Below are 212310 nucleotides of genomic sequence, written 5' to 3'. Positions count from 1 at the left end.
TCATTTCTGAGATGAGGAAACAGGTTGAAAGGGGTATAGTTTTCTCTACAGGTCAGTCAATTAGCATTTAAGTCCTTATGATGTGCTGGGCACTGTGTTAAACACTGGGGATACAAAGAAATACAGAAAGATATAACCTCTGCTCCCAAGGAGCTTACAAACCAATGGGGGTAAGACAACAGGTAGATATAAGATGTATGGGATAACAGATAACAGGGAAGGCAATATCAATAAACGTCAAGCACCTACTATGTGTCAGGCACTATGCTAAGCACTGGGGTTACAAAAAGAAGCAAAAGATAGTCCTTTAAGGAGCTTGCAGTCTAATGGGGAAGAGAATAAGCAAAAAATATATACAAGACATGCTATATACAGATTAAATTGACATGCACTAGCATTAAAGAGGATCGAGAAAGACTTTTTACAAATGATGAGACTTTTGCTGAGCCTTTAGAAGCCAGGGAAGCTAAAAGGCAGAGATGAGGAAGGAGAAAGTTAAGGCATGGGGGAGAGCCAGTGAAACTGTTCCGAGTTGTGAAATGGAATGTCTTGTTTGAGGAACATCCAATGACACTGGATCACAGAGCAGGAGTGTAGAATGTAAGACCGGTGTAAAGGTAGGAAGGGCCCAGTTATGGAGGGCTTTATAAGCCAAGCAGTATTCTATATTTGATCCTGGAGACAATAGGGAGCCATTGGAGCTGATTGAATGGAGGCGGGGCGGGGGAATGACATCAGATAAAGTTTTAGGAAGGTCAGTTTAACAGCTGATTGGAGAACGGCCTGGAGTAAAGAGAGTGGAATCAGAGAGACCAAGCTGCACAGGCGTGAGGCAGTGAGGGTCTGCGCCGGGGTGGTGATATTATCAGGAGAGGAGGGTGGGGCGGGGTGTAGGAGAGCCAGAACAAACGTTTTGACAATTGACGATCTGGGCAGGGCTGCTGAAGAGTGAGAGGAGGATGACACCTAGCCTAGGTGAGGGGCAGATGGCAGCATCCTTAAGAGGGAGGGCAGGGGGAGCAGAGAAGAAAGCCTTTGGCCCTTAGCAATTGAGGGGTTGGTTATCTGTCATTTTGGAGAGTGGGGTTTCAGTGACGTCACTGCTAGGAGCTGAGAAGTGGAAGCAGCTTTTCTTCTAGTTTGGCTATGAAAGGCAGCACAGAAAGCAAGATACGGTAGCAGCAGGAGGGGCTAGAAGGGTGCAGAGTAGAGGTAGCTAGTGCTGGCCTGGTAGTCAGGAAGACGAGTTCCAATTCGACCTCTTACGAGTTCTGTCAGACTTTTATTAGCTGGGTGACTGGGCGAGTCACTAAATCTTACCCTCTCCAGCTCTGGCCGATGAGCATAACAATAATGATAGTAAGAATAATAATAGGCTTGTTTTGAGGATCAAACGAGTTAACATTATGTAAGTTGCTTTGCAAAACCTACAGCTATTAAAATGCTCGCCATGGTTAATATCTCTTAAGCTCGGTCGCCCGGTTTCCACATCTGTAAAATGGTTATAATCAGAGCACGTAACTCCCAGAGGTCAGGGTCGCGGGGCGGCAGAAAAGAGACATTTATGAAGCGTTTTGCACACCTTAAAGCGCCGTGCGAATGCCGGCAATACATGTTCATAATCACAATCAATGAGGATGAGGAGGCAGCAGGGACGGGGACGGAGAAACCGAAGACTGCAGAGGAGGAGAGGGCGAGATGATCAAGGGTGGAGTGGACAAGATCGAGGGCGCCGGAGGAAGGGAAAGAAGGAACGCTTAGACGCGTCCTCCGCCATCCAAGGTGCCTCTTTCGGAGGCGGACCCTGCGGCGCGGCAAAAGCTGTTCGTGAAGGGTCCCGGAAGTGCCCGAGGCCGTTTGGCCGCTGCACCGGAAGTTTAGCGGACGGGGGTGGAGAGTGGGGAGGTGAAGCTGGGTGTGTCCCGCTGAGCTGGCAGGAGGAGCCTTGGCGACGGCGGCGCTGACGCGTCTCCTCTTCCAGTTGCTCACGCGTCCTTCTCCAGAGGCTTGACGGACTGACGGGCGGAGATGGCGGCGTTGAGTCTGACGGTGAACCCTCGAGACCCTCCGCTCGGTGAGTCTCCCACAGCCTTGTCCGGGAGGCATCAGCCGGGACCCTGGGTCAGGCTGAGAGGGTGGATGTTTCCCGGCCCGGGGACTTGAAAACATCCCAAGATGCTTTTTCTTCTTAGCACCTCCTCCTCTCCCCACGCTAGGCCCGAGCACCTGGCTTTTCCTTTGGGGGGGACTTTTTCGTTGCCGGGAGGGGGACCTCTGATCCCCCGACCCGGAGAACATGTTGATTGATGCCTTTCTGGCTCCTCATTGCTGAAAGTAGTTTCCTGGGCTCTCCTGGGTTCTCCCTGTGATGCTATTTAAAATGGCTCTTGCAAGGCTTGGATCGTCTCAGCTTGTGAAATGACACGTGGTGGGGTTTAATAATTGTTCGTGCTTTACTTCATGCATTTCCTTTCTAGCCGGGTCGCGAGCATTTACTGCCTATGCTCCAAGCACTGGGGAAAAAAGAAAGGGAAAGACTTTTTTATTTTTTAAACAATCAGTCTGTGTTCTCAGGGAACTCCCTGTCTAATGAGGGAGTACAGACTGAGTACCAACAAGCTGTCTGCGAGATAATTTGGTGTTAATCAACAGGGGGAAGACGTTAGCATTAAGGGCAATGGGGAAAAGCTGGGATTTTAGCTGGGACCTTAAGACAGGAGGCCGAGCTGACAGGATGGGGGTGCCCTCCCTAGTAATAGAAAAATTAGTAAAAGGAGAGGGGTGGGGGTGGGGACAGAATAATAAGTTTAGTTTTGAATATGTTGAGTTTGTTGGATATGCAGTTTGAGTTGTCCAATAGGCTTTCTGGGAGATTTGAGACAGAAGGTCACAAGAGATTATGGCTAGATACATAGATCTGAGAATCTTTTGCATAGAGATGATAGTTGGATCCGTGGGAGCTGATGAAATCACCAAGTGAATGAGAAAGTTGGAGACTCAGAACAGAGGTTTGGGGCCACCCACATTATCAGGGGACACCTAGATGAAGATCCAGTAAATGGATCCGAAGAACCAGGAATGAGCGGTGTCCTGAAAACCTGCAGAGACGGGAGTATAAAGAAGAATATGATGGATTGTCTCACAGGCTTGAGAGAGGTCAAGAAGAATGAGGACCAAGAAAAGACATGATTTGGCAATTAAGAAATCGTCGGTAACTTTGAGGAAAGCAGTTCCAACTGAATGATGAGATCTAAAGCCAAAGTAGAGTTAAGAGAGAAGAGGAAAGAAAGTGGAGTCATTGACTCTAGATAAGGAGTTTATCCATAAAAAGGGAGGATGGTTATAAAATAGTAGCTAGTGATGACGGACTGATCAAATGAGGGTTTTTTGAGGAGTCATGGGTGTGTTTGTAGGCATTAGGGAAGCGGCAGTGGACCAGAAGAGATTTAAGAATGAGAGATGAAATAATAAAAACAGACTGCTGGAGAAGATGGAATGGGATTCTCTCCCCCCCCCCCCCCCAGCTTCCCCCGTACTGTACTTCCTCTTAGTTTGGACTCTATACTGTATTGGCCCTGGGAAATGGGATCAAGGAAAGTGCTCAGCATTGCCTTTTGGGTGTCTGGTGACAGATTTATTGCAAGTGATGGGTACCTGGGACAGAGGCATACTGCAGGCCAGTACATTTGCTTCTCTGTTTATCCTGCAAAAATAGCAAGGTTCTGACCTGGCACCTCCTTACTTTGTTATCGGTTTGTACCACATTCAGGGTTGTATTTCAAACTTGGATAATGAACTTTTAGAGATTAAAACAAGAGTTATGATTTTGATGAAAAATTGTATCAAAATAAGATTGTAATTTTTCTAAGTCTGCCTTGCCACCACCAGTTCCCCCTCCTCCATCCTCCTTCTAAATTTTGGACTTGATACGCTGGTAAAATACACATATTATTCAAATCAGTTTTCATGTTGTTAACTCTTAATGGGCCTTTTAAATCTTTTAGAACAAAGATATTGTTAATAAATCTCATGTGGATATAGTAATGATATTTTGAATAGTACCAATAAATATAAAATTGATTTAAATATTCTTTTGAAGAAATAGGATATTGAATGGTGAGCAAGGTGAGATCCTTACCCTCAAATCTCATTATCTTAGATGTAATTTGAGGAAAAAAATAGAAGCTTCAAATCTCCTCTGAAATTAGGTATTTTAGAGACTACAAATAGTGAACAGCATTAAAAATTCACTTTAGTCAAACATCTGAACACGGTCTCTTTAAATGAGTAAATGATTATTCTTACAGCTGCAGTGTCTAACTAATTGTGCAAACTCTTAAAAGTAACATGATGGTGCACATTTTAATGTTTAACATACCCTGGCAGATTATATGCTTTTGTCTCCTTTACAAGTACCTCATAAGTTCCTTGTGCGTAGGATTCAATACTTATAGTTGTCAGCATAAGAGAACTTGATCAGAAGGGTCCTAGGATCGGAGATGTAGAGCTGGAAGAGGCCATCTCATGTAACTTCATTTTACAGGTTAGGAAACTGAGGCCGAGGGAGGCTAAGGGAACTTGTTTAAGGTCACATAGGTAGGAAGCCTTAGAGGCCAGACAGAGTTGAACCCAGGTTCAACAATATTTCCATTTATCATCCTATACAGAAGTTCTGAATTTTTTTCATCAAAAGACCTATGTCCTAATCCAGGCCCTGCCATTTATAAGCTTTGTGATTGTGCAAGTGATACCACCACTGTGATCGTCTTGTTTCCTTATGTGTAAAATGAAGGATTGAGCTTTTAGGTCATTGTCCACTCTAAGTCCTATCATTCAAATCTTACCATATTTCATTGTATTCTTCATAGTTGTCATTTCTTGTGGCACAGTATTCCACTTTCTAGTGGTTGGACATATTTCCAGATACATAATTTCCAGAGTTTTTAGCCATTATGGATATCTTTGCATAGCCACATTTTCTTTTTGCCTGTCAATAACAGCCTTAAGGTATAGTCCTAGTCATGTGATCACCAGCTCAAGGTGAAATAAGTTTAATAACTTTTATTGTATGATACCATACTGCTTTACGGAAAGATTGGATTTGCACCTGTACCATGGGTAATATGATGTTTCTCCACGACCTAGCCAGCATTAGATTTTTGTCATTTTAAACTTTCTGTTAGTTCAGTGGGTCTTTCAGAGTTTATCCGCATGCTGGATAAAGTAGTAGGCCTGGAGTTAGGAAAAGACCTGAGTTCAAATCCAGCCCTTGATACGTTCTGGATGAGTGACTGGATAAATCACTTAACATTTTTTTGCCTCAGTTTCCTCAACCAAAAAATGGAGATAGATAATGATGACACCTACCTCCCAAGGTTGTTGTGAGGTTAAAATGAGATAATATTCATAAAGTTCCTGATATATAGTAGGCATTATAGAAATGTTAGCCATTATTATATTATTATTGAAATTGGAAGGAACATTGTTCAAATTTTCTAAATTATCAAAACCCCAACAAAAACTATTTAAGTGTCAATGTTTTTTAAATTTGCATTTCTTCATTAGAAATTTTAAGTATTTCTCATGTGATTATTGATAATTTGTGCTTCTTTTGTGAATTGATATCCTCTGAGTGTCAGAGTTTAATAGTCAATAGAGGGCCTCCCTCAGAGTCAGAAAGACTTGATTTCAAGAATATTGCCTTCTTCAGTGATCCAGGAAGTGCACCAAGATTATAAATTGCAGAACATTTATAGATCCGCATTAGGGCTGGGGAGTCCTCTAAACTATGAAATCTCAGGTCTGAAGGAAAAAGCAAATCTTTTGATCACTTCTCTGTTGACTGGTTCTGATCACTTACCTAATTGGGGGTCACACCTCTTTCTGGAATCCCATCCTTAAAGGTCACTGTTTTATCTGCCCTTTGTATTGGATCATGTCTTTTTATGAGTATTGGTTTAGCCAGTGCAGATTCTACTGTCTTTTAAAATGTTTTTACTTAAGTATTTAGAGTTATAGATTTTAAAGATGGAAAGGAACTTCCAGGTCACATAGACATAACCTTTCATTTAACAGTTGGGGAAATTAAGACCCAAAGTCACTGACGTAGTAAGTGATAAGGCCAGGGTTTGAACCTAAATCCTCTGACCCAGAATCCCGTACTTCCCACTGTACCACATTGTCTCCTGTACCTGCTATACCAAATATTGTCACAATTTTGAATAGCACCGAGTTGATACACAAGTCTTCCATTTCTAAATTTTTTAGTTCTAGGGGAAGTTAGGTCTGAGAACTCAAGAATTATTTTTCTAAGGAGTAGTTGACTACATTATCCAATTTAAGAGATATAGGAGTAAGTCACTGTGTTTTCATGATGTTCTATGGCATCCTTGCCTTGAACAAGATGAAAGTTAACTTTAATGTTACATACCTACCTGGAAGCAAGTAGTCCTGGCTGAGCTGGTGCTGTTTCCTGATGTATATCCTTCCTTTAAGACAAAAGACTGTTTTGTATAAGTTCTTTTTAAAGAACTGCCTGTTTGCTTGATATATTTGTTTAGAGAACCTTTCAATCTGAAAGTTTGATGATTCAGGCTACAAATATGATCTAATATGAAAAAACTTTAAATTTTCTTCCATCGTAGGAGCTTTGTTGACAGTAGAACATATTAAAGATAATGTCAAAATTTCGATTGAAGAAGGAAAAGAGAACATCCTTCGAGTTTCTGAGTAAGTGGTTTTACATTTCTGTCCTCATTGCTTAGATTAACGTTTTTTAAATGTTAACAGAATTGGTTGTTTGAATTAAAAATAGTTATTTTTGCATGTTTGCATACCTGTTCCATGATTGTTAGAGGTGTTATTAATAAGGAATGCAATTACATTTAAAATAACAAGTGGAAATATATTGAGATGGTATTCCCAGATTTAGCCTTTTGAATATTCTATTAAAATCATGCGACTCATTCTTCACAGTCCCATTTAATTGTAGTATGACTTATAATGACTCAAGTTCATGTATTCAGCATAATATAACGAGGTGTATTTTCTCAACATCTCTCCTATGAAGATGTTTTATTATTCATTATCAATTTTAGATAAGGTTTGGTGTCTAATTTGGAGATCACAGCATCAAAAACAGTTATAGATGTATATACACTACTTTGCTATATACAGATTCAGTTGATATGATTTCTGTCTTCTCAGAGTTTATATCTTATGCCAAGTCATGCAAATAGAGAGATTGAGAATATAAAGACAAATGCAAAAACAAATATGTAAACAGTATGCACTTTCTTGACCATTCTAATTAAGCAGTACAGACTTTCCAAAAGATTCATAACATAGAATTTCAGGAAATTTTGACTTGTGAGCTCCATAGTGAGTATTCATGTTTACATGTTTCCCTGATGAATAATTTAGTTTTCAAAACATTTTGCACTGATCACTTTTTTGAAATCAGCTATTGATTTTTGTCATTGCTTTATAGAAATTTTAAAATAGTCTTAAATCTTTCAATGCTCTCAGAATATTTATACTGTATTTATACTTCTAAAAAGCTTAAGGTTCAATTGCCTTAAGGCTAATTATGTGTATCCATACTTATAAAACTTAGTCAAAGGTTCTCATCTCCTCTAACTTCTGGTATCACATGAAATCACATCTACAACTCCTTTTGTCTTTTTCTATCAAGTATCATTTAGTTTTAAATTTTAATGTTTTAATTTTATGATTATCATAAATGATTTTCCTTGTTATTAATGACACTGTTGTTTTAAAGTTTGCAGTGTACCTTGCGTATTTTATCTAATTTGAGCCCTGTGAGATTGATATTGCTGGTATTATTTTTTTCCATATAAAGATGAAGAAAATGAGTCCATTAGAGGTCAGATGACGTACTTACATAACTAGTGACTGTCTTGGGGAGTTTTAATCCAGGACTTCCTGATTCCAAGTCCAGCAATACCTCTACCATATTTTGACTTAACTTATTGACCTTCAGCAAACTTCCCAGTGGGAAAACTGTTCTAAACCACTTCATGAGGATAGAGATTGCTGTTGACAATGAGTCAGTAATAGCTTTATAATGGAAAGGGAGCACATTATGTTGACATTCAACACCATCCCGTTATGTAATGGCTACATAAAATTGATTTCTTGTAACAGTAGTACATTTTAAAATGGGAAATGAAATTTAAGAAACATCAGCTAAACTTGTTTCTCAACTGATGGCTTGGGATAAATGGATTCTATAACACCAAAAAGCTAAAACTGATATATTTAGGTACCAGCTGCAAAATCATTTGGGGTTATTTCAGATTTGATGGTCCTGCAGTTATTGGTTAAAATAGTTCTTAAATTCCCTTTGAAGAGTAGGCTTTTGAATCTGTTTTTAATCTTGCAGTTCGGGTATTCTGATGGAAACCAGAGTACATATACCTTATATTTACATGTTATTTTAAGATTGCTATAAATTATAATTAAGTCAGGCTATAGATCTAACATGGATTTATGTTGGGTAGACTCTTGCAAGATACTGTTTGTTCATTTGTTATATGTATGAGTTGGTTTGTCATAGTCTCTAAAAATAATCACTTTAACATAGAAATTAGAGGGTTTTAAAAAAATTTATTTTGACACAGGAGATAAGTCCTAGCAAATCCCTTTATAAAGGATATTTCTGGTAAGTACAAAGGACTGATTATTTATAGAAAAAAAGGTTACGTCCTTTAACTTTGGTAATATAATACTAATATTTGACTATTCTATTTGACCAGAGTACATTGCCTTTCTGTGTTGACTTTATTTACGTTGTTGGAGTCACACTACATATTTTTCTTTTGTATGAGCTCCACTTTGCATCACATTTTAAGTTTCCTCATGTTTTTCTGAATTCTTCATATTCATTGTTCATTATGGCCCAGTAGTATTTTATTCCATGCATATGCCTCAGTTTATCCAGCCATTCCCCAGGTGTTGAGACATACTTTGTTTCCAACTTTTGTGATCCTGAATAATGCTGCTGTGAATCTTTTTTCATAATAAAAATCTTTTCTTGTTAGTAACATCTATGGGATTCACTTTAATAATGGGATTATATTGGGTCAAAAGAGAAGAAGCCAGATTGTGTAAGACTTTAATTGTTAAACTAAGCTACTTATAGTTTATTCTTGAGACACAAGGGAACCACTGAAGATTTTTGAGCACATGAGTGACATAGTCATTAGGACAGTGATCTTAGAATCTGTTTGAAGGATGGATTACAGAGGAGAGAGATTCTAAGCAGGAAGATGCGTTAGGAGGCTATTACAATCATTTAAGTGAGATATAATGAGGGCCTGAACTCGGATGTTGGCCATGTGAACATGGGAATTGAGGGAGAATGAAAAGTCAAGAATGTTTAACCTAAGTGATTGTGAAAGGATGGTGGTACCCTCAATTAAAATGGGAAGTTTGCAGCAGGGGAAGATTTTGGGGAAGAGTGCACAGTTCTGTTTTAAACATACTGAGTGTAACTGGAGCTGAGCCACATTAGAATGTAATTAGGAAGTATTTAACAAGATAAATAAAAGTAGAATAAAACACAGATAATGCTAATTTTTGGTTTTCTGAGTCATTATGCAGCCTAAAAGGATCCCTTTCTATTTGAGTTTGACACCATTGGTCTCTGTGGCACTGGGAGGATAAGTAACTTGCCCAGCATCCCACAACCAGTATATGTCAGAGGTGGGACTCGCACTCAAATATCCCTGGTTTTTTGAGGCTGATCGCTATCCACCATGACACACTGCCTCTCATAATCAGTACAGACACACCTGTACTTTTCTTTTTTCCCAAGTAAAGGACAGTCTTTCTTTTTTTAAATTTTTTTTTTAATTTAGAACACTCAGTTCTACATAATTTTGAGTTCCAGATTTTCTTCCCTCCTTCCCTGCCTCCCTCCCCAAGACGTCGTGGAATCCGATATATCTTCTACATATAACTTCACATTGAACTTATTTACGCACTCATCAAGTTGTGGAGAAGAATTATGACCAATGGAATGAATCATGAGAAAGAAGAAACAGAACCAAAAAAAAAAACCCCAAAAACAAAAAGAGAGAAAAAAAGGGGGAAAAAAGGCGAGCATAAAATGTGCCTCAATCTGCATTCATACTTCATAGTTCTTTCTCTGAATGTAGATAGCATTCTCCACTGTGAGTCTTTTGGAGTTGTCTTTACACCTTGTGTTGCTGAGCACAGCAAAGTCTATCAGGGTTAGTCCTCACAGAATCTGTGGCTGTGTATGATGTTCTCCTGGCTCTGCTCTGCTCATTCAGCATTATATCGTGTAGGTTTTTCCAGGTTGTTATGAAGTCCATATCATCCCCATTCCATTACCTTCATATACCACAACTTGTTCAGCCATTCCCTGATTGATGGACATCCCCTTGATTTCCAATTCTTTGCTACTACCAAAGAAGCCACTATGAATATATTTGTGCACATGGGTCCTTTTCCCACTTGTGTGATCTCTTTGGGATACAACCCTAGAAGTGGTATTGCTGGGTCAAAGGGTATGAACATTTTTGTAGCCCTTTGGGCATAGTTCCAGATTGCTCTCCAGCATGGCTGGATCAGTTCACAACTCCACACCTATACTTTTAATGCATATTTATACAAAAATCAGTCTCCCAGAGATTGAGGGCTTATTATTTTCATGATTTATAGACATGGGAGAGACTTATGTAAGAGATTGGGTTAAATACCTGTAGTCAATACTAATGAGAGTAAGGTTCAAGGGATGCCCGTTGCCCACCCTGCCGTCTTTCCCTCCACTGTAAAAGGTCTTTTATGCCTCTTCATGTGAAATAATTGATACCACTTTTGACTAGGTAAAAGAGGCCATTCTTTCCCTCGTTTTTTACCTAGCCGTAATCACTGAAAGGGCATTGCCTCAGTCAAACTGAGACCTGGGAAAGGCTGAGGTTTCCCACTGTATCTTGGGCCATCTCCAGTCGTCCTAATCTATATCTTGCCACTGGACCCAGATAGCTCCAGAGGAGAAAGTGAGGCTGGTGATGTTGCCCAGCCCTGCTTCACTTAAATCTAATTCATTTGCAAGCTATGATATCACCTTCCTGATGGCATAGTTCTCTTTGAGAAAGAAGAAGAAACAATAACTATGAGTAGGAGTCACCCATAAATTTATGGCAACAATCCTTAGAGCCGTTACTTTTTGGTTTAGCCCACTGAGGTACATTACAGAGACTTTTTTAATTTAGTTGAGCATTTCAAAACTAAGTCGATACAAAGCAGAGTGGAAGGTAGAAGATGAGGAAACAATCGTACTAATTCAGTTGGTCTAATTATTGTTCACGTAATAATTCAAGTCAACCATAGCCAAGTGGTTTAAACACCCTTGTTTTCCTACTTGTATTTTAGCAATGTTACATTCACTGATGTGAATTCTATACCTCGCTACTTGGCTAGAGTTGCAACTTCAGCCGGGTTATATGGCTGTAACCTGATGGAGCACACTGAAGTAAGTCATCAACAATCCTTTCTAATTATTTTATCGTCTTGCATTCCTTCTTATTTGAGGATTTCATTATTCCTGCCCTTGCTTGATGTAGTGTTTTTATAGTTAGGATCTTAACACCTAGAATGCTGAATTTGTCTGTTTTCTTGTTTCTCCCCTCCCCCATATCGTTCTATTTATACTTGGATTTTCTCTTGTTTCCTTTCCCTATTATTTCCTACCATTTCTTCTAAAAAGTACATTTTGTTGATGCCTTTTATCTCTGCACTGTAGTCATTTTCCACTCTCCATTTTAGATTTAACCTTTCTTTGCTACTAAAAAGAAAAAGCACAAGCATCTAAAAGAAAAACCTGGTCTGAAAATATTTACAGTATTCTGTTCTAGTAGTAGAGAGGTTAAGAAAAGTCAGAAGAGCTATGGGGAATAGAATAGTCTCAATTAGGGAGGAATAAAAAGGACTATCTTGGTTCAGTGAAGAGCCAGTTTAGATTAGATAAAAAATTTGCAGTGGACCCTGTCGACATGGTTGTTTGATATTTAATATTCTAAAAAATTTCCAAGTAGAAAGTTAGGTTGTAAGTAAAGGGAATACTCTATACCACAAGAAAACATTTGGCATAAATTCAGCATAAAATACTTTTAGACTACTATAGATATTCAGAAAGTCACTGACTTATGCTGCAGTTTCTGGAATTATTGATAAGAGATTTTATGACTTGGATTTAATGGTTCCCTGATCATTTCTGACTACTCCTCTCCCCATTTTTGCACTCCATATTTATCATTGTGAACTTTTAAGGTCAGACCATTTTAAAATCCTTTACATTTTCTGTATCTACAAGATAAAGATTCTATTAAATTTGTGTAAGTAGAACTATTTTGCAATAAGTTTTTAGATACTTGTGCTATTTGGAAGCAAGGAGAGGGTGTCTTTCCATGATCCTTCTTGTAAAAGTAGTCTGATATTTAGTAAGCAATACTAGTGTGATTTCTTTAGATAAAGAACATACAGCTCACAAAATCTTGACTGTTCTATTGCCTTTGTTAACTAGACTTTCTTTGTGATGTTTCAAACAAATACTAAGTGTTGAAATGTGATTCAGTCTTATCTCTTCTTTTTTCTCTTCCACTAGATTGACCATTGGTTGGAATTCAGTGCTACAAAATTGTCTTCTTGTACACTGTTTACTACAGGAATCAGTGAGCTCAATCACTGTTTGTCTCTGAGAACATACTTAGTTGGAAACTCATTGAGCTTAGCAGACCTGTGTGTTTGGGCCACGCTAAAAGGTACGTCTGGTCTTTTTTAAAGCACTTTAAATTTGCTGTTACTATGTGCCATTAGTTTATCATTTCTCTCCAGATTTTTAGTCCCATTATTACAGAGAAATTTAAGGTAGGATAATTTTGGGTCCTATATATAATTTCCATTTTTGAGACAAGAATCCTACTCTATTGTGTTTTTGTAGACTAGATTGCTTTGAAAATGAAGACTGCATTGACATATATCATGAAAATATTTTGCTATTTTCTGCATTAATGTTCCAAGTTTTTCTAGGCTAATTGCTTAATGAATCAGGAGCAATAATTTCATCAGATAAAGTTTTGTTTGCTAAATCGAATTAAGTTACGGAATGACTTTATTACATAACATTATATTATTAAGAAAGTATATGCAGTCCTCAGCTTATGAATGCCTGACTTACACATGACACATGAAAGGCCCCCACAAAGCCACAGCAAAAAAAGCACTCCAATCAGAACACTCTTAAATATTCTTAAAATTGTGAGGGCTGTGTGTGTGTGTGTGTGTGTGTGTGTGTGTGTCTGTGTCTGTGTGTCTGTGCCCGTGTCTGTGTGTGTGTTGCATATAATTAACTCCTCCAATGGGGTCCTCACCTTTCCAGTTGACTTTCTCTAGATACTCCCCTAACTCTCCTCCCTCTGCTTTTCTTGCCCCTGATAATTTTTCTCTATTCCCCACTTTCAAATCAACAAACAGAAGAAAAACAACTTCCTATTGTCAGAGATGTTAATAGTGCAATCTCCCAGATTCAGACTAGTCTTTAAGATTTTAATGTTCTTGACTGTTTAGATGTACAGTAAAATCTGCAGATTCTTCTGGTCTACCATGGAATGAATACATAGGTAGAAGGGAATGAGCCAGTAGATAAAGAAAAGTATGAGTAAGAGGAAAGTGGCTTGAAGGTAACCTAGACTATGCTGGTAGAACACTGACTCTTACAAAGTCCTACCAAGAAGGAAAGTCTTTGAATGTGGGCTCAAGGACAAGCCTAGGAATGAGTGAAGAGACTGACCTGTAGGTTGGTCAAGTGAATTTTTTAGCCAGAGCAACTCATAGACAACTGTCTCCTAAGACATGGAAGGTTGACATTCTGCATAGAGAGAGCACCTGCACTGGCAGCATCATAGACACTTAAAGTCTTTAAGAACAAATTTGCATATGACTTTTACCAAATGTGCCTTATTGTGGCTAGGAGTACATCCAGAATGGCTCTGGGCATGGCATAGAAACCCTCTGACTATGCTGAGTTATTCATACCTGAGAAAATGGTTTGGAATTATTAGTAAGTTGTTTAGAAAGACATTAAAGAATAGATATATATAATACAATCTTTTGGTATTTAATTTTGACATCAATACTGATGAAATTTCATAGTCTTAAAAAATTATAATCAGTTGAGCCAATCAGCAAGTTTTCATTAAGTGCCTGATCTGTGCCAGGCACCAGAGATACAGATACAAAGAACGAAATAAACTCTGCTTGCAAAGACCTGAGAGTCTGATGGAGGAAATACGCAGAAGCTACAATCTTACCCTATTCTCAGAACTGTTCTGGTTGCAATTCTATTTTGGCGTGGCATTGTGGGGTTCTCATAAAATGGGAAAAAGTTAAGTTGGGCTAAATAAATGTTGCTGGACTCAGACAAAATTTGCCAGAGTCATGCATGTTTTATAGAGATAGCAAAAATGTCACCGTGTCTTAAATAATCTACCATTTACAGTCCATTACAGAAGTATTGTTTTCATTGATTTAGCTGCCTTAAATTGAGTCATTTTAGGAACTCAACTTTTGAAATTGTAAGGTTAGTGAATTGTTTGTTTAAAATGTGTGTTTGTCAACAGGAAATAATAAATGGCAGGAGCAGTTGAGAGAGAATGTGGCTCCACTTCACGTAAAGCGCTGGTTCGCCTTTCTTGAAGCCCAACATGCATTTCAGTTGGTTGGTACCAAATGGAATATTGCTACACCCAAAACCAAAGTGGTAAGTAGAATTATAGTTATTTGGTACTGCTTAAGAAGAAAACATTGTGAAGATTTTGTATTTTGTTGCATATTTCCTTTACCTTTAGAATTTTGTACCCCTCAGACTTTGGTGATTTTATTAGTTGAGTGGGCAAAACAGCTAACTCCATAAATGTTCATTTGTTTTAAGGCAACAGAAAAGAAATTGGACATTGGAAAATTTGTCGAGCTTCCAGGTGCAGAGATGGGCAAGGTTGTGGTCAGATTCCCTCCTGAGGCCAGTGGGTAAGATAATGTTTTTAAGAATCGTTTGTATGATTGAGATCAAATAGGTCTAGTACAACTTTAAAAAAATTATCTATTATAGTTCAGCATATGTAAAACATTGTATTTGTTAAATTAAGATATCCCAGAAGCATTGTTAGATAAGTTCATTTTTAAAATTTATGCCATTTTTATTTGGTTAAAATAAAAAAAGGGGAAACATTCAGGCAGATTTTTAAAAATATATTGGAAAGCTCTAGAAATGAAAAACTGTCTGCATCTGTCTTCATTTTGAGTTTTCATTGCAAAACTATTCTGTATAATAAAGGTTTTGTCCCTTTGGTCTTTTTCTCTTCCCTATTCGTTCCTTATTTGCTGCCCACTAAAATGTCATTTATAGCAAATGGTGTTAGTAATATTCATCTACACTCAGATGTAGCCACATTATCAGGATGAATGAGAGAAATAATAATGACTAGGACAGGGGTGGGGAACCTGCATCCTCAAGGCTACCTGTTGTCTTCTGGGTCCCTGGGTGCAGCCTTTTGAGTGAGTCTAAGTTTTATTTTTATATTTTATATTTTATATTTACTATTAAGGGGATTTATTCTGTGAAGCTTGGATTCATTCAAAGGGCTCCATTTGAGGACCTAAGAGGGCCACCTGTAGCCTCGAGGCCACAGGTGCCCCATCCCTGGGCTAGGATGGTAGTGTCCATTTCTAACTAAAATTTCTAATAGGAAAAAATCTTCTGTCATTTGTGGTTCTCTTCTTGTTTGTTCCACGTTTCCTAGTGGTCAGCTTCCAAGACATTAAATGATGCTTTTTGCTTCCCAGTACAAGACAGGAGGACAAGCAGCAAAACAGGCAGCCTATGCCAGTACTATTATTTATATTTATCAAGTTATTTTTATATGTGCTATTAGGGAGCAGTGAGAGTTTGATATGTTAGCAATGTGCCTCCAGCTTTTTAACAAAGTCACTTTTTTGTGTCAGTTAAAAAAAAATCACAAGTAGTATATAATATTTATATACATATCACCTCTTAAGTTTGTACATATGGAATTAACACTTGCATGTATTTAATTTACTAATGTAATCTTTTAATCTTATGTGTTAGTATGTTATATACATATATGTGTGTGTATATATACACATACACATATATATATATCCTTTTATTAGAATGATCATAATATAAATAGACCATCTTTTACAAAGTTTTTAAAGTACTTTAATGAAATTTCTTTGTGAAACATTTCTGTTTTAGTTACTTACATATTGGACATGCAAAAGCTGCTCTTCTAAACCAGCACTACCAGGTTAACTTTAAGGGCAAACTAATCATGAGATTTGATGACACAAATCCAGAAAAAGAGAAGGAAGATTTTGAAAAGGTAAATTAAGAATGTCATGATCACCTACTGAATGATCTGTTGGATAAATTCATTAAAATTAAAGATGACCCAGTGCTTTGGTCATGGATTTTAACTAGAAGTGAAGACCGCCCTTTTATCTTTTTATTTCCTGCACATTACATTTCTCAAGTCCAGGCAAAGAAATAATGACGTTCAGTACACATAACTTATTTTTTCCATTTCTCTTCAAGTCTTCTATGTTTTGTGCTAAGTATGATAAGAAATAGAATTTTGCAGTCCTTTTTATGTAATACGCTTTTTTGCTTTCGATGGAAAATTGTCTTGGAGAAACAACAAAACCTTAAAAAAAGTAGGTGAAAAAATGTTAAAGTTTCCCAATATACTCATGTTATCTTCATTCAGAAGCATCATGTCATCACACAGGAGACAGGTGAACTCATCTCTGTCAGGTTAATACTCAGTAATTGTTCAGTAATTAGTAATCTCTGTCATGAGGTCGTATTTTTGTCAAAAGGGAATGGGTATGATGATGCAGTGAAAGTCCCTCACCTTTTTTTCCTTCTGACAATCTTCTTTCTCTTCTTTCTCATCGCTCACTCATTGGAGATGAAGAGAATGACACTTATCTCATAACTTAATTTTCTGCCAAATCATCCTGGTTCTGGAGTCGGGACCTAAGTTCAGATCTTGCCTTTGATCTACCTGTGTGACTCATGAGGAAATTACTTATCTGCCCTTGGCTTCAATTTTCTCGTTTTCAAATTGATGATGGAATTAGATTAAACAAGTTTGTTAGTCCCTTCTAGCTCAATGATGTTTTCAAATAGTATAAAGTGCTGCCCGTTAATTTATTCAGGCTATGTAAAAGGGCCCCAACACATTGAATACTTTATGGCCTCTGTTCTCCTGTTGTGTAGTTTATATATTTTTATCAGTGCTTGACAAATCAAGGGAAATTCAGTTTGTAAAAGGGATAGTACCCATGTGTGTCTGTTTACTGAACCAATAAAATAAAACTAAAGTTTGGGTTTTTATTTCAGGTTATCTTAGAGGATATTGCTATGCTGCATATCAAGCCAGATCAATTTACTTATACATCTGATCATTTTGAAACAATAATGAAATATGCAGAGAAACTTATTCATGAAGGAAGAGCTTATGTAGATGATACCCCCGCAGAAGAAATGAAAGCAGAACGTGAACAGAAGAAAGAATCTAAGCATAGGAATAATTGTAAGGTGCACTTGGTCCGTTATACATCAAACTTACTTTATGTTAGTGGAATGTGCCAGTCTTCTTTTTTACTAAAAACTAGTAATCCTACTTTGAATGTATTCAATTTATTCAAATGCATTGCTTTCCTCTCCATGCCAGAATAACTAAAAAATGTTTCCTCCCTGTATGACCTCGAGGAAATCCCTTAACCTTCTTGAGCTTCAGTTTCTTTTGGACCCAAATGGCTTCTGAGGTCTCTCTCAGCTCTGTCTATATGGGCTTCTGAAGCTAAAAAGAAAAAAAAAATATTCCTCGTACAAGAGATTGAAACAGTTTAGTTTCATATTGATGTAGTATATACAAGGTTTACAGACTCTCCTTTTCCTTCTTTTTTTGTTAAAAAAAACCCCATGAAATATTATGAGATATCATGGTAGTCTTTGAGAAGAAATTTGAACCACATTAGTAATGCTTTGGCTGAACTGTAGTAAATCTTTATTCATTAGCCATTGAAAAGAATCTACAGATGTGGGAAGAAATGAAAAAAGGAACCCCATTTGGTCAGACCTGCTGTTTAAGAGCAAAGATTGCCATGACTAGTAATAATGGGTGCATGAGAGACCCAACTCTTTACCGTTGCAAAATACAACCACACCCACGAACTGGAAATAGATACAAGTAAGTTCATCTTTTTCATGCTCAGCATTTCCTTGTGCCTTTTTCTCTTTCCTATCATGTACCACCCAGATACCTGCAGTGAGTTATTTTTATGTATTCTTGAGTTTGTATTTCATAGGGAAGCACATCCAAATTTCTCCACCTAGTACTGAGAAAGATTAAGGAACCTTCATTGAAAACCTTGATTTTTTTCTGATTTTTAGTTTTTAGTTAAAAAAAATAAAATTGAGGAATAAAAGATGAATAACATATAGATTGGTTGTTTTTTCTCATTAACTGTTTTAAGTCTGGAAGTAAACTACTAAGATGTTTATGTTTATTATGGATCCCTTGGTATTGGAAATTTGTAAAAAGTTGAAATGAAGCTGGAATGAATTTGATTTTTCAGAAATCCAAAAAGGAGTTAACTTTAATTTTTCCCTCTCCCTCATTTTCTCTATTCAGTTATTTAAGTCTTACCCAGTCTACTACTATCCTAGTGTAGGTCCTCATAACCTCTTGCCTAGGCTATTGCAATAGCAATATTTGTCTTGACTAGGCAAGTTTATTATAGTTTGTATTATGGAAGGATGATGGGTAAATGTCCAATTTATCACCAGTGGTTTTTGAGTAGGGTTGTTGGCTTTGTTGATTTTAGTTTTGTAGAATTGCTTTTGAAAATCTTAGAAAATTGTGTTCTTACCCTATTCTGATTATTTTCTAAACTTCAGAAAATATTTCTTGCACATTTTGTCTTAATATTCTGTGGTTGGTTACTATAATATAATAACAATGTTTTAAGTTTTAATGCAATCAAAATTAAAACCATGTGGGAAAGGTTTTTGTTTTAATAAAAGTTTTCAGAAGAAGTATTTTTAAAAGGATTTAATTACTAATTTTATCTGACCTTTTTTAAAAATCATTTTATATGTTGGGATGAAACATTTTAACATTCTCTGCCTAGCTAATGAAATCATTTAGATCTTTAATCCTAACAAAGATGAATTGCTTATTCTCCAGAATAGCAATATTAGAGAGCATCAATGACAATTTCCTTAAATGATTATGACATGACCTGCTAGTTATTGCTTATTTCAATTCTACACATCACATCAAGGAACAAAAGTACTAGCCAATTGTTATAGAATTGTTATAGTAATCCCAAAGTTCATTTTACTGCTGAATATTGAGAATGAGTTGAATATGTACACTCAGTTTTCAGCAAGTTTGGCTTGGATTCCTGGGAAATCAACAAATTATGTTTGTTTTTATTATTTATATTTGTTTTGGGGAAGACTGCTTATTTAATTAATACTATTATTCCATCTAGAGTAAAGGTAGTAAGAATGTTTTTGTTGATCAAAAAACTTTTCATTCTTTTCCCCCAGCATTTATCCTACATATGATTTTGCCTGCCCAATAGTTGATAGCATTGAAGGTGTTACACATGCTTTGAGGACAACAGAATACCATGACAGAGATGATCAGTATTATTGGATTATTGAAGTATTGGGCATAAGAAGACCATATATTTGGGAATATAGTCGTCTAAATTTAAACAACACTGTGTTGTCTAAAAGAAAGCTCACGTGGTTTGTCAATGAAGGACTAGTTGATGGATGGTATGTTTTATGTTATCTGGTATTGAAAGAAAGCATGTGAATGGATACTGTTGACAAATCACACATGTGTGGTTTCTGTGGTAAAGAAGTCTATATATTTTTTTCAAAAATAATTTTTATTGTTTTGCTTTTTACCATATATTTCCACTCCCTCCAAGAAAAACATTTCTTTTGACAGAGAAATAGAAAAAAAAGGAAGAAAGGGGGGAAAAAGTTGTTTTTTTTTTATGGGAAAGGTTGACATTTGTAAGCAAATAAAAATGACAAGTCACAACCTTTCTGAGCCACACTTATTTATAAAATATTTACATTCTGTTTCATAGGGTTGTTGTGAGGGAGACACTTTTTCCTATGAAAATATAAACTGCTGCAATTATTAAGGATGATAATAAATAGAATTGTCTTAAATTCGATCTCTTTGAAATGGATTGGCATGTATTATGTTAAGGTCATGGTTCATTCTTGGTGTGTTGTTAACATAGGTAGTATATCCTAAAATAAGTAGGACAGGCCTAAGTACTCAAATATTTGTTGCATGAAGTACATATCCATGTATGTTGATGAAACTACTGTTACAGTGCCATGGAACATACTTGAGTACAGACCCTAATAGATATCATCCCAGTCCCCCATCCAAGATGGCTTACTTATTGAAATCCAGAAGGACTTCTTGTTCTGTATATCAGAAGAAGTCTTGAGTGTTTTCTCATTGTAATAATGATTATTCTATATTAAGGTGTGATCTATCCCATCAGTACTATTCATTCTAGAAGTGATGATAATGCAGCTAATTTGTGGGATTGAATCCATAGGGAGGCAGTGTGGTATGGTAGAAAGAATACTAGATTGGGAGTTGGAAGACCTGGGTTCTAATCCCACTTAATAATTGTGTCACCATTAGCAATTAACCTTTCTTGACCTGTTTTCTCATCTCTAATAATGAAGGAGTTGACCTAAGTAATCTTAGAGGTCCTATTTAACTCTTACATTTCATGATTCTGCTACTTTGGCCTCATTAGTACCATTCTCCACTCTGATAAGGTAAACAGCTCAGCCTCAAAATATAATGCAATATAATGCATATTATTTGAAGATTTACTACATTTCCATGTATGTTCTAACTCTTCATATAACAGAAGTTCCTGAATCACTAATGCTTTACTCATCTTTCAGGGATGACCCAAGGTTTCCCACAGTTCGTGGTGTACTGAGAAGAGGAATGACAGTTGAGGGACTCAAACAATTTATTGCTGCCCAAGTGAGTTGCATTAGTTTCTTTTGTGCTGAAGTAAGGCTGTTAACCTGTTTACTTTTCTATCGTCTTTTTTTTCCATGTAAATGCAAAGTCAGGATTAAAACATGAAAAATAATGGATTAGGATTTTAATGGCTCATTTTCCAGTTAGATGTTTTAAGAATATTTCCAAGCTGCTAAAATGTTGTAATTTTTTTTTTCTAGGGCTCTTCACGGTCAGTTGTTAACATGGAATGGGATAAAATATGGTCATTTAACAAAAAGGTACATATTAGTTTCACTTCTTGTTTTTACTTTTTGTGCTTTATTCTTGAATATTGTAATAAATTTGAAATTCACTGGAGTGCCTGTATAAAGAAGAAATCAAAGAAGTTGATTGCATCATTTTGCATACCTTCAGGAAAATGGAATGTTTCACTTTGTCTAATATAGTAGCACTAAACATATTAACTTGCCAAAAACAGTAGCAAAGTGTTTTTAACAGAGTTTTGTGGAAAGGTAATTGTTCTTGCTGTGATTCTTATGAACATTCTGCATTTCATTTTTCTGCTTTCAAGCTGCGAGCTATCTGTAAGAAGGTATTACTTAATGTTTTTGTTCGCCTTAGCACATAGCTTTCGGCACCATAAACATGTAATCGGAGATGCCATTATGCTGCTTTGTAGCACAATCACATTTATAGAAAGGAAAACAGTTGCATTGTGTATATGCAGTGAAAATACATTATTCCTATTTTATTTAAGTTCTGTCCTCTGGTGTCCTTAGTTTCAAAGGGAAGATCTAATAATTACATTAACTGCTTTTCCCTTCCGTGGTGAGAGGACATAGGAATTTTCAATCAGCACATTTCATTAAATTTCATGGATTTTGATAGTTCTTTAATTTAATTTTCTGTGCCTTATTGTATTGTACTCGTTTTGATGTTTCCCAACTGAATGACAAACAAGGAATACTGCATCTTGACATGATTCATTATTAATTGGCAACAGATTGCTTGGACACTATAATAAGGCGAATCTTTTTTAGAATGCCAACTTTTAAGCTATGGTTTCTGTGATTGTGCGTGTTTTGTGGACTTTTTTTTTGGATTGTTGCTTGAATTTGCTGATGCCTTGCCCTGTTTGAGAAGTAGTAGCTTGTCTGGCATGTGTTGTATTTTTTTCCTTTTGTATTTGGTCAGTAGAGCACATCAAGGAATTATCAATTGGTTCTTTCTGTTGCTGCAGTTATGAATCATAGAATGAAAATTTAAGAACAAAGTTAATGTTACCATACTTTTATTAAAAATTAATATTTATTTTGACCCAGTAATCCACAAGCACCATTCTTAAATCTTTGTCATGATTTCAAATTTAGAATGGTGGTAAAGCTAAAATCATCCTGGTGTGCAAGGCAACAGCTTTATACTGCCCTCATTGGTGTCTTCCTTCCCTGCATCTTCTTATGATGAAACTCACTGAAACTTCCTTCCATAGTCTTTGTATTCATAGAACATATTAGAATTTATAACAAGAGCAAAACAACAACAACATCCTTCCTCTCAGACTAAAACATAATCCAGGAGCAGAAGGGTAAATTTAACCTTGGGGATTAAAGCAGTTCATCTGGCAGCTGCCTTATCAACTTTGGGCAAAACTAAAAACTTAAGTTACAAGCATGTTTGGAAAGAGACAACTAAAACCAGAGAGTAACAAAAAGAATGATTGATATTATTAACACTAAGGTGAAAATAACATCTTTGTTTCATAAATCTGAATTTTCATTCTCATTGAATTATTATAGCAATAATATCAATAACCAGTTAGTAATGTTAACTGACATATGTCAGTGAAGTTTGCAAAGTACTTTATGTATGTTATCTTCTTTGACCCCCTTGTGAGATACATACTACAGATATTAATATTCCCAATTTACAGATGAAAAATCCTGAGTTTTATATAAATTAAGTGATTTGCCTATGATTATATAATTTGTAAATACCAGGTTTCTTAACCTCAGCTCTAGTACTCTATCTCTTCTAATGGTATGCTGTATGCTTTCTTAGTCATGTAGAGTAGTTTGAATAACGTAAAATATTGGCTCTTGACACTGGAGAAAACATTTCAGATACAGATGTTATTTGTTTCATTATTTTGAGAAGGTTTCAAATAATTTAATGTTGAATTTTGAGTTCTTTCAAAACAAGCATCACAGCTTTGAAATAATTTTGAAATGTAATTAACTCCATCAAGACTTTGTTTACCATGAATTTCTAAAGTTCTGTATACAGTTTCAAAAAAAATAAAATATAACAGCTTTCCCTCTTAGCACATATTAAGTGCTTAATAAATGGTTTTTCCTTTATTCCTAGCCCACAAAGCTTTATAAACTTTGTTACCTAGAGACAGATTATTGTCTTCTACATTACTATTGACATATTGCCTAATGTTTAATTAGTTTGATATAATCTAATTTTCTTTTTTAACTTTAGTGTCTCCCCCTTCCCCCTTTTTTTAAACAGTGAGAATATACTTTCTCTTCTCTAGTGAAGGTATAAGTCATCAAATGTAAAGAGAGGCGATATTGCCCATTTCTAGCATGGAGTTGTGAGCAGTAATGAAGCTATAGACCTTTTCCAACTTTTGAACCATACCTTTCCAATGTGGCTTCATTATTTTCCTATAAATTCCTAAAATGCTAGAGCCTCCTGCATTCAAAAGGAAATTCAAATGTACCTGCAGAAATAAAAAATGGATACATTTTTGAATTACTATTATTTTGGGTACCTACATATACTTCCCATACAATTGAATTTGGATTAATGTTAGTAGTTATAAATCTACCCTACCATAATACCTGTTCTAACATCATAACACACACACATATAGATATATATATATAACATTATTTCTAACTAACTGACCCTGTGATGTTTCATCTAACATGTTTTTGAGGAATCAGTTAACACTAAGCAGGATATGTTTATATCCTCTAGTTGTTTTCCCTCCTGTGTTTTTTGTATCCCTCAAATACTGTTGTGTTTTTCCTGGACAACTTTAAGCTGAACTGTGAAGTTAAAAAAAAATGCCATCCCCCAAATGTAGAAAACCCATGATCTATTTTAAAGATGGAGTAGGTTTAGAACACAGCTAGTGTGACTACTAAAAGTAATCTACAGTTTATTCGTTTTTAGTGTTGTATTACGAGATTGCCTTATTATAGTGACCTAATGCTATTCTGCATTTAAATATATTGCCTAATGATTTGTTTAAAGTGAAACTAAATCATAAAATATGCATATTTCTTTAAAATTGCTCCCCTTCTACTACCACCCTCAGCAGAAGTCTACTGGCAGATTTAGGATATTTACCTATAGGGTATAATTATTTTCTGATGCCCAATAGGAAGACTCATGTCTAGATATTTGAAGTGTGTTATTCCAAATCCTACCTACTCCCTTTGCCAAGAAGTTTTTCTTTGAAAGTTAATTTAAACTTTTTGTGGTCTTGGCTTAGATTTTCCTCATTTGTTTGGCATTTACCTGTCAGAAGAGAGTTAGCAGGTAAACAATAGTGTATAAGTGCAGTAACAAAGAAAACCAGTTAATATTCCTGTGTCATGCCTTTTGATTGTGTGACATTTTGTTTTTGACTAGAAGATTTTTAATATAAGGTATTCATTGCTCTTTAATTTTTGAAGGTTATAGACCCTGTGGCTCCTCGATATATTGCTTTACTACAGAAGGAAGTGATCACTGTGAACATACCTGAAGCTCAGGAAGAGATGAAAGAAGTGGCTAAACACCCAAAGGTCACACTATGATTTTGTTAATGTTGTTCTCTCTTAGGAAAGTGGTTGGAGTTTAGAAGGAAGGCATTGTGCCATCGTGCCAATAGTTACTGATGGGAAGTACTTTATGACTAGCATAATTTCTTAAGGTTTGGGGATAAACTAATCAGTACTTTTTTGTACTTATTTCCCTGATTATAATATAAGGGAAATAAGTTGTTCTTATGAAATGTTTAACATCTTGACCATCAACTACTAATATGAAACCACTTCCTAGGATTAAACCCATTAGAAAAAGTTTATTTCATCTGCAAACAAGTCTAGTAGGATAAACTTTATGACTCATAGGATCTCTTCCCCCTCTTAAAATGTAATAATTCTCAGACATGATATTAATTGGTAACCCTTGCTTCCAGCCAAATCTCTGATCTTAAGACCTTTGTCTTTTATCCAGAGCTGTAGAACAAGGGTTCCTAACCTGGGATCCATGAACTCTTTGTTTTTTAATAATTTCATTCCTATAAAATTGGTTTTCTTTGGCATTCTAAGATTTTTGTTTTGTACTTTTAAAAACATTCTAGGAAGGGATCTATAGATTTCACCCAATTGCCAGAGTTGAGTCCTTGACACACAAAAAAGGTTAAGAACTCCCGCTGCAAAGAAACATCCTTATTCATAGAACATCCCTATTTACATGGAGGGTAATCCTCCATGATAATCCTAAGTACTTATTGAGCCTGGTGTCATCCTGATAGATCATGGAATCTGGAGCTAGAAATAACCTCAGCAATCGTTTAGTCCAGGTCTCTCATTTTATAGATAAGAAGGCCCACAGAAGTCACACAGGTAGAAAGCTGCAGAGTTAGCAAGTCATTCAGACTCAGGTCTTCATTATCAAAATTAGTGCTCTTTTCACTATATCTTGCTGATTAAATAGTTCTCTCCACCTTAAATCGTAAAAGTTGATACATTCCCCCTTCTAGACTTTTGGCCAACGTTTGTATTAGATGGTGTCAGAGATCCCTTTCTGCCCTAAATTTGCCATCCTTTGACTCCACTCAAGTAACTCCTAATTTGCTGCTCTACTTAAAAAGTGAGGCCTTGGAGTCTTAGCCAAAAATGGAAGCAACCTCAATTGTGGTTGTGCTGCTGTTCTCTGTAACAGGCTCCTTGACACCCACTTAGGCCGTAGCCCTATTTCTGGTTACTCAGCAAGGCACCATGAGAGTTTAGTACAGTGGTGTCAAAATCAAATGGTGGGCCATATATTGACTTTGAAATCCACAAATTAACATTAAAATTACCAAAATTACCATTAACATAAAATTATCCATGTTGTATTTTAACATTTCACAATTACGTTTTAGTCTGGTTTGGGCTGTACCCTGGAGTTTTGTAGGCAGCAAATTTGACATGGCTTAGTAGCATATAACCTCCCTCTTCATAGTAGAACCATTGGACCATCACTTTGAAGCAAGAATAGTTTCAGATCAAAATATCAAGTATCCAGATTTCATTCTAAATAATCCAAACTTGTTAGTGATTAACAAAAATAATAATAGATTAAAGTGGTAAAGTTAAGTTAACATGGAGTAAAAGATTGTTGGAAAATGCAAGCATCATATATTTAACTATACATGACATTTATCATTGGATTTAAAAAAATAATTTTTTATAGCTGTCTTCTGCTTTTATAATTCTTTCATCTCCAAATTTATCCCATCTTTTCTTCCACCCAGAGAACCATTCCCTGTAACAAAGAGCAATAAAGAAAGAGGAAAAAAAGGAAAAGAACAGTTTTGCAAAATTGATGCTCAACCAACCCATTGCCTGGGTTTGATATCTATTCAGTGTTCCATGACTGTGGCCTAGTGACCTCTTCAGATAAGGGATCAGGGATGCATTTCTTCATATCTGCTCTGGGGCTAAGCTTGGTCATTATAATTACATAATATTCCATTTTGGTTTTTTCTTTTTTTTTGTCATTATTTATAGTGTCATTACTTTTTTTAGAGTTTGAATTTTCAGGCAAAACTTAGTGAATTTTATTTATTCACTTGTTGGGTTATTTTTTTTTTTGACCCTTCTCAGACTTCTACTGTTGGGTGTGTGGTGCCAGATATTGATAACGCTTGTCTGGTTATGGTGGCAGCAACCTGAAGTAGACTTTCTCCACATTCCCCAAGTTCCCAAGATAAATTGTGTTGTCCTAAAGTAGCACCTTGAGCTGAAAATGCAGAATTTTCGTAAAGTCCCTGGGTAGCCACTATCCTTGAAAATTGTGCTGCAAAGGATGCCACACTTTCTTCTAAAGTGGCCTTACTTGTTAGTGCTGCTCCTACCATCACACATTTGTGGTCTCATCTTTTTTTCACTCCTGTGAGAGCAGCAGGGAGCTAGTATGTAGGCAGGTAGCACTTGGTTGACATGGGTAAGAGATTGACTACTTGTAACATGTACTTAAACTATTTGAAAGCTGAAACGAATTTCATTTCAAAAGTGTATGAGAGTAGCAATAAATAACTTTTATAAAATTGTAGCATTTAGACAGTGTTGCAAAGAAGCATAGTTACTGCACAGATTAATTATTTTTCTTTGTAGGATCATAGATTCAAAGCTGGAAGGGACCTTAGAGGTCATAGGATCATAACTTTAGGACTGAAAGGAATCTTGGAGGCTGCTGAGTCCAACTACTTTTTTATAGCTGAGGAAACTGAGGCTTACCATTGAAGTGATTTGTCCAGGTTCACAAGCCAGTGTCTGAGAAAGATTCCTACCCAGGTCTTCTGACTCCAAGTCCTACCCTTTTATCTATATCATACTATCACTTTGTAATAAGATATACATATTTGTACATAATGTATATGATACATGAATTCAGATTTTTACCGGTATAGTTTGTCATACTGATGCTTTTCTATTTCATATGATATAGAATGTTGATGTAGGTCTGAAGTCTGTGTGGTATGGCCCCAAAGTGCTCATTGAAGGTGCCGATGCAGAGACCTTATCAGAGGGTGAGATCGTAACATTTATAAATTGGGGCAACATCATCATCACTAAAATACACAAGTAAGAAATAGTCTTTTGTTCTCAAGTCTTTAAGATATTTCTAAACAATTGCTTCTTATGTGTCTAACCAGTACAGTTAATCTGTTACCTCTGCCCAGTTGTATAAATTGTTAAATATAGGAGTTACTTTGTTTTCTGTTCATTTGCCAGTTTTGCACCACCAAGATATCATAGTTGTTTTTAAATGGGATTATTAATGGAACAAAGTCAACAAAAACATCTTAATGATTTGGTGCTTTTTTATGATCCAGTGTTAATTCTTCATTGCAGTTACAAGTTGGATATTTCCAATACTCTTAAAGTGCTAGTTTCCTTGGTTTAAAATGGTTTATGTCCACATTGCTTCCTGTAATAGGTAGCACCTATAAACTAGGTTTTAGATGTATTAAGTATAAAGGTAGAATTCCCGTAGGGTAGAATTAGGATCAGTGAAAGACAGATTCCAGTTTAATGTGAGGTAGAACTTCTTAACAGATTGTAGAGAGTACTCAGACTTCTGATAAGGGGTTGGACTAAATCTGAGAGATCTTCATTTTCTGAGATTCCATTCTTCTATTGTATTTATGTCTAAACTGAGTTTTATTTATAATCTTAAATCTGAGTTTGTGCTAATAATCACATGCAAATTCCTGATAATAACGAAGAATTTGTATGGGTAGTATATTAATAATTCATGTTAAATTTTCTGATGTCAAATGGCTAAAACTTTTTAATTTACCAAGGTTAAGACAAACATTATGGAGTTTTGATTCATTTTCTTTGAAATATTTTTCCAATTTATATTTAGAAATTCAAATGGAAAAATTGTATCCCTTGATGGGAAGTTGAACTTAGACAACAAGGATTACAAGAAGACCACTAAGATCACCTGGCTTGCAGAGACTGCAGATTCTCCTCTCACTCCAACAGTGTGTGTCACTTATGAGCACCTCATCTCTAAGCCAGTTATTGGAAAAGATGAAGATTTCAAACAGTACATCAACAAGAATAGCAAGGTTGTTTAGAGTAAAGCAATTGTCATTTGGTCCTGCTGCTATCTACACTTTTCTTTGGAAATGTTTATTTTTTTAAAAATGCGATCACTAGTAGTATTTCAGACATTAGAACAAATGTGATATTAAAGTGTAGAGTTGATATTTGATAGGTTATTAGCTGTTGATTTCTGTGATTAGGAATCTGGAAAAGGTTGTTTTTCTCTGCCAATGTTCCATAAGCTAGAACTTAAAAATCACCACTGCCACCCATGCATTATAGGCCACTATTAAACTTTACCTTGTTAAAAGAGTAAAAGTTAGAATTGGTCTATAATTCTTTTCAGTAATCACAATGAAGAAATTATTCTGGCCTCTCATCTTAACAAAACAGACTTTTTGGAAGCAGAAGCTTCGTATCTCTTGAAGGAATTTTCGGTTCCTCCTATTGTTAAGAAACATGGTATTTTATAGCAAATAGTATTTTTTTAATGCTGCAAGAATTAGGTCATATTCTTACTTGAAAGGTTTTTTAAAGTTTTGTCTTATACTCACTTTGCAGAGAAGGTGATTCATTTTTGTTCTCTAAGAAAACCTGTGCCGTATGTTTAAGTTTTTTTAAGGTGAGGGTGGTGGCACAGATTCTGAACAATTTTTTAGGATATGCTGAAGCCATAGGAAATTTTTGAGATACATAAGTTTCACAGATGCTATAGCCATTTATTATATTAAATATGTTCTTGTAGCCTTTCACATGCTCACATTTTGAGAAAATGTGTTTTTCTTTTAAACCATCTTTATAGCAAGAAGAACTAATGTTAGGGGATCCCTGCCTTAAGGATTTGAAGAAAGGAGATATAATACAACTGCAGAGAAGAGGATTTTTTATTTGTGATCAACCCTATGAACCTTTTAGGTAAGCAGATGTGCTTGGTTATCAGAATTATGAGTGTAAATTTTATGTTTTTTCCTAAAGGTAATGTCTTGAATAATATCTTTCAAGCTGGGTAATCATCTAGTAAGTAATTAACAGCTGTTCAGAATTCTAAATTGTCACATTTGTCTTTCTATATTTAGCATTATCAATGGAATTATTTTACATAACATAAAACTTTGGCATTTTAGGGAAACATTTTTAAACTGAATAATTTAAATTTTAAGTGGGCTTTATGTAGTGAAATGGTTAGATTTTTAAGATGCCTTTTATTTTAAATTAAAGTGGTTTTTCTTTTGTGATACCACCTCTTCAATTTCTGCTAAATTTCTTGTATAAAAACTTTAAGAAATAGTGCTAAACAGATATTTAGAATATCTTTTTAAAGTGTTTTTTTTTTTTTTTTTTGAGGGGGGAATTGTTTCTTTCTGGCTGCTTGCAATATTTTCTCCTTGATCTGAGAACTCTGGAATTTGGCTACAACATTCCTAGGAGTTTGGGGGATCTTTTTCAAGAGGTGATCGGTGGATTCTTTCTATTTTACCCTCTGGCTCTGGAATATCAGGGCAGTTTTCCTTGATAATTTCTTGAAAGATGATGTCTAGGCTGTTTTTTTGACCATGGCTTTCAGGTAGTCCAATAATTTTTAAATTGTCTCTCCTGGATCTATTATCCAGGTCAGTGGTTTTTCCAGGGAAGTATTGCACATTGTCCTCCATTTTTTCATTCTTTTGGTTCTGTTTTATAATTTCTTGATTTCTCATAAAGTCACTAACTTCCACTTGCTCCATTCTAATTTTTAAGGGAGTATTTTCTTCAGTGGTCTTTTGGACCTCTTTTTCCATTTGGCTAATTTAAGGCATTCTTCTTCTCACTGGCTTCTTGGAGCTCTTTTGCCATTTGGGTTAGTCTGTTTTTTAAGGGGTTATTTTCTTAAGTATTTTGGGTCTTCTTTAGCAAGTCATTGACTTGTTTTTCATGATTTTCTTGCGTTACTCTCATTTCTCTTCCCAAGTTTTCCTCTTACTTCTCTTACTTGATTTTCCAAATCCTTTTTGAGCTCTTCCATGGCCTGAGCCCAATTCATATTTTTTTGGAGGCTTTTGATTTAGGCTCTTTGACTTTGTTGACTTCTTCTGGCCGTATGTTTTGATCTTCTTTGTCACCAAAGAAAGATTCTGTAGTCTGAGTCCTTTTATACTGCCTGCTCATTTTCCAAGCCAATTACTTGACTTTTGAACTCTTTGTCAGGGTAAGACTGCTTTCAGAGTGGAGGGTGCTTTGTCCCAAATTTCAGGGGTTTTGCGCTGCTGTTTTCAGAGCTATTTCTAGTCTGAAGTGGTATGATACCCCTCTCCTGGCCTATGCTCTATACTCTGGTCAGTGAGTACAAGTGCTCCTTTCTGCCGTGTAATTACCAAGAGGACTCCTTCTCCACAGCTGCCACAAAGCTCTGCCACCCCAGCGCTCCTCCTCCCCTAAGAAACAGCAAGCTGGACTGGGACCTAGATCCAAGCAGGGCAAGGCCAAGAATGCTTGAAAGTCCTCTATTTCATTGAAAATTCATATTTTGCCATGAAGTATTACACTCAGTTTTGCTGAGTAGGTGATTTTTGGTTTTAATCCTAGCTCCTTTGACCTTCAGATTTTCATATTCCAAGCCCTTCAATCCCTTAACGTAGAAGATGCTAAATCTTGTGTTATCCTGATTGTGTTTCCACAATCCCGTTCTGATCAGCTGCTTGATTCCCCCACCGTCTGTGGGCCTGGAGCTCCAGAAATAGCTGCCACTGCTGCAGCCACCTCCACCCCCCTGGGTCTGGGGGCCAGACCATGTACTTGTCTCACCCAGATCCAGCAGTTTTCCCACTGACCTGCTCTGTTGTCTTTGTGGATTTAGAAGTCTGGAAACTACAGCTCAGTGATTCAGTGCCCTTAGGCCTGGTCTGTCCTGGCACAGCCCATGACGGGCTATGCTCCAATCTCAGCATGGTGCAATAGACCCTTCCCAGTGACCATCTGGGCCATTTTGGGCTGGAGACTTGTTTCACCTTGTCATTTTGTGGGTTCTGTAACTTTAGAATTTGTTTAGATTCATTTTTTACAGGTATTTAGAGGGATTTGGGGGAGAGCTCAAGCGAGTCCCTGTTTTCACACTGCCATCTTCTATAGACTATCTTTAAGAGATGAATAACAGTTGCATTGGATTGTGAGAGTTTCATTAGAATATGATATACAATGTTTTTCACCAATTCTTAGTAGTTTACTCTCACCCCGTCTCTATCAAGAAGTCAAAACTTGGTCCTTAAAGTATATTTAATCATTTTCATTGTCTGACAAAAGATATCCTTTGCCCTTGAGCAAAAAAAAAAGTGTTTTTATTATAACAGCATTTGGAATAGAGCTCCTCCTTTTATGTGTCTTTTGTCCTTTTTGTCCTGACTTCATTTATTTTTTCCTTCATTCATTTATTGTGAGGCAGTCGGAGTTAAGTGACTTGCCCAGGGTCACATAGCTAGTAAGTATCAAGCATCTGAGACAAGATTTGAACTCAGGTCCTCCTGACCTCTATTCACTGTGGCATCTAGCCACCTCAACTTTACTTTAAAGTCTTACTTTATCAATTGACAAAGCATCAATTTTAAATTTGATGATAACCCAGAGACTGAGGAAGTAATATGTTGCTTAATTTTTTTTTTTTACATTTTTTCCTGGCTGATTTTTCCTTGTCTTTGACAACCCTTAAGATGGAGTGCACACTCTGTTGCTCTATCTCCACCTGATGCACACCTGCCATTTTTACACATTTTCCCTGATTGAGAAGGTTGAGCCTCCATAGTTTTATGTCATCCAGGATAATAGATCAAACAAACTATTGTTACAGGGAAAGAGTTTATTGGGAGAAACAAGTCTTCCAAGTGAGATGAAAAGTTAAGAGGAAATGGCAGTAGACATAAAGCTTTCAGGATCAGCACTTTGGTGGGAAAATTATGTGACAGGATGAGGAACACAAGTGTATTTTTAGGATTTCTGGTAGAATGTATTTTGACTAAGCGATTTATTCTGTGCCTGTGTATAGTACTGCTAATGTCATAGTTAAAGTTAAATATGTATTTTAGCAGTTTTATAATATTCTCTCTTAAATTTTTTCCACATCAATGAAAAATTGAATATAAATAAAAAGTTGATGTGTCATTATTAATTTGCCTTTTTCTGCCTTTTAAATTTTTTTTAAGTAACAAGAATTTCTTTTATTAATCTATTCCTTTTTTTCTTCTCCAGTTAAACAAAAAGCAGAAACAAAAAATCTCAATACATTCCTATATTGTAGAGCAAAACAGATTCCCATTCAAGCTTTATCTAAAAATGCTTTCTTGCCAAATTTAAAGTTTTATCTCTGTTAGATGATGAGTGGCGTGCTTTATCTTTCTTTTCAACTCATAGTTTATCATTGTGCATTGATCAAGAGTTCTGAAGTCTTTCACAGTTGTTTCTTTGTATAAATTATTCTTATTCTGCTTCACACTGCAGCATTTCATAAAGTCTTTATTTCCTTTTAAATTGACCATTTTAGCATTTCTCGTGGTACAAAATAATAATCAGTTGCATTTATGTATCAGTTTGCTTAGCCATTCTCTCGTAGAAAGACATACCCTTAGTTTACAGTTTTGGGCTAGTACAAAAAGAGCTGTTACAAATATTTTTGTACATAGATCCTTTTCATCTTTCTTTGATTTCTTTGGGATGTAGATCCAATGGTGGTGAATAAATGGGTATAAAGTTGGGAGATTCCTAGAAAGTGAGTACAGTAATAAAGTAATCTGCATATAGGTACTTTTGTGAGACTTTTAAAAATCTCTAAGGAGTCATGAAGGTAGTCAAATGAACTATTGTAGCTTGAAGCTTAAAAAGGTTAGTTCTTTGTTTCTGTTTTTAAAATATCATATATTCAATTTATATTTTTCTTTTTAATTTGTATTCAAGGTTTTTTATGGTATTCTTCCCGCCTCCCCCCTTCCCCCATCTACTTTTTATTTTAGTCCCTATAGTTGCAAAGAAGCCCCATGCATTTTGATATACATCCCTGATGGCCATACAAAGGAAATGCCAACATCTGGCTCAAAGGAAAAGACTAAAGCAGGAACAACAAAGAGTGAGGTAAATGTATTCTTTTTGTAGACAACAGAATATAAGCTCCTTGAAGTCCGGACTGTTTTACTTGTCTTAATGTCTCCATCACCTAATACAGTGCCTGGCATATAGTAGGTGCTTAATGAATGCTTATTGATTGATCGATCATGATACTTCATTTTCTTCCTGAAGTAGCTTTTCTCCAGGACCATTTTACAGGGAAAGATCTCTGTTAGCTATGGCTCAATTTTGTTAAAATTAAAACAAAAACCTGGAAAGCCATTTTTGGATGGAAAAGTTGCATTTGTGGGTGTATTTTGAGAGAATTTATCTGCATTCCACATGAACTGAATATTTTTTGTTTTGTCTTTGAAGGTAACTGCTTTGAAAGAAAAGGCTGCATCACCTGTGCATAAGGATCTTGAGATCCCAGAGAATGCTTTAGCCCTTTACAACAGAGTGTCTGCTCAGGGAGATGTTGTACGAGAATTAAAAGCAAAGAAAGCAGCCAAAGAAGATGTAGATGTAGCTGTAAAGCAACTTTTGGCTTTGAAAGCTGAATATAAAGAGCAAACTGGCCAGGAATACAAACCCGGAAATCCTCCAACTGATGTACAAAAGGATTCCTCCATGTCAAAGAGTTCCTTTACTCTAGACAATAAGTCTCTTTATGATCAAGTTGCTGCACAAGGAGAAGTGGTTCGTCAACTCAAAGCTGAAAAGGCCTCAAAGGTAGGCTTAATGAAGTGAATTATGATATTATAAATGCATGAATTAAATCTGCTTACACCACACCAAGACCCTGTAGTGTTAGACCCTGTAGTTCAGACCTGCAAAACCTGTGAGCTGGCTTGGCATAAGTGTCCCGGCCTGCAAGCCTCAGGTTGTGCAGGCCTGCTCTAGCTTAATGTTTAGAAATTTCATTTCTTGCAATTTGTAACACATTATAAAGGCTTATTTCTTTTTTAAATTTCCTTGTCCTTGGGCTTGAGTATGTAGGCCCTGAACTTCAAATTACCACTTCTTACATTAGCCAGTAGATCCCTAGACATCTGTGCTTGAGCTGTATTTCAAGGAATGATACTTCTTGGGAATCCTGGCCCCTCAGCATTAGTCCAGTATTTCCTGTCATTCGGAGTACATTTTGAAGCCATGTTCAACCTTTCCAAAGTTTAGGGGAATTATGCTCTTCTCTGCAAAAGACTAAGGTTTAATACTGCTAAGCATCATTTCCCCAGAGTTAGTTTTAGGTTAAAAACAACTAAATAAGAGCTCTTGAATGCAAAGGTAAGGTGTCACAATTTTCACAGCACAAACACTGCATTTCATAGCTAGAAATCACTGCTTTTATCCTCAAATTTTATCTGTCAAATGAATAGTTTTCTATCTGTTTAAAGCATAGTGAGATTTATATGTTAATCTCCTCTCTAACTTTTTGGTGAACTAGTTTAATATTTAGCGTGACTTTAATAGCCAGTGGAATGTAATTCACCTGTTTCTCTGAGTAGGTAAATGGTTTTTTGTTTTTTGGTTTTTTTGTTTGGTTTGGTTTTTTGTTTTTTTTGGAGGGGGAATGCAGGGCAATTGGGGTTAAGTGACTCACCCAAGGTCACACAGCTTAAGTGTGTCAAGTGGCTGGATTTGAACTCAGGTCCTCCTGACTCCAGGGCTGGTGCTCTACTCACTATGCCACCTAGCTGCCCCATGGTTTTTGTTTAGTGTTTGTGTTTCATATTTCCATAAAAGTCATGGAGAGGTTTATTGGGAGTTCATCTTACTGGTGAAACCTAGACTTCCAAGTTTAGTGGTTGCTACATTTTAAGAAGATAGCTATTTGATGATGTCTCATATTTATATTCTACTGTGGTATTTACAAAGTATTCTCATTAATCCTATACGGGTGGTATAAGCATTACTCATCCTATTTAACAAATAAGTAAAACAGTTATAAGTCAGTAAGTGACAAAGCCACATCTTGCTAGTTCTATTCCCATTATACGATGACACTTTTTAAATAATCATACTGAAGTTCATACCTTGTGATAATTATCTCAGTGAAAATGATAGTAAATAGAATTGTCTACCTGGTAGAGCCATTGTAAACCATTTAATTTAGAGTGGTGATTTCAAGGTGGTAGCACTGCTTTATAAGCACCAAATATCCATTTAATTGTCAGGCTTGGTATTGTATCATACATAAGCTCTTAGATTTTTATCCATATGACTTTATTTAGGCATTTTGTTTCTTGAAAATGTTGTATTTAGTATGATCCCTTTAGGGATAAAATACTTTGATACACAGTTGGACTGGTCAGAGTTTGACATGAGGAGGTTGTTTCAGGATATAACGTATATACTTTGGGGTTTTTTTCCTCTTTTCTGCTTTAGGATCAGATAGGTGATGCTGTGAAAGAGCTTTTAACTGTAAAAGCAGAGTATAAACATAAGACAGGTCAGAATTACAGACCTGGATATCCACCTTCAGTTTCTTGTAGTTAGCTTTCTTTTGCTTCAGCTTTCTCCTCTTCTTGTTCCATAGATGGCAGAACCATTTACAATAAAAGTAGTATAATAAGGTGAGGTAGGCAGAAAAGATCTACAAAGGTGTAATAAATGGCATCAAGCACTAAGATATTCCTTGAGCACAAATTGTGGTCACATTTGACATTAAGTTTTTATGTTATGGTTTGAAGGAGAGGAGGAAAAAGTAAATTTCACTTTAGACATTTTCACTAGTTTAAAGTCTAATTGATGAAATAATGGTGCTTAGAGGTTAAAGTGAAATTCAAAAAGTAGGAGACTACTCATATGCCCATTGACATTTCAGAGTTTTTTTGTGGGGGGAGTTTAGGTCTTGTGAGATCAGTAAGTTTTATTCATTGTTAAAGTGCAGTAATTCATATGCTTTGTGTATAAGTCCATTTTTTTTAAACTAAAAACAAACCTGGTCCTTTGTTTTAAATTCATAGATTCTGCCTTTTATATCTGTTGTCCAAATGCCTTCTCCAAAGTTTCATTTGAACAAAACATAAAACCCTGTGCAGCATCTTTTTTTAGAAAACTGCAGTGTTCTAGTTGATTAACATGTATGAAGCTTTTTTTTTGTGGTTAAAAATATTTTTCTTTCAAAGGAATTTTGGAATGTACAAATATTTTTATTTTAAACCTTTTCTTAATTTCCAATCAATGAAACCCCTCTCGCCTCCTTTAATTTTTCAGTTTTAGAAATTAGGCACAGTTTTTTGTTTTTTGTTTTATGTTCAGTTTTTGTCAAAGATAATCTTTTATGTAATACTGCCTTCTCCTGGTAGTTTGGAGTATAGCTGTGATGGCTGTTAGGAGTTTGGATGTATTTTGTGTTTATATTAAAACAGGCAATGTTTTTATTGGGTATCTTTTTCCTTTATCACAGACTGCTTAGTGTTTTCTGTAAATTCTTCATTATCATTTGCATCAGTTTTATTTACTCCGCATTCTCACTTTTACTGAGGATAATTTCTGAAGTTCCTTCCAGGTCTAATTTATCTGTCTCATACTTCAGCATGTACTTGCATACATATATACATACATACATGTAAATACACATTTACATATATATTAACACTTGTTGGGAGCTTTGTATGTATAGCATTGTGTACTATATAATGTTTAAGCTTAATTAGCAAATTGTTCTTATTTTGAAGTAGGTAGTATAATCATCATCCTCATTTTATTGATGTGGAAACTGAAATGAAAGGTTGCAGCTTGCTCATATTTGCAAAGTGTCTAAATCAGTATTTGACCTCATGTCTCCTAGCTTCAAACCCAGAGCTAGTTCACATACCATACTGCCTTGTATATATGTTGTGCCCACAGTGTCTAGAACACTGTCCTGAATGGTTCAGGGAAGATTTGCAAGAAATGAAGGCTACCACGTGATAAAGGAGTTTTTATTATCCTCAATATTTATTCTGGTAGATTCCTGTTTACTTAGATTTTAAAAAACTAGGAAGTTCAACAGGATTAGCTCCCTAGTCCTTATTCACCTTATCTCTTCCCCTACCACTACACACGCCTTCCTTTACTTTACTTTTAATAGTCATTTGTATCCTATAAAAATCAGGAATTTTAAAAAAATGTGTGAGTATATTATAGCACATGGGTAAGTATAGATTTTATTCAGTTTCCTGTATCACTGCAGCAGTATTCCGTTATCATTATCATTTTATACAGAAAGTTAAATAATGATTGGTATGTATGTATTGTGATGTGTTTGAAATGAATCACAGGATAATCAGGCATGGATGGATTGTCTTTTAGAGATAGAGTGATATCTTCTGAGGGATTTACCTACATTGATGAAATTGAAGAATCATTGAGATAGTAAAAAAAAATATAATGAATAGTTTTGTCTTGTAATGGTATTTTTGTTTTTCAGCAAATTTCTTTGAAAACTGATAATCTGTTTAGGATCCGTATTCCAGTTAATCAGAATATTTAGTTCCCCAATTATTATAAAACTTTATAAAACATTATAAAACAAATACTTTGTTGTATAAGTTATTGCTTTGTCGTGAGTGTTTATTTGTCTTCATTTTCTGCTTATTCAAGGTTCAGTTAGATTACACCCCCCTCAGAGAATGTTTGTTTGAACAATGTCTCATCTATTTCTTTACCATTCATTTTTTGCTTTTACTGAAAAATAGGACCTATTTTAAATGTGCTTTTCTCTGCAGAAAGAGTTAAGAAAATTATTTGATCTTTCTTGACATTTCTCCATTTTCATTCAGCTAATTTTAAAATGTGTATATTTCATTTTTCAAATGTATATACACTGATGATCGACATTTCTCTTTTCCCTTCTCAGGATCAGATAGATTCTGCTGTGAAAATGCTTCTAATTTTAAAGGCAGAATACAAACAAAAGACAGGCCAGGAATACAAACCAGGTGGTCTCCCTTCGGCTTCTCCTCTTTCTACTTCATCTCCTCTTACCCCCTCTGTGCCCCATAGTACATGCTCCAGTTCAGTAGACAGTAAAGCATTCTATAATAAAGTGGCTGAACAAGGAGAAGTGGTCCGGAGACTGAAATCTGAAAAAGCTCCAAAGGTATGTTCATGGTTTGGGCCTTTCGCATATAAGCCAGAAACCACCTTTCACTTTTATTGCTCAGAAGCAGTTTATTTCTTCAGACTCACACCCTGTATTGCAAAAACATCAGGCAAGATAATGTAGTTCCTGTCTCCCACCATTGGTGCTATCCCTTACTAACATTGGGAATGATGAGACTGAATAAAAGGATCTTTAGATTACCACTTGGAAAAAGTTCTAATACCAAAGGGTATGCCATATACATATACAGGGATGCAGTTAAAATCACCAGAATAATCACATCCTGTAGTCCATGCAGTGCCTTAAACATAGGCATTTTAAAAATGCGTGATGGGTTATGTAGTTCATTTGCAACTTTTGAAAGGGGAATTTCTTGCTTTTTAAATTGTGATTGAGCTACAGAATTTTTTCTCCCTACGTGCATCCAAAGGTTATCCAACTACCTAGGAAAACAGTGATAGTTTTTTAAAATGGTCTTCTCTGTACCCTAAATTTTTTTCCTCTTTTTCCCTTTTCCTGGATTTGTGGACCTACATGTGGTGCATCTCCAGATTGGCTTTCAGCATACACAAAACAAGATGTTCGATTTATAGAAATTCAACCTACTTCTTGAATAAATTTGTTCTTGTGAACTGAATATGTATTATACATATGAGTCCTGTTCTTAACTTTGCCTTAGTTTTTTTTCCCTGTACCTTTAGGTCAAATGGTTTAATAACTCTTGCTTGCTTTCAGTGTATCTATGACAGCAAGGTTGTACCATGGCTGAATTTGAATCCAGCCTCAAATACTTACTGCGTGACCCTGGACAAGTCACTTTTAACCTCTTTCAGCCCCAGTTTCATCATTAAGTGGGTACAATAAGGACACCTACTTCAGTGGGTTGTTGTAAGGATTGAGAGAGATACGTAAAGCACTGTGCAGGTCTTAAAGTACTAGCTAGCAATTAAAAATAGGGAAAATACAATTTACAGAATTATTCTCCTGGTTATTTAAGGATTGAAAAGCACACTCATGTTCTCTTCTTGATTAAGTCTCTATGACTTCTATTATTTATCTTCACAATTTTCCCTTTTGTGTATATATGTGTTATTTTTCTTTTGACCCAGGATAAAGTTGACGAAGCTGTAAAACTGTTACTCTCCTTAAAAGCTGAGTATAAAGAAAAAACTGGACAAGAATACAAGCCTAATCAGCCTCCATTTCAGAGTTCAGTTTCAAGTCCAGCCAAAATCATTGAAACCAGTGCTACTGATACACCCGAAGCCAAAGCTCTTTTTGACCAAGTGGCTGCACAAGGAGATGAAGTTCGGAAACTAAAAGCTGAAAAAGTCACCAAGGTCTGTGTTTATATTTTTTCTTATAATCTACTTCTATGTTGTCATAAGTCTTCCTGAAAAGTTCCTTTATTATTATGTTTGTAGAAGTAATAGAGTATATGGTACTAATATGAGTGAAGCAGGAATAGATTCTGTGGAGTAAAATGTGGAGTTTTTTTTTTTTAATTTAGAAAATATATCATACCTTATGAGAGCAAAAGCATGGCATCTTGGTTAGAGAGCTGGGCTAGGAATCAGAAAGACATAACTTTGTTTTGCTCCTGCAGTATTTTGGATCAGACAAGTCTTTCACCTGCTAGCATCTCAGGCAATCTCAGATTGTAAAAAGCAAGTGCCTCACTGGAACTCCCTGGAAGTCACAGATCTGGTCCAATACACAAATGCGTGTGTGTGTGTGTGCGCGTGTATGATTCATATTGGCTTGTATTTTCCTTTTCTATTGTCTCAAAGGATAAAGTAGATGCAGCTGTACAGGAACTCCTTCAGTTGAAGGCACAGTACAAGTCTCTGACAGGAGTGGATTACAAACCAGTTTCTGCCACTGGGACTGAAGACAAGGATAAAAAGAAGAAAGAAAAGGAAAATATATCTGAAAAGCAAAATAAGTCACAGAAACAAAATGACAGTCAAAAGAAAGAATCCTCCAAGGACCATGGTAGTGGGATGTCTTCAGGTGGAGCAGGAGAAGGTCAGGGACCTAAGAAACAAACAAGGTAACACGTGTGTGTGTGTGTGTGTGTGTGTGTGTGTGTGTGTGTGTGTGTGTGTAGCACACACATATATTTAATCCCCACAAAATCTGAGCCAGAAATTTTGGTTGAATCAAACTAGTTTAAAATGTATACAGCTTATTTTGGTCAGTATGAGCTCTTAGATACAAACATAATCTAAGTGCTAAAACCATAGCATGAGTAATTAAGATCTGGTATAAGCAAGAAAGAGGTTTTTGGGGAGAGGAGGGGTGTTTTTTAATAAGGAAGGGTAGGAAGATTTGGAATTTCCTTTTTGAGATAAGGATTTTAAGTTTAAAACTAAGATTATTTAAAAGATGAGAGTTGTGAAGATCCACATTACATTTTAGAGTCTTACATGTTTTATTTATAAACATAGTTCTTGTTTATTATAGTCAGTTAGAATATACTTTTATGAAGAGATTTTCTATATTAGAAGTTTTGAAAGTTGGGAAGATAGCGATTAGCAATATTTAATAGTTTGTACTTAGGGGTATAACATGGAATAAACTGGTTCAGTCATTTTTATGTTATTGTCAAGAACTTAGGTGAACTCTTGAAATAACAGCAGTTTTTAGTTACAGTTTTCCTGTTTGGAGAGAATCTGTCTCTTAAGCAACAAGTGAACTTTTTTCCCTTCCAACTAGAATTCATGATAAATTATCACAATGTCACCCTATTATATTCCTCAAGAAAAAACTAAAAATGTAGAAATAGCTAAGGTATGTTAAAGAATAGTCAAATATGATATATTTTGGTCATACTGATAATAGAAAGTTGCCAGGTGTAAAGAAGTATCCTTTGAATATAAGAGAAATCTATCAGGTTCATGCAGATTTGAAAGAGGTAGGGTACATGTCTTTAGACTTCTGCTAGGTTTCTCTGTCATAGTACCTGCTTCAAGGATTATATCCCTGCAATATACTAAATTTATATAGAGAGAAGAGCAACTAAAGGAATACTCACATACAGTTTTATTAAGGTTTTCATTTGCTAGTTGGCAACAGGACAATCTGATCGGTTTCCATGTCTGATAGGGAGTGACAGCCAGGCTTGGGATTGAGTTCCATCACAAATCAATTATGGCTACCCAGAAGGATCTGTTCTTTTCATCTATTCCAAGCTCTATTCTCGTGCTCTACAGCCTAGTAATACATTTTGGGCTGCCTGCCTATGGGGGATAAACAACATGAGTTTGCCTACCTGCTGGCTTTTTGTACTTTAAAGCTTTTTGAAGAAAGATTTGAACTGACTACTTTTTATAGGGATAGAAAATACAGTTCCTGAGCCAAATATATAGGAATGCAAGCCATTCCCCAATTGAGAAATGGTCAAAGGATATGAACAGTTAGTTTTCAGAGGAAGAAATTAAAGCTATCTATAGGCATATGAAAAAAATGTTCTGGATCACTACTGATTAGAGAAATGCAAATCAAAACAACTCTTAGATACCACATCTCTCCTGTCAGATTGGCTAAAATAACAAAACAGGAGGATGATAAATGCTGGAGAGGATGTGGGAAAATTGGAACATTGTTACGTTGCTGGTGGAGTTGTGAGATGATCCAGCCATTTTGGAGAGTAATTTGGAACTACGCCCAAAGGGCCATAGGAATGTTCATACCCTTTGACCCAGCAATACCACTTCTAGGGTTGTATCCCAAAGAAATCACAAGAGGGAAAGGGACCCATATGTACAAAAATATTTATAGCGGCTCTTTTTGTGTTAGCCAAGAATTGGAAATCAAAGGGATGCCCATCAATTGGGGAATGGCTGAACAAGCTGTGGTATATGAAGGTAATGGAATACTATTGTGCCATAAGAAATGAGGATGATATGGACTTCATAACAACCTGGAAAAAGCTACACGATATAATGCTGAGTGAGTGGAGCAGAGCCAGGAGAACATTGTACACAGCCACAGATATATGGGTTCCGTGAGGACCAACCCTGACAGACTTCGCTCTTCTCAGCAACACAAGGTGCAAGGACAACTCCAAAGGACTCACAACGGAGAATGCTATCTACATCCAGAGAAAGAAGTTTGAATGCAGATTGAGGCACACTTCATGCTCGCCTTTTTTTTTCCTTCTCTTTTGTTTTTGTTTTTGGGTTTTTTTGCAGGGGGGAGGGTTCTGTTTCTTCTTTCTTATGATTCATTCCATTGGTCATAATTCTCCACAACTTGACTAGTGTATAAATTAATTCAATGCGAAGTTATACGTGGTAGTTATATGAGATTCCATGCCGTCTTGGTGAGGGAGGGCGGAGTGAGGGGGCAGGGGGGGAGAAAATCTGGAACTCACAATTATGTAGAACCATGTTTTGTAAACTAAAAATAAAAATAAAATAAAAAAAGATAATAAAAAACATTTAAAAAAAAAAAGAATACAGTTCCTGCTCTGAAGAATTGTAGTTGTCCTTGGTACCAGCTATAACTTGTTCCCTTCTGCTTAAAGCTATTTTTATAGTTTTCCTTAAATACCAACAATAGCATTTTCATTTGGGGATTTGCTTTTGTTTTCCAATTTCTACAGATTGGGGTTAGAAGCAAAAAAAGAAGAAAATCTTGCAGACTGGTTTTCTCAAGTGAGTATATTTCATTTGACTTTAGTATTTATAAACTGAATTGAATATATAATTATGGGCTATCGCACATAATTATAGGGAAAGAAACTTGATTATATTAAATTTAATCTCGGTTCTAACATTGAATTTCATTTTTCAGTGTATTGATCACATCTTTTGAATGAATTATATGTTCTTATTGGTTCTTTTAGATTATATCTAGGACAGGACAGATAGTATAAGTAATTTTTAAATGTTTGTCATGTGATTTTCCACCCTCCATTAAAATCTTATTCTGATATTCATTGGTGTGGGGGTAACCCTGAGTTTTCAAAGGCTAAATCTTCTTTGAGTGATAGGCTGTAGATTTATATTCCAAAAACCAACTTAGCTTATTTCTGAGAGACTCTTGTCACCAGAAAATTTTCCGTAAGTTTTTTGACCTAACAAAAACAATTCACTAAGGCATGGAGGGGTTGTAATTTGCTTAAATGGCTTAAGTGACAGATGATTCATACTGATGAAATCACATCTTCTGAAGATTTCAATTTGATTTAGAGACTTTCATGTAAATTTGGGTTTTATAGTTTGAGGGTCATGCTCTAAACTTATTTTTATTATATTCCATTAATCATTTATTTATTAACTTCATTTAGTTCTTTTGTAATAATGGATTTACATTTTATAAAGGTAATCAAAAAATCAGAAATGATTGAGTACTATGATGTGAGTGGTTGCTATATCCTCCGTCCCTGGTCCTTTTCCATTTGGGAGGCCATTAAAGACTTTTTTGATGCTGAGATCAAGAAACTGGGCGTGGAAAACTGCTACTTCCCCATGTTTGTGTCTCAAAGTGCTTTGGAGAAAGAAAAGACTCACATTGCTGACTTTGCCCCTGAGGTAAGCTGGCTTGTTTGCTTTATTTACATGGTTGTTACTCTTAGAACTCAAAAGATTTGTTTTCACTTATAGTTACTGAGGTTAACTTTTAAAAACCATTTAGTAAAACATTAAAATATATAGGAACTACTTTATATTATGCTAATGTCTTCATGGAAAAATGGAAATTCTACTTTAGTCAAGTTTATCATTTTTAAAAACAGGCAATGTAAATTACTCTTCTTTTAATATTTCAGTGGGATAAGGGTAATTTTACAGATGTTCAGCTGTTAGGTTGAACTATCCTAAATTAAAACTATGGTGGAAGTTCTTTATAATTTGTGCATAATTTTTACTGTAAGGGCTATCCGTCAGAGATGAATTATGTACTGCTACTTCTCAATCTCTTTTGCTGTCTCATCATTTCATAACATACCTCCTAACTGTAGGTTTTCCCCAACGTTTTATCCTGTGCTCTTTTCTATTCTCTCTCTCGTTTGTCTCCATGGCTGAACCTCATCAGCTCCCATGGGTTTTGAGGTCATCTCTATGCTGATAATTCTTAGATCTATATCAAAAAGTCAGCAAGTATTTGTTAAGCTCTCACTGTGTGCTGGGCACTGTGCTAAGGAGTGGGGAGACAAACGCCATTCTTGTCCTCAAGAATCTCAGATCAGTGATTGCCCGTAACTTCTAGGAACAAATATAAATTCCTCTCTTTGATGTGCAGAGCTCTTCAAAACCTGACCCTGGTTTAACCTTTGTAGACCTCTGCACATTACTCCCCTTCAAGTGCTTTATAATCAGCCTGCTGACATAGTCCTTCTGTCATCACGTCATGCCTTTTTGCTGGCTATCCTCTATATTTAAATGCACTCCCTGCTAGTTTCCTTCAAGGCAGTGCAAGCACCACTCTGTGAGGTTTTTTCCTTTTTTCTTTTAAAATTTAGTTCTTTTTTTTTAAATTAACAAATCTATCTGCTCTTCCCCCTCCTCCACTGAAAAAGAAAGAAAAATGTCAAGCAAAGCATATTCCTGCATTGGCTGTGTCCAAAAAAAAGATAGTGTCCCAGAAGGCTTTTGTATATGTCTCAGTTTATTCCTTGAGTCCATTCCTTTTCTGTCATGAGGTGGCTAGCAGGCTTATCATAAGTTGAGGTCTTTTCTGATCCAGCTGTTAATGTTTCACCCCTTCTTCCCTCTAGCACAGTGAGTAGAGCACCGGCCCTGGAGTCAGGTGGACCTGAGTTCAAATTCGGCCTCAGACACTTGACACACTTATTAACTGCGTGATCTTGGGCAAGTCACTTAACCCCAATTGACCTGCCTTCCCCTCTGCAAAAAAAATTGCCTTGTATATATTTTGAAGACTGTGAGCTTCTTAAGAGCAGGGACTTTGTTTTTACCCTTTTTTGTATCCCTAGCACTTGGCACAATACTTGGTAAATAGTGGGTGCTACTTGACTGACATCTATACAACTATCTCTTTACCTTGATCAAATGTAAGCTCTTTGAGGGTAGAGGCTGCTTTACTTTTATCTTTGTATAATTGGTGCCTAGAACATAGTGGGCACTTGATAAATGTTAATTAGTTAATTTCCTGGAGTTTTCAGAGTACAAATTTTGTCTTTGTAGGTTGCTTGGGTTACAAGGTCTGGCAAAACAGAATTGGCAGAACCAATAGCTATTCGCCCCACCAGTGAAACAGGTAAGGAAAGGCCTTGGGATGCTGGACAGTGCCACTATATTAGCTCCAACTCTCTTTCTTTAGTTATTATATTTGTGATAGTTACCAGAAATATAAAGTTTTAGAAAGTTTAATAAAGATGGAACAGGAACTAGTATTCATAAGATAAACTGTCATGTTTCTCCTATTATGAGTACATTACTCCTTAGAAAAGCCTTTTCTCTCACCTTCTGTTGAGAAATGCTAGTCTTTAACACTTTGTATTTAGGAAAATTAAATTAATTTTTAGAATATTTTTAAAACATTTTTTATTCCTTTTTTGTACCATGTGCTTAAAAGTTCTTTACCATTTCCAATCTTTATTAATCGTCTTGGTTATTTCAGATCTGCAGATTCATTAGTTCCCCTGAAGTGATTATCAGTTTGCTTTTTAGGAATGTGAAAGGGGATAGCTACTGCTATTGTTTTCACACTTAGGGAGTTTTGAGTATAACACAATAATAAGTAATATAAAACCTTTGTCAGAATAATTGAGAGAATAGATTCTCTAATCTGATTTTCAGGAGGAGTCTTGCTATTGCGGATTGTGTATAGTAACTGCAAACACAAATTTTAGAAATGTATGCTTTGTTTCATCTTTTGGGACATTTAGTATTTTGTATGGGTCAGTTATTTTACATATGGGAAAATAGTATCAACTATATTGAGCAAAGCACCTAAAATAGCAATTTATATAAAAATTTCTAATTGTTAGCAGTAATAACTAAACATATTGCATAATAGATGGCCAAAAGTTTAGGTGTGTTTATATATCCTTGTTTGTGGGGTCGTGGGAGAGACAATTAAGTGACTTGCCCAGGGTTGCACAGCTAGTAAGTATCTGAGGCTAGATTTGAACTCAGGTCCTCCTGACTGCAGGGCTGGTGCTGTATTCACTGTGCCACCTAGCTGCTCCTATATCCTTTATATACTAAATATAATGCTATACTTTATTAAACCTTTGGCCTGAGCTGTTAGAACAATCATTCTTCTCCCTACTTTAGTTCTCTTCCCTCTTCAATCCATTCTTCATATAGCTGCCAAAGTGATGTTCTTAAAAGTTTGGCTATGTCCCTCCCCTGCCTAGAAAGCTCTGCTACTTCTCTGTTACTTCAAGGATAGACTATAAGCTCTTTTGTTGGGGATTCAAGCCTTTTCAGCTTACCTAATTACTAAGATTTTACTTTCCTTTGCACTGTCTACAAACCAGTTTAATTGGCCTACTTTCTTTTCCATATAAACCACATTGCATCTCCTATCTCCATGCCTTCGTGCCTGTAATGCCTCTCTTCTCTCTTCCGCCTCTTAAAAATCCCTTGGTCCCTTCAGAGCTCAGCTCAATTGCCCCCTCTGAGGAGCCCTGTCCTGATCTTCTCTAGCAACTAGTTTCACTCACCCCCTGGAAATTACTTTGTATGTTTATTTTGTGACCAAAATATTGTTAGATTATTAAGGTTTTTTTTTTTTTTCTATTTTAGTGCTGTATCCTACTTATGCAAAATGGGTCCAGTCACATAGGGATCTGCCAATCAAACTTAATCAGTGGTGCAATGTAGTAGTAAGTACATATCTCTTACTGATTAGTTTTTTTTTTTTTTTTGGCAGGGGGAGATGGAACTATTTTGGATTTTGAGAGTTGTGAAACAAATGCCAAATAAAGTATTGGTCAGTGTAAAATACAAAATTTTCACTAGGTGCCTGAATTTACTGTAAATACATTAACTTCTTTTTCAGCGTTGGGAGTTCAAACATCCACAGCCTTTCCTGCGTACCCGTGAGTTCCTTTGGCAGGAAGGGCACAGTGCTTTTGCTACATATGAAGAAGCTGCAGAAGAGGTATAGGTTTTTTGTGATCTTTTGTGGGTGTGTGTCCTAGCACATTGATGTTCATGTAGTAGGCATTCAGTCAGTACTTGAAAGTAAAACTTTAATTTACCCATAAGTGGCCCAGAAGAGAGATTTTCATGGAATGGTCTAGCCTTTGATTTATACACTACATGTCACCTATACTCTGATACCTCACTGCAGCAAGATGGCAATCCCTGGGCTGTCTGCAAGCACTAGCAGATACTATTGATACTTGAAGGCTAGTAAGGGATTGCCAGTTTAACTAAGTTTGGAGGTTCATCTCCAGAAGGACGGGAAACCTTTTCGCCCTAAAACTAATGAAGACCCTATTTTAAGGTGTTACCTGTTTAAGTGGAAGGAGTGCCCACCCTCATGAAATGATAAATCTTTTGAAGCGTCAAATGCATTAGAATTTAAATTTCTTAATTGGAATTTTTTGTCATTTGTTGTTTGTAGTTGAAAATTCTGTCTTTGGTGTGCAACCCAAACTGACAGAAAAAAGTTAGTCACTGTTGGTTAATTTTTATTTACTTATTTTGATTTCTCTAAAATTTTTTAACTGAATGCTCAGTTGCCTTTAGCAGTGCATATATATGAGATATATAGAGAGTATTTTTATGTACACAAATACATACATACACACACACACATAACATACATGCACATACCTAGATCTCCTTTGGCTACTTTATCCCCTAAATTTATAAAATAAAACTTTCAATAGGTATACCTTTATTGTAGCTATTTGGTTTCGATTTGTTTTATGCTGGTCACCAGTTTTAGAAGCCTCCCTTTCCAAGTTTACACTGTTCACTTTTACAAGCCTTTTAAGGGGAAAAAAAAGTCACTATTTTGCAATTTATTTGCAATTTGCATTTCTTTTAACTAAGCTTTTCTAAACTGAAATGAACAAATGTCACACATGTGAAAACACTTATGTTTGCACTATGTATAGGTCCTGCAGATACTTGACCTATATGCTCGAGTGTATGAAGAACTCTTGGCAATCCCTGTTGTAAAGGGAAGAAAAACTGAGAAGGAGAAATTTGCAGGAGGAGACTATACCACTACAGTAGAAGCATTCATTTCTGCCAGTGGAAGAGCAATCCAGGTATTAACTTGGGGTATAGACTTTTATTTAATACATGTAGGTATGACTGCCAAAGAAGTAAAAACAAGAAAATCCGTGAAAAGGTTCTTAGAACTGAAATATTTTAAAATCCTTTCTCTACCATTGTCTTTACTTAGGACTATATTGTTATCAGGTCAAATAAGCATAATTAATACTTAAAAGAAGTTCAATATTAAACATACTTCCTCTGGAATCCTTTCTTGGATTAAACTATCTTTTCCATTTTACTCTCATGTTTTAACTTGATCTTCAAGAAAGAAGTCATGTTCATTGCACCCCTGAATAATGTATATTTTGAATCAACTGAGGTTTTTTATTGCCCTTAAACATATCTATTTTATGAACATAATTTTTTAAAAGAAAGTTTCTAAACTAACGATTAGGTAGAACAGTTAACTTTTTTTGTATGGAAGAAAACTTTTTGAGAATACTAACACTTTCTTGTCAAGGCATAGTTAATTATCTTAACCTTACTAAATAAGTTGCTATGCTTTTTTTATGCTTGCAACTGTTTGCTTTATTTTAGGGAGGAACATCACATCATCTTGGGCAGAATTTTTCTAAAATGTTTGAAATTGTTTTTGAAGACCCGAAGACACCAGGAGAGAAACAATATGCCTATCAAAACTCTTGGGGGCTTACAACTCGAACTATTGGTGTTATGATAATGGTTCATGGGGACAATATGGGTTTGGTCCTGCCACCCCGAGTAGCCTGTGTTCAGGTAAGAAAGATGGCTCCTTTCTTTCTACTTTCAAAAGTGGAATTTTCTAGAACTTTAAAAAATGCATTGTAAATAAGATAATGTAGAACATTAGACAAATTCTTGTTCATTTTAACCATTTTGTATATACGTTTCAATAGTTAATTGCTTTCAGTTCTTCAGATACTTTAAAATAATTTCTGAAGCCAAGTGTTTTCCGTTTCATAGAAGATGCTGTTTATGGGGGTCTGATACTGTCATGTACACTGACTTATGCAAAGTTTTATAGTTGGTTGCAAACCATTACTAATTTAACATAATAAAATAACTTGAGTAGGATGTATTTTTGTATTCTAAGTTTGGAACATTTTGCTGGCTTATAGGTTATTGTTATTCCTTGTGGAATTACAAATGCACTCTCTGAAGAAGACAGAGAGGCATTAATTACGAAATGCAATGATTACCAAAAACGACTGCTCATGGCTAATATCCGTGCCCGGGTAGATTTACGAGACAATTATTCACCAGGTTGGAAGTTCAATCATTGGGAGCTCAAGGTAAATTCCTCTGAACTGTTTCTCCGTATCCAATTTTGTTTCATATTTTGTTCTTTATAGCTGCTTTTTCTAATGCTTGAAAGCTGTATTATTATTCCTCTGTATTTTAAGTGTTTTTAAATGTTTTATTTATATTTATTTAAATGTTTTATTTATAAATGTTTTAAATGTTTTTGGTTAGTAAGAATTGAGCATCCATGTGGTGCTTCACTATATGTATATATGTATATGCATATGTATATGTACATATGTATGTATATACAGAGAGGAGAGTATTCATTTAAAGTTTATACGCATGCTAAATTTTAAATGGTGGGGTTGCTTTAGCTTGTTTTTATTGAAATGAATGTGACAATTAGCCATCCATCTTAAAGCCATGTATGCTTGAGATATTAATGTTTTAATGTAGTTCCATCAGGAATTAGGGTTTCACTGAGTAGATGAACTGTTTTCAAAATATACCATATTATATGTTTCCTTGTTTATCGAATTATGTGTGTAGTTCTTTCACTTTACATTATAATCATTGTCTATGTTGTTTTCTTGACTAATTATTTCACTCTGTTCAAGTAAAACCTTTTGTGCTTCTTGGTACTCATCACATTCACCATTTCTTATATCGTGGATCCTTTACACTCATGTACTATAATTTGCTTAGCTATTTCCCAATCTATGGGCATTTATTTGTTTCCAATTCTTTGTTACATCAAGTGCTGCTATGAATTATTTTGGTGTATATCAGGATTTTTTTCTTCTTAATAGTCTCCTTGAGGTATAAGCCTAGTAACGGAATCTCTGAGTCACAGGGAATGGGTATTTTAGTCACTTTGCATAATTCCAAATTACTTTTCAGGATGGTTGTACTGATTGATAGTTCCACAAGCAATACACTAGTGTGCCTGTCTTCCCACAAGCCTCCAATATTGAGTGTTCCTATCTTTTGTCATCTTTGCCTGTTTGCTAAGTGTTTAGTGAAACCTCAGGGTTGTTTTGATTTACATTTCTGTTATTAGTAATTTGAAGTATTGACATGTTTGCTAATAGTGTGCAATTCTTTTTTTTTAGAGAACTGTTCATATTTTTTGCCAACAGCTATTGGGGCCTGACTTTTGGTCATTTTACACACACACAGACACATAAGCACATAATGTAAAATCTGTTAATTGTTTGTATATCTTGGATACCAAACCCTCCCCAGAGAAATTTGATACAAAGATTTCCCCCCCTTCCGCTGTTTAACCACTTCCTTTCTTAGGTTCATAATTTTCTTTGTATAGAACTTTTTAAAAGTTTCTTGTCGGCAAATATATCTATTTTATCTTTCATAATTGCCTATATCACTCTTTGATTGAGAATACATCTACCCATAGCTCTTTAAGGATCTGCTTCTCTTCTAATTTTTTATGGTGTAATCTTCAATATTGATTTTGCATATCCATTTTTCTCAACCGTTTTTTTCATATAGAGATTTCTTTCATCCGCAATTTATCTTTTCCAGTTTATCAACCAGTGAGTTAGGTCCATTGTTTCTGATTCTCCCTTGTCTAATATGTTCCATTGATCTATGTCTCTATTTTTTAACCAATACCAAATGGTTTTGATGACTGCTACTTTATAATTAAAGGCCTAAAATAGGGAAAGAGGAATTAAAACTGTCTCTATTTGTTGATAACATGATGGTTTACATAGAAAATCCTAGGGAACCAGCAAAGATACTACTTGAAACAGTTAATAACTTCAGCAGAGTTGCAAGCTACAAAATAAACCCTCAAAAATCAATAGCATTTCTGTATAGTAATAACAAAAAAATACAAGAGGCAGTAATAGAAATAGAAATCCAATTCCAAATAACTACAAAATGCATAAAATATTTAGTCATCAGTATACCAAAGCACACAAAATATTTGTATACATTCAGTGATGAAGTGCTCCTTAAATAAAGAACAACTTAAATAGTCGGAGGAATATTCAGTGCTCATGGCTAGGCCATGACATTATAATAAAAATGACAGTATTGCCATAGATAATTTATAGTTTTAATGTTTTACCAATCAAATTATCTAAGGGACACTTAGAACTTGAGAAAATAATAGCAAAATTCATTTGAAAAAATAAAAGCTCTGTAACATAAAGAGAAATGATTAAAAGGGGAAGGGATGAAGGACTTCAAACTATATTATAAACAACAGTCGGGAGCTTACATTCTAATAGAAGATGAAAGAGGAGGTAAGTAATGGAAAGTTGGTTAGGCGGGTTCTAACTCAGAGGCAAAGCTTGGAGATGTCTGGAAGTGTATAATAAGGCTGAGACTGAGCTAAATAAATTGAAAGCTCACTAGTTAGAGAGTTTAAGGCGCCCCAGTGATAGGAGTAGTGGGAAGTGGGAAGAAAAGGCCACAGTACATGTGGTCTGACTTAGGGATGGCCAGAAAGTTGGAGACCTGGCTAGATGTGGTAAAGGCTCTCATGAAACTGGAAAGGATAGCTTATGTGTTGAATGACAGACTCATAATCTCCAAATCCAGTAAACTGGAGTGATATACTAAATCTAACAATGAAATATGAGTGAATATAAAATCTTATACATTAGTTTAAAAAAATCAGCTACATAGGGAGATGTGAATAGCACACCACATAGGAAAAGAGCTAAGGCTTTTAGTTGACTATAGATTATAAAACAACAATGTACTGTGACTGCCAAAAATTCATTGTGAGTTTAGACTACAATTCAGTTCAGTTCAACAAATATTAAGCACCAACAAGACACTAGGTCTTGGGCATACACAAACAAATAGGCATTGCCTTTATTTCTCAAGCCTCAAGGAACTTAGGAACTAATAGGTAAGGTATTATATCCAAATAACTCTAAGGCAAGGCCAAATGTTTTAAATTAAAATACCCAGACAAATTATTATGAGAATTACAGGGAGTGAGAGATCACTTGTAGCCACAAGGATCAGGGAAGTTTTCATAGAAGAGGCAACATCTGTATTGGGTCCCCCAAAAAGGACTTTAACAGGTAGAGAATGGGCTTGAGGGCATAAAAGTGCACTCTTCCCAGGCGTGGTGTAAACTGAGCACGTAAACAGAAGAGGGCAGTAAAAGCTAATAAGAACAGAGGGCAATGAGTATTCCAGCTGTGTTGGAATGGACAGGAGTCCATGTACACAGACAGGAGTCACAAGAACTAAGTCTGGAAAGTTAGTTTAGAACCACATTATGGAAGTCCTTGGATGCCATACTCAGGAATTTGTTTTACCTGGTATTGGAATAGGCACTAGTGAACCAGTGAAGGTTTTTGAGCAGGGATTTATGCAATCAGAATGGGATATAAGGTTTTTTATATGTATGATAAATTAGAAATAATAAACAGAAGGAAGGAGCTAGAAGATAGGGGGATCAGAAGACACTTCATGTAGAAACTGGGATTCTATTTGAGAATTGAATTAAGCTAGGAAGAGGTATGAAGAAGGTATGAAGAGGTAGAGTATTCTAGACATGGGTATTGAGTATGAGAGGCAGTGACATGTCCATAGTTGGGAGATGGAGTTTCTTATTTGAGGAACAGCAAAGAGGCTAGTGGGTATCAGGGGTAAGGGGAAAGGATTGCGGAGTAAGAAGACTGGAAAGGTAGGTGAGTTGGTGAGAGCCTGCACCAATTAGAGAAGGGGATGGAGTATGAAGGAAATGTTACAGGGGTAAAGTTAGCTAGGTTTGGCAGTAGGGGGATGAGAGAAGGGAGTTAAGGATGGCGCCTAGGTCTGAAGCTTGCACGACTGGGTGGATGGTGGTGTCCTCTACAGTATGAGGGAAGCTCAGAAGAGGAGGTGGTTTGGGGAGAAAGATAATGAGTTTGCTTTTCAACATGTTTAAGATGTCTACAGGACATCCAGTTTGGTCTGTATTCTTAAAGCACAATTCCTATTATGTAGTAGGCCCTTAAAAATTGTTTTTGATTGATCGTGTAGGTTAAGTTTATATCCTGCAGTTTAGACGAATTTCCCCTGCCACCCCCCTTTTTTTTGGTTACGGCAATTTGATTTCAGGCAGCTAGATGGTACAATGGATAATGTGCCTAGCCTGCCATCAGGAAGACTCATCTTTCTGAGTTCAAATCTGGCGTCAGACGCTTGCTAGCTGTGTGACCCTGGGCACATCACTTAACCCTGTTTGCCTCACTTTTCTCATCTGTAAAATGAGCTAGAGAAGGAAATGGCAAACCACTGTAGTATCTTTGCCAAGACAACTCCTGAATGGGGTCACAGAGAGTCAGACATGACTGAAACAACTGAATAAAAATGACAGTTGGATTTTCTGACCACATTACTGTGTCATCTGCAAATAGTGTTATTTTGGCTTCTTCCTTTCCAGTGCTATTCCCTTTTCATTTCTTTCTCCTGTTTAAGTACAGCCTGTAGAAGTTCCACTTATATGGGAAGTAAGAAGTAGCACCCTTACTTTGTTACTACTTTTTAGTGGCAGTGCTTCAAATGATTCTGCATTACAAGTTACTTTGGCTTTTGTCTTAAAGTAGAAACTTTTATCTTGTTGAGGAAAAAAGAATCTTATGACATCTATGTCAGCTGTTTTTGATTGTTTCTTAGTATTTTATCACAAATGAATGTTGTTCTTTTTAAATAAATTTTTATATGTAGCTCTTATTTTCACATTGCCAAAATTGCTCCTTGCATCCCTTCTCCCTGGTTAGATTTTTTTCAAAGGCTTGCTCTGTCTTAATCACATGCTTGTCTTGAGTCTTTTTGCTGTTGTCTATATGTTTAATTTTGTTGATTTCCTTCAGGAAATATACATTCTTCCTGATAGAACCTGAAAGGCTGGTAAAAATCTTGTTTCCTCATGAGCAATAATCTTACTGTATAAATTTTCCATGGCTATATGCTGTTGGCTAACATTTAGTATTTTTGCATCTCTTTTCATTAGGGAAATTTGTCTGTAATAATTTTCTTTTTTTAGTGGTTTAATGCCAGATTTGCCTCAAAAAAAGGTACTGGGTAATCTTCTACCACTCTCTATACTTATGAGTAATATATGTACATAGGGATTATTTTATTGATAAATTTAAAAGATTTTTACTGTGAATCCATCCTAACCATAATTGTGAGGTACACAATTATGTACCTGAGTTAGAACCCGCCTAACCCACTTTCCATTACTTACCTCCTCTTTCATCTTCTATTGGAATGTAAGCTCCCAACTGTTGCTTTATAATATAGTTTGAAGTCCTTCATCCCTTCCCCTTTTAATCATTTCTCTTTATGTTATAGAGCTTTTATTTTTTCAAATGAATTTTGCTATTATTTTCTTTTTGGGAGGTGGGGAGAAGCTAGTATTCTTTCTGAGATTATTCTGTTTAAATTGTCAGAACCCTATGACAGAAATTTATTTGTAGATAATCATCAATTTCTTTTAAAATCTCTTAATTTTTAGACTATTGCTTTATTTTACATTCTTGATTTCTTTTGTGTTTGGTTGTTTATTATTTGTGGTTGCAAAAGACAAGACTATTGGACCAAGTAGGGAAACAGAGAATTCAGTGAAATAGATTAGAGAAACAGATTCTTTCTCTGTACGTGAAGCTTCATGACTGTTGGGGCAATTTAACATAGGAATGGAGAAGTTTGAGCATTTGCTGGGAACTTTTAGAGGGGAGTTAAATATTGAATTAAAGGTTAAACTATTTGACTTTTAAGATCCCTTCTGTTTCCATTCACTGATTTTTCTATTCCACCACATGACAATCCTTTCATTTTGAGCTAAATAGCTAGACTGGTTTTTTTCCTCCTACATAACTTTCCCTGTTATTTGTTGGAGACCCTTTTCCTCTCTTACAAAGCAATCATATTTAATATAGTGTAGTAGTACTATGTATGTGCTTTGTTGGAATTCTTCAGATGCAATATGTATCTGGTCAAATTATTTGTCTTGTTGATTATTCATGTAATGTAGTATAAATGTCTCACAACATTTTAGTAGTTGTAAAGGAATATATCAAACCAATTTCTAGGGGATAAATTTTGTTATTTGAATAGTTAAAGTATATCTCTGCTTACCTATTTCTTTTATTAGGGAGGCTAAAGTGAATAATCCAAATGATGTATCCTTACAGTACAATTCAGATAGAGCCACTCGGGATTCTTAGGTTAGGGTAGTTCCATTACATAGTCCTATTTATTTGCTTTATCTATGGATATGGGACACAATTTTGCATCTAGAGACAAATGAAGAGTGACATATTAAAGGAGCAGCTTATTGCTTTCTTCTTGACTTGTGCAAGAATGTAAAACTAGTCTATACTCCTCTACCCCTCACCTCTCTCTACTGTTATCTCTATTACCCTCCTTTCTTTGAGCTTGGATATACAGGGCTGTTGCATTACCAAGTGTTCCTCAAACTTAGAGAGATATTTCCAGTGATGAGTTTGTATCAGTTGTGTGGTCTTCCTGTTTAGAAGTCAAAAAGGTTTAAATTAGAATTGACTAGAATGACTAGAGATAGTAAGTAGTTCTGGATCATAAAAATTCTCTTTTTTTGGAACCATATCTTTTTTTTTTAATATTTTTAGTTTTCAACATTGATTTCCACAAGATTTTTCCCCATTTCTACCCTCTCCCCTACCCTAAGGTAGCATGTATTCTGATTACCTTTCCTTAGTCTGCCCTCCCTTCTGTCATCCCCTTCCCCCTTACTTTCATGTAGGGCAAGGTAGATTTCTATACCCCATTGCCTGTATATCTTATTTCCCAGTTGCATGTGAAAACTTTTTTTTTAAACATTTGTTTTTAGAACTTTGAGTTCCAAATTCTCTCCCTTCTTCCCTCCCCACCCACCCTCCTTGAGAAGGCAAGCAATTCAACATAGGCCACACATATATCGTTATACAAAACACTTCCATAATAGTCATGTTGTGAAAGACGGTTTCCCTCCATCCTGTCCTGTCCCCCTTTATTCAGTTTTCTCCCTTGACCCTGCCCTTTTTCAAAAGTGTTTGATTATCTCTCCCTTTTTCTTTCTCCCATATATTCCTCCCTAATACCTTGATTTTATTTTATTTTTTAGATATCATCCCTTCATATTCAGCTCACCCTGTGCCCTCTGACTATATATATGTATATTCTCTTCAACTACCCTAATACTGAGAAAGGTCTCATGGGTCACAAGTATCATCTTTCCATATAAACAAAATGGTTCAACTTTAGTAAGTCCCTTATGACTTGTCTTTCCTGTTTACCTTTTGATGCATCTCTTGATTCTTGTGTTTGAAAGTCAGATTTTCTATTCAGCTCTGGTCTTTTCACTAAGAAAGCTTGGAAGTCCATATTATGCCTTGGAGCATTATACTCAGTGTTGCTGGGTAGGTGATTCTTGGTTTTAGTCCTAGTTCCTTTGCCCTCTGGAATATCATATTCCAAGCCCTTCGATCCCTTAATGTAGAAGCTGCTAGATCTTGTGTTATCCTGATTGTGTTTCCACAATGCTTGAATTGTTTCTTTCTGGCTGCTTGCAATATTTTCTCCTTGACCTGGGAACTCTGGATTTTGGCTACAATATTCCTAGGAGTTTTCTTTTTGAGATCTTTTTCAAGAGGTGATTGGTGGATTCTTTCAATTTCTATTTTAGCCTCTGGTCAGGGCAGTTTTCCTTGATAATTTCTTTAAAGATGATGTCTAGGTTCTTTTTTTGATCATGGCTTTCAGGTAGTCCAGTAATTTTTAAATGATCTCTTCTGGATCTGTTCTCCAGGTCAGTGCTTTTTCTAATGAGATATTTCACATTGTCTTCCATTTTTTTTTCAATTTTTTGGTTCTGTTTTATAATTTCTTGATTTCTTCTAAAGTCACTAGCTTCCACTTGCTCCATTCTAATTTTTAAGGCTGTATTTTCTTCAGTGGTCTTTTGGACCTCCTTTTCCATTTGGTTAATTCTGCCTTTCAAGGCATTCTTCTCCTCATTGGCTTTTTGGAGCTCTTTCGCCATTTGAGTTAGTCTATTTTTTAAGGTGTTTTCTTCTATTTTGGGGGTTCTCCTTTACCTAGCTGTTGACTCATTTTTCATGATTTTCTTGAATCACTCTCATTTCTCTTCCCAATTTTTCCTCTACTTCTCTTACTTGATTTTCTAAATCCTTTTTGAGCTCTTCCATGGCCTGAGCCCAATTCATATTTTTCTTGGAGGCTTTTGATGTATGACCTTTGACTTTGTTGACTTCTTCTGGCTGTATGTTTTGATCTTCTTTGTCACTAAAGAAAGATTCTTTAATCTGAATCCTTTTTTGCTGCCTGGCCTGCTCATTTTCCAAGCCAATTACTTGACTTTTGAACTCTTTGTCAGGGTATGACTGCTTTTAGAGTGGAGAGTGCTTTGTCCCAAGCTTCAGGGATTTTGCTTTGCTGTTTTCAGAGTTATTTCTATTCTGAGGTGGCATGATGTTCCTCTCCTGGCCTGTGCTCTGGTCTGTGAGTGCAGGCATGCCTATCTGCTCTGTAACTACCAGGAGGACTCCTTCTCCACAGCCACCACAAAGCTCTCCCACAGCAAGTGCTCCTCCTCCCCGAAGAACTGCCAACCAGGACTAGGGCCCAGATCCAAGCAGGGCAAAGCAAGAGAACCTTGCCTCAGCAACAGTAAAGGGATCCTGCACTCCCGCTCTGATCAGCCACTTGATTCCCCCCACTGTCTGGGCCTAGAGCTCTGGAAGCAGCTGCTGCTGCTGCTGCCGCCGCCGCCGCCGCCGCCGCTGCTGCTGCTACCACCACCACCTGCGCCGCTGCAGCCAGTTCTGCTGCCCCCACTTTGGCTTGACCACACACTTCTCTCACCCAGATCTAGCCGTTTTCCCACTGACCTGCTCTGTTGTCTTTAGCGTTTGTGGGTTGAGAAGTCTGGTAACTGCCACAGCTCAGTGATTCAGGGCCCTCAGGCCTGCTTCATTGGTCTACTTAGGCCTAGTCTGTGCTGGCACGGCGCATATCGGGCTGTGCTCCTCTCCCAGCAGGGTGTGATAGACCCTTCTCAGCTACCATCCAGGCCGTCTTGGACTGGAGACTTGTTTCCCTCTGTTATTTCATGGGTTCTGTAGCTCTAGAATTTGTTCAGATCCATTTTTTACAAGTGTTTGGAAGGATTTGGGGGAGAGCTTAAGGGAGTCCCTGTTTTCAAGCTGCCATCTTGGCTCCGCCCCCGAACCATATCTTTTTATTAAGGTATGAATACATGCATGCATGAAAAAGCATTTACCTAAGTGCTTACTATGCCTACTATGAACCAATCACCATGCTTAGTGATACAGATATAAAAGTCTAAACAGTTACTGCTCTTATAGAGCTCATTCCAATTGGGGTAGATAACACATAAAAGAAAATTTAGCTGCAAGGCAAATGAAAAAGAAAAAGCCCTATTTGTATGTGCATTATTTATAAACAATACCAGTACACTATCCTAAAATGTTATTTAGTGGACAAGTTATTAGTTTGTTGTTTTTTTATTGTAGGATTTTGCAAAGAAACTGAGGTTTCTTTTGATTAATATGCTATTATGATTTTAGAGATGACTGGGATGGTAGAATTAGAATCTGTTGTTCTGCTAACTTTTAGAGGTCACTCATCCCTTGAGTGATCATTATTGTGAATAGCCCATAGAGACTGCCAAGTCTTGGGCTCATAGGACTTTTTTTTTTTTTGCTGGTCATAGTCCAGTAAACATTTATTAAGTGCCTGCTATATACCTGGCTATAGTCTTAAACTATCCAGTCCTACACATACTCATGAGTCTGTTGTGTATTGGTTGGTTGTTTATACTTTTCTTTATTGAAGTTTTGCATAGTTTTGAATAAATATGATATTTTTTCATAACTGATGGTAGAGTTGTTGGAACCCTCAGAATCTCTGTTTTCTTGCATTGCCAAATAGAATAGGAGCATCTTAAAGATTTAGAAATTACCTAATAAATGAGAATTCATTACATAGTGATCTTTGTGATGATAATCACATATTATCTTTACTCAATAACTCCCCTATATCCTTTCGTAATTTTGCAGAAGTTCATTGTTCAGTTGTTTTAGTCATGTCTGACCATTCATGACTCCATTTGGAGTTTTCTTGGCAAGATACTAGAGTAGCTTGACATTTCCTTCTCCAGCTCATTTTAGTGATAAGGAAACTGAGGCAAACAAGGTGAAGTGACTTGCCCACAGTCACACAGATAGTGAGTGTCTGAGGTCAGGGTTGAATTCAGGTCTTCCTGAATCCAGACCTGGTGCAGTATGCACTGTGCCTGCCACCCAGCTTCAGAGACTAGAGAGAGAAAAAAATGTGTGTTTATGTATACATAAACTTGTCTTTCTTATTGATTCTTGACATGCATGTAATTGCTGGTGTTGTGTGTATGTGTATTTATGTTGTATTTGTCTTTAAATTTTCTAGGGAGTTCCGATCAGACTTGAAGTAGGGCCACGGGATATGAAGAACTGTCAGTTTGTAGCAGTCAGACGAGACACTGGTGAAAAGCTGACAATTGCTGAAAAGGAAGCTGAAACGAAGCTTCGTGACCTTTTGGAGGATATCCAGGTTAACCTTTTCAAAAGGTTGGAGCCTTACAAACTATCTAAGATATATGATAATAAGTTCTTTAAAAATGATGCTTAGTTTTTAGAGAAGAAATTTTACAGGCCCTCTTAATTGTTCTTCCCTTCATCCCCATCCCAAATAACATTTTTCATTATTTTCTTTCATTTATTCTGTGACTGTTTATAAACTATGTTTGGATTTGAGCAAATACTGATAAAAGACAGATTAGGACAGTGGTACTTAGATAAAGGAAAAAATAAATCACAAAATATTACTATTTACATTGAAAGCATTTAATGTTTTACAGCATGAGATGAAGCTAATTTTATGTTGTAATCATCAAATTTAATCTGACCAGGATGCTGGTTTGGACTTTTAGCTCCAAGAAACCAAGACCTTTAACCTGCCATAGCCATTAAATTGATTCATTTATATGAGTAAAAAGTAGAATTGCCAAACGAGCTTTCACTTTAAGGCGTTTATGTGGTCCCAGGAAGCTACAGAATGCAAAAGTGAGAATATGTATTGAGGGTTTACTACCATACATTCTATGCCATTCGTTTGTCTGGAGGGGAGTGGAATGAATTATTATGATTAATATGTGAAAGTGAAAAAAGAAACATATAATAAATTCTTGGGCTTCCTATTGAACCAATTAAATTACTAAAATTTTCACACTTTTAAGTTCTTAGAGAAGAGACTAGCATGTTAGGTCAAACTAATAAGAATACTGTACACTCAAGGAACATTTTAAGCTTTCATTTGGTTCCTAAAACAACCATTTCACGTGGTATTCTTATTTTTCAGATGAGGAAATTGAGGCTCAGAGACTGTGACTGGTAAATGGTCACATAGCTAAATAAGTAGCAGAACCTGGATAAGAATAGAGGTCTGCTTCCAAGTCTGTTGATATTTTCCAACTTGTTTACCACCTCCTGTTGTTATCATAAACTGGCTACAAGTGTTGGTGAATAGAAGGAAATATTTATTCATTCTTTTCTCTTTAGAGCATCTGAAGACCTCAAAACTCATATGGTTGTAGCCAGTACAATGGAAGAATTTCAGAAAGTATTGGATTCTGGAAAGGTAAAAGATTTTGAAAAATTTTAAAACCTTCATGTAGATGAATTAATATTTAATTGATCTTTTTAAATACTCTTGGAACTATATGATTGACTTTTTATAATTAGATGAGGTGGTGTATGTGTTATGGCAATGTTCTTTTTCCTGAGGATTGCTATGAAAAAATTTTTTCTGTATGAGGTTGTTCAGATTTGCATACTGTGTAATGAATAAGTGATATAATAATGTGTTAACACATTTAGGCAGTTGATATTCCTCAATGTCTAATGTATGGACAGCTACAGAATCCTTTTGTAAGTGTGATTCTGTCATTTAATGAGTGAAGAAACTCAGGACCAGTGAGGTGACAACTTGTCCAAACTCACAGTGCCTATTAGTGGCAGTGCTTCAGCTAAACCCAGGTGTCAGAATATCTGATTTAGTGTACTTTCCACCATATCATCCTTTCAAAACCCACATAAAAAGTCAGCTGAATTTTTGTTTATGACATGTCTATTTTTCCACAGAGGGGATTGATAAGTCCTTTATTAAGCACTCAAAATATACTAGGCACTATTCTGAGTACCAGGGATAAAAATACAAGCAGACAAAATAGTTAATGTTGTGTGTAGCTTTGAGTTAAGCCCCAAATTGAATTGACTGCCTTGTAAAATAGTGAATTCATCATAACTGAGAGTTATGAAGCACATACTAGACCATCTAATAAAAAATGTAAGGTAGATTCCTTCATTGGGTGGGACATTGGACAAAGTCCCTTCTGTCAGTAAGATTCCATATCAGTGATCATTTGGACATGGGTCCTCATCTGTAAATTAGTTACTAAGGTCGCTTCCCATTCTTAGTTTCTTCAATCACATTTTTCAAAATTTCCCATCCTTCCTATGTATGTGGCTTCCTTAGATAGTTCTGTCCTTATTCAAGCCCTTTTTCTTCTGTCAGATGACCATACGATGGCTATACCACCTGCATCAATGGAAGGGTGTTGAAGTCAGCTAGCTGACCAGGGGAGGTTTGGGTTTCTCTTTTTTTTTGTTTGAAGAATGTACATCCTATGTGTCTTCTTTGCATTTAGTTTATCACTTAAGACATTTTCATTTCCTTTACTGTAGAAATAATGTCTATCGGTTACTTTAAAAAAAGTAATCTCTTTATGCTGAATGAGTTAATAAATTAGCTTATAGGGCAATTTTAGTTATCATGGTAATAATAACCATGGCTTTCACAGAAACTATCTTTTAAGGCTAATTAATAGAAGATAAGCCATTGTAAGCATTTTAGCTCCTAGTTTAAGCTCGACGGCAACTGAATTTCAGATATAGGTCCAAAGCATATGTTTTAGGCACTAAAAGTTTTTGTATTTTCTATTATTTGGACCCCCTTTCCTGTCTCATCCCCACAGTGTTTTAAGAGGTGGTAACCATCAAAAAATTTCCAAGACTGGTATAAATATAGGTGTTGTGCTTTTTTATGAGGGATACAGATAAAATATAATTTGATCATTGTTAGGTATCTAGCTATTCCAATATTTGATTTTAAATTTGTTTTTTTTCAAACTTCTTAAAATCTGATTGTGCTTGGTTTGCTTTTAGGAGTTATTCCAATGTAGAATGCTTTAATTAACAGAACTATTATGCACTATTATGCAACGTAGATGTCACAAATGTATGTATTTCCACTGTACCCATTCAAACAGATTTCGTTGTACATTTAAATAAACGTTAATAGAGTATGAATGTGCTCTCTATTCCTAATTATAGGTAGAATGCATACCACTATTATATCTCATGTTTAATATTGCTTACTGTGTACACATGTAATATATAAACATAACGTTTACCTTTGTTAGTGATAGTTGTTTTTTATGTATAATTTTAAATCTCTTAAGAACTTAGTGAGATGTCATGTCTTTAACATTTCCCATTAAAATAGTTTCAACAAACTATAGCAATTGCTAATGATGGGAATTTTTCCAGTTTAATGTTAAATTAAGCTTTCGTGTTAACCAAAAACCTTTCAGTAACTGAAGTAAAGCTAAAATTATAATGACAATGAACTTTTGTATAGCATTTTTAGCTTTATAAAATGCTTTCTGAATAACTCTGTAAGGTATAGAAAGTGTGAAGTATTATGTCAGCATTTTATAGAAAAGGAAACTGAGGGTCACACAGGTCGTCATTGTGTTGTCAGGGACAACAATGTCCCTGGTCATATAACTAATAAATGTTGAAATTGAATTTAAGCTAAAAATTCATAGTATTTCTTGGCAATGCACAGAATTTGTGTTTTACAATGGTATTTTGGATAAGCTCTTATGTATTACATTTATTTTTGTCACCTCAAAAATTATAACATGTTTAAGTATACATATTTTAAACAATAGCAATGAAAAGTATTAGGTGTATTTTTGCTCTTGGTTTTTAAGATGAACCCACGCTTAGGACATAGTGATTTCCTTAAAATTAAGGGCTGTAACTGCCCACTGGTAATAAAACTATTAAAATATTATTGAAATAGTATCAGATATTAAAATATTAAGTTAGTTACTGAATTAACATTTTAAAACAAAATACATAGGGATATATTTTCTGTAAGAAGGGATTATTTGTAACTAAACCATGAACAGTTTTCCTGTCGCTGTATAATTAAATATGATTGGCCTTCCTCCGATCTTCCCCCTTTTCTAATTCATTGTAAACAATACTTTTTGTAAATGTTAGAGTTTTTAATCCTTTTTGTTTGAGTTGGTGCTAATGATTTACCAAATATCAACACAAAGGGGGCAAGTTTCAGTTTTTGATCTGATGGTATGTCGTAGTAACTGTTGTAAAGAAAGCGAGAATGGCAACTACATGTATGAATGTGAATATATATGTTTCTCTAGATGAGGGGGAAAACAAAAGGGGCATGGCCCATTCCACTCCACCTTCCCCTTCCCTCATATCTTTCCTGGTATGTTCTAGCAAATTTATTATAAAGGTGTTGTGAACTTGATTGTGGCATAACGCCAGGTTGTGATGATGTCAGAACCAAAACAAGGTCGAGAAATACTACTTGATAGTTTTAAGCGATTCAATACCAAACATAAATGAAATGTTTTATGGAACACAGCAAATAACCATTTTTTTTCTTCACTATACCCCACCTTAGATTGCTCAGATTCCTTTCTGTGGGGAAATTGACTGTGAAGACTGGATCAAAAAAACTACTGCCAGGTAAACTTATTCATAAGTACAACTTAAAAGCGCAAGTGACTTAGAAATGATTTTAAATATTCATTCTCCTTCAATATCAATTCATGCAGATTTAGCACTTGTTGGGGTTAGATGTTTTTGTGTGTTTGGGATCTGATTTTAAGCTTTCTTATGATGCTGATTCACTTCAGCAAAATAGGTTTAAGGCTCTGACTTATGTATAACACCACTAGGCAAACACTGACACTGGCTTCTTGGAACTTACACGTCATGAGTACTTCAGATGAACAAGACTGTGCCCTCACTGTTTTTTTTTTTAAACAGAGGTTTAAATATCAACTTTATAAATTTATGTTTGAGTCCATAATGTATAATATAGTAGTCCGTCAATGAGAATTTAAGCACTTACTAATTTCCAGATACTGATAGGCTCAGAGAATACAAAGGCAAAAATGAAACAACCTTGCCCTCAAGGTGCTTACATTCTATCTGGGGAAACAAAATGAACACATATAAATAAATGTAAAATACAAAGTCAGTGGTGGTTTCAGGTAGGGTTGTGAAGCACTGGTAGCTTGGGGAATTAGGAAAGATCTCATAGGAGCTGGCCCTTGAGCTTTAAAAAAACCTAGAGATTCTGATGGGCAAAAGATGAGGAGGGAGTGCAATCCACGTTCCCAGGCCAGCCTATACAAAGGTATGGAGACAGGAGTTTATAATGTCGGAGGAATATCAGGCCAGTTCGGAGTAGACTAGAGTGGCTAGAAAGATAGATGAGCCAGCTTATGAAGAGTTTTAATGCTAGAGGACCAGTTGTGACAATTGACACAAAATTTGCTTGGTCCTTCTATTAAGAGGCAAACAGTAGTGTTTACATATCATGCTAGAGGCAATAGGAAGCAAGTGAATCATCAGTAGCATAGTTTACAGAAACCTCTTGGAAGTCATGTCTATTTTTTAATGTCCATCTCAAGTACCACCTCCTCTATGAAGCATTCCCTGAACATTCATTTTTTTTTAAGTTAATTTTTTTTAGTTTGCAACACTCAGTTCCACAAGTTTCTGAGTTCCAAATTTTCTCTCCTCCCTCCCCTGCCAGGACGGCATGTGATCTGATATAGGTTCTACATATACCTTCACATTAAACTTATTTTCCCAATAATCAAGTTGTAAAGAAGAATTATAACCAATGAAATGAACCATGAGAAAGATGTAATAAAACGAAAAAGAAAAGAAAAAAGAAAAAGAGCGAATAGTTTGCTTCAATTTGCATTCAGATTCCATAATTCTTGCTCTGGATGTGGATAGCCTTTTCCATCATGAGTCATTTGGAGCTGTCTTAGAACCTTGCGTTGTTGAGAAGAGTCAAGTCTATCAAAGTTAGTCATCACAGAATCAATGTGTCTGTGGTTGTCTACAAGGTTGTCCTGGTTCTACTCCCTTCACTCATCGTCAGATCATATAAGTTTCTCCAAGTTCCTATGAAGTGCACCTGTTCCTCATTTCTTATAGCATAATAATATTCCATTACATTCATATAGTTGTTTAGCCATTCCCCAGTTGATGGGCATCCCCCTGATTTCCAGTTCTTTGCCACCACAAAAAGAGCTGCTATAAATATTTTTGTACATATGGGTCCTTTTCCCACTTGTGTGATCTCTTTGGGATACAGCCCTAGAAGTGGTATTGCTGGGTCAAAGGATATGCATATTTTTATAGCTCTTTGGGCATAGTTCCCAATTGCTCTCCAGAATGGTCGGATCAGTTCACAACTCCACCAATAATGCAATATTGTTCCAATTTTCCTACATTTTCTCCAGCATTTATTATTTGCCTGTTTCGACATGTTAGCCAATCTGACAGGAGAGATGTGGTACCTAGGAGTTGTTTTGATTTTCATTTCTCTAATAAATAGTGATTTAGAGCACTTTTCATATGACTATAGATATCTTTGATGTCTTCTTCTGAAAACTGCCTATTCATATCCTTTGACCATTTCTCAGTTGGGGAATAACTTGTATTCTTATAAATTTGACTCAGTTCTCTGTATATTTTAGAGATAAGGCCTTCATCAGAGACACTGTTTGTAAAAATTCCCAATTTTCTGCTTCCCTTCTAATCTTGGTTGCATTGGCTTCGTTTGTACAAAAACTTTTGGATTTAATGTAATCAAAATTATCCATTTTGCATTTTGTAATGCCCTCTGTCTCTTGTTTAGTCATAAATTCTTCCCTTTTCCATAAGTCTGACAGGTAAACTATTCCCTTCTTTCCCAAATTGCTTATAGCATTAGCCTTTATATCTTAATCGTGAACGCATTTTGACTTTATTTTGGTATATAGAGTAAAATATTGGTCTGTGCCCAATATCTGCCATACTGTTTTTTAGTTTTCCCACAGTTTTTGTGAAATAGTGAGTTCTTATCCCAGAAGCTGGACTCTTTGGGTTTATGAAATAGTAAATTATTATATTAACTACCGTATCTTGTGTACCTAACCTATTCCACTGATCCTCCACTCTATTTCTTAGCCAGGACCAAGTAGTTTTGATAATTGCTGCTTTGTAATACAGTTTGATATCCGGTATAGCTAGGCCACCTTCCCTAGCATTTCTTTTAATTAATTCCCTTGATATTCTGGATCTTTTATTCTTCCAAATGAATTTTGTTATTATTTTATCTAACTCTATAAAATAATTTTTTGGTAGTTTGATAGGGCACTAAATAGGTAAATTAATTTAGGTAAAACTGTCATTTTTATTAGCTCGGCCTAACCACAAGCAACTGATGTTTTTCCATTTATTTAGATCTGACTTTATCTGTGCGAGAAGCATTTTGTAATTGCGTTCATGTAGTTCCTGGGTTTTTCTTGTCAGATAGACTGCTAAATATTTTATAGTGTCTACAGTAACTTTAAATGGAATTTCTCTTTCTATCTCTTGCTTTTGGGCTTGGTTAGTATTATATAGGAATGCCACGGATTTATGTGGGTTTATTTTATATCCTGCAACTTTGCTTAAGTTATTTATTGTTTCAAGTAGTTTTTTACTTGGTTCTGTAGGATTCTCTAGGTATATCATCATATCATCTGGAAAGAGTGATAAGTTAGTTTCTCCTTTGCCTATTCTAATTTCTTCAATTTCTTTTTCTTATCTTATTGCTAAAGCTAACATTTCTAGTACCAGATTGAATAATAGGGGTGATAATGGACATCCTTGTTTCACCTCTGATCTTATTGGAAATGCATCTAGCTTATCTCCCTGAACATTCTTGAGCAAAATGACCCCCTGAATCTCCATGGCTCTTTATTTGTGCCTCTCATATCACATCCTACTTTGTTTTACAGTTATATGTAACTTGTCTCAACTCTCTTACGAGATTGTGAGTTTCTTGTGGACAAGTCTTTGTCGTACTCATTCTGTGCCTCAGTCATAGCTCCCAAAAGCTTATCATAATGCTTTGCCTAGCAGACACCCAGATCAATATTTTTTGAATGAAGTTGAGCTCTAATATGATCATTATTGTATTAACTATAAAGAACATTTTAAACTTGATGTGAAAAACTTGTGTATTCTAATTCAAAGTAATTGAGTTGTCAGAACAAATGAAAACAAACAAGTGAAATTCTTTTTGTTATTTCAGAGATCAAGATCTTGAACCTGGCGCCCCATCCATGGGAGCAAAAAGCCTTTGTATACCCTTCAAACCTCTCTGTGAGCTGCAGCCTGGAACTAAGTGCATCTGTGGCAAGAAGCCTGCCAAGGCATATACCTTGTTTGGTCGCAGTTACTAGGGAAAATGGCTATTGCTGAGCTTCTTAAAACTTTTTTTTTTAAATAAGACTGATATCTTCTCAAAAATAATCAGTTTTGTGACTTTTTAAATAAAAATTCCAAAAGCAGAGTCATAAGAGACAATGTTCAAGGTGGAGAAATCGTTATACTCTTAAAATAGCAGTAATAAAGACTTTTCTGTAAACAATTCTAACAATAAATATGTATTGTGATCAAACATTGCTTCATATTTGCTTTTATCTGGAGCGTGTTATTTTTTATGAGAAAAATTGTATGGAGAAATTAGAAATTTAAACACAGTATTTAAGTGGACATTTAATAAGTCCTTCGTAGCAGGTGCTTGGATCATTCAAGAATTTGACTTTTGTAGATGGCTCTGAGGGCACAGGATTACTGTGCCCATTATCTCTGGTTGAATTGTTAACATTGCTGTCTGAATTCAAAATGGAGTAAGAGATAAGTTTACTTTCTCTGCCACAACAGCCACTGTGGTGTTTCAACTGAATCCATCTAAATACGAATCTTCATAGGCCTTTGGAAATTGTTAACAAGTAATGTCACTGAGAATTAAGAATAATGGCAACATTCAGACTAATAGCGGTATCTCCTGCCCTCATCCATCTTCCCTAGGTAAGCCTTTAAAGTAATCTCAAACATGCGTTTTAAGAAGAGATGAGTGAAGTGAGTCACATGAATATGAATTAACCTGAATAAAGCCAGGTAATGATACATAAGATTTCATGCTAAGCAGAAAATATGCTGAATCATGTGAAAAGATTGTAACAATAATCTGGTTTATTTATGGAGGTTTTTTGGGGGGAGGGGACATAATTTTTATGTTTTAATTATAAAGGATGCTGTAAGGAGCAGAATGTGTTCGTTTGTTAGTATCTGAAAGTATCAAATTGAAAATGCCATCTTCTGAAGGTTCAGTAATCTTTAGTGTCTGTACATTTATCCAAATAACCATAATAATGAAGATTTGTTATGCAGGATTTTTATTCATTATACTTCCTATGGGTTTCCATAGCTTTTCATAGCCAAGTTGCTGGCTTACTGATGATGAGACTTTCCACACACAGCAAGATTGGTCCTCAGAAAATAGGTAGTCTGTCGGCTTCATTGCATAGTCGGATCCTGTGAAGTATGGTGGTACTATCCACACCCTAAAATCCACTTACATGTCTTTGAGAACTAGCACTTCCTCCATCTTACAATGAGGCATTGGCATGGAAGACTGGAGTTTTAAGTATGTTTTCATCCCATGAGACAAAAAATAGAAATTATGTCATCCTATGCAACTCCTTTCTGCTTCTCCAATGCCAATGGCAGAAAATAGGGCAGGGGTTGCTAAGAGACACTTAAGTTTTTAAATTGTCTATAAACTCTAACTTGGCTGTTTTGATTTCTCTGTATGCGAGACCAAGAAATAGGCATACTATTCATGGAGCCAATTCATGTAAATCTTGACATTTTTGTGATAAACCAAAAATAAAAGAAGTGGCAACTAAATGGAAGAATGGTCCACAAATGTTCCTTGGAGAGGCAAAGAAAGATAGTGGTAGAGTTGTTGATTAAAATGTAAATTCCTTAAGAGTAGGAATTGTTTTTTTTTTTAATCTCCAGCACCTAGCACCGTACCTTGTACATAGTAGGTGCTTAATGAATGGTTCTTGATTGATTTTATTCTACATTTAAAAATAAAGATATTTTGTGGGACATTTTATTTTGATGTTTGGTGAGATTTTTGATGAAAATTGTGAAAGAAATGTATTTGAAAGTATGATTCAAGAAGTAGGAATTGTTTCAAGAAGGAGAGTGCCCAAAGCCTTGTAGACTACAAAATCTTCATGCCTGAATATTTTCCTTGAGAAAAGAATCAGTAGGCATTCGAGATGGTGAGCACAGAATAATGTCCCCAGAATGAAATTGGTCATATAGCAAAAGACATGTTACTGATGTGGAGATCATCTCAATCAATTTCCTGTGTGTAGTCAGACTTCTGAAAGCAAAGGTCAGACAGTAAAAGGCTGAATGAGAAGAAAAAAATGCTCTGCAATTGAGACAGGTTAATCCTGAACTATTTAAATAAGTAATAATGAAAAATGCATAATATACAAGCAGAAATCAAATGATATCAACACTTACACAGAAGTTTAATATAAATCAATTGCCACAACATAGAGATTTTAAAAAGCCTAAAAACATCTTGGTCAGCAAGCCTGATGTATCCGCTTACCACACAGTTGGTGCCCAAAAGCAGCAGATTTAGGAAATAAACTCACTTATAAGATCTTAGGAAGAAAGACAATGGATGAATGATGATGAGTAGCATCACTTCAAAAATAGAATCAGCTTAAAATCAGTAAAAAGTAAAATCAGCTTGAAGAGTACTTGGTAAGAAGTCATCCTGAAGACCTTTAAGGATAAAAATCTAAGAATGATGACATGAAAAATGGGTGGGGAAATCTGCAAAAATGTTTATGACGCTTTTAAACAGTGAGGTCTGGGGCAGCTAGGTGGCGCAGTGAGTAGAGCACCAGTCCTGGAGTCAGGAGGACCTGAGTTCAAATTTGGCCTCAGACACTTGACACATGTACTAGCTGTGTGACCTTGGGCAAGTCACTTGACCCCAATTGTCCTGCCCGCCTCCCCACCCCCCCAAAAAAAAGAACCTTAAACAGCGAGGTCCATCAAACCATTACAATTGGACTCAACATGAGAGTCCTAGATGTGCTTATGTGGAAGACAGAAATATCACGTAAGACGGAAAGCAGCTAGATTGGACCAAGTGTACACAGAGGAGATTTATATTGGAAGCATTAATTCATAATATATCTGAGGGAAGAGAAATTCCTAATGGTGGTAAAGAAATTTCAGACCTCATTGCTAAAAAGAAATTAAAGGGAAAAAAAGCTCCAGAGCATCAGGAAAGATCAAGCAGATGAATGGTGTCTGTTATGTGACTTCAATACAGTGACCAACTCCAGAGGACCAATGATGAAGCATGTTACTGACAGAGGACTGACGGGCTCAGGGTGCAACATGAAACACATTTTTTGGTCATGGCAAACGTGGATTTATTTTGCTTGGCTGTGATCATTTGTTCCTTAAAAAATGAATGTTGCCAAAATCATAATATACAGTTAGACGCATGACTTTTAGTGTTGGTCAACCACCCCATGCATCTGGAACAGGTAGTACGAATGGACAAAAAGTCGGACTCAGAATTGGACAGGAGAAGAGTGGGCTGGGTTACCTTTCTGGAAGTTGCAAAGCTCTTCTAACAACCCCAAGCTTCTTTTGAAGACAGAGGCTCCTGTTTTTAAAACCAATACTCCACCATTGTTGTATAGCTGCAAGACATGAAACTTAACGGTCCCAGAAGAACTAAGAACTAGCCTAGACAATTACATATAGTCATTTGACCTATTGGTGGAGGAGAAGATGCAAAGATGTCTTCATGCTTATCTCTGAGAGTCATAGTGAGAGCAGATGGTAAATAAGGAAGGGGTTGGTATTTTGGGTGTGGAAAGTCTGGGGAGATCATACTGTTTATCTTTGACCTGAGCTGTTAATATTTCTCTTCTGCTGTATAACTATATTGTTCCTACCTTGACATTTTTATTTGTTACCAACACCAAAGGTTTGATGCCAGCAGCTTCTTGTCTGGAGGGGGGAGCAGGTGGTACCTTATTCCCAAATTTACCTTTGGCCTTGTACTCACTTCAGTCATGTCAAAAAAAATGTTGACTATTGGTTGAGCTACAGATGAGTCTTTACCCAACCCAATTTAGCTTAAGATCCTAAGTCATGTGAAAAGGGAATATGATAAACAATATCTGAATGGGGAAGCAGGGATTAAAGATAGGGCTGAGCGTTCTTACAGATGGATCTGGAGACAGCTATCACTGAGTTTCCAATTATAAAGAGCAGCTTGGTAGAAAGCATTACCAAAATGTAGATAAATTGATGCCATCAATCTGGGATGTTAGGAAAACTCCGTTCATACCATCAGCTTAAAATAACTAAGGTGTTATATCAAATTGCTTGCCTTTCCAATAAGGCAGGGGGGAGGGAGGGGAAGGATGGTAGAAAGGGAGAGAATTTGGAACTCAAAATTCTAAAAACGAATGTTAAAAAATGTTTTTGCATGTAACTGGGGAGAAGTAAAATACTAAATTTTTTTAAAAGATTAAAAAATAATAAAAGTAACTTAAGGTATATCCATAAACATGGTGTGTGAGTATGTGGGTGTGTGTATTCCTCAATAGACAGAGTCAATGCATTAAATATGATTGTTTCTATTAATGTAATAAAATGTAACATTGATAGGTACTTAGCTTATTCAAATTGTTTTTGTGGAAAAAAAGTATTCTTAAAATTCATTTTAATGTGACTCCTGCCCCACCCCCTCCCCATCTCCCTTAAACATATTGTCAGTAATGTCAATAAAGAGTCAGTCCAGCAACATTTGGGGGAGAGGGCAGCCAATACGTTGACTTGTGTTTTGTGTGTAGCTGTGCTTATGCAATGTTTTCCACATTGTGACTGTTACAGGATCACAGATTTAGAATTGAAAGAGAACTTATGTCCCATAAATCTAGTTCAGTTCGCCTTTACTTTACAGATGAGGAAGTTGATTCCTAAAGCATGAGGGGACTTTCTCAAGGTCACATAGAAAAGTTTGAAAATTCAATTTTGAACCCAGGTCCCTCAACTCTTTAGCTGGCATTCTTTTTCCTGCAGCCTGTTTTAGGTCAAACTTGGAATACTGATCAAATGTGAATTGAAAATTTATGATGTGCCAAAATAAATTATTCAGGCTACTGTCCAATTTTTAGATTGTTAGTCAAATTCTTAAAAATACAAATAAAAGATTAGAAATCATGTTAAGCTATTATCTGCATGAGGGATAGGCATTAGCTGGTCAGGTTCTTTTGAAGACAGGCTTCTAATGGTTTACATTTTTAGGAAGCAGTATTAAATTTTTTAAAAAAAGCATTCTGAGCATAGAAGTTAAGATAAAATTCCTGTCTTTAGCTAGGTCAATCATATCAGGTTAAGACTGACAACATTCCTAGAGATCATCCAGTCCAATCTTTTAATCTCACAGGCGAGAAAATGGGCCCAGAGCAGTGAGTTAAACTCACAATCAGCAGCAAAACTGGGAGTAGGAACCCAGGTCTTCTGACTTCTAACTTTGCCCTACCCACACTCTTGCCTCCTGATAACATTTGTCTTTCTCATTAATGTTAGCAAGGATTTGTTTGTTCAAATATTTACTCAGCACCTACTGCAAAAGTTGTAAGGTGCTACACTACGTAGTAGGGACCAAGAGAGATAACAGTAAGATAATCTCTGTCCTCTTGTAAATCTCTGTGTGATTCAATTGCAATTGCTACACACCAGGAAGAATAAATGCCTACCCCTGTAGATCACAGAAACATGATAAAAAGAAATTAAATGACAGCAAAGCTTAGACGGAGAGGTGTTAATGTAAATCTGATTCAGAAATAGCTGAGTTTTGTTCAAAGTCCATCTTTTCTGGGAGACAGAATAGGCTTAAAAGAAACATTCTTAACTTGAAATAGCAGAGAAGAAGAATCCACAGTTTATTAAATGTGAAAGGGATTTCTAAATTTGTGCCATTAATTTCAAGACTATTACTTTAAATTTGATACACCCCACTTATGGGAGCATGTTAGAATGATTAAGAAAAGATTTTTATGAATATACAAAATACAGGAGAAAAACTTTCGAAGTATTAAAAAATTACTGAAGTTGCTATCCCTCACTCTAAAAAGTTAACATGTCCCCAAATACTGGGGGGTATTCCCCTGTCTGTTTGGGGCCACAGGAATTTAGACAATTGAACCTTAGAAGAGCAAATTCTCTACCACCACCAACCCCAACAATAGAAAGTATATCTTATCTTCCCAGGGAGAGTGTGTAATGTAATATTTGTCTTTGAACTTAAGAAGAGTGTTTAAGAATAGGAGTCGATGAAAGTCAACAGAAAGCAAACCTTTCGCTTAGACATTCACCTTTCAATTGCCCCTTGCTTCAGTCCCCATCTCCTCCCAAATTCCTCAACCTGGGCAGCAAGTAACATTGAAATTATTTACAAAACAGGTTAGAAAAGAAGGTTTTTTATATTAGATGAATCTTGTTTTGCTAAACTAGTCTTGCATCTCGTGTTGTGGCTTCAAAGATGGGAAGGCAGCAAGTAGTGATGAACTTCTACCTGGTTTTAATGACTTGGAGTTTTCTCCATCTCAATAGATGTTTTTCAATAACAGAACTATACCTGAAGCCAGGGGTTCCCCAGGTGTGTCCATTTCCCCATTGAGGCTCACGTGATGTCCCCTTGTCTAATTGCCCTTTAAACCATTTTATTGCTTTACTGGGGCCTATAAAAAGTGCTTTCCAAATATGACAAACTCTGAAAGCCTGAAGGAGAGAGTTATCCCTGGAGCTGTAATCAAGAAATCTATAGCTGCTCCCACTGGGGCCCAGACCTTCCTGAGAATTGGAGAAGGAGCCAAGTGGAAGAGCCAAGACAACAACATGGGACGTTACACAGGGAGAAGCTGTCGCCTGATTCTCATGTGTGTGGTGAGCCTGCTTCTATTTGTGATGGAACTAGTCATAGCATACATCGGCAACTCCCTCTCCTTAGCCTCCGATGCCTTTGCCGTCCTCTCTCACCTCATTTCCATGATCATAGGTTTGTTTGGGGTCCGAGCCAGCACAATCAGACAGAACAAGAAGAACACTTATGGCTTGCCCCGCGCAGATGTGCTGGGAGCATTTGGCAACTCCATCTTTGCTGTGGCCCTGATGTTTAGCATCCTGGTTGAAGCCATCAAGAGGTATATCAACCCACAGAAGACAGAAGAAGCCCTACTTGTCCTCCTTGCTGGGGTTATTGGGCTCTTCTTCAATGTGCTCAACTACGTTGTCTTTCTAGACTGCTGTTACTGCACTCCCCGCAGGGCCCAGGGAGACATTGAAACAGGTAAATAGCCTAAGGGTGGCACCTCTTCATTTTGTTGCTGTGTGTCTGACTGAGTTCCTACCCAGCTTCTTACCATCATCCTCTCTGGAAAATTATGCCCTATGGATGTTAGGCTTTTTTTTTTTTGATCTAAAAAAAATTAAGAAAAAGTCTTACCTGGGAAGAATTTTCATTCTCAACTTCCTAGGGAATTGAATAAGACCAGGCTATTTCCGTAGGATCAAGGAAGGGACCTAGGAGACCATCTGGTCCAGCCTCTTCATTTTACAGATTTTATAGGAACAGGGTCCCAGAGAGGTTGTGACCTGCCCAAAGTCGTACAGGCTGAATCTGGGAAGGGATTCAAACTGAAGTCCTCTAACTCCAAACCTGGATGCTTTCCACTCTACTATGTAGTCAGTGCATGTTAGGCTCTTCTTTGATGCTTAAGATCATAGAATTTAGAGCTAGAAGGGATCCCAGTTGTCATCCAGTCCAACCCCTTCAGACAAAATACAGGAGCTTCGGATAGGTAGCTGGGAAGGATAACCTCAGAAGCAATGTCAGTCCTTTGAAAAAAGAAAAATGATCATAGATCAAAGAGCTTTCTTTTTTAAAAAATTCATTGTTCAAATGTGAAATGGCAATGGTTGAATTTTAGAGAGTAACAATCTCTGGAAATTGGGTTAAAAAGTATGAGACCAAAGGAAAAAAACGAAAGAAAAAAATAAAGCTCCCTTTGCCCTCTTCCAAACACTCGTAATCAAATGGGAAAACATTGTTAAGATTGGCAGATGCCTAAGAATATTTTGTACAAAGGAAGAGGAAAAATGAAGAGGCCTCCCATTTAGTAAACTTCACGGCTATTTGAATATATATCCATCATCCTGGATCTGTTCCATTCTAGGAAAACAAAAATGTTATTTGTATGTGGATTTTCTGAAAAAGACTCAAGTAGAGAAGAGTGTTCTACCTACCTCATTTATTAGATCATCTGTAAAGAAGAAGATTGTACTAAACCTTGGAACAAAACAACAGATCTAAGAGTGTCTTCATTCTGAACAGTGTATCTTATTTTTCTTGCCACTGGAGGTTTTTTTTAATTAAAGCTATTTGCAGAAGAGAAAGTTTCACAAAACAAATCTACCAATAGCAGCCTTTGAGTAACATGGTGACCTAGTCTGGGTTCTTTCTAAAGTACTCATCTGGATGTTGAGAACTGTAAGTTTGTTTTCTTCTTGCTTCATATGGTTCAGCCCTCTCTCATTTGTTGGGACCTTGCATCCTAAGACTGTTGTGGTAGGTATATTTTATAGGACTTGAGAATGGGCATGGATGCTGACAGATTGTATAAATATAAGGGGCTATTGCCTTAGCCAATCTCTATCTCAATTTGCCTATTGGAAAACTGTATTTTCTTACAGCATGCTAGGCCCTGCGAATCAGTCAATTAATAAGCATTTGTTAAATGCTTACTATGTGCTAGGCCCTATGCTAAGCATTACAAAGAAAGGCAAAAATAATCCCTGACCTCAAGGAACTCAAATTCTAACGGGGGAGGCAACATGCAAACATACAAGTACATACAGGATAAACTGGAGAACCTCTATTTTGCTGTGTATCCTGTCCTTAAGTTGTGTACATTCTAAAGGCACACTAACAGTATAACTCTTTTAGTGGTGTTTGACATAGAATGTAGGATTTGCAAAACTGAGAGCAAAAGGAAAAAGAAGTTAGAAGGATCAGTTGGATTGGAATAAGGGAAGAGAATGTGTAAACGATGGACTACAATTTCCTTGGGAGAGCTTTGCAATCATGTATGCTAGGTAAGAGTTAGAATGAAGTACATTCTTCCCCCAAAATGAAAGCATAATTAAATTAGATTGTAAAGTTTTGAGAGCAAAAATTGTCTCTTGTATATCTCTGTATCCCTCAAGAGCTTAACACAATGCTTTTTACATACTACAGGGTGTTCCTAAAGTCTGGACACAGAGGCAAAAACACATATTTTGAAATGAAATGAATGAAGTTTTCAACATTTTATTTAATTGGAATATTAACAAATAACATTTTCAATATTATTTCCATCATTTGTGATGCAAAGGTTGATGAGCTTTGCAAGATTCATGTGAACTCAATGCAGTAACTCCACATTGCTGTCAATTTTAGTACATTTACTCTTTATGCATTCGATCAAGTGTGTTGCAGCTGTGATTTTCATTGAGTACACCTTCTCCTTTAGCATACCCCAGAAAAAGAAGTCAAGGGGGCTAAGGCCTGTTAATATTCCACTTAAATAAATACAGTGTTGTTGAAAATTTTTGCCTGTGTGTCCAGCTTTTAGGGACACCCTGTAGATGTTCAATAAATTTTTAAGTGACTAAATCGACACATTAATAGACTAGAGTGGTGGCTATGACTCTTTTGTGAAGAGCAACCACTGATTAACTGAAGATTTTGTATCTGACTACATAGGCCATTATGTGAAAATATAACATGACATCTGGTCCTATGTTAGAATTGAAGCAAGGCAAGAACAGTTGGCCAAGACCTATGAACAGAATCAATTACAGAAGTGTCAATAGGATATTCATGAACGCATTTCTGATTTATCTCACCTGTTTTACATTGGTTCTAGTTTTATCTTTTTTCTTAAAATAGTTTATTAACATCCATGTACCTATAAATAACAAAAGAAAATTACCAAAGTCCTCATGCTACAAAAGATAAAACAGACATGGAAAAACATGGAAAATAACATGGTGATGCTTAGACACCTGTGACCCATTTATTAGAAAAGGCCAAAATATTGGACTTGTTTTTATCAAAGTGCTCATTTTTGAAGGAGTGTTTTCCCATTTTTATTCCCATGTTAAGATAACAGTAAAAGACACAAGGCTCATTTTTTATCCTAGCCTTTGACCGGCTCATGCTGAGCAAACCATATGGGTCCCCCGAGCCTTGGTTCTCCTGGAGCAGCCTAGGGTATAAGGCAAAAGAAAATATTATTCATCTTCCTTTGATCCATTCCATGTAAATTAGTCAAAACAATTAAGGACTGTGGTGATAGGAAGAATTGATCTAGAGGTCTAGTTCCCATATTTCATTTTCTCTTTTTATATTCTGAGCTATATTGGCATTGGTTTTTATTAAAAGCTAAATGATCTGTAAAGGAATAATCCAGTGTCTGATGTAAACTTTTCACAATTATACCAAATTTTTTTTTAGAAGGGGATGGGGTTATTTTTATTAGAAACACCACATCTAGATTCTTGTTATTCTTCTCTCTAGTCTCATGTTTGTGATGTTTTCAGTTATCTATTTCAATGTCCATCTCCTTCCCTTCCCTGTCCCCACAAAATAAGTCTCAAGTGAAGAGTAAACATCTGGGCCAGATGAATCTCTTAAACTGACAGATTCCTCCACTTTACTTTTCTCATAAAAATAAAGGAATATGATATTAGCATTGATTAGCCCCCACTGTTAGACATTATCTTTAAAACAAAGACTGGGGATGAGGAAGAATTTCAATATTACTAGAACCCCACTATGGTACATTGGTTTTTAAAATGTTATTTTACTGGTACTTTTTTTTTTTGGACACAGCAGACACATCCCAACAAACACATAGGCACAACTGCCTCTCTGCCACAACCACCAAAAAAACAGTTAAGCAAAACTGACACAAAGAGTGATTACAAGTGATAGCATATATTCTTGCCATTTTTGTAGTTTATGGCTAATAACATAAAGTTGGGTTGTGTGTTTTGACTTTAATATTTTGGTTCCAATTATTATCCATTATATTTTATATTTTTCAGTATAGTATTTAAACAAAATAATTGATGGTATCTTTTGGTCTAGCATTCCAAATCCTGTAGAGTCCTCTGGATTTTTTTTATATTTAAAAATAAAAACTTTGGTTAGCAGATCTGTAGTGGTTCTCACTCTATATTTTCATTCTTTTTTCCATGTGGCTCTTCCCCCATTCTACTATACACATCTGGCAAAGGGAACTGGAATTAATTAAATTTGGATGACTGTGATGAGAGAAAAATCAAGAAGTTATTAGTCTCACCAAAGTTTCAAAAAAGCTGAGAACAGAGATATTGCACATTCTATTCAGACATTAGGTATCTCTGGGTAACTGATAGGAGGGAAACTGAGCAGCTAGAGCCAGGCGACATGAAAATCAATCGACGACAGAGTCTAGGAGGTTTGGATGATACCCAGCTGAAGTGGACCTTCTGAATATCTAGCTTTAATGAAAGAAAAGATGGAAATGAGTGAGTTTTAAATGGCTCAACTAGGTTTCATTACAGTTTGGACAAAAGTGAAACGTAGAGTTAAAAAAGGAAAAAATGAGTAGGAGAGGGAGCAGAATACACAACAGGTTCAAAGTTCAAAAGCAGAGTCAGGGAGCACTATCCCCTAGGAGAGGTCTTACCACCTACAACCTCCTCCCGATTTCTGGGACAATACAACTTGTTCACTCTTCTTAAGTGGTCTAGTTTTCATTAAGCTGGATTTATTTGGTTTTCAACATCTGCTTCTTCTTTCTTTGTAACTTTTCAGCTCTGGATCTGCTTCTCCTAGATTGACAGAGGTGCTTCCTTGATTTGAGGTTAGGCAGACACCCTAATGCAGATTGGCTTTTCTTTTCAACTTGATACAATTTTCTACTGTCTTTTGCTGCTTACCTCTCCATTATGAGTGATTCTTTTTGCCTTGTGTAGCAATATGACTAAGCTGGCTCGCTCCCTAAATGGACTTTGAAATGTACTTCCAATGGAAAGGGCCCTTTCTTTTAAACTTTGTAAAGCTTTACATTTTTAAAAATTAATTTCCTTTTGTTTCCAATTTTTTTCAAATATTTACCCTCCCACTTAGGGTGAAAGTACTTTCACAGACCTGGCCAGGCTGTCAGATGTAGTAATAGGAGAATGATCTGCAATCTCAGCAATGCATTTTTTTCAACACTGTTGACTTGTTGCTTTGGCAAACTCTATTTGTGATATTTATCACACAAAATCAGAGAATTTCAGAACTGGAAAGGACCTCAGAGGTCATCTGGTCCAACCCAAATTTAAACAAAAATCCTTTCTACAACATTCCTAACAAGTGGCCAATCCAGTCAGCTTGAAAATCTCCACTGAGAGGGAAACTGCCACCTTCAAATACAGCCCATTCCACTTTTGGACAGCTTTAATTATTAGTTAGGGCATCGAGGTGGCTCAGTAGCTGCAGCACTGGGCTTGGAGTCAGGAAGACCTGAGCTCAAATTCAGCCTCAGTTACTGATTAGTATGAGTAAATGACCCTGGACAAGTCATTTAACCTCTGTTTGCCTTAATTTACTGGAGAAGGAAATGGCAAACGACTCCAGTATCTTTGCCAAAAAAAAAAACAAAACAAACAAAAAAAAACAAACAACCCATACAAGGTCACAAAAAGTCAGACACCACTGAACAACCACAACAATTGTTAAGAAAGCTAAGTTGGCCTCACTGCAACTTCCACATGCTACTCTGGGTTCTGCCCTCTAGGGTCAATAGGATGAAACACAATATGATGCCTGTTTTTAAAAGATTCATTCTTGGGATATGTAATGATGTTTTGTTGTTAAGTTGTTGGTGTTAAATCATTTCTCAGTCTTGTCCTACTCTCCATGACCCCATTTGGGGTTTTCTTGGCATATTGGAGTGGTTTGCCATTTCCTTCTTCAGCTCATTTTGCAGATCTTTATCTGCAGAGTTAAGCGACTTGCCCAGGGTCACACAGCTAGGAAGTGTCTGAGGCCAGATTTGAACTCAGGAAGATGAGTCTTTCTGACTCCAAATCCAGTACTCATATCCACTGGACAACCTAGCTGCTCCATGTAATGCTGTAGACACTGACTACAATGTGTAACTTTCTTTTTTGGTTTATTTCCTACAGAAAATTTTATTGAAAATTAGCTAAGATAGACAAGGTTCAGAAAGCTAAAGGTAAACCTTTTTGGATAAAAAGAGGAGGGTAAATGGAAACTAGCTTACAGCCTCAGGCTGTTGTTGAACAATTCAATTTAACACACTTATTAAAGGGTTATTGCTATGTGTAAAGCACTATGATAGGCACTGGGTTAGACACAAAGACACTGAAACTGCCTTTAAAATTTTGATTTTTCTTATTTTTGTTGATTTTTGGGGGGGGTTTATATTTTCTTTTCATTTCTGAAAAACATCCCTTATTCTTTCCCTAGTCAGTAAGCTACTGCTTGAGGGGAAAAAAAATGAAAGAAAAGAGAGCAATTTAGCAAAAGCAGTGAGAGAGATTATGTGGTAAAATGAATAGAGTTGCCTTTGGAGCCCTTGGATTACCCGTGCTCAAGCTCTATCTCTGAATCATACTGACTGTAGGACCCTGGGCAGTTTGGTGCTCTGTGTAACTCCCTAACATTCTAAATTTCAGAGAGGGTGCCAACCTGCATCAGTGAAGGGAGTTTCCTCATGATGGAGTTCTCAGCATTCGGGAAAGCCACAGGTCCAATTCCTGTCCCTCGCCCTTAAGAAAATCAGTCAACATGTCATAATCCAGTATTTCATACTCATAATTTCCCATCTCTGCAAAGAGGGGAGGGAGCTGTGTGAAATTGCTCTTTGTAGATTATGACCAATCTCTTACCAAATCCAATGTCTTTTGCCCAGTCATTTGTTGTTGTTCAGTCATTTCAGTCGTGTCAGACCTTTTGTGACTCCATTTTGGTTTTTTTGGGGCAAAGATACTGGAGCAATTTGCCCTTTCTTTCTCTAGTGGATCCATTTTGTCAGAGGTTAGATGACTTGCCCAGGATCACACAGCTAGGAATCGAATGAGGCTGGGTTTGAACTCAGCCTTTCCTGACGCCAGGCCCAGTGCTCTATCTGCTGAGCCATCGGCTGCCTCTCTTCCCAGTCATACAGAATCATGTAATTTCAGAGTTGGAATGGACCATCTTGTCCAACCCATGCCCTTAAAATTATCCCCTCTATGTTCACCAACCTCTCTATTATTTGATGGCAACTATTTCTATTTGCCACCCTCTGTCAAAAAGCTGTCTTCTTCCTCTCGACTTAAGTGGTTGCTCTTCCCAGCTTTTCTTTTTCTGTTCTTTGTCTCAATATCTAGGCATCATGTTTGAATCCACACTGTTCCTTACCACTTACCTCTAATCAATCCATGATTCCTTAATATGCCCTCTTAGACGTATCTGTTCCACTTAGTTTTCCCTCTTAGTATATGAGACAAATGGACACATACGTGTACAAAATGTTACTGTCATGTTCATTGTTTCTTTGTATTTCTTAAGTCTCTAACTAGAGTGTAGCCCAGGCTTGCAATGAGCTTGCAATCTTTACAAAATGTCTCCACTTGTGGAACCTATTATAGATTTGGTGTGCAGGAAATAATACTAGATTTGAATTCGATGGGCTTGGGATCAAATTCTGCCTTTGCTCCTTACTACCAGTGTGATGTTGGGCAAGTCACTTAACCTGGATTAGCCTCAGTTTCCTCATCTTTAAGATGATGAGGTTGGATAAAGTGAATCTATAATTTGTAAATTAATTATCCTCTCTCTCTGTCTCTCTGTCTCTCTCTCTCTCTCTGTCTTTCTCTCTCTCTGTCTCTCTCTCTCTCTCTGTCTCTCTGTCTCTGTCTCTCTCTCTCTCTCTCTCTTTATCTCTCTCTCTCTCTCATCTCTTTGGTGTTTCCTTAGTACTGGTTCTTTATCTTAACCCTTCCTCCACCCTGCAACTTTCCTGTGTCAATTTCCATCTGCCAACTCCCTTTCACCATCAAATTTCTCTGAACATAATCGATACATGCTGCCCATATTACCCTAAGATCTACTTACTCCACAACCCCTTACAATCTGGCTTTCATCCCCATCATAAGATTACCCTTGACCTCCTAATGATGAAATCCACACTGTTACCTGTTCTCAATCCTGAAGCTCCAGCTGCTTCATTGGTATTTCCATCTAAATTTTCAGCGTCATTGAATCTGAACTCACTTTTTCCTAAGATTCAATTCCCTCTATTAGCGATTTTCTTATTTCTGTCATTGATACTATCATTTTCCCAGTAACAAAGGCTCGATACCCCACAGCCATCCTTAACTAGTCCTTAACTTCTTTTACCTCACATCTAATCCCCAAGACCTATCAATTGTAATGCCTCCTAAATCTATCTCTTTGTATTTTCACTGTTACTGCCTTACTTCAATCCCTTGCCACTTCACTTCTGAACCCTATAATAATCTTAAAATATCTCTCTCCATTCCAATCCTGAAATCAGTTTCCAAGATAAACTTCCTTAAACATTTCTTTACAAATATCATCCCACTGCTCAAAAATTTTCAATGTTTTCCCAATCACTTATGCTGAGTCAAAACTCAATATTAATATTCATGTCCTTCCATAGTCTGCCTTTTACATACTTTCCAAAAATTACACTTGACTATTCCATTACACAGGTGGCTATGTGACACGGTGGAGAGAGCACCTGGTCTGGAATCAGGAAGATTCATCTTCCTGAGTTCCAATCTGGCATCAGATCCTTACTAGTTGTGTGACAGTGGGTACTGTTTGCTTCAGTTTCCTCATCTGCAAAATGAGTTAGAGAAGAAAATAGCAAACCACTCCAGTATCTTTGCCAAGAAAACCCCAAATGGGGTCACGAAGAATTGGGCATGACTGAAATGACTGAAATGACTGAACCACAACAAAACTCCATTACATGACCCTTCTACTCCAATAAGACTGAAGAGTAATTCAGCTACCCCTTTCCTCTTTTTTGGGGAATCCTCCCCAAAAGCAATATACGGTCTTGATGTAGTTTAGAAAACATTTATTAATTCTTGGAAATTGATTACCCTTTCTTCAAAAGACCTTTGAGATAATAGCTAACAACAATTAATATTCATTTTAGTGCCAGGAATATGCCAATTGTAGATCAAAGGCAAGTGAGCGCCAGATAAGGCAAAAAGCCTGAGAAAACATTGGGAAGTGTGCCCTATATAAATGATTCCCTCAGGAACTACCTAACACAGCAAACGTTCTTGGCCAATCAGTAAGAGCTATATAAGACTGAAGATATCGTTCAGCCAACATGGAGGATGCAACAAATATTTCAGTGACCTGACATGTTTCTGCCAGTGCCAAGCGACAACTACACATCAGTTGGACTCCTGGCTAGAGGCAAAGATAAAAGGCCGGAGGAACATTCATCAGATTTTGAAGGAGAATTAAGTATTCCTTTAAAGCATACAAGGAGTGCTTTAAGAAGAAAGAGGGCAGGGGGAAGAATCTGAAGGGGCAGAGGAGAATTCATATATAATCTGAAGTCTGAAGAGTGGAAGAAAAGGAAAATGGAGCTTAGTCAGTTCCAGGTTCTCCCACAGAGAATGGAATTGTATTTTCTGAAGAGATTAGAAGTTTTCCATGCCTCATGACATTATGGTAAGGATCCTGAGGTGGCACCTGGAGGGAAAGTACATTTTCTACTAGTTACAGGAAAAACAGATGAGTCAAGGAGATTGGTGACTCCCTGTTCAAGGATGCTGAGCTGGCTGTTTGGTAACCCAACACGAATAATTAGGAGTTATTTTATCTTTCTGAGTGGGTATCTGGTATATCATGGAGAGTCTCCTTAGACTTATTATACCTAATGACCAATAGCCATCTCTGGTGGGTCAAGTTTGTTCCACATCTGGATCACTCAGAGCCTGAGGATTCCAACAAACAATCCATTTAATAATAATAATAATAATAACAATAATAATACATATATAGTGTGTATATAGTACACATATATATACATATAATACACATATACACATATTCCATTGTATATATTTGTGCATATATACACATATATTCATGTATTTTTTTGCAAAAGCAGTTCTCAATGTGGTTAAGAAGCAGTCTAGGAGGACAAGGCAGATAAAAGCTGCAGAAAGTAGGCTAAAAGCAATTGGCAAGGAGGCTCCTGAGGTCTTGAGTTCCCCATCAAAGTCCAAAAAACTACTTTTACATTCTTCTTGCCCAAAGGTTCTGCAGTTGGGTCGCAGATCAATTCATCTGGGGGCAGAGTCAACTGAAACTACCCCTAGGTCCGCACTATAACTTCCTTACTTGCAATAATTCTGTATAGCATGGTGGGAAATTAACTTACACCTCCTCAATTCCACCAATATCCTGGTCCACAAGGTGTGATTCTTGTGGGAGCAAATAATAACACCTGAAGTATCTCTATAAAGTAGTAGGCACCTTCAACATGAGTAATCTATCGCATTAGAAAGTGAGCTCCTTGAGAGCCAGGGCTGTCTTACTTTTCCATATATATATATATATATGTATATAAAACCAGCACCTAGCATAGTGCTTTGCATGAGGTAAATGCTTAATAAATGCATCATTCATTTATTCATTCATTCAGAAATTTGAAAACCTTAGAGATTTCAGGGACTTTAAAAAATCACCACTGCTATTTATATGCTTAATCATATCTTTCACATTCTACCGTTTCTCTCTACACACATAGCCAGCCCTTTGGTTCAGTCCTCATTTACTTGTCACCTAGGCTATTGTAATGGCTCCCTACTTGGTCTCTCTGCCTTAAGTCTCTCGCCAGCTTCAGGCCATCCCACATGCTGCTGCCAATGTGACTTTCCTTAAGCAAAGATATGACTGTGTTACTGCCTTACTCAATAAATTCCAGAGATTCCCTTTTGCCTCTAGAATAAATACAAAATCCTCCATTTAGTTCTTAAAGCCCTTCACAATCTGCCCCCAACCTATCTTTCTAGACTCATTAGACTCATTCTCCCTTCTGTAGTCTAGCCAAACTGAGCTTTTTTTCTTTTCCTCCCACATGGCATTGCCTTCATGCTTTGCTCTAGTTGTCCCCTATCCCTGGAATTCAGTACACCCCCCCCCCTTTTGCCTCATACTTCTAACCAGCTGCCATCTCTTGTCAGGTAAACTCAAGAACCCCAGTAATGGCAGTGCTCTCCCTGCCCCAGACAACCAACCCTAGTTCTAGCACAGCCCCACCAGGCAGCCACAATCCAGGGCAATAACCCTAGCAGCCTAGTGACTACTTCTGCTGGTATTACAGTCTCTGCCTCCTCAGCCTTCATAGCTAAGGACAACCCAGAAAAGATGTTCCTTATCGCCTGGTTCAATGTCAGAAACGGATATGGTCTTATCAATAGAAATGACACCAAGGAAGAGAATTACCATCTGCTTTGCTGATGTACCCTAAGGACCACAGGAAGTGGCTCTCTGATTTGCAGCTAAAATCTCCTATTTTGTGCTATGTCTCCTATTAGAATGTGAGCTCCTTTAAAACAGGAACATTTCTATGGTACTCCTAGAACTTAGTACAGTTATGTGTATGTAGTAAAGCTTTTCATTCATTCATTTACTTGCTCACTCATTCATTCATAAAATCTTTTTTTCCTTCCAAACTCAGTTCAAGTCTTCTATATGAAGCTTTTCCTGATCTATCCAACTGCTAGTACCGTCTTTCCCAGACTACCTTGTACTTGCTTGTATTTATTCTCTTTATACTTTTTTTCTGAATATCCTTACATATGTACTTGTCTCCTCTGTTAGAATTATGTTACATCAGAGTAAAGAGTATTCCATCCTTTGTATTTGTATCCCCAGCATCTAGAATCTAGTAAGTGCTTAATAAATGTTGATTGATTGAGTATAAGAAAGCTTATAGATCTAATTAAAAAAGATTTTAAATTGAAAACGTGATGGGAAGGGGAAAAAAATCCCAGAGACAATTACTAAGGCTTATTCCACAGAGTATCTTTTATAATATAGGATGAGGACTGTTAACTCAGAGAAAATATCCAAGGGACAGTAGTAGTGCTTATAGACTCATATATACAAATACATAGAATATGAGTAATAAAATGCAAAGAGTCAAATGACCTTCTGGAATATGATGCCTGAGTGGAACATAGAAATATCATAGATATTATGATTATCATAGATAATATCTATTATCTAATATCATGATCTAAACATTATCATAGATAATATCATAGATAGAGGGGCAATGAGGAGGCATTAAAATAATTCAAAACCTATGGAATTTAACTCCCTTCACCAATACGGATCAGAGCCCCTTCTGTATCTAAAATATACGGTCTCGTCAATAGGTCAACAAATAGTTACTAAACACTTTGTGCCAGGCACTATGCGAGATGCTGGGGATATACATACAAAAACTAGACGGTACATGGACCCAGGTAACTTGTATCTCTGAGTTACAGTGACTCCAAAAATTCATTACTCGCAGACTAATTTTTCCCCTGAGGAACCTCCCCAACGTAGCCAGGCTGGTCTGATGTTGAAATGATATTTGAACAGTTACAACAATATAGAATCTTCCAGAGCTCGTGTTCACTGGCATAGCCTTTGAGAACTCAGGGTCACCTTTGTACCATGATGAAGCATTATAGTCACAATTTAGTTAAGAACTATCATCTGTTAGGAAGACCTGCTGGCTAGCCCATTGTTTGGTGAATGACTAAGTAAGTTGTGAAACATTAGTGTTATGAATTTCTGTGCCATAAGAAATAATGATATGAAGAATTCAGAGAAGCATGAGAAGATTTATATAAACTAATATAAGGTGAAGTAATTAGAACCAGGAAAATGACTAACAATGTAACTGGACAAAATGGTAAAACCAAAATTGAACCATATGGAATTATTATGACCAAACATGGTCCCAAAGAAGTTAAGAAAATGCACCTCCTTCCCTTCTTCAGAAAGGAGGGTATTATGGAAATGGATCTCTTTGGGGTACAGGCCTAGTAGTGGTCCAATGTAGCTGGGTCAAAGAATATGCACAGTTTAGTAACTTTAGAGGTATAGAAGTTTCAAATTGCTTTCCAAAATAACTTGGTCAATTCACGCCTGTTAATGTTGCCAATCTTACACTTATGAGGAGAAACATCAGAGTTGCCTAAATTTGTATTTCTTTAATTATCTGTGATTTGACTATAGACCTTCTCACAATACTGTTTTTAAATGTATAAATAAAATACATAACATTACAAAGGAACTCCAAAGTTAGTGAAGATAAAGAGGTATTTTTTCCTATCCCAGTTCCTGGGCCCCGCATTAAGAATACCTTGGCTAGTTGGCCTCTGTTATCCCTTTCAACTCTAGGATTTTGTCATTCTTTTAAAGAGTGTACAGAATTTCCAATCAGGATTTCTCCTAGGAATATTCTAAATCGACTCAAACTCCTAAGAGTTCTAAATACTCTTCAAGCATTCATCTGGGGGGATAGAGTTGAGGAGGGCATGATAGGTACAGTGGGTAGCAAATAGTCCAGTTTGGCTGCATTGTGGACTGCACGAAATGTTTGTAACGGTCAACTAGGACCACATAAAGGAAGGCCCTGAATGCCTGCTTAAAGTGTTTGTACTTCATTTAGTTAGGTAATAGGGAACCGATAAAAGTCTTTGAGCAGGAGAATTTTTAATGATCTGCATGGTGAATTAGGAAAGTTACACAGGCATTGATTTGGAAGATGGATTCCTTTGAATAGGATGGGGGAAGGTCATTTAATTATGTGGTTTCAACACTAGCCCAAGTGAGAAGTGATAAGGGCCTAAATTAAGGAGGCAATTGTGTGAAGGGAAATAAAGAATGGGTTTAAGAAATGTTGCCTTTGTTTGTGTAGATGTTGAGAATCTGTGTCTTTGTTCCTGTTGCTGGGAATGCCCTTCCCTAGCTCCTCTTTCAATTTATTTAATCCCATCCTTTCTGAAAGAAAATGGTTATTTCTCACTTCTTCTGAAGGAAGTCTTACCTTCACCCTTAGTAATCTGTTCCTTCTCTGAGTTCTAGTAATATTCTAAGATTTTTTTAAGCTCTGAAATTCTGTGATTAATGATATTAACTTAGCTCTTAGGGTACTGAAGAAATTAAATTGATTTTGTATATGTTTTATTGCTCCTGTTTACAACTAATTGATTTTTCTCCCCTAAATAACTGCCTAAGTCATGGTTCTTTGCCTCAGCTTAGTTCAGAAATTCAGCTGGCCTGTAATGAGTTAAGTTTATTTTTTTTGTCTTTTTTTTTGGAAGGGGGAAGGCAGGGCAGTTGGGGTTAAGTGACTTGCCCAAGGTCACACAGCTAGTGAGTGTTTCAGGTGTCTGAGGTCACATTTGAACTCAGGTCCTCCTGACTCCAGGGCCAGTGCTTTACTCGCTGGGCCACCTAGCTGCCCTATGAGTTAAGTTTAGAAATCTAGTTCTACTAATCACTATTCTTGCCTTAAGGAAATCTGCTGCCCTTGAAAGATGCAGGTAGACACCAGGGAGTGTGGTCCACTATCTCTAACCTTGTAAGTGGACTCAAACAATGAACATTTCTTAGTCACAGAAGTTTAACTTCCCTCTGAGTTAGCTTAAAGTTATAATTGATGGGAAAAACAGTTATCTATAATACCTTCGGCTCCTAGGAAAGTACCAAGACATCTGGTGTTATCTTTGAGTGCCGAAGGTAGCTCTAAGAAATACATGACTCATCCTTGCCTGCCCTCCTACAATTAAGGAAGCTTCTATCTCTCTCCTAGGAGCCAGGGAGAACGCTATCCCTGGTCCACTATCAATAGCCTTGGGATGCAGATGGGTCCCATAAATCAAACAGACATTCCTCTAAGACTGAGAGGGGTAGTTGCTAACCCCTTATGAGTGTTAACCCGCTCCTCCTGATGTAACCAATCATGTTGTCCCCACCCCCAGGATGCTTTTTACCTTGTAATCAATCATATTGCCTTCCCCCTTACACAACTCCATATTCACCAAAACTATATTAAGGTTGATGAGCCCTTCCTTAAGGTCTTTGGTCATCAGGAGAGGCCATTGACCCAATTTATTGGTTACTGCTAGCCTAATTTATAGTTTGATCATGCTCAAATCATTGTCTCTCAGTTTAATTTTCAAATATAACAGTAGAAAATATTGTGTTGTGGCCCATATCTCAGTAGAGAAGTGGACCAGGTTCAATCTTGAAGCCTTCTTAAACAAAACTCCTCATACCTCCAGAACTTCTCTTGAGAATATCGCAAATTGGCTCATATCTGAAAGAGTTCTCATAAAAGCCCTCAGGTCGACAAAACATCGAATACAGAACAGGATTTATTAAATCAGACAGCAGACACAAAGAATTGTTATCTGAGCCAATAATCAGGAAGACTCCTCTGATGAGCATCCAACTTCCCCAGGGACCTTTATAATCCTCCAGTTCTCCACTGGGTAGGATACCTAAGAGGAAGAAAGGGCTTGGGTTTACTGGGCAGTCCAGCAAATCCTTCCTCATTCTAAGACTCCAATTTCCCTTCAGTCAGTGTCTCTATGTTGGTCTGCGCCTCTTTCTGACTCCCCACTGATAGAATCACAGTCCAAGTACAAAATGATGTATCAACTAACTTTTAGTTACATACATACATACATAATGCATACATACATACATATATGACAATGCATTCTTTACCATTAACTATATCTGCTTGTGTGCCATGGATTGCTGCTTCTTTTTTCCTACAGCATCCAAATCCAGCTCTTTTGTCTGGTACCCTACCTTTCCAATTTTATTTACCACTACTTTAAAAAAAGATACTAATTTCTATTTTTCAGCCTTTAAAAGTTCTTGTTTGAGAAGAATTCTTGAATTAGTGACTCATATCCATCAGCTCTTACTGTTTTTGTTCCTGTTTCCTCCACAGAATAAGGCTACCATATTCACCGCGTACTTCCATTAGTTTCTGAGTTCAAATTCAGGCTTCTTGAACATCTTTCATCTTTTCTTCTAAAATAAATGCATCATGGAGAAAGTAAATGGACTGGCAAATCTTTTCCATTTCTTTTCCAATGTGGTCTGGAATCAATTTATTGACAACTTCTTTTAAGTCATTTGTTTGTACCTTCCCTGTCATGATTTTTATCATCTTTATGTGATTTTTTTAAAAAATAATTTTTTTGTGAAGCAATCAAGGTTAAGTGACTTGCCCAGGGTCACTCAGCTAGTAAGTGTCGAGTATCTGAGGTCACATTTGAATTCAAGTCCTCCTGACTCCAGGGCTGTTGCTCTATCCACCGCACCACCTAGCTGCCCCATTTTATATGATTTTAATGGACTTGTTGTTGCTATATATGAAAGGTCTTATGGACCTGTTTGTTGAGCTTCCTAGTAAAACCAAAGCAGAAGAATCAGTATAAATAACCATTAGTAAGTTTTACGTAAATATAGATTTCAGTTGTAGTCTGTCTTTTTTTTTTTTTTTTTACCATGGAGCACTCCTTTCCCCAGGAAAGGTCCATTCCCTGGAAATTGTCAAATAATTTTTACCTTATAAATATTAAGAAATTAACCTGAACTTATCATAAGCAACCTCATTACTCTTTCAATAAGCAAAGCTTGCAAAAAAATAACCTGTAAGACTGTTAAAGGCAATTTTTTTGTCTTGAGTACTTGTGATCAAGGTCTTGCCAACATTGCGTTTATTGTACATAGAAGGTGCCTTGACATTGTATCAATCCTTCTTCAAAAATGGATCAATTACTTCCTTTTTTGACTTTTTAAAAACTGTTTTAAGTCAGATGTTCATTATGCTTGCTAACCACCATGTTCCCCTTCAGAAGGCTAAAAATATTTTCCACTACTTTTCAATATGAATCCTATTCAGTGTGGACTGGAGTGGTGAGAGTAGATTTTTTATGGAGGAGTCAGTATAAAAGCTAGATTTTAAAGGATGAATAGCATTTGGATAGACTTAAAGACGTAGGGTATGAGGGATAAGCTTGAGCAAATAAAGAAGTAAGAATAAATGTGGCGTGTCTAAGAGGCAGTGATTGAACATCATCTTTTTTAAAATTTATAATTAGACTCAAATTTTCTGGGACTCTCAGCTTGGGCTGCATCTTGAACTCTTTTATTCTTTGGAACACATTATTCCAGTCCTTACTGTGGTTTTTGGTGGGTACAGAATTATCTTATGTTACTTGAATTTCCTTTCCTTAATATTTGAAGGTCTTTCCCCTGGTCTCTTATAGAATTTGTTGTTTGTCAGTGGAATTGTTCAGTTTTTACCACTAGGTGTCTTGTGGTTTCCAACATATGGTTTCTTTCTGGAGTGAATCTATGAATTTTTTAAATGGGCCTTTTATTTTCTGTGTTCAGAAATTGACAATTTTTTAAAAATTTATTTTTTTCTTGCATTATAGTTTTCAAGTTATTTTGACTTGGCATTTCTTTTGGGTGTCCTATAATCCTTAATTTATCTCTATATGTCCTATCTTCAAGATCAATATGGTTTGTTTATAAAGAGATCATGCTTTCTTTTAATGTTTAGTTTTTTTGCTTCTTTTCCTCCAAATTGTTCTTCACTTCCATATATTTGCATTCCAAAATCATTTATTTTCTTTTTTGTTTCTTTGGTGATATTTGATACTCTGTAATCATATTTTTTTCTATTCTGCCAATTATTTCTGTCATGCAGGCTACACATTATGCTTTCACAATTCTTACTTCTCTTTTAAACCATTTAGGCAAAACCTGCTATGGTTCCATGTTCTTCTGTTAGAATTTGCAGGGACCTTTGTCTCATCAGGTATTCATTTTCCTTTATCTTGAAATACTTATTCATACGTGCCTGTACTCTCTTACTTGATCTGGAGGGTATATTTCCTTATATTATTATCTTTCCTGTCAGTTTATCTGTTTATGTTCCAGATCTATGAGTTTTCTTTCTTCTGAGAATTTTGGCAATTTCAAGGGTTTTTTTTTTTTTGGTGTGGGCGTGTCTGTTTTCCTCTAAAGTTCACTTTCTGACTCCCTCTCTTTTGATGGTGCTTTCTTTGTAGATGTGGTCTCACTATATCTCAGCTTCCTCCCATGCAGGTCAATTCACCAGCCACAGTCTCTACCTCAAGTACTTTTCCCAGCTAGATACTAGGTACTTTCACTTAGGCTTTAGTGGGTTGCCACACAACCACACATGGGTCCTACCTCTGCTCTCACCATTCCTCTGTTCTCTGGCAGAACTGTTATGGCGTAGAACACTACCCTGCTGCTATCACATTCTTAACAAATTTCTGCCATTTGGAATTTGGATCTCCATGGCACTGGGAGCTCAGAGGAGTGGTTGGAGGTTAGAGTATAGAACTGAGCTCTTTTACAAGGTTGAGGAAGGTCAGCTTATGCAGCCCTGCTGCCAGGAGCCAGGTAGGTGGTACAGGGGGAAAGGCTGGGTGTACCTGCATTTGAGGTTAGGGATTATCGACTTTCTCTGCTATTATTTCAGAGTATTTACCTAGTTTGTGTTCTTGGTGTCCTAGATTGTAGAAAGAGCTGAATTTGTTTCATCTCTGGCTTATAATTCCTATTTTGAAGAGATTTGAAAGGTCATGAAGATCAAAGAAAATGGCTAGTCTGCCATCTTGTTGATAACCCACAAGTACAGTGGGTCCAGCTTAATTATAGAAGAAGTAAGGAGCTGTGGTAAATAATGGCTGTGCAGTACTTTGAGAGTCAGGCACCACAGCCTCAGCATGTCTAAAACGAAATTATCATTTTTACCTCACATAGGGTTCTTCTTCCTAACTTCCCTGTTTTTTATTGATGTTGCTTTCTTGTTGTTCAGTTGTGTCTGACTCTTGTGACCCCGTGGACCATACTGTTTGTGAGGTTTTCTTGGCAAAGATACTGAAGTGGTTTGCCATTTTCTTCTCTAGTGGATTAAAGCAAACAGAGGTCAAATGACTTGCCCAAGGTCACACATCTAGTAAGTGTCTGAGTCTGGCTTTGAATTCAGGTCTTCCTGACTCCAGGCCCAACGTTCTAACCACTGAGCCACCTATGTTGTTATTTCTCTTCTATTTAGCTAGGCTTGAAACGGTATATTAAACAACCCATCTGATAGACTGCTACCAAATATATTTTCCTAAAACGTATATTTTTCATCACATAATTCCTCTGTTTAGAAGCCTTTAGTTGCTCCTTATTTCCTACCCTTTCAGGTTTAAACAATTCTGCCTGGCATTCAACTGCCTATATAACTTCAGTATGTCATTCTTAGGCAACTTTAGTTCCCACTACTCCTCCAAATGTGCTCATCTGCTTTAGTCAGGCTCATATCTTCACTGTCCCCGAAATATACCATGATCATTCTTAGCTTCATGCTTTCGATCATGTTGCCCCCCACCCTACCCCTTGCCTATAGATATTTGCCATTTCCCCACATTTTTTATCCATATCCTCCCTCAAATCCTGCCTCCTTCAGGAAGCTATCCTGAAAATTATAGTTTTCATTGCTCTCCCAATAAAAGCTATCAGTGCTATAAAATGCACATGGTGTTTTGATGCAACACTTTGCAGCAAATTCCCAAAGACCACCTCTAACCCTCCCCACCCCTACATACATACAAAGTAGCTAAGCAAAACTATCAAATAGATTGATTGGGACTTACGGTGTATATCAGGGGTTCTCAACCCTTCTGGTTTCAGGACCATTTTACATTCTTAACAATTTTGAAGATTCCTTTATATCCTTAAAAATCATACCTCAAAGAGCTTTTGTCTATAGTTTATATTTATCCATATTTACCATATTAGAAATTAAAACTGATAAATTGTCAAATATTTATTCATTAATTCATTTACATAACAAGTCCATTACATGTTAACACAAATATAAATCACATTTTAATAAAAATTAACTGTTTCCCAAAGTGAAAAAAATTTTGTCAAAAGAGTCATTTTGCCACTCTTTTAAAAAAATGTTGTTTTACATATTTTTGCAAATCTCTTTAATGTCTGCCTTCATAGAGGACAGCTAAATTCTCATATCTCCTGCATTCTGTTGTTTTGATTGAAATATCTGAAGAAAATATTGCCTCACAGTTATGTAGTTGGAAAAGGGAGGAGTATTCTAATAAGCAAATTACACGTTAGTATTATTATGCAAATAGTTCTGACCTTAGAATTAGGGTTAGTTAACCTCTAAAAGGGTCTTGGGGAACTCCAACATACCTCACATAACACTTTGAGAATTGCTGATATAAGGGGGCATTTAGGTGGCGCAGTGAGTAGAGCACCGGCCCCGGAGTAAGGAGGACCTGAGCTCAAATCTGGCCTTGACACACTAGCTGTGTGACCTTGGTCAAGTCACTTAACCCCAATTTCCCTGCCTTCACCTCTCCAAAAGAGAGAGAGAGAGAGAGAGAGAGAGAGAGAGAGAGAGAGAGAGAGAGAGAGAGAGAGAGAGTGTTTGCTGATGTATGCCACTTTCCAGGTTTGTGGTTAAACCACTTGCCAATAGAAAAAAAGGATGTGTCCCTTAGCTTTCATAGCTTGGAACCAATATTTTCTAATACTTTGGGCCTACATTTTGCTGCTCATTAGTGTTGTCTTAATTTGCTTTGTTGCAATCTTGATGTTATATATTGTTCTTTTGGTTCTTTTCTTTGCATCACATCATACAAGCCATATTAATTATGCCTCATGGTTAGTATCATATAACTTAGCTTTGCATTATGTTATATTATATTATGTTATGGTATGGTATGTCATGTCACATCAAATATTTTATTATGTTATCTTATATTATATCATATCATACTATACTCTGTGTATTAATTTTGCCTCCCAAACTAATTTTAAGCTTCTCCGGGCAAAGACTTCTTACATTCCTGAATCCTTCATGCAACCTAGTGTCATGCTAAGCATATAGTATCCATTAAATAAATATTTGATTGAGTCACACGTTGAGAACTAGGGAGTCATTACAGGCACTTAGCCAGGAAAACGTCAACATAAAAATAGCATTTTAGGAAGATTAGATTGGTATTGGTGTACAGGATAAATTGGAACAAGGAGATTGATGAGAGGTAGGGGAAGCATGTTATCATTAAACTATTGTAATCCAAGTATGCAATGATGAGGGCTGGAATAAGCTAAATGCAGCATAAGACGTAGAAGAGGCAGGTGCAAATTCCAACGATGTTTACAACACACACTTGTTAAACTTGGACCCAGAGAACAGAAGGAGGCTCAGGGAATAGAAATTACACAGGGTAGATTTCAGCTGAATAAGAGGCAGAACTTCAAAAGTGTAACAGGCTGCCTTGGGAAGTAGTGAATTTTCTTGGAAGCCTCCAAGTAGAGGCCAGGTGACCATGATTGGGGTTGTTGGAGAAGGGATTCCAATAAGGTTTGGATCAGATAACCTCAGAGGTCTCTTTAGACCCTGAGGTTCTTTGATGCTATGAAACAGCTAGGTGGCACGGTGAATAGTGTGGTGGACCTGGGGTCGGGAAGACATGATTTCAAACCTGGCCTCAGACACTGTATGACCCTGGGCAAATCGCTTACTGTCTATCTGCCTCAGTATCCCCATCAGTAAAATGAGGATAATAATAGTACTTACTTTCTAGAGTTGTTGTGAAGATCGAAAGAGATGATAACTGTAAAGTGTTTAGCATGGTACTTGGCACATAATAAGTGCTATATGAATATTAGCTAGGGGCAGCTAGGTGGTGCAGTGGATAAAGTGCTAGACCTGGAGTCAGGAAGACCTGATTCAAATCTGACCTCAGACACTTACTAGCTGTGTGACCCTAGGCAAGTCACTTAACCCTGTTTGCCTCAGTTTCCTCATCTGTAAAATGAGCTGGAGAAGGAAATTGCAAACCACTTCAGGATCTTTGTCAAGAAAACCTTAAATGAGGGTCACAAAGAGTTAGATACTAATGAAAATGACTAAACGATAACAAAAAATGTTAGTTACGATGATGATGATGATGATGATGATGATGATGATGATGATGATGATAGGACGGATGGATACAGACAAAAGAATATCTAACAGCTTTTATGTCCCACCCAAATTTCTCACTTAATTAAAGCCTATGCATTGTGCTTTCAATTAAAGCTCACATTTTATGCATTTTCTCCTTTCTCCCTTTCACTTTTGTTTTTTCCTCCCTTTTTCTTCTCTTCGTCTCTGTTCCCTGTCCTCTGTTCTCCCTTCTAACTCATAGTGATACACAACAGAAAGCCGTTTCCTTTCTTTCTCTTTCTTCCTCTCACTCCCTCTCTTTTCTCCCCCTCTCTCCACATTTCCTTCTCCATTTCCCTTCCTTACCACGTCCACATATCCCCTCAACCAAAGTAATGCAGAATAATTGAAAGCCACCCTCCGTATCTCCATAGCCCTTCGGAGTGTAGGAATATGACAAACCTGCTCCTCTGTTCGGAAGCTTTTCCTCGCTGAAGAAATGCAGTCATGTTGGTTCCTTGGCTGACTTCATGCACCAAGGTCAACCTGTGGATGAGGAGGGGAGTGAAACTCTCCAGCACTCACAGCAGGCATAGAGACCTTGGTGACCCACTCTCATTATGGCCCATTCCAACCGCACAGTGCTGTCCCTCCAGGTCCCATTGTAAATCTGGCTCTGTAGCATTGTTAGGAACAAAGGCAGCCCATGACATTTTTGTGAGTAGCATTGTTCAACTTTGAAAGTATAAAGATCAACCATGATCCTTTTTGCTCCTCGCAACCACCAGCTACGACGAATAGGCAGGAATTTTTATTTTTATTTTTTACAAAATTGAAAAACAGAGATTAAGTAATTTATCTAATATCAAAAATAAGTTAGTGTGGAGCCAATACTAGGCAGCTAGGTGGCACAGTGGATAGAGCACTAGGCTTGGATCAAGAAGACTCCTCTGTGTGAGTTCAAATCTGGTCTCAGATACTTACTACCTGTGTGACCGTGGGCAAGTCACTTAACTTTTCCTCAGTTTCCTTACCTGTAGAATGAGCCGGAGAAGGAAATGTCAAACCACTCCAGTATCTTCATCCAGAAAACCTCACATAGAGTCACAAAGAGTCATGCCTGACCAACCAACAGCAACTTAAGAGGAGCCAATACTAGAACAGATGGTGAAGGGTCTTGAGGCTGTGCCACATGAGGTTTAGTTGAAGAGCTAGAGATGTTTAGCTTGGGCGAGAGGGAGAATTTGAAGAGCTGTCATTTATAAAAGCGATTAGGCTTGTTTTGTTCACCCAAAGCACAGAACTAAGAGGAATGGGTAGAAATGACGAAGAGATAGGTTTAGGCTTTCTGTTATATAAAATTTCCTAGTAAGTGGTGCAAGCTGGAAGAGCTGCCTTGGGAGATGTGGCAAAAGCCTTGTTAAGCATAGATCAGTTGACCCCTTGTAGGGTACACCCTGGTACATGTTCTTTTTCAGCTTTGGGGATGGGACTGGAAAACCACCTTGTTGAAGTCTTTTCCACGTGTGAAATTTGGTGCTCTTGGGAGTCTTAACAGTTGTAGAGTCCATTGCTCTCTTTGCTATAGCACGCTCTCTCTCTTCTCTTTCCTTTTCCACAGGAAATAAAAATAAACTTGCATTTAAACATAGATCCTGTGTCTTTATCTCAAAGATGAATGGGTTATAGTGTTAACATGTTATACAGGGTGTCCCTAAAGTCTTGACACATAGGCAAAATGCATATTTTGAAATATTTGGAATATTAACAGACCTTAGCCCCCTTGAATTCTTTTTCTGGGGTATGCTAAAGGAGAAGGTGTACTCAAAGAAAATCACAGATGCAATACAGTTGATTGAAGGCATAAAGAGTGAATGTGCTAAAATTTCTGATTCTACAGGGTGTCCCTAAAGTCTGGACACATAGGAAAAATGCATATTTTGAAATATTTGGAATATTAATAGACCTTAGTCCCCTTGACTTCTTTTACTGGGGTATGCTAAAGGAGAAGGTGTACTCAGTGAAAATCACAGATACAACACACTTGATTGAACGCATAAAGAGTGAATGTGCTAAAACTGATGGCAATGTGGGGTTACTGCATCGAGTTCATGTGAATCTTGCAAAGAGCATCAACCTTTGCATCACAAATGATGGAAATCATATTGAAGATGTTATTTGTTAATATTCCAATGAAATAAAATGTTGTTGAAAATTTAATTTATTTCATTTCTTGAAAATATGCATTTTGCCTATGTTTCCAGACTTTAGGAACACTCTGTAGTCTACTATGCCTAACTGCCTTAGAAAACCCCAAAGAGGGGTTAATAAAATGGTTGAGAGGAAAGGACTGATGGGGAAGGAGAAGGATGGAGACTAAAGTAGATACTGCCCCACAATGTTCTTCATCCTCACTTGTTGAAATGAGTTAATGTATATACTAGATTATGTAATACTTAAACTGCCATTTAATGAAAGTTATAAACATTACCATAGGCTCATAGATTTCAAGCTATAAGGGACCATCACCATTATCATTTGGGGATTGGTTCCCCATAGGAGCTGAAGAGAAGAGTCCATCTTACCAAAATCAACTTTTGAAATATTTCCAGTTCACATAGAAGCCACACAAGAAAAACAATCTCCCCATTGACAGTGGTGTTCCCAAAAACAATAACACTGGTTCCAACAGAAATAGCCCTCATTTACACAGAATCTTCTCTGGGAGATCAAAGTCCTTTACATTCCCTTGCTTTCTGTCTTCATAGCATCCCAGCAAAGCATGATGAAAGGAAGTATTAGACCAAAATATGAGGGGATGAGGACACATAGGGACAGGGACAGGGAATGGACCTGTGATTCCACTGGTATAGAGATCTCCCAAATGGAGAAACTCCCTCTACCATTGCAAGTTGGCACCTTTTCTGCAACTTAAGTCTTAGAAAGCTATTTAGAGCATTAAGAGCATTAACCCAGAATCATACAGTCAGCAAAGGCGGAGTGTGGGGAATAAGTATAGATTCAGTTAATACTTTCCCTCACCTAATAGCGTTCAAGAATGATTTTCCTGACAAGTATACAGGGTAAATACACAGTCTCCATAATGTTAGTTAACTTCTGATCATCTATTCTGTGTGGTATTCCCTACCAGAAGCCAAAGAGGAATATGTTATATTATCTTTGTTTTAAAATCATCTTTAATGTGCCTTTCCCATCAGTATAGATGATCAGGGACTCGTCTTAATGCCAATAAAATACTTTAATAATCAGGAATCAGCCATAGAGCCTTGAAAAAGTATCTTTATACTTTGGCACCCAATATATTTTAGGTATGTTTTATCTGTGTTACAATAGAAGCAGATACCAATTTGGATTATAACTAACATTCTTATAAGCGCCTTGCAGGTTTACAAAGTACTTCACATATCTTAATTCATTTAATCCCCACAACAACCCTGTGAGATTAAGTAATGTGTTTTTCTCCCCTTTTTATATATGAAGGAACTGAGGCCAGGGACGTTAAGTGATTAGGTTTTTATGACGTCTCTCTCCTGACTCTCTTGCCTGTCTGACCACTCCTTGTTTTGCTGGCTCTTCAATTAGGTCATACCTGTTAACCATAGGTATGTCCTTGTCCTCAGCCCTCTTCTCTTCTCTCTCTACACTATTCGCCATGGTGATCTCATCCACTTTCATGGATTCAATTATCATCCCTCAGCTGATGATCATCAGATTTATTTATCCAGCCCTAACTTCTCTCCTAACCTCTGGTTTCACATCTCCAACTTCTTATTGGACATTTCGAAACTCAACACGTTCAAAACTGAACTCATTCTTCTGCCCAAATCCTCCTCTTCCTGATTCTCGTATTTCTATCAAGGATACCACCATCCTCCCAGACACCTAGACTCACAACCTAAGTGCCACCTCCTCACTCTTGCCCCCCATATTCAATCACCTGCAAGTCCTGTAATTTCTACTTTCATAACATCTGTAGCATATGCCCCCTTCTTTCCAGATAGAGCCATCAAGCTAGTATAAGCCCTCATCACCTCATACCCGGACAGCTCTCTCAAGTATCTCGCTCCCTCTAGTCCATCCTCCAATCAGCAGTCAAACTGATTTTCCCTGAGTACAAATCTGACCATGTTCACATACCTCATTCCATTCATTAAACTCCAGTGGCTCTCTATCACCTCAGGGCCAAATATAAAATTGCTTTCAAAGTCCTCCATAACTGGCCCTTTCCTAGTTTTGTTGTCTTCTCTCACTTTACGCCAACCACTCAACCCAACGCACACTCGGTGATCCAGTGACACTGACCTTGTTGCTTTTCCTCCTGCTCGACAATAGATTTCCTGACTTGGGGCACTACAGGGTGTTCCTAAAGTCTGGACACATAGGCAAAAATGCATATTTTCAAGAAATGAAATGAATGAAATTTTCAACAACATTTTGTTTAATTGGAATATTAACAAATAACATCTTCAATATGATTTCCATCATTTGTGATGCAAAGGTTGGTGAACTTTGCAAGATTCATGTGAACTCGATGCAATAACTCTGCATTGCCATCAGAAGCCTTGGGTTTAAGACCCAACTTTGCCACCTATTACATATGTAGACTTCGGAAAGTTATTTTAAAATATATATATATATGTAAATGTGTGCATCTATCTATCTGCATGTGTGTGTATATACATATATATATATATATATATATAAAATCGTCTGTTTCTTCATCTGTAAAACAGGAATAATACTATTATCTCTATCTTCCTCAGAGAGTTTTGTGGGACATGCTTTGAAAATTGAAGCTCTCTACAAATGCATGCTAATAATTACAACTGCCCTCCTTCCACTATGCAACGTTACCAAGTGTTGGTGCTGGCTTAATTGTATTTATGTAATAGGGCTATGGCTGCTTGTACAGGGTGGGACTGCAACCACAACGACCAAGAGCTCTTGAATGATGACACTTTCTTATACCTAAACATCAAACACTCCATCCCCTTCATACTCTTGTCTTTATGTCTATATGACATTTTCTATTGAGTTGCTTGAGAATTCCAGGTATGTTTTGTTCTGTTCTTCCTGGATCGTGCATTTCAAAGGCGCTTAGGATTACAGGTTTAGATCTACAAAAGCCCTTAGAGGTCATCAATTCTAATCTCCTTATTTTACAAATGAGGAAACTGAGACCCAGAGAAGTTAAGTAACTTGTATAGCAATGCCCAGCTGGCAAGTGTTTGAGGTAGGATTTGAACTAAGACCTTCATGTCCAGCACTCCATCTATTACACCAGGATGCTTCTCATTTGCTGTAGTTATTAACATTTTCACTTCATGGGATAATGAACTGGAGAATCAAAGGACTTGGGTTTTAGTCATTATTTTCTAAAGCCAACTCGAGTTAAGTTCATTTACTTAGAAAATGGGGAACACAGTCCCCCCCCATTTTTGGAATGTATTCCCTCCCCACCTCTAAGAATGCCTCATTTCCTTCAAGGTTTAGATAATGCATGAAGTGTTCAAGGAGGACTAGCATCTCTGGTGTGAGGGCTTGCCAAGCCCTTTCAGAGCTGCTCATTCAGCTCTGGTATCTGCCTGGCTCTCACCTATGACTCCATGAAGTTGTAGCATGCACAGCAACTACATCCTGGTAAATCGTCTTGGCAAATGGTCTAAAACAATTTGAGGGTAACCAAGGAGCCTCAAACCAGTTGGCAAATTAGGGGGTGGTCTACCCCAACCATGTGAAGACTTCCAACAGCAGAATGGGTGAACGAGAATGATTTGTTCCAATGGCTATGAAGGTGGCTGAAGCAGGTGCTGTGGAGCGCTTAGAGCTTGGTGAGATATCAAAGACATCAAGATCATTCACTGCATCCTGGGCCAGTTGTTTTGATTTTTGTCTTGCCACTGGACTCCAATGACTCTGGAAGAGAGAATGAAGCTAATGACTTTGTGCAACTCTGCCTCACTTAAATTTAATTCATACAAGAGTCAAGGCATACCTTGCGATGTCATTGGTTTTCTTTTAATATGAAGGGAAAGCAACATGTCTTACTACCTCCTACCTGAAACTTTTCTTGATCCCCTCCAGCTATGAGTGTTCTTCCTAATTACCTTATATGCATGTTGTATCTATTTTTTAAAGATATGTCCACTCCAAATGTTCATATGAACTATTTGGGCTTGACCAGTGGTAGAGTCTTCTGAGCTTGTATTGGTTTGATCAGCCATAGTTGGACACACTGTACCTTGACCTCCACATAATGATGTCATTTTTGTCCTCTTTGAGAACAAAGGACGACAACCAACCAATTTTGTAAGAACTTGAATGTATGTATGTTGTATCCTCCCCAGTAGAAGCTAAGGACAAGGGACCATGATATTTTATCTTTGTAATCCCAGTGTTTCACACAGTGCCTAGCACATAGTAGGCATCTAATAAATGCTTGTTAATGGATTGGTTCAGTATTTCAGTTATTTCCTTAATATAAATACTCCCTTCCACAGAGGCGAAATGCAACTTTCTTATATGCGATTTTCATTCATATCTTCCTTTCATATAAGATCTAACCAAAGGTATTGGAAGCCTTCTATTTCTTTTAAGATTTTGTGAATACCAGTGCAAAGCCTCAACTCTCCATTGGTTATCTCTCATTCTTGTTCCAAAAATGACTCACCTCCTTTTCTGTTTATACGTGTGATTGTGATCTCTGTTAGGCTCTATCTCCCATGAGTCCTGCTTATAGCCACCATGCATCTTTTTCATTCATTGAGCAAACATTTATTAACTACCTAGTAGATGTCACAAATTGGATGTTGTATAGACTAATCAAACACATGTATGAAGCAAAACACATTATCTTTTCCCAGACATACTATCCTCTTCCCAACTTTCTTATAATTGTCCAGGGCACCACGATGCTCCCTATCACCCAGGCTTAGAAGCTCAGTGTCATCCTCAACATTCACAGAAATATCTAACCTTTCATATCTTCCTTCAACTCACACAATCACTACCCTAATACAGGCAGTTTTCACCTTTTGCCTGTACTATTGCAATAGCCTTTTAACTAGTCTTCCTATCTTAAATCTCTCCTAATTCTGGTCCATTTTCCACTTAGCTGGAAAGGTGATTTTTCTAAAGTGTAGATTGGATCATGTTACTCTCTTGCTCAGTGAGCTTCAATGGCTCCCCATTACCTTCAGGATCAAGTACAGACTACTTTGTTTGGTCTTCATAACCTGATTCCTTCCTTTCCAGGTTTCTTATCACTTTAATCTCCCCTACACATTCTGTTTCAACAATATTGACCTCCTTTTATTTCCTTGAACATGACACTGCATCTCCTGTCCCTATCCTTTTATACAAACTGTCCCTCATTCCTAGAATATTCTGCCCTCTTACTTTTGCCTCTTATTTTTTCTAACTCTCTTCCAGAACCGCTTCAAATCCTACCTTCTCTAGGAAGCCTTTCCCAGTCTCCTTACCTGCTAATGACTTCCCTTCTCAGATGCCTTTCAACTACTTTGTATGTATCTTGTATGTATCTAGTTATTTACATATTATCTCCCCCATTAGAATGTAAGCTCCTTTATGACAGAGACTCCTCCTGCCTCCCCCTGCTTCCCCCGCCACCTTTCTTTGTATCTCCAACAGAAAGCATTTAATAAATGCTTGTTGATTTGACTTGTAAGATACTGTGTAGGTGCTCGGAATACAAAGATTAAATATGATGGTCCCTTCCTTCAAATAACTTAGATTTTACTAGAGAGGATACAGCATATACACCAGTAAATAGAATGAAAGCTACGAGGAAAGAGTAGGAAAAAGGAGAGATTTCAGACAAGTACTCCAGAAGAATTGGAGGAGTAAGAAACCACTTTCAGAAACCACTTTGAGTTGTGAGAATAAGAATAGAGTATAGAGGAGTTATCACCGGAATTGAGGAAGAGAATTCTGAAAGGCAGAGACCGGGTGGGATGATATGCCAGCTATGTCAGATTTGGGTAACAACTAGTCACTGAGTTTGACTGGAATGTAGAGTTTGTGAAGGAAAATAATGTTAAATAGGACTGGTAACTTGGAGCCAGATTGTAGAGAGCCCTGTATGCCAAGTAGTTGGTATATTTTTTTTCCTAGAGGAAATATGAAGCCATGGAAGGTTTTTGAGCAGGGGGTGATAGCTGAAGGGCAAAATCTACTGTCAGACCTGTATCCTAAGAAGATTGTTTTGGCAGCTATGTGAAGGATGGATTAAAAAGGACAGACTTGAGGCATGGAGGGCCATTAGGGAAGCTATTGCAATAATCTGTGTTAGAGATGAACAGAGCTTGAACAAGGTTCATCTAGCATCATTATGAAAATTGTTGTTTTAAAAAGATAAGGTTTGGTCATTACTTTAAAGTGAAAAATTATCCACTTCTCCCACCCTAGTTTACTTATTTCAAAAATCTAGACTTTTAAAATCAGTTTTTCTCTAAGTAGAGAAAAAATTTTAATTCAGTTCAAATACACAAACATCAAATACTTACTAAACCAGACACTGGTAGTCTCTGTCCTCACAGAACTTATAGGTCATTAGGGGGATATGACGTATACAAGTCCTATGCTAGGGTGGTAGCAGTTGAAATAGACAGATTGTGAGAGATTGCTGAGGTAGGATTGATAGGACATGATAGCTGATTGGATCTGAGAAATGATGGTAAGGGAAAAGTCAAAGATAACCCAAAGGTTTTGGACATGGGAGATAGCTTGAATGGTTGTGCTACTGGTCGAAATAGCCAGTTGCAAAGAATGTTTAGAGGGAAAGATAATAAACTCAGTTTGAGCCTAATGATTTAGAAGTGCCCATGGGGCATCCAAGGGCAAGTCTGGTGCATAGTTGGAGGTGTAGGTCTAAACTTCTGTAATATAAACCTTTTCTTCAGCCATACTTATACAAATGAATGATCAATTAATGATAACTAATCTTATTGATAAGATTTAATTAAATCAATGAAACCACATTAAAATATTTGTGGACTCTAGGCAAATTACAAACTAATTCTGCTCTTCAGCATTCCCTCTCTAGTGCCACTTACTCAGGCTTCTAGGAAGACACTGGACAACTTGTTAAGCTTTATTTATTATTGATTGTTAAAAAAAAACATTAAATGAGTGTCAAAAATGAGGAAGTCTGATCTCTCTTCTTCTAGGACGGAACTGTACTACTGTACAGCTCTAGCTTAAAGGCACCTAAGAAGCCTGGAGACCCCTTTTTCCTTGACAAATGGCTTTCCTGTGATCCCACCCCTTACTCTATGACACAGTTCTTGCTATCTGTACCCAGGGTGAATGACTAAGCAGTGTTCACGTGATCTAGGTCTGCTAATCTTGTGCTTTTCTTTTAGTGCTTAGTGACACAAAAGTCTAATTAGTGCTGATGAATGTCGGTCTGTATCAAGTAAGTTATAAATAGCATCCTATCTCTTGCTGCTATTGACTTGATTATTAATATATTAATCATATACTAAATATTTGTGAGTTGGTGGGGGAGTTGAACAAATAGGAGGTGGCAGGCAGGAAGGACGCAGTTTTCTGATGTAATCCTCTTCATTACATTTGGTGGTCATCTGTTGTTCAATGGGAGTTTTATACACATACGGTCTATGTTCTTTCCAAGCCCATTAATAGTCTCTAAGATATTTTTATTTCATTTAATCATAGAATCTCAGAGCTGGAAAGAACTTCAGGAATCATTTAGTCTAATCCTCCCCGAGCAATAATTCCCCTTTTGGTAATTCCTACATATAGCCACCCAGCTTCCATTTAATGACCTTGGTGATGGAAAACTCAATACCTCAGGAGGAAGCTCATTAGCTCTTACCTGTAGGGGAGCAAAATCTGATGTTAGTGGAAGATGCTTTATTTGAGATAAATTTTGATATAAAGTGAAGTGTAATGTGTAATGTAATATTAGGGACAGAGCTTTAATAAATTATAATTCTAAACTTAACTACCAAATAAAATGAGCATTTCTGTGTACAAAGTAGAACATAAAAGAGGATTGTACACGAAGATATTAATCTATTACATACAGTTTGCTTTACCTTTTAAATACATAATAAATTCAAGACAGACTTTCAGAGCTGTCCTGCTCATCTGTTTAATTCTGGCCTTCCTTATGCTTTTTTTTCCCATGCATTAAAAAATCTCTCTCTCATTCTCTCTCTCTCTCTCTCTCTCTCTCTCTCTCTCTCTCTCTCTCTCTCTCTCCTCTCTCTCTCTCTCTCTCCTCTGTCTGTTTGTCCCTCCCTCCTCCGTCCCTCTTTTCTTTTCTTTCTCTTTTTCCAAATGTCATGGCTTAAGCGGCACAGCCGTGCAGCGGAAAGAGTAAAAGCATTGGAGTTTGGAGACTGGGGTTCATATCCTGCCTCTGAGACTAGCTTTTCGGATCATGGGCCATAACCACTCTGAGCTTCAGTTTTCTCATCACTGTCACGCTAAAAGGGCGAAAGGGTAATGGGAGGAGGTGATCTGATTGCAGCAGCCGCTGCTGCCACTCCTTAAACTCTGCCCGTTTGGAGGCTAGGGGCGCTCTTCTCAGCTTTATAAAAAAGCCAAGAGACAGGGCTGGCTGCTGAAAGCCCCAGAGCGGGGTGTCCAAGGCTGTTTCAGAGTCAGTCAAGGTCTGCGGTCACACTTGTTGCAAAGGCCCTCCTGCGAACCCCACTCGCCACCCCGGGCGGTGCACACTCAGTGCGCCCCTGTCCAAAAGGCGGCGCTGCGCTGTGCGCTGCAGGGAATCCCCAGCTGCGGTGGACAGGCATGGTGAACACGATTGAGCCCAGCTGCTGCTAGGTCAGCGATCATCCTACCAGCCCCAGGACTTCAGGGAAGATGGGGCGCTATTCAGGCAAGACTTGCAGGTTGATCTTCATGCTCGTGCTCACCACTGGCTTCTTCGTGGCCGAGCTGGTGTCCGGCTACCTGGGCAATTCCATCGCCCTGATCTCCGACTCTTTCAACATGCTGTCCGATCTGATCTCGCTGTGCGTGGGGATAAGCGCCGGGTACATCGCTCGCCGCCACACCCGAGACGCCCGGGCCACTTACGGCTACAAGCGAGCGGAGGTGGTAGGGGCATTGAGCAACGCAGTCTTCCTCACTGCCCTATGCTTCACCATCTTCGTGGAGGCCATCCTGCGCCTGGCCCGGCCAGAGCGTATAGATGATCCAAAGCTAGTGCTCATCGTAGGGGTCCTGGGGCTGGCGGTCAACGTGGTTGGCTTGCTAATCTTCCAGGATTGTTCCTCCTGGTTCGCTTGCTGCGGTGGCCGCCGGCGACGTCTGAGGAGCAGCAAAAGAGATCTCTCTGCACCTCTGGACGGAGTCAGCGCGCAGCAGCTGCCGCCGTCTGTACCACCACCCGCTGTAGTACCGGGTTCGGATTCGGCCCTAACTCTCAGGGGGGCCTCGAGCCCTCGGAAGGAGGAGAAAGCGGCGGCTCTGCAGCCCAGTGAAGCAGGTGCCTTTCAGTTGCATCCTCTGGATATTTTACCTTTCTTTTCTCTCTCTCTCTCTGTCTCTCGCAGACACACAGTCAAAATTTGAGACAATAGCATTCTACTTTCTTCTCATTTAATTTATAAGAATAATCTTTTCTTCCCTCTTTCCTCAGGTCTTGGGGGCAAGAGAGGTGGGGGGTTCTTTTATGGCCAATTTTCCTTTGAATTGGTTTTAACTTGAGTGGAAGAGTGAACAAAGTCCACTGCTGATCACAGGGTTTATTTCAAGGCCAAAGCACTGTTCTGTTTGTAGTGGAGGGAGGCTTTTTGTGTATACTTGGGTGCATCTGTGTATGGAGGATAAAGGGGATCCTGCTAATCTGATAAGGGTTTAAAAATTGTTTTTGAGTCCCTTGGTTCTTTTTGTTTGTAGAATTATACACAACACAAGGTTTCTTCTTTGAATGCAGGTGATTCTGTGAACACCCAGAATGAACCTCAAGAGGAGACTAGGAAAAAAGAGAAAAAGTCTGAAGCCCTGAATATCAGAGGTATGTTATCTTAAGGTCCTTATGGAACAAATAAACCCAAAAAAGTTTTTTTTTTTTTTTTTTTGGGCAATGCACACTTACATCATTCTTCTTCGTTTCCATTTGGTTTTCAGGAGGGGAGAAGTTTACGTGAAAGTATTCCCAAGACCAGTCCTTAGTTTCTTACTCATTGCATTTCTAGAGGTAGAGACTGGTTGTTAATGACTTATACTGGTCCATTTTAGATTGATACTGATTATATCCCATAGATGAACACATTTGCTAGTTATGATTCTTCTTATTTTTTGCTCCCTCCCAATTTTCCCTAATCCTATTTTATAGTTTATTTTTGGTAGAATTATAGAAACATTGTGGTTTAATGGAAAGACCACTGGATTTAGAGTCAGATGTTCTGGGTTCTAATCCTGACTCTGTTACTCACTACTTGTGTTGCTCTTGTGCAAGGCACTCAACCATTCTGTGCCTCTGATTCCTCATCTCTAAGGGGTGTCTGTGGGGAGGGGGGGAGGAAGGGTTGGATTAGATAACCTTTAGGTCTCTTCTAACTCTAAATCTATGATATATTGGAGGCTAATACTTTCACCAAATGACCAGCTTTAGGTTCATTCTTTGGAGTGAAAGAGACAGACCCCTACCCAGGGTAGTTGCCAAGATAGGTTTATCTGGAGTGTGTGTCAGACCCCTGAGACATTGGAATCCAAATTCTTCTTCCACGAAATTTCTTTCAAGTCCCACCCTGCAGGCCCAGTGAAGGATGAGGGAAGATAGCTTGATGTCTTCATCATCTTGAAATGCTTTCCCATCTGAGCTCATGACCCTTGACATCTTGACTCTAGAGTCAAGACTGGTCTAGGCAGAGGTTTTACACTTGGGGTCCATGAACTTGATATTTTGAAAGAAAAAAAAATCTTGATAACTGTTTCAGTATGATTGCTTTCCTTTTGTAATTTTTCTTGCATTTAAAACATCTTTCTGAGAACAGGTCAGTAGGCTTCATGAGACTGCCAAAAATGATGCCCCCCAAAAAGTTGAGAACCTTTGTTCCAGGGTACTTCTCATGTGGGTACAATTTTGCCTAAAGCCTACCTTTAGCAGCACTAGAGCTTACTTCTAGGGACTGGGTCCTTGACTTTGGGAAACCTAGCAATGATTACATTAAACTTTAGGCAGGACATAGTGGTGCATACATGTAGTCCATTTTACTGGGGTGGCTGAGGTTGGTGGATCATTTGAGCTCTGAGCTGCAGTAGGACTCAAACTGATCAGGTGCCCTCACTAAGTATGGCACCGACATGGTGAGCCCCCAGAATTTTTTTGAGGGAGAGGAGCACAAGGCTGCCTAGGGAGTGGTGAAGCAGCCCAAATTAGAAATGGATCAGGTCAAAGTTTCTGTGCTGATCAGTACTGGCTTATGAGTGGCTGCTGTACTTCCAGCCTGGGCGAGATAAGGAGGCCTTGCCTCAAAAAAGAAAAGACAAAACTTCAGATGGCTTGGAAAACACTGGAGTAAAATCTTAATGAGCTAGTATGAAGGGAACCTCCCCCCAACGCTTTCCCCATAATTCATATATTGATAATATTTCCCCAATTATTTTCCCTTATCCAACAATTATTTAAGTGTAGCATTTATTTAGTATTTAAGTATACATAGAAGCCTTTGTGTAAGGTGCTAAGTCTTGGGTATACAAAGACAAAAGATAATCCTTATTCCCATGGACCTTGCATGCTACTGGAAAGGGAAGGGAAAGGAATATGCATTAAATGCCTACTATATGCCAGCACTATGCTAAGTGCTTTACAATTATCTCATTTGATCAATGCTGGAAGCACACAACATACAAACATAACTATATACATGATTTTTTTAAAAATCACATATTTGGTGTGGTAGGGAATTCGTGATTAGTAGGAGTCCTGTGACGAATCTTGTAATGTAAATTATCCCCTCTCCCAATTAATCTTTAAAAACTAGATCAGTTTAGATTTGCATTTATTTAAGTATCTTTAAGTAGAGCCCAGGAATACAATACTTAAACATTTTTGGTTATTTTCCTTCAGTGACTTCATTTTATTCCCACCATAAAACCCATAAAATCAGTAGGAGATCTATTTTAATCCCTAAAGTTACAGGTGGAGAGAGAGAAGCATGAAGGTGACAGTGGTGTACTTGATAAAATTCCAGTAGGATACAAGAAACTTGATGAGTGGCAAGATTTCTTTTTTGTTTTTGTATTCCTAGTAAGGGTGGTTAGGTGGTGTAGTGGTTAGAGAGCTGGACCTCATCTTCCTGAGTTCAAGTCTGGCCTCAGACACTTAGTAGGTGTGTGAACCTAGGTAAGTAATTAACCCTTTTTACCTTGGTTTCCTCACCTATAAAACGAGCTGGAAAAGAATGGCAAACCACTCCAGTATCTTTGCCAAGAAAACCCCAAACAGGGTGATGAAGAGTTGAACACGGTTGAAAATGACCGAACAACAAATTCCTAGTGAGAAGTAGTATGGCATAGGGGATAGGGAGCTAGCCTCAGAGTCAGATAGAATTGGGTTCAGATCCCACCACTGACACTGTGTGTCTCTGAGCAAGTCATTTAGCCTCTCAATACCCCAGGTAATACTAAGACTTTAAGATGCAAAACAGTTACAGATCCACACTGGTTGAGGGAGTTTTCTCAGAGGGCATTCCCTGCATCAATGAAATCATGGGTCCAGATGACTCCCTTACAGACAACCAGCCTATCACTCGCTGGCCTTCTTTCTTTCTGTTCCTCCATCTCCTGACTCCAGGCTTTCTCACTTATTATCCTCCATACATACAACTCTCCCTCCTAACCTCTACCTTCTTGGCTCCGTGCCCCACCTCAAATCCCACTCTCTGCAGGTGGCCTTTTCCAGCTCTCCCCATCTCGGAAATTACCTTCCATTTGCCCTGTACATGTCTTTTATGTACACAGTTGCTTTCATGCTGTCTTCCTCATTAGAATCTGAGCTCCTTGAGGGCAGGGATCATATCTTGAGTATCCCCCAGCACTTAGCACAGTGCCTGGCACAGAGGAAGCACTTAATAAATGTTTATTGACTGCCTATCAACTGACACAGTTCTCTTGCACATAATACTAGCTAACATTTATGTAATGTTTTAAAGGTTACAAAACACTTTATACATTTTATATCATTTATATATCATTACAACAACCCTGGAAAGTAGGTGCTATTATTCTCCCCATTATACAGAGAGAAAATTGAGACAGACTTTAAGTGACTTACCCAGGGTCACTCAGCCAGTGAGAGTCTGAGGCAGGATTCAAACTGAAGTCTTCCTGACTTGGAATCCAACATTCTACCCATTATGCACTGGTGCCTTCAAGAACCAGTAAGTCTTTAATCGATGTCTGTTGATTTGAATGAAGGCAGTAAAGCAAAAAATATAGGGAAACTTAAGAGATCTTTATAATATATTTAACCAAAAATTTAATTAAGTGATTGCTTGAATATATGTATATGAAATTACTATGACGACTTGTCAGTAGGATTGAGCAGTGCAAGCCATTTTCCCGTCTTGTCAGTGCCCTGCATACCGCACCCGTTGAATTAAAGGCCATAGCTACTGTCATCAAACCTCACCAATCCTATTGCTGTGAGCGGCCATGTTAAAGGATGAGCCTAGAACCGCATGGAATCATTAGATTTGAAAGGAAACTTAGAGGTGATTTACTTCGGCGCCCCCATTTTCCAGAGGAGGAAAATGATGCCTAAAGAGGTTGAGTGACTTCCCTAGGGTTGCACAGCTGGGTGAGTGACAGAGCTAGAACCAAAACCCAATCTAATGCTATTTCTGTAAGAGTTCACTGTAGGCTGTAGGATCGGGCCCTGAGGTACCTACTCTCTCTGTCTCTCCCCACCCTCACTCTTTTCCTATGCTGCTCACAGTCGGCAGCATTGTTAAGTTTTCATCGTGGAAGCAGCTGTTTTAAAAGACAACACTGCGGCCCCAGAACTGGGGAAGTGTCTCACAGAGCATCCTGTTTATAAAAAGCTGTTTCTTCTCCATTTTCACTCCTGCCTCCACAATCCTTATTCTAATTGAAATCAGAGATTGTGTTGGAGCAAATCCCACATCTCTCAGAATCCATCTTCTTCTCTAACTTGAGTCTACAGGGAAATTGAAATCCCAAGATTTGTGACAGGGCCTTACGTCATGGTTCATAGGATCATAGTTTTAGAGCTGATAGAAACCTTATAAATCTACTTCTTCAAACCTCTCAATTCACAGATGAGAAAACAGGGCCAGAGAGGTCAAATAACTTACTGAATATCACACAGGTAGCACATAACAGAGCTGGGATATGAACCCAGATCCTCCAACTCCAGATCCAGCACTTTTGTACTGTATTATTCACTTATTTAACTTATAGGGTCAGGCGGGATAAGAGATGGGAAGGTCGAGTCTGAATAAAGAAGATAATGAACATTTTTATCTGAGGTAAATATTTGCCATCTTGTAAGCAGATGGAACTTAAACGTATTTCAAGTCTTGGAAAAACACTTCCTCTTTCTCTTAATGTGTCTCTTCCTCCTTGTTTTATTCTAACCCCAAAGTACTTTTTAACTCTATAAAAATACACAAAGTGACACACTGACCCAAAAGACTTCTCGTTTATCAACAGATTCAATAAAATGTATGACTCTCCCAAGTGCTAGACACACTAATCAGAGCAGAGATGATTTCAAAGTCCAGGAGTGTTACTTGGTGCTAATTCATGATTCAGGATTATATAGGTTCTTCCTTTGTTTTTTTTTCATTGCTAGCAACTGGAATAATAAAAAGAATTCTGGAGATTCCATCTTTGGAATACTTAGCAGCATCGTGACTTCTGAATGACGAACTTTTATTGAACTCTGACAATGAGTCCTCTATAAAACAGGTTGTCATTGAGTTTGTTGCTATAGACATTAAAACCTCTCAACAGTATGTGGGTCAAACATAGCAGTATTTCAGACATAGGAAGTGCTCGGTGAGTTAAGGTTTTGGGGCAGCTAGGTGGAGCAGTGAGTAGAGCACCGGCCCTGGAGTCAGGAGGACCTGAGTTCAAATCTGGATTCAGATACTTGACACACTTACTAGCTGTGTGACCTTGGGCAAGTCACCCTGCCTTACCCCCTGCAAAAAAAAAAAATTAAATGGTTGGAAAAAAAGCAGTGGGCAGAGAAAGGATAGGTATCTATAAATGGAATCTATAGGAGGTAGTAGATTCCCTCCAAGGAGGTCTTAAAGAAGAGGCTGGATGACCATTTGTTGGGGTGTCTTGTAGTGGAGGTTCTTTTTCAGGTGTAGGTTGGACTAGGTGGTCATGAAACTCCCTTACAAGTCTAAAATTCTGTGGCTTTTTGAAAATTGCATTCTTTCCCTCAATCCCAGTTTCCCTATTTGTAAAAATGGGGGTTGGGAATGGCTAATTTTGTGCCAAGCATGTGGTGAAGGGGACTCTTCATCGGGTATGGATGGACTTCATGGCCTCTGAGGTCTCTTCCATCTCTGAAATTCTATGATTCTAAGATCCCCTTGAGCTCTAAGGGCCTATGCCCTGAATGATTCTTACGGGAAATGGAGGGATAACTCAGCAGTTTTACATGAAACCTGAATACCAGACTTTTATATAAACGTAAAGGACTTTTAAGATCATATAATCCAACTATGTCATTTTCCTGATAAGGAAAATGATACTGAGAGATTAATTGACATACCAAAGGTCACACAGGTAGTAAGTGTCAGAGCTAGGGTTTGAACTTGAATCTTTGGATTTCAAATCTGCTGTCTACACCCATGATGCAGAGATAAGAGTAGTCCACATCAGAGGGATTTTGACATGAATCAAGCAAAAAATATTTATTGAACATCTTTCACGTGTTTAACACGGTGATTAGAAAGATAAAATAATTACAAGATATTGTTCCTGCCCTGAAGGACCTTGCAATCTAATTGAAAGAACAATGCCAACATTTCATATCATTTGTATATCATTACAGCAACCCTGGAAGGCAGGTGCTATTTTTCTCCCCATGGGTGTAGACAGCAGAATCCAACATTCTACCCATTATGGCACCGGTATAGGAAACAATTAGGGAAAAAAATACAAAACTCTGTCTGAGAAAACTGAGACAGAGTTTAAGTGACTTGCCCAGGGTCACTCGGCCAGTGAGAGTCTGAGGCAGGATTCCAACTGAAGTCTTCCTGACTTGCAATCCAACATTCTACCCATTATGGCACTGGTATAGGAAACAATTAGGGAAAAAAATACAAAAAATAGTTAAGGTAGCATGAAAGGTGTCAAAGGAATATGATTGTGTCTTTTTTCTTTTTTTTTAAATTTAATTTATTTAATATATTTAGTTTTCAGCATTGATTTTCACAAGAGTTTGAATTACAAATTTTCTCCCCATTTCTACCCCCCCCACTCCAAGATGGCGTATATTCTGGTTGCCCTGTTCCCCAGTCAGCCCTCCCTTCTGTCACCCCACTCCCCTCCCATCCCCTTTTCCCTTCCTTTCTTGTAGGGCAAGATAAATTTCTACACCCCATTGCCTGTGTACCTTATTTTCTAGTTGCATGCAAAAACTTTTTTTTTGTTGTTTTTGAACAACTGTTTTTAAAACTTTGAGTTCCAAATTCTCTCTCCTCTTCCCTTCCCACTCACCCTCCCTAAGAAGTCAAGCAATTCAACATAGGCCACATGCATATCATTATGTATAAACCTTCCACAATACTCATGTTGTGAAGGACTAACTATATTTTGCTCCTTCCTTACCTATCCCCCTTTATCCAATTTTTTCCCTTGACCCTGTCCCTTTTCGAAAGTGTTTGTTTTTGATTACCTCCTCCCCCTATCTGCCCTCCCTTCTATCATCCCCCCTTTTTTATCTTCTTCCTCCTTTTTTCCTGTGGGGTAAGATACCCAATTGAGTGTGTATGGTATTCCCTCCTCAGGTCAAATCTGATGAGAGCAAGATTCACTCATTCCCCCTCACCTGGCTTCTCTTCTCTTCCTACAGAACTGCTTTTTCTTGCCACTTTTATGTGAGATAATTTACCCCATTCTATCTCTCCCTTCCTCCCTCTCTCAATATTTTCCTCTCTCAACCCTTAATTTGATTTTATTTCTTTTAGATATCATCCCTTCATATTCAACTCACCCTGTGCCCCCCCCCTCTCTCTCTATATATACACATACATATATACATACATACACACATATGCATATATATATATATACAAACATATATATATTTGCATATTCCCTTCAGCTACCCTAATACTGAGGTCTCATGAATCAAACACATCATCTTTCCATGTAGGAATGTAAACAAAACAGTTCAACTTTAGTAAGTCCTTTGTGATTTCTTTTTCTTGTTATTTTTCTTGATTACCTTTTCATGTAAGGTGTTGTTTTCTTCAGTATTTTTTGGGTCTCCTTTAGCAATCCGTTGACTTGTTTTCATGGTTTTCTCACATTCTTCTCATTTCTCTTCCCAATTTTTCCTCTACTTATCTAACTTGCTTTTCCAAATCCTTTTTGAGCTCTTCCATTGCCTGAGACCAGTTCATGTTTTTCTTGGAGGCTTTTGTTGTAGGCTCTTTGACTTTGTTGACTTCTTCTGGCTTCTTTGGTCTTCTTTGTCACCAAAGAAAGATTCCAAAGTCTGAGCCTGAATCTGGGTGCGTTTTCGCTGCCTGACCATGCTCCCAGCCAACTTACTTGACCCTTGAGTTTTTCAGCGGGGTATGACTGCTTGTAGAGTAAAGAGTTACTATGTTCCAAGCTTGGGGGGATGCGCTGTTGATTTCAGAGCTATTACAACCAGCTCTGCCACACCAGCACTCCTCCTTCCCCAAGAACCCCCAACCCGGACTGGACTTCAGCAGGCTCTGCACTTCTGCTCTGATCTGCCACTTAATTCCGCCCACCAGGTGGGCCTGGGGCCGGAAGCAACTGCAGCTGTAGTTCTGTAGCTTCCTCACCTCCACTGCCCCCAGGGCAGTGGCTGAACTGCCCTGTCCCCAGCAGCTTTTCCCACTAACCTTCTCTGTTGTCTTTGGTGTTTGTGGGTTGAGAAGTCTGGTAACTGCTGAAGCTCACTGATTCAGGTCACTAGGGCCTGTTCTGCCTGGCTCCTGGTCTGGTTGGTCCACGCCGCCCACACTGGGCTCTGCTCTGCTCTGCTTCCGGCTCCATGTGCGAAAGACCTCACCCAGCAACCATCCAGGCTGTCCTGTGCTGGAGCCCTGCTTCCCTCTGCTATTTTGTGGGTTCTGCAGTTCTAGAATTGGTTCAGAGCCATTTTTTATAGGTTTTTGGAGGGACTTGACAGGGAGCTCACGCTAGTCCCTGCTTTCCAGCTGCCACCTTGTCTCCAGCCCCTATTTTTTCTTTTTAAAAAAAGTTTTGTTGATGTTTTTTATATTACAGACATTTACAGATTACTCCCACTTTGAGATAATTCCCTTGTAACAAAATTAAATAGTTAAGTAAAGCTAATTTTTTAGCTAATATTTTAGTTAAGTAAATGCCTCATCTGCAAGAGTAGGCAACATTTCACATCTGTAGCATTCCAGGCTGCCCCACCCCCACCCCTGCCCTTGCCTTCCACTCATACACCCCTCTCTATTTTGAAAAAATGAACAGAAATTAATTTTTCTCTCTCTTTTGCTTGACTATGTATATTTATTACAAATGGAATTTGTGGAATTGTGTTGGCCTGTGGAGGGAGCATCAAAGTTTAGGTTCTCAGTTTTTTGGGTTTTTTTTTTTTGATGTTGTGAGACATTCTGGATGATTCTTGAATTGAGATATTCTGGATGTTCTCTTTCTGGATTTGAGACAGGGACTGATAAACTGCAAAGCTCTTTCAGAAGCAAAAAGAAGTCAGTAATAAAAATGTGAGAGTTATTCTTTTGAATTTTAGGTAAGTTACCTCCTGATGCCTGTCAGTGCCTTTAAGCCCTTGCCCTGCTCCCCCCAAGAAAGAACTGGGATTATTTTTGCTCTTAAAGTTGTAGGGAGAGATTAGCAATCATCTGTGTGTGGTACAACAGAAGGTTACTTGGTGTGTTCGCACCCGGATTTACCCAAATGTGGGGAAGATTCTGGCCCATAGGAAATAATTTATTAATCTCATCAATAAAGCACCAGAAAAGTAGGAAAGTGAGACCAATTACGAGAAAGCCTTAATAACCAAATAGTTGGAATCATTTATAATTCTACAATGTGAACTGTAGGAAACCAAGAAATATGGACGAAGTTAAGAGATTTAGAGCTGGGAGTTCAGAAATCATGAGTCCAGCCACCCTCCTTGACAGGTGAAGTAACTGAGGCTAATTAAGTGACTTTTTCCCCCATGAACACAAAGATAGTAAATAGCAGAGCCAAAATTTGGACTAGAGGGTTCTGATTCTGGAACCAGAACTTTTTCTACTGTAATTAATAGTCTCTAATAGCAGAGATATTTAATTTGTGCTTGACTTTAGGTTCACTGTTCTTTTCTAGAGGTTTCTTATACAAAACACACAGAGATAACCATCTGCCATCTTTCCAAAAAGGTTTCACCCAAAGAACAGAATCACATTTTTTGTTTCTATTAAACAAATAGATCCTTTGTCCTTCTTTGCATAAGACTGTTGCTTTTGTATAGTATGATTTATACTTTTAGAAAGTGTTACTACAATTGTAGAATCTGAGGATTGGATGAGACTTCAGAGGTCATCTAGACCAGGGGTGGGGAACCTGCGGCCTCAAGGCCACATGTGGCCCTCTAGGTCCTCAAGTGCAGCCCTTTGACTGAATCCAAACTTCAGGGAACAAATCCCCTTAATAAAAGGATTTGTTCTGTAAAACTTGGACTCAGTCAAAAGGCTGTACCCAAGGACCTGGAAGCCACATGTGGCCTGGAGGCTGCAGGCTGCAAGTTCCCCAACCTGATCAAAACCAACCCTAATTTGAACAAGCATCCCATCTATATCATACCTGACAAATGACCATCCTGCTTCTTAGATGTGCAAAGACTTCCAATGAAGTCAATAATGTGTTCTTTTCTCTAAAATGTCTCTTTTGCTCCAGTATCACTGACAATGCCCTACAAAGGAGATGGGGAGGGAGAAATGCCTGTGTGTGTGTGTGTGTGTGTGTGTGTGTGCGTGTGTGTGTGTGTGTGTGTGTGTGTGTGAGAGAGAGAGAGAGAGAGAGAGAGAGACAGAGAGAGAGAGAGAGAGAGAGACAGAGAGAGACAGAGACAGAGAGAAACAGAGAGAGATGGAGAGACAGAGACAGAGAGACAGAGAGATAGAGAATGGAGAGGGGAGGGAAAAGGACAAGGAAAAAGAGACAGAATTTTACTACAAGATCAGTATAAACATATTTTCTTTATACTTTTTGAAGTCTATTTTCCTAAAGTCTAGGGTACATGTCTGACTATGCCTAGTATTCCCTTCCTTAAAGGGCACTTAAAGGCATTACTGTTAACTTTAGTACCTCTTCATTTATGGAACAACTTGCCTTTTCTTAAGCACAAAGCTATGGTGGAATCCTTGCTTTTGAGGATATTTTAATCTACATGTTTTAGAATATCATCACCTGGATAAATTGTAAGCAAATGCAGACATGGAAGGGAAAAGCATGAAGTTTGGTTGGAGAGAAGGGCGATGAAAAGAACCTCTTCCCTTCTTACATTACCCCTTGTTGTTGTTATTCAGTCGTTTTCAGTTGTGTCCAACTCTTTGTGACCCCATTTGGTGTTTTCTTCGCAAAGATATTGGACTGGTTTGTCATTTCCTTCTGTAGCTCATTTTAAAGATGAAGAAACTGAGGCAAACAGCGTTAAGTGACTTGCCTAGGGTCATACAACTAGTAAGAGTGTCCTCATTACTCTTTTTCTAAAAGAAGTTTAAGACTAATCTAAAATAGACATCTTCATGATAATAATCATAAAGATCCCATCTATAGACTCACTTGTCCATTTAGGTTACTTATAATGGATCCTATACAAGGTAGTCTGAGAAGACAGGATGGCATGATAAAATAGAGGATCCATGCTTTCTCTAAGTTTATCGGCTAGCTGGTCTCTTTCCTGACCATTCTTCCCTTCTCCAAGCTTCTGGAGTTCTGGGTGGTTGCTTGGTTGTTCTTTATTTCTTTACTTCCTTTAACACTGGCTTCCTTGCTGTTCCTCATGCAAGGCCCTCCATCATTTGACTCCAGGCATTTTCACTAGTTGGCCCCCATGCCTGGAGTTTTCTCCTTCTTCATCTCTACCTTCTGGCTTCTCTGGCTTCCTTCACGTTCCGACTGAAATCCCACAGGAAGCCTTTCCCAATTCCCCCTTAATTCAAGTGCCTTCCTCTATTGTTGTTGATGATTTTCACTTTATCCTGTATGTAGCTTGTTTGTACATACATGTTTGCATGTTGTCTCCCCCACTAGACTGTATATTCTGTGAAGGCAGGGGTTGCCTTTACTTTTCTTTGTATTCCCAGAGAATAAAAGCTTGTTCACTTGATGACTCTCCGAGGAATGATGGCACTTTTCTTGCATGTGTTTCTGAGCCATCATACTTTTCTAACAAAATAACATGTATAAAAATCTTGATGGACTTATGTAGAATTCTTGATAAGCTTGAGATGACCTTTGTGATTTTCACATTTTTTTTTTCTGATAGGTGTTCTTTTGCATGTCATGGGAGATGCACTGGGATCTGTGGTTGTGGTGATTGCTGCTATCATATTCTATGTGCTTCCTCTGGAGGACAATGCTCCATGTAACTGGCAGTGCTACATTGACCCAAGCCTCACTGTTATCATGGTCATCATCATTTTGTCATCTGCCTTTCCACTCATCAAGGAGACAGCATTCATTTTGCTACAGATGGTTCCCAAAGGAGTCAATTTGGAAGAACTGGGTAAGTTGAGTTTAGTTTTAATCTGTGGTGCTTTTATCAATGTAAATTTTTTTTCGAAGGGGGAAGGCAAGGCAGTTGGGGTTAAGTGACTTGCCTAAGGTCACTCAGCTACTAAGTGTCAAGTGTCTGAGGCTGTATTTGAACTCAGGTCCTCTTGACTCCAGGGCTGGTGCTCTATTCACTGTGCCACCTAGCTGCCCCTCAGTATAATTTTAATGATAAAGATAGATATGGAATTGGACCTACAATTTCACTGATATCTCAGATGAGAAAATTCCCAATGCTATGTAGGTTGGCATCTTTTCACTAATGTATCGTTTTAGTTGCCTGGACCCCATCATTGTTAAATGACTTGCTCAGGGTCACATAACCAGTGTGAGGTGGGACATGAACCCAAATCTTCCTGACTTCAAGGCCACCTCTCTATCCACTATGCCATATAATGACATAAATATTAATATATGTCTTATTTCTGGAGAATTATTTTATTTATGTATTTGGAACTCCTCAGTACTGTAGGGTTGTAGAAACTCCATCATGTGTTTTCATCCTGGCTATGTGACCCTCACATGTAAGAATTTAAGTTTCCTTTCTGTTCTGTATCCCTGTGAATTTTGAAAATGTGGAACTCTAAGAGTCAACACTTGGACTATTCACCCTTATGAGATAGATCAAATTTCTTTTAGTTTTCCATGTCACTTTTATCAAGAACCTTTGCTTTCTTGCTGCTCCTAGTCTAAAAAGCATTTATGCTCTAGATATTGCATGTTTGCTAATTGAATTTTTATGTATGGGAAAGGTACCCAGTCTATTACAGCATGTGAAAATAGCTGGATTGAAATTCAGATCATTCCTGACCTCTTTTTAGATTGATCTGTATTTCTTTGCTTAGCCTTAGGTTAAGAACTTAACCCATAGGTTCAAGTTCCAACTGTGATATAGATTGTGTAAATCTGAGTTCAAGATATGAGTGTGTATGTATACACACACACATACATACATGTGTGTATATATATATATATATTTAATTCTAATGAAATGACTGTGCAAATAATCCACATGTTGGCAAGGGAAAGTAATTATGCCATGATTCAGACTATAACTCCCATAAGATAAGACAATGGAATATATTCTATACAGTACAGGTTTATTTTTTAAATGAATTTTAAAGTTTTATCTTTTTTTGTATCACCAAAATTTTCTCCAGTATCTCTTCCCTTCCTTCCTCTAGAGAGCCATCCCATATTAAAAAAAAATCTTGAAGAACAAAAAGAAAAGGAAAAAAGTGAGCAAAACTGATCAATACATTAAAAAAAATCTGGGCGCTCTGTAGTGTACCCCAGTTGTGGGCCTTGTGCCTTTGCAAGTGGCGGGGATGAGAATGTCTTCTCAGATGTTCTTTAGACTAGGCTTGTTTATGATTTTTCAGCATTCATTGATTGTTTTGTGGTTATTCTTTTCCTTTACATTGTTGTAGTCATTGTGTATAATGTTTTCTTGGCTTGTGTAGATTTATTATATATATATATTATATAATTATTATATATATATAATATATATTATATAATTATTATATATATATTATATATAGATAGATAGATAGATACGATGCAGTATCTAATGTTGAGCTAGTCAACTAACCAACATTTATTAAGCCCTAGGTGGCACAGTGGATAAAACATTAGGTCTGGAATCAGAAGGACCTGAGTTCAAATCCAGCCTCAGATACTTACTAGCTGTGTGACTCTGGGCAAGTCACTTAACCTTTGTTTACCTCAGTTTCTCCAACTGTTAAATAAGAATAATAGTACCTACCTGTAGGGTTGTTAATGAGATATTTGTAAAAAGTGTTTGGCATGATGCCTGGCACATAGTAGGCATTATATAAAGGTTTATTCCCTTTCCTTTTCCATTCCTCTATTATGTGTCAGGCACTATGCTAGGCAGTAGGGATATAAAAACTCAAATTAAACAGTTTCTGCCCCCAAAGAGCTTACATTCTCTTGAGAAACAACATGTGTACATGCACGTATGCAAAATGCATTTAAGAAATGAAATATGACCCACAGAAAAGATGGAGATAGTATTAATAATTCTAATATTTGACTAGTAACCTAGCTAATGGGACAATGAGTCCCACTGTGGGACTCTGAGCTTACAAAGGCTAGTCTGCTTTCTTGGTTAGCTCAGATGCTAACAGGGAGGTATGAAGACCCTTCATCTCCAGACTCTGGGCATTTTTACTGGCTCTCCCCCATGCCTCAAACGCTCTCCCTCCTCATCTCCACCTCCCGGCTTCCTTCTACAAGAAGCCTTTCCCAACTCCTCTTAATTCTAGTACTTGATCTCTGTTGATTATTTCTAACTTTTCCTGCATATAACTTGTTTGTGCGTTGATGTTTGCGTGTTGTCTCCCCCACTGGTCTATGAGGTCCTCGAGGAAAGGGACGGTCTTTTGCCTTCCTTTGTATTCCTTCCTTCTTGCCTCGGTGCCTGGAACATAGTAGACGCTTAATACATTTTTACTGTCATTACCTTTCCATGATAGCCACTTGCCCTGTATGTAGGTACTGCCATTGTAATCCATATAGCACTTTACTAAATTGTATGGCTTATCCCAAGAATTTAAATAAGTAACACTTTTCAGCGTCATCTCTTTAGAAAGATTATTGGAATAACAATAACAGCTTACATTTGAATAGAGCTTTATAACTTTCAAAGTTCTTCCCAGTGCTTTAATTTCATCCTCACAATAGCTAAGGGGAGGCAGAGCAGGGGTTAGAAAATTGAGGCTTAAAGCTTGTGGCTACTGACAAAGCTAGGACAAGGACCTATATCTTTTGACCCTGTCCTTTTATCTGCCTTTGGATTGTGAGCTATAGCTCTAGGACTCTAAAAGCTCTGTGGTCATTTTATTTCACAGACTAGCAGTGAATCAAGCTATTTTATTGAATACTATCCTCCTAGAGGTTGCTTTGTATTTACATCGTATATACTTCACACTGAATTTTCTATGTATCTGGTGTTTTCCCCCAATAGAGTGTAAACCCCTTGCAGGCAAGGACTGTTTTCTTCTTCCTCTCCTCCTCCTCCTCCTCCTTCTTCCTTTCTTCTTTTTCTTCCTTTCTAATTTCTTTTTCCTTTCTCCTTTCTCCTCCTCCTCCTCCTCTTTCTTTTTTGCAGTTGTATTTCCATCACTTAGCAGGGTGCCTAGCACAGCGGGCATTTAGTGTATGCTTTTTGAGTGAATAAATGAAGAGCCCACCCTTGAGGAGCTTACAATCTAGTTAGACAAAACTAAAGGCACATGAGATAACATCATAAGGGAATATATCATGACATGTAAAAATTGGTGTTAGCATCATTACATGCTGTGGGAGTTCAGAGAAAAAGAGTTCACCTTGAACAAAGCCCAGGCATTGCCTTAAATGAAGGCTTTCCCCAACTCCCACCCCTTTGAACCACCTTGTATTTAAATATTTTGTATTTATTTGTCCTTACTGTCTTCATGCTTATTCCATACAAACTTATGGATGTACTTCTCTCCCTATTGGAATGTAAACTTCTTGTGAGTAGGGATAATTTTTTAATTGTATTTGTATCTTTATTGCCTAAACACAAATGACTAGAAGATAGTAGGCATTTAATACTTGTTGAGTTTTGATACAGTGTGCTATAGTGGAAAGGACATTAGACTTAGAGGCAGGAGAGAGACCTGGTTTTGAGTCCAAATTCCAGCTGCAGTCCCCAATGACTGTTTGAGCTAGAGCAAAGTACTCAATTCTCTGAGCTTCAGTTTCCTCGTCTGTATAATGGGGGCCATAGTGCTTATATAATGCACTTCTTGGAATTATCATGAACAACATGCTTTGTAAACCTTAAAATATTATGGGAATAAGAGGGGGAGATGATTGTTTGAAGTACAATTATTTTTTTTTACTTGTAGCAAGAGTTTTCTTACCTTGTAAGGGCTAATTTAAACCAAGACATAGATAGGAATATTTAAATGAGCCCTATGTGTATTTTAGTTCTGTTGGTCAAAACTCTTGGGTAATAACTTTTTTTTGCTATCTTTATATAACTCTCAGATTCTTAAATCTGGTATTCATCTGTATGCTATTTGCTTCTCTCTTCTAGTGGGCAAGCTATCCAATGTGCCTGGAGTTAGCGGCATACATGAAATGCACATCTGGGAACTTGTTAATGGGAGGAACATTGCCACTCTCCACATCAAGTGCCAAAAGAGCAAAGATTACAAAGATGCCAATTTCAAAATGCGAGAAATTTTCCACAATGCAGGGATCCACAGTGTAACCATCCAGCCAGAATATGTGGACCAGAAGGAATCCTTGGAGCAAGACTGGATGCTTGTCTGCAGCTCACCCTGCATCTCCAAAGCCTGTGCGAATCAGCTTTGCTGCCCTCCAGAGACTCAATCACTTATCCATATCAATGGCTGTACAGAGCCCAATGGCTGCCCCCCAACTGCAACGTACAGAAGTGATGGCTTAAGTCGAAATGACACAGCTGCAATTGTCATTGAAGCAGATCATCTGAGTGACAGTGCACCAGCTGCTAAACAGACGCAAGAAGATCTGATCTTTGTCAATAGCACCCATTTTTAATTTGGTCTCAGCATTGAAAGTCATCTGATTGAGAGATGCAGCTTAGCCACCAGTTTGTGACCACTGACCAGAATTAGTAATGTAATTCTGTGTTAAAATAAGGGGTTCAGTCCTTTTAAAAATGTTTGGCAATTTCAAGATTCACAAACCCTTCCTCCCCCACCCCTCCCCATCTCATGCACGTGAATATTGTTGAACTATTCACGTGTTTACTTGCGCACCTCCTCTTTAATCATTTTAGTTTGAACATGTATTTCCTGAGGTAAATTGAAAAAGTATAGAGACAATGTGAACTGGAGACTAGAATTCAATGCTTTTGCAGGACTGGGATTTGAACTTTCTCCCCTTACTCCATCCCCTTTTTGGTCATTTTTGGCTGAGTTCTATTTCTAGCCCACTCTGAGGTGAGCTAATGGATAATACACTTCATATATATAATATACACATATATATATGCATATATATGTATATATGAAGACCCATAATAGTTGTGTTTTTCTGAGTTCTTAGTAACGAATTTCACAGTGATGTTTTGCCCTGCCCTTTCATCTCTTCAACACCTTGGTTCCTCTTTGAAAAAGAATAAAATGGGCACTCAGTAAGCTGGCAAAAACTCTCAGGAGCATCAGAGGGGATAATTGAGTTCAACAGAAAAAAAATTTTTCTTCTTTGATAACATTTGCTTTCAGAGGTGGAGAAAAAAAGTGATTCTTGCTTGCTTTTCTTTTTAAATGAAGACAACCACTGCTATAGGGTCAAGAACTATTGAGTACAGTTTTTTTTTCTCTTAATATTGCAGGAAAATAAACCCATATTTAGGTAGCATGCATTTCTTGTTTTCAGCAGTCAGTCTCTTTGGGGCTGTTCCCATTTATTGCTTTGGCCAAGACCTAGTTGTTCATCTGAACGTTCTTTTAGGTTCTGTCTGTCATTGACCAGGAGAAAGTGGACATTATCCAGATTTTAAAATAAAGAACACTTTAGTTTTCATTCCTACCTAATAAATAAGCTAGTTTCTAGTTTCGTGCCCAATTCAGGCAATTGCTTTTCCTTTAATTACACATATTTTTGTGTATTTATTTAGCTTTCCTTTTTAGTAATTCGATAGGAAAAATTATGTTAGGAAGAAATGCAGATTTATTTAATTATAACTTTGAATGTATTCTGAAGGGTTTGAAATTTTCTTTTGTTTCTGGACCTCCCACTCCAATCAAAATAGACAACGATTAAAATATTGTTCCAATTTTGTTATTGTTGAAGACCGCACCATCCTTTTAATCATTATTCAAATATCAGTATTTTAATGGGGTATAAAGATGAAGCCAGTGTCTCAATGGAGTTTTAGGAACTGAATAAGCTTGGAGCATCTCAGGAGAGGTGACAGGTTAGGGGAAGGTCAGACTTCTTTAGACAATTTAGATTTGAGTCCTATTAACATGCACAAGAAATCTCCTGTAATGCAAAGCTGGTAAAGGCAATAGCTTTTCCAAAATAATATAGACTATTTTGTATTCTCTTAGAAAGTTTTAGAGGCAGGAGCAATTACACTAGTGCAGATGAAAGATGGAATTGCCCACTTGTTACTTCTTGAAAATGTATCCTATTTTCTTATCCAGTCTTCTGCCATGACAGAGGTAAATTGAAAAACTGCCTACATGGGTTTTTATCTCCCAAAGAGTATTTCTACCCTTTTAGTAGATATGACAAAATGCACTTTATAGCTTTTCAGAAAGTTTCTATAGCAAAATTGAAGTAACTTTAAAAAAAAAAAGTAAGGGTATGGCCCAAATGGACACAAACTGGGGAAACCATGTGAAGTTTATAGTGCTAATATTTTTTGACACATTCTACTATTTTAAATATTGGGTTTTTCTTGTCAATTTCAATTAGAATTTAACTTTTTTAACATTCTTCCAACACTGGGGTGGTATAGTTTTATGTGAAAACTGCATTGATAGATTGTAAATTGACTTGAACCCCAAAAGTTTTTAAAATGATGTGTGTATGCACATACATGTGTATGTATGTGTATGTGTACCTAGATATATATATGTACATGCCTATACATATACAATTTTGTGAGATGCTTACTTTGAAATGTGAGGAAAAACCCGGTCTCCAACATAGGTAGAACTTAAGAAAATATTTCCCATTCCTACTGCTAAGAGTACCTAGACAGTTTATTAATCAAATATTAATGCACTGCTTCAATTCAGTTCAACAAACATTTACTAAGTGTCTGTTCTGTACAAGATACTGTGCTAGGCATCGCATTGGTTTATACCTTCAAGAATGCTAAATAGTTGGACAACTATGAAATGCATTCTTTTTAATTTCCAATTATATAGATTTTTTTCTGATAGAAAAAACATTGCACTTGTCATTTCTCTATTTGGCTGACTTTTCCTTTCTCCATTTTGCACCTTTGTCTTAATATATAGGCATATTTTCCCCTAATCTCTATGCCTCCCCAATGCACTTTCATCTGCTAAGCTATCATTGGCAGCAACAACAAAACAGTTCCCTTAAGCCAGGCAAATATCTCTCAATTTGATGTTTCTTTTTGTCTAGGGGATACTTGAAAATGAATTTATTTTTCAAAGGAAAATAATTTTCAGAAATTCTCCAAGTATCTTTGATGTGGGTTAATTTGCTATTATCACACTGTTGTGCAATAAGAGAGTGTAGCATTATTCCATACCTACTGCTATCTGTGGGATTACATCCAGCCCTTAGCATAGTGCCTGGCACATAGTAGGTGCTTATTGAATGCTTGTTGGCTTGACTTGACTTAGTCAAGTATAGTCAATACTATAAATCAAGAAGTATAAAAATTAGGAGAATCTGTGGAGGTAGGACCAATAATGAGGGACTATATGAGGTAGATTTTGATTTAATATGACAAACAATTTTTTATGACAAATAGAGATTTTTACAAATGGAATGGATTGCCTTAGGAGCTCTGTATCACTGAGAGTGTTCAAGCAGAAACTTGATAGTCATTCATCAGACTTAACATTATTTTGGCACCAGTTTAAGGAAACATTAGGTCTAATTTTATTTTTCAACATTATTTTTAGAATAAAGGAGTAGAGAGTACTGTAAGGGTCTTATGAGGCCATCTAATTAAACCTCACCATCTTATAGTAGAGGAAACTGAGGAAATTCTATGACTTTCTGTGCTCATGGTCACACAAGTAGTAGTCATTACAGGCAGAATTTGAATGTAGGTAATCTGATTACAGAGCCTTGGGGATGTTTGTCTATCCTGTGCTGCCTGTGGACAAAAACAAGATTGCTAATGATTGGCATTTATCAATTCTCTATTAAATAAATATTAGATATAGAGTTAATACCGCCAAGCTTTACTTCTATCAGAGCAGTTTTATTACATCATCCTCTCTTCCATGTTATTGATAAAAGTGTCTTCCAAAAAGGAGAGAAATTATTTAAGTAAATATGTTAGGAAAGAGATGGCTTGCATTGCATTCAGTTCTAGAAAATGATTAATTCAAATAGGCAACTATGTAAAAACAGCATGGTGCAGTGGAAAGACAGCTGGGTTTGGAGCCAGAGGACTTGGGATTGACCTTGGACAAATTGCTTAATCCCTGGGCCCTATTTTTCTCATCTATAAAATGAGGGAAGGAGGAAGAAAAATGTTCAACTGAATGATCCCGAAGGTGTCTTCTGACGCAGTCTTTAACGTCTATCCATATTTACAATGATATTTTCTTCACTGGCTGAAAAAACTATATTTATGAATAAACCAAGAGACATAGGAATTAAGAGAATTTGTGAAGCTAGGACCAGGAATGAGGGAATACATGAGGCAGATTTAGGTCTAATATGACAAAAAAATTTATGACAATTAGAGATGTTCACAACTGAGAGTATTCAGGCAGAAACTTGGTAATGTGTCAAAATATCTGTAGTAAATCAATGGGACTAAATGACATAGAAAGTCCCTTCAATTCTCAGAGTCTGCGATACTATGAAATGAACAGATTCTTTTAAATATCATTGTTCTGGAGAATCGTATTTTCAAAAATTGATTGCGAAGTAAGCTTTTGATTTTGACCATGATCTTATCTATATTTTACTTAAGGCCCTGGAACTTAAATAAAAATCTAGAAGTTGAAACACACAGATCTATTGCAGAGAGAGACAATAAGTGAAATAGGAGTTGAAGAATATAGCTAATTACCTCGCTGCTTCATGATTATTAGCTTAAATTCGATAGTATTAGTCTGGTCCATTCAGCCCAACATCTAGTGAAGACAGTGGAAAAAATTAGTCTATTTTTATTAAGGTATTGAAGAAACATCCAGTTTTTCTATCTTACAAAACAAAACAAAACCAAATACTCTCACGTCGAGTAGCTAGCTACAAATCATTCTTGTTCATAGCTCCCAGTAAGCAGTTTACCCAGTTGTAACTACTGCTAGGTAAGAAGTTACTCTTGAAACTTCTTGGTCCTCTATGCCTAACTTTATCCTTTCCCCATTCCCCTTATATTTATTTTTTATATGTTAAGTATCCATATCCTACCTTTACTTCTGTAGAATCAAAATTTCAAGATTAAATTATCACTTTTACTATCTTTAAAATGGGAAAGATTTTTTTTTGAGTGGGGAAAAATGATTTGGTTAGAATTTCATTTTTTCTCAGACATGTAATTAATTGATCGCGGCATATACCTTGTTCTACAGCCTCATAGTGCCTCTGTGCCTTCTATCTGAGCTGCTCACTGTATATGTGGCTTTCAGGTAGATTAGGATGGCAGAACTGCTGACAAACAAAGCCATTGTCAGACTGCAAGCATCCTTGTGGCATTTAAACATTTTGACCATGCTAACATCTCCCTGATGCAGAATATATCATGTGTTTGGTGGCTCTGACACTTTAGGTATTTTATTCTGGGCCAGTTTGTTGAAATAAGATTTTGTCAAATGTTCTATGGGAGAAAAATCAGAAATCTTCCCTTTTTGATTCCCGGGAATTGTTCCTGGGCTGTGACTTGCAGTGGGAGTCTATCTAAACAGGACAATACTTTTCCAAGATGGGGGAGGTGGGGAGAGCCTTAGTGGATATATGAACTTTTGTTACAGTATTGTGGAGTTCTGTTGCCTAAAATCTTTCCTTCTCCCCATGGACAGTTTTTTTTTTTTGTGGCCAAAATGTAACTGACATTAGGGAGAAATCCTTTATAAATCTCTCCAATGTTAAGGTTTGATAACTTGTTATTAACCTGCATGTGAAATTCCCCAATAATTTATGTGCATTAATGTGTTTTTTTAAGTGGAGGAAGTTCAATGGTGCTATAAATAAAAATATTTTTTAAATAAAAACAGGACTAAAATGTGTTTGTGGATGAAAGCTTTTTGAGATGGCTGAGCTGGTGCTATCCATGGTAGTTACCATAGTAATCCAAATTGCTCAGCTCCTCTGGATTATCAGCATTTCACGACTGTTTTATACTCTTTCTTTCAAACACAGTTCATGTATGTTCATCCAAGCTCATGTACACATGCACACACATGAGCACATACACATACACTGCAGGGGATCTAAAACTAGGCAAAGACCAGAATTTAAGAGCTCTTTAAAAATTACTTTGTGTCACTAATCATTGTCACCATCCCTCATATTTTATAAGGTTTCATAACAATTTCGAGGCACTTTTGTAATACATTGGACTTCTATTTAGAAAGACCTGGGTTCTGACAAGCTGGAGGGTTTGAATATTGTTAGTCCTTTGATACTCCCCTGAGAAGTCCATTATTTACTAGTTGAGAAAGTACAGCATGTGGAGATCACTAAGAGGCAGTTTTCATCAAGGAATAAGAAATGCTGATTCAAACTCATTTTCCTTTCTGACAACTTGGTGTATTATAAAAAGGCCAACATTGATGTTAGGAAGATGTGGGTTCACATCTTGCCTCTGGTACATGGTACCTGAATAAGTAAGTCATTTAACTTCTCAGTGACCCCGGTAACTCTCTGAGTCTGTGAATTACAGATGAGTTGTTTATCTGTGTTGGATGGAGGGAATTTCTACACTGATGAAATCACTGAGGATCAAAAAACACAAGATTTAGCTCCAGATTTAGAGTTAGGATCTTAGACATCATCTATTCCAAGCTCTTTATTTTACAGTTGAGGAAATGGACCCAAAAAAGCTAAATCACTTGGTCAAATTCATAAATAGAAAAGCTAGAATTTAAACTGAGGTCCAGCAGCATTATTTCCATTAAATATCTGGACAAAAACCAAAACAAAAGAAAAACCAAAAATAGATTGGTAAATCATGGGATTGCTGGATTTTGGCAAAGGCTCTCATGCTGTTCTTATGAACAAGATGCAGAGAGGTCAGCTAGACAGAGAAAGTGTGGGCAGTGAGGAGTGGGACAATCATTCTCTGGGTGTCAGTTCTTATCCCTTTCCTCTGAGACCCAGTGAGCCCCATTTATAGACAATGGGAATGTGAAGCTGAGGAGCAACTTTCTTGCCACTCCCTGCCTAATATAGTGCATTGTGGATTATAGAACAGCCAGAAGGAGTTTGATTTTCTCTTTCTTTTTACCATGTAAAGAGGGATTAGCACAAAGTCTGTATCCCTATTAATCTGGTAGATGGGTTTTTTCCCTTTGGGTAAGGGCTAAACTTGGAAAGCTGATCTACTTCAGCAGCCGGCAATGGAATTGTCAGTTTCCCCTGATCCTAATGATCCTAATGAACTCTTCTTCTCTTTTGCATCCTGTCCTTCCAATGTTATAATTTTATCTCTCTTTTTTTCTTTTGGAGGCAATCGGAGTTAAGTGACTTGCCCGGGATCACCCAGCTAATAAATAAGCGTCTGAGGCTAGATTTGAACTCAGGTCTTCCTGACTCCGGGTTGGGTGCTTTATCACCTCCCCCACTTTTCAACAAGTCAACCAGGTGGTGACAACATCCTAGTCTGATGTGATTAATGCTTGCAAGGATAGAGATCTTGGGAGAAGTTTGGATCTCTATAAATGAACCGGAGACACACTCCTTCTTCAGCTATGTTGAGGTTTGAAGTTTTACTTCATTTGGGAAACCCAAATGCAATGGAGGCACATTGAAATCACCCCTAAGCAAGTGTAAATTTTAATAAACAGGATAGCCTATAGAAGAGAGAGAATAATAATACATATCTGTCTATGATTTTTGTCATTTTTCTCTCTTTGTCTCTCTTTGTGTCTGTCTTTTATTTCTGTCTTGGTGTCTGTGTCTGTCTCTGTATCTCTCTTCTCTCTCTGCCTCTATCTCTGTCTGTGTCTCAGTTTTTCTCTGTCCTTCCCACCATCCCCTTACACTTGGTAGAGATAAACCCTTGAGGGAAATGTGAGTAAAGTCAAGCAAAATGTTATCTGTGCTACCTGTAGGGGGCCCATACACTAAACTTCCTGCTGCAAGGCAAATATTCCTTAAGTTTCTTATATGCCTTGCAGGTGATAGGTACACACAGGGAGAGGAAGACTTCTGGAATCCAGTCCTGCATTTACCTGTCACCCTCTTTTTTCAGGTTACTTGGGGGACATCCTTTAAAGGGAACCCCTCCACCCAATGCTATGAGGGGAGACCAACTACTCCATTGCATTCACAACAATGTAGAACTCTCAGCTGCTCACTTTTTCCCCCTACCCACAGGAAATACTATGATACTATCACTGCTATTGCCAGTACCATTATTATCTTCAAATAAGAATGAATAGAGAGATCTTATCTAATAGTTCAATTATGAAAGGGGCTCGCAACTCAAATCCATTGTCATCTCAGCCAAATATTCAGTTATATTCTAATGTCATTTCATGTTCCATAATATAGGGAAAACAGCATTAGATTGGGTCAGGAGACCTGAGATCTTGGGTTTTTTTTTAGTTAATTAGATATGTGGCCTCATGCAAGTTACTTCTTTTCTCTCAGAGAGTTTACTCACCTGTAAAACAAAAAGTGTTGAAGCAGATAATTGCTAAGCTTACTTCTAGCCTTAACATTTTATGATTCTATTTGTGGGATCTAATTCTTCCCATAATACTAGAAGTCTATAAAAACAGGCATTATACATACTCCTGTTGATACCAGCATCATAATGAGGCTGCAGTAGATTTGTTACAGGGTTCTGACTCACTGCACTCTTGAGAAGGAAGTTTTGATAGTGCTATCTATGATTCCTCAACTGTAAAACTGCCATCTGGAGGTATAAACTTCCTATCTCTGCTCTCCAGCTGCAGTGGGCTTGGCTCATCATATCCAAATCTATTCCATATTTTCAAGCTTCAAGCTGATGGTTGTACCACCTTGTTAACTTGATAAGCCATTATCCTTTGTGCTGCTTTGGCTCCCTCTGATTGTTCTACCCCCAGCCTTTCTTTTATGTAGCACATAGACTCCAATCTAAAAACTGCAGACATTAACACCAAAGCTAGCTGAGCATATCTTTGTGAGACTGTTAGTCTGCCAACTCTGGCTAGTGCATATTTAATTTGAAATTGGAAAAAAATGTTATTAACCCCTAAGAGGACCTTTTTATCTGACTGTCTATAGGAAGACCTAGTTCTGTCTTATACAAATTAACATGATTATGTTTATTTTCCACTTGTGTTGTATATTTATACAAGGTCATGATCATTCCTGGGCATTTGAGGAATTGCTTCATTTGGGAACTCTCAAGGTAAAAAAAAATCCTGAATGTGTTCTGAAGTTACCTTTTCTCTTCATCCAAATCACAAGTTCTCCAAGGACCTGGACCACGTTTTGTACAGACACGTGTGTGCACACAAACAGTACACACACACACACACACACACACACATACACATACACACTTATCTCACATGCTTAATAAATGCTTGTTAACTTCAATATGAATAAAAGTACATTTTTTCTATAAAGATATAGCAGAGATGGTATATCCTAGCCTTAGCTTTCCAAAGGCCATGGCCAGTTATTGAGATGACTAAATGGTCATGACACAAATGAATTTGTCTCTTTCTTTTTCTTTTTTCTATTGCTCACAATTATATCAGTGAGGATCGAGAGTGGGAGTTCTAGAGGAAGGGTTGCATCCTCAGGACCTTTTTTTTTTTGGACTTGGCAGCAAGGCAGAATGGGTAAGAAGATAGCTAAGAAGTAGTAGTGGTTTAGGAGTGGAGCCAAGATGGCAGAGTAAAGGCAGGGATTATGCACCTAAAAAAGGCAGAGAATCACTGAGCTCTCCCAAATTACCCTCCAGAAATGTTAAAACAAAGCCTCAAAATGAATTCTGGAGTGATAGAACAACAACAAAAAAAGGATGAGGTGAAATAATTTTCCAGCTCAAGACAACTTAGAAGGTCAGTAGGGAAGGTCTGGGGTGAAAGTAGAACATAGTCTAGCACAGGCAATCACTTGCAAAACAGCAGCAGGTCCAAGCCTTGAGGGCAACTGAATCAGTAGTAGTGGCTTCTAGATGGTAAGATGGTAAAGGGGTCAGAAAACTGGTCATAAGGAGATTAGAGGGGTGCCTTTGCTGCCACTGGGTGCAGGACTCTGTTGCATTGCCCATATGTACATCCCACTCACAGTCCTGGGTCTCATTCCCAAGGTGAGGAGGAACACTAGCATACCAGAGCTGGTAGCCACAGGGGAACAGAGACCCTGGTCACAGTTCTGGAAAAGAATGCTTATGGTCATTCACAGACAGAGCACAGATGAGGAGAATAGTAAACACACATTGCTTTAGATCATACCACCTTGGAAGAACTGAAAACTTAGACATCCCCAGAACAAGCTCTGAAAATAGCTGTACAAAAAACCTTAAAGCTTGGTACAGTGTTCCCTTCACTCTGAGAACAGAGTCCAGTTTTAACATAAAGTTAAAAGTCAAGAAATAGGCTGGAAAAATGAACAGAAAAAAAGAACCTGATCATAGAAAGTTGCTGTGGTGACAGGGAAGGTCAAAACACAAGCTCAGAAGACAACAAAGTAGAAACAAATCATTCCCCAGTTGATAAATGGTCAAAAGATTTGAACAGTTTTTGGATGAAGAAATCAAAACTATCTATAGGCATATACATATAAAGTTCTAAATCACTATTGATTAGAGAACTTCAAATTAAAAGAGCTTTGAGGTACCACTTCACATCTATCAGATTGGCTAATATGATAGAAAATGACAAATGTTAGAAGGATGTGGGAAAATTGGGACACCATTGCATTGTTGGTGGAGTTGCGAACTGATCTAACCATTCTGGAGAACAATTTGGAACTGTGCCCAAAGGGCATACCCTTTGACCCAGCAATACCACTTCTAGGTCTGTATCCCAAAGTGATCATATGGGGAAAAAAGGAGCAGAATGTACAAAAATATTTATAGCAGCTCTTTTTGTGGTGGCAAAGAATTGAAAATCAACGGGATGCCCATCAATTGGAGAATGGCTAAACAAATTGTGGTATATGAATGTAATGGAATACTATTGTGTTATAAGAAATGAGGAGCAGTTGGACTTCAAAAGAACCTGGAGAGTCTTATGTGATCTGATGATGAGTGAAGGGAGCAGAACCAGGAGAATATTGTATACAACCACAGACACATTGCTTCTGTGATGACTAACTTTGATAGACTTGGCTCTTCTCAACAATGCAAGGTTCTAAGACAGCTCCAAAAGACTCATGATGGAAAAGGCTATCCACATCCAGAGAAAGGATTATGGAATCTAAATGCAGATCGAAGCAGACTGTTTGCTCTCTCTTTTTTCTTTTATTTTTGGTTTTGTTACATCTTTCTCATGGTTCATTTCATTGGTTATAATTCTTTACAACTTGATTATTGGGAAAATAAGTTTAATGTGAAGGTATATGTAGAACCTATATCAGATTACATGCTGTCTTGGGGAGAGGGAGGGGGAGAAAATTTAGAACTCAAAAATTTGTGGAACTGAGTGCTGTAAGCTAAAAAAAAATTAACTTATAAAAAAGAAAGTATATATTACATTTACCACACACACACACACACACACACACACACACACAAAGAAAATTGGGACACTAATACTTTTGGTAGAGTTGTGGACTGATGCAACCATTCTGGAGAGCTATTTGGAACTGTGCCCAAAGGGGTATAAAACTGTGCATACTTTTGACCTAGCAATACCACTACTAGGTCTGTGTCCCAAAGAGATAAAAAAGGAAAAGAATCTCTTCATATAAAAATATTTATAACAGCTCTTTTTGTTGTAGCAAAGAATTAGAAATTGAGACATGTCCCCAATTGGGGAATGGCTGAACAAGTAGTGGTAATGGAATACTATTGTGTTATAAGAAATGATGAGCAGAATGCTCTCAGAAAAATCTGAAAGGACTTACGTGAACTGGTGTAACGTGAAGTGAGCAGAACCAGGAGAACACTATATACAATAGCAGCAACATTGTGCGATGATCAACTTTGATAGATTTAGCTGTTCTCAGCAATACCATGATCCAAGATATTCAAAAGAACTTATGATGAAAAATGCTATCTGCCTCCAGAGAAAAAACTGATGGAGTCTGAATGCAGATCAAAGCAAACTTTTTTTTAATTTTAATTTTATTTTCCTTTTTGGGGGATTTGTTTTGGTCTGTTTTCTTTCACAATATAACTAACATAGAAATGTTTTGCATGACTGCTAATCAAATTGCTCACCTCAGCGAGGTGGGGGGAGGAAAGGAGGAAGAGAATTTGAAACTCAAAATTTTTAAAAATTAAATTTAAAAATTTAAAAATGAATGTTAAAAATTGTTCTTATATACAATTGGGAAAGAATAAAATATTTAATAAAAAAAAGTAATGATGGTTGGTGACCCTGGTTCATTCATACTGGCAGGCCCTACTAAGTTGGAAAGATTTTAAGTACTGACCCAGAAGTGGATGATGTGTTTGCCATCTGAAGAAAAGTCTAGCTAAGACTAAGGAGGCTCATCACTATGTTGACTGCAAAGGGGGTAAATTTTTTTCAGCCACAATAACTTTTAAAAACCGTATGCAAAATCCTCGTAAGAAACTCAAGCTGTTTAGCCAGCAGATGGAAGACTCAGGTCCGGACATGATAACTGTCTTCAATTATTTGAAGAGCTGACATGTGGAAGCATAATTAAGCTTATTCTGCTGATGCTAGAGGGCAGAACCAAGAGGTTCCCGTTTTCAGTGACCTCACAGTCTAATAGAGGACACAACACATCTTCCAACAGAAACTGAATGCCCCATTTCTCAGGGCTATTATAGAAAAAGTACCAGCAATTGGAACAAACTTTATTACATTAAAAAAAATAAACAGAGGAGAATAGAAGGAAAGCCAGAAAGAAAAACAGCCAAGTAGACCAGCTCTGAGTGTTGTTTGCTGTATTCATTATATATCAAAGAAAAGCAAGAAATATGTAATAGAGATTTTGCAGTTTCATACACAATCCTTTTTTTCCTGTTCTACCTTGTATATGGAAACGAACATTTTATTTAGTGTGTGTTATAGTCAGGATTAAAAACTGAATGAAAAAAGTTAATAAATGCTTTTTCATACATTCATCCATGCACTGGGCAGAGAGTTGATCTAGAATAGACATGTCAAACCTGTGACCACCAATAATCTTGAATGAGGCCAAATCAGATTAAAATTTAACTGGGAAACATTTAACAAAATGAAGAAAAATACAATAGAACATACATTAATATGCCATTTTCTGTCATTATGTAGCCTTTAGGAATCCTTGATTATGGTTGAGTGGCCCCCATTTCTTTTGGAGTTTAACGTGACTGGCCTGGATGACCTTTGAGGTCCCTTCCAACCGTGTGTTGAAAGCTAACTGGATCATAGGGAAATGACTCTGAAGCCATAGCTGTTGATCTCAAGTGGCACGTTTCCTGTTGGAAGATGAAATACACGGCGGCTATTAATTGCGTTGCTTATCTTTTTGTTTCAAGTTCTTGAAAAATCAATCACTGGTGTTCCTAATAAATAGCCCAGTTGTAAATGATGGATTGTATCAGGAACTGCCAAAGAAGCAAGAGTTCATGGACGTAATCCTGGTATGGGTTGAATTGTCTTATTTTTCAGAACAACAAATTCTTCAGTAGCACAGTGGAATAGAGAGCCAGATCTGGAGCCTGGAAGACCAAAGTTCAAATTCAGCTTCAAACGCTTCTTAGCTGTGTAGCCCTGGGTAAATCATTTAACCTCGGTCTGCCTTCCTCAGTTTCCTCACCTGCAAAATAGGAAGATTAATAACACCGACCTCCCTGAGTTGTGGTGAGGATAACAGGAGATAATATTTGAAAGGTGCTTTGCAACCTTAAAGTGTTATAGAAATGCTAACTAGCTAATCATTTAGACTTTCAAACAGCACCCCACTCCCACCCCCAGCTAACATCACTATAGGGTCTCTGGCTATTATTATTTCAAAGTCATGAAAGTACTAATTGATGAGGTGGGACTAGATGTCCTGGGCGGGAGGGGGGGGGGGTCCTCTTTTACATGTAAATCTATGATTCCATGACTCACAACAGCCTGACTTGTTGCACTATGTCACAACACTACTAAAAAGCCTTTAATGGTTTTTCCATTGAGTATTGAGGGGCAGCTAGGTAGCACAGTGGATAAGAGTGCCAGGCCTGGAGTCGGGTATTCAAATCTGGCCTCAGATTCTTACTAGCTGTGTGACCCTTGGGGAAGTCACTTAACCTTGTTTGCCTCAGTTTCCTCATCTGTAAAATGAGCTGGAGAAGGAAATGGCAAACCGCTCTAGTGTCTTTGCCAAGAAAACCCCAAATGGGGTATTGGAAAGTCGGACATAACTAAAACAACTGAATGATGTCAAAAATGACTGCTGAGGGGGAGTCATAGGATCTTAAAATTGTAAAGGAACTTTGAGACAATCTAGTCAACCCCTTCATTTTACAGATAATAATAATTACAATAGCTAGCATTTATATAGTGCTTAAAACACGCTAGGCACTGTGTGTATTGGAGGATTTTACAATTATTAGCTTATTTGATCCTCAAAATGACTACGTGAGGTAGGAGCCATTATTACCCTATTTTACAGTTGAGGAAACTGAGGCAAACAGAGGGCAAGTCACTTTCCCAGGGTCACACAACTGAAGCACACAGAATTTAAGTGTCTTGCCCACACAAGGTCACACAAGCAGCAAGTTACACAGCTGTGATAAAAATAGCTAGCATTTATACAGCACTTTAAGGTTTGCAAAGTACATTACAAATATTATCTCATCTGATCCTTACCACAACACTGAGAGGTAGGTAATATTATTATCCCCATTTTATAGTCGAGAAAACTAAGATAGGCAGAGGTTAAGTGATATGCCCAGGATCACACAGCTAGTAAGTATCTGAAGGAGGATTCGAACTCAGATCTTCCTGTTGCCAGCACTATGATCTACAATGCCACTTAGAGCCTTAGCTTTTCTGTCTCCAAATTCAGTGCCTTCCCCACTAAATCAAGGTAGAAAATATTAGAGCCAGCGTGCAAACCCAGGTCAAAACTGGTTCTTTTGATTACAGATCCAGGTTTCTTTGTACCACATCACTCTGCACTCATTAGTCCAGCATTTGAGGCCCTTTACCATTTGGGAGACAGTATGGTTCGCTGGAAAAGAAAGAAAGAAAGAAAGAAAGAAAGAAAGAAAGAAAGAAAGAAAGAAAGAAAGAAAGAAAGAAAGAAAGAAAGAAAGAAAGGAAGAAAGAAAGAAAGGAAGGAAGGAAGAAAGAAAGAAAGAAAGGAAAAAAGAAAGAAAGGAGGGAGGGAGGGATGGAGTGAAGAAGGAAGGAAGGAAGAAAGGAAGGAAAGAAGGAAGGAAGGAAGAAAGAAGGAAGGAAGGAAGAAAGAAGGAAGGAAGGAAGAAAGAAAGAAGGAAAGAAAAGAAGGAAAGAAAGAAAGAAAGAAAGGAAAAAAGAAAGAAAGGAGGGAGGGAGGGATGGAGTGAAGAAGGAAGGAAGGAAGGAAGAAAGGAAGGAAAGAAGGAAGGAAGGAAGAAAGAAGGAAGGAAGGAAGAAAGAAGGAAGGAAGGAAGAAAGAAAAGAAGGAAAGAAAGAAAGAAAGAAAGAAAGAAAGAAAGAAAGAAAGAAAGAAAGAAAGAAAAAGAAAGCAAGCAGCAAAAACAAACAACAACCCATGGGATTTATAGTTAGAAGACTTTAGTTCAAATCCTGCCTCTGACACTTAACATACCCACGTGACCTTGTCATTTAACCTTTCTAGGCTTCAGTTTCCTCAGGTGTAAAATAGGGGGATTGGACTGATTGCTTTCTTAGGTCCCTTCTTGCTCTGAATGTTTGATTCTCTCTTTCTGATTGTATCTAACATGGCTCCCCTCCATGGGCTCTGTGCTCCAGGCAGATTGGATTGCTCATCATTTCTTCAGCAGGATCCACCTTCTTTCATGATGTTCCCTGCACCTGGAATGTTCTCCCCATTATCTCTGACTATTGAAACCTACTTGAATTTCAAGGTGCAGCTTTAATGCCACCTCTTTTGTGAAGTCTTCCCTGATCTCTCCTAGTTGTAAAATAATTTAATCTTCCTCTAAAGAAACTCGAAACTGTTCGTAAGTTCATAGCATCGTAGATTTCAAGAAGGAAGGGACTCTGGAGGCCATTTGGTCCAACCCCTTATTTTTACAAACAAGAAAACAGAGGCCTGGGAAGATTAAATGACTTGGTCTTTTAAGGTAATAGGTAATGGATATCAAGGTCAAATAGGTAATAAGCATTAGAGGTAGAATTTGAATCCAGGTCCTCTGACTCAAGAGAAACAATGAACATGAATTTGGATAGACTTTGAGAGATGGTAGAGGATAGGAGGGCTTGGTGTGCTGTGGTCCATAGGGTCGTGAAGAATCAGATGTGCCTGAACAACAACAACAACCTCTAACTCCAGTCAGTATTCTTTTCCAGTGTAAAATGAATCTACTTTTAGTTTTCCCTTAACGTATTCAATTTTTAAAAAATTGTTGTAACTGTGTATGAGCCTTTTTGCTCAGTCTAGAATGTAAGGTCCTTGAAGGTATGGATATTCATCTTTACATCTCCCTCGGTGCATAACATGACTCTTTAAGCACACAGTAGGCACTTAATGTTTGCTGGATGCTGTTAATGTTGTGACTTTAGATGGGTGCTTTTATCTTTTTGTGCCCATTATCCAGCTACAAAATTGAATGATAGTTGCTGCCTCCTAAAGCCTATAGATGTGAGAATGAATGAAATTAAATTAAAAGAACTCCTTTTCTGACCTACTTGTTCTTCCTTTCATACAGCATTTCATCTCCCATTTCCATGCCTTTGTACAGATTCCCAGAATCCCTGAATGGCAGAGTTTGGAAGTTGTAAGGGACATCTTGTCCAATCTAGACACGAAAAGAATCTCCCTATTCAACCATTCTGTAGAGCAATTTGGAACTATCCCCAAAGGGCTATAAAATCATGCATACTTTTTGACCTAGCACTACCACTACTAGGTCTGTATCCCAAAAGAGATAAAAAAACAAAAAGGAAAATGACCTATATGTACAAAAATATTTATAGCTCTTTTCTAGGGGTAAAGAAATAGAAATCAAGGGGTTGCACATCAATTGGGGAATGGCTGAACAAGTTGTGGCACATGATTATGATGGAATATTATTGTACTACAAGAAATAATGAGCAAGATGCTCTCAGAAAAACCTGGAAAGACTTGCATGGGCTGATGCAAAGTGAAATGGACTGTGTACAAAGTAACAGCAATATTGTAAGATGATCAGCTGTGAATGACTTAGCCATTCTTGCAATATGATGATTCAAGACAATTCTGAAGGATTTATGATTGAAAAATGCTGTCCATCCAGAGAAAAAGATACAGATTGCAGCATACTTTTTTAAATCTTTCTTTATTTTTCTCGAGTTTTTTTCTATGTTTTCTTTCACAACATGACTATTATGGATATATTTTGTATGACTACACATGTATAACCTATGTCGAACTGCTTGCTTTCTCAATGAGGGGGGGTTGGGAAGGGAGGAAGGGAGATGATTTAGAACTCAAAGTTTTAAAAACATAAGTTAAAAATTGTTTTTAATGTGTGACTGGGGAAAATAAAATACTAAATATGAAAATAAATTTTAAAAAAGAAAAGAATTTCCCCTATAATGTACCTGACAAGTGTTCATCAGCAGTAGGCTCTGAGTGACGATCTCCAAGGAGGGTTAACTTATCACCTCTGAAGTCAGCTCATTCCATGCGTGGATGATTTTAATTGTTAGAAATTTTCTTCTAATTTTTTTTCTAATTGTTAGACAGAATTAGTAGTCAGTTAACAAGTATATAATAAACTGTTACTACATGCCAGGCACTGTGCTAAGTGATGGGGATACAAAGAAAGGCAAAAATACATTCTTGTCCTCAAGGAGTTTGCATTCTAATTACATGTGTATAGGATATAGACAATGTAAACGAAAGAGAGTCTAAGATGGAAGACCCTTGGGGTTGGGGAGAAGGGACAGAGAAAGACTAGGAAAGGCCTCCTACAGAAGGTGGAATTTGAATTGAGTCTTGAAGAAAGCCAGGAAAGCTAGAAGGCAGAAGTAAGGGTGGGGGAAGAACATTTCAGATATGAGACTTAACCAACACAAAGGTATAGACTCAGAACACTCAGTGTTGTGTGTGAGAATGACAGTGTTGCTGGGAGTAAAGTGTAAGAAGTCTAGAAAGACAGGAAAGGGCCAGCTTGTAAAGGGCTTTAAATGTCAAATAGAACATTTTATTTTTGATCCTGGAGATAATATGGAGCTACTGGAGTTTATTGAATAGGGAAGGAACATGATCAAACTTGCGCTTTAGGAAAAAGCCCTTTAATAGCTGAGTGGAGGATGGATTGGAGTAGGGGGTGATCTGAGTAGGGAAACTAATTAAAAGGCCATTGCAATAGTCTCAGTGAGAACTGATGATGACCTGTATGAGATTGGTGGCTATGTGAGTAAAGAAGACATAAACAAGAGATCTCATAAATGTAGATAAGAAATGATTTGAAAGCAGATTGGATAAACAGAAGAAGACCGGGAAATAACAATAAGTTGGGAACATGTTGCATATTGTGCAACATGTTGTTGCACAATATATAAGCCCATGAATTTAAAGATAGAAGCATAATAGATGAGATTTGGGTGAAGCTACAAGTAGAAAGAAACAGCAATTACATTATAAGTATGACACCTTCTGGACATGGACAATGTTTTCCCAATTCAAATTACTTGCTATTGACCTAGAAGAGTGCAGCAAACATGATCATAGCAGATGGAAGGCGAATTATCTGTTTAAACAGCTATCTGGACCATTTTTCTCATCCACAGGTCGGAAGAAATCACACTCCTCTCGCTTATTAGCAGTTTATTCACATTGGAACTTTGTAATCATTGTTTCCAGGCATTAGTACGCATGTACCGTTCTTCCTGTCTTTTCTTTATCCTAATAGTTAAAAATATAGCTCTCCTTCCACCCACATACTAAATTCCATCAATAGGTAAGGCCATCACCTCAGAGTACTGCAGCAATTTTTAGGAAATTTCAAGTGTACCCTGGAATGAAAAACTGGGCTTGGGGTTTATTTAAGCTATATTCTAGTGGTAGGGTTATCATAGGTACAGCCCTTAGTGGCCAGAGAGCCCTACCTGGCCATATCATTTATTTGATCTGTGAACATTTGAACTGGCTGTCCCCCTTCCCTGGAATGCTCTCTATTCTCACCTCCGATTCTTAAGAGTCCTACATTTCCCTGAAGACTTACTTCAATTGACATCTTCTGTCTTTGCTGATCCTTCCAGCCTCAATGCCTTTCTCTTCAAGGTGACTACCTTATGACTACTACCTGCCCATATATGAACAAACATATACCCACATTTGTGCATGTAGCCTCCCCTATTAGAATGTAAGCTCCTTGAGGACAGGGATGGTTTCGTTTTTATCTTTATATCCATAGTGCTTAGAGCAGTAGTAGGAAGTCTAATAAAAAATGTTGTTTGACTGATCTTCTAACCCCTCCCCAGAAGCTATATCCTTCTATTTAGTGCCTGGAATGCACTCCTTCTTTACCTCTGCCACATAGAATCCCTAGCTTCCCTTAAAGTTCAGCTGAAGTGGTTATTTTGCAAGAAATCTATTTTGCCAGTTATAGTCCCTGCCCTAAATAATTTTGTATAAGCTTTGTATGTGTTTTGCATTTACTCATCTGGATATTCTTTCCCCAAACAGAGAGTAATCTCCTAGAGGTACTTTAAAAATTCTTGTTGAATGAATTAATTTTAAACAATTCTATGAATATAAGTGGCTTTAATTTTCACTGACTTTCCTTAAAAAGCCATGTGATGTAGCGGATAGAGTTAATGCTTAGCATCAGAAAACATGGGTTCAAGTCTTCATTTTGCTGTTAACCAGCAAGGGTTGGAGAGAGGGAGACAGAGAGACGCAGAGAGAGAGACAGAGACAGAGAGAAACAGAGACAGAAAGACAGAAAGACAGAGAGAGACAGAGAGTGACAGACAGACAGAGATGGACAAAGACAGAGAAAGAGACAGAGGCAGATAGAGAAACAGACAGAGAAAGAGACAGACACAGAGAGAGACAGAGAGAGAAACAGACACAAACAGAGATGACAGAGAGAAAGAAAGGGGGGAGAGAGAGAGAGGGAGGGAGGGGGAGAGAGAGAGAGAGAGAGAGAGAGAGAGAGAGAGAGAGAGAGAGAGAGAGAGAGAGAGATGCTAGAGAGAAAAAAAAGCCAGTTTGATTGGCTTGTATGAAGAGTAGATGAAATGTAGTATGGCTAAACAGTGGCCTTCACAAAGAAATTGTTGGCGAATGTCCCAACAAGGCTGGAATATTAATCTTTCAAATGATTGCAATTATTCTATGATTCTTTATTCCTTAGCATTCCCTTTTATGTGTGGGAATAAACCTACCTGGTCCATACCTGATTCATGTTTGTATTCCTGGTACCCCTTTTACTTCCCTCCTACCCCCTTATTGAGGAGGACTCCTTAGCCAAAAATAGACTCATTCATTAGGAATATGAGGTTAGGCTAGAATTAAAGCCCTGAGAATCGTTATCAAGGGCATGGTAACCTAAGTGCAATGAATCTAGAGCAAATTGTGAGGGCCAGTAAAGAACAGGAATTGGTGAAGGTGTCATTGTGGTGTCAGTTGAATAGTTGCTGACTAGCTTGTTGTGCTGAATGTACATAATAAATAACAAGGTAACCCATGTATTGGAGACGAAGGCAGAACAGTCTGCTGTGTAGAAATAAAAAAAGGTGGGTTTATTTTTAGCTAATAGGTTTGCAAAGTAGATGAATGAGTCTATTCCTTATCTGTACCATTATCTTCCAGCAAAATGTCTTTTAATTGTTTTAGGTCCACCAGCCATCAGGAAATTGCTAGATCATACTTATGTTCACACTTTTGCTCTCAACCTACTGATTTGTTTCTTAGTATCTGCCATCTCCAAAATGTTGCTAGTTGAGTTTAGAGGCAACAACTTTTCCTTTATTTTATTATTTTGCTACTAGAGTTAATGGCTGATTGTTTATTTTGTAGTATAAAAAGAATATGCCCCTTTTGTTTTGGTACACAGTAGATCATTTATACTTAGTTTGGAGTCCTATCAGAGCTGGCTAGCTTCTGATTAGATCTCATGTGTCTTGGGGCATGTCTTGAAATAATTATGAAAGGGATCTTCAGTAGCTATTTTGTAGGCTAGCAGAAGTCCTTGGAATATCCTTTGTTTTCATCAATAAATTATACCTGGATAAGTTTCTTGTAAACTGAGTTCTCTCTCTCTCTCTCTCTCTCTCTCTCTCTCTCTCTCTCTCTCTCTCTCTCTCTCTCTCTCTCTCTCTCTCTCTCTCTCTCTCTCTCTCTCTCTCTCGATATCCTGGAGGTGATAATTTACTTAACAGTGGAGTGAGTCCCAGAGCAAAGCAGACCTGACTGGAGAGTGAGTTCTCAAACATCCTTTACTCCCTTTATAAATAGCTTAGCCCCAGAACTCCATAAAACATTGATTTGACCATCTAGCAGAATTATGGACTGGACATCTTCCCCACCCTCCCTTAGGCCTCTCTCAGGGACTAATAATTAAATCACCATTACTATTGCTATTATGAAGGGCATGGCAGTCTCCTGCCCTGTAGCTCTATTCAGATTTCTTGTGACTCTGAGTTGTTGGCTGCCTAAACTGGATGACCTTCACCAGCACTCTTGCTCCCTCATATTTATACAAGTTAGTCTTATCCTATGGTGTTGCTAGTCCACTCTACCTTATGCTTTCATTGTGCACTGTGGAAATCGTCTTCTCTCTCTCTTTTTTTAAACAAATTGATCTTATATTTTGTACTTACTTATGTGTGCATGTGTTGTTTCCTCAGAGCAGAATGCAAGCTTGAGAACAGGGGCTGTTTTGTTTTATTTTGTCTTTGTATCTCCACCACTTAGTACAGTTATTAACACATAGTAGGTTTGTTCATTTGAATTGAATTTGAGCTTTGAAAAAATTGTTGAAGAAACCTTTAACACTTGGCCAGGTTGCAGAAATGACCAAACAATAGCTTACATTTATATCATTTAAGTTTTGCAAAGAAATTTACTGAAAATAACCTTCTAATTTATGTAGCACCTTCTAGTTGTTCTCTCTCCCCTGTTAGAGCATTCTAGTCAAGTGTTTAGACTTCCTAATGTTGGAGCATGCACAGATATTCTCAACATTCTTCTAGGTATTCTGTGGAAATGAGCATGCATAGATATATTCTGCCTCCTAGGTAAAAGAGGCCACTCTTTGCCTTGTTTATTACCTAGCCTTAATCACTGAATGGGCATTGCCTCAGTCAAAGTGAGAACTCGGAAGACCTTAGCTTAAAAAGTCCAAGGTCTTCCACTTCATCCTGGGCCATCTCCTGATCCATATGTGCCATTGGACCCAGATGGCTCTTCAGGGGAAAGCGAGGCTGGTGACCTTGTATAGGCCTCCCTCACTTAAATCCAATTCACTTGCATGTCATGGTATCACCTCCTTGATGTCATAGTCCTCTTTGAGAACAAAGGACAAACAACAACAACATAGACTTCCTAATGTTGGAGCATGCACAGCTATTCTCTACCTTCTAGTGTACTGTGGAAATGAGCATGTATAGATATATTCTGCCTGCTTCCAGCTGCTTCCTAGGGATGACTCATGACTGAGTTAAGTCTCCCCAACTAGTTGCTAAGTTGGAAAAGCTGGTAAAATGGGGTGCCACACTAGGGTAGACGAGATGACTTCTGGCTGAGAGGTCCCTTGGTAGAAGTCATTGAGAGGAGATGTGACACTAGTAGGAGGTGGAAGAATGAAAGATCCCTCTTTGTCCTGACATAATGGCAGGGCCAGGGGCATCTATTTCTCATGTGGAGCCTTGATTTAAGAAATTGGGTTTGTATTGAAGCCCTTGACTGACTTGCTTCTCCATTTGTGTTTCTTTTTACTAGCATACACCTTGTGATCGTCAAAAGATGCTACCTGTGAGTGAGTGCTGTGAGTGCTGGTACCATTCAAGGGTAGCATCTCTCAGAATAGTTTCAATGGCAACTTCAGTAGTAAGATTAGGTTTTCACTAAGGAAAACATTGGCATCGAAAAGAGAGGGAAGCTCTCTTATCTATTAAAGACAAACCTGCTTGGTGTTTGATTGTGGATTGCAACTTCGCAGAGGTGAAATGAAAAGTAGCTAATTAGCAACTTTGCAAAGAAACTGTATCCCCACAAGGCTTGAACATTGACCTTTCAACTAATTGTACTAGTAGCTATAAGTTGTTGAATTCTGTTCTAATCATTCTGTGATTTTTTTTTATTGCTTAGCATTGCCTTTTTCTGTGTGGGAATAAACTACTAGTTCCATGCATTATTTACATTGTATATTGAATACTTTATCTCTCCTTTTGAGGAGGGGGAGGAAACCTTATATCCAAGCCAAAAATAAAATCATTCCCAAGAGTAGCTGGTGTGGGGATGAGGAACCAATGAATTTGAGAACTGGGGAGCCTAATTCCCCTACTGAGGAGGTACTCCTCTTAGAATATTGAGCCAATGTCAAACCTTGGGATCAGGTAAAAGATAGCAATTAGAGTAAACCTTGTGGCCTCAACCGGGCAGTGTTTAGCAAGCCACTGTGCTAGGTGTAATTATTATAGACTCCTTTTTATTGGCTTAGGGAGGCTAAGCAACTTGTCCCAAATCACGCGGTTATGTAGCATCAAAGCTAGAATTCAAACCTATCCCTCCTGACTCAAAGTCACTACATCTAAATATATATCATCAGTGAGACTGGATAGGTTCTTGTCTTACAAGAAACTTCTGTGGATATAGACATAGGCAGTATACTATGAGAAATGCCAAGAACAGCATTCTTGTAGTAAAATATTTCTAGGTTTTATAACTTCAAACTCATTACCCTATTATGTGTATGACAAGTGGTTCCAGACTATTTACCCAAGTGATTACAAGGGCGTTTGGAAGAAGATACAGCCTTTTTATTTTTCATAAATGATTAAACTCACTATGACTAGTTCAAGGGCATTTTAAGAGAAAAATGATTTATCAAGAATCACTGAAAGAAGCTGTTGCCCTTGATAGCCTAACATGAAATCCCCAGATTTGAATGGGATGATTTTAGTTGGGAGGCCAGAACCACCTATATTTTAATGTTTCTTTTCTGTGTCCCATCACAGTTTACTCTCTGCCCCCATCCCACAAAAGTATTCTATATAATATTATGTTTTCCTTCTTGGAAGTTTAGTATATATTTCCTAGCTTTTTCTTCTAGCTTACCTCTCACACTAGCACAGAAGCCCAGATCTTGCATTACCTCGTGACACTGTATGCACTATAGTATGTAGTATTAGTCCTGGTGTTAGAAGCCCTGGTTTCTAGCCCTGGCACCAGATTTTTGGCAACACTTCTCTGAAGCTCAGAGAAATAGAAATAATCACACCAGTCTTAGTAAGACACAGGTACTATCCATGGCTCTGCTTGCGAGGACCAAATGAGATGTTAGGGGTCTAGAATCAGAAGAGATCTTAAAAGGTTACCTAGTCCAATACCTTCATTTGTCATAGGAAGAAACTGAGGCTTGGATAACTTAAGTGACTAGCCTAAGGTCACACAAGTGGTAAGGAACAGAGCTAGGATTTGAAGTTGCTTTCCACTGCATCCCACATTCTTAAGAGTACTTTGAAACCAGGAAGTGCTACTGTATATTAAGCTAATTACTTCTCCTCTATTCAGCTATTGTGGCTGCAATTGAGAAATGATATATAGGTTTATTTGGGCACATTCAATGCCACTAACTTCAACTAGCTTGAAGAAAATCCATATTAATAGAAAAAGGACATTAATTGGATTTGCTTATTCATTTTGAATCTTGGAGGCTCCCTCTGTACATTTCCACCATCTGAATAGCTCTTTCTTTAGCTCCAGAGTTGAAAGCCACTCCTAGCTGAGCTGGCGTGTACCAGATATGATAATGGAGCTTGTTTATCTGCAGCTCAAACTGCGGATGGACTCAATTCACCCTTTTAACTTTATTTCACTTAGTCTGGTAGATTGGAAAAGACCCTTGCTCTGGAGACAGAAATTGTGAGGCTAACTTCTGGCTCTGCTGCCTATTAGTTTCATGGCCTGAGACAATAACAACATAGATGGAGATTTATATATCATTTTAAGATTGGTAAAGTACTTTACATGTATTAGCTCATTTGAGCCTTACAACAACACTATGAGGTCAGTACTACAGGTATTGTCATGCTCATTTCACAGAGGAGGTAATTGAAGCTCAAGGATATTAAATGACTCGCCACCCATTACACAGTAAATGTTCAGAGGTTGTGCTTGGGTCTCTCCCCATTCCAGATGCTGCACTCTTTCTACTATATCCTGCTGCTCCCTCATGCTGGTCATTTTCACACTCTGGGTCCCAGGCTGTCTACCTGCAAAAGGAAGGGATTGGACTAGCTCTAACATTTCGTGAGTCTGTAATACTATAAGACATTTATCAAGCAGCCACCAAATACAATCAAGCCCAACAGCATTTCTTAAACATTTACTATGTGCCAGGCAATGTGCTGGGAATACAAAGAAAGGCAAAAACAGTTGCTGCTCTCAAGGGCTCACAGATTAATGGGGGAGTGGGAGTGGAGAGACAGCATACAAACAACTCTATAAAAACAACATACATACAAGATAAGCTGCGGATTACATTAGAGGGTTAGTGGTAGCATTCATTAAGAGGGTCACTAGCAGAAAGAGAGATTTTAGCTAAAACTTGACTGAATCAAAGGAAGCTAGGAGATGGAGATGAGGGGGGAGAGCATTCCAGGCATGGGGGGACAGCCAGTGAAAAGGCATCATGTGACCATTAGACGCTGTGAAGAACACAAAAGAAGCAGAAAATACAACACTCAAGGAATTTTTACAATTGACTAGAGGAAATGAGATATATCTATGTGATATAACTGGAGAAAGCAAGGGGAGGATAGCAAAGGAAGAATAGGGCATCAGTTAACATAAAGAAAAGATCAGTCGGGGCTCCAGTGAGTCAGGGAAGACTTCGAGGAAGATAACATGGAACTGTCTTAAGCCAAAGTTCTTCCTTGGTGTTTGCCTAAGTGAAGCGATAAGACTAATTTAACCATTACAAGTAATTATTAATAAAGCCCACTCATCAACAGCTTTACTAATTGCAAAACTCTAAAGAAAAATTAGCCTTTGTGATACTCCTGGTTACAAATCTCAGCTCTCCTAATCCCACTGATCAACGGCAACGTCGACACACTTTAAAAGAGACCTGATTAAATGTAAGGTTCCAATCGTTGCTGAGGACTTTAGTTAATCTTATCTCCAGTTCTGATCTTTCCCCTGAATTCCCATCCCCCATAGCTTCAGGAAGTCTTCACCTGGATGTTCCATTAACACTTTAAACTCAGTGTGCCTCAAACAAATTCATCTTCTTTACTGAACCTATACCTCCTCTTTGTTTTTCTTTTTCTTGTTCCTCACTGGCTCCCATGCTATCAGGTTCACCAAGGATGCTTATTTTCTCCTCAGTTCCCTTCCAGTGCTTCTTAAACTCTGGATTGTGGATCCATGGGGTTGCAACCCACAGTTTATGAAGTGCTGAAGGGTTGGAGAGTGGGAAAGGTTTAAGAGGCCCTGATTTTCAGTTCCCAAGTGTTGTCGAGTCCATCCATATCAGCAATATCTCTCCTTTCTATCTCTTCCTTTCTAGTCATGGGTCCACCCGCCTAAATGAGGTCTGTAGGTTCCTAATTGATCTTCCTGCCTCCATTTTCTTCATTCTCCAACCTTTTATAGGACTTCTATAGTAATCTTCTTACAGGACAGGTCCAACTACTTATTTCCATGCAACATTTAGCTATTTCTCAATGCCTACACAATAACAAATACTTCTTAGCCTGATATTCAAAGTTCACCATGATCTGACTCCAACCTTTCCAACCTAATTTCATGCTATTTTTCTAACATACTCTAAACTCCAGCAAACTGAATGGTTCCCCTAATGTTCACTTTCATCTCCTATTTCCACACATTTGCATAAACCATTTGTTTACTCTTGGAATGGGCTCTTTTTTCACTGTTGAAATCCTTTTCTTCCTTCAGTGCTTACCTCTTCCATAGTTTTTCCTGATTCTCAGTTTTTTCCAAATCGAAGTGATTCCTCCTACTTGGATCTATCAGGCCACTCTGTTTGACTTCCTTACGTACTTACTCATTTTTGGATGGCTCCTGGTTATTTGTATACTCATCTTAACCACTACCTATATTGTAAGTTCTTGGAGGTGAAATATCTTTGCATCCCCAGTCCCTAGAACAGTGTCTTTCACATTGCACACACCTAATAGATTCTTTTTTTTTGAACAGGCAGGAAGGTGTTAGGGTGGACAGAATATTGGATCTATAGTTAGAAAAACTTGAGTTAAAATCCAGACTCAGGCACTTACTAGTTATATAACCCCGGGTAAGCCACTTAACTTCTGTCTGCCTCAGTTTTTTCATCTGTAAAATAAGGATAATAATGACACCTACCTCCCAGGGTTGTGAAGATCAAGTGAAATAATATTTCTAAAGTGCTTTGCAAGCCTTAAAGCACTGTGTGAATGCTAGCTATTCTTATATTGAATTTATTGAGCAAAGTAAAGTTAGAGGGGCAAATGAGATCTTTTGCCTTAACTTCAAAGAAATTCAAAGCAGAAAATAAAGAACAAAGGACAAACTAACAATTTGTGCCTTTACCCCAGTTTAGGCTCTTTTATCCCCTCCACTAGGTGGTACAGTAGATAGAATGCTGGACTAAGTTCAGATTTGCCCTCAGACACTAACCTCTGTCTGCCTCAGTTTTCCCAACCGTAAAATAGGGATGATAATAGCACTTACCCTCAGTGTTGTTGTGAGGATCAAATGAGATATTTATAAAACACTTAGCACAATGCCTGGTACATAGTAGCTGCTTAATATTTATTCTCTTCCCCTCAATAATAATAACGTTATAACTTGAATTTTTAACAAGCTGTCACTTCTCATTTCTTTGACATTCTTACTAAAGTTAGTTTTTCTTTCCTTCCTCTGCACTAAGAAAAAAAATGTTTCAGAGAAGTATAAAATATGTAAGATCCAAGGGGAAGAGTTGTTACTAACAGAGGGGATCAGGGATGACTAATGTTGCATTCTGGGTTCTGGGTTGGTGAGATATCAGCTGAGGAACAGGAGACAGTGATATTGTCTCAGGTACAGACGTCATGAGGGAGGGCTAAAGCCTAGCTAATGGGGCAATAGTACTCCTGGAACTTGCATGACCTGGTCCAGAGCAGACGATATTTTCTTGGAGGCACAATATGACCTCTGGATCATGAAGAAGGAGGGGAGCCCTTTCAAGAGAACAGAGTGCCCAACCTCTGTGATCAGAAAGGGTCCAAAGGCTGCAATTCCTTGTGCCTAGAAAGAAAAGGGGGAAAGACTGAAACTAATGACCTAGAATGTCTTCCTATGCCATATAAATATATTATACATAGAGGTAATGAATGTCTTTTTCTTTAAATTAATTGCTTTTAAAGTATTTAGGCTGGCTCCATTTCTCTTTCCTAATCAGTTTTATTACAAGGTATAAATTGAGATGGTATAAGTCAGCAAATGGTGTGTTTCTTTTATAATCCTTTACTACGTGTCTGACATCTTGGACTTTGGTTCCATGTTTTTGTGGTAGGAGACTCTGTGTTTCTTCCTTAGAAAAAAATTTCTGAAATCGGTGCTCAAGGCAGAAGTTCCCAGTTGATGACTCCAGTTACAAATGCCCCTCTGTACCTTTTTTGTATTGACTTCTGTATTGCTACTTTCCTAATGGGAATTTTCCTGCACTATTCCACAATCCAGTGACATTTGCTTTCTTGCTGTTCTTCCAATAGGATGTTCCATTTTATGACCCCAGGCCTTTGTTTCTCTTCTCTTTTCAGTTCATTGAGTGTTAAGTAGAATTCAGCTTGGTAGAGTGTGGTTAATAGTATGAATCAGCAGAACTGCTTGTATTTTGACTCCAAGAATTGAGCTTGAAGGGTTCAGAGACCCCTTCCAAAGACTCTTGCTTCCTGACTGATCAGTATAAGAAGGAAAATTCTCTTTTCATTTGCTCCATAGAGTTTGTACAAATTGACCTCTGCCTGTGCCCCATGTCTGGAATGCCACCTCACACCTATCAGATTGGCTAATATAACAGAAAATGAAAATAATAAATATTGGAGAAGATATGGGAAAATTGGAACACTAATACACTGTTGGTGGAGTTGTGAACTTATCCAAACATTCTGGAGAGCAATTTATATCAAAGAGATATAAAACTGCTTACCCTTTGATCCAGTAGTACCATTACTAGGTCTGTATCCTAAAAAAGAAAAGAATACACATGTACAAAAATATTTATAGCAGCTCTTTTTGACGTGGCAAAGAATTGGAAATTGAGGGGAGATGACCATCAATTGCAGAATGGCTGAGCAAGTTGTGGTATATGAAGGATTTCAGAAAAACCTTGAAAGACTTACATGAACTGATGCTGAGTAAAGTAAATAGAACCAGAAAAGCACTGTGAACAGCAACAGCAACATTGTGCAATGATTAACTGTGATAGACTTAAGTTTTCTCAGCAATACAATAATCAAAGACAATTCCAAGACTCATGATGGAAAATGTTAACCACATCCAGAGAAAGAACTGTGGAGTCTGAATGTAGATCGAAGCATACTATTTTCACCTTTTTTTTTCCTTTCTAGTGGTTTTCCTCCTTTGTTCTGGTTCTTCTTTCATAATGTGACTACTATGGAAATATGTTTAACATGATCGTATATGTATAACCTCTATCATATTGCTTGCTGTCTTGGGTAGGGGGAAAGGGAAGGAAGAAGGGAGAAAAATCTGGAGCTCAAAATTTTACAAAAATGAATGTTGAAAATTATCTTCACATGTAATTGGAAAAAACAAAATACTATTAAGGAAAAAAAAGAAATCTAATTAGAAGGTGTGGAACTCAAAGATCCCAGATCAGTTCTGAGAGTATCAGTATTGGAAAATACTTATAGAATGAAATAGAAAGAGTTCCATGCTTAACAGTTAGTGATAGTAAATCCAGACACTTAAGAGCATCTTCAGAACAAGGGCACTGTTAGTCAGAGAAAACACCCAAGCACCATTTGGAAAATTCGCAAAGGCAACATGATAGGGTCATGTCTTCTTTCCTAGTTTCAGGCATTTCTGCAAGGCATTCCCAACAGAAATATAGAATTCCTCTTTTATAATTTTCCCCTCAAAATACAGAGGATCATCTCAAAACTAGGGCCCACTCTTGAAATTGAGACAAGAAAACCTATGAAATCATAGCTATATGTATATATGTAATATGTGCATATATACACACATGTTCTATGTTGTATATATGTGTTTGCATGGGGGAGGGGCAGGACATAAAGATTTTCCTTTTCTGGGTCAGAGAATACTTAGACTTTAAAACTCAGAGTCTTCGGAACTTGGTGGCAGACTCTAAGCTCCTGGGGCATTTTCTCCACCATTCAGAGTTTTTTTTCTTTAAAAAAAATTCTTCTCTAAAACAAGGAGGGCCTTTGTTTCTCTTCTCTTTTCAATTCATTGAGTATTAAGTAGAATTCAGCTTGGTAGAGTGTGGTTAATAGTATAAATCAGCAGAACTGCTTGTATTTTGGCTCGAAGGATTGAGCTTGAAGGGTTCAGAGACCCCTTCCAAAGACTCTTGCTTCCTGGGAGGCTGAGCGGTATAAGAAGGAAAATTCCCTTTTCATTTGCTCCATCGAGTTTGTGCAAACTGAAAACCGTTTTTTAGGACTAGAAGAGATGTAGCAATCTTAGGAATCCTTCTCTAGTTTTAAATTGTTTGCAACTTGTTTAGAAGATACTTTTGATTGGTTAGATACATAATAAACCAGTGCATCCCAGGATAATAGATCAAGATGGGAAGTGGCCTTGAGAGGTTATGTACTTTAATCCCTTCATTTTACAGACAAGGAAATTGAAGCCCAGCAAGATATAACGTTCCCAGTGACACATAGGTAATAAATAGCTGAGCCAGGATTAGAGATCAGTCTCCAAACTGAACCATACTACACTTAGCAATACTTTTGTTTGTTTGTTTGCTTTTCCAGAGGTAACCAATGTGTAGGTGAAATTGTGCTGAATCTGAAGTCATGGGACTTAGGTGTGATTCTTGGTGTGACCTTCGGCAAGTCACTCTCTAGGTCTCAGTTTCTTTAGCTGTAGAACCAAAGGATTGGACAAGAATACCTGGCAAATTCCCTTCTGGTTCCAAATCTGTGATCCTGGCAGATGGTCACCTGGTAGATGGTGACCGGGACTCTGGGCAGAACCAGGAATACAGTGTCCAGAATTAAAATAGTACTAAGCACTCTAAGCCCATCCTAGCTCTCCCTTCCATTCTGGAGCTCCACACCCCGCCCCCCACCTTCCGTTAACAAAATAAAATAACTCAGGATAAAACCCCTGTAGCAAATGTGCGTTGTCAAAGAAAACAAAGTCCCATACTGTCAGTCAGTGTCAGACAATGCCTCGACTTGCACTAGGAGTCCATTAGCTCTCTCTTTCAGGAAGTGAAACTCATTTTGTTTTCAACTACATTTGGTAATGGAATGAAAGAGTCAAGCATGCATTAGCGTACTTAGTACCCCTTCATCTTTTAATACGGAAGACAATTCATCAGATGTTTATGCCTAAGAAAGAAAGAGACAGGACAGCTTCCAGAGTAACTTTTATTCAGTCAGGCGTTATTATGTCAGAAGGTAAGCAGAAAGGGAGATCTGTATAGGTGCCATGCCAATGAGCAGAATGGGCAGGATGGGAGGAGGGATTGAGAATTCTGGCCACTGCAGAGAGAATGCCAATGCTTAATGCCTGTGTACTCACAAAGTATCCTCACAGTATTCATAAGTTAAGGTTAAATGAAGACTCAGCTCTCTCCTTCCCCGCTCTCCCTTCCCCCTACTCCACCCAAAGGAACATCTAGAACAGCATTGTCACCACTGATACCGTCTTTTCTGTTATCTCTGTCACCAGCATCTAGTTAGAATTTAGGAGATAATGTTGGTGTAGTGCTCTCAGGTCTTTGGGCTAAACTGTCTTAATTTTATTGTATTATTTTAATGCAATGTACCTATGCTGCTTTTTTTTTTAGCAGCCTCCGAATAATACAGAAGCACCTAGAAATAGATATATTCTTAGAATTAATGTGTGTATTCTAAAAAAGGGGAGGGGAATAAAAAAGACATATAAATAAAGCAAGAAAAATACCCAAAGATCAGGTCTCCTCCTCCCCCTCCCCGTGTGTGTATATATACACATGTGGGTGCACACACACACACACACACACACACACACATGCATACACACATTTATCTCTGCAGAGGCACATATTTATCTCTGGTCTAATCACTGGAGGGCCATTTCAGAGCCAGGGTTTGAGTCCTGTATCTGATACATTCTGACCGTATGACCCTGGGCAAGTCACATCCTCTCGATGCTCAAGGGCAACTCTCACAGACTTTAAGTTGCAGAGAAGACAATGACCTTCATTAGTAAAAGGAGTTTCTTCATTCAGGTGTTCACTATCCCAAAGAAAATAAAACTTCAATTCTAGCCCTATATATACTTAAAATATTCATATACGTGTCTATTCTGTAATATAGCAATACTGCCTTCTATATATCCACACCTTAGTTACTTGATCATAAATCCTTACTTAGTTGATTTTTTTCTGATTAAGATCAGCTAGATTGATGCCCATAAAAATTGTTTAGCTTCCCCCCTCCCTCTATACCCCCTCCTTACCCGAAGCTGATGTGACTACAAGAAGCCTTTATCAGTGATTCTGGGGACTAGTTGAAAGCTTCCATGTCAGCTTTTCTCAACGTTTCATAAAAATGGAAACTGTGTTCTCCCTTCTCTATCTGGTTTGGATTGTAAAAAGATATAATGTTATCTTGGGATTGAATCTTCCTGGATACTGGCATGCGATTTCCATTTGTTCCCATTAAAAAAAGTGAACAATTTCAGTAAGGGTTGCCACATATCTATATATCTATATTCTATCAATCATCTATCTATTTTTCTTTTTATCTATCTCCAAGAATATGTGAATGTTCAAGTTTTTATTATTTATCTTTGATTTGCAAGGCAGCTGAAAATATTAACTGAACCTCTTTTCAAAAATTAAAAGCAACTAATATATTAGAAATGAATAATGAAGTACAACATATGGAGTTAAAACTAACAATTCATTAACAGCTTGCAGGAACATGAATGTTTTCTTAGCTACATATATTTTAATAGGCTGCACAGATAAGATTATACAAGTTTGGAGAATAAACCCTGTTTATATGTGTACAGGACATAAAAGTAATTACTTTTGAGAGTCAGTCACAGAATTCCTGCCTTTCTTTAAATCAATCCTTTAAGCAAATTTTAGAATTGGGAGAACAACCTTAAAAGTAGGCAGTCCTTTGATTGCATACCAAGGGAAACACTTCTTGACAGGTCAGATAACTGAATTAAAATGCCTATTTTCCCAAATCAGTTATTAATGTATTTAAGTCATTCTTTTCTAGAAAGATTTTCTCTAAATCTTGACAAGTGATGGTAACCAGTGTGTAATCAGTGAAGTTTTCACTTCTAAATTTCCTACCAGATTTTATGCCATTTCCTGGTACTTTTAAATTGGACATGAGTGCTTGGCAGTTAAGCATTAAGGATAGCCATTTTAAATGTGAATAAATAAAATACAAATATTAAAAAATGTTGAATCTACTTAGCAGATTAATTTTCAAATAAAATATTTTAAAAGGAAGCATTTGTTGTTGAAAGGTCTGCATTTTGAATGCTGAATTTATTCAGTATTTTAAATCCAGCTTTTTAGAATCAACAAACAATAAGTACTGATAAATTTAAATTAATGCATATTTAGCAAGTCATTTTAGCTTGCAGCATGTTAATGTCTTACAACAAATCTATGTTTGTGTCATGTGCTAGAGATTGACATATATAGCAAACTACTATAAAAGTGACATTTTATTTGCAAATAATCTTCATAGACACATAAAATGGAATAGAAAAAACCCAAAACTTCACAAGTATAAAGTACAACTTAATTTTGTCTCTTTTGTTGTTATTTCTGGAAATCTTTTGTTGTGCAGTATTCTTCATCATATTAAAATCTGAAAATGTTCAATCATCGAACCCAATTACCTCTTTATTTTAAAGGAGTGGTCAGCTATATGGTTAAGCATGAAGCAAAATTATCAGACAAAGCTTAACTATGTATAAACATCCCAATGTGTCTATTTCTGGGAATTCTCAAGAGCAGAGCTCACATTACTCTTAAGAGATGGGTGGAATACCCTTCTTTATTTGTACATAGTACTATTACTGCTTCACTTTATATATTTTAGTTATATGAGGGTGTGGTGCTTGGTTTTTTGTTTGTTTGGTTTGGTTCATTTGTGTTTAAAATATTCTTACTGAAGCAAAATGATTTTACTGTAGTCACAACAGGACTATTTATGTCTCTAGCATCAATGTTTCAGATCTATACAAAGACCCTTGAATCTTCTTCAGGAGAATCTTCCATGCTGCCTAAAAAAACCTCATTGCTGGGAGTCTAATTTGATATGACTTTTGAGGTTACTTGGTATTTATCTCTGTTGTTGTAGTTTTCTTTCTTTCAGTTCTTTTGAAAAATTCACACATTACAAAATAGCTGGTAGTTCTCCTGACTAGAAATGTATTTATACTTATAGATGTGGCATGTTATAAAATATTTCAAAATGATCGCATCAAGAATTTTTTAAAAAATCATTTATAAATGAAGTATGATAATGGTTTAATTCTTCCCCCCCCCCATGAAGACATTTTAAAAAACTAAATATTTTTCTGGATTCTAAAAGTACAGAAGGAGAGTGTCTCATTCCTTCTTTCACTCTACCCATATTAGGCATTGGAATGCCATCATTTGCCAAGATTCAGAGAAAATCTTTCTAGAAAAGAATGACTTAAATATATTAATAAGTGATTTGGGAAAAAATAGCATTTTAATTTAGTTATCTGACTTATCAATAAATGATCCTCTTGGTATGGAATCAAAGGATTGCCTACTTTTAATGCTGTTCTCTTAATTTTAAAATGTTCTTAAAGAATTGATTTAAGGAAAGGCAAGAATTGTTTAGTTGATTCTAAAAAGGAATTACTTTTATGCCTTGTCCACATATAAACTGAGTTTATTCTCCAAACACTTATGATCTTATCTGTGCTGCCTATTAAAATAGATGTAGCTAAGAAATTGGCCTCCACATACTATCATAATTTCTTAATGTTACTGTTAATGTAAGCAATAATTACAATGCTGATTGGAAAAATAAAGGAGGTAAGTTAAAAAATGCCTGTCTTTGAAAAATATCCCAGATGACCTTAACACTTTAATTCAATAATAAAATTTTCCTCCTGACCCTTCCATTTGTTTTAATTAAGAAAAATTTAAATTCCCAATACCCTAAAATGAGTATTTTTATACAAAACAGAACACACAAAGGGAATTGCATATGAAACTGTGAATCTCTTTTCCACACCGATCGCTTTTTCAAAGTTTAGCTCTGGTCTTTTATGTAATAAATTAAACATTAAATTACAATTCAACATCAATTTTGAAATTATTTGTGTCTGCTTCATTCTGAATTTCTGTTTTTGTCTATGCACTTCAAAAAATATTTCATATGCCCTTCTATTTTTTCTTTTCTCTTTTTCTTTTTTAAGCATCACCACCGATACCTCCTTTCTAAACTCTTCTCCTCCCTCTTCTCTTCTTTCTCCCTTCCTCCTCCCTGACTCCGTCTCTCTCTCCCTTCCTCCTTTTCTCTCTCTTCCTCTCTCTCCCACTCTCCCCTTTTCTCTTTCTCTTTCTCATCCTCCTCTTTGTCCTCTTCCTCCTCCTCTTTCTCTTCTTCTTCCTCCTTCTCCTCCTTCTTCTTCTCTCCTTGTCCCCTCCTCTCCCTTTCTCTCTCTCCCTCCCTCCCTCCCTTTCTTTCTTCTCTTCTTTTCCCTCTCCCTTTTTCATCTCTTTCTCATTCATATAAGAGTAAGATTCACTTGATGCCCACTCTCTCCACCCCTTTCTTCATGTTGTATGCTCTTCTCAAACAACTTAATTACAAGAAATAGCAAGTCCCACTCCCTTCTTCCTTCTTTCTGCCTTAGTATATTTCTTTTACTCTTCTTTCTCCTTCCCCTCTTAAAACCTTTAGAACACAATCTACTCACAGGTCCTCTGTTTTCCTTAATTGACTCCACTATACTTTCAAGACATTAGGATTCTGAAGGGACCCTTTCCCCCTCCCCCATTAGAATGTTAGTCCTTTATTGCAATACACATCCTTCCCATTGATTACTTAAATAAGTTTACCTTTCTAGGTTTCTCTAGATTCTTGAGTTTTCATGATACATTTCCTAATCAGCTCTGGTCTTCTTTCTTTTTTAATCAGTAATGCTTGAAAGTCCTCTATTCTATTAAAAATCTATTTTTTTCTCCTATAAAATTATGCTCAGTTTTGCAGAATTAAGTTGTTCTTGGATGTATGCCTATATCATCTGCCTTTTGGAATATTATATTCTAAGATCCCTTCTTGTTTGTAGTAGAAACCGCCAGGTCTTGTGTGACTCTGGCTGGGATTCCTTGGCACATAAATGCTTTCTTTCAGACTGTTGCAGTATTTTTTTTCTTTGATTTGGAAGCTCTGGATTTGGCTAGGACATTTTTGAGATTTTTCTTTATGGAATTTCTTTTAGGAGGTAATAAGTAAATTCTTTGTATTTCACTTTGTCCTTTGCTTCTAATAGAAGTGGGAGCAGTTTTTGCTTAAGATTTTCTGGAATAGTTTCCAAGGGTATTTTTTTTTTTTGGCAATGGTTTTTTTGGTGGGATCTAATAATTCTTAAATTATCTCTCCTTGACTTGTTTTTCAGGTCAATTGTTTTCGATATCAGATACCTTATTGTTTCTTTTTTTTTGTCTTTTTATTTTGTTCTAGTATTTCTTGCTATCTCGTGGAATTTATTTTTATCTGATTTCTATTTTTCAGGGATTCCATTTCTTGGATAAGATTTGCCATTTTCTGTTCTGAGTTATTCATTCCTCCAATTCTTTCTTTCCTAACAGTTACTTCATTTGTTAATCTCTTGTACCATTTCTTCCAAGTATTAATGTTATCCCCATGTGATTTTTTTTCTTTGAGTATCTGTTTTATGGAATTACTTTTTCCTAGGAGGATTTTTTTGTTATCTCTGGATCTATAATAATTTTTTATAGTAATAGGAATCTATTTTATTGGATCTCCTGTTTGATTTTTAGCTCCTGAGCCAGAGTTTTGTGCCGTGGTAAGGTTCCTCTCTCTGTTGTGTAGAGTTATGGGGGTTTTATTTGGGTGGGGTTGTGAGCCTTGTTAAGTTTTGACCTGGTTCATCTGGGGTACCATGTTGATCTCTAACACCTATGATTATGGTCCTTTCAGAATTCAAAGGCTCATGTAAATGAGTGAAGCTTACATCCAATTGCTTCCATTGCCCACTCAGTGGGTTTCTAACACTTGGGTTCTTTTTGAGGAACTTTTTGATTTTGAGGTCCCTGAATATAGAGGCTGTATGTGTCTCTGATCAGTTGCTGGCACATAGGGATATTACCTACTGAGTGTGGGTACCTATTTTTTTTGGTGGGCCTCCTTTTTTATTGCCTGTGAGTTTCTGGCTTACTCTTTTTTTGGGGGGGGGGGAGGTTCTGGGGTAGAAGTCATGTACAATAGTTGCTCATTGGATTTCTTTATCAATATTCCATCTGATGCTATTCTTAGATTGTTACCAGAGCAGAGGCATGGGAATTGAGATGTCTGCCTCTGTTTTGTAGTCATCTTGTTTGGGACATTTCAGCTTTAATCATTTTCCAAATAGTTACCTAGGTATCGATAATCTCTAAAGTCTTTCCTACTAAAACATTGATTTTTATTAGTTCCATAATGTATATATAGCATTTGGCAAACCTTAGCTATAGAAATGTGAGCTGTTATTATTATTCATTTAAATTCCATACTTATTAAAACAAGTTGGCAGTCATTATTTTTTTTAATAATTTGAAACCATTTCCTCCATATCACTTCATTTATCTCCTTACCAAAGGTTTGTTGTGTATAAAATTAATCTCTGTTCCTTTTTTTAAAGGCACATACATATCTAAAATGACTAATCTTTTTGTAGTTTTTAATGTCATTTTGTACCTATATGCTTTGTCTAATTCAATTGAAACCTTTTTGAGTCTTCTATTTTTTCTCTGATCTCAATTGTGCCAGCACCTAGCCCCAGAAGAGGCTTGATGATTGAATGAACAGTATGCTCCTGCACCCATGGTAGAGCTCTGTGAACAGAGGCACCCCTTACACAACTTGTTAGTTTGCATTGGCAATATCTTGAGGCATTTATTCATCTCATAGTGTATGAATTTCTACTAAAGATCTTCTATAATTTCATTTAACCATTGCATCTGGTATGAAAATGGTTGTCAAGGATATAAGGAGAAAAAGATAAAAATAAATGTTTTTCTTTAGGAATAGGAATTGATTACATTTCTTACTACAGTTTTGTGCAATTTTTTGTGGAACTGGCAGAATCATAGAAAAGATTTAGAAGCAGGGGAAAACATCATGAATTGTCATCTGTAGACATTTTCAAACAAACAAACAATGGCAGATGATTTGTTGAAGTCTCAGATGGTGTCTGCACAAGCAACTGTCTCTTAATGTCTGAATTCAGTTCAAAATAATTCCAACCCCAAAAGTAATTTTTTGGCAGGGTGATATTATTCCTTTTTTTAAAGATATTTTCATGTATTTTTAAAAGTTGACTTTGTTTTTTAATTTATGGACTAAAACAAGCATTTCCATTACATGGTACAATAAAAAAGATGGTTGCACATGAAACTGCACATTTACTATGCACAACTTGCCATTCCTTTCAAATATATAATAAAACTATCATGTAAATTTTTTTTCTTTTTCTCCTTTTTTTTTTCTCCTCTTTCCTTCCCCCTGCCCTAGAGATGCCTACCATTAGGCCCAAATAGGTATATATCTGTATCTATATATGTGTGTGTGTGTAAAATTATTCTATACATACTTCTATTTATGGGTTCTTTTTCTGGAGGCAGATAGCATCTTCGTATGTCCTTTATGGATAATATGGGCATTTATAACAGTCAAAATAATTTATTCACTCAAAATCATTCTTAAAACAATATTGTTACTGTATGCAATGTTCTCCTGATTCTGCTCAATTTACTCTTCATCATTTCATGCAAATCTTTCCATGTTCTTCTAAGATCATTGAGCTCATTATCTCTGATAGCACAATAGTATTCTATCGCAATCATATACCACAACTTTGCTTGATGCCAAAGAACCGATTTGACAGAACTCCTTATTTTTCAGGCAGTTACTGATTATACAGATATAACCGCTGTATTGCAAGAAAGGAATGTAACACTTTTTGGATACTTCTTATCGCTCTGTAATTTTTTCTTTTGGGGGGAGGAAGGCCAGGCAGTTGAGGTTAAGCGACTTGCCCAAGGTCACATAGCTAGTAAATGTCAATTGTCTGAGTCTGAATTTGATCTCAGGTCCTGACTCCAGGGCAGGTGCTCTACTCACCGCTCCACCTAGCTGCCCCTCAGATACTTCTTTAGGCATCTCTGAGCATGACACAACACAGAGGAAGCACCTAGTAAAAAACTATTGGGCACCAGCATCCCTGCTTTCAAATCCTGGTTGGTCAACAAACCCTCCACTCCAACAATTATTGTTTCTATAGGAGTTCAGCCAAACAAACAGATGGGGGCAGGTAGGGTAGGGCAGCCAGAGTAGGGACTGGGAGCTGCCTCTAAATACATGTTGCTCTTAGCTGAGGCAGGGTCCATGAAAAGTACTCTGAAATCGCTGATCTTTTGACAGTGTTTAGAGATGCCAAATACATCTATTTAGAAAGATGCTACTTAATTCCTCACTGTTGCTTCAGGGATTTGCTGTATCATTCCACAGGATACTGTGTGGCACTATAGCGCCACCTTATGCCCGGTGTTTAGAATACTTCCAGATGCAACAGAAGGCAAGATTTCCGATCTCTAGTGGGTTTTGCCACTGCCAAAGCAATTTTCCTGGCTGATGATTGGAGCAGGCCTCACACAGAATTGTGAAGTAAGCAATGCTTATCTCCATGGCCTTCAAACTCCCTTTCTGTGAATGGCTCCCCTCCCTTCCCCCGTTTCCCATTGACCGATATCCTTGTGTCTCCTCCCCTCCTCCCAGGTCCTGACATCAAAGGACTGTTTCATTTTTGACTTTTACCCACAGGGCTTAATTAAGGCACCAGTAATGCGCTAATTAGAGGGCCAGTCTCAGACCTGTGAGGTCCTCTGTTAGATCCTGACTCCTTGAGAACAGGACCTATTTTTTCTCTTTCTTTGTATCTCCGCTGTGTAACACAGTGCCTGGCACATATTAGGCACTTAATAAATTTTTACTGATTGATCTGGGTTTAAGTCCTGTCTCAGTCACACACTATCAGTTGACCACAATCAAGTCACTTAACCTCTCACTGCTCCCAGGCAAATGTCCAAGGCTATAAATTAAATTAGGAGTTGCTGATCTGTATCAGTGCAGAGAATTTCCACACCAGAAGTTCACCATATCACAAGTGGGGGGCGGAACTCTAGAGCCTAGCACAGTATTTTAATGTTTGTTGATTGAATAATCAAACTACTCCCCCAAAAGGGCTCCGATAAGTTCTTTCATGTTAAAGCATAAATGATGAACAGTTTTTTTTGTATTAACATTTGCCCTGTGGGGGGGCCCCCATTTTAATTTTAATAGGAAACAAAGCTTAGCTCAAAGAAGTAACTCTTTAGTCTGGAATCTCAGAAAATTGGGGATGGGGTGCAGGAAATTATCTTTGTGGTCTTCCAGGTGTCTTGAAATCATGACATGGAATGCTGCCTATTTTACCCATCCCACTGACAGTGGATGTAAGTTTGCCTTGATTTTCACTCCCATGAAGCTCAATAAAGCTGCAAACTTGTTACCTCTCTTATGTTGTGTTATGAGTGAAGGTTAATGGGTTCGTGGAGCACTTTGGGAGAGAAGGTCCTGGGGTCAATGGATTATAATAAGATCATAAAGTAATATGGTTATATGACATCTGTATTACGCCAATAAAATGTTGCTGACATTTCAATAGATTGCTGATGTGTTATCTGAGGTTCTGCATTGATTTAAAAAAAATAGGCTTTCATTTGGCCTGGCTAAATGCCAGTGATTTAGCCGTTGCCTTTAATATTTCAAAGCTGGATATTTCTAATGGTTTCTTGGGGCAGCTGCTTGGAGGAGGCTGATGGGGAGATTCTGGAAGAGGTTATGGTTTAGCATTAACTTTTGGTTAACACAGTAAGAAGTTAGGTCAGTCTTACTAAGAAAGCCTCAAAGTCAGTAGGTATGAGTTAAGAAGGCACACCTCCCATGGCTATGTATAGGCGGAAGCCTGTGTTAGGTTTGTTGCAAGGTAGCTAGGATCATAAGATCATAGATTTAGGAGCCTGGAAGGATTAAGGTTCTGGAAGGATCCTTAGAGGTCATTTAGTTCAATATGTTAATTTTACAGATGAGGATATTGAGGCCCAGAGAGATTAGGTGGTAGAACTTGGCAAAATCAGGATTTGAACACAGGTTCTCTGGATCCCAAACCATTATGCTTTTTAGCTTTATCTTATCCTGGATAGAGACCTATATTTTTCTGTGATTGGATAAAGACATCTTTTGAAAAAGTAGACCTGTGATGTCATAAATGATGGTATTTGAAAGTTAAATGACAATAAAGGTCATAGTTGTCTTAAATTTAGAAACTTCCAGAATTCATGATTGGGGTGTTTGGAACTGAACCTGAAACTTGTATTATTAGTGATGTTTGATTGCCCTCCATTCAACACAGCTTCTGAGAAATGGAGATTAGAAGTAGAAGCAGACGATTCTTGGCTTGCAGCTAGTCAAGAATAGCATACATAGTTCATAGGAAAGAGTGATGAACTTGAAGTTTCAAGTCCCAGCTCTGTCACTTACTAAGTGACCTTGAGTAAGTCACTTAAAGTGAACCTCAGTTTCCTTATCTGTAAAATGGAGTAGATTAAATAACCTTCCAACTCTAGATCTGCTAGATCCTAAGACTGAGTGTGTGTGTGTGTGTGTGTGATGATTGAAAAGGTTTGAGAGACATAATTTCTGGGTAATTTAATCATTTTATTAATAAGGCCAGCATGTTTATTAATAAAAGGCTAGTCATTTGGTTGTCTCTCTTAGACCACAAACCCATAATGGTAGTGGACTCTCAGTTTATATGCCCTTGGATGAGCATGTGTTCCTGAGGATGGCAATCAATTCTGATTGGCTAACAATTGATGAGAAAATGAATATTATCATGAAAAGCTGGGCTATATTACAATGAGGGTTTTGAGGTACATGACTTGGATTGCCAAAATTTTGGTTGAAGAGACTTATCAATTTCTATATCACTTGTCTGATAAAAGGGAGGATCCACATTTTCCTAGACCTATCTGAGCAAACACAAGGAGCAGGAATGCACCCATTAGCCTAAACTTAGAATTTCTTTTAGTGTCTTTGATTAGATCTCAGCCATTCTAGCTGGGTATGACTTTTAGAAAGATTTTCCACACTGGTTAATTTCTGAATAAGGAAGTAGAAAAGGGGGAAAACTTTGGTCCTAATACAATAATTAATTATTAAATACAAGAGAGAAACAATCATTTCCCACAGTAATACAATAATTAATTATTAAATACAAGAGAGAAATAATCATTTCCCACAGTGTGTGTGTGTGTGTGTGTGTGTGTGTGTGCTGAATCTTGATGTGCTGAAAATGGTGCATGTTACACATTATCATACAGAGGAAGGTAACTGAGGGCTCTCTCTTCCTAATGAAGAAAGAAGGATAGGTGCTAAGCCATTGCATGAGGAATATAGATATTCCAGGTAGATGGGACAGTGGTGACATACTGTAGGGAAGGTAGAGCTACTCAATTCTTATTTCACATCAGTTCTTTGCCAAGGAGGATTATCTTTGGACCTAAAAGGACAAAACAAAAAGTGCTAAAAATGATTTGAATCCCAAGATACGTGAGGAAATACTAAGAGGGCACACCTCAGTGTCCTTAATAAATCTAAGTCTCCTGGGTCAGTTGATCTGCATCCTGCAACAGGTCCCTAGTATTCTTTATGCTGCACCACTCTGGATAAATGTCAAGTCTTATGCATTGGATTAAAACAACAACAACAACAACAAACCCAGTACCACAAATGCACTCCAAATGCTGTTGTAGGAGTCAATAGTAGTGAACAAACATTTATTAAGCACCGGTGCTAAGTAAGCACCTGTAATACAAAAAGAGGGAGTAGGCAGTCCCTGCCCTCAAGGATCTCACAATGTCATCAATTAAACAAGTTCCTACTGTGTGTTAGGCACAGTGCTTGTCCTTCCTTCTCGAAGAGGACCATGGCATCAGGGAAATGATGACATGACTTGCGGTTGATTTTGATTTGAGTGAGGGAGGGCCGTGCAAGATCACTAGCCTCCCTTTCTCCTCCAGAGCCACCTGGGTCCAGTGGCCAGATAGAAATTCATCAGACAACCGGAGATGGCTCAGGATGCATTGGGAGACCCTGGCCCTTTTAGGCTAAGGTCTTTCCGGCTTCTCACTTCCAGTGAGGTAACTCCCATTCAGTGACTAACCTCTTTAAGAAGTTAATCTAGGGGTGTCCCCTTTAATTAAAAAACAAACAAACTGGGAGGGGAAGACCCTCAGGGTTCCAGGTCAAAGAGAAACAGTTACTAGTTACTATTTATATTCACTGCTTGATAGATAGGAGGGCAGGGACTTATTGTCCAATTTAGGAGCTCCAGAGTGATAAGATAAGATGGAGATAAGTAAGAGTCAGCCATAAGGAGGGAGTGAATTCCAGTCTTGGGATACAGCTAACAAAGATATGGAGATAATAGATAGGAAGCTCATATATGAGAAATAGGGAGAAAACCCTTTTGCCTGGATTGTAGCATACTTAAAGGAGCGTAATGTATAACAAGCCTAGAAAGGGAGGTTGGAGCCAGGCTGCAAAAAGTTTTAATTGTCAAAAAGAGGAATTTGTATTTGATCCCTGTGGCGTCAACCTGAAAAAATCTGCATAATTTTTTTTGGCCCTTCCTTTGTACCAAAGAAGATGTCTGAATTATTATGGTATTAAAAGATAAAATATGTTGATATTATACAATACTATATGCATATTTTATGCATGTTTGAGTTTCTTAACTTCTTCTTTGTTACCTGCTGGCCTTTGAGTGTCATCTGCAGCTTCTGCAAAACTCCCCCCAAATTTTCATTTAATTTTTTTATGCCAACCCATGATATATCAAAACTATGATGTGGAAAGTCCCAATGTGGAAGGGATAACTGTTTAACTTGGTGAAGGAAACCTAATCAAAGATAGTCTTTAAGCATTTGAAGGGCTCTCTTGTGGGAAAAAGATTTGGAAGAAGTATCTGAGATTTTATTTTTTTTTTTATAATTAAGATTTTTAATTTTTAGTTTACAACACTCAGTTCCACATAATTTTGAGTTCTAGATTTTCTTTCCCCCCTTCCTCCCTCCCCTCCCAAGATGGCATAGAATCTGATATATCTTCTAAATATAACTTCGCATTGAACCTATTTACACAGTAGTCAAGTTGCAAAGAAGAATTATGACCAATGGAATGAATCATAAGAAAGAAGAAACAAAACCAAAAAACAAAAAAAAAAAACAAAACAAAAGAGAGAAAAAAAAACAAAGGGAAAAAAAAGGAGAGCATACAGTATGTCTCAATCTGCTTTCGGACTCCATAGTTATCTCTATGGATGTAGATAGCGCTCTCCATCATGAGTCCCTCGGAGTTGTCTTTGCACCTTGTATTGCTTAGAAGAGTGAAGTCTATCAGGGTTAGTCATCACAGAATCCATATATCTGTGGTTATGTATAATGTTCTTCTGGTTCTGCTCCGTTCACTCAGCATTATCTCCTGTAGGTTTTTCCAGGTTCTTTTGAAGTCCGTATCATCTCCATTTCTTACAGCACAATAGCATTCCATTACCTTCATATACCACAACTTGTTCAGCCATTCCCCAATTGATGGCATCCCCTTGATTTCCAATTCTTTGCCACCACAAAAAGAGCTAAATATTTTTGCACACATGGGTCCTTTTCCCATTTGTGTGATCTCTTTGGGATACAACCTTAGAAGTAGTGTTGCTGGGTCAAAGGGTATGAATGTTTTTATAGCCCTTTGGGCATAGTTCCATATTGCTCTCCAGAATGGCGGGATCCTTATCTGAGATTCTTGATACCTAGCTGGGCTGGCAAGAGAATTTGCTATCTTCTGAATCTTCACTGCAGTTCCAATTGAAAAAAATCCTCTGTCAGGGATAGTTTTGTTGAGGTCAGAGAACCATATGTTGAGGTTTAGAGGTGCTCAAGACACCAAAAATACTGGCAGTCTGGGTCCTGATGAATGAATTCGACTTAAGCCTTCTTACAGCCAAAGAAAAACAAAGTTTATTAAAGATTGGCCATATTGGGTAGACTCTTAATCTTGATGGCCAGAAGCTCCCTGCTTAACTTGTGGTTTAACTAGCCTACACACCATCATTTTGAGTGTGTTCCTCATTCTAATTCTATTACTTCAGAATTTGTGGTAATTTGACCAGTGGTCAATTGAATTTTATTTTCGTATTTTTTTATGCAATTTGGCCATATGGAGCCCCTTCCCCCACTGGGGAAGAGGAGGTGTGAGGAGACAGAAAAAGTTAGAGTGACTGATGGAGGCCATGAATGTAGCCCCTGACAACAAAGGAATGATACTAACTCCAGTCCTTACCAGTTTATTCATGCCTGGTACATTCAAAAGAAAGGATAAACATGATGAACCTAAGTTCATTGAGAGTAGGCATTGTTTCCTACTACCCCAAGCACTGGCATAGTGTCTGGCACATAGAAGGTGCTTAAGAAATGCTTGTTGATTGAATGATTGAAGAATATAAAGAAAGCAATGGAAAACTTAAGTGAATTTATGAAGTAAAACAAACAGAACTAGAAAAAAAAATTTCACGAGGACCACAGTAATGTAAAAGGCAAGGGGAGCAATGAAATAATTAAAACTAAATGATGTGAAATTATAATGACCAAACTTTGCTCTGAGGAAGAAATATGAAAAGATATCTCTGCCTCTTTGCCGAAGAGGTGGACTATGGGTATAGAATACTGCATATAATATCAAAATTTTTGGTGTATTGTTTAGTTATCTGTTTTCCCTCCTATTTTTTTATTCTTCTCTTTAAGGAATAGTTTTCTGGAAGGGAATACACTGGGAAATTGTAAGATATTAATAAAAACAATTTTTTTAAAAAGAGCCCGGAGTCTGGTTGTCCTGGACCGGTATTTTTGAAAAAGGTTTTAGTGTCCTCTGGGCTCAGTGGATAGAGGGCCAGCCCTGCAGTCAGGAAGACTCATCTTCTTAAGTTCAAATCTGACCTCAGACACTTACTAGCTGTGTGACCCTGGGCAAGTCACTTAACCTTGTTTGCCTCAGTTTCCTCATCTGTAAAATGAGCTGGAGGAGGAAATGGCAAATCACTCTAGGATCTTTGCTGAGGAAACCCCAAATGGAGTCGTGACTCTTCCTGTGTAGAATGGTCCCAGGCCTCATTGTTGGAGCTGCTGGAAAGTATCCCATAGCTCTGGAAAAGGCTAATTTTCCTGGAAATACTCCTGCTTTACCTCTTACAGACTAGCTGAGCCTTGGGTGGCCTTGCAGAATTAAGTAGCACATGTATATTAGCACTTCCTTCCCTCTTCCCTTTTTGGCTGTTCTCCATAAATTTAATGTGAATTGCTCAGGCCTAATTACATAAATGGATTTAAAAATTTTTTGTAATGGTGATTCCTTGTTTCCCCATCACCTTCGCTTTTAAAATTTTTTATTTATTTTATTTTAAATTTATGGAATAAAACAAGCACTTCTATAACATATGATAATTAAAAAAAAAGATTGTGCATGAAAATGCCAATCTATTATGTACAACTTGCTATTCCTTTTAAATATATAATAGAGTTATGATGTAAATTTCTTTTTCCCTCCTTTTTCTTCCCTATCCCCTCCCTCTGTCTTAGGGATGGCTACCATTAGACATATACATATATATATATGTATATATATATATGTATATATATGTCTATATATACATGTGTAAATTCATTCTAGGCATACTTCTATTTATCGAGTCTCTCTCTCTGGATGCAGATACTGTCTTCCTTCATAGGTTCTTTGTAGTTAATTTGGATTTTTATAATAGTCAAAATGACTTAGTAGGTCAGAGTTTTTCTTAATACAATATTTCTGTTATTATATACATTCTCTTGGTTCTACTTACTTCACTCTTCATTATTTCGTGCAAGTCTATCCATGTTTTTCTAAATTCAGTGAGCTCATAATTTCTTATAGCACAGTAGTATTCCATCATGATCATAGGTGTGACCCTGGACAAGATTTAACCTCTATTTTCTTTAATCCACTGGAAGAGAAAATGGCAAACTACTTCAGTATCTTTGCCAAGAAAAGTCCATGGACAGTGTGGTCCATGGGGTCATCAAGAGGCAGACATGATTGAATGACAACTAAATATATATCTCCTTGTTATCATTTTGCCTTTATGTGCTTTATTTACCTCATGTGAGCCTCACAACAACCTTTCAATAACGCTACTATGGCTATCATCATTCCCATTTTATAGATGAAGAAAATGAGACTCAGTTAAGTGACCTACCTAAAGTCACATAGCTACACATAAAGGTCATGACTCCTGGGCTAGCCATGCTGTCTCACTAAAACAAGAAAAGGCAAATGAAAACCATGCAGTTAAAAAAAGAAACACATAAGTTTTTATGGATTCTCTTTGGTTTTATGTCATGATCATTTCTGGGTACATGCTGGTCCACCCTCTAATCTCCTCCTATTCCTTATAACAAAGAAAAACAGTTATATTTGTAGTGACCACACCTGGTAATGCATTGGGGCAATATTCTGTCCCAATATCCCCTATCTCTTTCCCAAGAGGAGGAATATAGTTCATCATGTGCTCTCTAGGACCGAGATCGGTAATTATAATTAGTTGGTTTTTGGTTTCCTTTCAGTGTTTTTTTTTTCCTTCAGTTTTGCTATTGTTATCTTTGTGCATACTAGTTCTACTTACTTTATTCAGCATCAGTTCATACCAGTCTTGTGATGTTTCTCTGAATTCCTCTCATTCATCATTTCTTATTGGACAACAATATTTCATTGCATCTATATCCCATAGTTTGTCCAGCCATTCTCCAACCAATGAGCACTTTGTTTTTAGTTCACCAGTGATGTTGCAGTGCACCTATCTTCCCATAGCTTTTCAAATATTTATTCTCTCTCTTTTTGTTGTCATCTTTGCCAATTTTCTAGACCTGAAGTGAAGTGTCAGAACTTTTTTTTTTAACTCACATTTCTTTTATTATTAGTAATTTGGAACATGACTTCATACAGTTGTTGATAAGTTTGTAAGTTTTTTGAAAACTCGTATCCTTCAACTCTTGGGCTTACGTATTTAGGTCAATTCCCTATGTTCCTTAGGTATTGGATTTTTGTCGATGATATTTGTTGTGAAGGTTTCTCCCTCTCTCACTTTCTCTTCTTATTATATTTAGACTGATTTTATTCATAGAAAAGGAAATTTTGTTTTGAAGTTATATTAGTTATAGTAAAGTGTTATTTATAAATTTCCAAATCCCTTGGAAATATCCAGAAGTTGTCTTTGGAATCTTCACAAAAAATTTCATCTAGCTCTTCATTTTGCAAACGAGGAAACTGAGACAGACAGAAGTAAATGACCTGTCTAAGGTCATGCAGCTAATTAGTGTCTGAGACCAGATATGAACTCAGATCTTCTAGACTCCAGGCCCAGAGTTCTACCCACTGCGCCACCAGCTGTCTGGTGGTAAATTTAAATTACCCAACTTGTAACAGTAACACTTCCCATTTTTTTTTTCATTGCAAATACGCTGTATTCCTGTTACATTATGAGTTAAGCAAACTTTTGTCAACTATGCTGTCAACCTAACTACCATGACATTATTTCTATAGGAAAATGAGTTATAAGCATATTTGCAGGGAGACTTTTGGAAGACAACTGTTTTTTAAGTCCTGTTGTTATATTTACTGTAGAGCAGAATTTTGTCTTGGAGATAGTGCTTGGTATCCCCTTGTAAGTCAGTTTACTTATGCAAGCTTCATTTGAAATGAAAGGTAACCTGAGGTCAAAAGAGTCAGTATTACTAGTCAAATTACTGGGTTCACTGACACGGGATGTTTGCTTTAATTGTAGGAGGCTGGATAGATAATGAACTTGTAAAACTCTGAGGTCATGGAAGTAATGATTTCACACACAGAATAGACTAGGTTCTTTTGGGGTCCTATATTTATAGTTATGAAGTGAAACTTGTCTCGAAAGAGGCTATTTTCACAAAACATCTGCTATTAAGTAGAATAACCTGCAGCCATGAGTCCACCCTTCCCTTACTTTGAGACTCTGGGTAAGTATCTTCTCTGCCAAGTCCTCATTTCCTCAACTACAAAATAGAGGATTGTATTGATTAGCTCCAGAGGTGGGTCCTGTGTGTATTGTTGGGGAATTTTGCGAAGCCTACTCCTGTCATTTTCTTAATGTAGGGAACTCCTCAGAAAACTCCTCCTATTAATGTATAGCCTGAGACAAGTTGCCTGGCAGGGCATTGAGGAATTGAGACCTTGCTCAGTCATACGGCCAGCATGGGTCAGAGGGAAGACTTGAATCCAGGTCTTCCTGATTCCAAGGTCAGCTATCCAATATAGCATGCTGCATTCCAGAGGTGTGCAGGAAAGGCTTAAATGAGGAATAACTTTGGAATGCTTGCTACTGGTGCTCCCTTCATTTTCAAAGAGGACCAATAGCATCATGGGGGATACCTTGACTTGTGTGTGATTTGGATTTAAGCGAAACAGAGTTGTGCACATTATCACCCTCATTCCGTCTTACTAAGTCATCGAAATTCAGCCGCAGGATAAAAGGCAAGATGACAGGTGATGGCCCAGGATCCACCGGATGACCTTAGCATCTTTGATTCCTGACCAAGCTCTAAACGCTCCACAGCACTAGCTTCAGCAGCCTTCACGGCCACTGGAACAACTTGTTCTCATCTAGCCATTCCGCCTGGGAAAGTCTTCACACACTTGAGGTAGCTCACTGACAGACAGCTGTGTTTGAGGCATGTTGGTTACCCTCACCCATCTGCTGAGATGGTTTGTAGGGCTGTGACCATTGTGCATGCTACAGCTTCTTGGAACCATGAGTGAGAGTTGGGTGACAGATGGACACCAAAGGTGGATGAGCAGCCCTGGAAAGGCCTCACAAGCCCTCCCACCAGAGGTGCTAGTCCTCTGTAAATATCCGGAGAAATATGAAAATGATTCCTGTGGCAAAGAAGGCACAAATGAAATACGAATAGCACATTTCAAAGGATCAAAAGGGCAATCCAAGAACGTCCAAGTTATTAATCCATTAGTCATTAATATCACTTCACTCACACTTGTGGAGCGCTTGATAAGCTCAAGTCATAAGCCAATAGTATTTTCATCTGTAAAATGGGATTGATAATACTTGCACTACCTTCCTTATAAGGTTGTTTTGAGAGAAATGTTTTGTAAACCTTAAAGTCAATTAGTTAATAAACATTTATTAAGAGCCCACCTCCCACGTGCCAGCCACTGTGCTGAATGCTGGAGATAGAAAGAAAGGCAAAAGACAGTTCCTTCGCACAAGGAGCTCACAGTCTAATGGGGAGAAAACATACAAACAACTATATACAAACAAGCTATGTACAGGATAAATTGGAAGTAATCAGCAGAGAGACCAAAAGGGGATCAGGGAAGGCTTCCTGTACAAGGTGGGATTTTAAATGGCACTTGAAGGAAGTTGGGGAATCTAGGAGGGAGAGATGATGAAGAAGAACATGATACAGATGAGGGACAGCCAGTAAGAATGCCTGGAGATGGGAGATGGAGTGTCTTGTGTAACCGGTGGCAGGGAGGCCAGTGTTAGGAATAGAGAGTATGGGAGGTGGTGTAAGATGTAAGAAAACCGGAAATGTGTGTGTGAGAAGTTTAGGAAGGTATTTGTATAACAGACAGAGGGTTTCATATTTTATCCTGGAGGTGAAAGGGAGCCACAGGAGTTTATTGAATGGGGTAGTGACATGGCCAGACCTACACTTTAAAATCATTTTTGGCAGCTGAATGGATTGCAGCAAGGAGAGAATTGCATCAGGGAGGCCAAACAGCAGGATATTGAAATAGTCCAGGTATGAGGTAATGTGGACCTGTAGCAGGGTGGTAGCAGTGTTGGAAAGAAGGAATTTGTGAGAGATGTGCTAGGCTTTGATTGATTTGATATGATAGGCTTTGCTACAAGATTGGAAGGTGGTGCAGGTAGGGGTGGTGAGAGAGAGTGAAGAGTCAAGATGACATCTAATTTGTGACCCCCGGTGACTGGGGGAAAGGCGCTATCCTTAGTAGTAATAGGGAAGTTAGGGAGAGGGTAGATTTAAAGGGAAAGATAATGAGTTCAGTTTTGGACATGTTGAGTTTAAGATGTTTATAGGACATCTGGTTCAAGATGTTTAAAAGGCAGCTGGAGATATGAGTCTGGAGGCCAGCAGAGAGGTTAGGGCTTAGATAAGCAGATCTGAGAATCATTAGCATAGAGATAATAATTGAACTCATGGGGGCTGATGAGATCACCAAGTGAAATAGTATAGAGGGAGGAGAGAAGAGGGTCCAGGACATAGCTTTCATGGGCACCCACAATTAATGGATGTAACTTGGATGAAGATGCAGCAAATTTTTTCCCCCAATTTTCTGCTTTCCTTCTGATCTTGGCTACATTTGTTTTATTTGTACAAACTCTTTTAAATTTAATGTAATAGAAACTATCCATTTTATACCTAATTTTGCTTTCTATATCTTGTTTATTGTTCACTTAACCATAATATGTTCCATGTTCTTCTAATTTTCTTGTAATCTCTCTCTTTTGTGACAAATGATTTTTAATAATCATTGTCTTGGAGATTCAGAGCTTCCCCTAGCCCCCTTCTTTCCAAGTCTTGACTCTAAGTTCAGTTTTCAGAAGGACATTTCTGATAATGAGATTGCATTGACTCTCCTTATCCTGGTCAAGCCCCAACCCAAGCTCTAAAATAATTTAATCTAAGGTATGGAAGCTCCATTGTATTCTGCTCTGGCTTGGGTGGAGACAGATTGCTCTGTCTAGACAGCCGAAGACTGGGAGTGATCTGGTATGGTTAGGGGTGATAAAAGAGGTATTTCCTCTGTGAAGGAGTAAATGATGATGGAATGACATCAGTCCCTTTTGGAAGGATGGCTGAAACCTACCTAGTTGTTTTTGGGTTTAATAGCTAGATTTCTCTCTTAAAGACCATGCCTTAAACCCAATTTACTCTGGCTCTCGTTGACTGGACAATAATAGGTCCCTGACCCAGCACCACTTAATGGGTATTTTTTGGGCTCTCCTAGCATTGAATATATAAATTAGTTTAGGTGAGATTTTTATTCTATTGGCTCTGCCTACCCATGCACAATTAATATTTATCCAATTATTTAAATCTAATTTTATTTGTGAGGCTTTTTTTTATTATTTTGTTTATATAGTTTTATTTTGTTTTTGTAGTTTCTGGATTTGTTTTGGCAGGTTTACTCCCAGGTATTTCATACTGTCTAGAGTTATTTTAAATGGGGTATCTTTTATTATCTCTTTTTGCAGAGTTTTGTTTGTGACATATAGGAACACTGATGATTCAACTAACTTTTTAGTTGAGTCTTGAGGATTTTCCAAGTATATCATTATATCATGTACAAAAAGAGATAGTTTTATTACCTCATTCCCTATTTTGATTCCTTATATTTCTTTTTCTTCTCTTTTTGCTATTGCTAAGATTTCCAATACAATATTGAATAATATTGGTGACAGGGGGCATCCTTGTTTCACATTTCATCTTACTGGGAAGGCTTCCAGTTTATCCTCATTACAAATAATGCTCGCTGAGGATTTTGGATAAATGCTTTTTTTTTTTTTACCAGTTTAAGGAAAAATCCATTTGTACCAATACTTTCAAGTGTTTTTTTTAAAGGGAAATGAGTGTTGAACTTTATCAAAAGCTTTTCCTACAACTATTGATATAATCATATGATTTTATAGACTTTTAGTATTGATGTAGTCAATTATGTTAATAGTTTTTCTTATGTTAAACCACCCTTGCATTCCTGGTATAAATCCCAGTAGAAAACCGGGAAAAATTTTTTATAGACAGCTTATCAGATAAAGGTCTTATCAAAAATATTTAAAGAACTTTGTCAAATCTATAAGAATACAAGTTATTCCCCAATTGATGAAAGATCAAAGGATATGAAGAGGTAGTTTTCCAATGAAGAAATTTTTATGAATGAAGAAACAATTTATAGTCATATGAAAAAATGCCCTAAATCATTGTTGATTAACCTTGAGATATCATTTTACACTTACCAGACTGGCTAAAATGATTGAAGGAGAAAGTGACAAATATTAGAGGAGATGTGGAACAATTGGGACACTAATTCATTGTTGGTGGAATTGTGACCTGATTTGGGGAACAATCTGCAATGATGCCCAAAGAATTATTAAACTACCTGTACTCTTTCACCCAGCAATACCAGTACTAGGTCTATTTCCAAAGATGATTAAAGAAAAAGGAAAAGATGATTATAGCAGCCCTCTTTGTGGTGGCAAAGAACTGGGAATTGTAAGGATACCCGTCAATTGGGGAATGGTTGAACAAGTTATGGTATATGATTACGATGGAATACTACTGTGGTATAAGAAATGATGAGCTCAATGATCTTAGAAAAACATGGAAAGATTTGCATGAAATAATGAACAGTGAAATGAGCAGAATCAGGAGAACATTGTATACAGTAACAGCAATATTGTTTTAAAAATGACATTGAGTGAATAAGTTATTTTGACTATTATAAATGCCCAAATTAACTATAAAGGACATATGAAGAAAGATGCTTTCTGCATCCAAGAAAGAACTGATAAATAGAAGTTTGTATAGAATAATTTTAAACATATATACCTATTTGTGTCTAATGGTAGCCATCTCTAGGGTGGGGAATGGATAGGGAAAGAAAAAAGGACAAAAAGAGAGATTTACATCACAGTTTTGCTGTATATTTGAAAGGAATAGCAAGTTGTACATAGACGGTTTGCAGTTTCATATGAAGTCATCTTTTTAATTGTATTATGTCATGTACTGTGTTTTATTCCATCAACTAAAAATAAATTTAAAAAAAGATTCACCAAAAGAAGATTGAAGAGTGGTAGGAGAATCCAGAGAGAGTAATATCAGGAAAAGCTTAGAGAAGTGAGTATCAAGGAGAAGAGGGTGATTGACAGTGTCAAAGGCTGCTGAAAGATCAAGAAAAATGAAGATTGAGAAAATTCGGTGATTAAGACATCATTATTAATTTTGGAGAGAGCAGTTTCAGTGGAACGATGACTTTGGAAGGCAGACTGTAAGAGGTTAAGAAAAGAGTGAGAAGAAAGCAAGTAGAGGCACCTATTACAGACAGCCTTCTCTAGGAATTTACCCACAAAAAAGAGGAGAGCTATAAGATGATAGAGGAGATGGCTTGATCAAGTAAAGATTTTTTTGAAGAAAGGAAATGTTTGCAAGTAGTAGGAAAGTAGCAACTATGTAGGGAGAGATTGAAAATAAGTGGAGGGGGCAATCTTCTGGAAAAGATTGAATGGAATGAGGTCACATGGGCTGGGGGTGGGTTTACCTTGACAAGAAGGGCAACCTCAGTGTATGAGACAATGGTGAGGGAAGAAATAGTGGCAGAAGGTATTTGGACTATATGAAATGAGGAGAAGGGAGAGGACAGAGTGCTTGGCCAATGACTTCCATTTTGTCAGAGAAATATGAGGCAAGATTCTCAGCTTGGGGGTGGGGTGGAGGCGTGGGAGGGGTTTGAGGAGTGATGAAAAGGTTTGGAAGAGTCCCTCTGGTGAATAGGATGATGGAGAAATTAGGAACTTATCAAAGGAATATCTTGCTCTATAAATCTGAGCTATTATTTATTATGCTTGACCTAGCCATGGGGTGGGGAGACCATCTTTTTCTTTTCAGAAATCACAGAATGCTGTTTTGGAAGGGACTTTATGGGCCAGATAAGTACAAACCCTCTCATTTTAGGAATGAAGATATAGAGGCCCCAAGCAAGAAAGTTGTTCAGTCATTTCCAACCCGTTGTGACCCCATTTTTGGTTTTCTTGGCAAAAATATTGGAGTGGTTTGCCATTTCCTTTTCCAGCTCATTTTACAGAGAAGGAAACTGAGGCAAATAGGTTAAGTGACTTGCCCAGGCCCACACAGCTAATAAGTTTCTGTGGATGCATTTGAATTCAGGTCTTCCTGACTCTAGACCTGGCACTCTATCCACTGTGCCACCTAGCTGTCCCATTGAGAGAGGAAGTGAATTACCCCACATCACACAGGTAGATAAGCCAGACTACAAACACAGTTACTTTGATTTTAAATCTATTCTTTCTTCTATACTCCCGTACCTCCTTAATGACACAAAAATCATAGCATCATAGATTTAGAACATCCTAGGAAGGGGCCTTGGAGACCCTTGACTCCAATGCTCTCATTTTCTACATGAAGAAATTGAGGTAAAGTGACTTGCCTAGGGTCACAGAGCCAGTATATGCTAGAGGCATGACTCAAGTTCATGTCTTCTTTTTTCCAAGGCTAGCTCTCTAATCACTATGCCATGCTTAGCAAATACAATATAGATATAAAGTAGACAGATTATGATGCAATGATTATGACACCTAGGGGAAGGTGGAAACAGGAATCATATTCTAAGATATCCCTAAATTGGCCATAGATGACTGGCACAACTATCCATCTAATTATGCCTCTCTCGCATTAACTGATCTCTGATCTGGTTTCAGGGTCTACCATATTGGTTAGTTAAAATCATCATGGCAATGAGCTTCTGACTTTGCCTAAACTCAGGTCTCCATTGTTCCCATTAAAACTACAGCTAATCCTGAGCCCTTCCACCAACTTCTGGAGTGAGCTGAGCTGCCACGATTCAATCACATTATCAGGACTAAACTAGTTTAAAATATTTAACACATATATCAATAGACACCCTTCTTTCTGATAGCAAAGAAATGATCATTTCTTCACAGACAGCCTGTCATTCACTCATTCAGTCAATATTTATTAAGCAACTACCATGTATCCAGCATTCTTTTTGCAGGGGACGTGAGGGATATAAGAAAAATATAACAAATGGCTCTTGCCTACACTCCAAGTGGTAAGACATGCACACATGAAAACTCAAGTAAATAAAAAAGAAAAAAAAACTCCAAATGATTCAGTACCAAGTGAGTAGCCCTACTACTACGACTACTACTAATAAGTCACACTTCCACAGTTCTTCTGTGAACCTGGTATGGATTCAGTTTATCTCCAAGTCCTTTTTTGATTATTTCTGCAGTCCTGCAAGTATGTTCAAATTCAGCATAGCTTAGGAATTACATGGACAAGCACACTGCTTACTCTTTTGATCACTGACTCTTTCCCCATCCCTTTTCCATCCAACTGTGTCCCAATCAAGTCCACTGCACAGGTCAGATAGGACTACATTAGGCTTACATAGCTCTGCCAGAAAATGAATCTCTCTTATGAGGGATCACTTTCAACTTGTATGCTGTTTCCTAAAGTCAATGCTCCTTCACTAATTTAAAATCAACAATATTCAACATATTTCCAGGATAACTCTCCCCTACTCCACCCCAGCACCAACCCCCCTTGCCTGTCTTTCTTCTTCTTCCTCCTCTTTCCTACGCCTTTTAAAAAATTCATTTCTAAATGAGATAAATCCCATACTCCATAAACCTCAAAGAGCTTTAGAAATGCCAGAGACTATTATTATGATTTTTTTTATTAATCGATAGCTCATTCTCTAGATCATAGCTCTAAAAGTTAGAAGGAACCTCAGAGACCATCTAGTCCAACCCTTTCATTTTACAGAAGAGGAAACTGAGACCCTGGGAGGTTAAGCAAATTGTCCAAGGGCACACTTGGTAACTAGCATCAAAGCTGAGGTTTGAAGCCAGGTGCTTTGGCTCAAGCGCCAAGTGCTTTTCCTGTTGTAAACACCATTTCCTATGGATCTTATATATAAGTATATGTACATATGGGGCAGGTAGGTGGTGCAGTTGATAGAGTGCTGGGCCTGGAGTCAGGAACAGCCATCTTCCTGAGTTCAAGTCTGGTCTCAGATATTTAATAACTGTGACCCTGGGCAAGTCATTGAATCCCATTTGCCTCAGTTTCCTCATCTGTAAAAAAATGAGCTGGAGAAGGAAATAGCAAACCACTCTAGTATCTTTACCAAGAAAACCCCGAGTAGAGTCACAAAGAGCAGGACATGGTTGAAACAACTGAGCAACAACATTATTATACATATAAGACGGAATAAACATGTACAGTTCATATCTTAAGTTAAAAAAAGCTCTTTTATGATTCAGTTTTGTTGGCCCCTACTTTACATGAGTTATTATGCTAATCACTGGGGTTAGGGGTGGGGGATGTTCGGAGATTAAACAGGGTGTTCCTCTTCTAAGGAATGTAAAGTTTTGCAGTTTAAGTTATTAAAGTTTAAAAGTGCACTAAGACTTTTGGGACACGCAAGAAGGCGCCTCCTCTCCAGGAAAGTGCTTGTTGGGGTATCCTTCAAAGATTGCTACTTTGGTCTTATTCTGAACATAATCTGCCAGTTGAAAATGATGGCTGAGGTTTGCCAAAGCACACACTGTGGAAGCAATAATAGACAAACCCAATGAACTTGGCTATGATACTGGAGCATGATAAGAGGGTCATAAAAGCCGCTGAATTGGAAGAATAGTAGATGCTTCTTGGCAGCCGGTTTATGTGGTCTGAATTGTTCCGTGAAAGGTGAAAGCAATTCCTAACTAAACCGAATGACCCTGGAGCAAATTATTGTGGCAAGGAGAGAAGGAAGTGTTATGGAATCTCCTCCTCTTTCCTTGTGCTGTTTTTTTTAAAAGCCAAATCCATTTCAGAAAGCATCCCTGAGAAATAGCTCCCAGAAAAAGGCAGTGTGGACTAATGAGGCAGATAGGTGGTATAGTAGATAGAACATGACCTAGAGTCAGGAAGACCTGAGGTCAAATCCCATCTGACACACTTACTAGCTATGTGACTCTGGGCAAAAAACAAACCCCAAAACGAAAACATCTGTCAGCCTCAGTTTCCTCATCTGTGAAATGGGGTTAGTAATATCATTTATCTTCCAAAGTTGCTGTGAGGATAGAATGAGATAATATAAGTAAAACTCTTTATAAATAGTAGCTATTGTCATCATTAATGGATCACTGTCCTGAAGCCATGAGGAGCTGGATTCAGGTCCTGTTTCTGAAACATATTGGCTGTGTGATCCTGGGCAAATAATTTAACCTCTCAGTGCTCTAGGCAACTCTCTAAGTTATACAGAAGAGTCTGATCTGCTTTGGTAGAGGGAATTTCCTCATCTGGGAATTCCCTTTAACCAATGAAATCATAGGTTTAGTTTTTATCCCTACATGGAAATGGATAGTTCTGCCTATTTGAAGAAGGTAGTTTGTCTAAGCCTTTTAAATACTATTTTAAAAAAAAGTTACTGGGAAAACCCAGCAGATAAATAGGGTCTTGGTTTTCTTGAGATGATTTTTTTTTTTTGCCTCTTCTTGCCCTCTGAGACATATGTCAATGGATAAGGATTGGAAATCAGCCTTGTGATCTTCTAGTCTATCCTTCAAGAGGCAAAATCCAAGATATGGCTGCACCATGTTTAGATAGGAGACTATCTGGATTCATGCAGCCTTGCTCTTGGGGGCCAGCTAAGGGTAGAGGCATCGGACAGTTTCCTCATTTACTTTTTACTCTCTGGAAAAGAGAAAACGTTAAAAACTTTTCAGAGCTACAGTCTTAGTTTTATAAGAGTAGAAATAAATTCAAAGAGCACTGAGCTTGGGAGTCACAAGACCTGACATTGAATCCCCTTATTACCTGTGTGTTGTTGGGGCAGTCACTTAACGGCTTTGATTTTCTGTTTTCTTGATTGTAAAAATGAGGGGTTGGGCTAGATGCCCTCAAAGATCCCTTCCAGCTCCATATTTATGGTCCTATGATCTTATTTTCCCTACTGGAAAGTCCCTAAAGTCAGGGAGCATTACATTTTTGTCAACCATCACTGGACTCTACCATCTGTGGAATGGAAGTGTCTTAATGGTATCTAATGCTGATCTAATGCTAACCTCATGGTTGTATACCTGTGAAACCTGGACAGTCTATCTGAGCCATGCCAGGAAACTGAATCGATTCCATTTCAATTGTCTTAGGAAGGTTCTGAAGATCACCTGGCAGGATAAGGTACCAGACACTGAGGTCCTTACTCGAAGTAAACTGCCGAGCATTCAGACTCTGCTTCAGAGAGCGCAACACCTATGGGCTGGCTGGTCACGTTGTTCAAATGCAAAACACACACTTGCCAAAAAGACTATTTTATAGAGAACTCACACAGGGCAAGTGCTCACATGGTGGTCAGAAGTGATACAAGGACACTCTCAAGGTCTCTCTCAAGAACTTTGGAATTGATTGTGTGACATGGGAGACATTAGCATAGGACCCATCAGCATGGCATTCCCACATCAGAGAAGGTGCTGTGTTCTATGAGCAAAGCAGAATTGAAACAGCTCAAAGAAAACACAGGATGTGCAAGTTTGGAGTATCCACCACAAATGTTCACATGGACTATTTGTGCCCGACCTGTGGTAGAGCATTCCAAGCCGATATTGGCCTGATCAGCCACAGTGGGACACATTGAATCTTGCCTCAAGCATAGTGATATCATTTTGGTTCTCTTTGAGAATGAAGGACGACAACCAATGCTGATGGACTGATAGCTTTTAGGAGTAGAAGGAAAAGAAGAGAAGGAAGGAAATAAGCACTTTTATAGCACCTACCATATGCCAGAGACTATGCGAAGCTCTTTATTCTACTAATTTCTTTTGGTTATCTGGGCAGGTGAGGGACAGGTTAATATGTAGGTGTTTCTTCTCCCCTTCTCCCACCTCCCCCCATTCCCACTTCAGTGCTTCATCAGTTCAAGTCTGAACTGAACTCCTATATAGCCTTAGGATGGTGGCATCATCCCTGTGCTTTAATGCAAAGAAAGAAAACCCAACCCAGAAAATGCAAGTAAAATACCGAATCCCGGACTTTTAGAGCCAGCATATCATCATGTTGGACTTGGAGTTAGGAAAAACTACGGTCAGACTCAGCCCTCCGGCACTTCTCATGGGCAAACCACTGCCTCAGTTTTTCCATCTGAAATAACAACCTGTGATACTTACCTCACAGGGTTGTTGTGAAGCTCAAATAATTTAATGTGCATAGATTACTTTGCAAAATTAAGCATCTGGTCACTTGCCTCCGAGCTAAATTCATGACAGTGAGTTAGAAAAATGACTCACTGTGGCTTCTTCTTAGGTTTTACCCTCATGACTCTGCCTAACACTTTTAGATTTTTGTTGGAATAGCCGTGGGGAGACCTGGACTGTACTGCTTCCTGATTGTTTTGCTTGACTGTGCCTATTTGTTACAAGGGTTTTGTTTTTCTTTTCTTTTTTTCTAATTGAAGAAGTAGAGAAAATAAAGGCTTATTAATTGAAAAAAAATTAAAAATTCTCCTAAAGCACTATATAAGTGTCACCTGTTATTGGCAGTCTTCCAACCAACTAGGCAATATTTATGTGGTTTATTTTACCTCATGCTATTATATAGGAAATATTGGCAGTCATCAAGATCTGGTCTGGAGAAGGAGCCATCAGGGCTGCTGGAAATCCAGCCACTGTTAGCAGAGTGATGATTCAGAGCTGGGAATGATGAAGATAATCTGAGCATGAACAACTTGGAAATGAATACCTTGCTGCACTGCTTGGTATATGAAATATTCCTGGGGCCTAAATCTCTGATCACAGCTTAAAAAATGGAACATTTCTTTGTGACCAAAATAAAACAGCAGGACATACTCTTTAGATTGAAGAAGGCCTATTTTATTTTAAATAACAAGTATCAAAAGATGAACTTCTCCCTTCTCTCCCCAGTTGTGTTAGTACCACAGAATCATAGAGGTATTTTATTTTATTTTTTAGAACTAAGATGTTAATCTAAACTTTTTGGTTTACAGTTGAGGAAATTGAAACCCCAGACAGATTAAGAGCAGGACCATATATAAGAATCTTGTATTAATGGGGTCCCAATATATTTCTTGAGTACATGAAAATATAAGAAACTTGGGATGGAAGGGCAAGGTTCCAGATGAGTGTTTCCAAATGGGGAGCCTTAGTTAAGTGACTTGCCTATGAATACACAGTTAATTAGTTGTAGAAGTGTAATTAGGCAGAACTAGACTCTAGATCTCAATACTCAGGCCTATGTTCTTTCCCATTGCAGCACAATGGATGGAAGAAAAGATGGAGAAAAGACTAATGCATTAAGCAGAGATCAGCAATAGAGAGATTCTTGTTAGGGCAATATCATGGCACTGGAAAGGACCTCAAAGGTCATGTCTAGTCCAACCCATACCTGAACCCAGAACTGGCAAGAGTCCCTGCTACAGGTCCCCTGACCAGTGGTCCTCCAGACTTTGAAGACTTCCAGTCTTCCAGAATGACCACCATTCTACTCTTGGAGCCTAAACCTGTCTACATGAAACCTCCACCCAATGTTTCGAGCTGTCTGCTGGAGCTAAGCGGAACAAATCTATCCACCAATCAACTAGTCAACAAATATTCATCAAGCACTTACCATGTGCCAGGCACTGTGTTAGGCATTGGGTATACAGAGCCAAAAAAGAAACTATCTCTATACCCATGGACCTTATATTCAATTGGGCATGTTAACATATAAATATAGTTATATACAAAACTCATGCAAAATGAATACAAGGCAAATGAAAGCTTCCTCCACGTGATAGTCTTTCAAATATTTGAAGAGAACTATTACATCCCCAGTAAGCCTTCTTTTCCCTAGGCTAAATATCCACATTCCTTCAATTGATCCTTATGTGGTATGGTATCCAACCTCATTCCTATTGTGGTCACTCTGTTCTCACTTATCTGAGTCCTTCTTAAAATGTGGTGTCCAGAACTGAGCACATTCTTCTCTAGTTGAACACAAAAGAAGGGATGTTGGGAATTCAGTATGTGAATGGTGAAGAAGTTGCAACGGATTCTCACACCAGTCCTACATCTTTTTTATTTTTTTCCAATTACATGCAATGATAGTTTTCAATATTCATTTTTGCACAATTTTGAGTTCCAAACTCTTCTCTCTCCCTCCCCACTTTTCTCCCCAAGGAGGAGCAAACAATCTGATACATATACAATCATGTTAAACATATTTCCACATTGGTCATGTTACGAAAGAAGAATCAGAACAAACGAGAAAAACCATTAAAAAGAAAAAAAAACACAAAAAAGTGAAAAAATGGCATGCTTCGATCTGCATTCAGACTCCTTAGTTATTTCTCTGGATGTGGTTAGCATTTTCCATCATGAGTCTTTTAGAATTGTCTTGGATCATTGTATTGCTGAGAAGAGCTAAGTCTGTCATAGTTAATCATTGCACAATGTTGCTGTTGGTGTGTACAGTGTTCTCCTCTGCTCACTTCGCTCAGTATCAGTTCATGTCTTTCCAGGTTTTTCTGAAAGCTGGCTCTTCATCAATCTTATTGCACAATAGTGTTCCATTACATTCATGTACCACAACTTGTTCAGCCATTCCCCAATAGATGGGCATATCCTCAATTTCCAATTCTTTCCATTACAAAAAGAGCTGCTATAAATATTTTTGTACATGTGGTCTTTTTCCCTTTTTAATGATCCTTTGGGATATAGACCTAGTAGTGATATTGCTGGATCAAAAGTAGGCACAATTTGTTTGCCTTTTGGGCATAGTTCCATATTGTACTCCATAATAGTTGGATCAGTTCACAACTCCACCAACAATGCTTCAGCATCCCAATTTTCCCACATCTTCTCCAACATTTATCATTTTCTTTTTTTGTCACGTTAGCCAATCGGATAGGTGTGAGGTGATACCTCAGAGTTGTTTTAATTTGCATTTCTCAAACCAGTAGTGATTTAGAGCATTTTTTAATATGACCATAGATAGCTTTAATTTCTTCCTCTGAAAACTCGCTGTTCATATCTTTTGACCATTTATCAATTGGGGACCAGTCCCCAATTTGGGACTTTGACCATTTATCAATTGGACTAGTCCTACATCTTATGGGAGAAGAAGAAGGCTATTCTGGCCATCCTGGATGTCTGTCCATTCAGCTGCAGAAGCAAGAGTTCCATCTACTGGGCAATTGTCTTCCCTTCTTCCAGTGCATTAGAAAATCACTGAGTCATCACTCTGAAGTATACTAAATAGATTCTCAGAGCTAGAAGAGCCCTTAAAGATCTTCTAGTCTGTAGAAGTCCCCTCTTTTTTGTAGCTAGGAGGACTGGTAGGTGCACATAGACATGATTTACCTCAAATAATTTAGCCGGTTGGTGGTAGAGCCTGGGCCAGAAGGCAATTTTCCTGACTCCTAGTCCAGTCCTCCTTGTCGTTATTCAGTTGTGTCTGCCCCTTCATGGCCCCATTTGGAGTTTTCTTGGCAAAGATACTGGAGTGGTTGGTCATTTCCTTCTCCAGCTCATTTTACAGATGAGGAAACTGAGGCACAGAGGGTTAAGTGACTTGTGCATAGCAAGGGATAGAAACAAGGACTGACTGGATCTCTGATTTTTTGGGTATAGGTCATTTTTTGGATAAGGAAGCTTTCTCTTTCAATTTGCAGTACAGGTTGGCACCTTCTCTGCAATTTACGGTCTTAGAGAATTGTCCAGGCCAATGGAGATCTTAACTGACTTAATTGAAATGAGATTAGGAAATCTGAAAACAGAATGCAGCTGAGGACCTGAGCATTTGTAGATCTCCTGATATGCTTGGCAATTTCACAGATTCACAGAGCCAGGACTCATCAGATACAGAATTTGATCTGGGTTTTCCTGACCCTGAGACCAGCCTCTGTCCCTTTGCCATGCTCTACTTTCTAGAGCAGTGGTGTCAAACTCAAATAAAAATCAGGCCCCTAACTGTATGTAAAGAGTCTGTGGACCATATATATTAACTGAGAAAACCATATATGAATATTATTTTTGGTCTATTGTATTTTTGCTTCCCAATGACATTTTAGTCTGGTTCTAGCAGCACTTGGGATTGTTGTGGGCTGTTTCCTGTGGCTGAGTGTTTGATCCTTCTATTAAAGAACACTTGGAGAAGAAGCGTGACTTAGTGGTTAGAGAAATCAGGAAATGGATGTTGGAATCTGGAAGCCCTAATCTCTGACATACACTGTGGGGTATAAGCAAGTCACTCAACCCCTCAATGCCCCAGGCAATTCTGGCAGAATAAAAGTCTTACATAATCAGTCTGACGCAATGGAATAGAATGAGAGGGCCTGGGTTCAAATCTCCCTTCTGATTACAAGTATTTATGTGACCCTGGGCAAGTCATCCACTTCCCTGGGCTGCAGTTTCCTCATTGGACTAGATGCCTCTGAGGGCCTTCCAGCTCTAGATCTGTCCATCTATGAAACTAAAAAGTTGTTGACTATCCACATCAAGGAGGAAAGCTTCCATACCCTAAATTTCCTAAACTAGTGAAATCATAGGTCTGGACCAAAAAAGAAGAAAACAAAACAAATACTGCTTTAAGGTTCTGCAAACACTTTCCATACGAACATTGTACGATATATAGTACAAGCAGTACTACTTCATTTTCCAGCTAAAAAAAATGAGGCACAAGGAATTTAAACGATAGTGTTTATGGTTAACAAGCAGGATTTGAATCCAAAACTCCCAGCTTCAAGGCCAAGGTCCTTTTGCTTTTGAGAGTTATAATTTATCAATGACTTATCATGTGTTTGCTGTGTGCAGCTTGCTATACAAGGCTATGATTTGCCCAAAAGTTCAGCTAAGACATAGGATCTACCCTAACAGAGTTTAAAGTCTCAGAGAGAATGTTGCTTCAGTTAAGACTAGTTGTACAAGCACAATCTTTCTTGGAAAAGGTGGCAGTGAGTTCAGGCATAGCTTGTCTGTTATTTGTCCTGTATGCTTATGTATTCCGTAAATTCCCTCTCTATTTCTCCTTCTATTCTACTCTTCCACATTTTTGTCTCCATAGTCTTTTTGCATTTGGATATCTGTGACTACCAGTGAGGAAGAAGAAATAAATATATTGGCAGAAGAGCAAGCCAATGTTACCTCCTTAGTTACCCCCACTGCTCTCTAAGCTACCTGGGGCATGCGGTGGCAGGGTAAGATTTAAGACTTTGGTGGCTGCATGTGGGAGGGAAGGAGAGCTCATTATTCTTTCTGGCATCTTGACCGCAACCAGAAGTAATGGTGCTGGATCACAAAGAACAACGAGTACCATTGGAAAGTCAGTCAGTTAATAAGCATTTATTAAGTGTCTACTGTATGCCAGACACTGTGCTATATGCTGAGCATACAAAAAGTGGGAAAAAAACCAGTTCCTGACCTCAAGGAGCTCACAATCTAATGGGGGAGACAAAAAGCAAACAATTATGTATAAACAAGCTTTAGACAAGACAAATAAGAAATAATTAACAGAGGAGTTGGGAATGGCTTCCTATAGAAGAGGAGTTTTAGTTGAGACTTAAAGGAAGTTGGGGAAGCCAGGAGGTAGAGATGGTAATTGAGAGCATTCCCAGCATGGGGGCAGCCAGAGAAAATGCCTGGAGTTGAGAGATGGAGTGTCTTGTTAATGGGACATCAAGGATGCCAGTGTCACTGGCTTGAAGCATGCATGACAAGGAGTAAGGTATAAGAAGATTGGAAGTGTGTATATGTGTGTGTGTGTGTGTGTGTGTGTGTGTGTGTGTGTGTGTTATGAAGGGCTTTGGATGCCAAACAGAGGATTTTGTATTTGATTCTGGAGGTGATAGGGAGCCCTCCCTGGAGTTCATTGGTGTGTGTGTGTGGGGGGGGTGGGGGGGGTCAGTGACACAGTCAGGCTTTAGGGAAATCACTTTGGTGGCCACATGGGGAATGGATTAGAGTGAGGAGACTCTTGAGGCAGGCCAACCCACCAGCAGGCTATTACAGTAGTCAGGGCATGAGCGAAAGAGGGCCTGCCCTAGAGAGATGGTAGCTTCAGAGGAGGGAAGGGGGTGTATCCAAGAAACGGTGCAAAGGTGAAATCGATAGGCCCTAACAACAGACTGAATATCGGTGGAGGAGGTGAGAGATACTAAGGAGCTGAGGATGACTGCTAAATTATGAGTCTATAGGACTGGGATGATGGTGTTGCCTTCTATAGTAATAGGGGCATTTGGAAGGGAGGAGAATTTAAAGGGAAAGATACTAAGTTCAGTTTTGGACCTCAAAGGAAGAGAGGTTACTGAGTGATGGTGGCAGAGGGAGAACCTGGAAGTAGCAAGGGGCAGCAAGAAGTATTTCAATTCCTTCACCTCAACCAGTGAGCCAAGGCGAATGAGTGAAATACTAGAAAGAGTGGCCAAGGAGGCTGTGTCATCAGGGGAGAGGCAGATCTTGATTACTAGAAGATAGAAGGAGACGGGGTGGAAAAGATATAAGACGAAGGCAAGGCTGTTGCTGATGGACCAGGCATTCCAGAGGACACAGTGGAAAAGGTGAATAGCATTTGGTTGAGACTTTTGGGGTGGGAGGTGAAGGGGCAATGCCCTATACTGTATTACCTCATATGTGTGTTGGATTAGAGCAAGGGCATAAGGAACTGAGTGATGAAGGATGGGGGATGGCTTTTAGATGATGACCTGCAGGGGTTTGGAATCCCTGGGATGTGTAAGGTATGTGTGAGAATGTTCATCATTGAGCAGAAGGCATGTGGCCTGAGTAGGCTGGCTGGCCTCTGATTTCCGTTACTCTTTCCTCATTGGCCCTGCATTGTTTACCCTTTCATTGGCCCTACATTGTAACTCTTTTTACCTCAGACTTACTATTTAGGTAGTGCTTAATCTATTATGTGCACGATGAGACTACGCAAAACTACTGTAGTGGTTGTGAAGTGCTATTCAAATTTTAGGGGCTATCATCTTCTTCCTTCTCATCTTCATCCCCCAGGCCTAGCACACATAGTAGGTGCTTTGTAAATGTTTATTGATTGATTGATTTGTTCTCCTTCCTTTTTTTTCAGGGGAGGAGGCAGGGCAATTGGGGTTAAGTGACTTGCCAGAGGTCACACAGCTGGTAAGTGTGTCAAGTATCTGAGGTCGGATTTGAACTCAGGTCCTGCTGACTCCAGGGCCGGTGCTCTACTCACTGCGCCACCTACCTGCCCCTCTCCTTCCTGATATATGGACTTTGGAACTTGATATTCCAATAGAATGACAAAACCAGCCAGAACATCAACTGATCTGGGAAGTCTATACAATATTTGACACTCGTTATCCCTTACCTCTGCAAAGAAGGGAGAATAGCACTTTTCCAAATATGTATGAATTTGAAAAGAAAATAGCTATTCTTTATATCAAGGATTCTTAACCTAGGATCCAAGGGTTCCTTGAGCTTGGATTGGAAAAAAAATGAAATCTGGCATTTCCTTCAATTATGAATTAAAAAAACCCCACATTATTCTGAGAAGAGGGTTCACTATGGGCTTTACTAGACTGCCAAAGGAATTCATGGCACAAACATGTTAATAACTCTTGCTTTAGAAAAGGGCTGTACAACCTTAGGTTATCTTAGGGCCACAATGAAATAAAATAATTATTAACTTTAGCTCTAATAAGCTAACACTGGGGGTGGCCAAGGGGGAATGCATATCATCAACACGACAGGTGAAGGTGCAGGAAGAGTGAAATCAAACACAAAACAACAAAGTGACAACACAACAGTATAAAGGTAGGTGCATACTGACTAGTCTGCATCGTACAGATGGAACACATCCCACAGATAGACTGAAAATTCTGTGCGATATGTTCCGTCCGTAATACTGCTTAAAAACACCAAAGAAAATTAACGAGATTATTTATTAGTGATGGAATGAAAAAATTTAATATGCCTTCCATGCAAATTATTATTTTATTTTTTTGCTCATGAAAATTAAAACCCACAGGTGGGCTGCATAAAATCGCACTGAGGGCTGCATGCGGCCCGCGGGCTGTATTTTGGAAAGCCCTGCTTTAGAATAAAGTTCACTTTAGAAAAAAAGTCTTGCATCCTTTTCTCTTACAAAACATCTTGGGAATGTGAATGCTGGGGATGATTTGGAAATCCAAAACAATGCCCTAACTCTAATTGCCTGAAGTGTGTGAAATCAAAGGTGGTTTAGAGCAAGGGAATGAGGAAATCAACTCGGACCCTTCTTGTCAGATCCCCCCCAGCCCCGCCGACCCTGCACCCCCAAACACACAAACTCCAACACACATTTGGTACCCTGAAGTTTTTCAAAAGGCTAATCCAGCCAGAACACTCTCAAATAACAGATTTCTCAAATCATCTACAACTCCTTTGTCTTGCTTGCCTGAATGGATTAGAATTTTTTTTTTCTTGGCTTTATTCTGGCAGTTTTCACACACAACAAAATCAGCTTAGCATCTCCTGACCTCTAGTGGACAATTTGAGACAAGAAAGTATCTACTGCTCCACTAGCTTGTCTGAGAAGCCAGCTTTGTCTGATGTTTAAGGAAGCAGACATAGATGCAGTACTGACTTGAGTCTAACTAGGAACTTGTGATTACAATTTGCTTTATCTGCATTGTCTCATTTGATATTACAACAACCCTATAAAGTAGTAATCCCATTTTACAGACAAGGAAACTGAATTTCTGAGAGAGTAACAGACTTTCCCAAGGTTAGATACTACCAACTAAGAATGAGGATTTGAACTACAGTCCAACACACTGCCACTCCCCTAAGATGTCTGTTGGCTTTGTGTTTGGACAATTTGTAAAGCTATCAAGTCAAGGATATCTTGGCCTTAGTAGAGACCTCTCCTCCCCTCCCTACTCTTTAAATTTTTTTTGATTTTTAAATTTAATTTAATTTTTAAGCTTTTATTTAGTATTTTATTTTTCTCCAGTTACGTGTAAAAACAATTTTTAACATTCATTTTAAAAACTTTGAATTTCACAGTCTTTCCCTTCCTCCCTCCCCACCCCCACTCCCATTGAAAAGGCAAGCAATTCCATATAGGTTATACATGTGTACTCAGGCAAAACATATTCATAATAGTCATGTTGTGAAAGAAAACAAAGACAAGAAAACAACTCAAGAAAAATAAAGTAAAAAAACCCGACTATGCTTCAATCTCTATTCAGACACCATCAGTTTTTTCTCTGGGAATAGATAGCATTTTTCATCATAAGTCCTTCAGAGTTGTCTTGGATCATTGTATCACTGAGAATAGCTAAGTCATTCGTGCCTGATCTTCTTACAATAGTGCTGTTACTTTGTACACAGTACAGTTCACTTTGTGTCATCTCATTTAAATCTTTCCAGGTTTTTCTGAGGAGCGTTCTTCTGCTCATCACTTCTTATAGTACAACAGTATTCCACTGTAATCTCATACTACAACTTGTTCAGCCAGTCCCCAGTTGATGGGCTTCCCCTCAACTTCCAATTCTTTACCCCCAGAAAAGAGCTGTTATAAATATTTTGTACATATAGGTCCTTTTCCTTTTTTAAAAATCTCTTTTGGGATACAGATCTACTAGTGGTATTGCTAAGTCAAAGGGTATGCATGGTTTTATAGACCTTTGGGCATAGTTCCAAATTGCTCTACAGAACGGTTGAATCAATTCACTCCCCTCCCTACTCTTCAATAATAATGTATAAGGATTGAGGAATGTCTATAACTCATAGCTAAGGGAAAGCTGATACTTGGATTACCAGTGGCAGATCACCACCACTCCATCTCCTGATGGGACAAAACCTTTGGAGTAGTGAAAAGAGTCTTGGCTTTGGAGTTGGATCACTTCATCCTTAATCCAGGATCATTAAATCCTGGCTCCATCATTTATTATTTGTTTGACTTTAGACAAGTCATGACAAGGGGTTAAAATAGTGAATGAAGTTCTAAGAATTTATATCTGATTATCAGGGAATTGGGGGCAGATTGGGATAGAGAAAAAAGAAATAATGAAAAAGAATTATAACTATTCTCAATAAAAGGGCCTCACTTCAAGATTTGCTGTAAGTCATAACCTAGTTCTCCTTGCTCCTCCACAGATGTGAAGAAATCCTAAATCCTGTGATTTCTGTTACCCTAGAAGGCACTAAGTCAGCATAAGGATGAGTAAGCAAATCACCACTGAATTCTGGGGGAGCCACTGTAGGTAAGAGATCTTGTTTTGATGACTATCAAAAGCTACTACTCCACCAGGCCCCTCCATAAAATTGTCATAAAAACTGTTCTTTTTCTCATCAACTACATAATTATTCAGATGGCCTTCTGATTTTAGTCCCCCAGGTTCCTATTGTTGAGTATTCAAAGCCATATTGTTGTTGTTTGTCTTTGTTTTTGAAGAGGAGCTACGAATGACATCACAGGTGATGTCTTGAGTCCTGCACGAATTGGATTTAAGTGAGGCAGAGTTTCACAAAGTCATCAGCTTCCTTTTCCAGAGTCATCGGAGCCCAGTGGCAAGACAAAAGTCGGGATGACTGGTGATGGCTTGGATGGATGACCTTGACATCTTTGATGTTCAACCAGGCTCTATGCATTCCACAGTGTTTGTTTCAGCCGCCTTCATGGCCGTTGGAACAAATTGTTCTGCAGGGAAAGTCTTCACGTGCTTGGGTTAGACATTTCCCTAACTCACAGATGGGTTGGAGGTCTGTTTGAGGCTAAACCTGGTTTAGCCTCTCTGCTGAGACAGTTTGGGTGTGGCTTCTTGGAACCACAAGTGATAGTTGGGTGAAAGGTGGACACCCACGGTGGGTGAGCAGCCCCAAAAAGGGCCCACAAGCCCTCACACCAGAGGTATTAATCCTCCTGGAATATGCCATACAACCCCTAAGTCATATAGGTAATAAATGGAAGAAACAAGATTCAAACTTTCGTTTTCCGATTTCACATCCAGCCCTCTTTCAGGGTGGGTCTCAGGTGTAGGTGGCATGCATTCTGACTGCTAGGATTTTAGGGACCATTATCAGAGCTACCTTCCCCTAAATACTAACTCTACTCCAAATTGTTTCCCTATATTAGTTCTAATCACTCTGACTCTTAAAGATTTTTCCTCTTTAGGAATCCATTATTAAAACACATTATTTAGGAATCCATTATTAAGACCTGAGTAAGGGTCTTAACTTTAGCTCTAATAAGCCAACACCCTAGCAGTCTCTGACCCTGAGGGGATGGGTAACAAACAGGGTAGAAAGGGGCATGATATGGGAGGGAAGATGCCAAATAGAAATTTCAATTTATTATACTCTTTTGGCTTCCTCAGGCCCAGGTGGGAAGAATAAGCAGATTGGCCTTTCAGGAAACTGTTATTCTTTAGGACTACAAGCTGAGGTGGTTATTCCAAAAAGGTAGATTCAGAGAAGGCCCCTTTGACCTCCAGGCAATATTTTCCTCCTTTTGGAAAATGAGAGCTGTGAGGTTTTGTAACACCCCCTTTGCCAGTGCTGAAGACCTGTTTCCTGACCTGCTCTGGAAATTTGGGCTCTTTGCTACAGAGGGGCCTACATATTTCCTCTTCTAAGTACCTACTTCTGGGAGCTCATAATGAAGTTTTAACCATTCTCCTTGGGCTGAATCTTGGCATACAAGCCTTTTATCCTGGAAACAATTATTTTTTTGGATAAAACATGCTATGAGGACTTGCTTGCACTTATGTAACCCTCACTGGAGCAAATTAGCTCGAAAGAAGCCAGGAGACCCTCTATAGTCCACATGTTCCAAACCATTCAAGGTTTTCATATTCTAGACTGCAGGGAATTCTCAGATGCCAAGTGGGTTCTCAAGGAACAAGAGCCTAATGGTTGGCTTTTCATATCCCACAGTTCTGAGTGAAGCAACTGTTCCATAGAAGTTTATCTGAAAACTAATGCTCCCATGGGTTTCAGACTTGGCATTATGTACTTCCTCAGTATTGTTCTCTAGGTAGGAAATACTGTTATTCTGGATTTTTTTAGGGGGGAGGAGGGCAGTCAGGGGGTTTTGAAAATAGGTTGCACAATTTTCTCAGTATTTTTTTTTAATGGGAAACAATCATATTGCTGTATAAATACCTTCCAAACCCAAATTCCAAGATCAAGTTCCTGGTTCATTGGCATTTATTCTTTACCGAAGCTGGACAGAATTCTAGAGCTGTGGCTTTTGTTGATTTTTAAACAGTGTCTGGGTCTCAAGTCACCCTGGGGGCTGCTCAAGTTATTTTCATTAGAGTCACATGAATCGTTCCTTGGAATGTCCAGGAACTCCAAAGATCTACGTCATTACTCTCTATGAGGCAGTGTGGTATAATGGATAGGTTGGAGTCAGGAAGACTTGGGTTCAAATCCTGCCTCTGAAATTCACTATCTCTTTGATCGTGGTAAATGATTTAACTTTTCTGAACCTCAAGCAGCTCTTTAATACTTAAAAACTTAGTTTTGGATGGGCTTGTAGAGGGAGTTTCTACACAGAAGGAATCACTCATGACACATTTCCTTATGTGTGATATACTTATAAACCTCTATACACGTTGTCCAGTTATTTTTCAGTTGTGTCCAACTCTTTGTGACCTCATAATATGAGGTTTTTGTATGTCTGTATATGTCCATATATGTGTGCACATATACATACATGTATGACTATGCAGATATTAACTTGCGTCTACACACACATATATGTTCTGGTAAAGCACAGAAAAATAAAAAGAAAAAAAGCACAGAAAAAATAAAGAAAATATATATTTGTCACCTATAACATATATTACATTATTTAATAACATTATTTAATAACATTTATTAAGTGCCTACTATGTGCCAGGTACTACGCTAAGCACCGGGGACACAAAGAAAGGCAAAAGACAGTTTCTGTCCTCAAGGAGCTTACAGTCCAATAGGGGAGACAACATGAAAACGACCATGTACCAAAAAAGCTATATACAGGATAAATTGAAGATAATCAATAGAGGAAAGGCTCTAGTGTTCAGGGGGATCAGGAAAAGTTTCTTGTGGAAGATATGATTTTGGTTAAGACTTGAAGGAAGCCAAGGAAGCCAGGAGGCAGAAATGAGGAGGAAGAGTAAGCAAAAGCTGGTATTCTAAATAAACTACTTCTTGATTCATTTTTTCCAGACTCTGCCACAAAAACTACCCACATTTTCATGTATTTTATTAATTATTTTTCAAAGATTGTTATTATGTATATAATTTATTCCAAGCATGGAGGAAAGTCAGTGAAAATACTTGGAGCTGGGAGATGGAGTATCTTGTTTGAACAACAGCAAGGAGTCCAGTGTCGCTGGATAGAGAACATGGAGATCATCAGTCAGTCAACAAGTATTTATTCAGTAGTCACTGTCTTAAGGGCTGGGAACATGAAGACAGCTATGGACTGGAAACTGGTAGACAATGAAGAGGGTGCAAAGAAGTTTCATTTCCCACCTTGCTTCGCTCCTCTGGATTTCTCTGTCATGCCTACGGGAACCTCATCATCAGCCCTGGATCTCATACCTCATCAATACCCTCTGCCCCTCTGATTGGAGGGTGGAGAACTTCTCTCAGAACCTCCATTAGGAAGGATGTCCAGGCTTGTCATTTCTTCATTTCCCACTGGCTGTTCTCCTTTGGACTTCTCCATCATCCCCCAAATCTCCCTCCCTAACCAGGTGTTTTCTCTCCTTCCTCTCCTTTTCCTCCTTTTGTCTAGGGTCTTCCTCCAAAAGTTCCTTGAGGATAGGGACTGTCTTTCTTTTTTATATTTGCATTTCTAGAATTAAGCACAGTGCTTGGCACATAGTAGGTACTTAATATTTCCTTAAGGATGGCACTCTATCCAGGAAGACGAGCCATATGCGTATGAGAATAGAAATAAAAATGGAAGGCAATATACAATGAATACTATATGATCAGAAATACTGTTCTAACAATTAGTATGATTGAAGTGGTCAGTACCACAAACAATCCAGTTACTCTCTTGATCAGCTAGCCTCTACTTTGAAATGTTGGTGACACCACTTATCCTCAACTCACTGTTAGCTGTCTCTGAAGGTATGATATTCCCTTAGTCCATATTTGTACTCTGCCCTTCACTCAAACCAATAGAATTCTTTGAACTTCTTTGGAAAGGACAATCAGGGGATTAAACTTTCCACAGGCCGATTGCTTCAGAGGAGAGCTTCCTACCACTTACCAAGCCTCTTTCTATCATTTCAATCTGTTTATTTGTATCTCAGGCTTTAAAAGGTTTAATGGTCTAGATTCTCAGGGCTTAACCTTTCTTTGCTATTGTGAAGCTTATAAAAATTACTAATAAATAAAGCTTCGTTGAGATACTTCCTCATTTGGATTAGGCCCCAAAACAGGATAAAGGCCTGGTGGTTTAGATTGAAGTTTGAACACTGTACCTTTCTGTATCTCTGTACAAATCCTATTCATTTACTGACTTTTTTTTTTTTAACTAGCCCCTGTTTGCCAACTAGCAAATATTCTCAAATAGCTCAAAAGTAGTTAGGATTGATTCGATTTTATCTAGCTGGCAAAAATTCAAACTACTTGAAGAGAAATTAGAAAGGTAACTTTACAGAACAGAATAAGCTTTGGAATCAGCTTCTGCTCAGGGCTATTGAGACCTATAATCCTGGGTGGAAAATTGGCAATCCCAGTAAGTAGTTTGGGCATCCACTTCTTGGTTCTTCTAACTGTCCCATTCTGAGGTTCAAAGGGGAAGCAGGTGCAGCACCCTGGGTTCAGGTGGGGGTTCCAAGGACAGCAATGGTGCTTCCACCCTCAACTTCCTGTCTCTAGACTTGAGCTGCAAAATTTGAAAAATGCCTGCTGGAAAAATGCCTCTCTTTTCTTCAGTTAGAATCTTGTGCTGAGCATCTCTCTGTCTCTGTCTCTGTATATCTCTTTCTGTGTTTGTCTCTGTCTCTCTGTCCTTTTTTCTCTTCTTCTCTTTCCAGTCTAAACTATTCATTTAACTTCTCTTGGCCTAACTTTTCTTATCTGTAAAATAATTAATAATAATTATAATAACAACCACAATCTGTACCTCTCAGGATTGTTGTCATGCTCAAACATAAGACAATATATGTAAAGTGCTTTACAAACCTTAAAGTGCTTTATAAATGCTAGCTGTCATTATTATCATTGTTCCTGCCCTCCCTCCCCAATCCCAACCTCTGTGCTAGGGAGAGCTACACCCTGCTCAGAGCGCAGGTAGTTTCAGTCTCCCCCAGAAAGGGAGGAAAACCCTGCATTTCCTGGAAGCCCACACAGCCAGCATTTGATGACTTCTTTTGTCTGTAGAATTCTATCTCTAAAACCCTTTACACTACATATGACAAATATTATATGAGCCCAGAGGAAACGGATACTGTTAAGGGTTGTAGTAGTCAGGAAAGACTATTTACACACAGTAAATATGAAAAAGATGCTTTTTCATTTCTTCTTGTCCCTTCTTCATTAGGTAAGACACTCTATCAGTATGATGGGTACTATAGCTGGCTGGTCTAGTGGATAGAGTGCTGGCCTTGGAGCCATGGTGGCAGTGGGACTTGAGCAGGCACTTAAAGAATGGATAAGATTTAATCAGGCTGAGAGGAAGATAGTGGGTATGGCATTGGGGAGGGAGGAGAGACGGTTTTGGTATGAGCAAAAGTATGGAAGTGAAATGAATGCTCAAACTACGTTTGGTAGAGAATAAATAGACCAGTCTGGCTAGAGAGAAATATTTATTCGGGGGAACAATAGAGAAGGATGGAAAGATTAATTAGCTTTAAGTATTGAGGTACCTTGAATGATAGATAAGGGAGTTACAGGATTGTTGGATTTGGAACTGGGAGGAGCTTTAGAAGCCATCTAGCTATAGGGAAACTGAGGCCTACAGGATTAAGGGACTTGTCAACTTGATCTCATAGGCAAGTCATTAATGGTCTCTGAGTAAGGGAGTGACAATATTAAGAGGGCTGTATAATAAAGAGGGGCTGGGCTGATCTGGCCCGGAACAAGGTAACATCCCACAACATAATGACTGAGCTGGTCTTAGTTACAAGGGTATGGGTTAGGGAGTGGAAGTATGACACACGAGACTTTAAACGGGCCAAGTTTTAAATAGCATAGCTTACTGAGGAGCACCTGTGATTCTAATCAGGTTTTAGTAAAGTAACCCCCATCTCTTCTATATTGTGTCAGAAGTATTCTGCTCTCCTTAGAGGCTCTTTAGGAGGTTGTGGGCATTCACACATCACTCTTACACAAACTCTTAGAAGATCCCTTCTCTCTGTAGCATAGAGGTAGAAATGGGGAGGGAGTGTAGGAACAACAATAAATAATAATAATGACAACAGCCAGCATTTATAAAACATTTTAAAGTTTGCAAAGCACTTTACATTTATTACCTTGTTGGATCTTGACAATCCTGAGAGATAGTTAAGTGGTATTCTTCTTCTCATTTTAAATATAAGAAAAGTGAAGCTAAGAGAATTTAAATGAATTGCTTAAAGTCACATAACTAGCAAGTGTCTAGGGCAAGACTACAAACTCTGGTCTTCCTGGGTGGAAGTCCAACACTCTATCCGCTATGTCACCTGTAGCTGTAACAATTCATGCTGTTACCTAATGGGAGAGGGACAGGAATGGGTGAATGAACAAAGGTATGCATTCAAAATCATTATTACACGCTTGCTATGTGTAAAACACAGTACTAAATGCTATGGATACCAATAGGAAAACAAGAGAATCCTTATTTTCAAGGAGATCACATTCTAATGGGGGAGAAAACCATATAAGAAGTTTAGCTGCAAATCAAAAGTCTCTTGATCTTTAGGGTGCTGTGGCAAACCATATGGTAATGCCTCCTCTTTAATGTCATTTTTTTACTGATAAAATCGTATCTTTTTCTGATGTTGAACCATTTGACAGTGGTCATGAGAACTTTCTTTTGGGGGTTTTCAGTAGATGGGGATGATGTGGAGATAGGGTTGCAACACTGGTAGAAATAGCTTCCAGGTTGAATCTCCAGAAGGGTCATTTTCCAGGTTGATAGCTTCAAGGGCATGGCTTAAAGGAAGACTGGTTGCCTGAGGGGTGCTGCCACCCCTGGGCTCTTGGGCTCACATTTCTCTCAATGGCAGTTGGTGTTAGTGGTAGGAAAGGAGGCAAGCCCCTTCTCCACAGTGATTGTTCTCTTCAATGATGGCTGCTGGGTCTAGGCTAGAAGCAAGGCTGGTAATTTGGGAGGTCTTGCTATGCTCATAGCTCTTGGGTTCAAGGTCTTGGGCTATCTCCATCAAGGTCTGCGAGGAGTGGTCAAGGTGATGGTGATGACAACTTATCTGGACCCTGTCCACTGGAGTCCAATGCTGCTTCAGCGAGGCTGGCTCACCTGTTCTGTAGGTGGCAGTCAGTTGGCAGTGGGTGCTGATGGCTCACTCTTTCCTCATAGCTAGTGCTTTTTTATGGCTAATGAAGCACATAATCTTTTGACACCCTAGCCAAGAAACATTCTACTCACTCAATCAATCCAAAAGCATTTAAGTTTTTTTTTTAAAGAATAGGCTGCTTTGGTTTGGCACCTCTTATTTTTGTGTAGAAACAAATACTGATTGAGCAAGGAGGTTTGGGACGCGATATTCTTATTTCAGCTTCCAGGGTAGCTAGGTGGCACAGTGGATATAGCACTGGGTTTGGAATCAGAAAGACTCATCTTCGTGAGTTCAAATTCAGTCTCTGATACTAACTAGCTATGTGACCCTGGGCAAGTCACTTAACTTTGCCTCATTTTCTCATCTGTAAAATGAGCTGGAGAAGGAAATAGCAAATCAGTATCTATGCCAAGAAAACCCCAAATGGGGTTATGAAGAATTGAAAATGATTGAACATACACACATATACACACAAACACTGTGTTTAGTGGTGAGAAAGGGCATTAAAAATACAAAGATGTTATACTCCAAGTCCTTAAGGATTTTACATTCTAATGGGGAGATAGAGATAAGTGGAATGGCCTAGAAAGGAAGTTTTGGTTTGGGTAGTCACAAGGATGGTGAGTGGGACAGTCAATTGACATGTCTTTTTCAAAATCAAAAGTACTTTGATTTTGTTAATCTTGAAACCTGGAGTTCATTGTCATTTGCACAAAGTCATTTTGGATCTTTTCCCTGTTTCCTCTGTTCTTCTTAAAGACATAGGAATGGTCGTGTCTCTTAAAAGTACAATTTACCTGAAAATTTAAGGCATAAGGCGGGGTTAGGAATGAGGATTGGATAAATTCAGGAAATTAACTTGGGTTTGGGAATCCCAAAAGGAACTCCATTTTGGGGCATTTGCCAGAGTTGATCTTTGGTGAAAGGAAACTTCTGATTTTAAGATTAAAGACTTTAAAGAGCTAATTCAAACCAGTGGTTGGAAAAGAAAATAATTTCCTCTGGGATCTCTGTAAAATTATTTGCATACTGCAAACTAAGTTACACACTGAGAAGGCTGAATGGTCTTGCATCCTACTTAGCATCTTCATTTCCACTGCTGAGTGACACTCTGACAATTCATCTGTTATGGAACACGATGAAATAAACGTTTGTAGATGCTAATTTCCTGAATTAAATCTCCATTATATTTAAAGTAAAGCCATTTAGTAAATGCTTTGTTTATGAATTTTCTACCTTGTGCAACATGAAGGGGATGAAAAACCTAACTTTTAACCTAGCAGAAGTTCTCTTTAATGTAAGTTTTAATACTACTAAGAAGTTCTCTATTTCAAGCCTTGGTATTAATAATAGAGTCAAAAATTTAATATTATTGAGTGTCAGATAAACCTGTCCTAGTTTGTACTTATTTTAATTTCAATTTTGAAAAATCGAATCTATTTTTCAGGCTGCAAATTTGAGACCTAAGTGATTTGGAATAAAGATTGGAAATATTGGGAATAAAGATTTGGAATAAAGATTGGCTTACTATATTCAGGTACTATGTGAGGACCTGGGGGCTAAATAGATGAGTAAAGTCATTGTCCATTAGTCTGTGAGCTCCTTGAGGGCAGGGACTGTTTTTTGCCTATTTTTTGTATCATCGTCACTTAGCATAGTGGCTGGCACATAGTAGACACTTAATAAATGTTGATTGATTGATTGTCTGTGGTCTCAAAGAGGCTATAATCTAGTAATGTGCCTTTATAGGTCCTGAACAAGTTGTAGTTTATCATGGATTTATAGTATACTAATCCCATGTAAGGATATGAGAGAGTGATACATGGTAGATAATCTGTAGTGACCTATAATGATACGTGTTTCAGTGGATAGAGCAGGAGCCAGCAAGGAAGAATTGCTGAATTTGAGAGTTGGAAGGGATTTGAGCAGCCTTCTAGTCCAATCCACACCTGAAAGGAATTTCTATTATTACATCCCAATATGGGTGTCTAGATTCGGGAGGGGGAACCTACCGCCTCTCTAGTTAGCTCATTATATTTTTGGATTCTCTTATTTTTATGAAGTTTTTCCCAACATGAAACTTAAAGTTTCCTCTTTGCATCTTCTACCAATTGCTACTGATTCTGCCTTCTAGAGCTAAATGGAACAAGTCTACATATGGCAGCCCTTCAGACACTTCTTCTCTTCTTCAAACTAAACATGCCGGACTTATAGCCCTTTAACATCCTTGTTGTCTGACTCTGTTGCCTCTCCAGCTTATCAATGTCCTTCTTAAACCATGATTCCCAGAATAGAACACAATGTGCCAGACAAAATTTGACCAGGGCAGAGTACAGTGGAAGTATCACCTCCCCATTTCTGGGAGCTATTCCCTTATAAATACCACCCGAGACACTGGCCTTTTTGACTGCCATATCACACTGCTCACTTGCGTTGAGCTTATAGTCCATTAAACCTCCCCATGCCTTTTTTTTTCAGAACAAGTGCTACCTACGCCACCCCATTTTAGTACTTAAGACTATATTTATGCCTATTGAATTTCATCTTCTTAGATTTCTCTGAAGCTGTAGCCTGTCAACATACTTTTGGATCCTGATTTCTGTAATCCTCTGTGTTAGCTATCTCTCCCAGGTCTGCGTCATTTATAAACTTTATGAATGTGTCATCTTTATCTTTATTCAAGTGACTGACAAAAATTGCCAATAACATAGGGTCAAGCACAGGTAAGGTATATTTTTGTCCTGCCTATGACACATACTAGTTGTGTGATGATGGGTAAGTTATCTAAACTCTCAATGGCCTAGACAATAATCTGATACTGTAAGTAATTAATGAACTATAGGGAATTCCCCTGACTGATGAACTCATAGATTCAGACCAAAAAAAGCATTAAAAGGATAAAAAGCATGTTGGAGTTCCAACAAATTGTGTTCAGAGCAGCAAATATAGAGTCAAGAGAACTGGGTGGGTAAGAATCTGATATCTGTACAATCAAGGAAGTCACTTTGCCTTTGTGAGCCCTGGTTTCCTCGTCTCTAACAGGATAAAAAATACTTGTGCTACTTAACCTGAAGTGCTATGGGATAAATTGTGTTATAAATCTTAACGTGCCCTATAAATGTGAGTTGTCATTTTTATTATTTATAAAGAGGTGCTCTGAATTCAGGGTAATAGTCTTCCTTTTAGGGATTTACACCAGAGCAGCTGGAGAGACTTTTGAAATTCCTCAAAAAGAGTACTGAAAAGGTTCTAGGAAAGTAAAGACCTGATCCTTTCCAGTGCTCCCTTCTTTTCCTCTGAATTTGGAAGTCTCACCAAGACAAGATAACAAGAGCCAGAACTTAGGACAGAATAAGTCTTATCCAGTTTGTATTCTGTTTTAGGATTACATAGAATTATAGAATCTTTAAGCCAAAGTAGCTATGAGTTAGCAAGTGTAGGCTCTGCGTTGTCTACACCCAGGCAGGTGCTATTTCTAAATTCAAATTTTATTGTTTATGTGGTTTATTGTTAAAGTGGTAACTTTAAAAAATTGCCAAAGGGCTACTATTCAATTATGAGAGATTCACATACTGCATTAAGTTTTAATGGGGGGGAGCATGATTTACTTATAATTTTTGTCTTTTACTGTGAATAGGTTTAAATATGTAACAGTTTTTAAAGAACAAAGTTGGTAATGAATTGATAAAGCTTCTGAAATAAAGTGTTTTAAAGACATCCTTATGAAAGGGTGAGGGTTGATTGAGTCAAATCATCCCACTTAGCCTAGATCCCCCTTTTTTCCAGGTGAATTGAATCAATCAGAGATGTGACCTAGATGTGAACAAGACTTGTCTGTATTTGAAGACTTTTTATTTTGGTAAAACTTGCCATAACTTTTGTTCACGTGGAATAATTTTTGAGAACTAAGGGTCATCTCCAAGATGCAGTGAGATAGGACTCCAGTGGAGAGACAATGTAGGTACATAATGCATGTCTTGAATTGAGTGTATGTCAGGGTTAAAGCCTGAACCAGGGAAAATATCAACATTATCCAGATCATCTTGACATCAGATGTATTTGTTGGCTAATGTCCAATATACATTAGGAAAGCAATCAGTCCTAAGTTTAGACAATACACGCATCACTTATTTGACTAATGTTAATATGATCTATTACAGCACCTGGGGAATTTCCCCTCTCACACATAGAGGCCCTAAAAAATCTACACTCAGTTCAAGGTATACCATAGGTCTGTATCTACTCAAAAACGATAGCTCATGTATACCCTCTGATAGGTTTACTTTTACTGGTCAACCAGAGGACATAACTAGTTCAAAGCAAAGGCATTTCATCAAATACCATAGGTGCAGAAACAGTAATATAAATTTATCCCTATGAACCTGGGATATCTTAAAAATACATCAGTAAGAACAGTGGACAAGCCTTGGAAACAAGTGCAGAATCACACATATGTAGGGAACATGTGTGTGCTCATGCATAGGGAGCCCATAGGCTCCTACAAGTGAACACATATAGAGGATATATTTGGCACATAGAAGGCCAGCTCACAGCTCTGGTGCTAGAGGGTTGCTGATATTTTCTGGTGGTGTCATAATACCATTCCTACTTGGCCTGTTCTCCACTGGTCTTAACATGGTAGATAGTCTTTTCTGGTAATATGATCCCTTGTAGGCAGTCCTCCTCTGGTCTTGGGGTTGTTTGCTAGACATTGTTCTGCTGGGCATGTGGTCTCAGAATTTCTCTTTCTTTGCTACTGACTTCTGGGCTCCAGTTGGAACCTTTGGCTGAATTTTACCTCTTCCTCACAAGAGGAGGAAGGGACTCTCTGCTATTTTTCTCTTGCCTTTGAGCCCAGAGGCTAGAACTTCAGCTCTTTTAGTGATATAATAATAATAACAGTAACCAACATTTATTGAGCTTACTATGTGCCAGGTAGTGGCTACTACTACTACTATGGAATTAAGTGGTTACAAGGCATTTCAAACTTAGATAGGTTGTCTAAAACAATCGACTACAATTTAGCTCCAAAGTATTTTCACAAACAAATTAAATGTCTGTGGGATCCATTTATCTTATGTTGTATTTTCTATAAAAGCTTAGTTCCAGGAGACTTAGTTGGTCTAAGGGGAAGAAATGCTACTCAGAGCTAGGACTCTAGGAATTGAGAAACAGGCAGACACTCCTCTCTTAATCTAAGGAAATCAAGTAAAGGTTTAGCTCCCTTCTGATAATGGATGTGAAGTGGTCTTCTACCGCTAGGAGGCATTGTTGAGCTTACTATGTGCCAGGTAGTGACTTGTCTAGTTGGGATAACACAGCTTGTAAATGTCCCAACTGGATTTGAACTCAGGTCTTCCTGATTCCAGGCCCACCTGAGTTCAAATCCAGTTGGGACATTTACAAACTCTATGATCATTTACAAATAGGTCTTAATCTACTGTTCCAAAGATACCTTAAGAGACAACTATGTGGTTAGAAGACAAGAAAGAGACATCTTAGGATCAGGAAGACCTGAGTTCAAATGTGGCCTTGGCTACTGACTAGGTGTGTGACCTGGAGCAAATCGTTTATCTCCTGTCTGCCTCAGTTTCCTCATCTGTAAAATGGAGATAATAATAACATCTACTCCCCAGAACTATTGTGAGGATCAAATGAGGTAATATTTACAAAGCACTCAGCACATTGCTTGGCACATAGTAAGCACTTTATAAATGTTAGCTACTGTTATTATTATTATTATTGTTAAAAATGCAGGCTCATTTTAAAAAAGAAATTATGTATTTTAGAAATATAGTCCACTATTCTGAATAAAATTAATTTAAAGAATCCAATTGAGAAACTTGATGATTTTGTAGTGACATTTTTGTAATTGCATAAGCCTCATGCTTTGTTAAATTCGTTTGCATTTTGCAACAAGAAAGTTTTTTGTTTTATGGTGGTGACTGATTTGCATATGAAAATGTGGTTGGTTTTTTTGGAGGAGGAATAAAATGGTTGGGCATTCTACCAACAGAAAGTCCTGTTAAACAAGCCTTGCTGTATGATCAAATAAAACCGCTTCACGAATGACTCTGAGACAATTGTATCCTGCCAGATATTATCCTCAGGTTTTCTATATGAAAGACTTGCCTTGCCAACTAGGTTGTAGTTCCTTGAGGGTAGGTATTGCCTTTTAGGCTTTCTTTGTATTCTTCGCAATTCCCAGATTATTTAAATAGAACTAGTTAACTTAAATTGCCTCCAAAATCATCAAAAGAAAATTATGTACCATACATTTTGGAGGTTAAGGTAAAAAAAAATAAACACTTATTTGAACCCCATGAAATTGAACCATCAGTATAGGGGCATTTCATACTTATACTGACCAGAACAGTCCCTTACTTGACCATACCAAGTAATCTAGATTTCTTACTCTTCTTATGGTATAATAAAGTTTTGGGGCCACATAAGCATGTTTCCCTTTTCTGGGTCCATTTTTGGATAATGCTTATCCCAGTGAGGACATAGATGTTGCTAGTGAGTGCTACTTTCTAGGTCCTGTCTTGTCCAGCAGAGCAAAGACAACCAATACTTCACAGGGAGCTACTATCAGGTGTAGCAGCTGATATTCCTATAGGAGTTAAAGCCATCTGCAGAAATCTACCTCCCAGTCCTTACTGGATGTTGGAGTAACTGATTGTCCCTTGTGTAGGTGATAGTAAGTGTAATGAGTTAACTGTTTTGAGTCAGTCAATAAATATTTATTAAATACCTACTATGTGCTAGGCACTGTGCTAAGGGCTGGGGAAAAAAAGAGGTGATAGTCTCTGCCCTCAAGGAGTTCCTAATCTAATAGGAGAGACAAGAAACAAAATAAATAAGAGAGGGAAGGAACTAGAATTTAAGAAGGGTTGGGAAGACTTCCTATAGAAATTGGGATTTTAGTTGGAACTTAAAAAAAGCCAGTAGATGGAAATGAGGAAGGAGAGCATTCCAGGAATGGACGACAGCCAAAAGAAATGCTGGGAACTGAGAGGTGGAGTGTCCTGTTCTTGGAATAACGTGGAGGCCAGTGTCACTGGATTGAAGAGTATGTGGCAAGGATTAAGGCATAAAAAGACTGGAAAGGTAGGAGGGGGCTAGGTTATGAAGGGCTTTGAACACCAACCAGAGATTTTGTATTTGATCCAGGACACAAAAAAGAAGAAGGGGGTGTGACATGGTCTGATCTGCACTTTTGGGAAAATCATTTAAGTGGCTGAATGGAGGATGGATTGGAGTGGGAAGTGACTTGAAGCGGGCAGATTCACCCACAGACTATGTGTGATCTTGGGTAAGTCATTTAAATTTCCAGCTTTTAGTTTTCTCCTCTGCAAAATGAAAGGATTCCAAATCCCCTTTCACCTCCAAATCTACATTCCTTTGATTATATAGCACCTTATTCACTGACAATTTGATATAACTAATCCTGTAGCTTCTTTTGGATGCCTCCAGTTTGCCCAAATTTCTCAGTTCCTTAAGCATATGGGTTAAAATAAAAGTATGGGTCAAGTACTATTACGATAAACAAAAGGAAACTGCCTGAATCTTTTTTTCATAGTGCTGTTGTATCAAATATTGATTTGACTAAGCCAGTGACCAAGGCATAGAAATTTTTTAGATATGTTAAGATTTTTATTAGCAGAAAATGAAGCTTTCATTGAGCGCCTTTGGTGGAACACAGTCAAGAAACATTTACTAAGCTCCCAGTATGTGCTAGGCATCATGTTAAATTCTGGTGATATAAAGAAAGACAAACAAAGTTCCACCTCTCGAGAAACTCATAGTCTAATGAGAGTTGGAGAGCATTGTATTCATGTGATATGGGGTGAGGG

The 212310-nt window shown here is 37.8% G+C and overlaps 2 protein-coding genes and 1 pseudogene across 4 annotated transcripts; 2 read left to right on the top strand and 1 right to left on the bottom strand.

The window, feature by feature from the left end:
* The first annotated feature begins 1859 nt into the window (after positions 1-1859).
* Positions 1860-69499, top strand: EPRS1 (glutamyl-prolyl-tRNA synthetase 1). 2 transcript variants are annotated; one of them, XM_036754243.1, is made up of 34 exons: positions 1932-2074; positions 6645-6729; positions 11425-11524; positions 12656-12812; positions 14670-14809; positions 14981-15075; positions 16325-16451; positions 17474-17666; positions 18155-18326; positions 19694-19927; positions 21101-21185; positions 21386-21445; positions 21739-21759; positions 24860-24970; positions 27885-28021; positions 28809-29016; positions 29796-29908; positions 33967-34084; positions 34433-34789; positions 38904-39146; positions 40259-40489; positions 40940-41202; positions 43759-43810; positions 44480-44689; positions 46304-46376; positions 47873-47952; positions 48129-48230; positions 49198-49353; positions 49901-50098; positions 50461-50634; positions 61073-61233; positions 62224-62302; positions 65447-65511; positions 69131-69499. In XM_036754243.1, exons 1-34 carry the CDS (start codon positions 2029-2031, stop codon positions 69279-69281), a joined length of 4797 nt encoding a protein of 1598 aa, XP_036610138.1. In that variant the 5' UTR covers positions 1932-2028; the 3' UTR covers positions 69282-69499. The 2 variants fall into 2 exon arrangements, with proteins under 2 accessions (XP_036610139.1, XP_036610138.1); XM_036754244.1 differs by lacking the exon at positions 21739-21759 and having other exon boundaries at positions 1860-2074.
* Positions 69500-75852: 6353 nt separating this feature from the next.
* Positions 75853-131340, top strand: SLC30A10 (solute carrier family 30 member 10). Of its 2 annotated transcripts, none has more exons than XM_036754477.1 (4): positions 75853-76303; positions 110089-110169; positions 121873-122112; positions 126250-131340. In XM_036754477.1, exons 1-4 carry the CDS (start codon positions 75853-75855, stop codon positions 126735-126737), a joined length of 1260 nt encoding a protein of 419 aa, XP_036610372.1. In that variant the 3' UTR covers positions 126738-131340. The 2 variants fall into 2 exon arrangements, with proteins under 2 accessions (XP_036610372.1, XP_036610371.1); XM_036754476.1 differs by lacking the exon at positions 75853-76303 and adding an exon at positions 108723-109638.
* LOC118845924 lies at positions 92118-108940 on the bottom strand (annotated as a pseudogene).
* Positions 131341-212310: the final 80970 nt, after the last annotated feature.

Source organism: Trichosurus vulpecula, chromosome 4 (assembly GCF_011100635.1).
Source record: "Trichosurus vulpecula isolate mTriVul1 chromosome 4, mTriVul1.pri, whole genome shotgun sequence".
NCBI lineage: Eukaryota > Metazoa > Chordata > Mammalia > Diprotodontia > Phalangeridae > Trichosurus > Trichosurus vulpecula.
This window is presented reverse-complemented; position numbering and strand designations above follow the sequence as displayed.

Bases quoted from the DNA above. Each gene is read 5' to 3' on its own strand.
- EPRS1 (XM_036754243.1), top strand. From the start codon at position 2,029: ATGGCGGCGTTGAGTCTGACGGTGAACCCTCGAGACCCTCCGCTCG. The intron at 29,909-33,966 runs GTAAGCAGATGT...TTTTTATTTTAG, and splicing joins CAACCCTATGAACCTTTTAG to TCCCTATAGTTGCAAAGAAG. The intron at 50,635-61,072 runs GTAAATTCCTCT...TAAATTTTCTAG, and splicing joins TCAATCATTGGGAGCTCAAG to GGAGTTCCGATCAGACTTGA.
- SLC30A10 (XM_036754476.1), top strand. From the start codon at position 109,011: ATGGGGCGCTATTCAGGCAAGACTTGCAGGTTGATCTTCATGCTCGTG. The intron at 109,639-110,088 runs GTGCCTTTCAGT...CTTTGAATGCAG, and splicing joins TCTGCAGCCCAGTGAAGCAG to GTGATTCTGTGAACACCCAG. The intron at 122,113-126,249 runs GTAAGTTGAGTT...TCTCTCTTCTAG, and splicing joins AGTCAATTTGGAAGAACTGG to TGGGCAAGCTATCCAATGTG.